At 42.8% G+C, this 288358-nt stretch overlaps 3 protein-coding genes across 6 annotated transcripts; all 3 read right to left on the bottom strand.

Annotated features, from left to right (window-relative positions):
* Positions 1 to 58295: 58295 nt before the first annotated feature.
* Positions 58296 to 198689, bottom strand: SLC26A7 (solute carrier family 26 member 7). Of its 2 annotated transcripts, none has more exons than XM_008168321.4 (19): positions 198561 to 198689; positions 185110 to 185406; positions 167785 to 167895; positions 164263 to 164435; positions 142966 to 143130; positions 128176 to 128328; positions 123469 to 123551; positions 121568 to 121715; positions 119005 to 119118; positions 112913 to 112990; positions 111306 to 111401; positions 94709 to 94815; positions 90361 to 90427; positions 78107 to 78244; positions 76304 to 76352; positions 70552 to 70655; positions 69436 to 69490; positions 69246 to 69349; positions 58296 to 67036 (listed from the first exon to the last, which is right to left on the bottom strand). In XM_008168321.4, the coding sequence occupies exons 2-19, from the start codon at positions 185300 to 185302 to the stop codon at positions 67001 to 67003; spliced, it is 1974 nt and encodes a 657-aa protein (XP_008166543.1). In that variant the 5' UTR covers positions 185303 to 185406; positions 198561 to 198689; the 3' UTR covers positions 58296 to 67000. The 2 variants fall into 2 exon arrangements, with proteins under 2 accessions (XP_008166543.1, XP_065441961.1); XM_065585889.1 differs by lacking the exon at positions 198561 to 198689 and adding an exon at positions 185925 to 186849.
* Positions 198690 to 202823: 4134 nt separating this feature from the next.
* On the bottom strand, positions 202824 to 250319 carry LRRC69 (leucine rich repeat containing 69). 2 transcript variants are annotated; one of them, XM_005291568.4, is made up of 8 exons: positions 250103 to 250319; positions 245415 to 245541; positions 241325 to 241397; positions 234794 to 234989; positions 232304 to 232375; positions 226059 to 226160; positions 213138 to 213317; positions 202824 to 207286 (listed from the first exon to the last, which is right to left on the bottom strand). In XM_005291568.4, the coding sequence occupies exons 1-8, from the start codon at positions 250283 to 250285 to the stop codon at positions 207176 to 207178; spliced, it is 1044 nt and encodes a 347-aa protein (XP_005291625.1). In that variant the 5' UTR covers positions 250286 to 250319; the 3' UTR covers positions 202824 to 207175. The 2 variants fall into 2 exon arrangements, with proteins under 2 accessions (XP_005291625.1, XP_023960995.1); XM_024105227.3 differs by lacking the exon at positions 213138 to 213317.
* A 9276-nt stretch (positions 250320 to 259595) lies between these two features.
* Positions 259596 to 286376, bottom strand: OTUD6B (OTU deubiquitinase 6B). 2 transcript variants are annotated; one of them, XM_008168320.3, is made up of 7 exons: positions 286186 to 286376; positions 278331 to 278485; positions 269337 to 269432; positions 266774 to 267086; positions 264023 to 264084; positions 263060 to 263166; positions 259596 to 261987 (listed from the first exon to the last, which is right to left on the bottom strand). In XM_008168320.3, the coding sequence occupies exons 1-7, from the start codon at positions 286271 to 286273 to the stop codon at positions 261903 to 261905; spliced, it is 906 nt and encodes a 301-aa protein (XP_008166542.1). In that variant the 5' UTR covers positions 286274 to 286376; the 3' UTR covers positions 259596 to 261902. The 2 variants fall into 2 exon arrangements, with proteins under 2 accessions (XP_008166542.1, XP_023960996.1); XM_024105228.3 differs by having other exon boundaries at positions 286216 to 286371.
* Between the last annotated feature and the right edge of the window lie 1982 nt (positions 286377 to 288358).

Raw genomic sequence — 288358 nt, 5'->3', positions numbered from 1 at the left:
AGCCAGTGGAGTTATATTAGTAAAGAGTTTGGCCTTTTCCAGGCAGTGGGGCAAATTGTTCAACCAGTGTAAATTAGAGCAGCATTTGGTCTAGCTTATTGCTGCATTAAATTTCTGCTCTTTAGACTCCCTATTTGGAGGTCCAAAGAGCTTAATAGTGTCCCTTTTACAGTTGTTGTGACAGAATGCACCCCTGTATTCACACCTTACACACAATTGTAATTATCTTTGTATAAAATATGCCTTGTGAGGTATCATTTGAAAACAATAACTCACTGGTCAATAACATCACGGTGAAATATGTGTAGCCACATTATATATGAAGTTACGAATTCCCCCTGTCTGACGTTTTACCACATGTTCAAACCCATGTTTCTAAAAGACAAAAGATAAGCTGCAGCATCTAGCCAGGTGTCAACAAAGCAATTGGCAATTACCTGTCAAGTGGCCATTCTTTGGCAATGAACAGACCAATCTGCATTTTAGCAGACAACAACAGGGAAACTCTTTCACCACAAGACTCCATATCTCCATCCTCACAGTAGAAAGGAACTTCATCTAGGGGTAAACCTCAGGACAATGCATTTCAAAGGGTGATTGGACTATAAAAGTGAGGGGGAAAACACCCCAGGTTCTCTTTCCCTCGCTCTCTTTCACCTAAGAAAACAAAGGAACCAGACTTTTGACTTTGGGAGGGATCCTGACCTGAGAATTTCCTCAGCAATGTTGCTGGAACCTGTGGTAAGGTTTTACCTTGGATCAAGTCTAGTTTGTTAAGTTTTGGTTACTAGCTAGCATTGTATTTTTAGTTCTCTTTAACCACTTCTGACTTTAATACCTTTATGCTTGTACTCACTTAAATACTCTCTCGTTGTAGTTAAATAAACTTGTTTTATGATTTTAATCAAAATGAATCCAGTGTTGTGGTTAAACTGAGCTGTTTGGTAATTCCAGTTCAGGTAACAAACTGTTGGATATTGACCCCTTACAGGGAAAACGGACTTCTATTATCTAAAATACTCCCATGAGGGGGCTGGACAGTGCAGAACACACGTTTTGGGGGAAAATTGGAACTGGGAGTGTGTTGGAATCACCCTGCAGGTAGTAACCAAGGCTGCTGAAAGCCAGAGTGTGGCTTGTGTGTTGCTGACTGGCTGCTGGGTCAGTGTTGCTGGACCAAGGCTATAGCTATACACAGAGATTCAGGGTGAGGATTTACATAGCTGGCACTACTCGTGTCAAAATCAAAAGGACTTTCACAAAACTGTTTGCAAAGTGCTTGCTCGCAACATTGATTTCAATTGTCCTATTCACCCAGTTTCAATTAAAGTAGCCTACTGAAGGCCAAGAGACCCTGTTCATGTGTAAAAGTCCAAACATCTGGATGCTTTTGGGTATCACGAGGTGCTAGTTTATCAGTAGTTTTAATAGGAAGAAAATATTGTCTTACATGAATTTTGTCATGAATGTGCCCTCAACTCAACTCTGCCTGATTTCTGGTGAAATGTGAGCCAGAGTATACTAAAAATTCTTGTAGACGACTTAATCTTATATTGTTGTGTGGCATAGACAAGGCACTACCCAGTTGACTCACACATACAAAAGGAAATGCTTTACTTAATTTCTGTGCTTTTAGGTCATCTTAGGGAATCTGATCTATTTTCAATGTCAACCCTGTTTCTTGTGAAAGAGAAACAGTGACATCTTGTGGGAAAACTTTATTCTGTATTTTTCCCCCCCTCACACACATTGACATTTCTTAAATGAGATCTTTATTTTACCTATCAATCTAGCAAAAACATTCCAGAATTTGTCCATGAAAAAGTTCAACCATTAATTAGTTAATATCTATGCAGCATTTTAGAAATGCAAAATGCTATGTATACACTAAGGATAAGGTATATCTTTATCGTAAACAAAACAGCTTATTTTGAGAGTCATGATAATCAAACTATAGTACAAAAATTGTTAACTGTGTACTCTAATTATAATTGTTTTTAAAATTTGTGTGGTGTTTTTTCTGTATCTATAGGCAGTGGTTTGTTCTGATTTCATAAGCTAAGCCACATCAGACCTAATGGCCAGTCCTTGCTTACATAAGTAACTTTGTGTTGTCTGCGAAGTCAATTGAACCACTTGCATGAATTAAGTTACTCACATTCATTTGTGTTTACAGGATTTAGACATGTATTCAGTACTGCGTGGAAAAATCTCCAAGGGTGCTGCAAGAAGGAGTAATAGTCATTTTTAAGGAGTGCTTTCCCCTCTGAGTCAGTATTGATCCAATAATGACCTGGAAAGATCATTGTTGTAAAGAAAAAAAATAAATAAAAGGACTGTGGTATTTCAGTGTGAAAGGTCACTTTTTCACATACAACCGTTGTCTAAGCCTATTACTTTGTCATTGCAACAGAAATCTCCTGATGGTCCTATGTTGATATGAATGGTATCTCCTGAAAAGGCTGCGGCAAAGAAAGATCATGTATAGAAGAGTCATCCTAATGAAAGCAATGAAGATTTTGTTATAGTACCAAAATGATGTTAACACAGAGGCAGAGAGCCTGCAGCTGTGGAATTCCCTCCCCCTGGCACATGCTAGCACTGTGTATTCGTGGCATTCTTCAGGACTAGATTAAAAAATTTGTTTCCTTTTCAGATTGTATGTTTCATCAGTGTTGATTCCCCCATACTTTGTTCCCACTGTGGAATTTATTCACCCAGCTAATGTATTCTCATCCTATTTGCTTGTAGCCCAATTGTAAATTTGTTTCTAATTTACATTTAGTTTACTTTTGTAAAAAGGCCTTACAGCATAGGAACTTTTACATACCAGTAGGTCTCTGATCCTCATTGGGATCTAGGGACACTGCTGCCATACAAGTAGTAAATGTTGTTGCACTTCACATCTCTGAAACCCAAATGTGTGATACAATATGTGACAAAGATCCAAAAGGAAGGGGCTGGGGAACACAAACATTTTTAAACAGAAAGGCTGAAAATTACAGTCATTGTTTGAGTATACCGCAAGAAGGACAGGAGACTTGTTATGGGTTTTAATCACGCCGCAACTTTATTTTATAGATGTCTGGGACTACCCAGCAGATAAAGTGTAGCAGGCAAATCCATGCTGTTGCAAATCAATTCTCAGGGGCTTTCACCAGCCCCTCTTTGTTTCCATTCAGGTCCCCCAGCCAACCCATGGCTTGGACCTTACCATCCACCAGCCTCATAAGAGGGTTAAGGAGGGCTATGAGAATGGGAGGAGGAGGGTTGGCTCTCTGCTGTACCAATCATAGAAGTTCCCAAACCCCTTCCTCCGTTCTGTTTCTTTATCCAGTACCTCCTTTTAAGTCCTTTACCAGGCCATTTATCTGGTCACTGGCTGCCCTCCCTATGGAGTACCTCACTGAACATCCACCCAGTATTACAAAACAAGTTGTGACATATGGCCTACCACCTTTTCTATTCACCAGAAAAGGTCCATCCTCACACCCGCTGTGAGGAAGGCGAAAAAAACACCGAAGCCAATTCTGGTGGTGTGGGGAAAATTCCTTCCCAGCCTCCTTTAAAAAGGGTGACTAGTGTAATGCCCACAGCAGGTGCTAACCCAGCCTGCCATTCGCCTCCACTAGGGGAGGGAGGGTGGGTGGCTGCTGGCTTCCTCGCTGCTTTCACATAGAGACTTGCCCCACCCAGGTTTCATACCTTTATGCACATTCCGGGAGGGTGGGAGTGGGGGAGGGAGTCGTTGCTGAAAAACTGACCACTGAGCACCTTTTGCAGCAGTTTCTGACCTTCTTTCTCTCTCCCGCCCCCCCCCCCCCCTCCAACCACAAAGCAGAGCTGCCCTTCTTTGGGTAAGCCCACACAAATTCTGCCTCCCCATAGTTGTGGTGCAGTCATTCCTTGACTGTGACTCAAGAACTTCAGCGTACTTACCAGTTCTTTCCTGATGCAAATAACGTTCAGCAGGAAAAGTGAGTGTGGCCTCAGTTTGGGTGGAATGTAGGTAGCTTTGGGAATAAAAGGAGAGACATCCCTTGATGAAAGACAGGAATGTTAAATAAAAAGAAAAAATTGGTAATGGATTATTTATAAACTACCATTAAAATGTAAACATTTGAGTGCACCTTTTTTATACATCCAAATAAATTCCAGAGCCTGGATCTGAGACAAATACCCTTAAGACTTCAAATTTCTAAGACAAAAGAATAAGTCATCTGACATTTGCATTTATTTCATTATGTTTGACTGGCATTTGGTGATCCATAAGCTTGCTGTTATATATTGGTGGTAGATTTTAATTAAATCGGTGGTCTTAAAAAAAAAAGGCACCTTGTCTCTTGAGTAAGTTATAATCTATTAAGTTTTGAAAATGCCTTGGTCTCAGATACCATCACTTCAGTGGTGCTAAGATTGTTACAGATTCTGAAAGTTACTACTGAATAATTTTTAATATAGTCTTGGAAAAGTGTAGCAATGGGCCAAGCAAAACTCTACCACCAGGGATTTGCCCACAGAACGATGAAACTGAAGAACAGAACAAGCTATAGTTCAATCTGTCAATTAAATTTGACTCAAAGGAGTTTGAAAATTAAGTTTTTAATTTCCACATACCCCTTCCACTAATTAGGTTTGTGAACTTGTCAGACTGTTAGCTGAGAAGCCAAAAGAGGAAAAACTAGACTCTCTCTTGAATCAGTCAGGGCTTGAAAAACTCCCCCAGGTCACGGTGCTCATTATAAAGGGAATGAAGTCCTGGTTTCTTGGGCAGCAGAGCAAACATCTGCATTCTGCAACAAGCCAGGTGCTCTAAATCTGGGCAAAACTCAGTCAGCCCAAGCAGCAGAATCTGAGCATATCCCCTCTCTCTCTCCAGCCTGCATGTGTCCATGTTGTGATTGTGTCTGCAGCTGCAGTGACCTCCCAACTGAATAAGCACACCTGGAAATATGGATGAGCAGCAGCTGTCTGGCACCCACAGCTGAATTCCCAGCGGGTGTCAGGTGTTTGTATAACTTTTCCTAGAGGAGCAGGGTGCGTGTTCATTGTGCAATCTTTTAAAATGTCATTGCATTATGTCAGTGCACAATATTTGGGCCTTGAACTGATATAGCCCATGGAAAGTAAGGTTCTAGAGGAGGGGTGCCCATTAATGTCATGGATGCATGCTACTTTTTCTCATGAATGTCCTTTGAATAAGCTTTTCAAAGAGCTAATTACACCCTTTTGTCTATAGACCACTTAAGAAAAAAGATGTGTTTTTTACAAATTTATTCAAATAATTTTGCACGGTGACCAGTTACATAAACATATTTGTATCTATTTCCTGCTTGCTATCTGACCATTGCTCCAAGTATCTTCTATTTATCCTGTGTGACTGATCACCAAAGCCTCATGGTTACTGCTCCCTAACTTCATGACTCCCAAATGTACAAGAGCTTTCAAGAGGGCTATCCAAACGCTCAAGAAGTGAAAATATATTTGCATGCATATTTGAACACACACAGAGATATTTGCATCCAACTGTTGTATTAGCGGGAGTAGTCACAATTCCTGCAGCCATGCTTGCAAACAAAATGTTACATACTTAAATGTTTGCAAAAAGCAGAGATAGCAAATAGCATCTAATGTAGGGTTACCATTCGTCCGGATTTACCCGGACATGTCCTCCTTTTGTGTGCTAAAAATAGCGTCCGGGGGGAATTTGTAAAGCACTCACAATGTCCGGGATTAGCAGAGCGAGCGGCTGGGAGGGCTGCAGGGAAGTCCCGGGCTGGACTCAGGAGCAGCTGTAGAGGAGCCGGATCTGCCCTGCATTCTGAGCCGGCAGCTCCCTTGCAGCCCAGTCCAGCAGCACTGTGCAGGGCCAGACCGGGTTTTGTTGTGCAGGGCCAGGGACCGGGTTTTGTTGTGCTGGGGAGCTCAGCCACGTGTCCGGCTCGGCTGCACAGAGCCCAACACTCTGTTCTGAGCAGCAGGGTAAGGAGGTCAGGGGGCAGGAAGGTTCTGGAGGTGGCAGTCAAGAAACGGGGGGGGGCTTTTTGGGGGGAGTGGAGAAAGTTTTGGGCAGTCAGGGTACAGGTAGGGGGTAGGGTCCTGGGGGGCAGTTGGGGGGGGTCTTAGGAGGGGGCAGTTAGGGGACAAGGAACAGGGAGTCTTAGGTAGGGGGTGGGGTTCTGGAGGGCAGTTAGGAGCAGGGGTCCCAGGAGGGGGCAGTCAGGGGACAAGGAGCAGGGGGGGAGTGTTTGGGAGTTCTGGGGGGGGCTGTCAGGTGGCAGGGGTGGGGAGATGGATCGGAGCAGTCAGGGGACAGGGAGCAGAGGGGTTTAGATGGGTTGGGAGTTCTGGGGGGGGCTGTCAGGGGGTGGGGAGTGGTTGGATGGGGCGTGGGAGTCCCAGGGGTCTGTCTGGGGGTGGGGGTGTGGATAAGGGTTGGGGCAGTCAGGGGACAAGAGGCAGGGAGGCTTAGATAGGGAGTGGAGTCCTGGGGGGCAGTTAGGGGCAGGGGTCCCAGGAGGGGGCAGTCAGGGGACAAGGAACGGGGGGAGGGTTGGGGGTTCTGGGGGGGGCGGGAAGTGGGAGGGGCAGGGGCGGGGCTAGGGCGGGGCTCCTCCCGTCCTCTTTTTTTCTTGCTGAAATATGGTAACCCTATCTAATGCTGCCTGTATGCATGTGGGTCACAGAGTGCTATTTCACTGTGAATCTTTGTGCAGCTGGGAGCTACGTTGAACTGCTTCTCCTGTCTGTGTACATTTGCCTTCAGCTTGGCTCCATTCTCAGCTTGGCTCAAGACATTTGTGTTAAAAACCTTTATTTTTACACTAGCTTGAATGAAACATATTTGTTGTGCTCTGACTCACTATTTTCAGAATCCGTAAAAGGTAAAGCAGGGACATTTGTTAGGGTCCAGCTTAAGAGCCAGATTCATTTCTAGTGTCAAATGGATTTAACTAAGGAATGGATTTGGTAACAAGTGCCGATCACTGTGACATTTCCTTTACCTATCTGACCTGCACCATGTCGGTGGCATACACACACCGTATGCACCGTAGCCACTCAGTCACGTAGTAGAGAGCTAGCATGTTTAAACTTCCTTTTTCTGAAGCTACTGACGTTCTTTCCTTTTGGTCTTGTTTTTAATCCTAATCGTGACTGAGATTTACTTGCTATTCTTGGTGCATATTTTTAATTCTCTACTAACAATAACTATAGGAGCAGTGTCAAAGGCAAGCGAGGTTAGACAGCCCACCTAACACATTTACCTAGACAGGCTCAATGGAGGCCTGCATAATGCAGTGGCTGTTCGGATATGGGAAACAGGGCACGCCTTAGGGAAAATGGCCCCATGGGCACAGCAACCCCCCCCATTGCCTCTGGCCCCCGTGAGTACCCCCCATTGCTGCTAGACCCTGTGGGCTCCCCACCTCCCCTTTGCCACTAACACCTGCACCTCCCTTCTGCACCCCTAATCCCTACACTGTGCCCCCTTTGCCCCTAATCCCTCCTCCCCAACACCTGCACTGTGCCCCCTTCGCACCAATCCCTGTACCCATTCCTGCATCCAACCCCTGCCCCCTCCTGCATCCCTAACACCGGCACTGTGCCCCCTTCGCATCAATCCCTGTACCCAACCCCTGCCCCCTCCTTTACCCCAACACCTGCACTGTGCCCCCTTCGCACCAATCCCTGTACCCCCTCCTGTACCCAACCCCTGCCCCCTCCTTCACTCCTAACACCTGCACTGTGCCTCCTGCGCCCCGCTCCTGCATCCACGTGGGGAAACTGAACTGGATGCACAGAGCAGCTGTCATTGCTGCTCGCTTCCCCCTCAAATGCTGCCCCTCCACGCATCCCTAGGGGGCTGTAAGGACGGGAGCAAGGAGCAACGTCGGGGCTCCTTGCATCCAGGTCATTGTCCCTACCTCGGCTGCATAAGGGGAGGGCAGGAGAGCAGGAGCACCTGATTCTCACCTCACTGCACAGTCCAGGTGGGGAAAGTGACTTGGATGCATGGAGCGCTTGGAGTTGCTCCTCGTTCCCCCAATCACAGCCCCTTAGGGGGGCCCAAAGGAACATTGGGGGGGGAAGCAATATCTGAGAGTCACCGCTCCCTTCCCCACCATGTTCATCCACTGGGAGGAAGCAGAGAGAAATCTGGCCACCCCCACATGTCACTCCCTTGCCAGCCAGGAGCAGTTTCTGACTCTACGCTGGCAGCACGCACCTTTGTGCTGCCACACGGCACCCCCTTGACCATGGCGCCCCTGGGCAGTCGCCTGGGTGGCCAACGCCTAAGGCTGGCCCTGATGGGAAAATAGGGATAAGGTTATTGGGGATCAGTTGTGCACAAAATGTCTGCCAAAACTAGGCTGTTTGTACACTTCAGTCCGTTTGTTTTCAAACCTTTTGCCACCAGAATGCTGAATAATTAGTTTGTCTTTGACAATTTCAGTGGACTATTTGACATAAACATTGAGTATCTGTAGCTTACCATCACACAGTGCACTCCCATTATTCATCCCCAATTTAGTGGCAACAGTAACCTGATGCCTTGTCAGTCTTGTCTGCTTCTACAGTTTTATGCTCACTGATGAGAAGAGCCTGCTTGTTATAGATGGAAAAGTTTGTCTCATGAGTTTCTGCTTGTTGGCAAAGTGTAATTTACAAAGCAGAGTTGCATTTATTGGGTGACCTTCCCTGTGCGTTTGTAACACCAACAGACCTCAGTTGTCAGGACTGAACTGGGGACTTCTGGAGCTTAGTGCATGAGCCTCTACTGCGAGAGCTAGAAGCCAACTGACTGCTAGCTAAGCCTGTAGAGCCGACTTATTCTTCTCTCTCTCTCTTTAAGTGGTCTCAGTGCCACTAGATGGGACACAACACCACACCCAGAAGGTGTGTGGGTTACAGAGTTCCATACTTTCCAGTGCTTAAGTTTAACCTTTGATTCTGAATTTGTCTTTTGGATAACTACTGTCTTTTCTGGTAAGGTTTTTAACATTTCAGATGGTGATATTTGCTTTCAACTCTAACTTGGCCAAGTGAAGTTGTTTGCCTCAGTTGTAACTATCCATCAGCCTGTCTAGGAAATAATATCTTGTAAAGAATATGGTGTTGGACCTTGATATGTGACAATTAGTTTACAAGACTTTTTATTTTAAAAGAACAGATGTCTGTCTATTCCAAGGCATACACATTCAGTTATGATTTTGTATCTTAACTGATGTTAAGGTAGCAGATATCAATTAAGCTAAAACATTATTAGAATGTTATTAAAAAAAACCTCACAAATATTTGAAACTAAATGTTTTCAAAAGTTGAGGTTCCCAAAAAAACTTAACTCTCAGTCCTATTTCCTTCCATCATCTACCTGTATTACACTGCAGTACCTGATTAGCATCAGGAAGTTACAACTATGCAGAATATTCCATTTACTATATATTGTGAAGATGGCAACTGGTGTTCTTTGGCTCATAGTACAATGGTAGGGTGTTTACAGGATAAGGATGAGGTCTTAGTGTTTCTTCTTGGCTATGGGTATTTGATCTTGATAGTTCCAGGTCTTTATATCTTTACTGTCATTAAAATATATTACTTGATGGTTTGCATACGCTATTGAAAAGGTGGCTGAGCTGTGAAATGATGTCAGATACCATGATGAGTATGTGAAAGAATATTGCTGATGGATAGGAAGTAAATGAGTGTTTAATATGAGGTCAGAGTGAAGTATTCTAAATTGTTTAATAAAGTAACTTCTATCTCTCAAATAAAGATGGTTGTCCAGGAATTTCCCTACTTTTGTAACCAAGTATGATGTGTGGAATTTGCTATACACTGTTATAAAAGAGAAACTAAAATGTACAGAACTTCTTTGTGCTAGATTAGATTGCCTTCTATGTATAAATATTACCTAAAAAAAAGACAATACATGTTAATCAAATAAACAATAGTCAATGTAGCATTGCAATCAACAACTCTGCCAGCAAAGTCCTTGAATTCAGGTGTTTGGCACTAACAGAGTGTATACTGTTAGCAACTGCTAGCAGAGCACCTCACCCTCCCTGATTGAACTAACCTCGTTATCTCCACACTGATATATACCTGCCTCTGGAGATTTCCATTACTTGCATCTGAAGAAGTGAGGTTCTTACCCACGAAAGCTTATGCTCCCAGTACTTCTGTTAGTCTCAAAGGTGCCACAGGACCCTCTGTTGCTTTTTACAGAGTTTATACTAACTTCCATGAATTCTACCAGTTCAGCTGATATTGATTACAAATCTGCCTGCTATACCACGGCAGTTACATTTGTAATTGGCACTTCTTTGGACACAAATGGTCCTTCTAAATGGAGCTACTGTACTCCACAATATGTGCCAGAAGAGTGTCTAAAACAAGCCCTTAGAGCAGTGGAGTTTACAGTTTGCTGTGCTTCCTAAAACAGAGCAGTTTCAATGTCAGAACTTCTTCTGAGTGTTTTAAGGAGGGGACAAAATCAATGTCAAACCCAGGTCCTGCCTCGACTTGGCAGCCTGCTGACAACTGCTGACCCAGGACTCATGAAGCCCAACCCTAGTTTGAGGCTCCACCCAGTGCTTAATCTGTGCCGGGGCTGAACCCTGGCACCTCTAGGTTTGGCAGTTTATACCCCGGCACCTCTAGGCTCCTGGCCAACAGACACTGCTCTCTGGCTGTCCAGCTCTGAAGGCTGCGGTGCCTCCAGCCAGCAGCAGCGCAGAAGTAAGGGAATACACCATACCATGCCATCCTTACTTCTGCGCTGCTGCTGTCTGCGGTGCTGCCTTCAGAGCTGGGCACCCAGCCATCAGCCACTGCCCTCCAGACACCCAGCTCAAGCCCCAGCACCTCTTTCATTACAAATTAAGCATGGGCTCCACCCCTGAACCTCCACTGTCCCAGAGCAGCCAATTGGCCTGCTGTCCCTACTTACATCAGGAATAGGAAGTTGTCTGGGATCCACCCTGCTCTGGACTGTGTACCTTGTGCCTCCTGTTCCCGCAGCTTGACTTCCCGGCTTCCTGACCTGGCTTGGCTCCGGACCTCTGACTTGTGGTTCTGTTCTCTGGTTTGTCTCCTGCCTCTGACCTCCTGGTATCCTGACCCAGCCTGATTCCTGACTGTGGACTCTGTCTCTGACCACTAGGTCTGGCTGACCACTAGGTCTGGCTGACCATTATAAGACAATCAGGCTTATAATGAAAAAGCTAATTCTCACCTTAAATATAGATTTGCTAAGTTACTTCCCTGTCACATCAATGGTATCAAGAACTTTGCCATCTCTTAATATTTCATTCTTTCTTATTCACTCTTTAGCCATTACATCTGGCTGTTCATTGTAGTTTAACTTTCAGGAAGGGAGAAGTCACCTTAAGGATAATGGCTTTTTTTGTGTACTCACTGAAGTCTCACTCCTTTCATTCCTGCAGTAGGTGCTCTACAAGTGAACGCTAGCAAAGAAGTTAATGGGTAATTGTAATTGTGCCCGTGTATCAAAGTTCGGGTCTCTCCCTAGGATTGCTGGTGCTCAGAACCTAGCAGTTATTCAGGCACACACTAGAATCAATTCAATGTTTTCTTTATTGTTGCTTCTAGCCTACATTGTACTCTTCTGCTCAGAGAGAGAAAACCGCAGGGCTTACACTGAATGGGCAGGATTAAAGTAACCTTAGGGAATGGAATCCAAATATCAAAAACATGCTGTTTTAGTTAGACACTTATTCATAAAAATGACAAACTTAAAATAATATGTATGCTGCATTTATATTCCCCTGGATTCAACACACATTTCATCAGTTTTGCTGTCTCTGGGGCTTATTAATATTTGGCACTCTCCTCTTGTCAATTAAGAGCTGCTTCTCTAGCTCTGAAATAGAGCTGGTCAGGACATTTCTGTGTAAGCATTTTGTTGGAAAATGCAGGTTCTGCAAAATTTGAAGTTTTCTGCAGGAAAATTACTATTTTCCCAATGTTTTTTTTTTTTTTTTTTTTTTTTTAAATTGGGAAAAATCAAACCAAAATATTTTGTTTTGGGTCAGGTCAACCCCAGTTGAAACATGTCAGTTTGTCAAACTGATTCAAAACATTTTGCTGGTGGACAGTTTCATGTTAATCTGTGTTCATCTGAGCTGCTGCGGTGTCTCAGGGGAACTATAGTTCTGATGCCCCATTTCTTCTCTATGGGCCGGTCTCCCTGGCTGGACTACATCATCAAGGATGCACTGTGGGCTCATCTCTGGTGGAACCATTCAATTATGGGATATATAGTCCAGATGGGGAGCCCAGCCCATAGAGCAAATGGGAGCATGAGGCATTGTTGTATTGATTTAGATGGAATATATGGGCCAAAGGTGTTACCGTAATCCAATCATTGTCTGACATTAAACAGTTTTAAAGGTTTGGGGTTTGCTATACAGAGACCTCAGCCTGCTCAGTACCACAGCAAACACACCATTCAAAATCCTGTTAACCTATTAATAAATACACAGAAAAGAAGGAAAAACTATAGCTTTTGAAATGTAAAGTATTAAATAAGGCTTTCATTTTCACAGCATTCCTGTTTCCTTTCCTGTTAGCAGGAGAGAGTTTTTAGAAGGAACCCCCCTGGTTTGATACTCTTTTAGATGGTAATAATGGTCCTTTTGGGGGAAAATGAAAAAGTAGTTGAGATGGGCTAGAGCCGGCATTGTTGCTGTTGTTGTTAAAGTCCAATCTCATTTTCTAGAAGACAAAATAAGACATACACAAAAGAGAGGAGAAAAGAACAGCAAAGATAGAAAATGCAGCTTCTGTCTCTCATGTTAACTCTCACTTGCAACCTCACTGCTAGAGAAACACAGGCCATTACATGGTCTAGCCCAGGGGTGGGCAAACTACGGCCCGCGGGCCGGATTCGGCCCTTCAGGGCTTTGGATCCGGCCTGCGGGATTGCCCCCTGTGGCGCTGCAGGCCCGGCGCCACTCTCAGAAGCGGCCCCCCGGCAGGGGGGCAGAGGGCTCCATGCGTTGCCCTTGCCTCTAGGCACCACCCCCCGCAGCTCCCGTTGGCTGGGAACAGGGAACTGCGGCCAATGGGAGCTTCGGGGGAGGTACCTGGAGGCATGGCAAGGGCAGCACACACGGAGCCCTCTGCCCCCACTTCCCCAGAGCCACAGCGCTTCCTGGAGCAGTGCAGAGCCGGGGACAGGGCAGGCAGGCAGGGAACCTGCCCTGGCCCCAGTGCGCGCCGCTGCCACGATGGAGCCGCTTTAGGTAAGCAGCGCCGGGCCGGAGCTCGAACCCCTCCTGCACCCCATCCCCCAACTCCCTGCCCTAAGCCCCCTGCCTGCACCTCACACCCCTCCTGCACCCCAGCCCCCTGCCCTGAGCTCCCTGCTGCACCCCTGTGCATCCCAACCCCCTACCCTGAGCCCACTGCCGCACCTCACACCCCTCAAGCACCCCAACCCCCTGCCCTGAGCTCTCTGCTGCACCCCTGTGCATCCCAACCCCCTACCCTGAGCCCACTGCCGCACCTCACACCCCTCCTTCACCCCAACCTCTGTCCTGAGCCCCCTCCTGCACTCCGCACCCCTCCGGTACCCCAAGCCCCTTCCCTGAGCCCCCTCATACACTCTGCACCCCTCCTCTGCCCCAATCCCTTGCCCTGAGCCCCTTCCTGCACATCGCACCTCCTCCCACACCCCACACTCCCTCCCGCACCCCAACCCCCTGCCCTGCATACAATTTCCCCACCCAGATGTGGCCCTTGGCCCAAAAAGTTTGCCCACCCCTGGTCTAGCCATTCTGAGACCTGGAAAACTTGAATGAGCATCGACTGTTAAGGACATTGCTTTTAGCTGCCTTTTTGGTCAGAGACTTAGAGCGGTGTTGCAAAATATGCAGTCTTGGCCAGCTGAACCAGACTTTTATTAGACAAAAGGAAAAAGGAGAGGGATAGGAAAGAGAAGAAATAAGCTAGGGAAGGAAAAGGATACATGGGGAGAGAGAGAAGGCAACAAACTCTCACATCCCAGGTGCTGTTTGGGATACAGCCAGAGCTAGGTAGAGGGAACAGTGTCAGCTGGGTCCCTCTCTCTGGGCCGGTCTGGGCAGCTCATCTCTCAGGATGACAAAGGGTCAGGTAACCAGAAGACAGTGAGGGTAGAAGCTATGATGCTGAAGCTCATTCCCATAGCAATTTTCCCCCCAAAGTCTCTTTCTTTAAGGACCACAGAAGGGAGTGATGAGTAGAATATTTTGTCCATCTAGTTTCTGATACACCAATTTTGGTTCATTTATTTTCAGTCTCACATTATCTTATCTACCAGGAATGATCTTAACACTATCCTAGATTTATATCAGTAGTCCTTCTTGTTTGGACTAATTCAGACTGTCTCCCCTTTTGTACCTTTTCCCATCAACATTTGTTATTATAGGTGACTGACATTTTATAAACTTTCACTCACTTTTTACAGTTGAACTGGCAAAATTAGGGTAAATTTGTAGGCCCAATTATTACAACAGCACCACAGCAGCTAAGCAGGACCCAAAATAATATCAAACTGATGTGAAACAATATGTTTAGATTCAGTTCAACAAATTAAAAGGAAATATTTTGATTTGGGAATGTCAAAATATTTCATTTCAATCAGAAATATAAGAAGGGAATGTTTCAACTTATCCAGATTTTTGGCAATTTTCATTCCATTAAAAAAAAGCTCTCTCCTTTTCATCCCAATTCAGGATGAAGACAAATTTTGAAACACCAGAATTTCTGCAGAATAGACGATTCAATTTTTTACTTAAAACAGGTGGTGCCTGGTGTCATACAGTACATCGAAAGCAGGACTTTAGCCATAAAAATGGTCAGTCTTTACACAGAGTCATAGCATTTGAGGCCCAAAGGGTATTTGGATCATCTAGTCTGACCTCCTCTATCATAGGCCATTAAATTTCACCCAGTTACCCCTGCATTTATATCAATAACTTGCATTCAGCTAAATCGTATCTTCAAGAAAGGCATCCAGTCTGATCTGAAGAGATGGAGAAGCCACTACTTCCCTTGGTAGTTTGTTCAATAGTTAATCACTCTCACTATTACAAAATTGTGCCTTATTTCATTTGGATTTGTCTGACTTCAGCTTCCAGCCATTGGTTCTTGTTATGCCTTCCTCTGCTAGATTACAGACCCTTTAGTATCCAGTATTTTCTCCCCAGGAAAGTATCTAGACACTAATCAAGCCACCTCTCAGTTTTATTTTTAATAAGCTAGACAGATGGAGCTCTTTAAATCTCACTGCAAGGCATTGTCTGCAGCCCTCAAATCATTTTTGTGGCTCTTTTCTGCACCATCTCTGATTTTTTAACATTCTTTTAAAAACTTGGACACCAGAACTGTACACAGTATTCTAGTACTGAACTCACCAATACCATATACAGAAGTTAAATCACCCCACTATCCCTACTCAGTAGCCCACTGTTCATACATTCAAATATTGCATTAGCCCTTTTTGCCAGGGCATCACACCATGAGCTCATGTTGAGTTACACGTCCACTATTACCCCCAAGTCCTTTCCAGAATAACTGCTTTCCAGGATACAGTCCCCCATTCTGTAAATGTGGCCTGCATCCTTGTTCCTAGATGTATGAAATTTTGCATTTGGATGTGTTAAAACACATTTTGTTTGAATGGGCCAATCTTACGAGCAACCCAGATCACTCTGCTTGACTGCCATGTCTTCATCATTAATTACCACTGTGCCAATCTTTGGACTATTTCAGATTTTACCAGCAGTGATTTTATATTTACTTCCAGATCATTGATGAAAACATTGAATAGCAACTGGCCTAGTAGCAATCCCTTTGGAAACTCACTAGAAACAGCCCCATTTGATGATAATTCCCCACTGATGACTACTTTTTGAGCTCTATCTGTTAGTCAATCCTTAATCCATTTAACATGTGCTTGATTGATATTGCATAGTGCTAATTTTTTAATCCGATTATCATGCTGTTCTAAATCAGATGCCTTACAAAAGTCAAAGTATATTACATGTAGACAGTTATCTTTACTGACCAAGCATGTAATCTCCCCAGAGAATGAAATCAGGTATGTCTGACAGGAACTATTCTCCATTAAACCATGTTGGCTAGCATTAATTATGCTCCTGTCTTATAATTCTTTATTAATTTTATCCAGTATCATCTTTTCCATTATTTTACTAGGGATTTATGTCTGGCTAACTGGCCTGTAGTTACCCAAGCAATCCCACTTGGGTTTTTTTGCATATTGGCACAACACTAGCACTCTTCCAGTCTTCTGGAATTTCCCCAGCATTCCAAGATTATAAATCTACCACATTGCTGTAAAGTTCTAATGATGAGAACTCATTAATATTCGTGAAAGCTCACATGTAGTCTTCACACCTTCCTTAACGGCCACTCTCATTATATTTGCCTTCTTTACACTTTGGAAACTTTCCTTGGCTAAAAGCAACAGGGAGTCCTGTGGCACCTTGGAGCATAAGCTTTCGTGGGTGAAAACTTATGCTCCAATACATCTGTTAGTCTTAAAGGTGCCGCAGGACTCTCTGTTGCTTTTTACAGATCCAGACTAACACGGCTACCCCTCTGATTCTTTCCTTGGCTAGTTGAACTCTCATCATGTACTACAATTTCCCCTCAAATAAGTGTACTTTACTCTCCAGCAATAACCCTAATGTAGCGTATGATCTAGGGGGATTCTGAATTCAGACATGTTTTCCTGTACCATACATAATTCTTTCCATAGCAGGATTTCCATGAAGAATCATTAGCGTGAGAATTTTTTGTGCCTACCCCCACTGGTACTGCTGCCAGCCACATTGTAGCTCTTATTTTGGCAGTACAGTACAAACACATGACACACTTTAATGTCAGATGTTATATATAAAATATGTTCCACCCCAACACTACAAACTAAGGTGGCTTAGCCAGATGATCAGCTATGGGAAAAGTATGTTTTAAGGAGGGATCTGAATTTTAAAAGGGTGAGGGTTTTGCACATAAAAGCAGGGAGAGATTGCCAAACAGAGGTGACAGAATACAAGAAGGTGAAAAGATGACGGTGGTAATAGAGTACAAAATAAGAAGAAGTGGGAGAATCACAGGCAGCAGGACTACAAGGAAATAGGGCAAAGATATTTCTAAAGGGAGTATAATCAGACCCTAGAATTCTGGACTGAAACTGATTTGATACATCCTCCCAACAACATGCTTATTACTAATGTTCCAGGCAAATGTAAAACAAAACAGTGGAACACATTTGATCTCTTATGAGGATTTCAAGGGCTGCGGTGGGTACAGAACAGGCACTTTGAAATTCCTCCTAAAAGGAGACAAACATCTTGGTATTTCTAAGGTGTCCGAGGCTAGCAAGATTATGTGAATCAACTCTACATCAAATGCTCAAAAGTAAAAGCAAACAGATAAGCAGAAAGAGTGGTTCTCCTCTGAAAATGGAGTGTAAAGGGAAATTGTGGGATTCCATGTTTGTGTCTCAATGCCTTCAAGAGTAAATAGGCTCAGTTAAAAAGCAAAAAAAAAAAAAAAAAAAAAAAAAAAAATCAATCTTTCCTGCCTCTACCCCTCCACCAATGCTATGAACACAGCCCTACTGTATACAATGGCAAAATTCCCATTCACTTCAATGGGCCAATACTTCACTCATTGTGTGTTTTTCTGGCCCATGCAGCATCACCAGCAATAAAGACCCTCCGTAGCTCTCCTCTGGGTAACCTCAACAGTTCTGCATCTTCCCTAGGAATGTGAAGGTACAAATGAGGGTGGAATTTGGCCCTGTGAGCGGAACTGAATTAACAGTTCTACCGATGCATGCACACAAACAGAATTCAGCTCACTCCCATAGGTCTGCTGGTCCTGCAGTGCTTACAGGAATAAAAATCAGCAGAAGCTTCTGACTAGTGGGAAAGAAAGCAAATATGATTCAATACACACAGGGATGGTGAAATTTTTACACTTTCAGAGCAACTGCACCTCTATTCCACCTCCACAGTCCACCAAGCGCACCCACTCTGGGCTCCCAGCCATCACCTCTCTTGAGTGGAGACATGTATCTCTCTTGCTCCACCTGACCAGGGTGTTTTTAGTCTGCACAGTTCCCTGTCTACACTGTGATATTCCCAGCAAACCAGTGTCTGCACTCTACTTTTTCTCTAAAGGCTATGAACAGTGTAACTAAGCAGTTACAAGTTACCACACAGCTCTTTCTAAGCAAGCACATTTATTCTTAAGGTGCGAGTATTACAAAGAAAACATATTAAAAACAATAAAAGAACCTACACACATACTAAAAAGCTTACTGGAGGTCATCCCCAAGTCCCACCTCAGGCTCTGGTAGATGTCAGTCCTCCAAAACCTACAACTGGGTTTTCCCCATGTTTTCCTGTTCAAAACTGTCTCAGATTCAGAACCAGAAACCAGCTTGGGCAGGTCAGCCATTTCTTATTATAGCTCAGGCCTTTGATCTCTAGTCTCTGGGGTCAGCAGACAATGACCCTCTCCTCAGATCTTCGCTTCAGAAGGCTGGGTTTTTGCATAACGAGAGGTGGGGAATTTGCATTCCTAGGTATTCCCCAGGAAATTCACTTCACACTTATTGTCCCAAAAGCCTATTCTTGTCTGACACATTTTCAATATAGTCCTTTGAACTCCCAGGCATCACATCTCCCCTCAGAGAGGTTACATACAATCTGGACCCTCGATAATACATAACTTTGCATTTCATACAATGGACTCCCAAGATACTTCAACTTTATTCAATATGTTTTTTTTCCCCAAGGATACTGCATGAAGTTGCCATCTCTGTCACAGTTACATTTCAGAATGAAAACAGATTTTAAAAATGAACCAGAGAAATGTACCGGGTCAAGATAGGTAGGAGGAGAGTTATTGAGCTCTGGATACTCAGATGATTCATAGGAGAGATGAGCAAGTTCTGTGTGATTTTAGGTCATGCATCACACAATGCAATGCAAATATAATGAGCCAGACACTCCGTTGGTGTAAATGGGAGCAGCGCCACTGAATTCAATAAAGCTGCTGCCATTTCCACCAGGTAAGGATATGACCCATCACATTTGTGTTTTCTTAAGCTCAACAAAGAGCCTGTACAAATAACATTTTCGATTTTACCTTGATGCACAAACAAGCTAATTGTGATGCCCTAATATCCTTGAGATGAGGAGAGCCATGCTGCACAATAGGCAACAGGAGGCAAATCCATGCCTCTGACTTCAGTGGGGCTACAGCAGGCCCTAATGGCATAGCCCTGGAACACACTCAGCACGAGCTCTCCTGGCTGTGCCCTATCAACAGACATTGTAGTAGGTGAATAAAGAGCCTTAGACAGGGTGTAAAAAAGCGAAAAGGTCAGAAAGGTAAACAGAATCAGAACCGTCATGAGCTTTATAGGTCAGTAAGAGGATTTTAAAGCCATATGCTGTTTAACAGGCAACCGGGGTAGAGGGAACACGAAACGGCAGAAATATGATCTGCAGATCAAGTCCTAGTAACAGTTCTGGCAGCAGCACCATTCAAAACCATCTGCAGCCAGTTTAGCAAACAATCTGGAACGCCACCAGGAGCAAATTAAAATAGTCAGTCCTGGAAGTAATGAGAGCCTAGACAAACGAGAGCATGGGTGATTTCACTGTGTTTGCTGGGAATGGAGAGCCCCTGCTCCTGCAATAGTCTCAAAAATACTCAAACAATTTCTCACTACAGCTTTCTTATGAAGACGGGAAGCTAAATAAAGGGCCATAAAGGGAAGGCTGAAAGAAAACACATTGCACTGCTGCATCTCAGGCTCTCACAGAACTCATCAGCAGTAATGTTAATGCAGTTCAGAAATATTCCTCACGTACACTGCAGTGACTTGGACCCCTACACACTGCACCACATGTTGAGCATGGAGTGCTGGGAAGTGTGTTGACAAATCCTGCTGAGAGTGTGTGTGCTTGAGAAGGCTGGCTAATGTATATGGTGCTAGCACTTGAAATCCCAGTACACAGATTCATCACCTGGTGCCAACATCAGGTTCTCAGCCATTTAATTCAGATACAAAGACCCACAGGCAGGAGCTTTGCATATTTTTATAAAGAGGTTTGACCCCCGTGTACAACAAACCATGGAGTGAAACACGTGATTAAGTGCTCATTCGGATACCACAATGCTGAGAACAGTTCATTGCCTAGGTATACAAAGGCAACAGGAACAATTTTGATTTTGTCAGTATACGTAAAGGGAGAATGGTATCATGATACCTTTTTCTAAAAAAAAACCACCCCTCACTTTCTTTTTTAGCTTCAAGGAGAATGGTACAACAAAATGATTGAAACAGATTTGAGCCAAATTTCGCTGTTCTGCGCTGCCAAATTTTCATTGATTCATTTTAGATATTACTGGTTCCAAGAAATTACTTCAAAATACAAGCTTTAAGGATCAAACCTTTGTCCTAGCCCTGAGAAAGGCATGGTATGTAGTTTCACTGTCCCAGGAGTAGACCCAAGAAGAAATTGTGATTCAAGTATAGGCTATGAATGCACTTGCAAGCATCCATGGGTAGTTGTCAGTATATGTCAAGTATCAGAGGGGTAGCCATGTTAGTCTGGATCTGTAAAAGCAGCAAAGAGTCCTGTGGCACCTTATAGACTATAGATGCATCCGACAAAGTAGGTATTCACACACGAAAGCTCATGCTCCAATAAGTCAGTTAGTCTATAAGGTGCCACAGGACTCTTTGATGCTTTGTCAGTATATGGTAAGCAAGTGTACCCCATACTTGTACTGAGTGTCCACATATGCTGCACTGGGCCTGGTGATACGCTGCGTATATGCGTTCATGCTGCCCCTTGTTGGTACGCAATGTTAGTGCTACCATTTATGGGGTGGTATCCCAGAGTTCTGTGTGTCATAGGAGACACTCTAGGAACCAACTTCCTGCATGTTGCTGGAACACATTTGGTGATGGCAGCTCCCGCTCACCTCACCCTTCTGCCAGAAGACAGGGATCAAATCCTGGATGATGTGGTTCTGTTCCTGCTACTTGTCACAAGAAAAATGCCCATGAGGTAAACAACCTGCTAGATACGTGAAGGAATTAGGCCAAACTTTTTTACAAGCCAAAGTTGGCAGACCGAGAGGGTGAGTGACTATCCACAGTGATCCCATGGAACAGATGTCATCACTGCCAGTATCACCACAGTACGCCGCTGGGTGGACCGCCACATTTGGTCCAGGAAAACCAGCACAGTGTGGTAGGATCACATCATTCTGGAAACCTGCGATGACAACCAGGGTTCAGAACTTCTGAATGAGGAAGCAGACCTTTGGGGAGCTTGGAGAGAAGTCTGCACCAACCCTTCAGTGCTAGATCACTTGTTCTCAGAGACCCAGATTGCTGTGGAAGCGAGTGTCTAATCCCCTTTGGAGACTGGCAGCACCTGACAGCTACCAGTCAGCTGCAAACCAACTGGTTGGGTGGGAGGGTGAGGTGGGAAGTCCACTGTCAGGATGGTGGTTGCATAGGTTTGCCAGGATATCAATACTGCCATCTACCCCCGGGTGGTTGCCATAACTCAAGTACCAGAAATTACAGCTGGATTTCAGTGCAGAGGCCATCAATGACACCCATGTCCCCAAACTTTGTATACCTAAAGCTGTGCGTGAATATGTGAACCAAAAAGGTTACTATTCACTCATTCTCCACGGCTCAGTGGACCACAGGGGTTGATTCATGAACATGGATGATGGACACAAAGGTAAAGTTCCTGATGCCAGAGTGCTCAGGAGATTGGGATTGTACTTTAGAGGGGAAGAAGGGCTTTTATTCCCCAGAAACAATGTGACCCTGCCGGGTGTGTCAGTGCCAACAGTTATTTTGAGGGACCCCGCATACCTGCTGCTAACTTGACTCGTGAAACCGTCCACCCAGTATTGCTGACCCAGCCAAAAGAGAATTCAGCTACAGACTGGGTAGCTATAGACTGGTTGTTGAGTGCACCTTCGAGCAGCTGAAAGCTCATTGGTGATGGCTGCCAAGCCATCTAGATTCCAATGTGGCCAACAGTTCACATTATAGTGGCATGCTGTGCCCTTCATAACGTATGTGAAGGAAAGGGGGAATACTTCCGTATGGCGTGGGCACAGGACAGAACGGGCTTGCAAAGGTTGTACAGGTAGACAGATCCCAGCCACATGCACACTGTTCCTGGCAGTCAAGGGAAATCTAGGATGCTCACACATCCTGGAACAGCCAGAAGCCAGAGGGTAACTGCTGTGACTGTGCTGATGAACAGTCACTCCAGGCTGCTGTGGGAAAAGCACTGGCCAACATTGGCACTTAAGGCTTGTCAACACTTAAAATGATGCAGTGGCACAGCTGCATCACTGTAGCATTTCAGTGAAGTTGCTCCCTACACCAATGGGAGTGGTTCTCCCTTCATCACTGGTACTCTACCTCTCCAAGATCAGGTATCTAGGTCCACAGGAGAATTCTTCCATCAAACTAGCACTGTCTACACCTGGGGTTAGGCCAGTTTAACCGCATTGCTCAGGGGTGTGCATTTTTAACACCCCTGAGTGACGTAGTTATACCGACTTAATTTCCTAGTTTAGACCAGGCCTAAGTTGCATGCCCTTACCTCTGGGTTTTGATCCCCTGCAACCGATGTCTACACCTATGGACCACAGACAATAGTATGAGGGCACCTCCTCAAGGTTAACACCTTTGATGGTGGGTTTGTTCTATGGAAGGTTTTGAGGCAGCTCAGTTGCCATCATAGTGCAACATTTTTGTTTTATAGTAATACCTGTGGTAAAGAGTGACATTGGGATTGGGAGGGGTTGTCTTTATACTGTTCCCTGACAGCTGTGACTATAGCATTGATCAGCTATTTAGCATGACTACACGCAAGGTTCACAGTGGTCAGGGTTTGGTGGGGGTGGAGGCAGGCCCTCTGACAGGGAGCAAAGGGGGCAATTACCCAGAGGCTCAGGTGATTTAAAAGGGCCCGGGGGCCCCCAGCCGCTGTCAGTGCAGTGGGGCTAAGGCAGGCTTCCTGCCCGCCCTCGCCACTCCTGGAAGCAGCCGGCACGTCCCTGCGGCCCCTGGGGAGGGCGTCTCTGCGTGCTGCCCCCGCCCCAAGTGCCAACTCCACAGCTCCCATTAGCCTGGAACTGTGGCCAATGGGAGCTGCAGGGACGGTGCCTGCAGGCAGCGATGCACAGAAACCACCTGGAACCTCCGCCCAAGAGCCACTGCCAGAGGGATGTGCTGATCACTTTCAGGAGTAGCCCGAGGTAATCACTGACTCCCTGACCCCCTCCTGCACCCTAACCCCCTGCCCCAGCCTAGAGCCTGCACCCAAACTCCCTCCCAGAGCCTGTACCCCGCACCCCCTCCTGTGCCCAAACCCCCTCTCAAACCCTACACCCAGCACCCTCTTCTTCATCCAAACTCCCTCCCAGAACCTGCACCTCGAACCCCAAACCCCTGCCTCAGCCTGGTGAAAGTGAGTGACGGTGGGGGAGAGCGACCGACCTAGGGAGGGGGGATGGCGTGAGCAGGGGGCGGGGCCTCAGAGAAGGGGTGGGACAGGGGTGTGGTCTCAGGGAAAGGGCAGGGCAGGGAAAGGGTCTTTGGGTTTGCTCAATTAGACAGTTGGCAACCCTACCGGGCGGACATGTACAAGCCCTGGTCGTGCGGGAAGAGCGCGCCCAGCAGTGCAGCCAGCAACTCACTGGGCACCAGCAGCGCAGGTGCAGCACCGCCCAGATGTCAGGTGGACTGTGTCCACACGGGTGCAGCTTGTGTGTGCGTGGGGGCCCATTGACAGTTCTGCCCTGGGGCCTGGAATTGCTGTCGGTGGGTCTGGGTGGAGGAGGAGGGGCCATTTAAACACTGTTCATTGTTTGATGTCTTCACTGTACATTTAGTTGTGTGTCCTTACGCTGTACAGTCAGTTAATAGATTACCAAAGCCATAGAGACGTTTATCAAAACTTTTCTTGTGGTTTTCATTCTGCTGCTGGTGAGAGGAGCAGTTAGTTCTGAGCACCACTGTCCGTACCCCTCTGCTGCTTTCTTTGACTTTAGGATATTTTGGGCCTGGTGGCATAGGGGTGGAAACGGGTATGTCAGAGAAGTATTTGCAGCATTATGGCACCACAGAGTTGCAGAAATAAAATTCATATGCTGTGACTCTTGGGGATCTATCCCAAACCTGAAAAAAACCCATCCCATTCATCATAGTCAGGAAGGAGGGTCTACACACAAGAAAATTGAACACTAATGTCTTTGAGAGTGATACATGGAATAGAAAAACACAGCAGGTCAGACTTCTTGAGCAACGTACATGTTATTGTCTGTGAACCCATCTCCTTGCCCTTGCTCTCCTCCTCCCCCTGACGAGGGGTGAACAGGTGTGGGAAAATTGGGCCAGCTCATCACGGCACAGGCATGTGCGTGGGTCCCTCCCAGATCCTCGCTGGGCACTGTCCTTCAGACTCATGCTTCGGGGGTTCGGATGTGGATATAGGGGGGTTATGGCACAACAACACCCATGTAGGTGTAACGCTAACAGCGCCCAGTCGTCAGGGGCGGGATAGAACCAGGGACCTCTGGAGCTTAGGGCATGAACCTCTATTGCATGAGCTAAAAGCCAACTGGCTGTTAGCTAAGGCTGTAGAGCAGACTTATTAATTGTTCTCTCTCTCACTAAGGCTTGGTCTACACTACCCCCCCTAATTCGAACTAAGGTACGCAACTTCAGCTACGTGAATAACGTAGCTGAAGTTCGAAGTACCTTATTTCGAATTAGTTCAAACTTACCTTGGTCCACACTCGGCAGGCAGGCTCCCCCGTCGACTCCGCGGTACTCCTCTCGGCGAGCTGGAGTACCGCAGTCGACGGCGAGCACTTCCGGGTTCGACTTATCGCGTCCAGACTAGACGCGATAAGTCGAACCCAGAAGTTCGATTTCCAGCCGTCGAACTTGCCGGTAAGTGTAGCCAAGGCCTCAGTGGTCTCGGTACCACTAGATAGGACAGAACATCATACCCAGGAGGTGTGTGGGTTACATAGGCATGTACAGTCGCTAGTGTAGATTTAGATTCCCTGTCCCTAGGGAGAAGTAATTTACTGGGGCCCCTGGTAGAGTGCATCTCACCTTTTTACTTCTTCCCATGTGTTAGCTCAGCTCTGCTCGTGGAGGGGCGGGTATCAAAGCTCTAATGCCTCACCCCTCTTGACCTTCTCCTCACCCACTCTGATCACAGGATGGTGGGTTAGTATCCCCACAGAGCATGCTCCTCCCCTTCCACCCACAACCTTGATACGAAGAGCCTTAATGCCTTATTCTCCTTTACTCCCGTGTGGCTGGGGTAGGGCCACTCACAATCTAACCCTAAATCTGTAGCCCCTCCCAAAAAGGCTGTTTATGCCCAAGCAGGGTTTTCTGAAATTTCGGCGGAAAAGAACATACCCGTAAAACAGTCATTCAATTTTTGCCTGGAACCTTTTGGCAGAGAGACTGCGAGACCAATAACAACTGATATTTTGAACCGATGAAGTTGACATTAGAAAAAAGGAGACTATTCTCTGGCTTTTTAATTGTCCTTTCTAACTCAGCCAGGGTACAGATTAGAACTGAGTGGTTTAATAGCTGACTCAGCTGTATGCCTTTGATGATGGTTTTATTCACATGAAGAACAAGCTGCACCTGCTGGGCATTTGCTGAGAGGTTTGGAGGAATAGATGGCAGCATCCAGAGCGGGAACAAGAATCAAGATGGGAATGACAAGACACTGCAGAATGTTTGTGGAAACATATCCAAATCCTACAGCTTTGTGCCAGTGTGTGCCCCCCCCCCGCCCCACTCCCTCGGACCTGGCAGCACCGCTTACCTCCAGTGCTGTGGAATGAGGGACTGGAACAGGCCCTACCCCACAGCGTGTCATAGCTGCCAGGCGAGAACCTCCAGGAGAAGCTGACTATCTCCCAGCAGAGCAGGAAGCAGTTGGGAGCAATGAAGGACCCTAACTGAAGAGGAGGGGGAGAGCTGCCTGAGGTCTCCTGGGGAGGGGTTTGCCTTTTCCCCGGGGGGAAAAGGGAACTGGCACTAGTCAGGGCTTCTCACAACAAAATTTTTGGTGGCCTCAGAGTGCGGCTACCAACTCATGCCGGTGGCTGTTCTGACAAATTTTCCTAAAATACTTAATTAATTTTAGGGAAAACAACTAAATATGCAAATATACATGTCCAAATCATTGTAATTTATTTATGTAGGGTTTTTTTTCAGACAATAATAAAAATAATATACAGATGTATTTTGATGCCCTTGGCCCCTGCTGCCTCCCCTGACCCCCCACCCTTTGCCTCTGGCCCCTGCTGCCTCTACCGGGCTCCCCATCTCCCCCGCTGTTTCGTCCCTGCATTGCCCCAAGCTCCCTTCTGTGGCCTCACACCCCAGGTTCATCCTGCTCCTTGTCTCTTGACCAAGGTGCCTGGTAAGGTTGTCCCCCTGGAATGAAGCCCAGAGCCGGAGCCCCATGGCTGGATCTGGGGTGGGGGACTAAAACCCAGAGCCCCACCACTCTGGGGGACTGAAGCCCAGAGCCTGGAGCCCACAGCTGAAGCTGGGAGTGGGGCCTGAAGCCCAGAGCCCCACCGCCGGAGCCTCCAGCTGAAGTGGGGGAGGTGGGCTCTGAAGCCCTCCCCTGGAGTCCCCCGGCTGAAGTCAGATAGAGAGGGCTGAAGCCCACCCCCAAAACCCCTGGGCGCTGCAGAAAAAAACCCTTGTGGCTTCATGCAGCCATGGTGGCTGCATTTGATTTTGGGGCCATGCCACTGGCCAAATACACAACCCAGGCCAACAATATACTTACTAAGGCAGAAAGAGAAGCAGTGCTTATGAGATGGGCAAAGGGAGTACCTCAATACATAGTTCCCTTATATTTGGAGCTGTCAAGTCCATATTCACTTACATAAGAGAAATGAATGTAGCTAAAAACATGACTTCTGCACTCATCCCAGCATTATCCTCCACTTCCAATTACACACACACACCCTCCTCCAGCATACCTGTAATCATGTAACCACGACACTGAACACACTGATCACTAACACAGTAGGGTCAGATAGATATGGAGATCAAGAAGTGTGCAAAGAACCAGCTCCAGGAATCTAAAATGGCATGGCCATGGGCTACATGCCATGGTACAGATTTAGACATAAGGAGAGCTAGAACAATGTTATCCAAAAATCAGCTGTCCGCTTTGGTCTAACAGTACCCTTGATGAATTAGAATTTTCATGAGTCCCTTCCCCTACCCTTAGTTGCCTCTAAAAAGCAAATGGAGACAAATATTCATCTATGCACCCTGTGCATTCCCTGTGCCTCAGGTTTTGATATCCCAAAGCCCAGCCTTAATGAGAAAGATCACATATAACTATATTGCACCTTGGCTTGGAATGTGGAAGATTTAGAGCCAACCAGGTAAAATGCTGTGAACTCTTGGGGGCAACGTATTCTCATCCTGTCCATAAGGCACCTGTCCAACCACTGGCTTCATACACACCATAATAATCTAAAGGACTGCAGGAAACAAACAAACATTGATAAAACCAGCAACAAATATATTAGCAAAATGTAGATAATGCTAAAGTGATTTAAATTACCTTACTCCAAACTCCCCTATTATATTGTTCAGTTCAGAAAGGTCAGAACTCTCTGAAACTTTTGTTACAAAACCAGAAATCTGGGGCAGGTCCGCCAAAGATTTTGTGAGTATGTGCCATCTCCTTAGGAACAGGAACGGAAAATCAGGTGAGAACGTAACAGGAGCTAACAGTACTTACCAGCTAGAAGGAAAGGAGACACAGCCTACAGCTTTCAGATCAAAATGGCCACTTCAGGCCTGCTGCTGCTTTTATCTCCCACATTTAAAAAGACAGCTACCAGAAAAGCATGCTGGGAAAAGATGATCTGACATTGAAATTTTGGGCTGTGTGTGTGTGTAGTGATCACAGAAATAGGGAAGGGTTTGGTTTGCCTCCTTTCTGAGTTGAGGTGTCTGAGGGTATCTGAGTGGAAGACATCCTTTCAAAACTGGACCCTTAAGTGTTTAGAATAGTTACACCCATTTGTTTTCCTTTAGCATTAGGAGGATTCTATTAGAGCTAATTTTTCAGTTTGCTGACCGTTCCAAAAAATTGCAAAAAAATTTGGTTCATGTTGAACAGAATCCAAAAATTGCAAAAAATGTCGAGGAATCAAAAAATCCATTTTGGGTTGAATGAAACATGTTTGACCTGAAATATTATGTTTCATGCATTTTAAAGGTCTAGATTCTCAAAACAGCCAGAGAAGATACTTTCCTTATAAGAGAGAGCATCCTCCTTATAACTTTTAGCCCAAGGTGTTAAGGCACTCACCTGTGATGTGAGAGACTCAACTTTAATGCCTCCATCTGCCTGATGGGGAGTAGGGATTTGAACTTGTGTCTTCTATATTGCAGGAAAGTGCCCCAGACACAGACATATTTCTGAGGCATGACTCTTTCACTCTCCCCTATCGAAGCTGTCCCACTCTATATAAATCATTAAAGAGTGATTGGAGCAGGGACTTGTGTCACAGTTCTGAACAACTGCACCTGTATTTTCCCCAATGTGGTCCAACAATGGCACCCACCTTTAGGCTTCCAGCTCCCAGTCATCACCTGTCTTGGGTGGAGACCTGCATGTCTCTCTCTCCTGACCAGGAGTTTTCCAGGCTGCATAGTTCCCGTCCTACATTGTGCTATTGCCAGCAAACCAGACTGCCTGAACAGACCAGAGTCTGCACTTTGATTTCTCTTCAAAGGCTATGAATAGCTATACACATGCTAAAAGCTTACCTGTTAGCACTATGGGGCTTTACTAGGCCAAAGTCCTTTCATCTCAATGGGGTCCCCCTTGGACAGAAGGTCCTGGATCAGAAAGAAGGCCCTGATCCTCAGTGAGTCTACTGAGCCAAACGGGCTATTGATCCAAAAGTCCCTGCTAAATTGGTCTCTGAGAATCCGGTTTGAACCTGTATTTGAGAGCTTCTCCAGATGATGATACCTCTCTGGAGATGTCACACAATGAGTGAATTTTCCTAATCACTCCCCACTGTTCTTAGTTCCTAGAGGAGTGTGGTCACTCTCCCCCATGGTATTACATAGAGTCCCTGGCCCACAATCACACATAAATATAATACAGCAAGATCTCCCAAAGATATTGTAGGAAATTACCCTCTCTGTCACAACATGAACTTGATTCAAAAAGTATCCTGATCTTACTGTATTTCTGAGGGGTAAACTGTTCTCTGAATGAAGCATACAATATTTTCTAAACTGTTCATAAATTCATAGATTTTAATGCCAGAATGGACCATTATGATTATCTAGTCTGACCTCAACCATTCAGAATACTGCTCTTCAATAACAGCATGTGAAGCAATGTATCTCTTGTGTATTGACATCCATCAGACAAAATGACTACATTGCCATCAGTCATCTGGTAAAAGAAAAATAGTGTTATTGTAATAGCTCAAGGTCAATATCTCCTGCTTTGAAAATAAATCTCATTTCAATAAATGCATTGCCTATAAGAAAACAGGAGACTATTACCCTCTGAAAATGTTCTATTCCAGTCCTATTCTCTCTTCATTAAAGTTTATGGGTATTCTATTAAGAGAACAGTCAGGACAATAATCTCTTCCAAAGAGCTACAGCTAACTAGCCTTATGGTTGGAATTGGAGGACTATGGAAAATTTAGCTTCTTTTCTCTGGTTCCTGTGGATGGTGGAAAGGCTAGTTTCAGAGCCAACAGAATCTCTGAGTTTCAGCAAACTTCCATTTCGAATAATAATTCTTTATACTTAAATATCACACTATCTAAAAGCACTTCCTGAACTTTTAGATAAGTCTTTCCTCTAGAGCTGTCCTGGAAATAGATTTGCCATCCCATCAGGATTTTGATTTTTTTTTCATCCCAAATTGGGACAAAAAGCCAAAACTTTTAAATGTTCCATGAAATGGATTTTTAAATTGTTTCAGATCAGTTGAAATGTTTCATTTAAATAAATCTGAAACTTTTCATTTCAACTCAGATCCTTTTAAAAATATATATATAAAAATTCATATAAAATAAATTTCTCAATGAAAACTTCTTTCAAAGCAAAAAAAAATCAACATCTTTCATTCAAATAATATTTGAAATATCCTGAATTATTTAGAATTAATAGAATTATGCTGGATAGATAGATGAGCTAGATTAGATAGATATGCTGGATAAAATTTTACAAAAGAAAATATTCTCCCACAATTCTTTTTTCCATGGCAGGAAAGCCGGCAAGAAGCATCATGAAATGTAAATAGCCTAAGTTAACAGGGATGTGTTGAAATGTTGTATCCTTGGGAGTTTACAGTAACTGAGAAGCTTTGAATCAAGAATCCAAAATCTGCTCTCAGATAGTCATGTGATTCTTCCCTCCACTACACCAGTTTTACACAGTGCTTATCTCCATTGCTTTCAGTGATGTTAAGCTGGTATCGCTGAGTAGAGAAACAAGTTCATGGAGTTCCAAATGATTTCAAAACAGCTTTAATTGATTTCAGTGGGAATTGCATTCATGTATCTGAGGGAAGAATTTAGCTTTACAGCTTTAAAATGCAGCATCTTAACATGCCTACATATTTTAAAACACTGGTGAAAAGAATAGTCAATTATATGGTGCTTTTGTCAGGAGATGCTACAGATTGATTATTCATTTTGAATGGATAATAGTAAAATATTTAACTAATTGGGATTCTTTATAAATTTGCAAAGTATTTGAATAAATTGGGAAATTTTATATTTTGTAGATGGTTCATTTCAGGAGACCGTCGTTAATTTCACATAAGAATGCCCCATTAGAGATAATTGTGGTTCACAGTAGCTAACCTCCCAGAAGATTCTATACATAGTACTGGGAGAGTCAGTGGTTAAGGGTGACCATACAAATACTATCACTGGCTAGAACAGTATAGTAGACTTTCTTGTTCTGGCCTGCATATAAGTGAATTTCACTTAAAAACCATTTTGGTTGAAATTGTGGAGCTGGTGGCCAGATGTTCTCTGTGGAAAGTCTACTGGCTCTGGAATTCACTTCCTCTTATAGTCCATGAGAGCCCTGCTTTGGCAGCCTTCATAGTGTATGGGACATATTTATTCAACCAGGTATTTCCTTTACTGTTAGCAAGGCAGCTCTGGGGGATGTGCTTGTCAGTGGGTGTGGATTGCTAATGGTAGGAATTGTTTTGTTACCTATGGCGAGTAACATTTATATATATATATGTGTGTGTGTGTGTGTGTGTGTGTTTTATTTGATTGTTAACAGATGCCAACTCAATGGGTAACAAAAGCAGCAAGTGGTAGTATTTATTTCCTGTTTACACCTTCTTTTCAGGATAACCTGTATTCAGTGGAGCAGCACTCACTTTATGTCAGCAATACGTTTGGCCCAAACAGAGCAACTGCTTATTACTTCTCTTTTGTGTTTCCATATGTTTTACATCCATTGTGCATTAACTGAAACACAGGACTCCATCTCTGTTTCTTCTCAAAACTTGTCTCAAGGAATTTTTATATCAGATAGGTTCTTCCTGCAGAAAGTGCAAAAATTATCTCTTTGAGCATGAAATGTTGTCAGTGTCGTCGTGCTCTCACTCACTTGACTGTCATTAACTCACAAAACTCCTTTGGGCAGTGGTAGCATAATTAAGAATTCAAAGATTTATGACTACACTTGTTTAGCTAGATGGCACTAATGCATCATGTCAGGACCAGCTGTTGGAAGAGTCAGCTCAGACACCGTTCCTTTATGAAAAACTGGAGTTTGAGTTAAGGAAGGGAAAAAAGAAGTCTCTGGTGAGCATTATTTGTTGGAAATTCTCCAAATTTTTTTTGCAGTTTCTCTATAGAATATGGCCAGAGTTCATTGATCCACAGATTATCATCCTGAGTAACAGATTAAAAACAGATGGTCATGGATCAGCTCTTGGCTAAAACCTCAGAAGAAACTGGAGGGAGTATAGTGGTGGTGGAGCACAATTGAAAATAGGGGATGAATTGATTTTTTCCCTCTTTTGGTTTCCCCATAGTTTTATACAGAGTCCATTATACTTAAAATTGAAATAATGTTATCACACATAAAGTACATGAAGTACACTGAAAATAGACAAAAATTATACAAAGTACACTAAAAATACACAATAGACTTTTTATATGGGATCTGTTAGGTTATTCTGCTGGAATGTTTTATTTTTCAGTAAGATATTGTCAGGGAAAGATACTTTGCATAAACTGTTTGAAACTGATGGTGGGATCTTTGCTTCAGTGAGTCTGGCCATGTAAAGAGAGGGCATAATTCATATGTCCTCATAAAGAGGGTAAATACACACTAACTGATAAGGAGATACTCTACCACAGAGTAAGTCTGTATAGAGTATTAAGACATGTTGTATATTAAATTATAATGCACAAATATAACAGTAAAGCTAGTATGTTAATATAATAAAGTGTAAACAAGATGAGTCAAAATAATAGTCAAATCAATATTATACCTTATCAAAATGGAATATTTCAACATTATCAGAACAAGAAGATCAAACCAATTAACTCTGACTTTTTCCCATCAAAAATTTTGTTGAAATCAACATGTTTCTGCAAAACACTTCCATTTTGGTGAAACCACATTTTTCAACAAACAAGTATTCTGTTGAAAAATTTTCAGCCAGCTCTACAATTTTGGATATAGATAGAGCTGAGTTAATATTTCACAATTAATAATGAATCCAGTTAATGTAATCTCTTTCTGCTCATCAAATATCTGTGAGCAGATCACAGCTTTCTCAATTTATGATAAAGAATATTCCAATTTCCTGTGCATTTTTTAAATTATAGATTAATTGCAAACAGTTCTCAGTAAGTGTTTGGTGTATTCATTATTTGCTATTGAAACTGATTGGTTAGTGTGATTGGTCAGAGACATCACATGGCATCGTTCCTGTTCCTAGATTGGTTTAGTGCACATGAATATTAGTCTATGGAAATTTAAAATTCAGATTCCAAGAACACTTATGCATGCAATTTTGAAACCCATTGTCCACATACACTACTTATTCCTAGGAGATTTCTGCACCACTGCATAATGCAAAATTTTGCAGAAATTAACATTGTGCATGTAGAATTTCCTTTCCCCCACAGAAATGGGCTGCAATGCTGCTATCTGCTACTAGGCGCCACTGGACTGGGCAGAGCCCAGTTTGCACATAGAAGACACTGCTGGGGGAGGGAGAGGGAGCTAGAGGGTTCCTGGCAGCTGCAATTCCCAGCATGCCCTGAGGGAAGGAGAGGGCGGCGTGCAGGAAACTCTGTGAAAATCTGGGACCGAACATCAGGCCGTTTCTCCCTCTGGATCCCTCTGCGGGGAAAGGGGACAGGTGTCTGGGCTGGGGGAGGCCACTGTGCTCTGGAAGAGAGAAGGAGGTGTGGGTATCTGGGCGGGAAGGGCCCTGTGGTTGGGCTTTGGGAAGGAAGGGGTTTGGGTATATTAGCTGGGCTGGGGAGCCCCCCACAGGTGGGCTCGGGGGGGGAAGGGTTGTGGGTGTGTGACCCCCCAGCTGGGCTCGGGTGGGGAAGGGGGCAGAGAAACAGGAACTGGGTTGTCGTAGAGGTTTCTTTAACTCTCTATTCCTGGGGGGATTTTTGTGTGTGTCTGTATTGTTACAGACATACTTGCTGACAGGTATTTTGAAATAAATTACCAAAATAATTGAAACTGGTGTGATTATGTAGTGTTATTTTGACAAATAGAATTTTGCAAAATTTTAAAATATTGAGTGCAGAATTTCTAATATTTTTGCTGCAGCATGCCCCCAGGAGTAACTAGTGTCTGCAAAACTCAACCACAAAAATATTGGTGGAAAGTGATTACAAAAGAGCACAAGCACAATGAAACTCATTTAAAACTGTGGGTGAATACTGAAAGTTCTTGAAGCAGATATATAAAAAGTTTTATGACAACATTTTGCTGTTGATCATTGATGATCAAGATTTGAGTCAGATTCCACTTATTTAACTGAGACAAGCATTTTATATTGGATGGTGACAGCACCTCAGAATCTGTGTTAACCTTTGTCGTTTGGGATGATTAAATGAGCAGGAATGAAGATGCAATCAACTGCTAGCCAGACATGATAAAAACTGTGCTCAAAACTTCTCTAAAAGCTCTGAGTTCAAGTCCTAATTCTGTAGTCATCCAAAAAATCAGCTGTTATCCAGATGAGTTGAACCTGAGACGGGTTCCTTGCAGAGTCTTCCCTTCAACAATGCCTGTGACTTTTCCTCTCTATAAAATACCTCTACTCTTCCCCAACACTTTATCCTCCCATTTATATCAATTTTACCTCTGTGTAATTCCATTGATTTGGAGGATTTCATCCTCACCTATACTAAACTTGGTTGACATTCTACTGTCAAAACCTTTTTTCCCTGATGGAAAATGCCTTTCTGCCCAAGATACAAATTTTCTCCATTTTTTTTAACTTGGTTGCCTTTTTACATACGTGTGTGTGTGTGTGTGTGTGTGTGTGTGTGTGTGTAAAATTTCAAAATAAAAAACGTTGACAATTTTCAGAAAGTATTTCATTTTGGTGCAGGAAAATGCACATCCTTTTCGTACATTTTTATTTTCAACCCCCTTTTTAAAGTGGAAAAAAATACAGTGTTTTTCCCCCAATGAAGAAACTTTTTGTAAAAGTAACCCCCCTACAAAAAAAGCAAATGTTATGAAAATGTATGTCTTTTGAATTTTTTAATGATATATACTTACCTTTTTCCAACCAACTCTAATTTATTACATTGTCTGTAAGATCAGAATTATGACATTGTCTTCTTGGCCGGGAACGGGGAGGTCAAAGGCACTCTATCTAACTCCTCCCTCTTCATGGCGCAACCTGGAGAATTCACTTCTTCTTTTGATGGCCTATGTTGGTCCCACTCCTTTCTCTTAACAAACCATTCTGAGGTAGGCCAGCATGCCGGCCTCTTCCCTTACTAGTAGATTTGTTCCCAAGAAACCCCAGCCTGGCGATGGCTGGAAATAGTCCATCTCATGACACTGTGGCAGTTCCAGGTTTAGCTCTATGCAGACATTTCAAAACACTCAAATACTTCAAAACCACAGTTATTGTTAGCGAAGATAATGAATGCTCTTCTCCAATTTCCATCTTTTACAACCTCCATTTTCGGTTAAATTATGGGTCAACTTTCTAAAGACTTGCCATGATGGGGGGGTTAATCAATGGATTAATTTTCAATATATAATCCGTCATATAATCCAATTTTTCTGGTCCTGAAATGATCATTGAGACCTTGTCTGCTCAATAGAGTGTGTAGCCTGATTCTTTATTGGTTGCCAACTGCTACTAATTTAATGAACTGGGTGAAATAGGATTCTAGTCTCAGAATCAGACACAACAGAATTAAAACTAACAAGCTCAATATCTTGAGGGAACCCTGGGGTGTATGGCAACAGCACTCACACTGCGGGCAAAGCAAACCTTAGCCACTTTTATTAACACAATCAGTAAAAACAAGAAAGCGTCAAACCACATAAACAAAGAGCAATAATATAGTATTGGAGATATCTTTGGTATTCTTTGCACACGCTCATATACCCATATCCTTCCATGGGGATCTGGTGGTAAGAAACAAAGAACCAACCCTGTCTCTGGTATGCCAAATGAGTCCAATGATCGAGACCCCATGCCAAAAGGTCAGTGGTAGATTATGACAATGAGGAGCTGAAGGGTCAGTGATGGAAAGCTCACCACCTAGCTATATGGTGGCTTGGCCGATTATAGGGCCTGGGCACTATCATGAATATTCATTTAACTGCCCAGCCTCCCATGTCCATATCTAAGTTCCTCACCCTCATAATATTGGGATACTTGTATCCTATGGCTACCGTATTAGTGCTTTTTTGCTCACTACCATATACATGAACTCTTGCTAAAGCTAGTTTGTGGTTAAACATCTGCCAATAATTTTATCCTAAAATATCCAACCCTAGTATCAGTTGAATATTCCTGAAGTCACCTGGTATCGTTATGTACCTTCCCAGTCCCCCAAAATCAGGGTAACTGTCAGGCCATTTTATCTATACTAAGAGTCACAGGCCTGCTTTACTAATGCTAACTTACTTAAGCCAGTGTCTTACAGGATACAGACCTGTAGATCCCTTGTGTTACTGCTAAGTAAAATAAAAGACTAAGCTATCTCTATTGGCTACATGTGGCGGCCTTCCTCCTGGGTGAGTAAAGGTGAGTATTAACGGGCATTAAGGAAAGCTTTCAAAAAGTGTAGGCTCTTCTGAAATGCGGAGGGAGTGAGTATCTATGTATTTAGGAAATGCTAGGCAATTAGTCGTAAATTAAATATATACAGAGAGTTAGCTTGATTATTCTGGTTCAGTGGGTTTGTGCAAAGGAAGTTTATTCTGCTTAATTCATCATAAAACAAAATGAATTCTCTTTTCATCTTGATTAATCAAGTTAGGTCTACAATTCTATGAATGTAAATAACAAGAAATTAGCTATCTCAGCTGGACAGGGCCCAAAACATGGGAATTCAATAGGTCATAATCCTTTGGTTTCTCTGGTGACAAAAGGGGTCCAAGCCTTCAATATTAAATATTAGATATTTTGGAATTTATATACACAGTATATACTTTTGAACTTTGTTAAGGAGCTGGACAACAATGAAGGTCTTTCATTAAAGTGACTGTCAGCCAAGTTCACAATACTTCTTTGATTAGCAAAACTGGTTTTGCATGTTATGCCTTGGGATGTTTCCTCAAGTTCCCATTTCCCACATTTTCTATAGTTTGGCTTCATTAACTCTTCGTGTGCTGATATGTTTTAAGTGAGCACTACACCTCTATAGTTTTGTAAGCACAAAATATAAACATTACTTAGATCCTCGTAGCTAAAGCAAATGTTTTGACAATATTTCTCATTTTATATACTTTTTATTTTTTCCATTCTCCCTCTTTTAATACAGTATCTTTCTCCAAAGGAGAGATTGATCCTGTATTATACTTAGGTGGTGGTGAGCGTTTGTCTTTTTGTTCTGTAGGCCTAAATATGGGGGTAAGTGTAATAGTCCGATACAGATCTGAGTCTGGATTTTGAACACCTTCCCAAAGTTTGGGATTCTTCTAATCAACATAGTTTGGTTCAGATCTATTTTTGATTGTAACATTAGCATGGTTCCGACTCACTTTGAATAGAAAAAACGGTTACTCGCCTTCTCGTAACTGTTGTTCTTCGAGATGTGTTGTTCATGTCCTTTCCAAGCAGGTGTGTGTGCGCCGCATGCACGCCAGCCAGAAGATTTTCCCTTAGCAGCGTCTGTAGGGTGGGCCTGGGAGCCCCCTGGAATGGCGTCACCATGGTGCCTTATATAGGGGTCCGCCGACCCTCCACCACCTCAGTTCTTTCTTGCCGGCACTCCGACAGCGGGGCAGGAGGGTGAGTAATGGAATGGACATGAACACTGTGAGCACTGCATTTCCACCGGGTTCAGCCATGTAGCAGCCAGGCTGTGAGGTGGAGCGACTCCAGGTTTGGGTGCCGGAGGTGGCCTTGATCCTGTGTGATCAGGTCTGGGAGCAGGGGCAACGCGAAGGGCACCGTATGGATATCTGCAGTAGCGACGTGAACCAGTGCTGGCACGGCCATGCTGGCGCTATCAGTATGACTCGAGCACGATCTCTGCGAATCTTGAGGAGTATTCTGTGGACCATTGGAATCGGAGAGAAGGCGTAGAGGAGGCCCCCTTCCCACGAGAGGAGGAAGGCATCCGTGAGCGATCCTGGGCTGCGCCCCATGAGGGAGAAGAACAGTTGGCACTTCCTGTTGTCCTGCAAGGCGAACAGGTCGATTTGGGGATAGCCTCAGAGACAGAAGATTGAACATACCACATCCTGGCGAAGGGACCACTCGTGACCGTTGAACGAGCGGCTGAGGGTGTCCGCCGGACTGTTTTGCACCCCCGGGAGGTAGGAAGCCGTCAGGTGGATTGAATTCTGTAAGCAAAAGTCCCATAATGCGAGGGCTTCCCGGCACAGGGGAGAGGAGCGTGTACCCCCGTTTGTTGATCTAGAACATCGCTGAGGTATTGTCCATGAAGACCACTATACACCTGCTTGTCAAGTGTCATTTGAAAGTCTGGCAGGCAAGGCGCACCGCCTGTAGCTCCCTGACGTTGATGTGCAAGGAGAGGTCCTCCGGGGACCAGAGGCCCTGGGTCCTGAGATTCCCCAGATGCGCCCCCCATCCCAGATCCAATGCATCGGTTACCAGGGATAGGGATGGTTGAGGGCTGGCGAAGGGTACTTGTGCACAGACCTGTCGCGGGTCGAGCCAGCACTGGAGGGAGTCCAGCACCGCTTGGGGAAGCGTCACCGCAGAGTCCAATGCATCCCTGGCTGGTTGGTACACGGTCGCTAGCCAGGACTGAAGAGGGAGCAGCCTGAGCCTGGCGTGATTCACCACGTAGGTGCATGCGGCCATATGCCCCAGTAACTTGAGGCAATTCCTTCCCATAGTGGTCGGGAAGCGCCGGAGACCAAGGATGATGTCGGACATAGACTGAAACCTGGACTCTGGGAGGTACGCTCTGGCTTGCATCGAGTCCAGGACTGCCCCTATGAACTCCATCCTCTGGACGGGAGACAGGGTAGATTTGGCCTCGTTTATCAGGAGGCCGAGCTTGAGGAAGGTCTGTCTGGTAAAGGCCACCTGAGCCTCCACCTGATCTTTGGAATGGCCCTTGATGAGCCATTCGTCCAGGTATGGGAACACCTGGATTTGGTGCTTGCATAGGAAAGCCGCTACCACCCGCCATGCACTTTGTGAAAACTCTCGGGGCCGTTGTCAGTCTGAACACCAGGACTGTGAATTGGAGATGGGTGCCGCCCACCACGAACCTGAGGTAACGTCTGTGTTGAGGTATTATCACCATATGGAAATACGTGTCCTTCAAGTCGAGGGCGGCATACCAGTCTCCTGGATCCATGGAGAGATGATAGAGGACAGAGAGAATATGCGGAACTTGAGTTTCTTCACAAACCTGTTCAGATGCCGCAAGTCTAGAATGGGTCTGAGGCGCACTTTCACCTTCGGTATTAGGAAATACCGGGAGTAGAACCCCCTGCCACTGAGTTCCTCGGGAACTTCCGCCACGGCCCCTACTGCGAGGAGGGACTGCACTTCCTGGATTAGAAGTTGCTTGTGAGAGGGGTCCCTGAAGAGGGATGGGGAGCGGGGCTGGTGGGGTGGGAGGGAGGAAAACTGGATAGAATATCCCCTCTCTACCGTACGGAGCACCCAACTATCCGATGTGATTCGGGACCAGGCACGGTAGAAGGGGGACAGATGGGACAAAAAGGTAAGGTTGGTAGGATCCAAGGTCCTGACTGGTAGGTTGTCCTCGACCGCACCATCAAATTTGGGGTCTAGGTCCCGACGGAGGCCATGGTTGCAGGGCCGCCCAGAGGATTCAAGGGGCCTGGGGCAAAGCGGAGGAGCAGACATACTCACCTGGCGGTGCTCCGAGTCGGCGGCAGTGGCGGGTCCTTCACTCACTTTGCATCTTCGGCAGCACTAAAGGACCCGCCACCGAAATGCCACCGAAGACCCGGAGCGACTGAAAGGCCCCCCGCCGCCAAAATGCCGCCGAAGACCAGACCGTTGCCAGGTAAGTAAAAATTAAAAAGGTGCCTCTAGCAGGGATTCTCGGCCAGGGCTCGCGGGGCCCCTGTGGGGCCCGGGGCAAATTGCCCCACTTGCCTCCTCCCCCCCCAGGTGACCTTGCACGGTTGGCCGGAGGACTGTCTGGAGGATGGGTGTTGCCTCCTCCTGCTACTTCTACTCCGCCTGCATGGGGCCTCCGGGCGGTTTTGGGGCTGGTACGGCCGCTGAGCTGGCTGCGGCCTGAATTGCCTGCGCTGGGTGGCCGGAGTGTGCAGGCCAAGCAAGTGCAACGTGGCCCTTGAATCCTTTAGGCTATGGAGCCTTTTGTCCGTTTTCTCAGAAAACAGTGTGGGCCCTTCAAAGGGAAGGTCTTGTATGGTCTGATAGACGGACCTCATGCGGAAGGCCAGAGACCTGAAGCCAGGACCCCACCGCATCACCAGTCCGCTGGACAGCATGCGGGAGGCTGCATCCGCTGCGTCCAGGGCCGCTTGGAGGGATGCACACGAAATCAGCTTCCCCTCCTCCACCAGAGCGGAGAATTCTGATTGCGATTCCTGAGGAAGGAGTTCAGCGAACTTGGACAAAGCTGAGCACATGTTATGGCCATACCAGCTAACTATAGACTGCTGATTGGCTATGTGCAGCTGCAGTCCCCCCGTTGAGTAGAACTTCCTACCAAAGAGGTCTAGCTTCTTGGCCTCCCTGTTCTTTGGCGTAGACCCTTGAAACCCCTGATGTTCCCTTTGGTTGACCGCATCCATAGCCAGAGAGTCCGGGGGAGGGTGAGCATACAGGTGCTCATGGCCCTTGGAAGGCATGAAGTAGCGCCTCTCCGTCTTTTTGCCCGTAGGGGCCAGAGAGGCTGGGGTCTGCCATAAGGTGCGGGACATGTCGGCTACTGTTTTAATCAGTGGTAGGGTGACCCTAGACGGGCCCGAGGGAGCCAGGATGTCCACTACAGGGTCCACATCCACCTCTACCTCCTCAGCCTGAATAGCCAGGCTCTGGGCGGCTCGTTTGAGCAGTTGTTGGAGCACCCGGTTATCCTCCAGAGCCGGTGGCACAGAAGTCCCTGCGACTGCTTCGTCCAGCGAGGAAGAGGAGGAAATCACTTGCAGGGGACGTTCCTCACTACCCTCAGCTCCTGCCGGGTCCTGCGGCACACGGTGCTTGGGTTGCGTAGCCGGTGCGGATGTAGGAGGCAGCACCGCGACCAGTACCGGGGTCGATGCCGAACAACAAGGCATGCTGAGCGGTGCCTGCGGCGTCAAGGACATGGCCCCCATCGGTGCTGGTGTCTGATGGGGTGGTGCCGGATCCTGTTGAGAAGAAGGCACGCTCCTCTCAGCCGGCAGTGCCGCTGGTGGAGGCATTTGTGCCAGAGCCACCGACATCGAGGATACCGACGCGGACCTGGAGCGTGGGCAATGCACCTGACCCTGGGCCTGATGGTAAACCCAGAGGGTCCAGAACGACCACTGGGAGGATGGTTGCCATTGCTGTTGCCAAGGCACAGGGTAAGTTCGCTGACTTCTTTGTGAAGCCGACCTCCTGCTCCTTGATCTATTGGACCAGTAGGATTCCTCCTCGGATTCCGAGGTTTCCGAGTACAAAGACCAAGAAGGGGCAGTACCCACTGTCGCCGACGAGTGGTACCACGAGTCCCTGGGAATGGGGCGGTCATTCTCTCTGTGCCGGTGCCGCCGGAGCGGCGCAGGGCGGGGACGGAGGCGTCATTATAGCTGGCTTGCCCCTCGATTGGATCGGGGGTTCCGCAGTCCCTGGTGGCTCTTCCCTCCGGCGCAGGGAGGCCGGTACGGGGAGGCTTAACAGGTCTGAGGCCGCCTCGAATGCCTCCGGCATCGATGGGAGGTGCACATCCTCGTGGAGGTCTGGGGACCTAGACCGGTCCGGACTCGACTGTACCCCCACAGGGGCAGGAGTCAACAGAACTTTGGGAGGTGGCACCTGAGGTGCGGCTTGTCCCACCATACTTGTGGACGCCGCCGGCCTTTTAGGGTCCTGGTGGGCTGATCAGCCCCTCACCAGCCTCTTCTTTTTCACGGGCACCGGAGACGGTGATCGGTGCCGCATGGAGGCCGATTTCCTATGTCCCGATTCTCTCCGGTGCCTGGACTTAGAGTTCTTAGATTGGGCCTCCTCTCTAGCTAACGGTGCCAGAGTGCTGCGCACCGAGGATGAGGACTGGGCGCCAGGTCGGCAGGCTCGGGGTCCGAGTGTGGCCATAAGGCCACCTCCATCAAGAGCACTCTAGGTCTTTGTTCTCTGTCCTTGAGAGTCCTGGAACGGAACCCCTTGCAGATGCGGCACCAGTCTCTTTGGTGGCTCTCTACGAGGCGCCTCAAGCAGGAAGAGTGCGGGTCACTCTTTGGCATAAACTTCCCGCAGTCTGCACAGAGTTTAAACCCTGGGGATCTGGGCACGCCCCAGGAAGGGGCAAGGGTTAGGTTGGGGGGGATCCCCCAACTACTACTCACTTACAACTAATGCTAACTCTAAAACTATGAGGAAAAAAGATAACTATATACATGAACAGAAACACTGCTAGGTTTGCTGCAAGAGTGAGCAAAGTTCCAGCTAGCCATCACTGGCGGTAAGAAGGAACTGAGGGGGTGGAGGGTCGGCTGGCCCCTATATAGGGCGCCATGGTGGTGCCACTCCAGGGGGTGCCCGGGCCGACCTTACAGATGCTGCTAAGGGAAAATCATCTGGCTGGCATGCACGCGGTGCGCACACACCTGCTTGAAATGGACATGAACAAAATGCTTTCCAGAGAAGTCTGGACAGTGGCCAAACCAGTTCCTTAGAGTCAAAGGGTGAGCCGGTGTAAACAAGCCTGATGGACCATTACCTGCTAAGTGGCCATTCTTTGGCAGGAAAGGGAGCAGGGCAAAAATATACATTTTAGCAAAGAAACAGCATGGTGTTTTCTTCCACACAGACTGCCTGTCACCTTGCTCCCACCTGGAAATGCTTCTCAAAGCAGGACCAGGACTATAAGAAAGAAGGGGCAGACACCCCAAGACACTCCTCTCTCTCCCACTGTCCATTGCATTCACTGCATCTGTAGAGACAAAGGAAGCAGCTGTTGGACTCTGGGGGAGGGGTCTGACTGTAGAAGAAAGAGAGCGCCTGAGACATGAGGCCTGGTATAAGAGGACTGGTGTAAGGCCTAAGGCCTGAACTAAAATCAGGCCCTGCTGAGATAAAGCAAAGTTAGCAAGAGTCAAGCTATGAGCAAAAGTCAGGCCCTGTTACAAAACATGCCTACTTGCAAGTTCACAGAATCTGGCAAAAACAGGGCTGTTATTGCAAAAACACTAACACTTCTAAGAAATGCTTTGCACTGTCCCTTCATAAACACATTCCAGAAAGCTGGTGCCAGAACACCCTGATGCCAAGATATGATGTAAACACAGTGCCCAGTGATGGTACAAAGACACATTGACCTCTCTTAAAGATAAGGTCAGGATGACGGGGTGATGGATAGAGATATTTTGATTGAACCAACATATATAAGGTAAAAGGTGGTAACTAACCACATCAGAGGGGCAGTATGTAACTTTTGGGTATCAGTGTATAAAAGAGGGGGCCACAGCAGCACTGTCTTTGTCAGCCGAGGGTGGAACAGAGAGTCCTGCTGTTCACTGAGCTGAGTCAATTGTCACAGGCATACATGTGCTAGTATAACTGTAGACATTGATCTGGGGAGCTAGGACCGTGCTGGGGAACTAGCAATAAACCTGACCGAGTGCTTTCGTCACTGAACAGAGTCTGTGGTCTTCTACGGCAGTTTGATAAAGGTCCGCTGTGTGATCGAGGTCAGTTATCTGCGCAGAGCCGGCACAACACACATCGAGAACAGACATGCAGCCAACAACTGACAACTGTGGGTTTTTTCTGTTTTGTGGGGATTTTTTGTTTTTTCTCCTGTTCAGTTTGTAGAGGCTGGTAGAGGGCAATGTGCTGTGAGAGAAGCAGAGCCCTGATTAGGGGATGGGGCTTCCCTGATTAGGGGTCCTATAAAGGCAGCCAAACAGTCAGCCAGCAGCACAAGAGCCAGCAAACAGAGCTATAAACAGGGGCGTTTGAATGGGAATTCTATTGGAAGAGTTGGGGGGTGGGGTATTCTGGTTTTGCTTTGATGTTTGTTTGGGGTTTTCGTTTTGTTTTGTTTCCTTGACAGGACTTTCGGTGGGAAGGCTATGACAGACACAGAGGCAGTGACCCAAGTAATGGAAGAGACAATGAAGATGTCCAGGTGTGGAAACTGTAGGATGGACATGATCCTGAAGCAGGTACCTGAAAAGAGCTTCATTTGTATGAAGTGCCGCCTGATAGAGCTGATTGAAGAGAAGATCTGAGCTTTGGAGATGCAGGTGGAAACTATGGTTGAGTTTCAAAGGGGATTCGAGCAGATGATAGAGGGAAGGCAAGAGGAGGCTGAAGGGAAAAGTCAAGACTTGCAGATGCAAGCTGGACTGAAGAACTCGGATGGGAGACTGCTGGGTGAGGAAAGTGGCCAGTGAAAACATGTGACTACAGGAACCAGGCAGAGGAAAAGACTGGGTAGTGAAGGAGAAATAAAGCTCAGGAACAGGTTTGCTGAGTTGGTGAATGAAGAAAGGTCACAGCAGGCAGTAAAATTGAAGGTGGGAGGAGGAAGAAGAGAGGCTATCCCTATCAGAAGAGGGGAAGAGTCAAGGGAGATACCAAGAATTCAGAGCCCCAGGAGGATATAGGATGTCTTGCAGAAGATTGCAAGGGAGATTAAAGGACAAGATGACTTGCAGCCAAAAAGAACAGGAGGAAGGCTGGAGAATCACACCATCACCAGGAAAAGGCAGGTCTACATGATTGATTGTCTTAGCAGGGAGTCCCCAGACCCAGGCCTGTCACCAGAGTTGATCCTGAGAACAGAAGGGTGTGCTGTCTGCTGGGAGCTAAGATATGGGATGTGCACCTGAGGCTGAAGAGGATCCTAATGGGAGCAGAAAATAATTCACTGATTGTCCTTCATGTTGAAACAAATGATATAGCTAGATTCTTGCTGGAACGTATCAAGGGAGACTATGTCAATCTGGGAAAGATGCTTAAGGAAATGGAGGCTCAGATGTTCTTCAGTGGGATTCTACCTGCCCCTAGTGGAGGAGAACGAAGGTGAGATAAGATTATGATGATCAACAGATGGCTCAGGCAGAAGTGCTCTAAGGAGGGCTTTGGGATATTTGATCACCGGGAAGCATTCATGAACAGAGGACTGTTCTCATGGGATGGACTATACCTAAGTAGGGAGGGAAATTGAATTCTAGGATGGAGGTTGGCACAACTGATTGAAAGAGCTTTAAAGTAGAAACTCAGGGGAGATGGTTGGGAGATGTAATCTCTATGCCTGATTCTAACACTGAAAGGGAGGAAAATCAAATAAGAAAGGATACAGCAATGGAGAAATGAACAGCAGTGGGTAGGAGAATGGACATTAAGAGGAAAGATAGTGCCGATACCAAGGAAGCTAACAGTCAGGAAGGCGATACTGGCAGTAGAATGACTGTACTGAATTGGGTGAGGAATGTGGAGGAAACCAAGCAGCACCAATTAAGATGTTTATACATCAATGCAAGGAACCTGGGTAACAAAATGGAGGAACTAGAACTACTGGCGCAGAAAGTGAAATCAGATATTATAGAGATAACAGAAACATGGTGGAATAGTAGTTATAACTGGAGTACAGGGACTGAAGTGTATGTGTTCAGGAAATACAGAAATAACAGCAAAGGTGGTGGAGTAGCATTGTATATTAATTATGAGGTAGACTGTAAAGAAATTAGAAGTGATGGAATGGATATGACAGAGTCTGTTTGGGCCAAAATCAGTTTGGGGAAGAAAGCTAGTAGAGGTTCCCCTGGGCTAGTGCTTGGGTATGCTACAAACCCCCCAGGATCCAATTTGGCTATGGAGAGAAACCTCTTTAATGTTTTTAATTAAATATATACTACTGGGAATTTTGCGATTATGGGAGATTTTAACTTCCCAGATATAGACTGGACAACTCAAGTGCTACTAATAATAGTAGGGCTCAAATTTTCCTGGATGTGATAGCTGACAGAGTTCTTCACCAGATAGTCACTGAACCAACAAGAGGTGATGCCATTTTAGATTTGGTATTGGTGAGTAGTGAGGACCTCATCGAAGAACTGGTTGTAGGGGACAACCTTGGTTTGAGTGATCATAAGCTAATTTGATTTAAACTAAATGGAAGGATAAACAAAAATAGGTCTGCAACTAGGATCCTTGATTTCAAAAGGGCTAACATTAAAAATTAAGGGAATTAGGGAAATGGACTGAAGAACTCAAGGATCTGAATGTGGAGGAGGGTTGGAATTACTTTAAGTCAAAGTTGCAGAAGCTAGCTGAAGCCTGCATCCCAAGCAAGAGGGGGGAAATCGTAGGGAAGGGTTGCAGATTACGCTGGATGAGCAAGCATCTCAAACCAGTTATTAAGAGAAAGCAGGAAGCCTACAAGAAATGGAAGATGGGATGGATCAGCAAGGAAAGCTACTTCTTAGAGATCAGAAAGTGTAGGAATAAATTGAGAACTGCCAAAAGCCAAGCAGAGTTGGACCTTTCAAAGGGAATTAAAACCAACAGAAAAAGCTTCTATAGACATATAAATAAAAAGAAAACAAGGGAAAAAAAGTGGTACTGCTAGCCACTGAAGATGAGATGGAGATTAAAGATTATCTAAGCATGGCCCACCACCTAAACAAATATTTTGCCTTAGTTTTGAACGAGGCTAATGAAGAGCTTAGCGGTAGTGGCAGGGCGGCTAATGGGAATGAGGATATGGAGATAGAAATTACCACATCCAAGGTGGAAGTCAAACTCAAACAGCCACTGGGAACCAGCACATGAAATTGCAAACCCAATAGCAAGGATTTTTAAATATGTAATCTGTAATGAATCTGTAAACAAGGGGGTTGGTACCATATGACTGCAGAATTGCAAATACAGTTCCTATTTTGAAGAAGGGGGTGGGGGAAGTGATCCAGGAAACTACAGACCTGTTAGTTTGATCTCAATTGTATGCAAGATCTTGGAACAAATTTTGAAAGGGAAAGTAGTTAAGGACATAGAGGTGAATGGAAATTGGGATAAAAATACAACATGGTTTTACAAAAGGTAGATAGTGCTAGACCAACCTGATCTCCTTCTTTGAGAAGACAACTGATTTTTTAGACAAAGGAAATGCAGTAGATTTAATCTACCTGGATATCAGTAATGCATTTGGTATAGTTCCACATGGGAAATTATTAGTTAAATTGGAGAAGATGGGGATTAATATTAGACTTGAAAGGTGGATAAGGAACTGGTTAAAGAGGTGACTACAACGGGTCATTCTGAAAGGTGAAATGTCAAGCTAGAGGGAGGTTACTAGTAGAGCACCTCAGGGATTGGTCTTGGGACCAATCTTATTTACCATTTTTATAACTGACCTTGGCACAAAAAGTGAGAGTGTGCTAATAAAATTTGTGGATGGCACAAAATTTGGAGGTATTGCCAATACGGAGGAGGACTAGAGTATCATACAAGATGATCTGGAGAACCTTGTAAACTAGAGTAATAAAAATGGGACTAACAACAAGAATTTTTGCTATAAGCACAGTACCTATCAGTTGGAAGTGACAGAGGAGGAGAAAGACCTTGGTGTATTAGTTGATCACAGGATGACTATGTCACCAATGTGATGCAGCTATGAAAAAGGTTAATGCAGTTCTAGGATACATCAGGAGAGGTATTTCCAGTAGAAATAGGGAAGTGTAATACCATCAGACAAGGCACCGGTGAGACCTCATCTGGAATACTGTGTGCAATTCTGGTGTTCTATGTTTAAGAAAGATGAATTCAAACTGGAACAGAGGCAGAGAAGGGCTACTAGGATGATCCAAGGAATGGAAAACCTACCTTGTGAGAGGAGACTCAAAGAGCTTGGCTTGTTTAGCCTAACCAAAAAAAGGCTGAGGGGAGATATGATTGCTCTCTATAAATACATCAGAGGGATACCATGGAGGGAGAGGAGTTAAGCGCCAATGTGGACAGAAGAACAAATGGCTATAAACCGGCCATCTACATGTTTAGGCTTGAAATAAGATGAAGGTTTCTAACCATCAGAGGAGTGAAGTTCTGGAGCAGCCTTTCAAGGGGAGCAGTGGGGGGCAAAAAACCTAACTGGCTTCAAGTCTGAGCTTGATAAGTTTATGGAGGGGATGATATGATGGGACTGCCTATGAAGGCATGTAGCTGATCTGCGTCTGCTATTAGCAAATATCTCCAATGGCTGGTGATGGGTCACTAGATGGAGAGGGCTCTGGGTTACTGCAGATAATTCTTTCCCAGGTGTCTGGCTGGTGGGTCTTGCCCACACGCTCAGGGTCTAACTGAGCACCATATTTGGGGTCAAGAAGGAATTTTCCCCTGGGTCAGATTGGGAGAGACCCTGGGAGTTTTTTCCCTTCCTCTGCAGCATGAGGCATGGGTCACTTTCAGGTTTAATCTAGTGTAAATGGTGGATTCTCTGTAACTTGAAGTCTTTAAACCATGATTTGAGGACTTCAGTAATTCAGCCAGAGGTTAGGGGTCTCTTACAGGAGTGGGTGGGGAAGGTTCTGTGGACTGCAATGTGCAGGAGGTCAGACCAGATGATCATGCTGGTCCCTTCTGACCTTAAAGTCTATGAGGCACATAGACTCAAACCCCCCCCCCCCCCCCCCCCCCCCCCCCCCCCCACACACACACACACACACTTACAACATCTCACTCCGATGAGGAGGACAAAGAAAAAGACTAAAAAGGATAAGTTCTGCAAGATCCTGCAAACCAGTGCTACACTGGACTCAGTGGGAAACAATGTAAGTTGGGAAGGCAGCAGCCTGCATGCAACATCTCACCAGCTTGAAACAGCCAAAATAACAGATCCTGAAAAAAGGGTCAGATATTGTATTAAAATGTTGTACTCTAACACTTTTCCTAGTAATAACACCAAACACAGGGGTTAATCCTGCCATCGCCACAGGCCCAAAAATGCCACTGACATCAATGGGAGTATTGTGTGAAGAGGGTTTGCAGAATCAGGCTCAGAGGCAGTAGCTGTTCTTCCAAACAGTAATGTCTGAGCCAAGTAATAACTATTTTAAAACATCAAAACTGGACCAGTCCCCACACAGAAATCTTTTAACACCTTGACCTCTCCCACTAAATAGTCACTGTAATGTAAGTACTGAATGTAAAAACTTCTACAGTAATAGTGAAAACAGGGTCTTCAATTCAATATATATCAAATGGACAAAATTCTTCTAATTTCAACACAGGGCAGAAGGTATATTTGAATCTGCAGCAACGCCAAATGGTAATTTTGGCCTCAAATCTTTGAGACGAGGTGGATCTATTAGGGGTAATAGCAGCATATGCTACTTTCTGAGTCAGTTTGTGTTATGTCATGGGAAGCATCACCAATTAGTAATTGAGAGCATTTACACATCAGCTAAATTACTAAGATGGGTCCATAAAATATAAAGTAGTTTGACTCATAAGGTAGATGCAGTACTTTAAATAGATGTGAAATTCAACACAAATAAACAAAACAATGAAAATAAAACCTTAAGAAACAAATCAGTGTGGTAAATGGTTTTTCCCCCCTTTAAATATGTCAAAGCACCATGTATCCTGATAGCCTCCCTTTAACTGGCTTAGCCTGGGAGAATTAAAGGAGACATTTGGCCTTCATGGGTCTGTGTCAGAACTTGCATGTCCTGAGGAGAAAAGTAGCTGTTTGAAAAGCTGTAAAGCAGCGATGAACAGGCAAAGATTTGGAATGTCTGAGTTAAATTTTATGGAACAGATGTTGTATCCCAGAGTTCCATAGCTGCCGCAGGCTTTGTCTGGTGTCAGCCCTTTGGTAAATGGGTTTTCATAATGGATTTAGTTGTTAATTCACACATAAAAAAATCTATGTTAAAATAATGATAAGGGACTGTCTTAAATATACAAGAGCCAAGGAATTCAGGCTAAAGGACCGAACTTGACTTTGCCCTAAATTTACCTGATACTTCCTAAGTGTTGCAGAATATCTAGTACTGGGTGGTGTTACATATTGTGGGATAAATAATGACTGTTTTGTGTTGGAACATAGTCACACAAATTTAAGGTTATTAGTGCTAATGGTACTGCAGTTGTGTATCTAAATCTCCAGGCAGCACATGGAAAGCATACCCTAATGTCAGCTATAGAACCTTGGCAAAGAGCAGCATAACGCAACACATCCATGAGCAACATCACTTTTTGAAAAGGGTAAATAGGCAATCATTTCCAAAAATGAGTGACAGGTGCCATTTCAGCCTTAGTTCTGAATTTCCTGAACACTGGTGGTTTAAGATAAATTGTCCAGAATCATAGCAGTTAGAGATGGAAAAGACCTATTAAATCTCTATCCTTTTACAATATTCCAACATTGTTCTCCTGGGTGTGTATATCTTCCTCCCTCCCTTTACTAGGGGACAGGGCAGAGACCGTATCTGAATGTTAATGGCCACCATAGGATATATTGCTCACAGCTGCTGCCAGGCTGTTATTATTTATTTACTATATATGTCTCCCAAAAGCGTGGTAGGCATCGAAGAGCCCATATGCGATGACATTGTTTCTATCCTGAAATGTATCCAAGCAAATGTGAGATACCATGCACTGAGCAATGGTAACAAACGACGGGGGAATAGGGTGAGAAGGAAGGATAAGGGTTAGAGTAATACGCTCAAGTGGTAACTCAGTAATGACGTGCACAGCTTGATGGGCCCAGTCAAAAACCATTTTTATGATCAATGGTCTCATTTCGTGTAAGTGACCCAGCATACATGCTAAACAAATACTGTAATCGTACGCTTTGGAGCCCCCATTGCTTAAAACAAAATATGGCTAGAGAAACAGCCTGCACTGAATGCTTGTTTTTATTCTAAATGTGGCTAATTGGCATTAATAGCATTGCTGTCACTGGAAGTATGAAGCCTGCTGTGTCTCCTAGGGATTCCAGCTAACAGAGGGAGTTTGGCATTGATATAGATCTCAATGCTAAGCCAAAGCCTCTAATGGTAGATCTGGGCACTACTGCTCACAGAGCCGGATAGCAACAACGAATGGTATTACTACCACCAATGCTGTAGAGTCTTTTCTGGACTAGTTGGTACTAAATAGTGTCTGTTCATTTTCACCTGCGGTGCTTTACCTAATTAATTAATTTTGATATCTACAAAACATATCCAGCTTACAGCTAATGGGGAGGTCACCAGCCTGGGTGTCAGGACTAACATTCACATAGATAAGGGATTGCCACATTGGGTTTCTATGTAACACTTCTTTCTGATGTCAGTGGGGATTGAGGGCCTTTAAGGGACTGGGCCCATAAATCACCCAGTTAAGGAACACCAACAGAGCTATGTAACTGATAAATAACAACACTCCCCAAATTAATGACTTTGACAGGTAAATCCCTAGTGATCTCTCACATGATTCTAGCTCTGATTAACTGATGACCATCTGTTTTTCTGGATTGGCTTTATATCTCCCACAAGCCCTACTCTCACCTACTTTTTCTCTGACATTTTCTGCACCTTGTACACTGCCCTCCACTGCCTGGGTGCATGCCATGAATGGTTCAGTCGTTATTCCCTGCTGTTGTCCAAGATGGCATTTGAAAGGTAATATTGAAAGAGAAATGGCTCTGGTCTAGGGGCTGAATGATAGACATATCCTACTTCTTCTTTAGATGATGCTTGTAATGGGTGTCAATAAGAAGTGTGTGGCAGCTTGGAAGATGCACTATTTCTGCTGCCTCTGAAGGTACAGTAAAGAAGGTACTGTGTGACTGAAATGAGGAGGCTGTGAGTTCAGTTAAACACCTGTTTAATGCTTCTGTTGATGAAAGATCTTATGAACATGTCATTTGTCTAAAAAAAGTAACCAGGTCCGGAAAAAACTATCTCCTTTTTTATTGCAATGAAGCACTTTATAAGCTGTTTAAGAGCATATTATTAGGATCAATGGATGTGTCAGGGAATTTTGCTCATATCAGTCAGACTATATATATAAAATATAAAATAGCCCACATGCCTTGCAAGGGATTAGCAATGGCAACCTATTTTGGCAGGCACAGGTCACATATTATATATACGTCTTTATTTATTATATACCATGTCATGCAAAGTAGAAGCCTCTTTAGAAGCCAATGCTGGGTGCCATTTAAATGTACTCCTTTAATAGGAGTACATTCACTTGCATGGGGCTGGATGGTATGCCCATGAAAATGGTATGTAGAGAGATCTATTAGCTTTTATAGCTGTGCTGCATTTCTCGTTGGTATTCAGGTTTTCTCATTCTGCTCAACTTTCTTCTTCTCAAAAATCTTTTTGTTTAAAAGACAGATTAGATCAGGAATAGGCAACCTATGGCACGCGATCTGATTTTCAGTGGCGCTAACAATGCCCGGGTCCTGGCCACCGGTCCAGGGGGCTCTGCATTTTAATTTAATTTTAAATGAAGTTTCTTAAACATTTTAAAAACCTTATTTACTTTACATACAACAATAGTTTAGTTATATATTATAGACTTATAGAAAGAGACCTTCTAAAAACATTAAAATGTATTTCCGGCACGCGAAACCTTAAATTAGAGTGAATAAATGAAGACTCGGCACACCACTTCTGAAAGGTTGCCAACCCCTGAATTAGATTGATAAAATTATGGGTAAGATGTGATGCATAGTGTTCCCCTCTACCCCCACCCCTTGCTCCCATTGTCACATAGCTACTGGATTCGTGCACGCATGCACAGCAGCAAAATATTTTACAATCCAGCTGATACGAGGATGCATTCAAAATCTGGCCATATAGTTTATTTTCTCATTTGGATTTCGCTAATATGATTATCATACAATGAGCATGAACAGTTATCATCAGATCTAAGCGTGGATTCCACTACAGAAAATAACATGAAAATGATCTTGAATTTGGGATAACAAATATAATATCCCAAGAACCTTTTCAGAGCAAGAAATTTTTTTTTCTTGTCAGCATTGTTCTCAGTTGATTTATTTCCCAAATGACCCTCCTTTTAGAGGTAGACTAACGGGGGAGGCAGTAGACGTGGTATATCTTGACTTTAGTAAGGCTTTTGATACTGTCTTGCATGACCTTCTCATAAACAAACTAGGGAAATACAACCTAGATGGAGCTATTACAAGATGGGTGCATACCTAGTTGGAAAACCAGTCCCAGAGAGTAGTTATCAGTGGTTCACAGTAATGCTGGAAGGGCATAATGAGTGGGGTATCACAGGAGTCAGTTCTGGGTCCAGTTCTGTTCAATATCTTCATCAATGATTTAGATAATGGCATAGAGAGTAGACTTATAAAGTTTGCAGACGACACCAAGCTGGGAGGGGTTGCAAGTGCTTTGGAAGACAGGATTAAAATTCAAAATGATCTGGAAAAGCTGGAGAAATGGTCTGAAGTAAGTAGGATGAAATTCAATAAGGACAAATACAAAGTACCCCACTTAGGAAGGAACAATCAGTTGCACACATACAAAATGGAAAATGACTGCCTAGGAAGGAGTACTGCAGAAACAGATCTGGGAGTCATAGTGGATCACAAGCTAAATATGAGTCAACAGTGGAAGGATGTTGCCAAAAAAGCAAACATCATTCTGGGATATATTAGCAGGAGTATTGTGAGCAAGACACAAGAAGTAATTCTTCCACTCTACTCCGCACTGATTAGGCCTCAATTGGAGAACTGTGTCCAGTTCTGGGCGCCACTTTTCGGAAAGATGTGGACAAACTGGGGAAAGTCCAGAGGAGAGCAACAAAAATTATTGAAGGTCTAGAAAACATGATCTATGAGGGAAGATTGAAAAAATTGGTTTGTTTAGTCTGGAGAAGAGAAGACTGAAAGGGGACTTGATAACAGTTTTCAAGTATATAAAAGGTTGTTACAAGGAGGAGGGAGAAAAATTGTTCTTCTTAACCTCTGAGGATAGGACAAGAAGCAATGGGCTTAAATTGCAGCAAGGGTGGTTTAGGTTGGACATTAGAAAAAACTTCCTAACTGCCAGAGTGGTTAAGCATTGGAATAAATTGCCTAGGGAGGTGGTGGAATCTCCATCATTGGGGATTTTTAAGAGCAGGTTGAACAAACACCTGTCAGGGATAGTCTAGATAATACTTAGTCCCTCCTTGAGTGCAGGGGACTGGACTAGATGACCTCTCGAGGTCCCTTCTAATTCTATGATTCTATGACCTATTTAATCAAGGATATTGCATATAGAGAACAAGCAAAAATAGGGAGATAAAAGGAAGTATCAGGAATTTAAGCAAAGTGACTGATCACAGGGGAAATTAACTTTAGAACAAAAAAGCTGAGACTGTCTGTTACAGTTAGTTTATATTAGAGAAGATGTCAATAAAGTGACCATTAAACTGTTGGATAGGGAATTTCACAATGTTATTTTTAGTTTCTTTCTGAGAAACACCACACATTCCTCTTCATTGGTGAAATGTAATGGCCTGTGTTATACAGGAGGTATACTAGATGATCTAATGGTCCCTTCTGGCCTTAGACTCTATGACTCATTGAAGGCAGGCAAGTCACAAAAAGCAATGACTAGTGAACACAGGGTAAGTGCCTCCCAGCTCCTGGGGGAGAAAAAAAGGAAGGTTCTGATCCAATCCATAACCCAGAAGAAGAGTCTCCAGAGTGATTGGATGCTGGCTGGTGTGTGTATATATGTGAGGAGGAAAGATAGAGAGTGACAGAGAGGAAAGTGATGGCCGATGGGTAGGTGGAATTGTAAGGTCTTTTTGTTTTCTATGTGCTGCATCTTTACATTTCTAAAAACTCTTCCCATTTGTAGATTTCAACAGCCATTTTGTTCTCAAAGCTGATGGAGCCTACAGAGGGGCAGTATTCCCAACCCCCTGTAGTCACAATTCACAAGTCAAGCCTCAAACAATCATGAATTAAAAATCATAAGGGTTATTTTAAACTAAACATTAGATTCTTTTTATTTACCTATTGATCTTTTTGGGTACCTCTACACTACCCACCGGATCGGCGGGTAGCGATCGATCTATCAGGGATCGATTTATCACGTGTAGTGTAGATGCGATAAATCGATCCCCAATCGCTCTCCCGTCCACTGCTGAACTCCAGCTCGGCGAGAGGCGGAAGCAAAGTCGACGGGGGAGCTGCAGCAATCAACCCCGCACCATGAGGACGCGAGGTAAGTCGAACTAAGATATGTCGACTTCAGCTACACTATTCTCGTAGCTGAAGTTGCGTATCTTAGGTCGATTCCCCTCCTCCCCCCAGTGTAGACCAGGCCTTAGACTTTATGGTCCACTTAGGTCAACTTTTTTAGTTTTTCTCTGCAGTTGTGAAGGACTGAAACATTTTTTTTTTCTAAAGGAAAGCTAAGATTCTCACCTAATCACAGGATGCCAGGAGCTGAGGCTTTAAGAAAAACATCAGATATTGTGAGACTCATAGTAAAATTGCAAGATTTGCCAAAACTGTCGAGCACACACACTGTGCTCTCTCATGGTGGTTTTACTTTTACTTTTTCTTGCTTGTTTTTTTTTTCATTAATCTAAAATAAACTAAATAAAGGCATATGTTTTTCCTTGTGTGTTTGTGAGCATCACATATTAAAGAAAGTAAGTAGGGACCTGCTGGCTGGCTGATGGTGTTTGTCTGAGTAAGAGTTGGCTGGCTGGAGTATTGGACTGTGAATATAGTGCAGGTGCACTCCTTTGGTTGCTGGTTCAAGTTCAGCAAAGGTTGGAAGTGACACAGTTATTACTATCTGACAGATGTTCAGGAGCCATCTCAAAAGACCATCTACAACTGACACTAACCAGTAATCTCAACAAAGGCCTAGTACTAAACTGGCCTGGAGACTGCACTCCTTCCATCATCCAAGGTAGTAGTCCTATTCTGATCTCACTAACTCAGATATCAGTCAAAACTCAAAATAGCACAAACCACTGAGAGAGCAAAATCAGGCCTCAAGCCTTCATAAATCTGTTTTCTGAACCTTTAATGAATAACATATTCACCCTCCCCCAAAATTTATCAATCATACAAGAACTTTTACCAGGTCATAACAGATAACTGTGGAAAGAAGATTGACTGGCAGCACTCTATTTGGCAGGTGATGGGATTTGAGTCTAGGGGTACGTCTATACCCAGCCGCTAGTTCGGCGGCTGGCAATCGAACTTCTGGGTTCGACTTATCGCGTCTTGTCTGGACGCGATAAGTCGAACCCGGAAGTGCTCGCCGTCGACTGCGGTACTCCAGCTAGACAAGGGCTAGGTCTACACTACCCACCTGAATCGGCTGGTAGAAATCGACCTCTCGGGGATCGATTTATCCCCGAATCGACAATTGATCCCCAAATCGACGCTCTTACTCCACCAGCGGAGGTGGGAGTAAGCGCCGTCGACAGGAAGCCGCAGAGGTCGATTTTGCCGCCGTCCTCACAGCGGGGTAAGTCGGCTGCGATACGTCGAATTCAGCTACGCTATTCACGTAGCTGAATTTGCGTATCTTAAATCGACTCCCCCCTGTAGTGTAGATGTAGCCAAGAGGAGTACCGCGGAGTCGACGGGGGAGCCTGCCTGCCGCGTGTGGACCGAGGTAAGATCGAACTAAGGTACTTCGAACTTCAGCTACGTTATTCACGTAGCTGAAGTTGCGTACCTTAGTTAGATTTGGGGGGTTAGTGTAGACCAAGTCTAGGATTCAGCTTGAGTCAGTATGGGGGAGTCTTTAAGAGTCCCAGCTTGCTAAAGACTTGGTTTTGTTTCAAATTGTAATACAGCACTGCACCCTGAGTGCAGCAGGAGCTTCAAGTATAAACAGGTCGCCAAGCAGATCAAGGAGCTGCAGAAGTGGTCCCTGATGGACAACACTTATGACAGCATTAATACAGCAGCCACTTCAGCAGTTTTTGAGTTGGAACTAGACACACAACACTCAACTGTCTGAGTAGATCCAGCACGATACTTCAGTTTTTAAAAAGGAAATTAGAGAAAAACAGACATTTCATAGCATCTGCACATCATGCTGGCCAAATCTGCCATAGAGACCAAGATTCAGTATCAGGGAGGGAATTCCAGGGCTGTGATCTTGACAACTTTTTATTCACTGGATGCTGCAATGCCTTTTGAATTGGGGCTAGGCTGTGGTATCATTCTAACACTTGTCTTTTATTTCGAGAGTAGTCTCTAAGTACAGTCTAAGTTAAGATGATGGATTCTGGGACCACAACAGAATGTATGATTTGGTTCTTGAATCAGGATTAGGCTCCATACCTCCCCTATATTTTGCTGAACAGAATCTATTAGTGTAGCATAGCTCAGAAAAATAGCCTTTAGTAACAGGAAGAAAAATAGAGGCCAAAATATTTCCCATTTCATTCAATACTGATTTATACCTTTGAAGTCATCTACCCTTGATGTGTAAAAGTGAGTGTAAAATACTACCAGCTCAGCATGGCAGAGTGTTGCACTCACATTGCCTCGAAGTAAATGCCTTCACAAATTGAAAGTCTGTTAGCGTGAAGGGATTTTCAAAGGGATCTCAACCTTGCCTCCTTTTATACCATGCACAATGTTTGGTGTATTTTTCCTTACGTGTGCAAATGAGAGAATATATATATGCAAACTCCCTTAGCATATACAAACTGCATATAGGTTTCAGAGTGGTAGCCGTGTTAGTCTGTATCAGCAAAAGCAAGAGGAGTCCTTGTGGCACCTTAGAGACTAACACATTTATTTGGGCATAAGCTTTCGTGGACTAGAACCCACTTCATCAGATGCATGGAGTGAAAAATACAGTAAGCAATATATATATTACAACACATGAAAAGATGGGAGTTGCCTTACCAAGTGGAGGGTCAGTGCTAAGGAGGCCAATTCAATCAAGATGAAGTGGCCTATTCCCTATTGCATATACAGTCTCTAGCATCTGCAGACAGAAGCAATAGTGCAAAGAAAATGGCACATCCAAATGACTATGTGTAAACTGTGTGCATCAATAAACAGAGGCCACATTTTGAAAGCCTGGCCCAAGATTTCTATGTTTGGTTATTTGGAGGTAGAAAGAAATATTTATCAAGAGAGTTTTCTTGCAACCCATGAGGAAGCAGATCCTCTGGATATAGTGCAACTTTTCTATATCCTTAGTAAGATTTAATACATTATGAGGCTAGAGAAGGCACCATACATCATTACAGAGTGTTTAGTACAAAGTGTAAAACCTGTTAAGTATTGAAATAATGAGGACATTTTTCACTTTCCACTTGTAAATTCCCATGTTTCAATTTATTTCCATATAAATGTATTGTTGCATAGGCTAATACAAAAAATTACAAACAAAAAAAATCCCCGTTAAACGTATTGTACAACATATGGGAATGTGCAGATTATGTGATCTTTACTAAAAATCCATCTTAATGATGAAAGCACCATTTAACATCCAGACTGGAACTGCACTCATTCATTTATTTATGAGAGAGCACTTTCTGTAGAGAGGGAAGTATGCTTCCCTGCATAGGAGTGCATTATTTTCAAGGCATACGGTATGTTCACCAATTCATTAATTTATTTTGGTAACCAGTAAATGTCAAACAATATCCGTACACACTATTGACACATTAAGGTTTTCATTAAACAATGAAGATACCTTTCCTCATTACATTATATATTTATAGCATATAGAGCTGTCAAATAAATTACGGCAAAGCAGCTAAAGCCAGACCTTGTGACACTTGAATCATAGAATCAGGGCAAATAACCTTTAAAATGAAAGATATATGATGAAAATTAAGGCCATTTAATTTGCATAAATATAATGTTAACAATCTTCCCCTTATTACATATTTTATGCCTAATTTATAATTGTCACCATGTTTGTTTCTTAACACTGGTTTTGAATTCTATTTTTTTTAATCTTCACTTGCTTTGTTTTGGAATGAATGAAATGCTAACACTTTAAGAAGTAGAAGCTGATACCTGTATTTTAAGTAGGTGTTGAAGGACACATTCTAAGAGGGGAAAATCATAATTCAAATTATGGGGATTTGGAATTAATGCCTAAAAAAGGAGACAGCAAAATGTCAAATAAATATAAGAGCTCTGAAAATACTGACCTCCTCTTGAAAACAAATACAAGTCAATGCCCTCCTATAAAGTGCCACATACCCAAACTCTAAATACTGTACTACTGATTTTCATAAGCTACATGAAGTCTAAGTTTACTGCTTTGAGACTTGGGAGTGCAAAGTTGAGCATCTAAATTAATATTTAGACAACTAAATAAGTGACCTTATTTTAAAGGTGCTTAGCACCCAGAGCCCCCACTTGCTTAATTTTTATATGCCTCCTTTACTTGTTTAATAGTAAAGATGAAGCAGCAGAATACGGACCCTGGACTTCAGAAAAGCAGACTTTGACTCCCTCAGGGAACAGATGGGCAGGATCCCCTGGGAGAATAACATGAAGGGCAAAGGGGTCCAGGAGAGCTGGCTGTATTTTAAAGAATCCTTATTGAGGTTGCAGGAACAAACCATCCCGATGTGTAGAAAGAATAGTAAATATGGCAGGCGACCAGCTTGGCTAAACAGTGAAATCCTTGCTGATCTTAAACACAAAAAAGAAGCTTACAAGAAGTGGAAGATTGGACAAATGACCAGGGAGGAGTATAAAAATATTGCTCAGGCGTGCAGGAGTGAAATCAGGAAGGCCAAATCACACTTGGAGTTGCAGTTAGCAAGAGATGTTAAGAGTAACAAGAAGGGTTTCTTCAGGTATGTTAGTAACAAGAAGAAAATCAAGGAAAGTGTGGGCCCCTTACTGAATGAGGGAGGCAACCTAGTGACCGAGGATGTGGAAAAAGCTAATGTACTCAATGATTTTTTTGCCTCTGTCTTCACGCACAAGGTCAGCTCCCAGATTGCTGCACTGGGCAGTACAGCATGGGGAGAAGGTGACCAACCCTCTGTGGAGAAAGAAGTGGTTCGGGACTATTTAGAAAAACTGGACGTGCACAAGTCCATGGGGCCGGATGCGCTGCATCCGAGGGTGCTAAAGGAGTTGGCGGGTGAGATTGCAGAGCCATTAGCCATTATTTTTGAAAACTCATGGCGATCGGGGGAGGTCCCAGATGACTGGAAAAAGGCTAATGTAGTGCCCATCTTTAAAAAAGGGAAGAAGGAGGATCCGGGGAACTACAGGCCAGTCAGCCTCACCTCGGTCCCTGGAAAAATCATGGAGCAGGTCCTCAAGGAATCAATTATGAAACATTTAGAGGAGAGGAAAGTGATCAGGAACAGTCAGCATGGATTCACGAAGGGGAAGTCGTGCCTGACTAACCTAATTGCCTTCTATGATGAGATAACTGGCTCTGTGGATGAGGGGAAAGCAGTGGATGTGTTATTCCTTGACTTTAGCAAAGCTTTTGATACGGTCTCCCACAGTATTCTTGCCGCCAAGTTAAAGAAGTATGGGCTGGATGAATGGACTGTAAGGTGGATAGAAAGCTGGCTAGATCGTCGGGCTCAACGGGTAGTGATCAATGGCTCCATGTCTAGTTGGCAGCCGGTTTCAAGCGGAGTGCCCCAAGGGTCGGTCCTGGGGCCGGTTTTGTTTAATATCTTTATTAATGATCTCGAGGATGGTGTGGACTGCACTCTCAGCAAGTTTGCAGATGACACTAAACTAGGAGGCGTGGTAGATACACTAGAGGGTAGGGATCGGATACAGAGGGACCTAGACAAATTAGAGGATTGGGCCGAAAAAAACCTGATGAGGTTCAACAAGGACAAGTGCAGAGTCCTGCACTTAGGACGGAAGAATCCCATGCACTGCTACAGACTAGGGACCGAATGGCTAGGTAGCAGTTCTGCAGAAAAGGACCTAGGGGTCACAGTGGACGAGAAGCTGGATATGAGTCAACAGTGTGCTCTTGTTGCCAAGAAGGCTAACGGCATTTTGGGCTGTATAAGTAGGGGCATTGCCAGCAGATCGAGGAACGTGATCGTTCCCCTTTATTCGACATTGGTGAGGCCTCATCTGGAATACTGTGTCCAGTTTTGGGCCCCACACTACAAGAAGGATGTGGACAAATTGGAAAGAGTCCAGCGGAGGGCAACAAAAATGATTAGGGGTCTGGAGCACATGACTTATGAGGAGAGGCTAAGGGAACTGGGATTGTTTAGTCTCCAGAAGAGAAGAATGAGGGGGGATTTGATAGCAGCCTTCAACTACCTGAAGGGGGGTTCCAAAGAGGATGGAGCTCGGCTGTTCTCAGTGGTGGCAGATGACAACAAGGAGCAATGGTCTCAAGTTGCAGTGGGGGAGGTCCAGGTTGGATATCAGGAAAAACTATTTCACTAGGAGGGTGGTGAAACACTGGAATGCGTTACCTAGGGAGGTGGTGGAGTCTCCTTCCTTGGAGGTTTTTAAGGCCCGGCTTGACAAAGCCCTGGCTGGGATGATTTAGCTGGGAATTGGTCCTGCTTTGAGCAGGGGGTTGGACTAGATGACCTCTTGAGGTCCCTTCCAACTCTGATATTCTATGATTCTATGATTCTCCTAGCCTGTTGACCCCAGCCCCCTTTGAAATGCCTTTGAATGGGAATTGAGGGAATTCAGCACCTCGCAGGATAATGTCTTCACTGAGACTGCAGGACAAACTCATTTATCCAAACCTCACTTATCTAAAAACCCTATTACTTAATACAGTGGCAGGTCCCCAGGTGTTTCAGGGGTGTTCAGATAAGGCTAGAATATGGAAAAGTGACTGTCTGGCTCAATAGGCACAATAACTAAGTCCCTTCATTCTACTGGATGAAATTCACCCATGTGCAGTGGGCCAGCACAAGGCCAATAGACCACTAAAAGTTAGTAAATAGTGTATAGACTTTGTATTGACCCTCTGAATAGGGGTGAATTTCAGCTGAATAACTTTGGGGAAGCTAGTTTGCAGTCTTGTACTGAAGTTTATGAGCACTTATGTCTCAGTTCTGCTGCATCCTGCCAGCTGGCCTTAGGGAAGACAGAGATAATCTATAATAAAGGAAAGTGTTGTGCAGGTTTCCTTTGAGGATGAGGACTGATATGTCAGACACAGAGTTATCACTTTGTGAAAAGTGTTCACCTACATGTGATATGGTGTTTTTGTCTTTTATCATTTTCCTGTGTGAGTTCATTCAAGAGAGTAGTGATTGTCTGGTTTCACCTACACAGTTGTTATTAGGGTTTTTAGGGCACTGGTTGAGGTACACCATGTTGTGATATGCACGTGTAGAACCCCTGAATCCTAAAAGGTGTGTTGATCATTGTAGCAGTGGAGATATGCCTGCAGGTTTTGCAACTGTTGTTCTGGCAAGGTTTGGCACCACTTTGAGTTGATGTGTCCTGGTCTGTGGGCAGCTTACTTCTGATGATGAGCTTGGAGAGGTTAGGGGGGTTGTTTGCAGGCCAGAAGAGGGGGGTTCAAGAAAGATTTCCTTCAGGATGAGGTCCCCATTGAATGTGGGTCATAGTTGTTAAAAGACAAATGATAAAAGACGAAAACACCCCATCACCTGTGGGTGAACATTTTTCACAAAGTGATCACTCAATACATGACCTATCAGTCCTCATCCTCAAAGGAAACCTGCACAACACTTTCAAAAGATGAGCTGGGAGCCTAAATTCATAACTTTGCTAGACATTAAAAATCATGGTCTTAATAAAGGCACTGGATTTATGGCTTATTACAACAATGTGTAACCCACTAATCCCCTTTATATCCTATGACTACAGGGGTGCTAATGGGCCACTTCACCTTGAATGGTCCCTTAAAATATGTGCAAATCACTTATGTTAAGCTATCTGTTCAATCTTGTATTTAGCTCTGACACTCTGGGCATGTCTACACAGCAATTAAAACCCTGAGGCTGGCCCATGCCAGCTGACTCAGGGTTGTGAGCTTGGGTTAAGGATCCCAGAGCCTGGGTTGCAGCCCAAGCCCAAACGTCTACACTGCAATTAACAGCCCCTTAGCCCAAGCCCCACGAGCCCAAGTCATCTGGTATGGGCCAGCTGCAGGTGTCTAACTACAGTGACATACCCTCTGGGTATCTTTCCCAGACTTGAAGAAGAGCTCTGTGTAGCTCAAAAGCTTTTCTTTCACCAACAGAAGTTGGTCCAATAAAGGAATTACCTCACTCACATTGTCTCTCTAATATCCTGGGACCAACACAGCTACAACAAGACTGCATACACTAAGGCATTACCTTAGTCTCACTGAAAATAATGAAATGGAAACTATTTTGAAAGAGGGTAGTTCTGTGCTGAATTCTCTGTAGTAGAATGTTATTCATTAGCACCTGTTGTAAGAGGATCTTTTAGTTATGAAGAATAACAAGGAGAAATGACCATTAATCCTACCAAATGTTTTCAAATGAAGCTTATGCAGAAAATTTCAGTGAGTTTTAACAATAAGGGAAGTTTGAGGCACATTTTTTGTTCCATTATTAAGGTACTTCAACACAAAAAATGTTCTGATGCCGAGTGCTGAATTTCTTAAATAACCCTCTTTTTTAATTATCTTCTAAGTTAAACTCATTAATTGATTTATTTTAAAGTTATCAGAAAATGCACTCTGTAGTAGAATAAATGCTGTAGTTTTGGGGAGGAAATGCTGCATCTTTCATAGATAAAGAAGGGGATCAACCTCTTGCTTATGTGCAAAACTTAACTATAGAACTTCAAGTGGTGCTTCCACAATTAAGGGTACATTTAATAATAGTTTACAAAGGGTTAATAAATTATTAATAGCTGTTTTAGCAAATGATTAATCAATTGTTACAGACTGTTATAGAGTTCAACAAGGCAACATGTTGCTTGCAACCATCTAGAACACTGATCTTACAACTACCTGTAGAACATACTATCCATGCCTGTAACATGCTTTTAACATTTATTAATCAACCCTTTACAAATCATTTATAAATGCAACCATAACAAAGTCTGACTAAGAAACTTCTGAGCATCTGCAAGGCAGTGAGGGAAACAACTCTAGGATTCTCCTACATCCTGTGAAATACAGAATTATACACCTCCATTCCCCAAAATCTTTATTAATCAGGTGAAGGGACAGAACAAACATGAGGGAAAAGCCATCCATGGCATAGACATGCAGAGGGTCAGGAACCAGTGATACTCCCTAGCCTCCTGCAATACACACATCTGCTGGAGATAACTGGTTGGGATTGGTGTAGCAGGGAAAGTCTAGCCAGACTCTGCTGCCAGGAACTGGCTGCCTGGACTTTGATCTTGCCTGTTTCCTTCCATCTGAACAGGGCAGCCTGACACTACCATTCTCTCTGCTTTGCCAAAATGACTCTTAGAAGTCATGTGTCCTGCTCACTTTCCTTTCACCCTCCCTATCCCTTTAAGTCGGTGGGGGAAGGAATCCACAGCTCAGAGTGAGGCTGGGAGAGTGTTGTGGGGAATATATGCTCTCCCATTTCCTCTTGCTTTCTGTTTTTTAAGTAGGCTCATGCTGGGCTATATAACTTACTGGACCCTCACATTTTACTGCAGTTGTTTCACAGATCAACAAATACCACACGATACCTATAACCGTAAACAGCATTATCCAACATATTTCAAGATACATATTTGAACTGTGGTTTCTTGGACCCTTTTACATAAGCACATTTGTCTTTCATTCTGTGTGTATCACAGATACATAAATACATAGCAGCACTGTATGTTGTAAATGTTTTTGGAATAATCTTATTCTGTATTGCACATTGTTTTCAGTTGTAATGTGACTTGTGTGTTATGGTCTTGACTGTCACAGCTGCTTACAACAATCTATAACATATTGCAAATTTTAATGAAACTCAAGTCAGACCTCAAACTAGTAGAGCAACTTTGGGCTGATTGAAACAAGAAACCATTCTGGCAAAAATGTTGTCGTTTTCCCCGTTTTTTAAGTAAATTTTAAAAATTTGATGAAAAATTATGTTAAAATCTCAAACCTTTTGTGATGAAACTCAGAGCCAGCACAAATCTCAAACCTAGTTCTCTGACAGGTTCATAAACCTTTTCGTGTGCCTCTTCTGAGGTTTGAGTGACTAGTCCCCCAATGGGGCTACCTTTCCCTCGACATGAGATGTCTACCCCTTGAGGTCCTGTGACCATCCATACCTGTTGCCCTCTTCTTCCCTTCTCCTTCCCCGCTTCCCCTGGTTGTCACTATGCTGCGTATCATAGCCATTTGGAACATGGAGAGAGAACTCAGATGATTCTGGTCCAGAAGGACAGATCCTAACAAGCAGTAGCACTTGAACTAAAAGAGAATTTCCTTTAACGGTTAACAGGTTAGCACCAATAACAAACAGTGGAGCAGCTGTGATTCCATCCAGTAAAGGAGCAATCGTATACATACACACTATCCAGCACATTACAATATAAATGAACTACCTGAAAATTAAATAGTGGGCGCTGTCTCTGTGATATGGAACCAATAATCTCTTGGGAGAGACTTCAGTACTTCTGACTAAACAGCAAATCAGTAAAGTGTAAATAAAGCATTGAAGGTACCTCAGACTAGCTACAAAGAGTCATCTTGCCTTATTTTGCAATGCTTTGGGGACTTAATTTAATGACACTAACATTTACCTTTAGAAAGAAGGAACTAGATAACACATAGCTATCAGTGCACTCTAGTAATCACTTCATTTTTTAATCAGAAGGTTAATAATAAATTAGGCCAATTTCTCAATTTTACAGAGGGACAGATTACGCTGTACACTGCCCCACTCCAGCACACACTGATTTACTCTGGTAAATCTGACCCAGAATTTACAAGGCCAAACTTTCAAATTGCTGTCCCAAAAATGTTCATGCATCTGCTTCTATGTACAAGACCCACCTTTACATGTGCAACTGGGCAGCTGAACACATCATTATCCCACCTGCATAGTGGATAATTGCTCATTTGCCCACTAAAATATATGTCCTGCATGTGCAATTTTAGGCCTATTTTTGAAAATCTGTTCCATGCTATGATGTTTTGGCTAGATCCTCAAGTGGTGTAAATTTGTGCAGTTCCATTAAAGTCAATGGAGCTATGTGGATTTATACAAATTGAGAGTGTGGCCCATAATATTCTTGGGCCTGAGATTGTGTTTTGAGCCAGAGTCACATACGTATGCAGACTCCACACGCATCAGTGAGGATCAAACCTGGGACCTTTAGAACCAAAAGTAAAAGCCTCTTCTTCCACTTGAACTAACAAACTCCTCTGGTTTAACAAAACAGCAAGCTGTAATAGTCACTGGCACCGGTCTCTGGAGGGAGACATGATAACATGTACTAAGCCAGTATATTCTTTGCACACCCAAAACTCCCATTGGGCATTAAATAGTATACAAGGATTAAGTGTGCAAGAAATGCAGGACTGGGTTAAGTGCACAGGGTTATACAATATGATGTTGCTATTGCATGTGTTTGATTTTAAGAAGAAAAGGATTAAAGCAGATATTCGAAACAAATTTGGGTTTTGTATATGGTATGCTGCATATACCGCACCAGTCACTACAGATCATTTGCAAAAGTTCATAATGTCTTACTCTTCCATGCACAAAACTATAGTTGTGTGTTACAAATTAAGTTACTATAGAATGAGCTAAAACAATATAAATCACTGTAATAAAATGTTGATATCCCATGTCTGCTTTCTAATATTTTGTATCTAAACGTGTACAAAAATACTATATATATATCCACAATAGAACAATCCATTGTATGAACACTCTCTCAGCAGCGGTAGCTGAAGAGAAATCTTTGGCAGCACTGATGTCTATTAAACATATTTGGCATACAAAATACTACCTACGTGAGCTCATGAAAAAAGATGTAAGGAAAAGCAATGCCGTAGTTCATTCTGTATGTTAGCAGATCAAAATAGCCAGCCTGCGTCATGTAGACTTCACACTTCACTGTGATCACTGAGTTTGCTGAAATTCTAAAATTGAAGAAACAGAAAGGTTCACCTTATTATCATGTATTACCAAATTATCATCCACATTGTGAGTGCATAGCACATGAAACAGTAGGAAAGCAAGTACCTAATTTAAAAATCTACATCGAGCACTGCAAAGAGAGATAAATCCAAAGGCTATCCAGCTCATCCTCGTTATAAACAAAACAACGGATAAGCCACAAGCCTCTTGGCATCATTAATGAAATTCAGACAGTATGACGTTACCGCTGGAAACCAGATATATGTGGAAGAGCCTTGATATTTCAGAATGATAGAGTTTGATGTGGGAGGTAACCATTATGCCAGTCTGTCCACCTCCCTAGCAGGGCAAGACTATTCTCTCCTGCAGAGGCTCAAGCGTAAAATAGAACACCACAGATACTTTCCATCAGTAGGAGCTCCTTCTACTCCATTACCAGTGGTGTCTTCCTCATCTCCCCTCCCCCCATACTACTTCTCTGCCAGAGAACTGTCCCAAGATTCCCAAGATCTCTTTCCTGAGTGGTAACAGCTAATTTAGATCCCATCATTTTGTATGTATTGTTGGGATTATGTTTTCCAATGTACATTACTTTGCATTTTTCAACAGTGAATTTCATCTGCCATTTTGTTGCCGAATCATGCAGTTTTGTAAGATTCCTTTGTAACTCTTCTTAGTTAGCTTTGGACTTAAACATCTTCAGTAATTTTATATCATCTGCAAACTCTGCCACCTCATTGTTTATCCCTTTTTCCAGATCATTTATTAATATGTTGAACAGATCTGGTCCCAGTGCAGATCCTTGGTGGACCCAAATGTGAAAACTGACCTTTTATTCATACCCTTTTCCCTCTATCTTTTAACCAGTCCTGATCCATGAGAGGACCTTCCCTCTTATCCCGTGACAGCTTACTCTGCTTAAGAACCTTTGCTAAGGGACCCTGTCAAAGGCTCTGACTGCCGGAAGCTGGGACTGGACAACAGGGAATGGATCACTCGATAACTGCCCTGTTCTGCTCATTACCTCTGAAGCATGTGGCACTGACCATTGCCAGAAGACAGGATACTGAGATAGATGGACCATTGTTCTGACCCAGTATAGCTATTCTTATGTTCTTATAACACTCCTATTAAATGCAAAACCTGACAAAATAACAAGTAATTGTCCCAGTCAGCAACATTGAGGTCCATCATTTTTTGCCCCCCAGTTCCCTACTTCACTAAGACTTGTAGTCCTAAATATAAAATGGTGTGAAAACAATGAACTGGGCATAATTCTCTCATTCTGTAATCCACAACACTAATATCACCAATGCACCTTAATGGGGTGGATCAATGAAGAGGGATTTTGTTGGTGGAGGAGAGAGAGGAGGCATTTATAACCTAAGTAGCAGAATGTGCCTGTTTATAGCAACAGAGAAATACTCAGACCCTTGACTAGTTTAATCTTTCTTGGAGAGAGCTCTAAATAGACTTCTTGCCATCTCTGTATTGCTGAGTCAAGCTATGGGAAAGCACATTGTTTACAGTGTACACAGTTAAAAAGGCATTACAACGAAAAAGGTTTCTACTGTTTACATTATGAGCATAGAGCAGGTTTTATACTTCTTTTAACAAGGAATACAAAAACTGTTTTTTACCAAATAAAAACTGGTTCAAGCTTCAACCTTTGTTTCCTGAACCAAGCCTCCCTCACGCACCCACATAGCTCTCTCTGCTGCCTTTCAAGAATCATCTGTTCTCTCATCTGCAGACTCTCACCAAAATGCCTTCCTTCCCTAGGGTTCCCCCTTTCATCTTTTCCCCCCATCCTTTTAAATTCAAGCTGAGGAACTCAGTAGCACCTGTGTAACTCTATTTTGGTGTAACCTAGACTGTATTATGCACCAGAGCATAGAGGCATCAGAACCTAAGCCAAAAAGCTACCAAGATCCATAAATCATCACTAAAGGAAGGGGAGGGACTGGTGTGAAGACAGAATCAGATAACTGAAGTCTAGAGGTTGGAACACCAGCCAGTGCTCATTTGTAAAAATTAAATATTAATAATGGGAGTGAGTTGTTTGGTGGGGGAGAGTGGGTAGAAAGGTAGGTTTGTGTCCAAAGGACTCACTGGATGTATGGGACTTCCACACTGCAGCAAATTTTTATAAGCACCCAAACCAAGCCTTTGAACCTTTTGGATGTCACCTACCACCGCTTTAAAACTCACCCTGTTTAAATGAATGGCACCAATTGCAGAGGAAACAGATTCAAAGAAGATAGGATTTTCAGATCCTAGATTTCCACTGTACTGCATTGCTTTTACCAAGGACGCTGTGATAAGACACATACACGAACATTAAAAAGATAATGTGAACATTTAAAGTACTATTAAAATTTGTCTGTGGCCTGATACTTGCCTTTACAATGTGCTAGTAACACATCGATACTTCTGTTTTTAAAATCCATGTAAATCTAAAGGAGTGACAACAATAAAGATTTTACAAAACTGTTTGAGGCATTGACTGTGAATAAAATGCTCAAAATAATTTAGATATTCAAAACAAAACAAGGAACATGCTGTAATGGATTCAAGTTTTACCAAAAACTGACACCAGAGGGAGCCATTCTATAATATAAACAATACAAAGTTATTGGTACAGTAATTTCCCCAGTATGGCATGACACTGTTAAATACAACAGAAGAACAGTCCTTCATTTCCTTTTAGGATTAATCCAGCTATTCATTTATATGTTCAGTAGCTTTATTCTCGTTTGGAAATTTCCATGAAATTGGATCTGTTCTACAGCCACCCGTATCCATTCTACATTACAATTGGGCAGCTTGGAAGCTACAACCAGAACTTGATGGATCAAGGATTGGCAGGTCAGACTAAAGAGCAAAAGTTATTCAGAGCCAGCTTGTGCCATCCTAATTTAGTCGTTACCCAGTAAATATCTTCCACTAAATTCAATCCCAACAGCACCAACAGGAATTAGCTTTTGGAAAGTAATTTCTGAACTACTGTATATAGCTGAATGATCACTATTATCATTAGATTTATTATTTTTACTGTAGTAGCACAAAGGGGCCCCATTCCTGGGCCAGAACTCCACCGTTCTCAGTGCTGTTCTAACACAGATGTGAACAAAATGTAGTGATCACTAAAACCTAACTCCAATGGATTAGCTAGAAAGTATATTTTCACATAAATAAAAGCCAAAAGTCTAAGGGCCAAGTTTAGGCTTCTTGTGAGTATATGCCACTCCACTGAAGTCAATGCAACTGACTAACTTCAGTCTGATATTGGCCCTAAATCTGCTTTAGATGAAAAAAGAAGGGGCTTGGGGGAGCGATTGCAGAAGATCTGGCCCCAAACCATTAAACATTAATTTTCAATGTAAGCACTAGTCAGTTTAAATATCAAATCTACGACCACCTTTCTCACACAAGGAATCCTATTGGATCTACTTGCGTGAGTGAGGAGAACATGGCTTTGGCTCCAGTTCTGTATATATAAAATGTATATAAATACCTGAAGAAGCACAGAGACTCCGGTATAGTCAAAGAAAGTCAGTCCACTGCAGTCTAATATTAAAGCACATCTCTCGTTGGGGCATGGCTGTAATGACAGCTCACCTATACATGTGACAGAAATACTGTTAAGTGTGAAATGCCTATTGGAATCTCCATAGGAATAAGGAATATTGACATTTCTCTGAAAATAAATGGAAAATACCATGTTGCAAAACTTTCTGTTGTATAGTGAAAAAATATCAAGCAAGGGAATAGCTTAGTTCAGGTACACAGTAGAAAAATTGGTGTGAAGCAGTATCAGTGGGATAATGGGATGAAATTAAGAAAGGGGGAGATTAGGCTGGATATCAGGGAATGTCTTGTCAGTGAGAAATATTAGGCAGTCGAATAGTCTCCCTAGGGAAATGGGGGAAGCCTCTTTGGTCATAAATTGCAAAACTAGCCTGGTGAATGTTCTAACAGATGTAGGGAATGAGCCTATGGTGGCAAGGAGATGGACTGGATCATTAATAGTTCTTGTCCACTGAAATAAGAATGATTAGCATTTACATAGCATTGTACATATTCAAAGCAACAAATAAACATTAATCAGTCTGTGCTTAAGGCCCCAGGCCAGCCAAGCCTTTTAGCAAATGCCTGAATTTAACCCTATTCAGTACAGCTACACGGATAAAAAAGCCCCGGCTGGCCCAGCTGACTTGGGCTCATGGAGCTAAGGCTTCAGGGCTAAAAATTGTTGTGCTTGGACATTTGAGCTTGGACTACAGCCTGAGCTCTGGGATCTTCCACCTTGGCAGGGCCTCAGAGCCCGAGCACCATGAGCCCGAGTCAGCTGACCTGGGCCAGTCATGTCTCTGCTGCAGGGCTTTTAGCCCTGTGTAGACATACCCTGAGGGTCCCATTGGAATCAAATGGATGACACACATATTTAGAACTAAGGACATATTTAACTGCTTCGTTGGATTGGGGATAAGACCAAGTATTTTAGGGATTTCGTAATGGGGAAAAGTAGGAGACAAAATGTATTTATTGATGCCATACTGTGAAAAAATGTTAACTTTAAAGTTAATTACCACAAGATACAAAGCACTCCAGAAAAGATGGGAGCTTGAATATAAAGATGTGTAAAGTTAAAAGGTTGTGACAGAATAGATAAAGAGATTTAAAATTCTTCAGGGGACTTAAGAGTTCCAGCATGGTGTGGATTTATATTGGCACTAATTCCATCCTGTGAGTAATCTAAAACCCAGAGGTAATCAAAGCCAAGAATGCCTTATTGCTATGGCAGCATCCTCTACAGCTACTTACGCCAGAACTGAACTTAGCTCAGGGTGTGTGATGTGGAACAAAGTTAAGGTTTATTTTTTATTTATTAAACCAATCCCATGCCAGACATTATAAACATGTTTATATAGCGCTAGACTGGGTCTTAGGCTCCGGGCCTACACAAGGGAGTGAAGGCGGAAGAATAAGTAAGAATTCCTCAGCTTTCCACCCTTGTATGGGCCATCCAGATTTTGGGTCTGGGCATACAGCACATACTTACTCCCTTTCAGAGTAAGTGGGGAGGCGATGGGTGTGGAAGGCAAGGCTGGATCCTTGGTTTCATTTTCTTCCCCTGTTCACTAGCTAGCACAACTAAGTAGGCACAGTGATGTCACAGTTTGCTGCTGGTATAGGCCAATGGTAATTTACTACTCCCCTAGAGCAAAAAGGGATCAGTGGAAGAACTGAGACAGTGATAATGTGTCTTCCTTCCAGTGCTACTCTTGGAGTGATGCTCAGAGTCTAAAATCAAAATGTAGTCCATAGGTTACTGGTATAACCACAAACATCCACAACTATATTCAAGACCAGGGGTAGGCAACCTATGGCACGTGTGCCAAAGGTGGCACATGAGCTGATTTTCAGTGGCACTCACACTGCCTGGGTCCTGGCCACCGGTCGGGGGGGAGGGAGAGAAGCTCTGCATTTTAATTTAATTTTAAATGAAGCTTCTTAAACATTTTAAAAACCTTATTTACTTTACATACCACAATAGTTTAGTATCAGAGAGGTAGCCGTGTTAGTCTGGACATGCGTCTGATGAAGTGGGTATTCACCCACGAAAGCTCATGCTCCCATACGTTTGTTAGTCTATAAGGTGCCACAGGGCTCTTTGTCGCTTTTCACAATAGTTCAGTTATATATTATAGACTTATAGAAAGAGACCTTCTAAAAATGTTAAAATGTATTACTGGCACGCGAAATCTTAAATTAGAGTGAATAAATAAAGACTCGGCACACCACTTCTGAAAGGTTGCCGACCCCTGTTCCAGACATATCTCTTTTGAAGAACCTCGGGACTATTTGTTGGTGCTTATTCTCGTGCTGCTAGAAAATCTGCTACTATGTTGGTTTCTAGAAGTGGAAGTCCACCTTTTCTTCTCTTTCTCATTCAAATGAACCCAAATGAAATTCACTGCTGTGCAGAGATTGAGCACTAGGTCTATGCACCACTTAAATCCTCACACCAGGGCTTAAGTGTGATCTAAGAAGTACATAGGTCTTATGCTAGCTGTCAGCATGGATACAAATTTTACACACGGTGAAGAATCAGTTCAGCCAAATGAAATCTGCACTTCACACTGGTTGACGTTTCTGAGCTTTTAGGGAAATGCTGATACAATACTTTATAGTCTTTACTAGAAGTTCTTACGTTGCTGTTCTTTACAGCTATAGCCATGCACTCAGTTGCCCCAAATAAAAGAATCTAATGCAATATAAACATCATAAACATAGATAATAAAGGTTAATAGTTAATAACAGTCAGATAATAGCCCAAATTCAAGTTTTCCTCTATAGCCTGAATGGTAACAAGCTTTTTACAAGAGATGTAATAGCTGAACTCCTTCCATGCTTGAGGTCACCCATATAAAGAAGAGCCTGCAATTTTGCTTAGCCTGTATGAATGTATGCACTATGTTCTGACATTTTATGAGGTGTGGCATGAGAGGGGTTTATGCATTTAAGTCTTAAATAAAAACAAACCTTTAGTTTGTTCCATATGCTGAAGTAAGGTACCACTGTTAATTTCAATCTCCATTTTCTTTGCTTTTATTGTAAATGGCTTTAATGGTTTTAACATGGTTTTAATCCTTTTGTACTTTTCAGTCTTGTACTAACTAAGGCTCCAATCCTGCAGTGAACTCTGAGTAGGCACAAGGGGCCCACCTGATGCAGATCTTGTTGCATGATCAGGGTATGCAGCTGGGTTTATTTCCTCATTTTATCAGCAAACACTGTACATTTGATTTTTGAGTTTCAGTTGAGAGAATAGGCGCCAACTTTCTGATTTCCTGAGGGGTGCTTCCCACTCTCTGTCCCACGGCTTGCCCCCACCCCACCCCTTTCCCCGAGCACGCCCAGAACTGGTGCCTCCCTATGTTGGGGTGGCACGATCTAAAGGGGAGGTCACATGTTTCCACCCCCCACTCCGTGCCCCCACGGCATGTTCTGCCGCTCTCCCTGGCAGGAGGGAGCCCAGGCGGGGAGCAGGAGGGAGCTGCTTCTAATGTCGGCCCCTCCCAGTTGCTGCTCTGCAGCCTGGCAGCTGCCTGAGAGAGCCTGGTTGGGAAAGAGGTGGTTTCCACTCTCTGCCTGGGCTCGGCTGCTGGGGACCATGGCTGAGTGAGCAAGAAATGTGCTGGGGGGAGGAGGACTCCATCTCGTTCGCCCCCGGTCCCCAAGCATGGGCAGGGAGTGGAAGCTGCCTCCTCCCCAGCCAGGCTTTCTCAGGAGCCGTCAGCCTGCCATGCTGCAGAGCAGCGTCCCAGTGGCCAGAAGTGGCTGGTCCTGCCCCTTCCACTCCCTGGCATGTGGGGAAGTCCCCCTGCCGTTGTCCAGCCCTGCCTCTCCCCACCTCTTCCAGCTCCCACCCCCGCTTCTCCCCCTTCCTCCCAGCACATCGGGCACACCGCTGAACAGCTGATCCTCGCGGGGCAGGAGGTGCTTGGAGGAGGGGGAAGAGCTGATCGGTGGGGCCTCCCGCCGGAAAGGGGGAGGAGCGGCCCACCAGTGAGGGCTGAGCACCTACCATTTTTTTCCATGGGTGCTCCAGCCCAGGAGCACCCCTGGAGTCGGCGCCTATGGTTGAGAGGCTGAAGTAATTCAAGTCTCTAGATCAAATCTGGACCAGAGCAGTAATAATTTAAATCACCCTGTGACTGGATTCGTGGAACCCTGTGATGGGTTCATGGAATTCTTCTGAAATGAACTGGCAGTTACTGAGTATAGCTACACTGGATCAGAAGTGTGACTGCAGCACACAGACATACCCCAGCTTGCTTTCATCTAGCCAGCTTGAATCACAATAGCAGTGAACCCGCAGCAGTACAGGCGGCAGCACAGGCTAGCCTCTCGAGCACATAGTCAGGTCTCCAGGCCGGCTCTTACAGGCCATGCTGTCACAGCCTCACTGCTCTTGTTATTCCAGCTAGCTAGATCAAAGTTAGCTCAGGTATGACTACACGTGCTGCAGTCACACCTCAGAGTCCTGTCTAGAGAAGAGATATCTCTGCTGGATCCCTTACTGGCAATCTCAGAAAGGAGCTCAAGAACTAAGTGGGTGTAGAACTAAATGGGTGTTCTCATCTCTACAAGGGGGCCCTCCAGATCAAAATTAAGGAAGATTGACAGGGTATTGTGGGGAAAATGGCACTGTTAGTGCTCATGCAATGTTAGTTCATTAATGACTTGGATTATGGAGTAGAGAGGATGCTTATAAAATCTGCAGGTGACACCAAGCTGGAAGGGGTTGGAAGCTCTTTGAAGCAAGTCAAAATGGCTTGACAAATTGGAGAATTGGTCTGAATTTGACAGGATGAAATTCAATAAAGACAAGTACAAAGTACTTCCCTTATGAAGGAAAATCAAATGCACAACTACAAAATGGGGAATAACTGGCTCGGTGGTAGTACTGCTGAAAAAGATCTGGGGGTTATAGTGGATCACAAACGGAATATGAGTCATCAATGTGTGCAGCTGCAAAAAAGGTTAATAGATTCCGGGGTGTATTAACAGGAGTGTTGTATGTAAGACACCGGAGGTATATGTCCCATTCTGCTTGGCTCTGGTGAGGCCCCAGCTTGAGCACTGTGTCCAGTTCTGAGCACCACAATTTAGGCAAGATGTGGACAAACTGGAAAGAGTCCAGAGGAGAGCAACAATAATGATAAAAAGGTTTAGAAAAACCTGTCCTATGAGGAAAGGTTAAAAAAGCCCAATCATGTTTATTCTTGAGAAAAGAAGACTGAGGGGGACCTGATAAGTCTTCCAATATGTTAAGGGCTGTTATTAAGAGGATGGTGATCAATTGTCCTCCATACCCACTGAAGGGAGGACAAGAAGCAATGGGCTTAATCTGCAGCAAGGGAGATTTAGGTTAGATATTAAGAAAAAATCTTTCTAACTATAAGGGTAGTTAAGCTCTGAAATAGTCTTCCAAAGGTGGTTGTGGAGTCCCCATCATTGGAAGCTCTTAAAAACCAAGTTGGACAAACACTTGCCAGGGCTCGTCTAGATTGACTTGATCCTGCCACAGTGCAGGGGGCTGGATTTGATGATCTCTTAAGGTCCCTTACTGCCATGATTCTGTGCTTCACTTGGTGTGTGTCCATGGCATGAAAATTCATTTACAAATAAATGGGAAAATTTGGAACCATCTGACACACTTGAAACCCCCTCTTACTTTCAACTTGTATCTTACTCACCATGACAATTTCCATTGGATACTGGATTGAGCAACGTGTTCTGTTCACACTGAAACAAAAGCAATGAACAATATAAGTACTCGAGGGGAAAGGTCTCATGCCTCCTTTGTCAATTTCCTTATTGAGAAACAGAATTAAGAGTCCAGAAAAAATATCAAAATTGTCTTTCTGTGACTCAATGTTGTGGATCCATTGTATTTGTGGACTAAAGGAAGCATTTCCCAGTTATCTCAACCTGTTTAGTATTGCAGCTGGCTTTCACCTTCTGAGCCAACCACCAACCTGAATCTGGGTTCAGCAGATGTATTTTTTTAATGACTCTTCAAAGGATGCTAAACAGGGCTGGTGAAAAGACAGGAAAATAATTTTTTGAAAAATTTCAGTATTTCAAAGTTGTTTCCATTTCACAGGGTTCAAAATGGACTATCTTCTGTAAAATTATCTGCAATATTTTCAATTCAATTCTTACTGAAACCATTTTCTAAATTCTTCATTTACCAAAAATACGCTTTATTTACTAAAAAGAGTTTTAGATCAACAAAAATGGTTGATAATACTTTTGATAGATATATATAACATTTATGATAAATATTTCAGCAAAAATATCAGAAACTTTCACAAACATGGAAAAAATCAATGTTGCTAATTGTTTGCAAAAAGTTTTCTCTTTTGAAAAAAAGGCCAATTTTCTACAAAAAACTGCAAAAAATGTCAGCTAGTTCCAGTGTTAAGCTCTTTCTAGTACAGAGAAAAGACTAAATCCCTGCACCAAAGAACCTCTAAACTAATTTCAGATACAAATCAAATGCATTTCTTTCAACCTAGGTACTTATATGGCTCCTCTCACTATAGTTTTGTAGTACCTTCCCAGTAATGAAAGAAAAAGCGTCAGCAACAGTAACACTCTCTCGCTCCCCTAAAACTGGAATAGATATAAGTGGGTAAATTGGAATAGCAGGGTGCCTTTCGTGACACTCCCTAGAACCATAGTTATATGCATTTATTTTTTTAAATACTCTATTTATTTTCCCCAAAAATATTAGCAGTGCAGAAAATTAAACAGAGTTATTACTTTAGGACCTGATTCTCAACAGTTTTACCAACCTAACTCCCTATTGATTCCAAATGAGTTGTTCCTGATTTACAGTAGCACGGGAGGAGAATTGGAAACTGAGAGTTCAATTTCCAGAGATGTTGAGCACCTGCAGCAGCCACTGACTACAGCTGAAGATTTCTTTGGAAAATCAGGCCTTTAAATCCTGATCCAAAGTTCACTAAAATTAATGGAAGGCATCCTGTGGACTTTGGATCGGCGCATTAGCATCTTTCACTGAATCACATAAACAAATATATTAGAGATATTCTTTCAAAATAATAGGAAAAACTAAATATATTTAGCAACAGAGGGTCCTGTGGCACCTTTGAGACTAACAGAAGTACTGGGAGCATAAGCTTTCGTGGGTAAGAACCTCACTTCTTCAGATGCAGAAGGCTTGCATCTGAAGAAGTGAGGTTCTTACCCACGAAAGCTTATGCTCCCAGTACTTCTGTTAGTCTCAAAGGTGCCACAGGACCCTCTGTTGCTTTTTACAGATTCAGACTAACACGGCTACCCCTCTGATAAATATATTTAATCTCCTGAAGTTTAGATTCGAACTTTATTCCACGGTAAACAACTAATTTATAGTATAGTCTGATTTTTCTACTGCATTATCTAATTAAATGCTGTGAAATCTTCTGATGGAATGCACAAGAGAAATGCAAGTAAGTCTCATCATTACTAATGCATGCAGTATAACCTACCTTGTTTAGATCATCATGTGGCTGGGTGCTTGCACTATCCTTCTGGATTATCCTTATTAGGTCATGATGGAACTTCTTGGCATTCAGAAATACTAGTGGGTTGTTCACTGAAACTATCTTTACCTGTTGTAAAGATTCCTTTGGGATGAAATAAACAAAAGACTTAGTACCTTAAGATTTAAAAAAGGGAAATTTCTTTAAAAACCCTACATAATACCAAACAACAATCCTGTGAGAAAATTCTGAGTTACCATGGTGCTTTAACAGATTACTAATTTGATCAGTCTTCACACATGATTCTATCTTAAATTGAGGAGGAAATATAAGTAAAATTAAAGGAGTATTTAAAGGTATTCAATGAGTGTCACCTGAAGAATTTCTACCCAGTAGATAAAATTACTGAGCTTTTCGTGCATCTAAAGCTCTAACACATGAAGAAGCCTGAGCTACTCTGAAGCAAGGCTGAATCATCTGTGAACTGCATAAGCCATTTCTGATCTTCCCAATATCATCCTCGACTACAGGCATAAAGCTAGAACCACCCTCAGCTAGCCAGAATAACACAAGTTAGAGCCAACTCCAAGTGTCCCAAAGTAATATGAGCTTAATTGTGCCTTCTAGACACATCCCTAATGGTATGATAAACAGCTTCCTATTGGGGTGCTATTGTATGATTGTGTCTAGGACCTGAGAGAATTTTACTTTCAGGAAGCGATTGATGAGAGAACACTGTAGATGTGGAGAAAGGAGTATAGCCTGCATGTTGCACTGTCTCGGTTCTCTCTCTCTTTATGCTCGCACATAGAATATTGTGTCAGAAGTGAGTCATCGCCTACAGATAGGTGAAATCAGAATCTAAGACTATTACAAAACAAACCAAGAGAAAACAGTAATCATGGCAATGTACCAGATTCCTGTCCCTGAGCATATGGACATGAAATAGAACATGTTTAGCAACTGTATATTTTTTAGATCACAGGGGGAAAGCTATGAAAAAAATGTCAATAGAGCTGGATAAAAAGGAAAACAAAGTAAGAGCAACCACACTATTAGCTGTAATTAGGAAAGACTGCCTCATGCTCCAACAGCCTCTGGACATGTCAACAGCACAGCAGGAGGACCCTGAAAACAACCTAGAAGTGCTTCAAAAACATTTTCAACCCACAAAAAATGTCACATACGAAAGACATCTTCTCAACAAGGATAATCAAGAATCTGGAGAAACAATAGATCAATATATTGCCAGACTGTACAAAATGGCTGACTCATGAAATTACTAAATCTTGAAAGATCTAATTTGTGCTAGGTTAGTAATTGGGACAATAGATGCAGGAACTGGAATGAGAATGCTCAGAGAGCCCAATCCACAGGCGTGCAAAGCTAGTGAACAAACTTCCGATAAATTGCAGAGGATAAGTGGAGCAAACACAAAGATAATTCACCAAGTAGCACAGGGAAAGCATGAAAATACAATGAAAATACACAGCACATTCCCAATAGACCCTGGAACAAAATAGCAATGGACTTTTTCACTGCAAACCACACAAACTACCTAGTTACTGTAGACTACTTCTCAGACCTCTGGGAACTAGTCAAATTGTCAGATAGTACTGCAGTGACCATCATCATAGACAAAGCCATGAAGCGTTTCACATTTCAGCAGGCACAGTATCCCAAATTGTGTAGTTTCAGACAACTAGTCCAGTTTACTTGCACAGCATTTGTGCAATTTACCCAGGAATGGGAATTCAGTTATATCATTTCACTTCATCACCATACCACAGCCAACTGAACAGGAAACCTGAAATGGCAGTTAAAAATACTAATCCGGCATTAAAAGAAAGCTGCAGAAAGCAAAAAAATATAGGGCAAGGCATTCTTGAATGGAGAAACACTCCCACAGGAGGCTTTAACAGCAGCCCAATACAATGCTTGATGTTCAGACGAACATGTACCCTGGTGCCTATTATCCCAGCATTACTATAACTGGCAGCAGTGGAAGAAGTAACATACAAAGAGGAAAAGAGAGACCTGCAAAGGCCAAAACCTACTATGACTGAGAAGCTAATGTCATGTACTACTTGTATACAGTAGGTTGCAGTGCTGCTACTAGCAGATCAGGCTTCTGTATCAGATATGCCAACTACAGAGCTTCTTTCTGAGAGAGAGACACACCAGAGATATGTCTTACATAAGATCCTTTAATGCTCTCCCAGGGATGGCTGAGGTTAGCTTAAATAAGGAGATGTTACTTACCTTACAGTAACTTGAGTTCTTCAAGATGTTTTGACCCTATGGATGCTCCACCATAGAAGGGTGCACATGCCCATGCACTCTTGACCAGAGACTACAACCAGGGCACATAAGGAGGCCTGGGCATGCTGCCAGTCAGTTCCTTCTGAACTGCGAAGCCTAACAGTTCAGAAGGGAAGGCGGGCAGGAGGTGAAGCACCCATAGGGATAAAACATCTTGAAGAACTAAAGTTTCTGTAACATAAGTAACTTCTCCTTCTTCTCTGAGTATATGTCCCTATGGAGGCTCCACCATAGGAGACTCCCAAGCAGTAACTCAATGAGGAAGAGGGTGCTGAGGAAGTAAGTCCAGGTCAGTTTGAAGGACTGCATCACCAAAGGCAGTATCATCTCTGGAAGCAGGTAAGATGGCATGGTGTTTGGCCAAGGTATGGATAGAACGAAGACTAACAAATCTCTGCTACGGGAATGTCTTTCAGTAGAGCTATAGATGGAGACTGATCTCTAGTAGAATTTACTGTCACTCCATGAGAGGGCTGTACCCCTCCATTCTCATAACAGGTCCTGATGCAACCTGAAACCCCCTTATATAGTCTTTGTGTGGAAATGGGTTGGCTGTTCATCCTATCCACAATCAACAAAAACAGTCTAAGAGAGGCATGGAATAGTTTAGTCCTGTCCAGAAACAAGGCAAGGGCCTTCCTGACATCCAAAGAATGAAGGCTTGATTCTTCTCTGGAGGCATGAGGTTTTGGGCAGAAAACTGGTAGGTGAATTTCCTGGTTAATGTTATGTTCTGAGGAGACCTTTGGGAGAAAATGAGGATGGAGAGGTAATATAACCTTGTTTTTGTATAAGGTGGTGTAAGGTAGGTCTGCCATAAGCACCCCAGTTCCCTCATTCACTTCGCTGAGGTGTTGGCAATTAGAAAAGAAATTCTGAAGGAGAGATGGAGGATGGTTCCCCATAGGTTTCAAGGTGGGAAGGACCACCAGCACTTCCACTTTTGTAGGTAAGTCTTGGGAGTACTGGGCTTTCTACTGGATGGGGGGAAAAGGTCAATTCCATGCTTGAGAGCTACTGACGAGCCATGCTCTCAGATTCAGGGAGGAGGAGTTGGGATGAACAAGGGACCCTGAACTCTGTATCAACAAATCCTTTGTGATAGGAATTCTGAGGGGTGTTACCTCTGAGTAGTGGATGAAGTTTGAGTACCACAGTTGCCTCAGCCAAGCAGGTGCTATGATAATAACTCTCACTCCTTCTCGATGCAGCTTGAGAAGGCTCTTGAGGATTAATGGTATAGGTGGGTAGGCATAAAGAAGGGTAGTGGGCCATGGTGTTACCAGGGCATCCCCCTAGAGAACCATGACTGTGACCTCCCTTAGAGCAGAACAGGTGACATTTTGCATTGTTCAGTGTATCAAAGAGGTCTACCCCAGTATACTCTAGGTCTGGCAGATGCTGTAGAAGACAGAGTCCTTGAGATCCCATTTGTGATCCTGCCAAAAGTGTCTGCTCAGGGAGTCTGCAGTTGTACTCTGGAAGCCTGGTAGATAAATTGCTGACATTTCTATCTAATGAGCGATGCACCAGTTCCACAGCTTTAGCAGCTCTGCACATAAGGCCTGGGGACTTGCTCTGCCTTGTCAGTTGATATAATACATTGCTGTCTTGTTGTCTAGCATTACTTTGACTAAGAGACCTTGTATGGCACAAAGAAAGTGTTGGCAAGTATATCATACTGCACAGTGATGTTTGGATAGGCTGTTTGTTTGGAGTATATGCTGTTTTTACTCATGTTTGGAGGCATCTGAGGGGCATCTTCACATGGAGAGTCACACGAAATGTGGCCCAAAATAATAGGCAAGTCCTCACTGTTGTTTGCAGTCTGCACTGTAATGTTGAGATTAGGGTGAAGAATCTCTCCTAGGGTAGGCAGGTTCTTGCTGTTGTGGAGTCTAGAGCAGTTCCTATAAAGCCTATTCTCTGAACTGGAGATGGTATGGGGTTTCTTTGAGGTTGATAAGGAGGCCCAGAAACTGGAATAACATTAATGCTGAGGATGTTGCCTCCTGGGCCTCTTGGGGTGAGGCTGTGACAAAGTGGAAATTTTATGTAATATTTTTATGACACTTGTGAGTGCCTCAATTTCCCCTATATGTTGCATTGTTACCCAATGGGTAGAAAAGGACTGTTTGTTCTCAGGGCAGGCTAAGAGAGATAGGTATGGATGTCAGTTAGCTGTCTGAGCTGGGATGGGCCATTAAAAAGTACTAGCTGAAGTTGACCCCATATCAATGGAGAATCCAAGAAGAAAACAGAACACCCAAACATGAGGACACTGACACCTAGCAAACAACAAATCACAGGGAGAGAGGTTCCCTACCCCACAGCAGGAAAACTGAGCTGTATTTCCCAGCTTGGAAACAAAGGACTTGGAAGGTCTTGGATGGGAGATAAGAGTTGGCTGCTGGAAGGAGTCGGTCACTCTCACCTGGGATCTGACCAAGAAGGTCAGATTGAGAGACAGACAGAGCTTGAACAATGGGGTTCACTACAGTTTGGCTGGGCTCTGGGCTAACCAAAATGGTCTATGCTTTAGTATTAATTTGCTAACCTAAAGATTTCCTATGATATGTTCCAGCTGACTATTAAACCCTACCATTTTGACAATGCTGTTTGTGTCACTGCAAATGCTTGGTGAGCTGCATTAATCCCTGAAGAGTGTACACATCTCTACCAGGAATCTATCTCTGTTGGACTCACTGAACAGAGTTCACAATATTAAGCAGGAGTGCTGAAGCCCCAGAAGTTCAGTCTCAGGAAGTAGTGAGGCCATGTGGCTTACCCGGGAGAAAGAATGAGATCACTTGAGGTCTGGCGCACTGAAGGGGTTCCTCCAAGAGACTGCTCCAAAGCTGGGGGTGTAGCACTAATCTTGTGGATCCATGACACAGGCTCCTGAGAAGCCGGTCACCAGATATGGGAAAATCTATATTCCCTACTGACGTAGACAGGCTGCTGAAAGAATCTTTGTGAACACCCTTGGGGACATGGAGAGTCCAAAAGGAAGAACTTGATATAGATAGTGATCTGCCCCTGCCACGAATCTTAGGAAATGCTTGTGTGACAGGTGGATGGCTACATGGAAGAAGTGTCCTGCAGATCGAGGGCAGTGAACCAGTCTCCTGAATCTAAGAATGGAATTATGATGGCTAGTGTCACCATTCTGAAGTGTTGTGCTAGGACACAGTTGTTCAGGTTCCTGAGATCCAAGATTGGTCTCCACCCTTCTCCTTTCTGGGGAACCAGGAAGTAATTGGAATAGAATCCTCTTCTGATGAACTCTGTGGGGACCAGTTCTATAGCTCCCACAAGGAGAGAGTGGATGTCTTGTTTTAAGAGTTCCCTGTGAGAGGAGTCCCTGAAGAGGGACAGAGTAGGGTGAGGGTGGAAAGGGGGACTAGTGTGGAAGTATTCCCAGGCAGTTAGGTAGTAATATAGCTGGTTTCCAGAGGGAGCGGGGTAGTTGCAAACTGTGATCTAGTAGAGTGTAATACTTGATGCTCTTGACCAAGGGAGGGGATAATTGGGTAGAAGTAGAGGTGGGAAGGCTCCATTTCTGAGGTCTGGCCCATCTCCTGAAGGGGTTCTGAGTCTTAGGAAAAGTGTACTGATGGTAGCAGAATGGTCTCGATATTTGAGCGGTTTTGGATCTACTAAACTGTCTTCTCATTGCAGGCACCTAAATTCCCAGTAATCGCAGCATTGCCCTAGAATCCTTGACTGTGTGGACAGAGGAGTCTATATGCTTGCTAAAAACCTTAGGTCATTCAAATAGGAGGTGTTCCACCACGTTATGACCTTCTCTTGGAAGTCCTGAGGACTGGAACCAGAATGCTCTCTTGGCAGGTCTTGAAATCTTTTGCATAGGAGGGCAGTGGTGGTATTACCACCTCATCTGGAAATGAAGAGGACCTTCCAGAAGGTGAGATCTCCTCTGTCAGAGACTCCGGTTCCTCTTTTATATCTTCCGGTACTGGAGAAGTGTTGGGTACTAAGCTGCACAGTGCTGACGTGTGCTGTACTATAGGATGATTTGTAGAAGCCGGAGGCTGGTACAGTACTCGTGGGTACTGGTGCTTTCTCTTAGATATCTGATGAAGCTGGTTGTCATAGTGGCCCCACGGGTCCAGTAACTGACGGGGATAACGGAAAGGACCCCAATGATAATCATAATCTCTGGGCCTATGATATCTGGTAGGTTCCCCAGGCTTATCTTCATGCAAAGGGCTCAAGGGGGTAGGGTACTATGGTCCTGGAATCCATGTACAGAAATCTGAGTCTGAGCAGTCTTTCCCTGAACTAAAGGGGGAGGGGGGAGGCGGAGCTCCAATGTTCTTATTGGTACTGAAGGCTGGAAGTTTAAACCAGTCCCAACATGCTGCTTTTGTAGTGGTACCATGAAGATGGTGCTGGCAGATCCCCCCATAATTGGTGATTCGGGTTCATCAGCAATGAGATCCTCTGAAAAAGGAAACCTGGAAAGATGTTGAGAGCTCTGATGTCTTCACCCAAAGTTAGAGTCAGTATCAGGTGGTGAGATAGAGGCTGCTGCAGTACAAGATTATTATAATGTCCTGTCCCTTTCAGAGGTACTGTAAAATATCAGTACTGGCATGAATGGTAGCCCTGCGTGTCTCACTATGCTGCAAGGGAGCAGATGGTGCCGCTGCACTAGTTGCTCTTGTGGTAGGCACATCCAAGTGGAGCGTCTTCCTCAGTACCAACACCTCAGTACCGAACTCAGTCAGAGTCTCTACTGTACTCTTAGAGGGACAAGAGCTCTTCCGAGAGTGGGTCGTTTGCGATGATCTGCCCCTGTTCTTTATTTCCCAGTTGGGAGAGGTATATTTCCTTTTTTCTGACGTCTTATTGTCGAGAGCTGCAGATGAAGCAGTACAGTGACCTGGGCTGTCTTTGACATAGATGTCAATGTACGAGGGGAAGAGGGCCTCCAGGAGCTAAGGCACGCTCCATTAGTATAAGCTTAGTCTATCCTCTCTGTCCTTCTTGGATCTGCCCTTCAAACCCCTGGATCTGCTCCAACAACCCAGACCTTGCATTTGGCAGGGGTTGTGGGAGCCCCCCAAACACTTACAGGGAAAAGACCTGTGGCAAGTCTTATGGGTCTTAAGCCCTGAGATCTTGGGCACAACAATTATGCTCCAACACAAAAAATTGGAGAAGAGGAAAGAGCCTCCCCTTGACCAACACAATATAAAGTGAAATAAAGGTATAATGAAATTAATTAAAAGAACAAAACTACTAAAACAAATAAGTAAAACAACAATTCACAAGTTAAGGTGACAAGCTGAATACAGCAGACAGTAGAACTCTCCATCTCATGCTGCAGGCAGTTGAGAACAGAGTGGTGGTGGGCTCGTGCCTTCCTATATTCCCTTGTTCAGAGCACAAGGCACTGCTTTGTGCAGGAGCAGGCCTGCGAATACTACTTTGCAGTCTCTGTCTAAGAGCATATGAGTGTATGGATATCATATGTTGGGGGCACCCATAGGGTTCTATACTTGAAGAAGAAGGTATGTTATACACAGCTCCACCTGGAGGCTGAACAGTATGGTACAGTTTAGTATTTCACTATGTCTGTCCCTTTAAGTTCTACATTCCTACCATTTATAAAATTTACACTATCATGCTATCTTTGAAGTTCAGTATGGATCAGCCTGTAAGTCTCTAAATCATACTGGTTATCTAGTTACACGACCCAAACACATCACAGCTTGATCATCCGGCTGTCCATTAGTTGCATGGACTGGCTGCTGTTGGTATGGAATCTTTGAGTTGTCTTCTTCTTGTTCCGCATCCACCATCTATAGAGTTTGCTCTGTTGATAGTTGTTTTTGAGGGACACACATAGATGCTGAAGGTTTCTATTGAACTCTCCAAGTCTGTTGGTCTCAATAGCATATGATATTGGTGATGAATTCTTTCTCTTTACTACAGTTGGAGTTGTCTATCCTTTTTCTCCATCCAATTTGACATAAACAGTCACCAGATTCTGGACCCAGCAGTTCTCAAACTGAGTGAGACCTGTTGTAAAAGTATTCATAAGTTCTTTGACCTTTTTATCCTATCTGGCTTCTCTCTTCATGTCTGGCCACTTTGGAGACAGGCTCTTTTCCAAAATTAGAACAGTAATTCTGAGTTATCTTCCTATCAGGAGTTGTGCTGGACCATACCCAGTAGCTGCTACTGGTGTTGATCTGTAACTCAAAAGAGCAAGGAATGGATCTTCCTGCCATAGGATTTTCTTGGATGTCTGTACACTCTCTAAGCCTCTCCATTCACTTGTGGGTAATGTGGGTTGCTAGTAATATATTCAAAATCATATTTCATTTGGAACGACTTAAATCCTGCTGCAGTGAATTGTGGACTGTTTTCCATCACTAGCTGTTCAGTAATAACAAAATGAGCAAAAGTGCACTTCAGTTTTTCAATATGTTCTTCAACATGCCATGTCTTTCAAGTACATTACTTCTATATACCTGGAAAGATAATCGACTATGACCAAGTAAGGATGTCTTCTGAATTCACATAAATCTGCAGCTAATCTCTCCCAAGGTCTGTCTGGTAGAGGTGTTGTATTTAAAGGTTCTTTTTGTTGTGTTGGTCTGTTAGTTCTGCAGTGTTCACATGCAAATGCCTTATTCTTTATGTCCTTGCTGATGTCCAGCCATCACACTAACTGGTTGGTCCAGCATGGCATTTAGTTAATCCTTGATGTCCTTCATGGATGAGGGTTAGGATTTCTCCTCTCATTTCATTTGGAATTACAATTCAGTCACTTTTAATCACGAGACCATTTAATTGTCCACATACTACAAAGTAGTCTCTTGACACTTCCTTAATATCCCTGACCTGACCTGAAGAAGAGCTCTGTGTAAGCTCAAAAGCTTGTCTCTCTTACCAACAGAAATTGGTCCAATGAAAAGATATTATCTCACCCACTTCATCTCCTTAGTGTCCCTTAAACACTTGGACCAGCCAGCTCTGATGTAATTTAGAACTTCTTGAAGTTGTGTGTCAGTCAAGCAGGTGTACTTTTCTGACACAGGTCTGTATGAGTCCACAGCATCCACATCCTTTACATCATTTTTGAGCTCATGAGTAATTGAGTACAATACTGGGCTGCATGAAAGAGTGTCTGCTACTACCAGATTTCTCCCAGAAACATATTTAGCTATTGTGTTAAACTGAATTGACCTTATCAATATATGGTGGTATCTCAACAGCACCTAATCCAGTTCTTTTCTGCTTCCAGCGCTTACGCCATGAAACAGCTGTTTCACGCAGCAAGCGGTGGGAGGGAGGGGGAGGAGGAGGAATGTGATGAGCTCGTGGAAGAGGCAGGGCCAGGACGAGGATTTGGGGAGAGGTCCAATAGGGGCGGGGAGGGGGCGGAGTCGGGGGCGAGCACTCACCGGCGCCAAGGAAAGTTGGCGCCTGTACTAAACACCAGAGACGTAATAGGAACATGATGAAGAATGGCTGAGGTTAGCTTAAATAAGGTATGTTACACACAGCACCACCCAGTAGCTAAACAGTATAATACATTTTAGCATTTCATTACAGCCCTAAACCCTCCCAGTCCAAGAATACCAACCAGGAGACCCTATCAAAATCAAACTTTCCTCAGGATATGGTTGAGGGGAACTGTGACAAATTCAGATCTGGTTTAGTTCTAGCTACATTCTGGATGCATTTCAAAATCTGATCTCTATCATTCTGAGAAAAACTGAGCTCCTTTACAATGTATCCTTCCCAAGGAGGAAAGAAAACTGTTTGAAGCAGCCTATTCACTAGTTTCCTAAGGACATCCACAGCTGCTGCAGGCATTACTCAGCACCACATACATTTTGGCAAGAGTTTGATCTTAATAGGGTCTGTGATGTGACATGTTTCACATATGTTTTTTAGGAAGCATTCTCTCAATATTTTCCATATTGAAGTTTCTGTTCGCTTATTGATGGAATAACCCCTATAAATCCTCAGCACCTTGATAGTATGACAGATGATTAAATTTGCATATTTTCATGTTTAGGTATCCTGTTCATCTCTAAGTTGTCATTTTCAAGGGGAGCCTCAACAACTCCAGCATTCACACATTTAAAAACTCACTGTAAACAACTGCAACCCAGCAGTTCTAAATTAAGTTAAAAGGCATGAGCCAAGGCAGTTTTCTTAATCTTGAAAATGTTTTTCCTCTTTGTTTTCTGTAATAAACTCTTAAGAAACCTGCTTCCTTACTAAAACTTTATTCCCTCCACAGTGCGTAGGCTAGTTTGTTATTGTATGTTCTCAGGCATTGATCTTTCTTGGTGATTTAGGGAAAAAGAGAGCTAAAACAGAAACTTGGAGAAAAGAGATGAAAAATATTTTTAAAAATTCCTTTTAAGAGAAAGAAATATAGATCAAATTTTGGGTCATGTAACTCTAACAAAGTTCCTTTAACTTTTTTTTCTTAATGCTGAAATTTGATCTAATAATCAACAACTGGGACAGGTGTCACAACATTGTTTTTAACTAGCATTTTAGAATCCTCCCCTCTCTTGCTTACCACCGTTTTCAGCCTTGTCACTCAAAATGTTTCAGCGTGCCAAACAGTAAATCCTCTTGGGCAAACTCAACTTTTGAGTCCAAGATAACCCAGATTCAAGATGTAATTCAGATATCAAAAAAATGAATAATTTGGATTGGAGAGTTTCACTAATGAGGTAATAACTGGCAGGCATGTTGCTAACAACTATTAAGAAGACTGGATGGATGGATATTTGAAAAGTCATGTGGACACAGCAGAAAATGCCACACTGAGAGGGCAGAATGGTTTACTAGGATAGGGCATTGGACTAGAAATCAGGAGAGCTGGGTTCTGTTTCTAGCACAGCCACTGATGTGCTGTTTGATTTTGGGCAAGTCACTGCACCCATAGGTGCTCAAACTGGAGAAGCGGGGGCAGCTGCTACTGCATCCTCTGGCTTGAAGTAGTTTCCATTATATACAGGGTTTACAGTTTGGTTCAATGGCTCTAAGCACTGACACTATAAAAATTGTTACAGCACCCTTGACTGCACCTTTGTTTCCCCTCTAACTTTTGGTCTGTCTATTTGAGCAGGGTGTTTTTGATTATCTATGTGTAGAGTGCTTGACACAATGGAGCCTTGATCTCACCTGGAGCCCACAGGCACTATTGTAATACAAAGTAATCATAACTATAATGGAAAATAAGCAAAAAAATTGTAATCTGTGATCGGGAGGATAAAAGACAGGTGAGACTGTAAGTTCAGAAAACAGTTTCTTGAGGTAGGATCATTCCATCTACTTCTCAAGTGGATCCTGACCAAGGTGATCTTGGCTGAGAGGTGTTTAAAGGGGTCTGTGCCAGCTCCAGGCAACCCTCCTCCCTTTCCCCACCACATGTGGGTGCACTGTGAAAAATCAGGTTCTGGATGAGCAGATAGGACTGAATCATGGCTGGGAAGGGGCTCATGCACATACAGAATGTCAAAGGGTTGCAGAGGTATAAGGAAATCAAACAGAAGGAAAGAGACAAGTAGTAACTGTTTGGAAACCACTGGTTACTAATAGATCCCCCAAAACCTGTGGGACTCAGGCAACTTTTCCCATGAGAGGCAAACTCCAATAGAAGATGAACTTCCATAAATTGAAATTCACAGATAACCATTGACTAGAACCCTTAATTTTTTACATAAACTTAATATTCTGCATACATAATTGAAACCCATAAAGAGACCCAAAACACAAGATTTCCATGGCATATATTTCCACTAGTTCTAGAAATGACCATGTAATTGTAATTTTTTGAGTGCACTTACTCTTATAACCTTTGTAACAAACTATGGGAGATAAAAAGCTATAGATTAATAAGGGATAGAAGAATAGAGGAAGAGTACACTTACATGATCAGCTTCTGTTTTGAATTTACATTCCACTTCTTTCATATTTTTCAAACTCAGTGTCTTTGCTCTGTAATCAATACATGGAGAAAAGTTGTGAAGCAGATCATCCATACAGTAAACTTGAATATGGATAGGTAGAGATACAGGTCTAAAATATAACAGAGGGATGCAGTGTTCTAACAACAGAATTGCTATATATATATTTTTGCATGTTTAAAGTACATTTCATATTGTAATCATTCTATAAAAATCAGGACAGGCAGTTACTGGGAAAAATATCCTTCAAGTGTACAAATGCTAGACAGCTAGGTAGGTTTAGGTTGGTTCTGTAGCCTCTTTAAATTCTGAAAAGTTGTTATAACCCAATATAACTTCAAAATTTCTGTAGCTTTATTTTTCAATTTAAAGTATGAAAAATGGGACTTTTTTGTAAAGTAATATTAATCTTCACTTATGTAAATGTTACTCCTGTTATGCCTCTGAAACTATATTAATAAGCACTGACTTCATGGGTGGTCTGGGGCGGGAGCAACCAAAGAAAAACACTGTGGGTGCTTAGCATCCACTGGTGGGGCCCTCCTCCCTCCCCCCCAGCACCTCCTGCCAGCAGCGGGCCCCCCCCAATCAGCACGTCCCCTCCCCCACAGTGCCTCCCACCTCTTGCAGATCAGCTGTTCAGACACTGCTGTGCAGCGTGGCAGGCTTGCAGCTGCCTGAGAGGGCCTGGCTGAGGAGGTGGCTTCCACACACTGCCCGGCTTCAGGTGCCTGGGGGTGAGCGAGCCACAGACTCCCTCCCCGCAGCACGTTTCTGGCTCACTCAGCCGTGGTCCCCGGCAGCTGAGGCTGGGCAGGGAGCAGCTATCTCCCCCACCAGGCTCTCTCAGGTAGCTGCCGGGCCGCAGAGCAGCGACCAGCAGAGGCCAGCATTAGAAGCGGCTCCCTCCTGCTCCCCGCCTGGGCAGTCAGGTGCGGTGGGAGGACAGAGTGTTCCCCCTGCAGGTAATGTGGGGTGGGAGAGCGTGGTGGCCCCAGGGCGGGGTTGCCAGGTCGGGGGGACATGTGACCTGACCTCCCCTTTAGATTGTGCCCCCGCCAGTATGGGAGGCACCAGTCGTCCCTCAGGGCAGGGGGAAGAGGCGGGCTGGGAGTGTGGCTTTGAAGGCTGGGATGGAGTGGGGACAGGGCCTGGGACGGAGTGGGGGTGGAGCATGCCCTGCCAAATCACAAAGTTCGTGCCCGTGACTGTATTTATTATTTGTATCATTGTTCCACCCAAAGACCTCAATCAGAACTTGGGCTTTGTTGTGCTAGGTGCTATACAAACACAGAGTAAGAGACACCCCCTGACCTAAACGTGTAAGCTATGCCTACCCTATGAGCTAAGGGTTTGCTTCCCAGGCTCCTGTACACACACTCACACTAGTTCTCATTGAGTTACAGACAAATTTGTACTTGGTACGGCTCAGCTGTGCCTCTGCTGCTGCTCCCCACGCAACTGTAGGTATACTGTTATTTATAGTCATGCTAGGGATGTAAATATTGTTTTAAAAGTAAACCGTTAAAACAATTAAAATTATATCGTTTAACTGGTTAACCAATAAAAGGGAGAGGGGCTGAGGCTGCTCCAGCCAGTGGGCACAGGGCTGGGGCTGCTGCTGGGGTGGCCGGCTGGCACGGCCCGGGGCTGCTGCTGGGGTCGGCTGGCTGGCACGGCCCGGGGCTGCTCCTGGGGTCGGCCGGTGCAGCCCGAGGCTGCTGCTCCGGCTGGCCAGCTGGCGTAGCTGGGGCTGCTCCAGCCAGCCCAGGCTGAGCTGGGGGTTAACGGTTAGGCTGGGTTAACCAGTAAGACTAATGGTCACTGGTTAACTGCAGGGCCGGCTTTAGGAAGTGCACGGCCCAATTCGAACATTTTCGGCAGGGCCCCGGCAGGGATGACTAACAAAAAAAAAAAAAAAACACCCCTGTAAAAAAAACCCTTTCATTTATTCCTTGTATTATTTACTTTCCATAACTATATAAATAATAAAATTATATATTATGTACATTGTGTCATATATGCTGTTGATCGGTTATTAATGAGCTCCGTTTCACATGTGTGGGTCCCCGCCACTCCCTGCCCCCCTCATTGAAGCAGATGTGCAGGGTTACTGCCCTGGGAACTGCAGGGCACCAGTGGACATGGGGCTGGCTGGAGGCAGGGCAGGGCAGGGGCTGACTGGAGGTAGGGTCTGGCTGCAGGCAGGGCAAGGGGTGTGGGGCGGGCTGGCTGGCTTCAGGCACGGCCGCAGGGGGGTGCGGCAGGGGTTGGCAGGGCTGGAGACAGAGGAGTGCGGGACTTCAGGCAGGGGGGTGCGGCAGGGGTTGGCTGGAGACAGGGCAGGGGGTGCAGGGCTGGCTGCAGGCAGAGCAGGGGAGCAGGGCTGGTGCAGACAAGGCAGGGGGTGCAGGGCTGGTGCTGGTAGGGGGTGCAGGGCTGGCTGGAGACAGGGGCTGGCTGCGGGCAGGGCAGGGGGTGCGCGGCTGGAGGCAGGGCAGAGGGGGCAGCAGGGGCTGGCTGTGGGCAGGGGGTGCAGGGCTGGCTGGAGACAGGGGCTGGCTGCGGGCAGGGCAGAGGGTGCGCGGCTGGAGGCAGGGCAGAGGGGGCAGCAGGGGCTGGCTGTGGGCAGGGGGTGCAGGGCTGGCTGGAGATAGGGGCTGGCTGCGGGCAGGGCAGGGGGTGCAGGGCTGGTGCGGGCAGGGGATGCAGCAGAGGCAGCTGGAGCCACAGCCTTTAAATAGCCTCTGAGCCCCCCGCTATCCCAGGGCTCTCGGGGCTATTTAAAGGGCCCGGGGCTCCCCTGCTTCTACCGCCCTGGCCCTTTAAATAGGCGCAGGAGCCCTGGGGAAGCGGCGGGACTCCGGCAGCTATTTAAAGGGCCGGGGCGGTAGAGGCAGCGGGAGCCCCGGACTTTTTAAATAGCCCCCAGAGCCCCGCAGCCCTACCCCAGGGCTCCAGCAGTGGGGCTCTGGTGGCAATTTAGAGGGCCTGGGAATTGCCCCCTGGGGAAGCCGAGCCACCCCGGTACGGCGCACCGGCTCTTGCTGGTACGCTGTACCAGGGCTTGGGCACGGGGACCTCTTAGGCGCGGGGCCCAATTCAGGGGAACTGGTTGAATTGGCCTAAAGCCGGCCCTGGTTAACTGTTTTATATCCCTAACTCATGCTAGCTCACTAAGAGCTAGCGCAAGGATGTGTACACATATAGAGGAGTCACATCCCTAACTCACATTGTAGGCATAGCCCTCAACGGGTTGTGTAATGTATGTCCACATTCTTGAAAAGAAAAAGTGATGGTTTACTACTCATCACTGGATTTAGTTAGCCTACATTTACCTGCAAAATATGAACACGAGGAAGAGAAAAAAATATTGGCCTGGAAAATTAAAGTTACTACAGAGATGTGGGTTATAAATGGCATTCACTTGCTATCTGCAAAACTGAGACATCTTTGTGTGACAAAATACAAATATTTCAATAGTTGTCTCAACATATGGAAACCATGAGCAACCAGTCGCATGGGGTAGGTAACTTACAAGATCATTGGTTTACCAGCACTGGAAGGATCACTAACCTCAAAGAATATTTTCCTTTATTCAAAACCTAAGCATAGTTATTTAGTTGTACTGTGAAAATAATGCATATTAAGAAATGCTATTTGTAGTTTTTTTCTTTGTTTGTTTTTTGGAACTTGTACACAGATTTTACAGTGTGTGGTTTTTTTTCTTTAAACACCGGAACGGTTTTCCTATTGGTTTTTATTACAACATTTTAAAATGTGTAGAATGTCAGCTGGCGGCTCCTTCAGTACAGTTTATAATGACACTCAGTAACTAAGGCTTGCCAGATATCCTGCACTTTTCAATGAGCAAAAAAAGGCTCTAATGGAAGGAAATTTGTATTGACCTTATTATTGATCTTACCCTAGCTTTGATTTATGTGTCCTAGAGATTTGTAATTATTTAAAAAAATCATAAAATAATTTCACTTTATGAAACTGTTTTAGAATTCTTTAATGTCCAGTAAATGCACCAGTCTGACCGGTTTTATTTTTATTTGTAAGTGTAAATTCCTTTTTATAAGAGCATTAAGACACGCTACGCAGTGCATTTCAAAGCCATTATTGCACTTAGTAGTTAGGGCATTATACAAATAATCACTGATTTTTAGTTTCCTTATATCTACAATTAGTTACAAAAAATGAGATTTCATTATTTAACCCAGTGTATTGTACAATTATACTGAGAGTGGAGCAATATATGTCACAATGATTTATTTCTAGAACATTTCAAGAACAAATGATGTCTCACCTTTGGAAGCGGAAAATCACTATAACTATAGTGCAGACAACTCCATACAATAGTCCCACGTTAGCAGCAAAGCATACTGTAAATACATAGGTACTAACCCATATGCTCTTCAAGGAAGGAAACAAAAGACACAGTTAGTTTAAGCTCTCTGTAAAGCTGTATAATTATTTTTAATTGGGAATAAATATGTTTAAAGTTCCCAGCAAGAGGCTTAAATTAGAATGTCACTTAAGAAGTGAGGTTTTTACCCACAAAAGCTTATGCCCAAATAAATCTGTTAGTCTTTAAGGTGCCACCAGACTCCTTGTTGTTTTTGTAGATACAGACTAACACGGCTACCCCCTGATACTTAAATTAGAATGATAACTAGAGATTGCAACCAGACATCTCTGAACTGGCAAATGAGGAAGACTGAATTATTCATGAAAATATTACCTCTCCCTCAGAGAACACAAGTGATCTGACATTCTAACAAGTTTAAGGGTCATGGAAGTCCATTTCTGAAGCTCTTGTAATGACATATGTTGCTACAGTAGCAATGTTATTCAGGCTGAACTCAACTTGGTTTGCCACGGCTCTATACATTTCATTTTCCAAGTTGGCAAGTTAGTGACAACTTGTTCACTGCACACATTTAAAAAACCTGCCTCCTTTTACACAATGCCACCTGCAGTATGAACTAGAAATTGTATTTCACAGTGAAGTAGGAAAGGAATTATAAATTAACACTTATCTTACTCTACAACTGGTTTAACAATCAGCAGAATGCGTGAACATGATTGCTACTAATAATTAAAGGTCATTTGTAAAACTTTTGACAAAACTTACTCATCTATTGCAATATATGTTGGAAACTTCTAACAGCCATGCTAAGAGAGAGAGTCAGCACATTACATATTAAAGGCCAAATTTTTCAGCCAGGCCTCTTAGTAACCTCCAAGTGAGCAGGTGCAACCATAGATTCACAGGCAATGGTAAGCTGGAGCCGGTTCACACCGGTTCGCAGGAACCGGTTGTTAAATTTAGAAGCTCTTTTAGAACCGGTTGTTCCGTGTGGGACAACTGGTTCTAAAAGGGCTTTTAAATTTAACAACTGGCCCCAGCTCACCTCTGCTTCCTCGGCTCCTCCCCTGAACGCTCTGCCCCCCTTCTCCTCCCCCTCCCCTGCTTCCCACGAATCAGATGTTCGCGCGGGAAGCCTGGGAGGGTTCAGAAACAAGCGGTGGCTTCGCAAGATAAGCTGGGGTGGGGGGTGCGAGGAGGGCTCCAGAGAGGCATGGCGCAGCCCAGCCCAGTCCTGCTCCAGCCGAGCGGCTCCGGCCCAGTGCCCCGGCCAAGAGTCTTTGGCCCAGCCCCAGCTGAGCGGCTCCGGCCGAGCGCCCCGGCCCCAGCCGAACGGCTTCAGCCCGGCCCCAGCCGAGCACCCTGACTCCGGCCGAGCGGCTTCGGCCCGGACCCAGCCCAGCGCCCCCAGTTCGGCCTCCAGCACGGTAAGGGGGCAGGGAGCAGGGAGGGGGTGTTGGAAGAGGGCAGGAGAGTTCAGGGGGGTGGATAGGATCAGGGGGGTCAGAGGGCAGGGAACGGGGATTGAATGGGGGCAAGGGTCCCGGGGGGGCAGTCAGGAAGGAGCAGGGGTTGGATGGGGCGGTGGGGGGCAGTCAGGAGCAGGGGTTCCAGGGGCAGTCGGGACAGAGAGAAGGGGTAGTTGGATGGGGCAGGGGTCCCGGGGGGCCATCAGGAATCAGAGGAGGGGTTGGATGGGGCGGCGGGGGGCAGTCAGGGGCAGGGGTTCCAGGGGCAGTCAGGGGACAGAGAGAAGGGGTACTTGGATGGGGCAGAAATCCTGGGGGGCCATCAGGAATGAGAGGAGGGGTTAGATGGGGTGGCAGGGGCAGTCAGGGGACAGGGAGGGAGGTGGATGGGGCAGGGATCCCGGGAGGGGGGGGCGTCAAGGAACGTGGGGGCTTGAATGGGGCAGGAGTCCTGGGGGGCGGGGGGATGGCCACGACCCCCTCCTGGGGTGAGGAGGAGGGAACCGGTTGTTAATTTTTTGGCAGCTCATCACTGTTCACAGGTATAAACACACTTTAAAAATTCCTACACTGGTACTCTTAAAAGGAGCCAGACTATCCTGTCAATTACACATGCACACTAGGTAGGACCCAAGTGCTAGAATTTGCATCAGCATTTACTCATTCATTTGTGTGCATGCAAGTGTAAACAGTGTTCAAGAGTGCACATACATATTTACACAGGCACAGTAATGTCAACAAGGAATTTTACACCCCTAGAAGTAGAGGCCTAGGCTGAAGCTTTTCACCTCGGAACTGACTTTGTTTTCATTCTCAAAGTAGGTCCAACAGCTCTGCTCTGTTATGAAGCCCCAGAAAGTATTATGCTGCTCATGTCACAATTACTATAGAAGTTTGCTGGAGCATGGATCGAGCCAGGAGTGGTCAGAGACTGTTAACATCTTTTTTAAAAGTATATTTCACTGGTATCCAAAGCTTGTAATACATTGTTGCCACATTTAATTGGTTCCTTCAATAAAGGGAGCAGAGTCCAAGGGCACTTGGACTGGTTACCTGCTGTGTAGGAATGCATAGTTCTCGAATCGCCAGCCCACGGGCGCGGCAAACTGCCCCTATGGCAACGAGGCAGGAGTGACCTTCAATCTAGCGTTTGTGTTTGGGAAACTTATTTGGCTGATTTGATTGTTTCTTTGCAGCTGGCATTCACGCGCTCAAGAGATGGGTTCGTTATCTTATGTGCATGTATACTGCCTGGCTTTTCTATGCGCAAAAATGTAACAACTAAGAAGTGTTGTAAACAAAGTAAAAAGAGAAATAAAAACCCCAGGAAAGTTTTCCTGGGAGGCTTTTTGCTTGAGGCTTTTAAAGCTCTCTAGCTACCACAAACCTGGTGTTCTATTTCCTTTCCTGTGTCGTCACCACACTGCTGCACAACTGGGCTCAAGGAAAGGCAGCGGGAACTTATAAAGGGGAAGACAGCTGTAAGTGGGCTAGGCCGATACCTGCAGACACTGCAGGGAATAAGAAGGTTCCTTCAGGGCCAAGAGTTAACAAGCATCAGAAAGGAAGCCTGTGGAGAAGGCCAAATTCCAGGGAAGAAGTGCCAAGAGAGCAGGAAGACAGACTCTCAGCGAGGAAGAGCTGTGCCCAGTTTGGGATTGGGATGAAATAAACAAATTTTTAAAGAAAGGATAGACCCTCAGGGAGAAGGGTTGGGGAGAATGCTAGGCAATAACAGATGAGCCAGCTTTCTGGTCACTGAGCTTCAATTAAACACTGCAGAACAGACCTTGTTAAGAAGAGCGGTACCTCCCTAATTGGGGGGTGGAGGAGAGCTGGAAGGCTAATTAAGCCATTAGGGAAAAAAAAAAAGAAGTAGAGAGAGGGAGAGAGAGATTGATCTTCCCTGCTTGCCTCTGGGGCTGAAGGCTCCCACAGTCTGTGGGACTAAGGTGGAATGTTGTACAAGGGTGGTGGGAATCAACATTGTAAATAAACTGCTCCAGGTTTTTTATCAGCATGAAGGTCTCTCAGAGGTTTGTGGACTTGAGCAGAGGCAGGAGCGAGTGAGCCTGCCACATGTGGGGGCTTGTTTGGGATCTTAGCCAGCACAAGGGTTTGGTGGCCGGGACGATGGAGGAGACCCTGCAATGGCTGGTAAAACAGTAAGAAGAAATGCAGAAGACCCTGCAAAGATTTGAACAATCCCACCAACATAGAGAGGCAGGCTTTGTTTAACTGGCAGGCAGAGCAATAGAAAAGCTTGCAAGATTTCATAAGGGAACAAACCAATGTGCAGCAGTAGCTCCTACAGAAGGTGGTGAATCCCATGGTGGGGGATGGCGCCTGGACACAGGGCATAGGACTACATAAGATTGGCCCTGCAGATGACCCTGATGCATTCCTGGGCACTTTGGAGAGGATAGCTATGGTAGGGTTACCATATTTCAACAATCAAAAAAGAGGACAGGAGGAGCCCCGCCCTAGCCCCGCCCCCGTCCTGTCCTAGCCCCGCCCCTGCCACTCCCTCCCACTTCCTGCCCCCTCAGAACCTCCAACCCTCCCCCCTACTCCTTGTCCCCTGACTGCCCCCTCCTGGGACCCCTGCCTCTAACTGCCCCCCAGGACTCCACCCCCTCCCTAAGCCTCCCTGCCTCTTGTCCCCTGACTGCCCCCTCCTGAGACCTTCCCCACATCCTAACTGGCCCCCTAGGACCCTACCCCCTACCTGTCCCCTGACTGCCCCAACCCTTATCCACACCCACACCCCCTGACAACCCCCCCCCAGAACTCCTGACCCATCTAAACCCCTCTGCTCCCTGTCCCCTAACTGCCCCCTCCTGAGACCCCCCCACCTGTACCCTGACTGCCCAAAACCTTACACCCCCAACCCCCAGACAGCCCCCCCCAAACTCCTGACCCATCCAACCCTCCCCCTGCTCCCTGTCTCTTGACTACCCCCCCCCCCAGAACCTCCCTGCCGTTTCTCTGACCCCCGACCCCCTTACCGTGCTGCAGAGCAGCGCGCTCGGAAGCGGGGGAGGGGAGCAGGGTCGGAGCTCCAGACTGCCGGAGGCTGAGGCGAACGGCCGGCCGGTGATCTGCGAATGCAGGGAGGGAGGGGGAGTTCTGATCCACAAGGTGGACTGGGGGTTTACAGGCCCAGGCATTCACCCAAGGCTTGATGGACTGGCCACCCGCTGGTTAAAACCAGACACCCAAACAGTGGGGGAAATAATGGATACCGTAGTGCTAGAACAGTTCCTTCAAGGCCTCCCTAAGAACCTCTAAGCATGGGTTAGACAGCATCCACCAGGTACAGCGGATGCAGCTGTGAAATTGACTGAGGAATACACAGAGGCAGACTCTTCTGGGAAAGAAGAACAACCAGTTAAGGGTCTAGAGCTTAGGAGGAAGACTGGAGAAACCACAGCAGGAAGGGGTGTGGAGAGCAAGAAGGAAGAACCCCAAGGAGTTCCGGCTGGGGCTCATCCCATTACATGTTATTGCTGGGCGAGGACAAGGAGGAAACTCCAGAGGGGCTTTGTGGATACAGCCTCAGCTTGCTCCCTTGTCAAGAGGGAGCTGGCGAAGGCTCACTGGATGATTTCGGGAGCAACTATCCACATGGACACATTCTATGTTCATAAGAGAAAAAACTGAACCCATAGGAGAAACTGTATAAGCCCCTAGTCAACAGCACCCAAGTCAAGAGGAAAGGAGACTTCCCCAGGCAATTGAAGGTGGGGGGGATGGGAATTAAGGAAGCCCAAGCTCCTCAGTAGAGGTTGATGGAACCCCTGCAACACAACCCAAGGAGAAGAAACCCAGGCACAGTTTGGAGGGTTGGGAGAACCTGAGCCCCTAACTGGTCAGGAGGATAAAGGGAGTAACCTCAATCCTTTGCCAGATATAAATGGGGAGAATAAGGGGAGTATCCCTATGGTGCCCATGGTGTGAAGACTTGCAGGCTGAGATGGAGCTGGGGGGGGTCTCCTCCCCTCACAAAGTGATTTTTGTGGATGGAGAATGAGCAGACCCCACAAGGATGACCAGATGATCAGCCTAGGGACAGGGAGAGACTCCTGCAGGGTGGCACCTCCACTAAGCGAGATGGAGCATGGGGAAAGAAAAATCTTACTGCTAGGTAAGGGGGGAGAGGTGTGTGACAGAGTGCTGGGCAATAACAGCTGAGCCAGCACTGTGGTTACTGCAGCTCCAATTAAACACTGCAGAACAAACATTGTTAAGAAGAACTGTGCCTAATTGGGGGAGGGGGGAGGAAAGCTTAAAGACTAATTAAGTCATTAGGCAGAGGATACAAAAAGGCACAAAAAAGAAGGAGGAGGGGAGGAGCAGACAGAGAGAGAGAGAGAGAGAGAGAGAGATTAATTAATTAATTAATTAATTAATTAATCTTCCCTGCTTGCCTCAGGAGGAGAAGGTTACTTACCCTGTGCAGTAAGTGAGGTTCTTCAAGACGTGTGTCCCTATGGGTGCTCAACTTGTAGGTGTGGCAGTGCCCCCTGCACCTGGGATCGGACCGCACATGCGCACCTCCCTCCATCGTGCTGTGTGCTGGACATATATATAGTGTTGTGCGGTCCAACCATCCCCAGTTCCCTCTCTGCCGCAACACATATGTTTTTGGCTCCAAAACAGAGGGGAGGAGGATGGGTAGTGGAGCACCCATAGGGAGACACATCTTGAAGAACTGAAGGCTCTCTAAGTCTGTAGGAGTAAGTCTGTATGGTTACAAGAATGGTGGGAATCAACATTGTAAGTAAACTGCACTAGGTGTTTTATCAGCACAAAGGTCTCTGAGTGGTTTGTGGACTTGAGCAGAGGCAGAAGCAGGGATAACCCATACCTGCTGATAGTGGGGGGGGGGGCACAATTTAAAAGTTCGGCCACCCCTGGAACTGCTTGAGTCATGCCCACCCCCTTACCCTCAGTCTCCCCTTCCAGAAAGCAGCAACCTCTCCCTGCAGCACCCAGCTGTTGCTCCTGCCTCTCCCCATGGGATGCAGCTTGCCGGCACGTGCCCGGCAGCTACCATGCAGCGAGGGGACCCGGCCGCACCATGTGACTCAACGGGGCCAGCAAACCCTGGCAGAAATCTGGGAGGGGCACATGACCCCACATGCCCCTCCATGCATTGCCAGAGCAAGTGGGCCATGCCACAGAGGGGCTTGGCCCCGCTGAAAATTGAGATGAAGTTTCAATTTGATTGATCTTTCAATTTTCTTTTGAAACACTTTGTGCAGAATAAAGTGGACCCCAGAAAGGAGAACGGCTTGAATATCTGGACTGTGTGGACTTTTTAAGGGTACCTTAAGGGTAAGAGAAATGGAGGCAGAACTCCGCAGAATCATACCGGGCACTGCAGGGAAGGCATGCTCTTTGACAGTTGACTATTATAACATTTAAAACGTTTTTTTTTCAAAATTGCAGAGTGTACTAAGACAATGGCATTTAAATGTGACAGGCCCCATGCCATGTTCCAGTGGACTTCTGTGGTTGACAGAACATCTTAAATATAGCTCATGCTGGGAATTCACATGGGAGTGGAAGCAAGCATCAGAACAGAAATACAAACCACAGACTTAAAATGAAAACAGAGTAAGTATTAAATGAATAAATGTGCCGAATGCCTGTCTCCTGGGGGCACTCAGTAAATATTGGTATAGTTTAGGGAACTTTGAGCAAAGAGTGGCATCTAGTCTTATATAAAGTCTCATAGAAGGATGGAAATGAGTTTACAATCTCAGGGATATACCTTTTTCTCCACAGCTGCATGTATCTTTGATTAATTGCAATACTAGCTGTTAAAGTTTGTGGAGAGAATAGACCATATTACAATCACACGACCAGTGTTACCAATGTCTTTTCTCTTCAAAAAATGGCTGATGCCACAGCAGTTAGTTCAGAAATGCCAGATGCAATTCAGTACTTTGGATCTAATAATGGAAGTTTTTGCCTGAGTAAAGACTTCAGGATTTAGCCCTTTATTGTCAAATATAAATCATATTTTATACAGTTATGCTTTACACAATGTGGGATGTTATAACACTTTGCTGAGCAAAGTATTTTCCTTCCAACTCTTTAAAGTGCCAAACTACAAAAAAAGATCTGCTGTCTTTCTTAGGTGACACCTCTTTTGAGCAAATAGCAAAGAGCTAGCTTATTCCTTGAAACCAAATACTCATAAATTCTAGACATATCTTAAAATTAAAATTTACACAAATTACTGTACATGAATTTATACAGAATATCACCAGGGAAAACAAAAAGTCAAAACCTATTTACCAGGCTGTTTTTATTACACATGAAAAGGCTAATCCAGCAACTTTGAACTTTAAATACAAACTGAATCAAACGGAGCCCATTCAGCCATGGCTTAATCTTTACTGCTCTTCAGACCAAACCACTTGCACTTCAATTTGTAAATTTCGCTAAGCCTCAATGCTACCATGTTGCTAACATCTCACCTCACTTTACCACACTTATGACAGCTACAAAAGTCTCTGAGTTATTACAACGCGTACACTTACCAATTTGTAAGCCCTGATCTTAGTTTGTTCATTCAAAGCTTTTAAACCTTAAGTTTTGTCAGCTCTGGACATCACTGAGACCCTCATTAATCTAAAAATTTGCTGGACAAATGGAAGCAAAACAAGCTTTCAGCTACTTATAAAAAGTATTAGCAGGGATATAAGGGAAATGGAATTGAGAGTACAATCTCATTCTGAGATAAATGGTTCCTTTATAACATGACTAAGATCCACTGGTGGTACTGCCTGTTCTGCACATGCTCAATGGAGAGAATGCTTTAGATTCAAGGGTAGAGACAGAAGAAAGAAAAAGAGAAGGAGAAAAATCAGGCAATCCATACAAAGCCTATGCTTGGGCATACAAAACCAAACACTGTTGAGAACTGTGGGCACAATTGATTTTTATTACCCAGATGATGCAGGTCTCTTTTAAATGCTGGATCCGAATGCTACATTAGTATGTGTACCCCGCTCAACAACTGTCAGGCTCGTAGAATCATAGAATATTAGGGTTGGAAGAGACCTCAGGAGATCATCTAGTCCAACCCTCTGCTCAAAGCAGGACCAACACCAACTAAATCATCCCAGCCAAGGCTTTGTCAAGCCGGGCCTTAAAAACCTCTAAGGATGGAGATTCCACCACCTTCCTAGGTAACCCATTCCAGTGCTTCACCACCCTCCTAGTGAAATAATGTTTCCTAATATCCAACCTAGAGCCAATATCTACTTCTCTGTTAGTACAGAATCAAGTGCAGTGGGGTCCAATCCTGACTGGGGCTTCCGGGCACTAAGGTAATACTAGGCAATAAATAATTAAGATACTTTAAATGTCTTTCTCCACTAGTGATGTCAGTGGATTCTCTGAATCTTTTTGCCAGACTCTCTATTTGATAGGAAGTCAATATATAAACTGACACCAAAGCCTCCTGCTACTGAGGATGTTAGAGCTAGAGTAATCTAAAAGACAGTGGAAGGAACGAAAGCAGTATTTGATTTTAGGAAAGCTGGTGAGCGCGCTTAGAACCCTCCTTTGACAGAATGACATTCTTCATCTTACTTGTAACAAGAGACACACAAAGCTGGAGTGGATGAGCCAAAGCAATCATGCTCTCACATGTCAATCACCCTTTCCAAGGTTTATGTTGGCCATGAGTCAGTACTTTGTTAGTCTGGGTAGCACCCAGACTCTTAGAAAAGCAATTTTGTTGATTCTCTGATGGACATTCTAATTTATGGATTGTTGCAAGGTTCAACAAAGAAGACATAGAAACTTCAAAGATTTCTTTGGCAAGCCACTTCGAGAGAGATATCAGAGGCTTATAATTTAACCACAGTATTCTTCAAACCTTAACAATAACACATTCCATGTATGCAGTGTCATTGTAGCCGTGTTGCTCCCAGGATTAAGAGGCAAAGTGGGTGAGGTAATATCTTTTATTGGACCAACTTCTGCTGATGAGAGACAAGCTTTCGAGTCCGCATCAAATATGTATTGTAGTTGTTTGATGACACTCTGTATGGGTTCCAGTGTGGGACGGTAGGTGACATCCAGGAGTGGGTGGTCAGAAAGGCTTTTATTTCTGTATAAAAGGGGGTGAGACATGTGACCCCCTCACATGTTGTCTCTGGGAGGAACTTCAAGCCCCACCTCCCTGGACCAGGGCAGCCAATCCACTGGCTCCTGCAGGGCTGGAGCCATAGGAGCGGGAAGCACATGCCTCTGGGCCCAGCTAGGGCCAGCCCCAGCCTGGGGAGACTCATAGCTCTCCACGGAGCTCGCTCAGTAGGAGAGGTACAGGGTAGGGTTACCCTATTTCCACAATCAAAAAAGAGGACACTGGAGGGGGGGAAGCCCCGCCCCATCCACTCCCTCCCACTTCCCACCCCCTGACTGCCCCCCTCAGAACTCCAACCCCCCCTGCTTCTTGTCCGCTGACTGCCCCCTGCTGAGAACCCCCCACCCTAACTGCCCCCCTAGGACCCTACCTGTCCCCTGACTGCCCCGACCCTTATCCACTCGCATGGGTGGCAGGGTTGTAGAAATTTTGGTGGTGCCCAGAACCCCTCCCCACCTGCCTAAGGCTCTGGGAGGGGGGTTGGGTGGGGGGAGGAGGTCTGGGGTGCAGGTCCTGGGCTGGGGATTAGGGTGCAGGAGGGGTTCTGGGTGCAGGCTCTGGGATAGAGTTTGGGTTCTGGGTGCAGGCTCCGGGATAGAGTTTGGGTTCTGGGTGCAGGCTCCGGGCTGGGGCAGGGGATGGGTGTGCAGGAGGAGGTGAGGGGTGCAGGCTCTGGGATGGAGTTTGGGGGTGGGAGGCGGTGCAAAGGGAGGGGGTGCAGGCTTTGGGAGGGAGTTTGAGGGCAGGAGGGGGTGTGTGGGAAGGGGGTGGGGGTTTGGGAGGGAGTTCGGGGATAGGAGGGGATGCAGGGGTGAGGGCTGTGGGTCTGAGGATGAGGGGTTCATGATGCAGGAGGGGGCTCAGGGCTGGGGCAGAGGATTAGGGTGCTGGGGGATGAGGACTGGGGCTGAGGGGTTTGGGGCATTGGAGTGGCTCAGGGCTAGGGTGGAAGGGCAGGGTAAAGGCAGCCTGTCTTCCCATTAGTGGATGGGGGATGCTAGGACCTGGGGGCAGCAGACAGCAGTTGCTGCTGGTTCTGGCAGTACAGCAGGCAAGGGAGAGGCAGGCAGGGAGTGGGGGGATGCGCGGGGGGGGGCGTGGCAGGTGGAGGCCGGGGACCCATCCAACACTCCCCTGCTCCCTGACTTCCCCCTCCCCCTGGACTCCTCTTACCATTCTGGCTCCACGTGTAGGCAAAACACACTGCCCGGTGGGTTGGTTTGTGTGTGTTACACAGGGCTGCAGACAGAGGGGGGGGGTAGCAGGGGAGGACTCTGGCTGCTGGAGGCCAATGGGAGTGGCTCAATCGGCCCAGCCGCCCAATCAGCAGCCGCACTCTGCATGGAAGGGAGGGAGGGAGGCGAGGGAGAAAAAAACCCGACATTTTAACCTTGTTACCGATTCCTCCCAGATGGCTATTTAGAGACGCAAAAGCCGGAAGTGTCCGGGGAAATACGGACGGATGATAACCCTAGTACAGGGTGCAGAAAATGCCCTTACCTCTGGCTGAGCAGAAGCTAGGGAACCTGCTCAGTGCCTTCCCCAGCAACCCCTGGCCCTGCGCCCAGCCCAGGATCTCCGTGCTCTCCCCACCCCACCAGAGGTACCTGTGGGGGGCTCTGACCTTCTCCCACTGTGCCTTCCCTTCCCCCCCAGCTTGCCTGACTGCTCTCTGTGGCAGCTGGGCCCTGGTGGGGAGCAGGACTGAGCCACTTTTCATGCTGGCTGAAGGTGGCCACTCCGGGTTGCTGACTCTGCACAGCGTAGCAGCTGCCTGAGAGACAGCCCAGCAGCGGAGACGGTAGCGGCCCGCCCCCTCTACTCTCTGCTTAGGCCTGGCTGCCAGGGACAGGGGCCAAGCAAGCCAGAAACATGCCAGGATGCGGCTTTGGCTTGCTCGGCCCGTCCCCGGCAGCTGGGGCCAGGCAGGGAACAGACGGTGTGGGCTCCTGCCGCCTCACCAGCCAGGTTCTCACAGGCAGTCGCCGCATTGCACACAGCAGCGGCCACCCTCAGCTGGCATGAGAAGCAGCTGGTCCCATCCCTTCTGCTCCTGCCCAGGCTCAGCTGCCAGGGAAAGGGCCAAATGTGCTGGGGGGCAGGCGTGGCAGAAGAAGGACAGAGCCCTCTCCCTTCCCAGCAGGTTGAGCAGAAATTGGGGGATGATGGGGAGGGCACTGGACCCCGCATGCCCCCCATGCGTCGCCTATAGTGAGGTAATATCTTTTATTGGACCAACTTCTGCTCGTGAGAGAGACAAGCTTTTGAGCTTACACAGAACTCTTCTGCAGGTCTGGGAAACTAATTCAGTGTTACTGCTAAATACAAGGTGGAACAGATTTTTTACCTTAAGTAGTTAACACATATTTCAAGGGACCATTCAAGGTGAAGTGGCCCATTAACACCCCTCCAGTCATAAGGAGAAAAGGAAGGACAGAGGGGAAGTAGCTGGTGGGGAGGGGGCATTATTAGTGGGTTGCAGCAGATTGCTGTAATAAGCCATAAATACAGTGTTTCTGTTCAATCCTTGATTTTTAGTATCTAGCTAAGTTATGAATTTAAGCTCCCAGGCTCATCTTTTGAAAATATTGTGCAGGCTTCTTTTGAAGATTGGGACTGATAGGCCAGATGTACAATGAGACAAATGTACACCTTGAGGTGATGTGGGTGTTTTTGTCTTTTATCATTTTCCTGTGTGAGTTTATTCGAGCGCATAGTGATTATCTGGTTTCGCCCACATAGTTGCTATTGGGGCATTTAGTGCTCTGGTTTGAGGTACACCACGTGTTGTGATAGACATGTGCAGGACGCATGGATCTTGAAAGGTGTGTGTGAGCAGTGCTGATCATTGTAGCAGTGGAAATATGTCATCAGGTTTTGCATCTGTGGTTCTGGAAGGATCTGATACCACTTGAGTTGGTCGGTCCTGGTCTATGGGGAGGGAGCTTGCTTCTGATGATGAGCTTGGAGAGGTTGGGGGGGGGAATGTTTGAAAGCCAGAGGAGGGGATCCCCCTTTCCTTTCCTCCCTATGACTGGTGGGCTGCTACAGATTATAAACCCATTACTTCTTCTCCTACCTTCAGTGGTCAGGGAGAACAATTGATCCTCAACAGCCCTTAATATATTTGAAGAACCCCCCTCGGTCGCCTTTTCTCAAATCTAAGCATGCCTAGTTTTATTCACCTTTCCTCATGGGTCAGGTTTTCTAAACCTTTTATCATCTTTATTGCTCTCCTCTGGACTCTCTCCACTTTGTCCCCATCTTTCCTGAAGTGTAGAGCCCAGAACTGGACACAGTATTCCAACTGAGGCCTCACCAGTGCTGAGTAGAGGGGGACAATTACCTCTCGTGTTTTACACATGACACTCTTATTAATATACCCCAGAATGATATTAGCCTTTTTCACAACTGCATGACATTGTTGACTCATATTCAATTTGTGATCCACTTCCCCAAATCCTTTTCAAAGGTTCTACACCTAGCCAGTTATTCCCCATTTTGCAGTTGTGCATTTGTTTTTCCTTCATAAGTGAAGTACTTTGCACTTGTCTTTATTGAATTTCATCTTCTTGATTTCAGACTAATTGTCCAATTTGTCAAGGTTGTTTTGAATTATAATTGTGTCCTCTGAAGTGCCTGCAACCCCTCCCAGCTTGGTGTCATTTGCAAATGTTATAAGCATATGCTTCATCCCATTGTCCAAGTCATTAATGAAAATATTGAATAGTACTGGACCCAGGACTGACCTCTGTGGGTTCCCACTTAGATACATCCTCCTAGTTTGACAGTGAACCATTGATAGCTACTCTTTGAGAACAGTCTTTCAACCAGGTGTGCACCTATGTTATAGTAACTTCATCTAGACTACATTTCCCTAGTTTACTTATGAGAATGTCATGTGGGACTGTATCAAAAGCCTTACTAAAATCAAGATAGATCATGTCTACTGCTTTCCCCTTATCCACTATCCCAGTAACACTGTCAAAGAAGAAAATTAGGTTGGTTTGGCATGATTTGTTTTCAACAAATCCATGCTGGCTCTGTCTTATAACCCTATTATCTTCTAGGTGCTTGCAAACTGATTGTTTAGTCATTTGTTCTAGTATCTTTCCGGGTAACAAAGTTAGTCTGACCTGTCTATAATTCCCCGGGGTCCTCTTAGTTCCCCTTTTTATGAAAGAAAAAGATAATAATTTGACATAGTATCTAATATTCTATTTCTAGACACTGCATTTGCCAAACCAATGAGAATAACAATCTTGATTTCTACGTTACATGAGACACACCCTTTTAAATGCTCTTTATTCACATCTGTTCCAAAAGGACAGTTGCTAATTATTTCTAAATGTTTTTAGTATAGTTCCTATCTTCAAAACACTTAAAAACCTAGGCAATAGACTGTTTTCATTTCCAATATACTGTAAGTTGCTGCTGGGATCCAATACATTCCAAAATCAGCACTAACTGTAGTCACTCATATTACTTGGTCTTGATGGATCTCCTCAAACAATTCTGTTATATAAGATCAACACTTCTATTTACAAAAGAAGACAATCTTTCAATTTGAATTATACTATTTAGAGCAGGGGTAGGCAACCTATGGCACGTGTGCCGAAGGCAGCACACGAGCTCATTTTCAGCGGCACTCACACTGCCCGGGTCCTGGCAACCGGTCTGGGGGGACTCTGCATTTTAATTTAATTTTAAATGAAGCTTCTTAAACATTTTTAAAACCTTATTTACTTTACATACAACAATAGTTTAGTTATATATTATAGACATATAGAAAGAGACCTTCTAAAAACATTAAAATGTATTACTGGCACGCAAAACCTTAAATTAGAGTGAATAAATGAAGACTCGGCACACCACTTCTGAAAGGTTGCCGACCCCTGATCTAGAGCAATATTCTTTACCATTTCATTATAAAGACTGAACAGAGGGGATGATACAGCTAGCCAAAGATGAATTATTGTTCTAATATATTCAACAAACAAGAATACAGAGATGGAATCAGCATGGGAATTCTACTGTCCAATACACAAGCCTTCTTGGTTCTTTTAGGAACTAAGAGAACTACTGACAAGCCTGGCACTGGAATAACCTAAATTATTCTCTAGGAGACTTCAACACCTATGTTGACAACATCCACATCCCAATGGCTCAGGACCTCATGTCCACAAGGGTAAGCATGAGATTCTCCAAGGTACATTCCAGGCATATTCACACAGCTGAATACACTTTTGATTTTATCTTAACGTTAGTTGATAACCTGGGTGTGATAACCATGCTCATAGCCTTGTCTGATCTTCACTTCCTCTAAACAGATATCAAAGCTTTCTAACCTTCCCACAAGGGAAAAAGAATCAACCAGGCTAATCTGCCTCTGAAAGATTGAGTCAGGTGAGCGTCCAGAATATCCTGGTAGAAAACACCATCTAGTCATTAGAATAACGTGCTGATGGAATAGTTATAGTCTCCTACCAACTGACATCAATTTACTTGTCCAGAAATACAACCTCTCTCCACATCATCCACACAGATCACTTGGGAACTCTGGCAACCAGTGTCAAGTGTGTGAAGGACAGACTAGAATGTGGGTTGTACCACACAGGCTCAGAACTTTACCACTTGCAGCACACAGAATTCATAAAAGACTTTGGCACACCTGTGGATGAGACCCAGTGATCCTCCTCCTCTGTTACAGTCTGAAAATTATCACCCAGCTGAACTGTCCCTAAAAGTTATCAGTCCAGATTTTTAATGCAACTCCTGTGAAGAGCTTCTGCTATGGCACCTGAGATCCTATTTCCCTGAAGAGACCAGAAGAATCTAAGATGCCTCCCATAAACATAACAAAAGATGCAACCATTAACACTCCTTAACAGAAGTACATACAGTGACCACAAACAGGCTTTAAAATGTTTCAAGATATGTCCAAACCAATAGCTATAACATAGAGCCTTGTAAGGAACATTCAATGGCTCCCTCAGTGAGGGAAATCTACTGGCCCTCCTGAAACATGACCAACACTCAACAAATCACCACCACCACCAGTTGACTGAATGTCAGCCATATTTGCTTTGAATATTTGATAGGGGTTCTTTGCTGTGAATACTAGTGTCCTGTTCTGATTTCTATCAGAGTATGACTCTGCATTACTTTTTGTTTCACCAATCTGCTCCAGTTAGGGTGACCCAATAGCAGTAAAAAATCAGCACAGGGGTGGGGAGTAATAGGTACCTATATAAGAAAAATCCCCAAATATCAGGACTGTCCCTATAAAATAGGGACATAGGGTCATCCTAGCTCCATTTCACATTCCTTGCTATGGAGTCTTTTGTTTTAACCAAACTAAATCTGTTTTACTCTGCAAACGGGAAAGCTTCCACCATATCCAATACTATTTTCATCTGGATTAAGATCTACGCAACATCATTAGAAGCACACAATATCTGTTTCCACATCTTTTGTACTTTCATTTCTATATGTCCTGTATAGTTTTCATTCCACGTACCAGGGTAGAATACCAGAATTTTTACACTTCCACAGCAAAACTGTGCTGACTAGCTAACCAAGGGATTTGTATACATACAAAATTGGACATTCTAAATCCATTCTGATTAACCAGGTCTGACTGCATACACTTTTTTTGTCTTAAATTATGCTTTATCCTTAATAATTTGCCAAAATTCCATTCCTGTTTCTTATAAAGGCAATTAAAATGTCAAATGCTGCTATTTTGTGATTGAGAAAATAAGCTGGCAGTATATAAAAAACTGGCTTGCACTGGCATATGTGTTCTCAGCCTAAAGCAGTATTAAGGTTTTGTTTAGCAAGCATGTGTTTAAGCCTCTGTCTGGAAAACATCCTTAGGTTACATTTCACTTACCCAATCTATTTTATCCACATTCCAATATTTTTTTAAATCACGGAACTGCATTAGCATTCCCTTTAGACCCACAACAATGATACTTGCTAGAACACACTGAAAAAGAAGCAAAGGGAAAAGACTATTAGGGAATTGCTAGGTAGCAAAATTGGCATTTTTCCCAAATTAGTACTTGATATAACGTAATCCTAGAAATACCAAGGAAAATGCTTCAAAAATGTTCTGAGTACAGATATCAAGGGCACAGGCAAGGCACCAGACCCACTCTCCTCACCCTAACAGACTATGTAGGAGAGGCCCTGGACTGAAGAAGACGGGAACTTCTGGAGAGAAATAGCAGGCCTATCTGCTTTAGTAGCAGCAGGCCCACATTCTATTGCTACCTGGTGAGGTTCTCTGGAGCAAAGGAGCTAGTAACTTCCAGGCACTGATATGATTCCTGCCCTATTAAACAGCAATTCCACTCCTCACCACCTTCTGCAGAAGGGTCCTGGAGTGGAGAATCCAGAGATTTGGCAGGCAGAGTAAAGGTACCAGGCCAACCCTGCATTAGTCTTTTTAATATATGGTCTCAGAGCAGGAAGGAGGAGGACAGAATCAAAACACAAATTGACTCAAAATATGGAGGTAGGAAAGGGGGAATTAAAAAGATTCAAAATAAGGGTAATAGGATAGGGTTAAATAAAAAAGGAAAATAGCAAAAGGCCAAAAAAAACCCCCCCACAAACAGGAAAACAGGCAAAGGTTAAAATACCAGCCAGCCAGCCCCACCCACCCAGACACCCCCCCCACACACACACACACAAAAACAGGAAAGGATAAAAACAAAGCCACATGGTGCATCCCTTATCCAGTGGCTCAGACTGCAGATTATGTAATTAGACTGTAATCTATTACAGGCCTGGACCCCATACATGGAAAGCACCTTGCACACCTATGGCAATATATCAACAATAAAGCATAGTAAAAGTGAGACATGGCTGACCCCAAATCCCTAATATGAACATCCTCAAACTTTGGAGAAGTTTGGATCTGAATTTTAGTGGTTTTGGCCTCTCTTTAGTATGATTTGGCGTTAACTTACAATGTTTATGGCTAGATATTTTACATGGCAACACTCTATTTGGTCTATCCACATCTCAGTGCAGATTTATCCATAATTCCTTGTGCAGCAAAACAAGAACAGTTCATAACTTTCTATAATAAAGGTTAGATCACTGGCTACTAGCTTCAATGTGGGACAAATTTATTTGTAAAGTAAAATCACGGAAACCATTCTCTGTGCAGGAAACTTGTGCAACTATTTTGACTTCAGTGGAGCTATGACAATTTACATGAGCTAGAATCTGGCCCCATATATTTAGACCGATTACAGATCAAAATTAAGTTAAAAGAAAATATTTCCCAACACAAAGGAATTGGGGGGGTAATCTAAGTATTTTAAGACTTGCAGAGGTGTATTCTCCTCTTTCTATTATGCCATTAACACTGGTGTTTATGGGAGCTATGTATTCATTTCAAAAGGAGAACCATCTTCTATGAAATACATGTATATCTTGTTTGGAAATGTGCAATGAAACTTTAAAGAATAAAAACAAGTACTGTACCATGGGCAGCCAGTATAGCATCGGTCCTATTGCATAGATCACCACAAGTATCAAAATACAAGATATAAGGCAAGCCACCTAAAAACAAACAAACAGGGAAAGCACAATAATGTTATTCATATTTATAGCCAATTGAAAGTCAGTTGAATATAGTGGGTTTGTCAGAAATGGTCAGAATAACAGAACATTATAAACACAAAAGATAAAGGAGACAGACTACAGATTTTGGCTATCAAATCTGTGGATTGGAACCGTGTGCGGATCATTTAAATTTTCACCTCTGGTGGATTTCCTCTAGCCACTAAATGCACGAATATCTGGATCAGATATCAACAATGGGCTTGACTTGATGTCAGATACATAGGCACAAATCACTTGTAAAATCGGCTACTCTAAGGGCACGTGTGTGCAGTAATTTCACGAGATCTGCAGCGATGTATGCCCATTCTGTACTTGTATTTATGGTAACATGCCCTTCATATTGTGTCGTTTCACAACAGTTTATCCCTACACTGAACAATGCAATAGTGATATTTGAAGAACTCTAGATCTGTTGGTTGTTTTTGAATAGGAGGAGCTCTTTTCTTCCTTTATTATGAGAAAACATTTCCCTTGTACGATCAGGTATCAACAAAGATTCCTGCATTAGCATTGAAGCATTTTACCTTTGGTTGGTGCATCAGTAAATCATAATCCCCAATATCAGAAAATTAATGGTTTATGCAGGAAACATGAATCGAGGCAAATGCATGTATTATCACATAGTGTTAATCTGGTGGAAAATTACAAAACAAAATAATCCTGTTTAACAGTAGGAATAAAACCTCAAAATGTACTCTAGATCTCAATCAAATCCTCTCCAGGGTTTGGTGATAAATATATGCCCGCTTGCTTTATTATGATACTGATTGTGTGTGTCTCTAATAAAGTTATCAGGGCACACATTAAGGGATGATTTAACCAAAAATAAAATGTCAGGGAAAAGAGAGGTAAAAGACAGATGCTGATATCACCTGAGGGAATATTTATCAAGCCGGATCCAGGTCTCATTTCTTGCGGTTGCTAGATTAAGGTATCATGAAGAGGAAAATGCTCAGGATCCTACTAAGTCCAAGTAGAGGTTCTTGGAAAACATGAAGTCCACTATAGATTCAAATAGGGGTGGTACTAGTCCTTGTGGGGCCCCTTATATCTCTCTCATGACATACGACTTAATCCACTGACTTCTATGCATTCAGAACACCCACTGCCTTTGCTCTGCTTGTTGTTGTCATCACCATTTGTTTGTGACATTCTTCAGCCTCTGCTTGCCACCCCACCTATATGGACCAAGAAACTGGGAAGTCAAACTGAAGTGCACCTTTCCAAGAGGCAGAAGAAGAAAAGAGGTAAAGAAATTTAGTCTGTCATAGCGTTGGGGTTAGAGAAGGCCACATACAGGAAATTGGCACTCTAGTTGGCAGGTCAGCTACTACAGTGATGAGCATGATAGAAGAACCTGAATTGAATAGAAAAGGATAGAAGGGCACATATAGCATAAGATCCATGCAATAACAGAGCCTACACAGCCACATAGTTGGTGCACAGCTGGTGGTGGAATAGAGCAGTGGTCTCCAAACTGTGGGACATGCCCCCCCTAGGGGTGGTGCGTAGGAATGTTCAGCGGGGAGTGGCGGGGCCAGGGCCAGCGACCAGGGGTGGTGAGGAGAAAGCGCCACCCAGCCGCGCTCTGCTCCCAGCTCTGATACGGCCCCGCTCCCAGACGGGACCCCAGCTCCTGGCCTCCCACCATGGCCTGGCCACAACTAAGCTCCCGCCCCCAGCCCCGGCCCCTAGCCATGACCCCAGATCCACCCCCAGTCTCAGTCCCTTACCCCTGTCTGCGCCCCCCTCCCCTTGGGAGCGCAGCCCTACTCCCAGCCCCAGCTCCTGGGAGTGTCTCTCCTGAGAGCTGGCCATATGCCTTTGCATGTGATCCAGAACTAAATCACAGACATACAGGGGCACATTCCCTCCTATGTTAGAGTTCTGATTGACAAAGGATAAGGAAGGTATCAGGGAGCCACGTCGAGCTGACTAATTCTGAGGGCCAACCGTGAGCCTGATGCATTTTAGAGCTGCTCCACGCATAGGTGCCGACTCCGTGGGTGCTAAAGAGGAGGAGCACCCACTGGGAAAAAATGGTGGGTGCAGACCACCCACCGTCAGCCCCCCTATTATCTCACTGCCCGCCCACCCCCAGTGCCTCCCACCCGCCGGTGGGCCCCAGGGATCAGCGTCTTCGCCTCTCTCCCCATGCCTCCCACCTGCAGCGAACAGGTGTTTCGCGGCATGCAGGAGGCTAGGAGAGAAGTGGGAGGAGTGAGGATGCGGCATGCTCAGGGGAGGAGGAAGAACAGGGCGGGGCCTGGGGGGAAGGTGTGGAGTGGTTTCGGGTTCTGGGTCAGAGCCAGGGGTGCAGCACCCCAGCACTTTGAAAAGTCGGTGCCTGTGGCTCCTGGGTACTTTTAAATTATGCCACTGGCAGAGTGAAGTAAAGCTCCAGTTCACTGTTCCTACCCGTGGGGGAGGAGTAGGGCTTGCCAGGGCAGAGGTGTGCAAGCAGGGAGTTCCCCTATGCCAGGGAACTCTCTGCAGGTGACTTACAGATGGATTTTTGGCATCGTTATGCCACCAGACAAGCACAAAGGAGTTGTAACCAATCAAGCCCATGGGAAACATCATGATTTCATTCTATTTATACTTCCCTTCAACCATACAGGCCTTCATGGTCCTCTACAGCTTCCTAGAAGATAGCTGGATAAGAGGGAAGGTCCTCATATGTATCAGTAACAGATTAAAAAATAGGAAACAGAGGATTGGAATAAATGGTCAGTTTTCAAAATGGAGAGAGGTAAAGAGTGGTGTCCCACAGGGGTCTGTACTGGGACCAGTACTAGTCAACATATTCATAAATGATCTGTGAAAAGGGGTAAACAATGAAGTGGCAAAATTTGCAGATGATACAAAACTACTCAACACAGTTAAGTCCAAAACAGACTGCAGAGTGTTACAAAGGAATCTCATAAAACTGGGTGACTCAGCAACAAAATGGCAGATGAAATTCAATGCTGATAAGTGCACATTGGAAAACATAATCCCAACTATACATATAAAATGATGGGGTCTAAATGAGCTGTTACCACTCAAGAAAGAGATCTTGGAGTCATTGTGGATAGTTCTCTGAAAACATCCACTCAATGTGCAGCAGCAGTCTAAAAAGCTAACAGAATGTTGGGAATTATTAAGAAAGGGATAGATAATAAGACAGAAAATATCATATTGTCTTCTATATAAATGCATGGTATGCCCACATCTTGAATACTGCGTACAGATGTAGTTGCCTAATCCCAAAAAAGATATATTGGAATTGGAAAAGGTTCAGAAAAGGGCAACAAAAAGGATTAGGAGTATGGAACGGCTTCTGTATAAGGAGAGATTAATAAGACTGGGACTTTTCAGCTTGGAAAAGAGACGGCTAAGGGGGGATATGAGCGAAGTCTATAAAATCATAACTGGTGTGGAGAAAGTAAATAAGGAAGTGTTATATACTTCTCATAATACAAGAACTAGGGATCACCAAATGAAATTAATAGGCAGCAGGTTTAAAACACACAAAAGGAAGCATTTTTTCACACAACACACAGTCAGTCAGTCTGTGGAACTCCTTGCCTGAGGACATTGTGAAGGTCAAGATATAACAGCGTTAAAAAAAAAACTAGATTGATCCATCAGTGGCTATTAGCCAGGATGTGCAGGGATCGTGTCCCTAGCCCAGGGGTGGGCAAACTACGGCCCGTGGGCCACATCTAGCCCACGTGACCGTCCTGCCCAGCCCCCAAGCTCCTGGCCTGGGAGGCTAGCCCCCGGCCCTCCCCTGCTGTCCCACCTCCCACGCAGCCTCAGCTTGCTCACTCTGCCACCAGCGCAATGCTCTGGGCGGTGAGGCTGTGAGCTCCTGGGGCAGCGCAGCTGCAGAGCCCGGCCTGACCTGGTCTCTGTGCTGTGTGGTGGCGGCGGCGGCAGCGTGGCCCAGCTCCAGCTATAGCGCCGCCAGCCACCAGTGCTCCAGGCAGCGAGGTAAGGGGGCAGGGAGGGTTGAATAGAGGGCAGGGGAGTTCGGGGTGGTGGTCAGGGGGCAGGGGTGTGGATGGTGGTCAGGGGAGAAACAGGGGGTTGAATGGGGGCAGGAGTCCTGGGGGGCAGTCAGGAAGGAGGGGGGGTTGGATGGGGCAGGGGTCCCGGGCGGGGGGCCATCAGGAATGAGAGGAGGGGTTGGATGGGGCGGCGGTGGCCCAGGGGCAGTCAGGGGACAGGGAGCGGTGGTGTGTGGATGGGGCAGGGGTTACAGAGGGGCCGTCAGGGAATTGGGGGTTGGATGGGGCGGGAGTCCAGGGGCGAGGCAGATAGGAGGTGGGGGCCAGGCCACGATCCCCTCCCCTAACCGGCCCTCCATACAATTTACGAAACCTGATGCAGCCCTCAGGCCAAAAAGTTTGCCCGCCCCTACCCTAGCCTCTGTTTGCCAGAAGCTGGGAATAGGCGACAGGGGATGGATTACGTGATGATTGCCTGTTCTGTTCATTCCCTCTAAAGCACCTGGCATTGGCCACTGTGGGAAGACAGGATACTGGGCTAGATGCACTGACCCAGTATGGCCGTTCTTATATGCAGGAACGAAAATGAATTCTACAGTGAACTATAGGTCTGAAGCATGGATACAGTGGATCTGGGTGGATAATGGAAAATGATGCTGCACGAGGATGGTGAAGCACTATATGTTGTCAGACTCCATTACTTGAAACATTCAATAAACAGCGTTAGAACTTTCTTTGAATATTAATGCTTTCTAAAGATGTTTATTGTTTAAATTATTCAGTATAATTTACCTAGCTCACAGGGTACTGTGTGGGTTATCAACAAATATCTGAACAGTGTTTTGGAAATATAAAGACCTAAATAACTTCTAGGTATTATGACAACTTGTACAAAACAAACATAATAGGATCTGAAGGGTTCAGCATAATCTACAAGTCTACAACACGAGTAATAATCTACCCTCATTTAGGTTATGAACTGCCATTAAGGACAAGCATAGTTTTGCCCCAAAATGGTGTTCATATGGTTGAGTTAACATGATGAGCACAATTAGAAAAGTTATACTTTTGGAACTGTGGTTCTGAGCAATCTCAGATTTAGTTCTTGTTATCTGAACTGCTTTGTCAAAAACTCTAACAGCTAATATCTGCCCTGGAGAAGCTGAACATGTCATCTCCACAGGCTTGAAATGTACTGTACAATCTGAGCACATTGTGACACAATACAAGCACACAGTGACACAGACCTTCAGTGGGCAGATTACAACTTTTTAGGAGCGGCTTTCAAGGTTGATTTTCAAAATAAAGTGAAAATAAACAACTGGAAAAGTTGGATTTAATTAATTTTAGTCACAATCGGATTTATTTATTTAAATCGAATCAAACTAAAGCTAAAGATCAGCTCAACATATAAAGTGAAATCCCTCACACACCACTAGAGGGCCCTTTAGTCATGATGATGATAAATACAAATAAAAATGCAAGCTCTTAAGTGTAGTTTCTGCAGTGTATCCACGCAGGGGAGAAACACGAGGATGGAGTTCTGTTTCCCAGACTTGAAAGCGCATAATGAATTAAAATATAAGTAGATTAATTAATAAATCAACCCCTTTGCTTTTTTAGCATGGCTGTAGCACATAATTGTGATGCCATGCAGATTATTAAAGCTAAAGAGTAGAGTCATGCCTCTCCCCACCTGAGTTATTAAACTAAAATTGTGTATTGGGGATACATGCTTGGTTGCTGGGAGAAATGAGGGGCATCCTCCTCTCACTGGCTGATTTTATATGAAGCTTGAAGGAATGATATTGATAACCACTTCAGAAGTTGGTTCCTGAGACCGCCACATTACAGGTAAACATAGAACAAGAAAATATAGTGGATACAATCAGTATCATACATGATAAGCAGCACAATAATCTCAGCTTTCTTACCAATTTAAGCCTAAGGAGTTACCTGTGTTTTTGCTCCGGTGCTATATAAAAGTGCAGTACGTCCCATCGCTGCAGCGCTTGGTATGCAAAAGAAAAATGAAGGAATCACATTGCTGAGGCCATGAGCCAAAAGCTCCTGCAAAGTTTTTAAAAAGAATACATTGTTTTATTCTGTTGTTCTGTCATTTCAACATTTCTTGCCAACATGGGAATTCTCTATGTAAATATTAGCAATTATAAAGAACAAACTTTTAGGGAAAAACAGTAACATACAGTGTAAAAGATCTTCCAGCACTGTATGCTTTCTCAAGACTCTGTTCTAACCTGAATGATCCAGATGCTTAGCTAGATCAAAAGTAGATCAGGGAATTATATTGTCTTTGGAGAATAAATGGCATTGCTAGTTATTAGAGATAGGCTCCAACCAGAGATAGGCTCCAATCACAACATTTACATCCAGATCCATTTTGAACAGCCCAAAGTTTGGGGGTATTTAGCTCTGAAGTATGTTCAGGCCAATCTCCACTTTCAATAAGAAATTTTGAAAAAGAATGGTTAATTATCTTTGACAGCAAGTTTTAATGGAGTGGTAGAAATGGTAACTTGCATGCATATGGTATATGGTATCTTTCATGACTAATGTGCTTTATACCTCACCCAGGACAGAAATGCAGCTACCTCTGAGCAAAGACTTAGACATGAAAAGCCTAGTCAGGGTGAGGAAGCCTTCCAAGATCTTGCAAGCTGCATACTGAGGTGAACAGTGTGTTCTAATACAGTGTCTGATTATGGTTCTTTAGCATCAGTGCACTGAGTCAGGGAGAGAGTCTAGGGAGACCCTTTTTCCTCTTCCCCACACACTGGGACCATTAATGGTGCTGGCAATACTCACTGCCCCATAGGTGGCACATCCAGCCACCTGCCTGACCACGTATCCTCCCACCTGAAAACCAACAAGTTGCTGGAGGGCTCAGCTGTGCATGTGCATGCTACACATTTACTAACGGTGCAGCAAGGGCTGCAGACTAAGTACCCCTGGAGGCATTATCTTATTAATGCCATTTGCAGCTATAATGCCTGCCTTCCACCATCACTCAGGCCATCTATCTTCTTTCCCCCTTCCCCACAAAACATGGCTTTGTGATATAAGTCAAAACTAATGGAAGCTTGTGCGCAGAAATATTTTTTAAAACATGAGCGAATAATACGTTCACACATCCATGTCTCAATGATGTACTGATATAAGAGTTTGCAAAGACATGGGCTGGTCCAACCAAAACTGGGGTGTCCTGCAAAGACATTCAAATGAGTCTCCAGCTACCAGGCTAATCATTCACTGTTCAGTCGTGGCTCATCCACTTCATACTGCTCCGCAATGGGACGGGAAGGCAGGGTGGCATTTCAGTCCCACAGGCAGACAGAACTGGGAGGGGAACAGTTTTCCCATCTTGTGAATATTTTAGAGAGTTCAAACATTTTTACAGTCCTGACTCATGATGAACAGCCAAAATCTCAAAATAGTTAGAAAGCGGAACAATTTTTTTCCACTTTAGGTCAATCAAAACATTTTCTTTTGATAAGTTCAAAATGTTTTGTTTTGATTCTGACCTTTTTTCTTTTGTTTAACCTTTTTCAGTCTATTTAGCTTACATTTCAAAACAAAAAGTCAGTTTGAACTGGAAAACTGAACTATTTGTTTTGAAAAGGTCAAAATGAAATATTTAGACAATTTTGAAACGTTTTTTCAACATTTTTTGGAGATTCTGCTTAACTGACCTTGTTTCACGAACAATTTTGGTTTTGACTAACGGACTTTTCTGATGAAAAATGATTAGCTGAAAAATTCCCCATCAGCTCTATCTAAGGGACCATATCCAATAGAGAACTTGTCCCTAAGTACATGTATTTCCCACCAACTGCTTAAGTTATTATCTTCCCCGAGCACTCAGCCAACCTGACGTAGCTCCTACGTCACATTCAACAGCAGAGTGGCATAAGCAGTAAACAGCCCACTGACACTTCAGCCTGTCCCTTGAGGAGTGGAACCCTCAGGACTGACAGCCTCTGCAGCTGAAGGTTTGGCACGGTTGTATGAATCAGCACTGCTCCTACTTCTTATAAAGAATTATCCTTTTCTTGAAATGGAACTCATGCTTTGCACAAGCCCCATTTTGTAAGATCAGGTGAGTCTATGGGGCTATAAGTTCCTAGCTCACTCAAGTTACTGCTCTATTTCTTCACTCTGTGGCCCATGTAAAATTCTTCTCTCACTAAGTTGCCTTGGAAGAAGCTGCCTCATGTTACGACACTGAAGAACACACCGAAACCCAAGCTGGCCACTGTTGGTGCCTAATGCAGCATTTCATGGCTTCGGCTGAGGCTTGTGTCCCCTTAGAATCAATAGCAGCCTCCACAGACTAGGTAGCTTTGCAGAATTCATTTGGACTGCAATGGGTGTTTACTATTATCATCTGAAGTCCTCATGATAACATATGAAATGCCTCAGTCACCTGCTAAGCCTCAGTCACCTGCAAAACATCACAGTCATTTTATGATCTGCTGGCAGTGAAAAGAAAATGCTTTACCTGGTTATCATCCACAGAGTATTTGAACTGTTTAGCAGAGCCTTGAGCCAGGGCTAGTGATGCTACATAACCAACTAACGCTACTCCAAAAGCTTCAGTAACTACTTCAGAGAGGATGTTCAGGGATGGGGCTTTCGGTGCTGGTATCCTGTAAAGATAAATACAATCCTTTTTATTGGACTTGATACATGTGTGATAAATCCTGAACCAAAGTTATATTTAATTGGAATGCATAAAAGCTTTTTGCCCTAAATGGCACATCATTGCTACTACTTTTTCAGTTGCATCAAACAGTGGTAACAACAGCAGGAGCACTAGTGTAAAAAGGACGCTAGCAGCCACTAGCATTTTCAGAACCATGTAGACCTCCTTTAAAGCACACAGTGCTTAAAATGCCAATTGTAGCCTGTCACCTTGACAATATTAGTGCTCCTTCCGTTGCCAGTGGACAGAACTGGTGGTAGCCACAGTGCCCCCTATCTGAAAGATATATCAATGTTAAATCAGAAATGTATGCCCCAAAACATGTATTTTGCTGACTTAATATGTGGGGGATAGGAGAATGGGATGACTAATAATAATAATAATTAATAATAAAGTAACACTTCACAACAATTTAGGAGAGGAAGAATACCATATCCATTTAAAACTGCAGGGGGAAATTTAGACAGCCTGAATGAAACTATCTCAAATGGAATCTGCCATATGTAAAACAATGAACTAGTGAACTGCTAAGGGGTCCACATAAATCAGCTCAGCCACTGAAATCTTGTTTCCTCATTTTGTAACATACAACAATTTAATTTAAGCCTCTCAAAGCATTTACTGGTTTATGGAGGTTACGGGCTGCATTTGCATTCTTCAACACTTTCTGCAGCAATTCTTTGTGTGTTATGTAGCACACAATAAGCTTCTTTTAATTAAAGCTGCACAAATAAATCTTAACTCTTCATAATACATATTAAAGAGACGCGTTTAGCCTTGTCCAAACCCTGAGTTTAGATACGCGATGCCTAATTTACCCCCAACAGCTCTTATAATTGGCGCTCTCAACAGATCCCAGTATCTTCTTCCTATTGCTGCAAGTTCCCAATACACACACTGTCTCCTGGGCTTCCCAGAATGCACTGGGCCTATGTCAGATGGGGAAACCCTAGAAGTGGTTGGAAATCTAATGGATTAACTGCTGAGCCCCATTTTTAAATCTTATAAAAGGATAATGATCATGAGAAGCAAGCAGTATTCTGGGATCATGGACCCCAATGAAGTAGATTCTCGCTATCTATAAGGTGTTCATCACCATAGTAACTATGGTGCTTCTATATTTGTTAAAACACTATTCAAAAATACCTCATTTGGTAACATATTCCTGCAAAAAAAATTATTTCTTAGGAAATTTCCTATTAGACACCAATCGATTACTTGGGAGAGTGGGGGGAGAATGACTTAATATCCCAGTTTAGAAGTAAAAAGAAAAACAACTGACAAGGTGTGGAAACACTGCTGCAGAAGAAGGGTGCTATCTACCCACCCTCTGCCCCTGGCAAGCTCCTCCACAATACCTGGTCTGTGGCAGCACAGAGAGAATTATTTTGTAAGATGTACTGGAGGAGGAGGCCTGGCAGGTTGTGTTGTAGTAGGGGAGAATGTTTTACCACCCAACCTTTCTTATATCCACTGGACATCATTTGTCCTATAAAATAATGAAACAGTCTCCATAGGCACCTGAACTTCTGCATTGTTCAGGATGGTATCAACAAACTTCTCCAGTGAGGGCTATATTTGAGGGCTGAAATGAGTATTGCAGGTACTCTCCATTTTTATTTTATTTGATCTTTTCATGGACTGTTCTCTAAACATACATACATTTAAAACCCATAAGCAAATAAAGAACACATTACCCTTCTGGAATATGTCCCACAACTTCTAGGCCATACGTGTATTCCATATCAGCACAGTAGCAGCCAATGGATGTAGCAATGATCTATTTAATTCAGTACAGAAATGATGTTAATGTTCTATTTATTAGGTACTCATATTGCTGCAATATCTGAGTGCTTCACAATCTTTAATGTATTTATGTTCACGATACCCCTGTGAGGTAGAGACATGCTATTATCCCCATTATACAGAAAGAGAACTGAGACACAGAGCGGCCTAGTGACTTGCCCACGATCACACAGGAAGTCTGTGGCAGAGCAGAGAATTGAAACCAGAGCTCTGAAGTCCCAGGCTAACGTCCAACCACTGGACCATTCTTCTTTCCTCAAGTTGCCTACTAGAGTCCTGAAAGATGCCTCTCTAAATATTCCTTCCTAAAGATGCCACTCTAATGTCTTGAAATGTGCATACTTGTTAATAAAAATAGCTTTATTTAAGCATTAAGTGCAATATTCTGTTTAGAAAGGGTGAAGGCCATATCCATGGAAAACTATGCAAAAAATATTTTTCTTGTAAGTTTCACTACAGGATGCCATAGTATATAGAGCCAAAACATGTTGCTGCAACCCACTGAGGGCATAGCTAGGAAAATCAATGCATAGAACCAGAATCTGTAGGGATTATGTAGAGAAAATCTCATACTTCACTAAAATCCAACAAATGTTAAAAAGTTGTACAGAACTGATCCAAAAGAGTACATCTGCAATGTGTTGAGCAAGTACTGTAGAATATTGCAGTATTTTTGTACGGGAACATGAACATTTATGGTATTGGAGATTAAAGGAGATTATGGATATTTAAGTACGCATCTGCCAAACATGAACTGCTGCCCCCATACCCACACCAGTTATAGATGTTCAATTTGTGTCCACGGACCCACTAACAAAATGCAGCACAAAACTGTATCCTTCCAAGTGCATGTTAGTATGCAGCCTGTCAATCCCAAAGTCTTTTTTTAACAAATTCTAGTGTTTTGAAGTAACAACATGCTCATAGACTTTCAGGTCACAAGGGACCATCATGCTCATCTAGTCTGACTTCCTGCACATTGCTGTTTAGGTTGCTTTCCTCTTGGGTACACCTCATGTTTTAAGTTTCAGAGAACTGGAAAACACATGTGCGAACTATTATTTGTATTAAGTATACCCTCTGCTCTATAAGTTTTCTTATTCAAATGTGACTGTCCCTCTTCAAATCTGCACACCAAGGGGACAATCCATGCATGGATCTACTTGTGGCTACTAGTAGGGGAGCAGCACCATAATTCCCACCCTCTCAGGACCAGCACATGGTGTTCTGTGGGCATGATCTACACAAGTTGGTGGATCTCTGCACAGTGATGCTAGGAGAAACTCAGTAAGGGGATCTTCACAGAGTTTTCACTCCCCCGCAAACATTTTTCTGTGGGTTTTTCAGCCCATTCATGTCCTTTTACTTTTCAGTTTTTTTTTTAAATCAGTTGCAAAGTGGCTGAAGAATTTCACTGTTACCTGACATGTTGCTGTGTATCTTAGCTTGAACAATAGCATCTCCCTTACGCTGTGGTGGTTTAGGTCTAGTGGTTTATTGCCTGTGCATTCCCACAACTTCCTCCTGACTTCCCCTCTGTCTAACTCCCTTCCTCAAAGTATTTTCACAAGTATCTGATTAGGTCTCTTATGGTTCCTGGGACATGCTATACAAACACTTTTCTGACTGGATAATAGCTCATCCTTTCCTGCTCAGACATGAAATTGCTTCTAGCTTAAGCCTTGTCTATTGTGTACTTCCTGCCATTTGGAGGGCATATGCCAGAACATAGTAGTCCCTCAACAAATAAATAGTTAGGGCTTGCAGTGTACATGGGGCCAAGCTACGTTGTAACAATATTTGTAAATCATGCTAGAGTCTCAGGTGTTCTAACACAAAAAGTCTCTGGTCTTACAAGCTGCTGTGTTTCTAGTTCAAACTTCTAAACTAAGTTTGCACCTCTCAGAGGGTTTATATATGTGGCTAAGAGACATAAATATTAAATTCTATCCAATTTGCATTCTTAAGGACACAGCTAAGAGATACAGTCATGGGCGGTGGGTATAATAGGCCAGGGAAGACTAAGACTTCCCTGGCACAGCTGCCGCTGACCCACTGCCAGACAGCTGGGCAGTGGTGGCCCCGCCTCTTCCCCTCCCTGCGCCCCTTCCCCAAGGTCCCCACCAGCTGCCTGACTGGTAAGTCTTCCTCCTCTCCTTCACTCCACCACCCCTCTCTGGAGGTCCCAGCCACTCTCAGCGTCCCTCCTCACTTCCCTTCCCTGTGGGAGCAAGGCATTGAGGAGGGATGTGGCAAGCCAGCGGCAGGCAGGAGAGTGAGGAGGCCAGCGGTGGGTGGATGGGCAGGGGAGTGATAAGGCAAGCAGCAGGGGGTCTTGCTGTGGGCAAGGGGGTGAGGAGGCGAGCAGCAGGCATGCGGGGGTCTTACAGTGGGCAGGGGGGCTCTGGTGAGGGAGTGAGGAGGTGAGCAGCAGGCAGACGGGGTGTGTGTGTGTGAGTGTGTGTGTGTGAGAAGGCAAGCAGCAGATGGGGGAGTGAGGAGGGCCCCAGCAAAACAGTGGGTTGGCAGGCAAGTGGGTCTTGCAGTGCGTGGGCGGTGAGGAAGGATGCAGCGGGTGTGTGGGGGGGTGTCTCCCATGGGCAGGGGGGTGAAGAGGGTCTTGGCAGCAGGGGGGCTGAGTGGGGAGGGAGCCAAGCGAAGGCAAGGCGGGGGTGGAGTCTGGGCAGGGCCAAGGGTAGAAGAGGCGGGACAGGGAGCTAGCCTCCCCCAGGGGAAGCTTCACCCACCACCCATGGATACAGTATTCTAATTATCTCTCCAGTCCACTATAGCAGAAAATTCAAAGGGACAGAGTCCATTTTCATATTAATTTTGAAAAGCACTTACAAACTTCAGTAGGATCTTACAAGAAACCACTTAGCCATATGGAGAAAAAAATTGTCACTTCTTTCTAGAAACAATATTTTAAAATTATGAAAGCAAAGTGAACGTACAGTCTACATTTGTCTCACGGACTATGGGTTAAATAGTTACTCTACACAAACGGATATCTGGGCACAGCTGTGAGAATAACTGACTTTTCTGTCTGCTGGCCTTTCTGAAATATTAAAACAAAAATTCATTTCAGATCAACCCAAAATGAAAATGTTTCAAATGTTTTGGCAAACCAAAGAGTCAGAAAAAAATCAGTTGGGTCTGAACATAAATTTTATTTCAGCTTGAATGAAACAGTTTTGTTTTCAAACTTTCTAAAAACATTTTTAAGTTTTTAAATAAATAATAAATTGAATAATAATAATATTTTTTAAATAAATGAAACATTGAAATGTTTTATTTTGAAATTGCTAAAATGAAATTATTTTATTTTTTTCAGAATTGTTTTTTTTCGGGGGGGGGGGGAGGGGTTTCCAACTGACATTTTGGCAAAATTGACACAAATTCACAAAATGTTTTGGTTCACCCAAACGTGCATGGTTTGGCAAAAAAAAAGTTTCATCCAGCTCTAAGTATGGCAATTCCATTTGCTTGATGAACATAACACCTAGCAAAGGACATAAATGCCAATAAGAAGAGGTTCTAGAAATACATTAAGAGGCAGAGAAAGCCAAAGGAAAATGTGGTGGGGAAGGAAAGCTAATAACAGACTTCAAGAATGCTGAGGTGTTTAATGACTATTTTGCGTCAGTCTTCACTAAAAAATTTATTGTGACCAGATGCTAAACACAGTTAATATTAACAACAAGGGGGGAGCAACACAAGCCAGAATAGGGTGAGAACAAATTAAAGAACATTTAGATAAGTTAGACGTATTCAAGTCAGCAGGGCCTGATGAAATTCACCCTAAGGTACTTGAGGAACTTGCTGAAGCAATCTCAGAACCGGAGTATTTGTGGCACCTTACAGACTAACAAATTTATTTAAGCATAAGCTTCCGTGGGCTACAGTCCACTTCATCAGATACATAAAATGTATGAGAGAGTCCAAAGAAAGCACAAGTATAAGGTTGAGACACTGTGAAGAGCACATGGACTTCAGAATTTTTCTCTCAAAATCTGTTTGTTTTCTGTAAGAGGTTCTGGGGAAAACAGAATCCCAGCTCTGGGTGCGGGGAAATGTCTGAATTATCACTTGACGTTTGAATGTAGAGCACTTACAGCACTGTAGCTAATTTCTATTTAACCTACACCATGTGAAAAGAAAACTGGAAATTATAGAAAATGATAGTTTAGGTACTGGTTTTGTCATAAATAAATGTAAAAAACTATGTTTGACTACAGCTAACCAGCATTCATCTCTTACAGCTTCAGATCAAAAACATACCAATTACATTTTTATTTTTATACTTAAAATTGTTCATATTAACATCTTAGGCCTCGTTCTTGTATTTACATAAGAAACAGTAAACATTTGAAAAATGTTTTATAAATTGAAAACATATGTCACTTCTTTTTTTAATTATTTATCCAAACTGTTTCCTGTTCATATATTAACATACAGCCATGCAAATTAGCTCTACATTTAATAAGTGGCAGGTGTGGCCCTGGGTAGCAATCGACGACATAGTAAGCTTTTGCAGTTTAGTTAAACAACTGCAAGCTTTGAAAGGCAAGAACTCTGATACTTGATTTCATACTTACCAGAATTAAATCGATGGGAAGAACGACTTTAATTTTTCTTTTAAATTTTTCATTCAGTTCTTTAACAAGAACGAGCACCACCAGGCTTACCAAGGACAGAAGCAAAGCTTCTAATTGAACTGAGTTGATATTTTCAAATATGTAGGCATAAATCTACAGTGATAAAAAACAAACAAAACAAAACAGAGATGACAACAGAATTGTATACATGACAAAATGCCACATACTAGAATGCAACCTAATATCTTCAGATGTACAGAACTATTCTCAAAAGCTGAATCAATGCTATAGGAGTTAAGCAATCTGACATACTGGTATTCACTCAACATTTTGGATGGAAAAAATTCATGGATCTACCATTACAAAAGGACTTCTGCTTGAAACAGTTCTGAAAGATGTGAATACCTTTACAATAACTTTTTAATACAAACAATACTATACATTTCCACTAACAGAAACACACTTAATAAAGCAAAATTATCCTGGAAGTACAATAGAGCAAATCTTGATGTCCTTACTGAGATTTTATTCAATCCTTATTCATTCAAAACTCCTATGAATTAAATATTTCAATCCTGTCAGTACAGATATGTATGTAATATACTTCATGAGAATGAAAATTTTCCTTAATTCAGGCACAACCAGTAAATTTGATTAATCCATTTTAATGATATTTAAAGGAAAAATACAATTACCATATCAAATAATTACACGTTGCCTATCCTGTATCCTGAATGGCTCACTGGCACCATGAAAGCATCCATCCATTCACAGAAGTGAATGTGTGATTATCTGCCATAAATACTGTATTTAAGCTACTGTGAAATGGATAGAATCAGATCTCTGATTCACTAACTCTGAAATCATTGATTACCTCTGGTTTAGAATATCTCTAATTGCACCCTGAGATTAACAGGATAAACTGAAGAGGTATGCAGCCCTAACCTGTTCCAAATTTGAGGATCCAGAAGACACACACCTCTACGATTAAAGTTGATGAAGAAATTTCCAAATCCATTGAAGAGGTTAGAAGATCTGAGGAAAGATAGAGATAACTTCTACAGGATCCTGTCCAGAAAAACAGAGAAAGAAAGAAAATCTACAGTCAAGTTCTTCATGCGTCTGATGTGTAACAACCTATTTGCTAGAGGAACAAAAGTGATAGGAGCATATGTAGTACACAGCCTTTCTGAAGCTTTAAGAAGAATAAGTTGGGAAAAATCAGAATTCGAGTGAAGGCCTAACAGCCATGTAGGCTGAACTATAAACTGAATATAGAGAGGTAATTGAGAGGAGGGATGTTTCACTGTTCTGAAGGGAGTCAAGAGTCCTGGATGGTTTGTATGGAAAAGACCATTTGTCTAAGGCTAATGAATCTGAATGTATATCTAACAAGAAGCCCTCATTATTCTTTGACACATACATCCTGTGGGAGGGAGAAAGAAATGAAAGGAGAGAATATGGAAGAAATGTAGGTTGGACACCCAACCCAAGTTGTCTTAAAAATTTCCATTTCATGTCACCCTTATCCCATATATATCTGTATTACAAGGTGAACAACAAACATGTCTGGAAGAAAGCCATTCAAAAATCCAGAAAATTCATTGGTCCATTATGAGAAAATAGGAAAAAGATAACAATAGGTAACAGAGATTTAGATGACTGACAAAGCTAAAATATTTTCTGTTTCTTTGAAAGAAAAGTCTCCAAAAGGAATCCAGAAAGCCTGTACAGAAGAAGGAATCGAGGAAATTCTACAGATCTAGGCTGCAATATAAATAATCTCTTATTTATATGCTATAAAATGCAACACAATAAAATAAAGAGAATTGAAGCTCAAATATTAAAAGTCAGGGTGTCTGTTCTAAGGGCAACTAAAAATATCCCTAAAATAAATGAAGAGAGAAACCTCCACTTTGTTAGAATGGTGATTAATGAATGCATTTTCAAATGTACTTATGATGGTAAGAGGACTTCTTGACAGTTCGGGGATTAAACAAAGACATTTAAAACTGGACTGGACAAAGCACTACAAAACTTATCTCAAGGAACAATTCTATCATGGCAGGGGAGTTGACTACACCACCATAGAGGACTTTTCTATTCTAATTTCTATGATTCTTGGATAGGACTATGATAATTTTTTTTAAATGAGCAAGTTTAAAAGCTCCAATTTTTGTTAGATTTTAGGAATATTTCAGTTTTCCATTATGGAAAACAATCACAAGAAAAACATAACAATGGGAAAGAAAAGAAACCTGTTGATAGTTCACAAGGAGAAAAAATACTGGAACCCAGGCCAGAATAACAACAAACATATTTCAGTGGGAATGTTTCTCAGAGTCTGGAAAAAACTCTCAAATTTTAAAGTCATCTTATTCAATCACTGTCTAACCTTTGTAAATCACATTATTTTATAAGAGTAATAAGTAATAGGTGAACGATGAGTAAAAAAACCACCATCTCTAACCACACGGTGTCCTTGTGTAATGCATCAAGGAGGATGTTATACTGAATGGCTTGAGAATTGGCTATTAATACATCATCACTGCCCAAAAATGTACATTACAGACAGCATGGTACTTTGCCTCTGTTCCCCACAAGAAGCTGGGATCAATTAGGACAAAAGAAAAATTGGAAAGCCGTGTCAAAGTGTCTACAAAGTCACCCTTGGCTCAGAAACTATGAAAATACATATCCATATTGAAAACAAAGTTGGTAAGAGGAAAGAGAAGAGTTAGATTGATTCCCATTCTCAGAAATCAAAGAGCTGCAAGCTTATTTCAAATGACCAGTTTCTGCTGAAGTGTCAGCATTTGATGATCCATGTGTAGCAACAATGAATTTAAGTCTTTACTAGATGAACTGAGTCATCCTGGATATATTTAATTTAAACAAATAAAGATGTCTATCTACACTGTCCAAAGATAATTTTTATGTCTTTTCTCTGTACTAGACATTTTTAAAAGCAGGTAAAAATTTCATTTCCACGAACTTGAGGGAATCACTGTAGTGTTTAATCATGGATTTCCATCAAATAGAAGGTTTATAAGTATGCAGGAGAGTCACAATCTAATGTACAAATCAGAACATGAATATTCTTACACTTGGACATCCTCTTTAATGTTCCTTCTATGAAGAATATAGATGCTACTGTGTCTGCCATTTAATCTTTAAAATACTTCAATTGAAGTTATAGCCAAGGCTCCCAGAAGTCCATGGCAGTTATAGATCAGTTTCTGTAACAAACATTTCTGCAGGAAATTTTTACTAAATTATATGGCAAGAATAATCTGTGTCCATAGTATTTCCAAGAACCATAAAACTGTAATCTCTTTGCATATTCATCTACATGCATAAATACATACATACACATACATTACTCAGTGTTGTATACACATGCACGCGCACACACACGTTCCCCACATGCATGGTGGAGACTCTGTCTAGACTAGGATTTAAAGACAATGTTAGATAGAGTTAGCTAGCTTGATTTAATTAATATCTTATAACGCTCTAATCAAGACAAAGCAACTGTACCTTTGTTAGGTACCATTATTGTCTCTTGGCTGGAGGTTCTAGAGTCGACTAGAAGGTGTTATTAGATTGAGCTAGCTAACTGAATCTCATATCACACCTTTACACCTTAGTCTGGACAAGGTCTATGGGATCAACTGCAGAGCTATGTAATGAACTGCATTTATTATGTACCTTCAACCACATCACTTTATCGATCTCTAGCTAGATCTACCATTCCAGCCCCTTGAGCAGCTTCAAACAAATGCCATTTTAAAAAAATCCCTAACTTCCCAAACTAATGTTTCCCCTTTCCCCTGTAAATCTGGAATTCCAACGCCTCCCCCTTGCAATTACACCAAACAGGGGAAGGCTCACGGGCCAAAAAATGGAGCTTAATATCATTGTAAATGAAGAATTCCCAATATTCCATGGGATAAAAGCTTTGCTTCTGGCTCCGGTAGGTCCAACATCTCAAGACATTCAAATAGTGACATTATGTATAGAAAAGTTATTGTAGGTAATTTTTAAATTTTAAATTTGTAGGTAATTCTGAGGCATGTACAGTGGGAATCATTGAGAGAGAGATCCTGGCTTTTGAGATGGAAGGAATTACATTAATAATATTTTTTAAACTAATTTTTCTGTAAAAAATGTGACATATACAGAAAATTATTGTTATGAATTATTATTTTACATCACCCAAAAATGTACCAGGCAATTTACAGTACATATAAAAAATAATATGCAAGTTCTGCATTTGAGATTATTTACTTTGACTTTACCATTAATTAGTAATGTGATCAAACCAAACAGACTGATGACACCTTTATGCCATATCACCCCACACCATCACGTACACAATGGGATCTACCCTTAATCTCAAATTCAACCAACTAAAAATGGTCCTGCTTCATGGTTGTGATGGCCACAGAATGTTGTGCTTCCTAACTGATTTAATTCCCATGAAATATGAGTTCAACCTGCCTTTTTTTAAAAATTACCCTACTAACTGCAACTTTTCAAATAACTCACCTGTGCTGCTCTTTACTTTTTAGCTTAAGATCTTAACTTGGATATTTGAAAACTTCCAGTTAAGCTTTATAAATAACTAAATGTTAAAAGATAAGTGTTAATGAAATCCACAACCATGCTTAGAGAGGAAACATTGCCCTTCTAAGAACTTAAAATGCAAGCTAGTGTAGGTTTATCCAGAGATTTATTTACTTACCAAGGTCAAGGTAGCATAGTACATTAGTTTTTTCACCTCTAGACTTATTGATTGCAACTGTACTTTTCACACGCTAAAAGTTAAGCAGGTGAATAAGTGTTTGCAGGATACGGGCCTTAGATCAGATAATAAGTGAAAATATACTTCATTACCCACATTACAAAGCTACTGCTCAGTTTAGTATTATTGACAGTCACTGTTCAAAAAGGTCCAAACCTTTTTGTAGGTTTAATCTGCAGTACACTGAAACAAAGGTGGCAGAGATGGGTCATATTAAAGTGCTTCCATCAATAAGTGCACACCTATGAAGCCATGCCTTGGAAAGCCTGGGTCTATTCATTTCATTGGAATGACATCAGAATAGCAGAATCAACAGCTTATTTTTTATGAAACTATGTGCATGCCCTTTGCAAAATATATAATTACCTCTTAGTATTAAAGCATTTAACCACATATTACACTACACATTCAATCAGTAAGCTCAAAATGTTTTATAGAGTTAACACTGAACATTTTTATATTACAGGTCTGTGATAACACTGATGTCTAACCCACAAAACATATGTATAAACATTTTCAACAGACACATCATGAATTACATATTTAAATATATACATATACTGGTGATGTATATGCTGCGAGAGCTCATAAATATGTACTCAGTGTACCAGAGTTAAGGATGTTATTACAATATTATCATTAACAGAATGTATGAACTATAAGTGTAATCAGATATTTATGTAAATTATCATAACTAGTTGTTTCCTATCTTCTTTTTTGCCTGTCAGATTTTTTTTTTACTAGAAAGAGGCATAGTAATATTGTGGATTATATTAATTATTTCAGCAGTCTTACCTCCTTCCAAATTTAAAAAAAAAGTATTTTGGAATTTACGAGTTTGTCCCCCCTCCCAAAAATAAATCTCAGGATCCCTGAAAGTTAAAATTAGGTTGATGTAACTTTCTGCATAGTTTTACTATATACACAGTGTATATTTAGTCAAGATTGTACCCAAAATCTTAATGTCCTATAAGGAGCCATGCATATTTTTGCAGGAATTTAGTGAAATTCAATGTAATTCCCCTTGAAGTCCAGTAATTTCCCAGCAGAGCAGTAAGTAAAACTTCAGGCAACCTTCACACATAAGTAAACATACAGAGTGAAAATCACCTAAAGTGTTACTACTCTCTTGGAAAATTACTGGCCTGCAGGGAGAAGTACCTTGAGCGCCACTGAATTTCTTTAAAAATTATGCACTGGCCTTACAGAGTAATAACACATTTAGGTGACCTTAACTATCTGCACACTGTACATAAGGCAACTGTGAATAGGATTGCCAGGTGTCCAGTTTTCAACCGGATTGCTTGGTCGAAAAGGGATCCTGGTGGCTCCGGTCAGCACTGCTGACTGGGCCATTAAAAGTCTGTTCAGCATCACAGAAGGGCTAAGGCAGACTCCCCGCCTGCCATGGTTCAGCGTGGCTCCCGGAAGCAGCAGCATGTCTCCCCTCTGGCTCCTAGGTGTAGGACCAGTCCCAGTGCTCTGCACGCTGCCCAGGCCCTAAGCACCAGTTCCACAGCACCCATTGGCTGGGAACCATGGCCAATGGGGGCTGCAGTGGTGGCGCCTGTGGATGGGGCAGTGAGCAGAACCTCCTGGCTGTGCCTCCGCATAGGAGCCAGAGGGGGGACATGCCGCTGCTTCCTCTAGCTAACTGAGGTAAGCGCCTCCCGGAGCCTTCTCCCCTGACAGTCTCCCGAGCCCCAACCCCCTCCATGCAACCTTGATCTCCTCCCACCCTCCGCAACCCTCAATCCCAGCCTGAAGCACTCTCCTGCACCCCAAATCGCTCAGCCCCACGCCAGAGCCTGCACCCCCAGCTGGAGCCCTCACACCCCCACCATGTCCCAGCCCTGATCCCCCTCCTGCACTCCAAATCCCTCAGCCCTAGCCCGGAGCCCCCTCCCACATCCTGAATCCCTCATTTCTGGCCCCACCCTGGAACCCACACCCCCAGCCCAGAGCCCATACTGCCTCCCAACCCCCTGCCTCAGCCTGGAGGCCCCTCCCATACTCCAAACCCCTTGGCTCTACCCCCCCAGCCCAGAGCCCCGTCCTGTACCCCAAGTCCCTCATCCCCAGCCCCACCCCAGAGTCCACACCCCCAGACAGTGTCCTCACCCCCTCCCACATCCCAACCAACTGAGCCAGCCCACTGAAAATGGGTAAGTGAGGGTGGGGAGAGCAAGCGACAGAGGGAGGGGGGATGGCGTGAGCGGGGGTGGGGCCTCAGAGAAGAGCAGGGCATCAGAGAAGGGGTGGGGCAAGGGTGTTTGGTTTGTGCGAGTAGAAAGTCAGCAACCCTAACTGTGTATAGTATAGAAAGACTGTGTACACTGAAACATTAGTGAGTTCTTCTGCCCTTTTTAAAGAGGTTAAATTAAAACCATGAAGATTAGCTCCAAAAACGGGTGCAGATGTTAAAAAAAATAAAATAAGAGATTAAAAACAACAAATTAGTCAAAAGAGTCTGTTCTCCAATCAATACAATTTAACTGGCAAAAAGACCCCATTAAATTTTTTAAAGTGTTTCTTTCCATTGTTTGGTCAGCAAATGCAACCCATATTGAGAATAAATCTACTGGCAGCTGCTGTAGATGTTTTAAGCCTAAAATCTGAATAATTTAGTTAGGGAACATGTTAAAAGTTAGAAGACCAAAGTGAGAGTGTATACAGTAACTCCTCACTTAATGTTGTAGTTATGTTCCTGAAAAATGTGACTTTAAGCGAAATGATGTTCAGCGAATCCAATTGCCCCATAAGAATTAATGTAAGTGAGGGGGTTAGGTTCCAGGGAATTTTTTTTCACCAGACAAAACACTATATATATATATACATACATATATATATATTGGTACACAGTGATGATGATTGTGAAGCTTGGTTGAGGTGGAGGAGTCAGAGGGTGGGATATTTTCCAGAGAATGCCTTACTGCTAAATGATGAACTAGCAATTGGCTGAGCCCTCAAGGGTTAACTCTCACACTCTACAAGGCAGCAGGAATGGAGGGAGGGGAGACAGCATCGCAGACAGAGAGAGACACACACCGTGTGTGTGAAAGAGAGAGAGAGATGCGCATTTCCCCTTTAAGTACACTGCCCTGTTAATTAGATCAGTTTGCTGAGACCGCAGCTGCTGCCATCAAGCTCCCTCCATCCTGAGCCCTGTCCTGTGTCCCCCCTGCTCTATGGAAGATCAGCCCCCCTTTCCTCCCCTCCCCCCTCTACCCCCGCAGAGCAAGCAGGAGTCTTGGGGAGCAGCTCCAAGGCAGAGGGCAGGAACAGCACATGGCAGTGGGGGGAAGGGACAGCTGCAATTGCTAGCCTGCTGGGCAGCTGCTGCACAGGGAACTTAGAGGAGCGGGGAGCTGATGGGGGGCTGCTGGTCCACCCTGGTTCTAAGCCCCCACTAGCTCGCTGCAATGGGCTGCTCTTCCTACAAGCAGTGGACAAAGCAGGCGGCTGCCAAACAACGTTAGAAGGGAGCATTGAACAACTTTAAACGAGCATGTTCCCTAATTGATCAGCAACGTAACAACAAAACAACGTTAACTGGGACGACTTTAAGTGAGGAGCTACTGTACAAGAAAATGAGATAATAAATCACAAAAGTGTGTTCTTTACTCAGAAATCCCACAGGCCCCTGGTCTTCAAAGTAGATTTGTTCTCCACATATAAATCTCATTTGTACATATTTAATTGTGAGCTCATTCTCATTAAAAGAAAATGTTTCATTGCCTTGTTTTCCTTTTGACTTTCCTATCCCACTTCATTAACATTCTTGGTTCCTGCTTTGCAGCCCTGAGGGGTATCTGAGTCAGAAAACATGCTAAAGTAGGGGGGGAGGGAGGTTTGAGTGGAATGAATTAAAAAAAAGGCTATGCAGCAGTATTCAGATTATATGAGTTTTAGAGAAAATAAAAGAAAATGTTCAAAAAGACTAGCTGCCAAACTCACCTTTTACTCTCTGGTCACGTGCACAATTGTACATAATTATTTAGTACAGTTCTCATATAAAACTAATATCATGGCAACTAATGTTGGCAATTTTATTGCATGGTGCTTCTGACTGAGATACTGGTGCCTTCTCAAACCAATCCATATGTATTAATATGCCCAAGGAATTTTTCTAGTTTTTATAGTGCCTTTAAAGCAAAACCATGCCTTCTAATAAACAGACATTTCTTTGTTTCACAATGGTGCAACAGGGGAGGCCTCCTGATTCATACTGAGGCTAGCTCTACACTATGGGGGGGGGGTTTGACCTAAGATACGCAACTTCAGCTACGTGAATAGTTGAGTATTTTAGGTCGACTTACCTGGCTGTGAGGATGGCGGCGAGTTGACCGCTGCTGCGCCACCATCAACTCCGCTTCCGCCTCTTGCCGCGGTGGATTTCCGGAGTCGACGGCAGTGCCATCGGGGATCGATTTTATCGTGTCTTCACTAGACGCGATAAGTCGATCCCCAATAGATCAATTGCTACCCGCCGATCCGGCAGGTAGTGAAGACGTGCCCTGAGAAAGTAGGGCAATTGGCTAGATATCTTAGATGCCTGTACACAAACGAAAGAAGCCTGGGAAACAAGCAGGAAGAATTGGAAGTCCTGGCACACTCAAGGAACTATGATCTGATTGGAACAACAGATACTTGGTGGGCTAACTCACATGACTGGAGCACTGTTATGGATGGGTATAAACTGTTCAGGAAGGACAGGCAGGGGAGAAAAGGCGGAGGAGTTGCACTGTATGTAAGAGAGCAGTATGATTGCTCAGAGCTCCAGTATGAAACTGGAGAAAAGCCTGTTGAGAGTTTTTGGGTTAAGTTTAGAGGCAAGAGCAACAAAGGTGATGTCGTGGTGGGCGTCTGCTATAGACCACCAGACCAGGAGGATGAGGTAGACAAGGCTTTCTTCGGACAACTAGCAGAAGTTTCCAGATCACAGGCCCTGGTTCTCATGGGGATTTCAATCACCCGGACATCTGCTGGGAGAGCAATACAGCAGTGCACAGACAATCCAGAAAGTTTTTGGAGAGTGCTGGGGACAACTGCCTGGTGCAAGTGCTGGAGGAACCAACTAGGGGCCGTGCTCCTCTTGACCTGCTGCTCACAAACAGGGAAGAATTGATAGGGGAAGTAGAAGTGGGTGGCCATGAGATGGTCGAGTTCAGGATCCTGACAAAAGGAAGAAAGGAGAGCAGCAGAATATGCACCCTGAACTTCAGAAAAGCAGACTTTGACTCCCTCAGGGAAGTGATGGGCAGGATCACCTGGGAGACTAATATGAGTGAGAAAGGAGTCCAGGAGAGCTGGCTGTATTTTAAAGAAGCCTTATTGAGGGTGCAAGAGCAAACCCTCCCAATGTGCAGAAAGAATAGCAAATATGGCAGGCAACGAGCTTGTTTTAGCAGAGAAATCTTCGGTGAGTTTAAACACAAAAAGGAAACTTACAAGAAGTGGAAACTTGGACAGATGACTAGGGAGGAGTATAAAAATATTGCTCGAGCATGCAGGGGTGTAACCAGGAAGGCCAAATCACAATTGGAGTTGTAGCTAGCAAGGGATGTGAAGGGTAACAAGAAGGGTTTCTACAGGTATGTTAGCAACAAGAAGGTGGTCAGGGAAAGTGTGGGACCCTTACTGAATGAGGGAGGCAACCTAGTGACAGATGATGTGGGAAAAGCTGAAGTACTCAATGCTTTTTTTGCCTTGATTTTCACAGACAAGATCAGCTCCCAGACTGCTGCACTGGGCCGCACAATATGGGGAGGAGGTGAGCGGCCCTCAATGGTGAAAGAACAGGTTAAGGACTATTTAGAAAAGTTGGACATGCACAAGTTCCCGGGGCCGGGTGCAATGCATTCAAGGGTCCTGAGGGAGTTGGCTGATGTGATTGCAGAGCCATTGGCCATTATCTTTGAAAACTTGTGGCGATCAGGAGAGGTCCCAGATGATTGGAAAAAAGGCAAATATAGTGCCCATCTTTAAAAAAGGGAAGGAGGAGAATCCAGGGAACTACAGACCAGTCAGCCTCACCTCAGTTCCTGGAAAAATCATGAAGCAGGATCTTAAGGAATCCATTTTGAAGCACTTGGAAGAGAGGAAGGTGATCAGGAACAGTCAACATGGATTCACCAAGGGCAAGTCATGCCTGACCAACTTGATTGCCTTCTATGATGAGATAACTGGCTCTGTGGATATGGGGAAAGCGGTGTACGTGATATACCTTGACTTTAGCAAAGCTTTTGTTACGGTCTCCCACAGTATTCTTGCCAGCAAGTTAAAGAAGTATGGATTGGATGAATGGACTATATGATGGATAGAAAGCTGGCTAGATCGTCGGGCACAATGGGTAATGATCAACAGCTTGATGTCTAGTTGGCAGCCGGTATCAAACAGAGTGCCCCAGGGGTTGATCCTGGGGCTGGTTTTGTTCAACATCCTCATTAAAGATGAAGTGGGGAAGGGATAGCTCAGTGGTTTGTGCATTGGCCTGCTAAACACAGGGTTCTGAGTTCAATCCTTGAGGGGGCCATTTAGGGAACTGGGGTAAAAATCTGTCTGGGGATTGGTCCTGCTTTAAGCAGGGGATTGGACTAGATGACCTCCTGAGGTCCCTTCCAACCCTAATATTCTATGATTAATGATTTGGATGATGGGATTGGATTGCACCCTCAGCAACTTTGTGGCTGACACTAAGCTGGGGGAGAGGTATATACGCTGGAGGGTAGGGATAGGGTCCAGAGTGACCTAGACAAATTGGAGGATTGGGCCAAAAGAAATCTGCTGAGGTTCAGCAAGGATAGGATGGAAGAATCCCATGCAGTGCTACAGGCTGGGGACTGATTGGCTAAGCAGCAGTTCTGCAGAAATGGATCTGGGGATTACAGTGGATGAGAAGCTGGATATGAGTCAACAGTGTGCCCTTGTTGCCAAGAAGGCTAACAGCATATTGGGTTGCATTAGTAGGAGCATTGCCAGCAGATTGAGGGAAGTGATTATTCCCTTCTATTCGGCACTGGTAAGGCCACATCTGGAATACTGCATCCAGTTTTGGGGCCCCCACTACAGAAAGTGTGTACAAACTGGAGAGAGTCCAGCAGAGGGCAACGAAAATGATTAGGGGGCTGGGGCACATGACTTATGATGAGAGGCTGAGGGAACTGGGCTTATGTAATCTGCAGAAGAGAAGAGTGAGGGGGGATTTGATAGCAGCCTTCAACTACCTGAAGCGGGGTTCCAAAGAGGATGGAGCTCAACTGTTCTCAGTGGTGGCAGATGACAGAACAAGGAGCAATGGTCTCAAGTTGAAGTGGGGGAGGTCTAGATTGGATATCAGGAAAAACTATTTCACTAGGAGGGTGGTGAGGCACTGAAATGGGTTACCTAGGGAGGTGGTGGAATCTCCATCATTAGATTTTTAAGTGCGGCTTGACAATGCCCTGACTGGGATGATTTAGCTGGTGTTGGTCCTGCTTTGAGCAGGGGGTTGGACGAAATGACCTCCTGAGGTCTCTTCGAACCCTAATCTTCTATGATTCTATGATGATTTAAAATAAACTTTTTACAAAAACTTCTATACAAGAAAACATCTTTTTTTTTTTGCAAACTGAACAAAGGAGGGTAGGGTTTGATATCAGCAGAAGTAAAGAAGTGTGGCAAAGACAGCTAGGATACATCAGAGACAAACAAGCATACAAGGGATAAGGAAGAAAATTTCCTCAAAGGTTCTTAATGACCTCATTTATGATATCACCAGCATCCTAAGATAGAATTATTTCCTTGTATTACTGCTGTTCTCTAAGAACATAACATAAGAATGGCCATACTGGGTCAAACCAAACGTCCATCTAGCCCAGTATCCTGTCTTCCGACAGTGGCCAATATCAGGTGCTTCATATGGAAGCATCAAGTGATCCATCTCCTTTCAGCCATTTCCGCCTTCTGGCAAACAGAGACTAGGGACACCATCCCTGCCCATCCTCGCTAATAGCCATTGGTAGACCTATCCTCCATTAATTTATATAATTCTTTTTTAAATCCTGTTAGTGTCTTGGCCTTCACGTCATCTATTATTTCTTATATTGTATGATCTGATTGTCTCTTGGCTGCTGTACTTGTTAGTCATCTCCACCCGATGACAATATTCCTTTATGTAGATACGCTCTCCATGTAACTGGCATAGCAGTGCTAGAAGAGTCATACTTTATATCAAAGGTACATTTATAAAGGGTTAATAAATGGTAAATCATTTGTTATCGTCCAATAGGTTGCTTATGACACCTTGCACTTATGTGCCTATAACCATCTGGAACTCGTATTATTCATGTTTGTTCCATGCGTAATAACAAACATTAATAATTTATTAGCCCTTTATCAACTACTTATAAATGTACCTTTAAGATAAAAGTATGACCAAAAGAACCTTTCTAAAAAGCAAAATTCCCCAGTCAGGGAGATCATTAGACCAATCTCCCCATTGCCTGGAGATTTTCAGAGAACTCATTTTAAATCCTCCCCTTGCCTAACTCAAATATGGGAACTGAATTAAATAGTGATTGAGGAGCAACAGTGACACAAAGAAATATGGTCAATGTTAATCAAATAACTAGTTCTACTTTAGGGGCTAGACAAACTGCACGTATTCTAAGTAGAACCAAATTTTTCTTTTCAGCAAGAAATGCAGATTCAGAGACACCGAAACATTTCTTGAATTAATGTCAATTACCTCAAATTGTTTCAATTACCTCCCTCAAAATTCAGACCGTGTAGAAATGCTTGATTTCAACATTTTCTAAATGAAACATTTTGATTTTTCAATTCAAAATAACTTTTAGTATAGAAATTTTCTTTTATTTTTTAAAAAATTTAAATGTTAAAAACTACTCAAAATTGAATAAAATGTTTTATTTCAGGTTGAATAAAACATTTCATTTGATTCAAAATGAATTTTTTTCCTCATCTTTTCTATTCGCTAAAAATGTAAAAAATATTGTTTTTAAGTCCATCTGAAACAAACATTTTTTCAAATTTTGTTTCAATTTTGTGGCGTTGCCAAAAAATAAAAAATTCTGCTATTTGCCCAGTTCCAGTTCTAAGGACAAGGGCCCTTGCTTCAGATAGTAAAGAGACACTTATTCTTTAGTTGCCCATCAGCTGAGTGTATGCAAACTATCACCCTAACAAGGAGCAACACTATTATTTATACTGTGCTGGAAGAACAAGGTCAAATGCCTACAGGGAAAGCTTTTTTCTACCGTGGATTATCCTAGAGAATGTGTTCTCAGAATTGTGTTTCTCATGTAAGGCCATGTAACTTTGCCATGGAAGGCTCCGTGCAACCGTGTTTACCTTCAGAGTTTAAATTCCCAAAGGGCTGCAGCTTTATCATGCTGCACACATGATATGGCGATTAAAATAAAGTGATAAACTCGACGTGTGTTTGTGAGAAGAATGTGCCATATCATAAAATAGCAGTAGCATATACAAGGTAACTGTTGCACAGGACATCCACAAATCATGTATCATATTTCTTTCACCTCACTAATATTCAAGAAAATGTGACATGAAACATGTCTGGAATGAAAGCTGAAATGCTGTGGTATTCTCTCAGACCGGATATTCAACAAAGGTTAACACTCCGTGAATCACCTATAAACTGGGTATTGTTTAGCCTCATTTGAATGAAAAATTATGAAATATTGCTAATTTTTAAATCTAATAATTAGAACTATTGACAAAGCTGCAAAACTTGACCACTTATTTTTAAACCAGAAAACACAAAGGATCAATCTGGGGCCTAATCCTGCTAGTTCTTACTCACTCAAATAATCCCTATTAACAAATCCTACTGATTTGAATGGGACAGCTAACATGAGGGTTCACACAATCATGTCCTTACCTCCATGTCTCCCTTTCCAAAAACTATAAATGTTAAACAGAATGTTAGCAAACCAATGTGATATCTCCGCTCGTGAACTCACATAAAAGAATCCCAGGGGCCCAGATATATATGGCATTTTCATTCCCAGCAGATACTTGACTTGTGAAGTCACAACATGCGTAGCTGCTCCTGTTGTCATTGCGCTTATCACCGGTTCCGTCAACAAGAACGTGGCGCTGCCCAAGTGCAGCACAAACATTGCTACCTAAGAAACCAAAGATAGATATCAGTGATTACATTAAAATGCAGGTTTCCCAGTGTTAATGCAATGAGAGATACCCTTTTAATAAACCAGGAGATAAATGGCTATGTTAGCAAATCAAAAGGAGCAGTTTCAGATGCATGCTGTGAAATATGAATATAGCTTAAAGTGAAACACATGAAATCTTTTTGTAAGTTTATTTTATACTGTCTCACTAACACAACTAGTTTACCAGGCTCTAAAATGAGATTAGTTATAACAGCTGGGTCAGTCAAAGTATGGTCACACAATGACTTCTCTAAATATTGACTTTACTTGTTATTCTCCCCTGTTCAAATATATGAACACAGTGAACAATGTAAAAATCATCTACTCATCAGGCAGCATCAAGTCAGAGAATTCACATTCAATACAGTATTTGATTAAAGTATCTGAAATCACAAATGACTAAGAGCCAGATCTCTGGGCCCAGAGAAAGTTGGCTCTAAGTCACCGTTCGACTCTACTGATATTCGGCTTGAATAGGCTGAGGGCTACAATAAGTTATGACAGCTAACCTATCCCCAGCTACACCATCTTAATACCACTTGGGGACTTCTCTTATGTCAGGAGACTCTCCAGCTGCTCATGGCTCCATCCCCTTTGCACTGAGTGGCACAAAGGAAATGTAGCTGGGAACTGGTTCTAAGACACTGGAGCATCCATAGATGTTTTCTCCTTACAGAGAGACTTGGATGTCTATACACCTATTTGCTCCCCTTTGATATCCACAGGGAGTACCAAAATACATGTGCTGTAACTATCTGGAGAAAATCAACAAGCTACTGGTTGAAAGTTGCAATAAAATTTGAATGTGATAAAGATATTTAAAATCTACTTTTCTATGTTTAAACAGTGTATTTGGAAAATAGTTACATCAGCTTAAAGAGGAATGAGACAGGACATTTTAAATTGAGAAAGTAAATGACAGTGGGACAAATGCTACTTCCAGTTACACTAGTGTAATCCTCTGCTAACAAACGTATATTGGATTCCACCAGTAAAATTAGGAGCAGAATTTGGCCCAGCTGTTTTTGATTATGAAGATGATTTCACGTTTTTTAGAAACTTGTATAGAAACACAGGAATTGACATATTGAGACAGAACAATGACCTAGCTAATCCAGTATTCTGTTCACATCAGTTGCTGTCACACCAGATGCTTCAGAGGAATAAACCACCATCACCTCCAACTGTACAGAATCCTATAATACTATAACATGATCAGTTTGATAGCCCTAGTAATTTTCTTCTAGCAGTGAGTGTAACTATGGATGCTATTATTAATCATGTAATATCTAACCCTTTTCTGAATCATACTGAACTCTCTGCCTTAATTATATCCTCCTACAAACAGAAGGTTCCACACATTGTACGTTGGGTAAAAAAAGCATCCCCTTTTATCTGTTTTATTTTTTTTCCTTTACATTGTGTATGTCCACGTGTTTTTGAATTAGTGCACAGGTTAAAAAAAGAGATGACCAGCTGACCACCTCTTTACAATTTGTTATGATGCCTTTATCACTTCTCCTTTTTCATCTAATTAACGTTCATCTTTTAAAATGATCATAGTATAGAAACCCCACCATGCCTCTAATAACTTTCACTGCCTTTCTTTGGACAGTTTCTACTACAGTATGGAATTTGTCTATGGGACTGCCCAAAGCTGAGTCCAGTATTCAAAGTAAGTTATACCAGTGTAATACACTGACACTTTAATATTTTCCTTAGTACACTCTGTCCTTCTGTAAATACACCCTAACCGCTTATTAGCATGTCTCCCCATTCCTGCAGATACAGCAGACGTCCTAACTGAAGGGTATACAATGACACCTTGATCCTCTCCGTGAAAACTCTCAAGTCTGTTATGTATGAGTAGGTTAAATTGATAATTTCTGTGAGGATTAATTTGTGCTTATCTATGTTGAATTTCATCCTTCTGGAGTTCCTTACAGGCTTCTTAGTAGTGACGAATCTAAAGCAAATACTTGCATATATTATTGCTCTTTGCACACAAGTATCATTTAATTTTTCACTATACATTTCACCTGCATACACAATTAGTAGTCATTGTACCAGTGCATCTGTATTGAAACTCCCAGAGTGGCTGGCTTTTAGTTTACCTGACAAATCTCTAGTGTATGCAGTGTTGTTGTAGCCGTGCTGGTCCCAGGATATTAGAGAAATAAGGTTGATGAGGTAATATCTTTTATTAGACCAACTTTTGTTGGTGAGAGACAAGCTTTTGAGGTTAGACAGAGCTCTTCTTCAGGTCTGAGAAGAAGAGCTCTGTGTAAGCTCAAAAGCTTTTCTCTCTCACCAACAGAAGTTGGTCCAACGAAAGATATTACCTCACCCACCTTATCTCTCTAAAGTTCTAGTGAGCACTCGTCCTACTTCATCTGAAATTATTTCTCTATACTGCCCTTAAATAGCTGGCAAATTGCTCAGTGCCATAGGAATTGAGAGCACTGCCACCCAATACTGAATCCTACTAAGGACAATTGCTGATAAACTTATGGTGAGTATTATTATTATTAATTTGTATTACTATAGTGCCTAGAAGCCCTAGTCAGAGACTAAGATCTGCTTGTGCTACGAGCTGCACAGACACAGCATACAAAGATGGTTCCTGACCCAAAGAGCTTATTAAAGAGCCTTCAGGATGGGGTCATTGGGTATATCAAAGGTCATCACTCCACATCCACTAGGAGGAGGGCTGCACTCTCTAAACAGGAACCAGAAGTGTACAAAATGAATAAAATAAATCCCTATGAAATTGCCCTTAAACTGATAAACTTTTGCTGTGAAAACTCCCCCAGTAAAGAATAAATACCTAAAAACCCAGCACCATCTCAGTGAAATTCAAAGGTCAAGCAGTCCCTTGGGAACCTACCCTTACTGAACACTATTGGGGAGGCTGAGGGATATGGCACTGGCAACCAAACATAGTGTAATTCTGCTGGAGAATATAGTCAGTTATTAATGATTATTTATTATTTATATTACAGTAGCAACCAAAGACCCCAAACAGAGATTAGGGCCCCATTTATATTAAGCACTGTACAACAGAACCCTGTGCCAAAGATACCATGAGTTGGAAACATGTCATCATATATAGTTTTACAGAAATGAAATAATTACTGGCAAATATATATCTTGCAAAGAACACAGGAAATAGAAGAGTGCTATTGTCTATGCATGCATAAGAAATAAAACAGCACTTGGAAAACCAATACTTTAAAACAAAAAAAGCCACATTCCCTTCTTTCACAAAAATTAAGACAGCAATAGGAAAGGACAAGTTTGGCCTCTCAAGCCCAAAATTAGTAATTACCATTTCATAACATTTTGGTTGGCTGTTAACATTGATGCTTATCAGAATTCTCAAAACAATGTTCACAGTACCAAGGTTCAATAAGAAAGATAATCTCTGTCCAATAGTGAAGTTTTCTTTTGTTTGTTTTTTAAATCATCTTATGTTCTAAGTGCAACAAATCTTTTTAAAAATGCAGTGTAGTTTAGCCTCCATTGAATCAGGATGGACATTTATACAACAGTATATTCTTGGCAACAAGGTCACATGGACAACTATGGAGGAAGAAGTACATAAACATTACAAAAAATTTGCTATTTGGTACGTGAGAGGTAAATTATGGGAAATTTTGTCATGTTTGTAGAAGATTGACACATGCTCTACATACTTTGCGTTTGACAAGGTTAAACCACTATTCATCTTCTTAGATCCAACTAGTTTGCTGATGCTGGGAATTGTAGTACCACAGCCATCTGAAGTTCTCTGAGATTTTCACTTAAAACCTACAGAATTTTTCAGACTGTTATTATTAATTTATTATTATTATTTGTATTATTTGTATTATAATGGTACTTAGAAGCCCTAGTCATGCTTCAGGACCCCATTGTGTTAGATGCTGTACAGACACAGAACAAAAGGACAGTCCCTGACCAAAAGAGCTTACTACCTATATAGACAAGACCAAAGACTTTCTATCACAAGCACTATGAAATAGGTCACTTTGAAAACATATTGTTTGGGGTACATTTAAATGAGGCTAGATGTGAAACACTGCAAAACTATTAATATGGCCAGTTTAACATTTATGCAGCCGTTCAAATAATTCAGTAGTACCCAGAAGACTTATAAACAAATCTGGATTTGGTCTCCCATTGCAAAATTAACCTCTGACTTTCCTTAAGTAAGATGCAAGACCTTATCACTATACATATATTTGTACTGCAGTTAAAGAAGAACCATGTGCCCACACATCCTCCATGAAACTACTACAAAACAGGAAAGATTGGGAAACAAAAAGGAACATTCCAAGAATAAATGGGTAGGGGAAATCTCTGATGTCCTTCCAGCATGTGAAACAGAAACTACTTACATGGACAATGAACAAAGATCCATCTAAGGAAAGAAGAAATAAGGAGAATGTTTTGAAAAAGTTCCTGGATTTTAGTTGGGTGTTCATGTTTCTGAGAAATCTGCCTAATAATATCAATATTTATATAGTTCCAGATAGACTCTCAAGTTAACACCTCATTGTGGTGAATGGACATATTGTCCACATCTTGGTGGCTCCTGCTGCTGGTTGGTTGGAGGCAGCTTGGGGAAAGGCTGAGCTACCAGAACAAAATTCCATCAGTTTATATTACCAAAACTATTTTTCTAAAGCAATAAACAAAAATAAAAAAAGTAAAAGAACACTGTTAACCTGAAATGTAGTCAATTCCCTAAAGTAAGTTTTAAAATAGTTTCAGATACTACACCCGGCCTGGCATTCCTTTGCTGATTTTTGAGTATTTGCAGTCACAGTTTCCTGCATTTCTTAATTCTGTTTCTTCCCTGTCAATATAAGAAAGACCAACGCAAACAGGAGGATTAATTACCCGAATGAACAGTTAAAACAGTGCAACTAATAATACATAAAATGATGTCAAATGCACAAAATAACCTCAATCTAGAGAAAAGTATTTTTCTCTTTTTTTTAAACTTATAGTAATATTAGGTTTTACTTGCAATTGTAACAAGAACAACATTTTCACAGATTTTGATGTTAATGGTGTCTCTAGTTTTCCTTTAAACCAAAATGTAAATTCTGGAGAAAAAAGTGACCACTTAAAAAATGACACAAAAGCAGCAGATTTATTCAACAGGTGGACTACAGCTCAGGATAGCTAACCAGCAGGCCCTCCTGAGCTGTTACAACTATAACACCTGGAACTCGATCCAGAAGTTCAAGGAGTTGGTTCCTCAGGAGTCCAGGGAGGAGTTTGGGGCCTTGCTAGAAGAGGGTAAGAAAGTGGCGAGGACATCCCTGCAGGCATCCTTAGATGCGGTGGACTCAGCGGCTAGGACTCTAGCCTCGGGTATGGCTATGCGCCACATTTCATGGCTGCAAGTGTCCGGTCTTCCACCGGAACTGCAGCAAACTATACAAGACCTGCCCTGTGATGGCCAAGGTCTATTTTCAGACAAAACTGATCCCAGACTGCAGAGTCTGAAGGATAACCGGGCCATCATGCGCTCACTGGGCATGCATACCCCAGTGATGCAACATAGGCCCTTCTGGCCCCAACCACAGCGCACCTACCCTAACCCTAACCCTCAACCGCGGCAAGACTTCTCTAGAAGGCGTGGTCGTGGTAATAGGAGATGTCAATCTGGTCCTCAATCAGGCCAAAATCAGGGCCCCCCAAAACCATCGGCGAGGCCCAGGCAAAACTTTTGAAGGTGCGCTCAAGGACGGAACACCAGTCTCCTTGCAGGATCCTTTTCTGCCTTTCTCCAACTGGCTCTCCTATTTCCTCCCTGCGTGGTCCTGCATAACATCAGATCGCTGGGTCCTATGCATGGTGGAAACTGGATACCATCTTCAGTTTGTTTCGCCCCATCCCCGCTTCACACCCTCCCTCCCTGTCCCTCTTCAGGGACCCTTCTCAAGAACAACTCCTCTTGCAGGAGGTACAAGTGCTCCTGTCTATTGGAGCAGTGGAAGAGATACCAAAGGATTTGAGGGGCAGGGGTTTTTATTCCCGTTAATCCCCAAGGCAAAGGGGGGGCTTCGGCCCATCCTGGACCTGCGCGGACTCAACAAATTCATGGTAAAGTCGAGGTTCCGCATGGTTTCCCTGGGGACCATTATCCCTTCCCTGGATCCTGGAGACTGGTATGCCGCCCTCGACATGAAGGACGCGTACTTCCACATAGCAATTTACCCTCCGCACAGGCGGTTCCTTCGCTTTGTGGTCAACCAGCAGCATTTCCAATTTACCGTCCTTCCCTTCGGCCTGTCCACAGCACCAAGGGTCTTCACAAAATGTATGGCTGTCATAGCGGCCTTGCTCCGCAGACATCGGATCCAAGTGTTTTCGTACCTCGACGACTGGCTCATTCGGGGTCGTTCTGAGCTATAGGTGCGGTCTCATGTTCGGTTCGTCATGAGCCTGTTCAGGCAACTGGGCCTGCTGCTCAACACCGAAAAGTCCACTTTGGAACCAACCCAAAGAATAGACTTCATTGGGGCGGTCCTGGACTCGAATCTCGCCAAGGCATGCCTGCCACAGTCCCGCTTCCAGTCCATGATGACCATTATTCATGGCCTACAAAGCTTCCCGACCTCGACAGCACGCACGTGCCTCGGTCTTCTGGGCCACATGGCCTCGTGCACCTTCGTGATCAGACATGCCTGACTACGCCTCCGCCTGCTTCAGACCTGGCTCTCGTCAGTGTACCGTCCAGGCCAGGACAGTTTGGACACAGTATTCACGCTGCCGACAGAGGTCTTATCCTCTCTGGGTTGGTGGCTAAACCCCAGCCTTATTTGCGGGGGGATGCCATTCCATGCCCCACAGCCATCTCTAGTCCTCACCACGGACGTGTCATCTCTGGGCTGGAGCGCCCAACTGGCGGACCTTCACACACAAGGCCTTTGGTCCGCACAAGAAATAACCCTGCACATCAACGTCAGGGAACTGAGGGCAGTACGCCTAGTGTGTCAGGTATTCTGCGAACACCTGCAGGATCGTTGTGTCACGATCTGCACAGACAACACAATGGCCATGTTTTACATCAACAAGCAAGGCGGAGCGTGGTTGTCCCTCCTCTGTCAGGAAGCCATACATCTCTGGGAATTTTGCATAGCCTACTCAATCGACCTGGTGGCATCATTTCTCCCAGGAGTCCAGAACACCTTGGCAGACCGCCTCAGCAGGTCCTTCTTGGCTCATGAGTGGTCGATACGTCTGGACGTTATCCATTCTGTTTTTCGGAAGTGGGGATTTCCCCACATAAACCTTTTTGCCTCTCGTCAGAATCGGAAGTGCCAAGTGTTCTGCTCCCTCCAGGGACGCTCCCCGGGCTCCCTCTTGGATGCCTTCCTGATACCATGGAAAGACCACCTGCTCTATGCCTTCCCTCCATTTCCGTTGGTCCACAAGGTCCTTCTGAAGTTACGCAGAGACAAGGCCCGCTTAATCTTGATCGCTCCAGCGTGGCCCAGACAACACTGGTACACCACACTCCTCGATCTGTCGGTGACCAAACCAATTCCTCTACCATTGTGGCCGGACCTGATCACTCAGGAACACGGCGGGTTATGTCATCCGGACTGCAGTCCTTCCACCTGACAGCTCGGATGCTGCATGGCTGACTCAATCTGAGCTGCGTTGCTCCAGTTCGGTGCAGCAAGTACTCTTGGGTAGCAGAAAGCCCTCCATTAGGTCCACATACCTGGCCAAATGGAAGCGCTTCTCCTGCTGGTGTGCCCTGAGCAATACTGTCCCTCTGGAGGCGACAGTACCTACCACCCTAGAGTATCTCTGGTCCCTGAAACAGCAAGGCCTAGCTGTCTCATCTGTCAGAGTACACCTAGCAGCCATCTCAGCCTTCCACCTGGGTGAAAATGGGCGCTCGGTTTTCTCCAATCCCATGCTCAGCAGGTTCCTCAAGGGTTTGGAATGTCTGTACCCGCAAATTCGTCATCCGGCCCCTATGTGGGACCTCAATCTGGTCCTATCTAGACTCATGGGTGCCCCCTTCAAGTCGATGGCCACCTGCTCGCTTCTGTACCTTTCCTGGAAAACAGCTTTCCTCATCGCTATCACATCGGCGAGACAAATGTCGGAACTTCGGGCCCTCACATTGGACCCACCGTATACGGTGTTCCATAAGGACAAGGTACAACTGCGACCACACCCCGCCTTCCTCCCTAAGGTGGTGTCTGCCTTCCATGTCAACCAAGACATCTTCCTCCCGGTCTTCTTTACGAAGCCACACGCTTCGCGATGGGAGCAACAGCTACATTCCCTAGACGTTCGCAGGGCTCTCGCCTTTTACATCGAACAAACAAAGCCATTTAGAAAGACATCCCAGCTGTTCGAAAGGCCTCCCAGTCTCCTCGCAACGAATCTTGTCTTGGATTACATCATGCATCCGTGCGTGCTATGACTTGGCTGGTGTCCCAACTACCCGCCTCACTGCCCATTCTACTCGGGCTCAAGCGTCGTCTTCCGCCTTTCTACCTCATGTGCCCATACAGGAGATCTGTAGGGCAGTGACTTGGTCATCCATGCATACTTTCGCTTCCCACTATGCCATAGTGCAGCAGTCCAGGAGTGATGCCGCATTTGGTTCAGCGGTCCTTCACTCCGCGACATCTAACTCTGACCCCATCGCCTAGGTAAGGCTTGGGAGTCACCTAATTGGAATTGATATGAGCAAGCACTCGAAGAAGAAAAGGCGGTTACTCACCTTTGTAACTGTTGATCTTCGAGATGTGTTGCTCATATCCATTCCAAACCCGCCCTCCTTCCCCTCTGTTGGAGTAGCCGGCAAGAAGGAACTGAGGGGGCGCTGGGTCAGCAGGGGCATATATCCGGTGCCATAAGAGTGCCACTCCAGGGGGCGCCTCAGCCAACCCACCGAGTGTTGCTAGGGTAAAAATCTTCCGACTATCGTGCACACGGCGCACGCACACCTAATTGGAATGGATATGAGCAACACATCTCGAAGAACAACAGTTACAAAGGTGAGTAACTGTCTTTTCTGGGGCTATTGTAACTCTGTTGCATAGTGACGGATAGGAGTATGGGAGAATGAACTTTAAAAGTCCTTGGACAGCACTCTTCTAGTCTCATAGGAGGGTGCTGCTATGTTAGAACCTCAAGGGACCAACAAAGTAAGTTCGGTGACTCTCCCTAGAGATCATCTGACACATATGACAATCAAGCTAGATCAAAATCACAGAGAACACTTCTGGAAAGGAACCAGCATATACTGTGAATGTCTAATTTCGCATTCTGCAACTGTTAACACAGAATAGGAGGCTGCAGAAATCATGGGAGTTCTGAGGGCCAACAGCCAGAGACACACATTTTTGTTTGACTGAGCCTGTAACCTAGAAGCCTCTTGTTGTTCTCATGGAACTGTTTAAAATACAGCATCTGAAGCTATTAGAAAAGCACAGGTGTATTAAACATACTGTCACTGAATTTATGCTATGTCTTATAAACAACTCAGTTTATAATCTGTAGTGTAACATTTATATATATATATATGTTTATATACCATATTTATATAATGTAGACTAATGCCCTATATTTTTCCCAAAATCATGCAAACAAGTGCATAAAGATATTAACCTGATAAAGTACACAACACATTTCAAACACATGCCCTACTTATCCTTTAGATAAATAGTGATGATTACATAACAGACTGTGTAGTTTTGTTCCCATGATAAATAGAGCCATTATTTTCTCTCTGATAATGCCTGCTGATAACTAATTATATTCAAGTTTTTAAAATACATACCTGAAACATTTACTAGAGCCAGTGTAGAAGCATGGAATAGGGGAGGCGGGTCAAGTCTCATCTACCCCAGAGTAACTCAATTGAAGTAGTTTACACTAGAATAATTAAGATCACATGGACCGTAGGTTCTTCTAGTCTCAAAGAGATTTGTTCCCTACTCTGATTGGCAAGTAGCTTTCTCTAATTATCCACAAACCACTCAAAATTAAATTATGAATTTCAGTTGGTCTATTTTTGGTTTTGTTTATTAATATTCATAGTAATGTAATTTTATATGCATGACTGGTCATGAAAAAACAGATTTCTGAACAATCCAAAATTAGTTTCATAATTAAGCTAATTAGCTTTTCAAGTAAGCAAAGTCTGGGATCGAGGTCCACCATATGACCAATCACAAGTTCACAATAATGAACAACAAGTAAGCTAAATGAAACCATTCCCAAATCAACCAGTAGTCTTAAATCTTTTGTATCAGCTTTCCTGTGAGAAATGATCAAAACCAAAAAATATCGTACAAGTATGTCAACATTTACAATCAGAACGCAAAGAAAAAAAGGCTAAATTTCATCAGACAATCTTTGCTGCTACAAACACACTTCTACTAATTACCAAAAAGGTTCTTGTAGTAATCTATTTCAAACAGGATGTTAGGAATCATTAAAAAGGGGAAGAGAATAAGACTGAGAATATATTATTGCTCTTATATAAATTGATGGTACGCCCTCTGTGACAATGCGGTTCTGGCGGAACCCAACTGAGAGCACCAACTCAGGACAAATTGCTAAAACAGGGCAGTTACAGCCCAAGGCTGGGGTTTTTCCACCTCTAAGGCAAACCAAACCAGCCAGACTAAGACTTCGGTCTCATCCCACTGGCTAACCGCAAGTCTCACAAGCAATCTCCTTAGACACTCCAGTTTCCCAGTATTACCACCAGTGCCACTCGTTATGGGGACAAATGGTTATGAAAACCAATACCCCAGTAAAAGAAAAAGGTTCTCCTGATCCCAAAGGACCAAGCCCCAGACCCAGGTCAATATACAAATCAGATCTTACCCACAAATCACGCTGCTGCCAATTCTTTAGAATCTAAAATCTAAAGGTTTATTCATAAAAGGAAAAAGATAGAGATGAGAGTTAGGATTGGTTAAATGGAATCAATTACATACAGTAATGGCAAAGTTCTTGGTTCAGGCTTGCAGCAGCGATGGAATAAACTGCAGGTTCAAATCAAGTCTCTGGAATACATCCCCAGCTGGGATGGGTCCTCAGTCCTTTGTTCAGAGCTTCAGTTTGTAGCAAAGTTCCTCCAGAGGTAAGAAGCAGGATTGAAGACAAGATGGAGATGAGGCATCAGCCTTATATAGTCTTTTCCAGGTGTAAGAACACCTCTTTGTTCTTACTGTGGAAAATTACAGCAAAATGGAGTCTGGAGTCACATGGGCCAGTCCCTGCATACTTTGCTGAGTTACAAGGCGTATCTGCCTTCTCTCAATGGGTCCATTGTATAGCTGATGGTCCTTAATGGGCCATCAAGCAGGCTAGGCAGAGCTAATCTCAGCTTGTCTGGGATGTTACCCAGAAGCATAGCATAAGTTTGCCATACAGACAGTATAGAGCCAATATTCATAACTTCGACTACAAAACTGATACACACATATAGACAGCATAATCATAACCAGTAAACCATAACCTTGTCCTAGACACCCCATTTGACCCCCTTTATACAAGATTTGGGTGCCACTACAGGACCTTGGTTGCAACAATGATCTATACGGTCCCAGTTTATGTCAATAACATCACACCCTCATCTCGAATACTGCGTACAGATGTGGTCTCCTCATCTCAAAAAAGATATACTGGCACTAGAAAAGGTTCAGAAAAGGGCAACTAAAATGATTAAGGGTTTGGAACGGGTCCCATATGAGGAGAGATTAAAGAGGCTAGAACTCTTCAGCTTGGAAAAGAGGAGACTAAGGGGGGATATGATAGAGGTATATAAAATCATGAGTGATGTGGAGAAAGTGGATAAGGAAAAGTTATTTACTTATTCCCATAATACAAGAACTAGGGGTCATCAAATGAAATTAATAGGCAGCAGGTTTAAAACAAATAAAAGGAAGTTCTTCACGCAGCGCACAGTCAACTTGTGGAACTCCTTACCTGAGGAGGTAGTGAAGGCTAGGACTATAACAGAGTTTAAAAGAGAACTGGATAAATTCATGGTGGTTAAGTCCATTAATGGCTATTAGCCAGGACGGTAAGGAATGGTGTCCCTAGCCTCTGTCTGTCAGAAGGTGGAGATGGATGGCAGGAGAGAGATCACTTGATCATTGCCTGTTAGGTTCACTCCCTCTGGGGCACCTGGCATTGGCCACTGTCGGTAGACAGGATACTGGGCTAGATGGACCTTTGGTCTGACCCGGTACGGCCTTTCTTATGTTCTTATGTCCTTATTCTGTTTTTGCTTCCATAACTTATAAGGAGACAACTTCACCTCTTTTTCCTTGATCCTTTGCACTGAACCTGTCCTCTAATCTTTTAGCCTTGAACTACTGAGTTCACACTTCATTTCTAATCTTATTACCTCAGCAACACAGTGCTCCCCCACTGGCTTTTCTGTTCTGACCACACTAATAGCCATTATTGTGTCCCTATAACTATGATAATTTCATCCTTTGTCCATTTCACTTTCATAAACCTTGTTCATTAAGGTCTATGGATTTTGGATTAAAAGTAAATTCCATTTTCTTTCCATTGTATTCAATGGATTTTGATCAGGTCTTAATCTCATGAATTTTTTTCCTCAAACTATAAAGTTCCTATTTTCTCTCTCTCACATCGTTAGAACAGACTTGCATAAAAATTCTCTCCTGACCATTTTTTTTTTTTGGCTTGACTCATGGCCTGGAGGTTGCAGCCAATGTGATGAGTTTCTTTCCTTTGACATGACTATTAAATTCAACAAACACCTAAAAGTATCTCTTTTACTAATTGATGTTGCCTTAATGATGAGTGAATGACCTTGAAAGAGCATTTAGAGATGTTTCTCCTACTGTTTTTAATTACTGTATATTATATACTATTTCTCTTCAAATTAAAAGCAATGGAAAAACCTCAGGAACACTTCAGAGCTCACCAGGTAGCTTGGTCTACATTTTGTTTCTGCAGGAAAAGGAGGTGGAGAGGTAACAACAGCTGAACGTTAGAGCTCTCTTCTGTCAATTTCAGCTGGTGCCTGGCTGCTAAGCACTTCACATTTCATTCTCAAAATTTTCTACAGGCTTTAGGAACCATCCCCAGATGGGTTTACAAAAGTAACAAGACAGATCTTTGTAGAAGGCTCTTTAGCCCTTCTCTCCATGACATTAGGAGTTTCTACTACCAACCAGCCCTCTGCTTTGAGTAGGGTGGTTACATGGATACTTCTGGAATATTTAGACTCATTTTTCAGTGGTAGCCATGTTAGTCTGTATCAGCAAAAACAACGAGGAGTCCTTGTGGCACCTTAAAGACTGACAAATTTATTAGGGCATAAGCTTTCGTGGGCTAGAACCCACTTCATCAGATGCATGAAGTGAAAAATACAGGAGCAGGTATAAATACATGAAAGGATGGGGGTTGCTTTACCAAGTATGAGGTCAGTCTAATGAGATAAATCAATTAACAGCAGGATACCAAGGGAGGAAAAATAACTTTTGAAGTGGAGTCTCTTACCACTTCAAAATTTATTTGAGGCTTCTTGTAGCTAAGTGGGCGGTAAGGGCTGGATTTTAGGGCTTGATCCAAAGCCCACTCAAGTCAATGAGAGTACAATAGAACCTCAGAGTTACAAACAGCAGAGTTACAAACTGACCAGTCAATTACACCCCTCATTTGGAACTGGAAGTATGCAATCAGGCAGCAGCAGCAGAGACCAAAAATAAAAAAAAGCAAATACAGTACAGTACTGGGTTAAAAGTAAACTACTAAAAATATAAAGGGAAAGCAGCATTTTTCTTCTGCATAGTAAAGATTCAAAGCTGTATTAAGCCAATGTTCAGTTGTAAACTTTTGAAAGAACAACCATATAATGTATTGTTCAGAGTTACAAACATTTCAGAGTTATGAACAACCTCCGTTCCCGAGGTGTTCATAACTCTGAGGTTCCACTGTACTTTTATTGACTTCAATAGGCTGTGGATCAGGCCCTTAATGGATTTTCTTTGTTTTCAACTCTTTCTAAGTTTTCTGTTGGAAACTGCATGTTCAGTTTTACCTACTCATTTTACAGCATATTCTTCTAGGTACGCAGATGCTACAGAGATGGGGGCAATATAAATAGGTAGCTAAATAACCTACTTCATACTAAAACACATGAAAGCCCCCATTATTATTATTGTTTGTACTACCATAGCTCCTAGGGGCCCTAATCATGGACCAGGACCCCGTTGTGTTACAGGCTGAACAAAGAGACAGTCCCACCCAAAGAGCTTACAATCTAAATAGACCAGAAAGATAGGGAGGCGGAAGGAATATAACACACAACCAGAGTGAACAGTATGATTGTGGCAAACATCGTATTAGTGATATGATTTTTTTTCAAGGGGCAGGAGAGGGTTTAGTTAGGAGGAAATCATCGAAATGGAAAGAAAATGGCAAGGGAAGAGGGGTAGGTGCCAAGTGAAGCTGAGGTGAAGAGATTGTGAGGGAGGGGGAAGGTTGGAGCAAACAGCCATCAGCACAGGAATAAAACGGTTACCTATCTTTCATAACTGTTGTTCTTTGAGATGTGTTGCTCATGTCCATTCCATTCTAGGTGTGCGCGCACCCACATGCACATTTGTCAGAAATTTTTGCCTTAACAGTATCTGTATGGTCAGCTGTGGTGCCCTCTTGAGTGCCATGCTCATACTACGGTACATCAGGTGCTGCTGGCTCTACGCCCTCTCAGTTCCTTCTTGCTGGCAACTCCGACAGAGGGGCCGAAGGGCAAGTAATGGAATGGACATGAGCAACATATCTCGAAGATCAACAGTTATGAAATGTAGGGAACCATTTTTTCTTCTTCGAGTGCTTGCTCATGTTGATTCCATTCTAGGTGACTCACAAGCAGTATCCATGGAGATGGGCTCGGAGTTCACAGTCGTGCAGCTTGCAACACTGCTCTGCCAAAGCCAGCATCGTCTCAGGCCTGCCAGGTAAGCGCGTAATGAGACGTAAACACGTGAAAAGACAACAGGTGGTGGCCCCGCAGATATCCTGGATCGGTACTTGAGCTAGAAAAGTTGCCAAAAAGGCCTGCGCCCTAGTTGAATGGGCGGTCACAATCGCCAGAGGAGGCACCTTTCCCTGATCGTAGCAGCAACAGATACAGGCAGTGATCCAAGACGAAATTCTCTAAGCAGACAGTGGACAACATTTCATCCTGTTGGCCACTGCAACGAACACCTGCGTTCACTTACGAAACGGCTTGGTCTGCTCAATGTAGAAGGCTAGTGCCCTTCTGACATCCAGAGAGTGCAACCTGCACTCCTCCTCCATCTTATGAGCCTTTGGAAAGAAGAGAGGTAAGAATATGTCCTGGCTCGTATGAATCTGTGAAACAACCTTGCATAGGAAAGCTGGTTGTGGCCGCAGCTGGACCTTATCCTTGTAAAACACCGTATAGGGGCAGCTCTGAGGTAAGTGCCCTAATCTGAGACTCTGCAGCAGATGTTACTGCGACCAAGAAAGCGATCTTCCAGGAGACGAGGAGGAGGGAGCAGGAAGCCAAAGCCTCGATGGGGGAACCCGTGAGCCACGACAGCGCAAGATTCAGGTCCCACAGAGGGACAAAGTTCTGGATATGCAGGTAGAAGCGCTCCAGGCCCTTGAGGAACCTGACAGTCATGTTCTGGGCAACAACTGGCCTGCCCTCGAGTGGCGGATAGAAGGCCGAAATAGAGGCCAAGTGGACCTTAACAGATGAAAGGGACAAGCCTTGGAGCTTGAGATGCAGAAGGTAGTTAAGGATTAACTACAGTGAGGCCCGCTTGGGTCGAATACCTTTAACCAAGGTCCAACACGTAAACCATTTCCATTTGGACAGGTAGAGGTCGAGGGCTTCCCTGCCCACCAGGACCTGCTGGATATCAGCCGAGCACTGTTGCTCCTCCGCATTTAACTATGCAGCAGCCAGCCCATCAGGTGGTGTTGCCAGGTTCAGATGCAGAAGACTGCCATGGTTCTGGGACAGCAGGTCTGGCCAGAGCGGTAGCTGTAACAGTGCGGCCACCGAGAAGTCCAGCAGTGTACCAAACCAATGCTGACATGGCCAAGCCAGCTCTATGAGGATCATCTTTGCCCTGTCCCGCTTGATCTTCATGAGGACCCTGTGAATTAATGGCACTGGAGGGAAGGCATACATGAGGGTCCCCAACCACGGGAGCAGAAAAGCGTCCAATGGGGAGCCTCTGTCGATCCCCTGAATTGAGCAGAAAATGTGGCACTTTCTGTTCTGCCTGGATGCAAACAGGTCCACCTGGGAAGTCCCCCACCTCGGGAAGATGATGCTGACCACCTCTGGATGGAGTGACCACTCATGGTGAGATAAGAAGGTCCTGATGATGCGATGGCATGCTGACCATGGAAATTCCAGAGCCTGAGAGCTTCTTGGCAAAGGGCTGATGAGATCGGGCTCTGCTTTGCCTACTGATATAGAACATTGTGGTGGTATTATCCATCAGGACCTGAACCACTCTGCTTTTATATGAGGCAGGAAGGCTTGGCAGGCCAACCATACCACTCTGAGCTCTCTGACATTTATGCGTAGGGAGCAATTGTGACCTTGTGACCTCGACCAATGACTTTGCATGCTGAGATCGCCCAGGTGGGCTCCTCACCCCAGATCCGAGACATCGGAGACTAGGATAACCTATTGGGATGGGGCTGCAAAGGAAACTCCCTCCTCCACCGATATGGGATTTCTCCACCACGTGAGTGATGATAGTACCCTGACTACACGGTTAACATTGTGTCTGTTGGAGCCATAGACCGATGCCAGCTATGCCTATAGGGGCCTGAGATGGAGCTGCGTGCCAATTTTTTCTTGTTTATCAACAGCCCCAGATCGTGACAGGTGGAGCAAACCAGATCAAGGTGCCTCCGCACCTGATCCCAGGACCGGCCCTTGATTAGCAAGTTGTTGAGGTACGGGTAAATTTGAACAGCCCGACGCCTCGGGTAAGCAGCCACTGATGCCATGCACTTTGTAAACACTCTTGGGACTGACGAGAGACCGAAGGATAGCACCATGAATTGTGGAGTCCGACTGGGAGGGTTCTGACGCCAGATGAAGCGCGGCCTCCATGAGGAGGGCCCTCAAGCAGATATCCCGCTCCTTCTGAGTTCTGGAGGGAAAGCTCTTGCAAATCCTCCAATTATCCTTTATGTGGGACTCACCCAAGCAGTTTAAACAGCTGCAGAGGGGGTCCACTAACAGGCATCGGCCAGTTGCATGACGAACACGTTTTGAAGCCCAGGGAATGGGGCATGCCCCACTCCTGGGCGAAGTCCCAGCCAGGACTCTACTAAACTAACACTTAATCTAATGGCTAAATAAGTACCTAAGAACTATATACAAAGAAGATAAACAAAGGGCTATTAAGAACTACAAGACTGCAAGACAAGGCACTCCGACCAACCATCAGGGGTGATAAGAAGGAACTGAGAAGGCTGGCAGTGCCTAATATTCCGACGCATGAGAGCGGCACTCAAGAGAGCACCACAGCCAACCCTACATATACCGCTAAGGCAAAAAACTCCAACAACCCGTGCACGTGGGCAGCCACACACCTAGAACAGAATCGACATGAGCAAGCACTCGAAGAAGAAGAAAACTCCAGTCAAAACTACAGAAAGGTTTCTAAGAACCAACAGCCCTTGCTTTGCCTGCTTCTGCCCTTACCAGATGGAAACTCTAGCGGGCTCCTCTCTGAAGCTTACTACCAAGCACACATGGTTGGGAGAGAGAGGGAGGGAAGGGTGTGAGAAAGACGTAGGGAGGCATGGTCTGATTCCTAGAGCCCCCAGCATGGGGGAGGAGGGTGTCTCTCCTGCACAGTTCTGAGTCCAGCAAAATGCTGGGGAGAGGGTTGACCCTGGCTGGGTCCCTTTTTGCCCCTCCAACCTCCCCGGCCCCCCAAGTGAAGCAGTCTCTGCTTTGGCTGCTTCTGCCCCTACCAGCTGGAAACTCCCAGCTAACTCCCATCTAAGATCCAACAAAAGGTTGCTTCTACCTACAACATTTGACTAGCAAATAACTTTTTGTACACTCAATGCAAAGCAGGGAAGGAACTTTGTTAAAACATTTACCAAGACGGATAAAAGATGTGACAGAAAACTTAAATTAGGGCTCTGTACAGTCCTGTACTACTAATTTGAGTATTCTGACACCACTGTCTACTACACACTCACATACGTTATTGTTAAAGTTCCTTCCCTGTTTTGCACTGAGCGAACGAACAGTTATTTACTAGTTAAATTTTGTAGGAAGAAGCAACATTTTGTTGGATGTGTGGTAGTCCAGTGATCACTCTTACTAGATTCAAATTTTGAAACACCATATTCCATTCTGGTAGCACTATTATGAGGATTCATTATCAATCAATAGCATTGAAATATGAACAGAAATTTGTGAGACCACATTAATAAATGAGTAGTACAGCTTATAAAGAGCCGTTATTAAATACACAGCTTGTATACCAAGATTTATGAATAGGTTACATCTGTTACAATGTTAATCCAGAGAGCTATGAAATATTAGGAAAGAAGTTAGTGCCCATTAACAGGAACTGATTTTCAAACAATGCCACAACCATTTTAGATTTTAAAGATTAAAATGCTTCCATTGTAAAAATGCAGATTTTTTCATTCAAGAAAAACAAAACACAATCCAAACCTTGAAGCAATTTATCTGTATCTGATCCACTAACAAATGCTTTTTCAGATAACAGATTACTTATTCTTACACAGAGAATGCCAAATTAAATTTGTATCTTAGAGTGCAAGCATATGATAGAGGCTACCAAATATATCCATATATACCAACACAGGAAAAAATCACATGAGAAGTATAGAGGGAGTAGAACTGGTAGAAAAAGTAGTAAAAAATTACATAGGAACATTTCAAAATGTTTAATTGGTTTTTCAAATTTTTGACAAAATGTTTCAACAGTCGAAAAATTTCAACCAGCTCTATTATTAGTCAAACCCGTCAGAATTTTTTACAAATAATCTGTGTTGAAAATTTTCAGGGCCCTTCTCTGTCAAAAATCAAATTTTCAATAAAACATTTAATCAGCTAAATCATTTTTCAACTAAAAATTGAATTGAAAACTCAATTTGGAAACATCGTACTTCTACAAGGAGAGAGTTGTTGCTTAGGAGTCTCAACACTCAGGTGGGAACCAGAGTCCTGCATTCTAATCTAGGCTTTCACCCCCTCTATGGTTTCAGGTAAAGTCTGCACTAGAGCTGGGTGGGAAATAGGATTCCTATTCAGTGAATATTTTCAAGAGTTTGAATCAGGATGAAAAGTCTAAATTTTGAAAATATTGACAAACCAAATGAACAGATTTTTTGGGATCAAGTCAATCGAAACATTTTGTCAAAATAATTCTGTAACATTTCATTTCGATTGTGAGCTCTGTCTCTTAAAAAAACAAAACAATAAAAAAAACTTTTAGCCTCTTAGCTTAAGTTTCTAAACAACAGGTCATTTCAAACTAGAAAACTGAAAAATTGTGTTTCAACAACTTCAAATCTTTTTTCTTTACTCTTTTTTGAGTTAGCAAATTCATCAAAATCAACCCCTTTCATGAAGAATTTCAGTTTTGACCAACTGGCATTTTTTGACAACAAAAAGATGGTTTGTCAAAAAATTCCCAGTCAGCTCTAGTCATAACTTTTCTAGCTCCAGTTTTCCATCTTTGAAATGGGGGCAGAAATATCCCTACCTCACACAAAGGAGGGTGCTGCAAAGATTAATAAGTTAATATTTGAAGATGAAAGGTGCTATTATAAATGTGAATGTATTTAGAAAAAGTATTTTTATTCAGTATTTCATCATATATCCTGAAAAGAATGAAAGAGAAGGCATGTTTATCTTGCTAATGGGGAACATAGGCAAAGATGTTTTTTATTTAATCTCTTGCAGAAACAAGTATGGAACTAAAGTGGATTTGGGATAAAGATCAACTGATCATATGAGAAGGTAAATAACATTTTGATCTCAAAATCATTAAAAATTATAATAATAATAACAAACTTAATCTGCTATTAGTTTTCTTTTGGGTTGAATGGTTTGTCTGAACAAAAGGTAAATGAGATTATCATACAGTTTGTTAAATGCTTGGATGATGAAAAGCACTATACACATGAAACCCATTGAAAACCTGTGTATAACAGGTCTCCCACTGTGCCAATACACAGAGGATATGAGTAAAAGCTGTAGCAACTCATGCTTTTAACTCTGGTGGTCCCCAGTACAAACCTTCATGTATCTGCCAAAATGGCAGCTTTCACACAAGCACTTACACCTTCCACTGAAGCATCTGGTACGGGCCACTGTCAGAGGCAGGATAGATATGGCAATTCCCTATGTCAGTAAGTGCTAAGTATTGCTATAAGTAATAATAATAAAAGTTGTTGTGGGCTATCTGCATAAGGCAAATAAAAGTAAAAATAGAAGGGGATGTACCCATTAGGTCCTGTTCTTGGCTCTAGTGAAGTCTAAGCAAAACTCCCATTTACTTTATTGGGAGAAGGATTTGTCCCTTCATGGCCACCATAGCACAAGCATAATTAAGAACTGACTATTTTTCTTGACATAAAATGGGATAGGACATTGCTTTAGCACCCCAAAAAAATGCAGGAATCATTTAATTCTGGCAAAAATAAATGTAAAATGTCACAGGATCAACTTTATTTTAAGCAAGAAACCCCCTTTATTTTGCAAGTAAATTATTTGAAACTCTTTCAAAAGTCAAATCATATTTGCAGACTCCTAAGCACTGGACGAATATAGAGCCATATTTGTAAAAAAAAAAAAAAAAAAAAAACATGGTAGAACCCTGCTCAAGAGCCTACTGGCCAAGGTTCAAAGAGCTGGACTTCTTATGAAATGAAACTAAGTCATGTGTTTCATCACCAAAGTCATAGCTGTGACAGACAAAGGCTTAGCTATAGCGTACTTCTCACATATGTTAAAATAAATATTCATTGACTATTTAGACTACCTACTTGAATAATTCCTCCTAAAAATGAAACCGCTGCAGCAACTCCAATCCTCTGCATTTCAAACTCCGATAAACCTAAGACTCCCGAATTATTGCTTGTAGTGAAATTGTTGATTGCTGGAGAAACAAGACGTTCAACTGCATTGGCAGATATCAAGGAAGTTAAAGCAAAAGTTCCTGTAAAAGAAAAGTCACATATCAGTTACCAATAAGTAGCTCAATATTTGTTAGAGTCACTAACATTAATTTTTCAAAGTACGGCCTCTATCCATGAATGTGAAACTTTGCACACTCACTCACTTCAGGTATGTTTTTTAAAGCACTTTCACTTGTTGGGTGCAAATTTCTAAGTGTAAGATGCCATACGAGCAGATAAACTGAGTGCAAATGTTTTTTTGTGTGCAAGTTCTCTTCTGTGTGCCCAAAAATAATGGTGCTCAAAAAATGCACAAGCAAATAATATGCACACAGACAAACAGAGTTGAAACACTTTTGAAATTTTTAATCACATTCAGCTAAAGAAGGATAATTCAATATGTTAAAGGCATTAAAGCATCATGGAAAGCTTTGAACAACATCCTTTTTGGAAAAAGTTTTGCATACATTAGCTCCACCTGAAATCATAATTTCTATTTGTGATAACGTCACTAATTGCTGTACAGCTAATTATGGTATCCCAAATAAATTAGGTTCCTGAGTTCAAATGGAGAAAAAGCAGCCAGAATAAAGTTCAATTCTAACAATTTATTGCTCAGATGAGTAATCTTTTCCACAAGACTAGACTGAGTGACTATTTATGGGTAAGAATTAGTCAAGTAGGCAAAAGTTTACAGGACCAGGCCACAGATGAACTCCACTTTTCATGCAAAAAGGTCCCAATCCTGCATCCTTTACTTAAAGAGAGTTTCACTGACTTCACAGAAGTTATTAGAGGGGACGGAGATTGTCACCTCTGAGTAAAGGATATATGAGGCATTGGCACCTGAGGAGCTGTAGTACACAGTTTAGCCGTGATTCAGGAAAGCATCCTTATTTGGGATGGGAATTAAGCATGTTTAACTTTAAACAATGAATCTTCAGCACATGCTTACGTGCTTTCCTGAATCAGGGCCTTTGGGATTATGGGATATGTGCAATAGCGGCATTCTTCTGTTGAAATGATTAAATGTGAACACAATGTATTTTCATGTTATAATATTTTCTTCACAACCACGAGGGACAGAAACATTTCTGAATGAAAGCTTAGATTGTGAAGCACAATTCTGTGGCAAGGGCTGGAGTCCAAAAGGTGGATTCTACAGCAAATTCAAAACCACAGAATTGTAGGATACAGGGCCTTGACTATACTCCACAAATCCTGGGCTGAATGACATTTGCTCCATTTCACCCCATGGATACCGTGTCAGTCCTGAAGTCCTGCCCTTTGTCCATTTCACCACCTTCATTCTACAAAACGAGAGTTTATTACCACAAGATATTTTTCTGCATATTAAGGGTGCAATGTAAGATGATGAGTGAGGCACCTTTTTCCTTTAGTGAGCTTTAGTTTAAAAATCAACTGTTCATGGAGAAATTTGTAAACATTGTCTATTTTGAAACAGTTTTCCTCATATTTTCACCTTTTTTAATGAAAAAGGGAAATACTAATGAGAGAAGACAAATAAAGGAACTATAAGGCTATATAGCAACCTACTTTACCCTAGCTCCTGCCACAGAATTATTCTCCAAAATCTAAGCTTTCATTTAAAAGAAAGTTTCTCACTCTCCTGTCAAGTGACTATACTGATCATTTTAGCAGAACCATCCATCTAATGTACATGTCCCACAATCCCAAACTGCCTCCTCAGGTATCAAAGGCCCCAGAGACTTCCTCCCTGACAATTTCTGTGTGCATAACACAAGAGATACTGTAACAATGGTGTTATTCATGTGAATAGTTCATTGATTAAAACAACTTTTTTTTTCAAAAATAAGCTTCTGCAGAATTTCTAGTTTGCTACATCAGAGCAACAAAACCCAAGGACCTTGACACAGAATTCATGTCCTGTTTGCTGTAAATTATCTGGAGGTTTGACAATATAACATACATATGTTGGGATACAAATTTTATGTACTTCGGAATGTACATTGGTTTCCCAGTAGACCACACAGCTCTTATGGAGCTGTTAACAGTATTACTAAACACAGATTTTGGCACACATATCAATTTCAAAACCATGTAGTTATTCAAAAGACAGTGTTTGCTTCTTAGAAAACATATTAGCCAGAGGAGAGATGTATGCAGTTGAGCTATGTGAGCCCTGCTGGGTGTGCTTTGTGTGTGGTTGCTAGGGCGACCAGATGTCCCGATATTATAGGGACAGTCCCGATTTTAGGGTCTTTTTCTTATATAGGCTCTTATTACCTCCCACCCCCTGTCCCAATTTTTCACATTTGCTGTGTGGTCACCCTAGTGATTGCCAATGGTTCCAAATTTCCAAGAACCATCTCCCCTCCTCTCAAAAGGCTCCCACAGCCACTCCCCTTCCCCTAAGGTTACCCCTTTCAGATACCCCTTTCACATTTTAGCTTTGGTTGACTGGGGAGAGGGGCTACTGCCCTGCATTCAAGCTCATTGTATTCGCCTACTGGAACCAAGTGCCTGTCTCTATACTTCCCCTGGTCTTCAAGGGTCACTGGGAGGCCACTATTCCCACAGAGCAGTTTCTTGATGGTCCAACCTGATGAATACAATTCCCTTCCCCAGTTCATAACAGGCTTTCTTAGGGAACAAAGCAGTCAATAATCTAGCAGGAGCTCGGAAACACTTCTTGCCCCTGTGGATAGCTCTGCTCAAAGCAGTGGTGAGGAAGCCACATAATCACTAGCATGGCAGGTAGGGAACTCCTAGTGGCTCCTTAGCTTCTACAGTGGAAGCGATGGGGCATCTGCACCCTTCAGCTCAACAGATGCAGCTGATCAGGAGTAATCCCAATTCTACTGAAGTATTTGGAGTAGGGAGGGGGTATTTTTTGGTGAGAAGTACTGGGGTTGTGTTTAGCAATGTGAGAAAATAATGAGGTTTTTCTATAGTTTAGGAACAGTCAACTTTTAGTTGTTCCCGTTTATATTTAAAAAGGCTTTCTTTAGCTGAGCTCTTGTCTGTTAAAGTTTTAGCTTCAAGCAAATTTATATAATAAATTGCATAAGCCCCTGATAAGCTGTATTTATAAAGGAAATATGGATGTAGTATTCAATTATAGTGGTAGGAATGGCTCCAGTATAATCTTAACAAGGCTTTTTTTCCCCCTTGAAAACACTTTTCTTAAGCAGAAAAAGATGTAGCTGTAAAGAAAAGGCACAAAGAAATGTAAACAGGTTAATCTGTTTTAAGACACTTCCCTCTTGCTCTCCCCCACAACTGATCCTGTGATGCTTAGTACCTTTAACTTGCACTGAGATCACCAGTTACCGAGGAAACTCCTCATTTCACAGAACACACTCAGCAACTTGGAGGATGGGAGCCTAAACATTTCCAGACACTTACCCGTTGCAACATGGCGTCCCATTCCAAACACAGCATAAATGACGACAGGAAAGAGAGAGCCATATAAACCAAACACTGGATGGACTGAAGACAGAACAGCAAAGGCCAGCCCTATAGGGAAGGATAATGGGAATTAGTAAACAATACATTAAGAATATAAGAACGGCCATACTGGGTCAGACCAAAGGTCCATCAAGCCCAGTATCCTGTCCTCTGACAGTGGCCAATGGCAGGTGCCCCAAAGGGAATGAACAGACAGGTTATCATCAAGTGATCCATGCCCTGTCACCCAATCTCAGCTTTTGGCAAACAGAGGCTAGAGACACCATTCCTGCCCATCCTGGCTAATAGCCATTGATGGACCTATCTTCCATGAATCTATCTAGCTCTCTTTTGAACCCTGTTATAGTATTGGCCTTCACAACACCCTCTGGCAAGGAGTTCCAGAGGCTGACAGGGCATTGCGTGAAAAAATACTTTCTTGTGTTTGTTTTAAACCTGCTACCTATTAATTTCATTTGGTGGCCCCTTGTTCTTGTATTATGAGAAGGAGTAAATAACACTTCCTTATTTACTTTCTCTATACCACGAATGATTTTATAGACCTCTATCATATCCTCCTTTAGTCACCTCTTTTCCAAGCTGAAAAGTCCCAGTCTTATTAATCTCTCCTCATATGGAAGCCGTTCTATACCCCTAATCATTTTTGTTGCCCTTTTCTGAACCTTTTCCAATTCCAATATATTTTTTTGAGATGGGGAGACCACATCTGCACTCAGTATTCAAGGTGTGGGCATACCATGGATTTATATAGAGGCAATATGATATTTTCCATCTTATTATCTATCCCTTTCTTGATGATTCCCAACATTCTGTTTGCTTTTTTGACTGCCGCTGCACATTGAGTGGATGATTTCAGAGAACTATCCACAATGACTCCAAAATCTCTTTCTTGAGTGGTAACAGCTAATTTAGACCCCATCATTTTATATGTATAGTTAGGATTATGTTTTCCAATGTGCATTACTTTGCATTTATCAACATTAAATTTCATCTGACATTTTGTTACCCAGTCACCCAATTTTGTGAGATCCTTCTGTAGCTCTTCGCAGTCTGCCTGGGACTTAACAATCTTGAGTAATTTTGTATCATCTGTAAATTTTGCCACCTCACTGTTTATCCCTTTTTACAGATCGTTTATGAATATGTAAAATTGGACTTGACCCAGTACAGATCCCTGGGGGACACCACTATTTACCTCTCTCCATTCTGAAAACTGACCATTTATTCCTACCCTTTGTTTCCTATCTTTTAACAATTACCAATCCATGAGAGAACCAATCCACCTTCCCTCTTATTCCATGGCTGCTTGTCTTGCTTAAGAGCCTTTGGTGAGGGGCCTTGTCAAAGGCTTTCTGAAAATCTAAATACACTATATCCACTGCATCTCCTTTGTCCACATGCTTGTTGACCCCCTCAAAGAATTCTAGTAGATTGGTGAGGCATGATTTCCCTCTACAAAAACCAGGTTGACTATTTCCCAACAAATTATGTTCATCTATGTGTCTGACAATTTTGTTCTTTACGATAGTTTCAACCAATTTGCCGTTACTGAAGTGAGGCTTACTGGCCTGTAGTTGCCAGGGTCACCTCTGGAGCCCCTTTTAAAAATTGGCGTCACATTAGCTATCCGCCAGTCATTTGGTACAGAAGCTGATTTAAATGATAGGTTACAGATGACAGTTAGTAGTCCTGCAATTTCACATTTGAATTCCTTCAGAACTCTTGGGTGAATACCATCAGGTCCTGGAGACTTATTACTGTTTAGTTTATCAATTTGTTCCAAAACCTCCTCTAATGACACCTCAATTTGGGACAGTTCCTCTGATCTGTCACCCAAAAAGGATGGCTCAGGTTTGGGAATCTCCCTCACATCCTCAACAGTGAAGACCAATGCAAAGAATTAATTTAGTTTCTCCATAATGGCCTTATCGTCTTTGAGTGCTCCTTTAGCATCTCGATCATCCAGTGGTCCTACTGGTTGGTTAGCAGGCTTTCTGCTTCTGATGTATTTTTAAAAAAATTGCTATTACTTTTGGAGTCTTTGGCTAGCAGTTCTTCAAATTCTTTTTTGGTCTTTCTAATTATATTTTTACACTTCATTTGCCAGAGTTTATGATCTTTTCTATTTTCCTCATTAGGATTTATTTTCCACTTTTTAAAGGATGCTTTTTTGCCTCTCACTGCTTCTTTTACTTTGTTGTTTAACCACGGTGGCTCTTTTTTGGTTCTCTTACTATGTTTTTTTAATTGGGGTATACATTTAAGTTGAGCCTCTATTATGGTGTCTTTAAAAAGTTTCCAAGCAGCTTACAAGGATTTTACTTTTGGTACTGTACCTTTTAAGTTCTGTTTCACTAACCTCCTCATTTTTGTGTAGTTCCCCTTTCTGAAATTAAATGCTATAGTGTTGGGCCGCTGTGGAGTTTTCCCCGCCACAGGGATGTTAAATTTAATTATATTATGGTCACTATTACCAAGCGATCCAGCTATATTCACCTCTTGGGCCTGATCTTGTGCTCCACTTAGGACTAAATCAAGAATTGCCTCTCCTCTCGTGGGTTCCAGGAATAGCTGCTCCAAGAAGCAGTCATTTAAGGTATCAAGAAATTTTATCTCAGCATCCCTTCCTGAGGTGACATGTATCCAGTCAATATGGGTTATAGTTGAAATCCCCCATTATTTTTATTGAGTGTTTTTATTTTAATAGCCTCTCTAGCCTCCCTGAGAATTTCAGAGTCACTAACACCATCCTGGTCAGGTGGTCTGTAATATAGCCTTACTGCTATATTCTTATTTTTCAAGCATGGAATTGCTATCCACAGAGATTCTATAGTATAAATTTAGTTCATTTAAGATTTTTACTTCATTTGATTCTATGCTTTCTTTTGCATATAGTGCCACGCCCCCACCAGCATGAACTGTTCTGTCCTTCCAATATATTTTGTACCCTGGTATTACTGTGTCCCATTGATTATCCTCATTCCACCAGGTTTGTGTGATGCCTATTATATCAATATCGTCATTTAATACTAGGCACTCTAGTTCTCCCATCTTATTATTTAGGCTTCTAGCATTGGTATATAAGCATTTTAATCCTTTGCACCAAGATATCAAATTACTTTACATTTGGTTTTGTTGGGGGTAAAGTCCACAGTTTTAACAACAGGATTAAAACTACCTGCAATGATAATTACATCTATAAAAAGCTAAGCCATAAACCAACCACTAAGGCTACATCTACACTACGGGGGGGGGTCAATTTAAGATACGCAAATTCAGCTACGCGAGTAGCGTAGCTGAATTCGACGTATCGCAGCCGACTTACCCCACTGTAGGGACGGCGGCAAAATCAACCTCTGCGGCTTCCTGTCGACGGCGCTTACTCCCACCTCCGCTGGTGGAGTAAGAGCGTCGATTTGGGGATCGACTGTCGCGTCCCAACGGGACGCAATAAATCGATCCCCGAGAGGTCGATTTCTACCTGCCAATTCAGGCGGGTAGTGTAGACCCAGCCTAAGCAATGGGGTTTGGAGGAATCTTCTGTTGTGGGTGGATTTTTCCATAATTATCTATTAATAATACCTAGTTCTTATATAGCAGTTTTCATCCATAGATCTCAAAGCACTTTACAAAGGAGTTCAGTATTATTATCCCCATTTTACAGATAGGGAAATGGAGGCACAGAGAAGGGACATAACTTGTCCAAGGTCACTAAGTAGGCCAGCAGCAGAGCTGGGAATGCAATCCATGTCTCCTGAGTCCTCATCCAGCACCTTCCTCTAAGGCATCTGGGATTAGTCACTGGCAGAGACAGGATACTGGACTATATAGACCATTGATCTCATATGGCAATTCCTATGTCTATGTTGGGGACAGCGGGACAGGATACTCAGCCCAAAGTCTACAGAAAAGAGAAGGCAAAAGGTGAAAAGAAACACACCAGAAACTCCAGAAGAGGCAGAAGGAGAGGAACGCTTGCCCTGCCTAAAGGGGCAGGCAGGAAGAAGAGGGGAGCATGGGAAAGGAGGAGAGGACTACGTAAGTCTGATCTATGCAGCACAATTATTTCAATGGGGGGGGGGTGATTTTTTATATCAAGATAGTTATACCAGTACAACTCCTACTGCGAATGCAGTTCTGCTGGTATAAAGGTGCTTTATGCAGGTATTGCTTATCCCCTTTCCTGTTTGGGAATTAGCTATACCAGTATAACTTCATCCACTCTAGGGGAGTTGTACTGGTTAAACTAGACCACTACAGTCAAAGTGGTACAACTTTTATGTGTAGATAAACTCTGAGGAAATAGACATATGACCCCTTACTGAATGGCTAGAGCCAGGGGTCCATTTTCTAAGCAGTGTGTGTGAAATGGGTCCATAAATCCTAGCTAAGGTGAACTGCAAAACTTCGTACATTTCAGATCCAATATCATTAAACAGTATGCACGTGCAAACTAGACAATTACAAATACAGAACATTTACATTTAAAAACAAAATAGTAACACTTCAGTGAATGGAGTGCACACTGTGAACTGCTTTGATAACCTCAACACTGCTCTACAGAATTTAGTTCTCGTGTATTGTTTTCGGTGTCTGTGATAAGTTCCTTCCTGCAGGGGAAGTACAGAACGTGGCCTGTTATTTAAATCATAATAATTTTCAAATATACATTTTAATGTATATAGTCAGGTGGGGGTAGTCTTTGTATTGTTTTTTAGTCTGCACTTACAGATTTGGGATGTTAACCAGTTTTAAGATTAAATAAAGTGTGTGCAGTTTACCTTTAATAGGTGTTCACATGCTTAAATTAATAGATTTTAATTACTCAGTTCAAGAGGAATTAACTGAGGAATTGTAATGGCTAGTGGAGAGTATTGTAATGACTCTCAAGCTAAGTTAAGAAATTTCCTGCTGTAGGACGTTTACATATTTGCTACTCACAGCTACTAATCAATATGGGATTAAATACAGTATTACTTTGTTTCCTCTTAGCTCTAATGGGGGAAATGAGGCTTAAACTACTGGGAAGTAAGCTGTCACTATCTAGTTATAAATGTCAGACTTACCAGATTCTCACCCCTCTGCAAGCATTTACTTTGTTCTTAAGTTTCCAAAAATGGTTTGAATCTGAGACTTGTGACTACTGTGGCCAGACTGTGTTTGGTCCAGCACACATGAACAAGGTGTGTGCAGGGCACAAGGAGTCCTAGGTGCTTAGCATTCAGGGAAAACAAGAGCCATAACCCATCCCCTCCTCACTGCCCAACAGAGCTGGCCCACACAAACAAACAGAGTCTACACTGAACCCTGGAAATGGTGTAGCAGGGGCCACTTTGATCCACACATCCCCAGTGTCCCTGGAGGAATTCCACCAATCAGGGAGCTGCTGCTGGGCAGTGCGTTTTCACACCCTATATATAGGGGCACAGTCTAGGTGTTTTGTTTTTAAACTCTGTCCTGTTATGTCCGTTTAATTCCAGAAGTAGTTTCTCATTCCTTCTATGTTACCTAGAAAACAATGAGACAGTGCTGTCTAGTGATTAGGACAGGTCACCAGGACTCAGAAATCCTAGATTCTATTCCTGTCTCTACCACTGATTTTGTATGGTTTCAGACAAACTGCACGTTTCAGTTTACCCATCTATGCAATGGGTATCATCAGAAGGGTGTCATAAAGCTTAATAAAATCCCTCTTAAGCATGAAATCCTCAGGTGCAAGGTATTATAAAAGTTCAAACCATTTTATTAACAAACAGAGCAGAGGGTCGTTTGATTTCGCTCATTGATTTTAGTTTTTCAGGTTCAACTTTGTTACAATACATTCGTTGGGTTCAAAAAGTAGTCAAAAGGCAGGAAACAGATGGTAATAATACTACTGTATTCCACTTCTTCACACTGAAAAGTCATTAAGAATGGAGACGCCAGCTCCTCCTCATTTTTAAGGAAGGAGAACCCCACTGGCGGCGAAAGTAAGGCTTTCAAGAAAGAATGGCTATTCCAATGTAAAGAACTGCAAACAAGAAATGAACAATAGGTTCAGATATTATATATAAATACTGTGGTGGCATGCTTTAGTTAACTCACTATCGGAAGATAACATTATGTGCCATGGTTTCTTTTAAAATGGAGCTCTCTGGCTATCACTGGGCTTTGTGACACATCACATGCTACACTGTGTATGCTACACTGGCCAAGCTGGCGACATGTGGCACCACTGCAGGTAGATGACAAACGCAGATAGCTATAGAATAATGAACCTGAGTGCAAACAAGAAAAGCTGCTAAGTCCTGTATCTTAACCTGCTGACTTGGGAATTACTATTGAATGTGCCAGTTTGAAACTACAACTATGACAGTAATGAAGTGTCACCAAAGAAGCAAATTAGAGTCAGATTAGTCAGAATTACAGTTAAATTCCCATATCTGGATATACACATCTGAACACATGGCTATCCAGATGGAAAGGCTACGCCATATCTTTTTGGCATCATGGTATATAAGATAAAAGTATTATCCCAGAACAAGGAAAACAAGAAGACAGTATCTCAGGTCTACAATTAATCTTGTGACTTTTGCAAATATCTCACAGTCCACTATTCTCAATGCAAAATTAAATAAATCTTGCCTGAAGTCCTGTACACTCAAAGAACTTCCTTGCTGGGAACCTGATGAGCATGAAAATTGTGCTTGTTGATTTCAAACATCTTTCCATTGTTCAAATCTGGATGCCCTAATGAGATGTCCAAATCCCATATCTGGGGCACTCAAATAAGCACTAATAAATTCACCCTTCAATATGATAACATACAACTCCTCCTGAGTTGCACACACATATCCGAAGACAGAATTTGGCCCTTAGACACGTGAAATGCCTAGGTACAGATTTGACCAACAAAATGACATACTTTAAGTGTCCACATTTGAAAATGGGCCCCCACAGTGAAATACTCACCTCCCTAATACAATGCAAAAACATAAACATAGTTTGGAAAAGAGAAGATTCAGGGGGGTCATGACAGTGGTTTTCAAATATTTGACAGGCTGCCATAGAAAAGATCAAGAAAAGTTATTCTCTCTTGCCACAGAAGGCAGGACTAGAGGCAATAGGTTCAAACTACAGCATAGCAGATTTAGATTAAATCCCAGGAAAAACTTCTTATAATTAGGAAGAGCAGGACAAAGGTAGACTGCCTAGGGAGGTTGTGGAAACTCCTTCACTGGAGGTTTTCAAAAGGAGGCTGGGTAGCCATCGGTCTTGGAAGGTTTAGCCACAACAAATCCTGCACCTTGGCAGGGGGTTAGTCAAGATGACCCTTTCTGTCCCTTCTAACCCTATGATTCTATAACATTTCATCATTAGGATGAAATTCACCCCAGTGCAGAGGACAAATACAAAGCCCTCGACGTCTCTTAAACTGTACTTAAGCCCTTAAATCAGAGCTCAAGAGAAGAATAGGGGTTAGTGTGGCTCTTCTGCACTGAGGTGAATTTCACCCTGAATACAAGCCTCTTGATTTTAACTTAAAAAAAAAAAAAACCTTCCTCTTATAGCAAGGCTGGAAACAAAGGATTGTCATTAAATTTTGCCCAGAGCATTCTAACGGAAATTAAGGCTATGAAGCCATAAAATCATTTATTTAGATTTAATATTAAAAATAATACACAGAAAAGCTCTGAGCACACTGTTAATAATTAGAGTTACAATATCCACCCAGCAGCATTATGACTAATATACAAATGAATTAACTCTCCCAGTGAGCAACTTTACATAACAACTTACCACGGATGGCCCAAATAAAAATGTAAAAACTCCAGAAAATCCTCCCAAACCCAAATCATACCTTCATCCTTCCCAAAATGAACCCTACCAAGTCAATGGTTTTTGCAGTATCCTGGGAAGATAATTAGGTTTGGGCAGATCTCGGACAAGTTGGGGAGCAATTTAGAATCTGCACTAGTTCTCTACTTTGTCTTCATTTTTCCATCAACATTTGTCTTGTTCATCAGCAGAGCTGCTCCTTTATATTACTGATACAAGCCTGTGATTTTCAAGCAAAAATGTGGATTTTTGTCTTGATGATGACACAGTTAACTGTTGACTCTGGTTCTATAATATGTAACCATGGATTGTTATGACAACAATGGTAATATTTTCTATTGTGACTAAGTCACGAGGTCCACTTTGTGGCAATCTATTGTTTGTCATACATCTCTAAGGCAGTGAATGTAAGTTGATTAAAATTTATACAATGGAACAGAAACCAAACCAAACTTTAAAGGAACAATATCCATTTAAAAATCAGATTTTTTTAAAAAAGTTTACTTATTAATGCACATCACCTTAGATGCTTAAAACAAAGAATTTAAAATGTAATTTATGATTGATCAGAATCAATTATGACTGATATTTGGCTTTTGCATTTTGCTGTGCTTGTTGTTGACAGTGAAAGTTGGCTGGATTTGTTTAAAGTTTATGTCTAGCCAGTTTCACTTCCTTGCTCTCCTATGCCACCACAATCCTACATTAATTTTTGAGTTCCAAACTGTACAGGAAAATGTTTGAATCCCAACATACAATGATTTTTGTTGAAATAAAAAATAGAAAACATTTCTATTCATACTAGATTTTGTAAGTTTCTGTTCCATCCCACTCCTACATTTTACACCAAAACTATTTGAGTGTCCTTGTAACTGATATTAGAAAAAACAGTATCAAGTGAAACAAGAATTTCAGGGGGTGCCCTTTTCACTAGGAAAAGCAGTAAAAAGAGAAAAAAGAGGCTCCACTGTAGTAGTTGGTGTGTGTTCTCCCATTTGTGTCCTTCTTGCAATAACATAATGAGTCTTTATATCTCATGGTCCAGTTCATCTAAAATTGCCTCCACCTTTGTTTTTGGTATGGAACTGATCAAAAAATGGGGGAAAGGGGGAAGATTGAAAAATGTATTTCAATTTTTTGACAGTTTCATTTTTGATGGAATTTTCCAACCAGCTCTATTATTAACTTTTTCACTGTTGGTGAACATGGTGGTATTCCTTGGATGCACCTCCAGTGTTGCTCCATGAACCAGCCACATCACTTGAACCACCACTCCCTGATGTTCTGTTGGAAGATCAATGAATGCTTCAGAATGGTATGTGAGGCACTCTGGACGTGCACATTTTTAACGTTACCCACAGTCAAAATTAAAGAAGTCAGAGTCATGTATGCAGGAGGTCCTCGGGTGTATAGACCCCACCCAGTCACAGCCATGAAATCATTAAAAGGGAAATTGACTGCCTTCTCAGCTGAGCTGTTTGGTGGCCTCATAACAGCTGTGGAGATAAAAAGGCTGCAGGGCAAAGGCAGGGTATGACTGCCAGAAAGGCTGAAGAGTCTCTGAGACCAGGAGCCTTCAGTCACAGATTGGTGAGAAGCCATCCAGGAAGCTGGACTTCCAGGAGAAGAGGGCCACAGGATGAGACTCTGAAGAACGGCCTGCAAGAGAGGCATGGTAGCAAGCAAGACAGGGAAACAGGAAGGGGTTGGGAGAGATTGGTACCAACCACTTCATACAGGGTCTCTAGACTGGAATCCGAAGGAGTTGGTGGACCTGGGTTCCCCTTCCAAACCCAGAAGGGTTTTTTGTTAAACCTTGAACAAGTGAGCCATACTCAAAGAGGCCAGGGACTGTAAGGCCTTTATCTAGGGCAATTGGTTTCCTGACATACTGGACTCTTTAGCACACTGAGAGGGGAGAAGACTACCAATGACTCAGCTGAAGGGCCGCAGTCGTAACAAAGAGACAAAACAGACTAGACAGCAACAAGTCCATCAAAGAAGGAAGGAAACTGAGGCAAAGTTGCCATGTTACCCCAAGAGGGGGGCCTGAATGCCAACTGCAACCTCTGACATGAAGCCTTTGAATACTTTGTTGGTTCACTAGAACTCGGAACTTTACATCCCTGGGCATCCACTGAGAATCTGTATGAATGTGAATCTCTGTAGTAGATATATATATTAACATGTTACAGTTCATAACTCTGGGCTCAGATCATTACTCTTTGTAAGAAGTGAGAGATTTTCTTCCCTAAGGAACATACTCACATGGGCTGTAAATTACATGGCTGCTACAAAGCTCTTCTCAAGGAGGCTTCTCTAGCTCTGCTTCCAAGGAAGCGCATTCATCTTCATCGGCACATACTGTAGTTGTGCATCTATAGGGCAAGCCTCCCCCTCACCCCATTCTCACATGCTGGAACACAATGATTTCACTTGACTAACTCAAGTGAATCATTCTGCGTACATTTATGTCAACACTTAAGGAAAGAGCCTGAAAAACCTAGGCAAAAGATCACCCTTTGAAACAACACTGCTGGGGGTCCTGCATCAGTGGTCCGAAAAAAACTAATGCTGGCACCATGCCTCCAAAACCTTGAGCATGAGGGCAGGAATGCATGAAACCAGGTATAGCTCCTTTTTTAATGGCAGAGTCTCCAGGCAGTGTGTGGGATTTCATTTGTTCAGCAGTAAATCCAGCTCTAGACTAAATTAACTTTAATTAAAAAAATAAACAAAATGAACCAGGGAGCTGGCAGGGATGGAGAGACTGATTTAAATCAGACTTCAGTTGCCTATTTTTCTCTTCTCAGCAGGCACACATATAAGAGGGAAGATAACTATGTTTCAGGAGCCTTTTTCAGTTTGGTAAGAATGCTTTTAACTAGGCACAAGCAGCTGATCTGCAACCTTCCATACCCAAAGAAGGTCACAGAAGAGTCAACAAGTGTATAATGAATGCTTTTAACTGGGCACAAGCAGCCGATCTGCAACCTTCCGTGGCCACAGAAGGTCACAGAAGGATCAACAAGTGTATAATGCTGCATGTAAATTCCACTGTGAGATTCGGTGCCACGGGGTTTTTTTATGCCAGTGCATAGGCGTACCTTCAGGGTCTAATTTGTTTGGGGGGGGAAGGGGGAGAACTCAGCTGCATGACTACATGTCATCCAAGATTTGACTCTATTGTCTCATTTGCTCCCTCTCCATATCATAATCCAAGATTAGAATGAAAAAGGGAAGAGGTCAGACCTGTTTTAGATCAGACCTTTACCAAAAGCAGGAGCTCATTCAAAATGCTGTTGTAAGCCATTTGCTAAACCTTAAACTTTTGAATTTAGATATACTAGGAGTTATTGGTTATCCTATGTGGTTTTAAGATTATGAATATTGGAGTTATGCTCACAATCACCATGTTTAATGGGGTAATCCAATATCCCCAAGAGAAGTAGAAAATAAAAAACTAGCCACTACCATTAATGAGAGTCCAGTCTCACCCTTCCCAAGTTTATTAATTTTTTTGTGGGTGGCAGAGGTAGCACCAGAAGGCCAACAAAAAACCATGACTTTGATCCTCTCTTCTGAATTTAACAAGAGGATAAGGAATTAGGGTGCTGATGATGACTGATGCATCATGTGCAGGACAAAATTGCTGATAAAGCATATTTCCCACTATCTCTGCAAAATTAACTTATTAAGTGGCATCCCATTTACATGATCTTCAACACTGTGACATCCCCCAGGGTACAATCTGGACTGCTGAGCAGCTGTGTCCCCTCAATTCTCCAACCTGCAGTGCTTTTTACACTGCTTCGCAGTAAGAACCACCACTCCTGGCTTGTTCACAAACAACCTCTAGCATGGAAAATCACTCCCAATTGAATTATATGAGTGCTTCTAGCCAGCCACTTGTGAATTATATTACAGAATGATACCATCAGATTCCCAGTGCCAGACTGATCCCGCGAAATTTGCGTCTTGTACTGCCCAGCTCTTTCTTTCTGGACAAAACAAGCTCATAGAAAGTCCATCATTTCATTAATAGAAAATGATACGCACAAACCCTGTTATCTCAAATGGAGGTTTCCAAGCACTTCAATCCAAACACATAAAGCAAATGTATTAACTACAGAAAGATAGATTTTAAGTGATTACAAGTAACGAAGCATAAAAGTCAGAATTGGTTACAAAAAATAAAAGGCAAAATGCAAACTAATACTTATCAAGCCAAGTGAAGTTAGAGCAAAAAGGTTTTTCTCACCACCTGCTCACTGAAGTCTGGCTAGATTCCTTCAGACAAGACCACTCACTCAGTTCAATGGTAAATCCTTTGTCTTTCAAATTAATAGAGATGAGCGAAGAGAGGTGATTTGGGGCCTCTGTTCCTCATTTTTATATCTTTTCCTCCTCCTTGAGAATCATCTCCAGCTGCAGTTCACGTGACAGACAGTCTGTTTAAACAGGAACTCCTAGCTGTTGTATTGCCAAAATGTAAATTTCTTGCTCACACTCTTCTTCCTTCCAAAGAATGGTCACTTAACCAGCTGATAGTCCATTTGATTTTATTGACACCTGGCTGAGGTGTCAGTTTGCCTTTTGTCTCTGAGGAACTGGTCTGTGCCTGCTTTTCTAAACTTGGAGCATGTCTCAGTAAAGTCATACAGTAGAATTTTATAACTTTACATACAATGTGGGCACACGTTTTACTAGTACAAAAATGGTAAGCAGATGATGAGTTTTTAAATGATACCTCACAAAGTATACTTTGTACACAATTTGTCACAATCTTGTAAAAAGGATGAACATGAGAGTACAGACTGTCAGAAGCAGCGAGCATTCCCTGAGTTAAAGAGGCGGGCTTTATAGGTGAGAGCTGTAACAGGTTTGCAGTAGGAGGGGGGTACAAAAGGGGATAGGTAATACAGGCTGACTAATTGGTTACAATAACATTCACAAAGAATAATCTGTCATCCCTCCTTAGTTTTGTTGACAGTTTTAGCCACCTGGATTGTCAGCAATCAGTGGATATGACATTGGCAGAGAAGTATGATCTATTTTCTAGATTTTGAGTACCAGATTTTTGAGAAACATTGCCAAATTAAGGACCTATTGCCAGATCATGAAGTCTCAAGCTCCTTGGCTTTATGAGAGAATTACAAGTCAATTCAGACTTAGAGCTAAAGTGGTGGGCTTAATCCCACAGCTTGAGATTCAGATCCTCGCCTGACAGTTTATTTTAAAAGCAGTTATATCTCTTTTTTCAACGATAGTGGAGTTAGCAGAATAAGTGGGAGATGATTCCACGCTCTGAAAAAGCTGGAAGTGAAGCCTATGTTATTAAAAATTCTCACTCAACCTCTCTGCAACTGGTGAATTAAGATCTGGCATTCTGGGCCACAGTACTGGGGAAGGTGGTAGTGACCGCCTAGTGTGTCCTGTGGTTAGCACTGATCTACAGGATAAAAATCTCTCTGGCTTTAGGAAATTACATATGCTGAGTTGGCCCTTCTCAGCCACTAATGATCTATATGTATGCCACAGGATACCTCTCCTTGCTGGCAGTATTGGGTCTAATAGTGGCATTTAAAGTTGCTGATCATATGGATTAAGCAAGACCAAGAATACAGGATATATGAGAAGAGAGGCCTTTCTCTAGGCCACCAAACGTTTAATAAGAAGTGTTCTCCAGCCACGTCTTTCACAAACTGATTTCATGCTCCATGTCTTGTGACACTGAAGACAGAATTTTGCAATGTTCTCTACCATGACTTAACAAAAAGGCCACAGCTTTTTGCAACTCTGTCACAGTGAGGGTTGAGCAGGAGGATTTCTAGTGACCTATTGCTGGGTTCACTTCAACAGCTGTTTGTGAGGGCACACAACAAGCTTGATTTTGGGGGGTTAATTGTAAGATACTTTGAGCTCCATCCTCACCTGTGCTGAGATGCAACAGGGAGGCAAAGCTGGCTCTAAGCCACCTCAGGGCTGTATGAACTTACACTAGCTGGAACAGTCTCTTCGGAACTATTCCACTGGGCCAGAACTGCCAGAACATATTATACTCTGGCTCTGCCTTTGATGAACCCCATCCACTAGAGGAAGTCAGAGAGCAGGCAATGTAAAGTCAGTGATATGAGTCCCGATACCTGATTAGTGCCTTTTTCGATGCCACCCCTATGCACAGAAGGACAACCACACCTGCCGTTGCTGGAGCGGCTCTGCAGCCAGCCGCTTGGGTGGCCCTGCAGCCAGCTGCACCAGCTGCTGCTGGAGCGGCCCCAGGCCCAGCTGCACTGCCTCTGCTTGGGTGGCCCTGGGCAGCTGGCCCCGGGACCACCAAGCAGCGGTCCTTGGAGTGGCCAGAGCAGCTGCTGCTGGCGGTCCCTGGGCAGCCGGAGTAGCCGCTACTGGTGGCCCCCAGCAGTGGTTTCCGGGGCAGCCAGAGCTGCCACTGCTCAGCAGTCCCCAGGAGGCTGGAGCAGCCCCTGCTCAGCAGCCTCCGGCAGCTAGTGCCGCTGGCCCCAGGGCGACCCCCCAGCAGCGGCCCCCCAGTTCCCACCCCCAAGCAGTGCCGCACACCGCCCCAGCAGTCCCCCCTGGGTATCACCCCCCAGATTTAGTGAGGGGTATTTATAGTATAAGTCATGGACAGGTCACAGGGCCGTGAATTTTTGTTTACTGCCCACATCCTGTTCATGACTTATACTATAAACACCCATGACTAAATCGTAACCTTTGTGGTTTGAGCTGTAATATATGATGCAGGGACAATGACTTTCTTTCTTCTTATTCTCCTACCCCCAGCAAAGAGATAATGGCCATGTTGCCTGACATTTTGTTCAGACACAGGAACTCAGGAGCAGTCACACTAGATGAGACCAGTCCTCCCTCTAGTCTAGTATTTTGTCTCTGAACATGGCCACATCTGATGATTTAGAGCAGGGGTCAGCAACGTTTGGCACGCGGCTCGCCAGGGTAAGCACCCAGTCGTCTCATTGCATTGCATCTCTCGTCTGGTAGTGGGACTATACTTTAATATTTAATCAGAGATTAGGAATAGACAGAAAAAAAGAACCAATCCAGTTTGCTGTATAGTATGAAGAAGAAGAGAATACAAATCTTAGAGCAAAGATCCCTCGCCCGCGCCACTTCCCGCCACCCCCATTGGCCCGGGACGGCGAACTGTGGCCAGTAGGGGCCGCTATCGGCCGAACCTGCCGCGTCAGCAGGTAAATAAACTGGCCCGGCCTGCCAGGGTGCTTACCCTGGCAAGCCGCGTGCCAAACGTTGCCAACCCCTGATTTAGAGGAAGGTGCAAAATTTCCCCTTGTGGACAATTATGGAAAATACAAATGGTAAGGAAAGTTTTTTCTTAACCACTGTCAAGCTAGTGGTTGATTTATGCCCTGAAACTTGAGGGCATCTAACCCTTAAAAATATTTTATCCCATCTAATATAACTGCAGGATGATCTCAATATCCATATAAATAGCTCATCCTTTTTTGAATCACACTAGGCTTTTAGCCTCAATATCTTGTGGAAGTGAGTTTCATCTATCAATTATCAGTGGTTTATAAATTTAATTGCTTTTAACCATTTTAAATTTGTTGCTTTCATTTTCACCAAATAACTCTTTGTTCTTGCATTATAAGAAAAGAACCCCCCACACAAGGTTTATAAGATTTGTATTCTCTTCTTCTTCATGCTATACAGCAAACTGGATTGGTTCTTTTTTTCTGTCTATTCCTAATCTCTGATTAAATATTAAAGTATAGTCCCAGTACCAGACGAGAGATGCAATGCAATGAGAAGACTGGGTGCAAACAGTCTGAAAATATATTTCTCTCTCTCTCTGTCTCTCTCTCTCTCTCTCACTCACACACACACACACACACACACACTTCAAAATAGTTTCAAGCAAAATGGACAACTTTGATGTCAAAAAAGAAAGACAATTTATTCTCAGATTTTATTTGAGAGTTACTTTGTTTTGTTTGGGGAGGATGGAATTTGAGGTTTTTTGATTGTTGGTTTTAAGCAGCAGAATTAATTTAAAGTTGTATCACATTTTTTCTAGATTACATAACAAACAAGATGGAATAATCTGGAAAAGCAGCATTTTTCCAGCACCACCTGAGCTTTATAAAGTTTTACTTTGTAAGTTAAATAATTTTTGGGAACCAGATTCAATTAAGATTATGCTGGATAAAACTACTAGTAATGTATAATTGTCCCTAAATTGATATTTTGTTGGAGTTTAACATATTGTTATTAGCAGCATTTTAATTACAATTGTTGTATAAGACTATACCAGTAAAATTAGACACTTATAGTTCACTACAGTATTAAGGTTCTTAAAGTTAAATCATGCCAGTACAGATGTTCCTAATTACCCTAAAAGCACAAATACTTACACAAACCGGTTCCAGCTACAGAATAATTCAATTAAAGAAGTGCTTATAATTGAGCAGCATGAATGATAGTTAAGGCTAGCCATTCTGCAACACTGTAAAGAAATAACATCTACACTGCGCATCAGAGAAGTAGCTAGAGAGTCCATTTTGGGCAGGCAAGAAACTAACATGGCATTTGCCAGGAACGGGTATAAAGTGTTGCCTAAGTCGGGCACAATGATGTTAGATAGATAGAAGACTTTATTTCTCTGGAATCATTCATTAGTTTGTACTTTTCACCTGTAATAATCACCAGATAAATCCAGCTTAGCGTTACTTACCTATGGCTGCCAAAATAGACTACTGCTCCACCCCTAGTTTATATTAGTGCTGGAAAGGGAGATGCAATAGGTAATGTGATACAGTACATCTCATTAGACCAGCAAACAAGCTGAAATCACAAGCTCTCCATGCACACAAGATCCCGTCTGCAGATAATAGCTTTGGCAGAGAGCCTTTTTTATGTATAGAATGTTTTGTTACTTGTTTACTGCAGTTCTCAAGGTTCCTACAGGTAACTGTGTAATACTGATGCTTACTTTTAAAACAAAACAACATCTCAAGACGCAAAGTTATTTTGTAGCTCTTTGTTTGTTTGTAATTTGAAAGTAGGAAGTGATGGCCAGTTACACTAGTAATACATTGCATAACACCAGCATTCATCCTTGTGTCATACTCTGCAATATGTCTTGTGTTACTGTCAAAGTGACAGGTACATAGTAACATTAATCCCCTGTTCACAGACCTTGGTTAAAAACAAGAAAAGATGTTTGTTTACAATGTATAAAAAGTGAGGGGTGTAAAAAACTCTCTCCTACACATCCCATTAGATTGGGTCTAATGAAAATGTACAATTCTTTTTTTTTCTAGGTTTTTTTTTAACCCAGGCTTCATCGTAACACTAAGAAGCAAGAAATAAAAACTCTACTGAAAAGTGACAATTGTCTGACTAAAGCTATTTAAAATGTGAAAATCAGATGTATTACTGTACCTTGAGGTACCTGTTGAATTGCCAGCATCATCCCAGAGACTGTATCAGGAATCAAGTTTTCCTTCACATTGTAGCTGGGTGCCCACTTCAAAATAGGCAGCCTTCTTACACACCACAGTTTGATATCTTCACAGCGAAGAGCATGGATCTTCCTCCACACTGCACTTTTCTTTCTCCTTTTTGCCCCTGCCATGCTTTATCTCCCCCAAAGTTTCTCCTTCTTAACAAATTACCACTGCAGAATTACCCTGTTCAGTGCCAGTCTCCAGTTCTTCTTCTGAGTTTTCAGTTTCAAAGCTATAGAAAGAGATGAACAGAAGCACTTACATTCTGCAGCTGTTCTCTTGTATTCAATATACTTGATAAGTATGTTTGCTTTTAACCTTGTAAATAGACATTGGAAAGGGAAAGATTATTCATATTAAATATAACATTTTCTTCTCTTTTCAGAAATTTGGTCTACTCTTAGGTAAGTTTACAATTCTCGTCTCTGTAATTTCTCCCTTATATTCACTGTAGTGCTTTTGCTTTTGGCCTCAGGCCAGTGGTAAAATGAGGTAGTGCTGGGCGTATGTTCAGTGTGGGTTGGGTTATGCTAATACAACCAGGAAGCATCCAGCCAGACAAGTCTCTCCTGACAACCACACAGAAAACAGCTTTAAGCTCTCTTGTGAGGAAAATGCACACAAAACCCTTCTCTCTGCATTCAGAGGCATGTATTTGCCATGCATTAAGCGCTAGCTACCATTTAAGTTACCAAACATGTTACGTAAGTTTTGCAGTATTCATTTCTTATGTTTGCTGCTATATGATACCTTAATCAAAGCAATTGTTCAGAGAGAGAAGGTCAAGCATTAAGCTTCTGGTCACTGCAAACCGGTGCTGAAAAGAAACACACAGTTCTTAAAAATAAACTGAAGGGTCAGATTAAACCAGTGATAGGCAGTATAACAAAATTCATACTGCACTGTGGCAAATTTGCAAACTATCAGTTCCAGCTGCACAGTGACAATAATACTTGTGTCTACAGCTCCTTTTTACAACTATTCATTCTGTTATCTTCTATTGCTGCTCCTGGCAGCTTATTTGACACATGTACTCTCTACGGAGACAGTACATAAAATACCTTCTTATCTTACAATAAATTCATACCCTTTGTTTCAGGTGCACAGATACCACAGTGATGAGCAAGGTAGCAATATAACTGTCCAGACATTTAAATGTCTTTTGCATTACACTGGCTCCACTGGAGCAGGGAAATAATGACATTCCTATTAAAAAAATACAGTCTGCATTTCTAGGTAGTGCAAACTAGAGATACAATATATTAAGCAATAGTTTGATAGCCAAGTATGAGTACCAGGTGTATAACCAGTGAGGCCTGCTCTTTCAATCTTCATTCTGAAGTCTCTGTAGCATTGATCCAAATGATCTCTCACACATATTTTCCACTTCTTTTTAGACAGTGCTTTCAAACTAAGGTGAACAAAACTGCAGTGTTGCCAACTGTTGTGATTTCATTGTGAGTTTTGCACTATCTGGTGTTTTTCTTAAATTGCTAGCTCCTTGAGTCATGTTAGTATGGGAAGATTTCAGCCTTAATTTAAAAAAGCAAAAGTGGGTTTCTAGGCCTCATGGCTATGGAGAAAATCTTTAAAAAGTGATCTCTACACACTTAAACAAACAGAAGGCAAACAAAAAGAACACTGGTTTTATTATCTTGTACAACCTCCTGATTTTTAAGTCAATCTCATGATATCGTGGGGCTTCACTCTTGATTTTTGAACACTTGCTATTCTTGGCAATACTGAACTGTGCACAGAAATCCAAAGCCCCGATCTTACAAGCATGAGCTTGATGTCAAAGTCAATGATATTATTCACGTGCATAAGGTTAAGCATATAGTTAAGTGTTTGCATGACTGGGTCCAAAAGTGGCCTCATTCATCTTCTAAATAAGATTAATATAGTTGTTTCTTTAATCCACGCTGCCACACTCTGTTTCTGTCGTCTGTGTTTAATTTTTTTAAGCACTGTACTAAACTTCCAGATTTTATAACAATTCAGATTTTGTAGTATATGATGTTTTTATTTGAACTGCAGTCGAATTGGATTTTTTTGTTATATGATATTCTTTCAACCACACTGTCGATATGTACCATGACCAAAATATTATAGTAATGCTGTGTCAGCCTAGGAGAACCAAGGGCCAGCTGTAAAATTATACATATATAAAAGCTCAAACAACAGTTGATTCTTTACACAAAACTAAAAAAAAAAAATAGATTGTCAAACTTTGGACTTCATCTGACAACACTCCACATGAGTACTCTGCATTTAAAAGCATATGGGAAAAAGTAATGGGCACAAAAGAAAGCAAGGAATCACAACCCTACACTAATGAGCCTAGGGTTACCATATTTCAGCAAGCAAAAAAGAGGACGGGAGGAGCCCCGCCCTATCCTACTCTAGCCCCGCCCCTGCCCCTCCCACTTCCCCCCCTCAGAACCCTCAACACTCCCCCCGCTCCTCGTCCCCTAACTACCCCCTCCTAAGACCCCCCCAACTGCCCCCCAGGACCCTACTCCCTACCTGTACCCTGACTGCCCAAAACCTTATCCATCCCTCCCAAAAGCCCCCCCCCGAACTCCCGACCCCCCCCCCGTCTCTTGACTGCCCCATCCAAAACCTCCCTGCCCCTTCTCCGACCCCCTGGCCCCCTTGTTGTTGGCCTTCGCCTAAGGTCTCTGTGAGCTTGCTCAGGAACTGCCTGAGCCCCTCGTCCCGGCACGCTGGGCAGCAGTGGGGGAGGAGCTCCAGACTGCCGGAGGCGATCTGCGAATGCAGGGAGGGAGGGAGTGATTTCTGCTGCAGGGGAGAGGAAGAGAGGCTCTCTCTGGCTGTCGGAGCCCCATGCAAGTGGCACCATCCGGCCGGCTGCCCTGTTAGCCACACGTGCTCTGCATGGGGGCGGGGGGAAGTCCGAACATTTACAAATTCCCCCCGGACGCTATTTTTAGCTCAAAGAGCCGGACATGTCCGGGGGAATCCGGACGAATGGTAACCCTAAATGAGCCTCAAATGCTGGACAGCCTCAAAGTTATTGCCAGGAGAAAGGGTGAGATCAGGGAGGAGAGTGTTTAATTCCTCATTCATATGCAAAAATCATTGTTAAAGATAATCCAGACATGCCCATTCTCTGCCTTGCCCCTTTTTTTATTTTGTATACTTTCTGAGGAAGAGAATAATCATGCAATGGAAAATGAGTGTTATTTTTGCTCAGTGCAGTGGACATTTACTGATTAACTGTTCTTGCACCCACACATGGCGTCTACTCACAGCTGCACTGTAGCACAACCACTTTGTGCTTCCAGCTCACACCATACAAAGACTTCCGGGACTGAGACCTTTACTTTCACTAACTCATCTAAAAGGTCAGGTCACAGAGTCACAACCTAGTCCTTTCCTTATTTTCACATGGTAAAAAGCAGGTAGAAATCCTCCTATGCATAGCTAGAGGCACCCAATTGTTCTTTAATCTTGATGTAAGATTCAGCATGTCTAATTGTAACATTTACTAAGCAAAAAACCCCTAGTATTTGTGGGTCTGTGTGTAAGAGAGATATACCTATTCATACACATAGAAATATGAATGCAAATCTAAATGTAGAAATAGTTGCAACTCACCAGTGCCCACGGATATTTTGAAACACTCATATAAGCACTGGTGCGTGGAAGAACCAATTCAAATCAAGATCACACTTCCCACTCATTAACCCTTTGACACCAAAGTGCTGAAACATTTTGAGAAACCCTGTTCTTGAGATTTTCCAGTCTCGTGTTTGCAGAACCATTAGATTTGGCTAGTTTGGATATGTATCGGATCTTCTGGATGATTAACCAAATAACAGACTTTTGTCCATCATCAATAACATGGAATGGGGTTTGTCTCTCTGTGTATGTATAGGTATATAATAACATGGAATGGTGTGTGTGTGACAAACCCCATTCCATGTTATAAATAAATAGACTTTTGTCCATTATCAATATGTGTGTGTGTGTATATATATATATATATATATATATATATATATATATATATATATATATATGTGAGTGTATATATATATATATATATATATACACACACACACACTCACATACATGCGCACATATGCATGTGTTGAATTTAATTCTGGAAAATAAACAGTTGGCTAGAGGATGATTGAATTCCTTGGGTCAAGAAGAGGGAAAATAGATTATTTTCATAAGAATTTTGAGTTCCAGTGCAAATGTGGAATTTTAATAGAAACTGAATTTTACTGCAGGGATTTATATTTCAGGAGTAGAAAATGGATGATATCAGGATTTATCCTAACAATACTGTCCCTGTTAGTCACCTCGAGAACACTAAAGTACTTCTTTCAATAGAAGCAATAATAAGAATGACACTAATGAATGGCAACATACCAGAGCCCTTTCCACAGACTAGAGCTAAATTTCAACTAATTTTTTTTTCCCATTGAAACCAAAATATTTCATGGAAACATATCAGTTTTCATAAAAATTCTGTCAGGAAGGTTTCTCAGGTCCAGGATGAAATTTCATTTCTGAGGGGAGATACAGAGCCTGACCCCCCACCCACAGAATAGTCAGTCCGGTGATTAGACCACTCACCTGAGATGTGGGAGACCCAGGTTCAAATCCCTGATTTGTCTGCTTTGGAGTAGAGACTTAAACCTGGATCTCTCCCATCCCATAGGGTCAATGTTGATCTCCCTTGCATTTGGAAAGGTCTCAGTTTCATTGCAATCCAAAATGAAAATCAACCTCAAAACAGAAGAGTTTTCTGGCCATCTCTAGCATAGGCCAGCAGTCTGGATGTCTAGATGAAATAAATTTATGTTTAAAACTTAGGTATACCCAATGGCAAAAAACACGGCAAAAGTATTTGGCTCACAGATAAATATGAAGCATTTTAAAACATCACTCCAAAACCATAATATGATATATAATAATGTCCTAACTTAAATACATACCAGAAAACAAAAACATCAAAGAAATTCCATGTTAAAAGGCTGCCATTAGTTATTTAGCCTCAAGCCATGCAGTTCCTTCATACTTCAGACTGTACCTCCTAATGTATAAGAACCAGTGTTGTGAGGTTCCTGCCTTCCCAAGAGAGCCCATGGTATATAAGATGCAGTTCTTAGGGTCACTGAAGGACAAAATGGCAGGCTTATATTTGAGTGCCTTTGCTTTTGTACGTTTAAGTTAAGGTGCATGTGCTATTGTAACATTGGGTTATATTCAAAAAGCTTTTATGGTCATTTTATGCACTGTACAGCCCCTCTTTCAAGTGATCAGATCATTCTTTTTCTGTATGATGTACAGTAGCATAGATTCTAATATTGCACAGCATGTATAATCTGGTAGACTGTCAGCATAGGTAACACAGAACACAGATTGCACACAAAGGGGAAAAAATTAATGCATTATAACTAGATCTGAGGAACTCTTCATATTTAGTTCAAAACAAGTTCCTGCAGAGACAGAATACCTCTGTAAGTATGGCCCTTACCTCAAGCAGATCCCCAAGATCTGCATAAATCTCTTGGCTGGGGGATACATGGGTTTAGGGGAAGTGATAATCTGGCTCTGCTACGGAATGGGAGAACCCAATACATCACTCCCAACAAAAGAATCCCAGGAAAACAGTGATTTATAAATCACAGTTTTCACTCCTCTACATGGGAATAACCTGTCTAGGAAGCTCTTGTGTGTCAAAACAGGTTTGCAGGCCCTTGAAACTATTTGGGTTTGAATTAACTTGATTCATTCATGGTGGAATGTGGGTGCAATCTCATAGGCAAGTTCAAGTTCAACAGGTTGGCACATGCTGATGTTCAGTCACATGGGTGTGAATGGAGTTTATAGATTTATTATTACCAGAGGTAGGAAGAGTCATGTGCTAGAAATTAACATGACTTGCCCATTGTAACTTTTCCCAAGAAGAAAATTTGCACTCTACATTCACCAAACAGCGGCCACCAATATTCATGGATGAAGGTAAAGAATTCTAAAAAAAGCTTTGATGGACATTTCGCGGACACAAAATAAGTTTAACCAACCACAGGCAGTTTCAAGAATGGAACCTGAATTCAGCCAAGGCTGATCAAATACTTTTCCAGTTCAAGTCGAACAGTTTGCAACCTCAGCTTTAAGGGTGAAGCATATGATAAAGTACTAGACAACCTATTGGCATGCTTATAACAGGAAGCTGGAAAATGGAACAACAGAAAAGCCATGACAAAATCAGTACTTTAAAAAATATTAAACATTTACTGAATGAACTTGAAGTCCATGCGGGGAAAAATGTTATATATCACATGTACTATATAGAACATGGAACTAAACAACTGAAGTTCCAGCTATTTACACATGCTCATAGCTGCTATCAAAAACTGTATGCAGTCTTTTATTTCTGTATTTATGTCTGTGTACTGAAAGCATACATAATCCACTAGCTCCAAAATATCCAAATTTATTTATTTGGACAACTCTAAGAAAATAAATGAAACCTATTTTAATAACATGTATCTTGAAAAATGCCTCTGGACCAAACATTATACATTGTTAAATTTGACCCTAACAATCTAAAATTAATTAAATACCAAACCCCTGAAAGCAAAGATTACACTGAAAAATACAACAGCCCCTTCACCATACAATACTTCAAGATCTGCCATGTCTGACACTGATAGCTCATTTAATACACATCAGTCAGAATTATACCAAGAGAAAACCTTATGAAACCTAGAAAAAGGCCCACAACAAAAACCCAGATCCAACCAGCCTGACTGTGGAAAAGTTCATGTCCTAATGTGACTTTATGGCTTAGCCTTGTTTAGGGTGAACAGATGTCTCAATTTTATAGGGACCATCCCAATATTCGGGGGTTTTTCTTAAATAGGTGCCTATTACCCCTCACCTCCGTCCCGATTTTTCACACTTACTATCTGGTCACCTTAGCCTTATCTCTAAACAAGATTTTCCACATTGCTAGGTTAAATATGTTGCCTTTTTCAATAACTGTGTGAAGCAACAATGGGTGAGATAATATCTTTTACTGGCCAACTTCTGTTCGTGAGAGAGACAAGCTTTCAAGCGAACACAGAACTCTTCTTCAGGTTGTCTCCTCCATGCCCCAAAGAAGAGCTCTGTGTAAGCTTGAAAGCTGTCTTTCTCTCACCAACAGAAGTTGGTCCAATAACAGATATTACATCACCCCTTTGTCTCTAATATCCTGGGACCAATACAGCTACAACACTGCATGAAGCAACAGTGACATCCAGTGGTTTTGTTAGGTACATTAGTGTTGATTACTCTGTATTAATAGAATCATAGGAACAGTGTCCACAGTGGTTGGCTCTGTAAACAAGGTTCTCTAAACTTGGCAATATTAGCTGTACAATTAAATGGCATCGTTTGTAGAAACTGAAGTATGATACTTGCTAAAAGAGACTTACTTAATATATTGCAAATGCATTCATTGCTGAGCAAGTCAAGAGAAATTAAAGATAGTTACACAGAGCCGACCTGCAGTGAGACTAGCAAGATATCAGTCACATGCACTGCTAAAACAATGAGGAGTCCTTGTGGCACCTTAGAGACTAACACATTTATTTGGGCATAAGCTTTCGTGGGCTAAAACCCATTTCATTAGATGTATGGAGTGAAAAATACAGTAAGCAGAATATATATTATAGCACATGAAAAGATGGGAGTTGCCTTACCAAGTGGGGGGTCAGTGTTAACAAGCCAATTCAATTAAGGTGGAAGTGGCCTATTCTCAACAGTTGACAAGAAGGGATGAATACCAAAGGAGGGAAAATTACTTTTGTTGTGCTAACAAGACCCATGCAATCAAGGTGGCCCATTTCAAACTGTTGACAGGAAGGTATGCCAAAATTAGTACTTTTAAAAATGGATTTTCCCTCTGCTGATACTCACACCTTCTTGTCAACGGATTGAAATGGGCCACCTTGATTGTACCCCAAACCTCTCTTCCCGGCCCCACCCCAGAGCCGACACCCCCTTGCCAGCCCGGTGAAAATGAGCAAGTGAGGGTGAGGAGAGCGAGCGACAGGGGGAGGGATGGAGTGAGTGGGGGCGAGGCCTCAGAGAAGGGGCAGGCCCTCTGAGGAGGGGCGAGACAGTGGGCAGGGCAAGGATGTTTGGTTTTGTGCAAGTAGAAAGTTGGCAACCCTAACAGTGGACCTGTCCTCTGACTAATCAGGCTTTGTTGGTGCAGAGTGCACTCTGGGGATGAACTTTAGAGCTCCCTGTGTCAGGTTTGCTCCATTTGACCCATTATCTTAAAATAGCCGTTATATAATAAACACAGCAGAAGTGTGCCCCTTGGGTCCATCAGATAAAGAATTGCCTTCCAATTCCAGGTGGGTGGCCCCTTCCACCCTGCCATGTGGGCTTGGGAGAAAGCTGCAAAGAGGAGTCAGCCAGAGACTCCAGTGGGCCAGTAAGGGCAGAAGCAGCCAAAGCAGGCACCTCTGGACACAGAGAACTTTCTACAGATTTGACTGGGCTTTCTCTGCCCTGTGCTGATTAGCTATTTGCTCCAACATTCCCCCTTCTTCATAGTCTCTTTCTCTTCACCTCAGCTTCACTTCTCTCACCCTTTTCTCCCCTGCCCTGGCCCCCTCAGCCTCCTTCCATTCAATGTCCCTTCTCCCTTCCCTTTAGCTGATCCCCTCTTACCTGAACCATCAAAAATAATCCTGGAACTAGCATGACGGACATTAGCCGCTATCGTTTCATTCATTTTGCTTGTATGTTATATCTCTTCCCCCACCCTGTCTGGTTTATTCAGCTTGTAAACTCTTCAGTACAGGGACCATTTTTTTGTACCGTGCCTACCACAATGGGGTTCTGGACCATGACTAGGGCTCCTAGGTGCTACAGGACTAATAAAGTGGAAAAACAGCCTAAAATAATTATCCAACCTTTAGTCTAGACTGTCTCAATCGAAAACCACTCTGCTTTGCAAGCCACAGGTCCAGACCTCCAAGTGTTTCCTTGATTCTCCTGAAAAGCTGCTCTATTGACCTTAGTCCACTGGCTCCACAAATGCTATGAGCTGGCTCACATTTGGTAAGAGCCCAGGGTTTCTCCTGATAGAAGAGGAGGGATGTGATCATTGTTAACTTTCTTCGCAACTATACACCAAATCCTTTTAGTCAGCCGCAAAATGGGTGTGAGTAGAGAACGCCATTTGTATGTCTACCCTGGGCAAGCCACAACAAATATCTTAACAGCAACTCTACATTTCCCACCAGCTATATCTGTCCCTAAAACTGATTTTCATTACCTTGAAGTCAAGTTATTAGGACCCAAAAATAATTCTGTTTATCAGAGAGGGCACATCTCCCACAATGGGCTTGATAAGACTTACCACATTTCTCAAATAAGCCCTTTCTGCTCTGTGACCATGATACTTACTGGTGAGGTTATACCTGAAACAAACACTTCTGGGAAAGTCTTCACTTTGACCATGTCTGTTCTGCCCAACAAGAGATCTTGAATTCCTGTCCATTTCCTATTTTAGCTCTGACTTGCCATTTTGATCAATTTATTCTTAAGATTCAAATGCTCTCTATCCAAATTCTGTGCTGTGCATTGTGTGTTGCTACAGAGGAAAAGTTGTAGGAGTAAAGGAATCCTCCCATAATCCCAGCTGCAGAGCCAGTCCATGACTGTTACTGCAGTTGTGAGGCTGCAACTGTACCCAGGAATCTATTATGTTAAGTAACTTGCCAACACACTAATTCACCCACGAAAGCTTATGCTCCAATACATCTGTTAGTCTATAAGGTGCCACAGGACTCTTTGTTGCTTTTTACAGATCCAGACTAACACGGCTACCCCTCTGATACTTGACACAATGACAGAGAGATTGCTATGGTTGTACCATGCCTTAGGGTCATACTGGATCCTTTACTGCTTTTGGACATCAATACTGTCATGGTAGCCAGAAATGCCTTCTATTTTCATTTAACTAGAAAACCGCACCTCTCACCCCTCTTCTCTCAGGAGAAATCTTAGCCAACAGTGATCATTCAATCTTGTAGAATATCCAAATTAGTGTTGCAATACAATTTACCTAGCACTGAAAGTGACCAGCACAAAAAGGCTGCAATTGGTACATTGCTCAGCAGCACATAAAGACCGACTCCGACACATTACATATAGGTTTTGCAAACTCAATTGAATTTCAATTCACTTAACCAAATTTCCAAATCCCAGTCCTAAAATACAAAATCCTTAACAAATTGGGACATGGCTACCTCAGAGACCACTTCCCCCTCCATGACCTAAAACATCTGTAGCACACAGGGCTGTGAAGGAAGGATAGTCCAGTGATTAGGGGCACTAGCCTGGGACTTAGGAGATCTGAATTCAATTCCCTGTTCTGTCACAGACTTCCTGTGTGACCTTGGTCAAATAATTTAGTTTCTCTCTGCCTGAGCTCCCCATCTGTCAAATGTGGATAATAGCATTTCCTTATCCCAACAGTGGTATTGTCGGGCACTCAGATTCTATGGCAATGGGGGCCACATACCCAGAAATAGATAGAGACCCAAATTTGAACTCTAAGCATTCTCGCTGGCAGAATCCTGTTCTTGCTGGCACTTAGATACTATGGTGATTGCAACCATATAAATACCTAGATAAATATCAAACAAAGCCAAAGCCTAACAGTGTTCAATGTGTAAAACACACCTTTCTCAGGAATGAGTCTTACAAAAAAAATTAAAAACAAAACAAAGAAACAAGCTAAAGGAATGCTCTCAAGAGAAAAACATAATTGTTCTCATTTTCCAGCATAAATCCACTCTCTGCTTGGATACCCTGGTGCTCTAACAGTTACAGTAGACAGAATGTTAACGATAAAGCAACTCTTACATTGGTTCCTGGGGCAGTGCTGATGAGCTCCAGAAGGAGAGCTACCCCGCATAACCAGTGGTCATAACATCGATGGGGGCAGGTTATCGTTTCTCCCCTAAGGTATGCACTAACTGAAAAGAGTATATGCTATTCAGAAAATGGTTTTCAGATCCTCTGTCACTGGGTTTCAGAGTTTCAATTGTGTTGGCAGATTCATAGATTTCAAGGCCAAAAGGACCATTGTGGTCACCTAGTCTAACCTCCTGTATAACACAGGCCATAGAACTTCCCCAAAATAATTCCTAGAGTATACTTTTTAGAAAAAATATTCAATCTTGATTTTAAAATTGACACAATAAAAAAAAATTTATCACACCCCCTTGATAAACTGTTCCAATGGTTTAATTATTCTCACTGTCAAAAATGTACGCCTTATTTCCAGTCTGAATTTGTCTAGCTTCAACTTCCAGCCATTAAATCGTACTATGCCTTTCTCTGCTAGACTGAAGAGCCCATTATTAAATATTTGTTCCCCATGTAGGTACTTATAGAGTGTAATCAAGTCACCCCTTAACCTTCTCTTTGTTAAGCTAAACAGATTGAGCTCCTTGAGTCTATCACTAGAAGACATGTTTTCTAATCCTTTCATCATTCTTCTCTGAACCCTCTTCAAATTATCAATGTCCTTTTTGAATTGTGGGCACCAGAACTGGTCCACAGTATTCCAGCAGTAGTTGCACCAGTGCCAAATACAGAGGTAAAATAAACTCTCTACTCCTACCCTGCTTGTGTATCCCAGGATGGCATTAGCTCTTTTGGCCAAAGAGTCAAATAAAGAGCTCATGTTCAGCAGATTATCCAACACCACCCACAAATCTTTTGCAAAGTCATTGCTCCCCAGGATTCTGTAAGTATGGGGGGTGAAGATATGGAGTGACTGATCTACTGGGCAATTCCAGCTCAGCTTTCTATGATTATATCTGATGGGTATTGCTGCTGGGGTGTTTTACAGAATATTGTGTCAAATGTAAGTGTCAAATATAGTGGCAAGTAAAGCAAGTATAGTGTTGCCTACGCACATCTGCAGTTTTAGAGCATCGATGCCACTAAACTCCCATTGCCATTCACCTACACATTTTGGCTCTCCAACACAACAGTGGGCAGTACTGTGATAAACCAATTCATTTTTATGTACTACTGCAGTTCCTCTAAAGAAAGAGTTGAAAGGACATCCTATAGTTTGGACACATTGAAAAGCAGTGTGGTCTAGTGGATAAGGCACTGAACTAGGATTCAGGAGAATGTGGTTCTATTTCCCAGCCCGACCACTGATCTGTTGTGTGATATGGGGCAAAGAACTTCACCTCTCTGTGCCTCTGTTTTCCCCTACTACCCACTATCTGTCTTGTCTATTTAGACAGTTGACTCTATACAACAGGAGCTGTCTTTCCTACGTCTTTGGACAGTGGCTACCATAATGGGGCCCTAATCTGAACTGGAGCCTCTGGATGCTATTGTAATATAAACAATAATGATAATTATTTTTATAATTATGACAGTAAACATAACCACTCAAAAGAAAAATTGGTAAGGAGCCACAGGTCTAAGTTAGTAATAACATGCCAGTACCCTTGATTCCTGATTACCTTCCAGAACCAGTGGAGTTCCAGTCTGTCAGCCAAATGCATTCAAAGAAGAATGCCTAGATATAGTCTAGAGACCTGTAAACTATTAGAAGTATCACTAAAAATGTCTAAACTGAATGTGTTATTTAAACAATGCACATTACCATTTATTTTAGTTTTCTGTTTCCATTGTAAACTACAAATATCTGAAACTTTATTTCTGAGACTGCTACTGTGTAGAGCAAAGTGAACGCTTCAAAAATGTACCAGTCTTTCAAAATGAAGAATTCACAGAATGCTCTAAATAAAGCATCCGAGGCTAACTTTGTAACATGAGCTCAGCAAGTCTTACACGCTATTTTCCTTCCTGAAGATATTTTTGCTGAATTGGTAATTAGTAGCATATAAAAATGTGAATCAAAAATACTGTACACAAGGCTATGCTATTGCTGACATTAAGAAATCAGTAATACTAAAACATAAAAAGTCTTGTTTGAATAATATACTATTAATAGTATCTTGAACTATAACAGCATTTATCGGTTCTCAAAAATAAATCTAGGACAGAAATAGATTTGAGTGAGTGATTTTCTAAATAACTGTACTACTGAAAAGGAAAATCATCTTAGGAAATGCATATATCTAACACAATTGGACTGCGCCTCCTTTGTTTACCTCATAAACCTCAAATTAGGACTTACGCAAAAGGGCTGAAGCCTCTATTTATCAAATAGACTCATATAAAATGATTATGTCAGGCTTAAAACATTTTAGACTAGGTCGTATCAGTCAGCTGCTTGTAAATTATTTCCTCCAAGTCTACTATCGCTCTAGAAAGAAACCAAACCAAATCGAAACTTACGGTATACTTGCCTAGTGCTTTGCAATCAGGAATCTTGCTTTTACTGCACCAGTTGTTTCTCTCTCAGCAACAGGAATTAGAAACAATCCAATGTGTACTGCAACTCTGAACAGTCAGTGTGCTAGATTCTTAGTCTGTCATAAAAATAAAAAAATAGATGGATCATTAAAGGACCAAATCTGTACAAGACTGCATTTCTGATCAAAACACCCATTAAAAAAAAATCTTCTGCCTTTTGCACATGCCTAAGTTTTGCCAATAGCCCTTATTTCACATTCCTTTTGTTTACCACCAGACTGATGGATTATATAGGAGCATCCCTCTTGATCTTAAGTATTTTCAAAGGAAAAATAATTCAAGTATCTACCTATACATTTGACTGAAATTTTCCTCTGTAACTGATCAAGAAAGAGCTACACATTTCTAGATTGTTGTAGGTATAATAATTCAAAACTAAAGTATTATCTTTTTATTAAACATTAAGGGGCTGATTACACACAAAATAGATGCACAGTTGCACAGCCAAAATACATACCTAATTTGTACAAAAAATATTGCACAACAGGCTAACAGCATGCACAAATTATCTAAATTAGCGTTTTGTGCATTTAATCATTGGAACTGCATGTGCAAATATAGGCACAGAATTGTGTGTGCATTTTGCACAAGAAATTGTGCATCTAACAAAGTGAAACTTCTCCATGGAAGAATGCTTTTGGCTGAACACTTGTGCTGTGTTGTTACTGCTCCATATTGATTGCAAATAAATCTGATTTCTGTCATTTGTTTCCCAGTGCTTTCTGACCTGGTACATATATTTAAAGACGCCCTTCAGTTCTTTCACCCCTCACATGCTAACACTTTCTTTTGGGAAGAACAGTTTTTGCAAATATCCATTGTTCTTTGCAAAATTAAATCAATTTCTTGCTTGCTACAAACAATTTAGTATCTAAATTAGTCCATCAATTAGCTTTACATTTACACATTTTCATTTTATTAGGTAAGTAACAGCTTAGGACCTGCCTGCCTGAAAGACCCTCCCTCTCTCTTTGTGCCTTGCTGCCAGAAATGAGATCAGCAGAAACATTTGAGCTGAAGTTCCATTGCTCTAACTGCAAAGATGCTGCCAGCCAGATATTCTGTGAGGACCCCATGGCTTTGGAATTTACACATTCCCTTGTTCCAAAATACCTCGTCTGATGATCTTCATGACATACTGAAAAGCACATCTTTTTCCCCACACATTTGAAAATGGAGAATTGTAAGGGTGGGAAATTGTTGGTGTAGGAGGGCGGTTTTAACTTTTGATGCTCCTGATTTTCTGATTAGGGGTATATTAAATGGCATAGCTGTATGTAATCGCGCCTCTCACCTCCAGAGTGCTTCCTAGCATCCAGGTACACAATTGCAGGGGTTCTCTCAGTCTAGCACCCTCTTTAGTTGTTCTTGTGCTGTAATGGTCTGTTGATATACTTGGCTTAGCCCTCCCGTCAGGTCAGTGCTCAGTCCATTTCCCTTCCAGGGATAAACTAAAAGCTCCCAAATAGGAAATTCAAAATCTAATGGCCTTCAAGCTCATCTCCCAGCATCTATCTGCAACTTGTCATTATTGGCCTTTTATTCTTAACACCCATCCACCCCTTCCTGGTCTGGGGGAGAGGCAGGGGAACCAGACCCACCTTCTACTTTGTGTTCCAGCCCAAGGACCCTGTTTTAGGCAGATAAGGACTGTGTGTTTTTTTTTTATCCTTCTGCTTCTTCCCTGAACTGTCCCTACAGTCACCCTGCTTGACGATGTCTTCACCATGTCTCTGCTATCCCCACCTGGAGCAGATTCCTCACAACTTCTCCTTAGCGAGCCATGAAAGTACCTTCTCTAAAACCATTCCCAGCCCTCCTCTGAAGCAGCTGGGCTGTGTGTGAGCAGTCCCCCGTCTCTCACCATTAGAGCAGTCGATATTTCCCTGCTCCAGGCAGGAGTTCCCGCTCAGCCCTCTTCTTTGAGCTGGGGTTTGTGTCTCAGGCCTCGTGCTTGGAATAGGCAGCTGCAAGGCTTTATCCAGCTCCCTTCAACTGAACACCCTCTCCAATTAGTCTGTCAGTCTGTAGGGGTCAGTTGGCCAGCCTTCTCTGGACAGTATGGCCCTGCTGTGAGAGAGGCGGCAGCCTTTATACTGGTCCCCTTTCCCCCTGACTCCTCCCCAACTGATGGGGTGAGAGGATCCTTGCCCTGCCCTCTCTGCAAGGCTTTGAGCCCTTAAAGATACAATGTCAGGATTTCTTCCTCAAGCATCATCCATTCCTGGGACTCTAAGGTTTCCCTATATATCTATTGGACCCTTCCAAGCCCTTAAAAGGCTATGCCAGGTTGCTGGTTGGGCTGACCACTAGAAGCCACTGCCCTCCATGGCACACTACCCCATCACATGTACTATGTTGAAATATACAGTTTGAAATTCTGTTAAGATGACTTATGGGCTAGGGGCCAAGCTTTTCAGTCTTGGCCCACTGCAAATGAAATGGTTAATTCATCATTACCTCACATACATGTTATGTGGTTTAATTATTTGTAAAATGCTTTAATATTCTTGTTTTAAAAGTGCTTATGTATGTCAGAGTTTCAGGTTTAACTGACCCCCTCCTGTTCTTCCTTGAGGGTACCCACTCAAGGTTTAGGCTTCTCAGCTATCACCTCTCATGGGGCAGAGACCCACATCTCTCTCCCTTCAGACCAGAGGTTTGGGTTTGCTGTCCCTCTGCACTTCACTGCTATTTCCCAGCAGGTCTGACCGGGGTCTATTCATGCTAAATAGACCCCGTGCTGTGGTCACCTATTAATCTTATGGGGCCCTAGAAAGCCAATATCTTTCCAACCCCACTGCAAGGGTTAGAACCCCCACCCCGAGACAGAATGTCCTGTCAATTTGCTGAACCAGACAGACGGCCCCAAGTCAATTTAAACCCAGCTTTTTTTTTTTTTTTATAATAAAATCCCTTTTCTTTGTCTGTTAGTTTCTGGAAAACCCAGTTTGAACCAGTATATGCAAACCTCCTTGGAAGGGTTCCTTTCTGGAGGTGTTTACAACCTAACTGATTCACCTTAATCAACCCCCACTGTTTTTTGTTCCTGGAGCTGTGGGAACCGTCCTCACTGCAATCCCTGGCTCACAGTAATACATGAACTTAATACCATATGGTTCCCAAAGATAGGCTGCAATATGTCACAATCTATTCAAGTGCAGCATATTTCTATTACCTTAGAATTGGTACATACCTTCAAATGCATTAAAGGCATTCTCAAGTGACCAATTGTTACATCAGACATTATCAATTATTTTTAAAGTATGATCAGTGTTCTAGCATGGTCTAAGCACGGACAGTACAGCATTCTGTGCCTGTCTTGAAATCTCCCTTGCATAGGGTCCCTTTTCAACCTATCCCAGATGCAGTAAACAGCTTGAATTAGGGAACCTACAAGCATAACAGATTCAATGGATTGATTTTAAATTGAAGCAGATTTATATTTTGGGGGCTCTTTTACTACCACTGGCTCCCATTATTCCTGGTGACCAATCTCCCTTCCACCCAGCTATTACCAGCTTGGCATTCTTCCTCATTGACTTGGATATTTACTGCTTCTTCACTCAGATCAGACCGTGTACCTTCCCACCCAACTACAATTATCTGCTTCGGATGGATCCTTCCTTGTTCCCCAGAGACCCAGAGTTTTCACGTCCCCCTGCACAACCTTCCTTGTCAGGCTGTCTTCATCTTTCCCAAGTGTTCAAACATCTGCCTATATCACAGCTGTAACCTCACTTCACTGGAGCTTCCAGGGACTGTATTGAATGTGAAGAGTTTTGCAGAGGCAGAGTAGCCTTGTTAAGGGGTGTTCAAGCTGCAACTCAGGCTAGTATTGTGAAAATCCATTTATCAAATATTTTATTTATGCATAAACATTTTGTTCACAATTACAGAATAATGTAAATTTAACTGAAAATCTTTTCAGTCTCTTTCCTTGGTTATTATGTGAAACTATATTTCTTACTAAGAGTCCTATGAAGGCCTTTGACCTATGTCCAGGGGCCCTATGATGACATCACAGTGGTGACACTTCAATGTGCTTAGGCATTTACAACTCTTTCTTTTCTTTGCCTGTTGTAACACTGAGGTTACACAAGTAGCATCACACAGGCACTGATATACAAGCATCATTAGTTAGCCATATAAACTGCACAATGAAAGGAACAATAATAATCCATATTGGTTCATTCCTTTTTATTAATTCCTGCTAGCAGGAGCAGCAAGATTATTGAAAATCCTTCTGTGCTACATGAGGCCTGCATGGCAGAAAGATATCTGGGAAAAACATCAAAGAAAGTAAAATACCCTTTGGAACTTAAATAGCAGGTGAACCTTCATTTTTCACACTCTCCATCAGTTTACATCAGACCTGCTGGATTTCACTTACCGATAGTAGTTTGAGATTCTGAGTTAAGGTGGAGGCAAATACTACTTCCACAGGGCTCACGACTTGGGGTATGAAGAACCTGCTCCCACTGAATACAAGGGAGTTTTGACTGGATTTAAATGGGAGTTTAACAGATAGTTCACTACTGTGCAGGTTGTTTGTGATGCCCACAGATATTCCAGGGGAAAAACATTGCTGGGAGACAGACGTAATAACAAATGCTATTTGAGAGTCAAGGACTAGCTGAGAGTTGTAGATGGCCCCAAATCCTATTAATCCCCATGGAATATTCTGTGTCATGGTCACTATTATTATCTTCAGATGAATCTTTACAAAAATACACAGAAGTATTCTTCTCCTGTTTCATCTGGTGGCATGGAGCATGATGTCCGCACATCACAGACATCAGCATAAGCACAGCATGTATTAGTCACGCTGATTTAAGCAGAATAGGGTGTTCTTCTGAAGCAGTCACTGATTCTGCCCTACAGCATGATTATATAATGCACCAATGGAGTCCATAATGCACCAATGGACACCACCAATGGAGTCCTTCTCTCTCTAAAGGGAAAGTGTGTTCCCAAGGACTATGCCATCCTATTCACGCCCAAACAAGATCATCATGAAGGTCACTGGTGTCTCACTCCCCTCCCTGGAGAAAAAGGGAGGCCATAAATGCAACTTGCACACATGCATTTTTAGTTTCTTGAAGCTGCAGTTTCATTGGGTACTTGGAGGGCATTTCTAAGTTGAGGAAGTGTTCTATTCGTCTTATCATGTATTTCACAGAGTTGCACAAAGAAATTAACACACAAGGCACTAAGTGACAGTGAGGTTTTTCAAAGTTAAGGCTAATACTGCTTAACTCATCTTCTTATGCCTTCGCAATACAATTATTGTAATTAAAGACAGAACAAATCTATTAGCTCATTGAATCCATCCTGTTGGAATCTTTATGTAGTGTTCCCCAAAAGAGGATGTTTACAGATATTAAACCAATATTAGTCTGGACCTTAGCCAAAAAGGCCAAGGAAAAAATGCAGCACACATTGTATTAGAAGCCAAGTATAAATAACTCCACTGCAATAAGAGGAGGCGGCTCAGGCAGCTTTGAATTTAACTTTTCTTGCTTCAGACAATTTGTGTCAAACTGAATTATTTTAAAAACAAATTATTTTAAAACCAAACTAACCAAATGTCTCTCTAAAGTGCCTATTAACTGAGAAAATACAACAGAAAGATTGATCAGGCAGTTATTCATTCACGGCATTAGTTATTTAATAGGATAGTTGAGACCTATGATGTAAATGTGTATTTAGAACATATTTAGTATGTATACCAAGTGTGTGCAATGCAAAGCAGATGCTCCCGTCCATGTGAAAGAGCAGAATTTCAGCATTCAATGTTCCATCTACGTCTGTTTCCTCATTTTTGATAATGTAATAAAAGTGGAATTCTCTTACAGTTTGAATGATCACATTCCGTAAGACTGTCCTACCTGGAAACTGTGGAGGATGGAGTCCTTACGCAGTTTCTACTCCATGCCCCCTGTGACGGTGTACCCCATAAGGCTTTATGGGGGGGGGTGTGCTTACAAATGTATGTATGACATAACTGGAATATGTTTTGTGCTGCCTGTGCCATGTAACATATCTCCATAAAGGTTATTGTCTACTTTATCTATTCATCCTATTTGTACACATATATCATTTTCTACTTGAGGTTAAGAATATAGGCTGTATACTTGCTTGGTTTCTAAGTAAGCTTTGTGAGGCATTTGGTCAGTTTCTTTAGGAAGGAATTGGCAAGGTTAAGGACCTGATCAGGAAGAACTTGGGGAACAATGCATCTTGGAATGCTCCAATCCACATAAGAAGTCTTCCTGGAGACATACAAGATACCATGTGGACGATGGTTTCGGCCTGTAAAGACTGAGTCATGCAGGGACATGTGACTAGCCCAGGTGACTCCAGAACTCCATCTTGGAGCTGGACTTTGCATGCATATGAGTGAGAAGTCTATTTAAACCCGTGGGAGACACACACCCCCCATTTTGTCTTCAGCTGGCTAACGAAGGAGCCTCTCCACCCCACAGAATACTGGAAGGAAACTGGAACAAAGGACAGTAACTACGGGGTGGGGGGAGGTGAGTGATTGCTGGACCCAGGCTAAAAGGAGATTAGCCTGTAAAAGGGAGCATTCTGGGACTGGTGAAGATCTTATCTGTATTTAGTTTGATTAGACATAGATTTGCGCATTTTATTTTACTTTGCTTGGTAACTTACTTTGTTCTGTCTGTTACTACTTGGAACCACTTAAATCCTACTTTCTGTATTTAATAAAATCACTTTCTACTTAGTAATTAACTCAGAGTATGTATTAATACCTGGGGGAGCAAACAACTGTGCATATCTCTCTATCAGTGTTATAGAGAGCGAACAATTTATGAGTTTACCCTGTGTAAGCTTTATACAGGGTAAAACAGATTTATTTGGGTTTAGACCCCATTGGGAGTTGGGCATCTGAGTGCTAAAGACAAGCACACTTCTGTGAGCTGTTTTCAGGTAAACCTGCAGCCTTGGGGCAAGTAATTCAGACCCTGGGTCTGTGTTGGAGCAGATGGGAGTGTCTGGCTCAGCAAGACAGGGTGCTGGAGTCCTGACCTGGCAGGGAAAACAGGAATAGAAGTAGTCTTGGTACATTAGGTGGCAGCTCCCAAGGGGGTTTCTGTGATCCAACCCATCACACTATATGGGGTTCCTAGTCACTGAATCTGCATATGCACAGATCTGGTAGTTTGTTCCCTAGCCTATCCTCAATGCCCTCCTTCTTGTTTGTACTTTCGGAGAGGTATGGTGAATCCTCCCTTCACTCAGCCTATGCCCACTACTATCTGCACAGCATTACCGTACAGCTTCCATGATAAATCCTCTGTCTGCAATGAATTTCACTTGAAGTGAGTACACCATATTATGAGATAAAGTTCTTGAGAAATGTTTTTTGGTGCTCCACCAATGCCTCATGGAAATGTAAAAATCACAAAAATATTCCATTTAGAGAAAATTCTGCTTGTTTTTTTGGTATTTGTTAACTTGTTCTTTACTCCTAGGCAACAAATTGTTTAAAAACAGTCTTTGCTCTTTAAATATGTGACTGTTCCTGCTTATTATTTTCACATGAAATAATTCTGGACCCAATGCAGAAACGTACCTAACCACATCCTTAACTTTCAACACATGAACGGTCCCACTGAAATCAATAGGACTGCTTGCGCTTACATTTAGGCACATACTTAAGCACTTTCCAGAACAAGGGACCCTGTTTGTAACATTATAATTAGTTGCAAAGGACAGGTTTATGACATTAACAGAGGATTATAAATTTAGGGGAGGAAGATTTAAAAATGCCTGTTTCAATCTAAAAACATCCAAAGGGATCATAAAGCAGGGAAGAAAAGAAACTACAAAAATAAAACATCTAAGAATTGTTTCAATATAGAATGTTTTCCCAAAGTTTTCCATGAGGCATAAGTGCCTCTTTAAAAATTAAAATTGTTTTATGCAAAAAAAAAAAAAAAAAACTTAAAACTGGTAATCTTTTTCATTTTTAAAGCATTCATACATATTTGCTCCTGTACTAAGACACTTGTGTGCCAAGTTACAAACTTCTAAAAAACTGGATTTATAATGGCAATGAAAGAATATATAAAGAATCACTTTGACACGTCTCCATATATTTCTTTGAAGCTTTAAAATTTGATCCTAAATTCTCAGAAAAAACAAATTTTCATAATAATTTCACATTAGAACATAAGACATCTGTCAAAGAAGCCACAATACAATGTCTGTTTACAATTTACACTATAAAACTCTGCATCATATTTAAACAATGTCATTGGTTTAATTCATCCACTTTTAGAAGCTGTGTTAAGTCTGCCAAAAAACATCAGCATCACACAGTTGTGCGGAATAATTATGTATATGGAGATCATTTCTTTGTAACTCATTATCTCTCCATAATATACCGTATATTTTACATTGAGAACAGACTCTATATTGAATTCTAAGAACTAGCTCTCGGGTAAGGCTAAACAATGCCAAAGAGGGCAATCTGATTGATGTACTGAGTGAATTCCTTGCTTGCTCTATGGTACAGCAATTCCAAAGAATCCATGGCCAGGATGGTTAAAGCATTTGTAAGAGCACAGCAACGTCCTTACAGGCAAGAGGTGCACGTTTCTGCTTATCTTCATTTTCTTAAAAAAAAAAAAAAAAATCAATGTAAAAATTGCAAAAATAGAAAATATTTCGACACTACACATACAATTAAGGCAAAGCTGTAACACTGGTGTTTCATATTACTCTCAATAAAGTTGTCTCATAAGAAACTAACAACTCCCAATTTTCTGAACACCCTGTAAATTAAGTTATTCTTCTAAGGCCTGATACTGCAGGCCTTGTACAGGCAAAATCACATTAAAGTTTTAGCTTGAAGAATAATATTAAAATTGATATCCTAGGGGCCATCTTTTGTGCGTGCTGCAGCACTGAGCACATTAATAAAAACAAATGAATGGGAGTTTTGCCATGTAAAGACAGCAAGACTGGATGCTAATGCAGTCTAATATGTATAATCTAACATGAAATTGCGTCCATAGGAGGAGTCTGTGGAAAATTTACTGATTTTTTGTTTTTGCTTTTTAAATATACTTGAAAATCAAGACATTACAGCAAGAAAATGAGGTGATAAAAGAGATTGAGAGCTTTGCCTCTTCCACCCTGTCTAAATTAAGCAAGCATTTAAGAAATGGAGCTATATTGGTTATCCACAGACCTCTGGAAGTTCAACGACTTGAGAAATACAGGGATCTACTACTACTACGTTTCTTGAAGTGTGACATTACAGTATCGCATAGAGGCCTTAACTGAGATTGGACCTCACTGTGCCAGGCACTGTCTGTACACATAGTGGAACAGCATACAAATCTAAACAGACAAGACAGACAAAGGATAGGAGGGGAAACTGAGACACCGTGATTTATCAAGTCACACAGCAGGTCAGTGGCAGAACCTCCTGAGTCCCAGTCCATAGCCTCATCCACTGGAAGACCATCCAGGGTACAAGATTTTCTCTTTTAAAAATTCAAAATAATTTTACGATATTTCATTTGCAATATTCAGTTTAATTTTAAACCTTTTTTCCCCTGTCCTTGACCATAGTTAACACATTCATAGACTTCAATAGCTTGTTGGGTCCTAAAATGTGTAGTTGTTTGTACAATGGCCGTAACAGCTCTGAATTGACAGTTTAATAAAATTCTAATAATTCTATTGTAGTTTTTCAAGTCATTTTCATTCCTACAGAAATTAGTTAAATAAATGATGATATGAAAGAGTGTACCTTAAATTGGTTAAACAACCCTGTCCTGGGCAGTTGTACAAGAAGCCAACCATCCTGATGTCTCCTTTAATAATGCCCATAATGACCACTCCAGCTAAATGAGTTTTATTTCTCTATTCCAGAATCTTATGGTTTTTGTGGGGAGTTGGGTTTTTTTAAGAGCTATACATTTGTGCTGTCTGAATTTATCTGTAGGGCCAAATTATCAAGTCAGACACCAAATTGTGTAGAAGTAAATCAACATAAGAACATAAGAATGGCCATACTGGGCCAAGGTCCATCTAGCCCAGTATCCTGTCTTCCGACAGTGGCCAATGCCAGGTCACCCAGAGGGAACAAACAGAATGAATGAACCAGCTTGTCAATACAAATGCAAGTGTCTGCAGGTTCAAGTACTGCATCAAGTATGAATTGAAAAATCTGGTCCTTGTAGTTTTACCTTCATACAGTTTGATTGGAAGCTTAATGGATTCAAAAACCCAAATGAATAGAGCTCAGCGGTTTAGTTACATTTACATAATAATAATCCATATGTATTCATGTAATCCCAGGTCTGAACTCCACCAAGGAGTTCAGAGACAGCATGCTCTAGTGGCTTTGAGCAAGGGACTGGGTATCTGATGACCTGATTATATCCCTCACTCTCTGCCAGTGATGTGCTATGTAACCTTAGACAACGGTTCATTAGCAATATATGATGCAACAAGGAGGCAGAGCTGTCAGAAAAGCAGTACATTTAATAAAGCTGATTCCAAGAAAACATGCTCAGGATTTTGCTGTTTCTATCTATACCACATGCAGGAGCAACCCATAGACTTACACTCAGACCCCAGCTTCTAGTTCTTCCTGAAACCCAATTCTCTTTCTCCAGTACAACTCATCAGATTACAGACTAGTCATTTAACCTTTCCAGCCTTATCTGCTCTAGCAAAATTAGTACCCATATTCCTAAATTGCTAGTGTGGACAAGCCTCAAGGACTTTTTACAGCATGCTGTGACAATCAGGCTTGAACATGAGCATACACGTTATTCCTCACTCAGAAATAAAGAATAAAAAGATGACGACATATGATACTTAGCAGGCTTGCTTCTAAATAGAGGGTCAAATTAACAAAATAGGGGCTTTATACTTACATAAACAATGATGTCTCCACTATCAGTTCTAGGTTCAAATGCTAGTACACTCATAAATGATTGCATTCATGTAATTAAGAGACAGACTGAGTTCAATTTGAAAATTTGCATTAGGATACTATTCATGCCAACCAACATCCATTTAAATGGTCAATTGGATTTTTTTTTCTAAGTTTAGATCTGAGTTGCTATTCCCATCTTATATGCAGCTGCTCATTCACAAGGGTCTGCTTTAGGGAGTTTAATCTATCAACAAGCATGCATATATTTTCTGCACTGGGCAGTGCACAAATTACATTCTGCAGGGTAACTCATAACTCAATAGAACAACACATTGGGTCCTTCCTGTTTGCTGACAGAATAAAATGACTTCATTAAAAGACATGCCAACATCCCCTTAAGTAATAAATATCCTGTAAGCAGACAATTTAGAATAATACTTGTTGTGATAAAGATGTACAGTATGACAGAAGTTGATTTTCATACTACAGACAGAATCCCATCTCTTACAGGCCCATGAATACTACCATCTGACCAGGAAAACTAGAAAAATAAAATGGTAATGAGTTAAAAAGAGCAACAGATATAAAGCAGGAGAGCAGAGTATTTGAGAAGTTACCAAAGACGTTCAAGGCCTAGTTATCAATGTTTTCAAACAAAAGAGAGCAAGTTCTAATGCAACTATGAAGATGAAATAAAATACCGTGTATTTACTATTAGTGAACTTTAGTCATACTTCTCAGTACGCATAGGTTCTTGACAAGAATAATCATGGTTAATTAGGAATTCTATATAATTTCTCCTCCTTTTGTGCTTAATTATATATAGCACTAAACAAATACAAAGCTGTACCATACACAAATACATTACAACAGTTTTGTGACTTGGTCTATTGTAGTTGTCAACTTCAACTGCGGACTGTATTATGTCTAACTCAAACAGGTAATTTTAGCTCTTAAGCAAGTCTTTTATGCTGTAAATCATGAGTAGAATTAACAATATAAATTAAGGTGATGTATGCTTTCCTGCTGCTCAGCTAACTGTGTTACTGAAAGAAATTGTGGTTACAAAATTGCATTTATTTTTCCATAATATTGATCATCCAAGTCACACTCATTTGGAGGAAGGCGTATTTATTTTGATATGTTTTGAGAGCAGTTTTAAATTATATAACATCATTTAATGCAGGGTTGAAAGTTCATTATCCAACACAAAAGTAGTTTATTCCCTAAACTCCATGACTTTAAGAGGATATAGGGAAAAGTTAATATAAACAACAAAAAGAAATGAAATGTTTTATATATGAACACATACATATCCTGAGGGCTAGCTGGCTCAGGGAATTGTTAATGGAATTCAGAGCCTTTTACTTCTCAGTCACTGGCTTCATTATGGCCAAAGTCAGTAATAACTGAAAGCTGTTACTAAAACCAAGGTGTTAGCCTAAGTGAAATTAGTTTGTTGGTCCAAGTCCTGTTCCTAATTGAAAAGGTCTGTTTTTTTTTTTAAATCATACAGTTGGAACTCTTGCAGGCAGTCTAAGCAGAGAGGCTGAGGACTGAATGAACAGAGAATGCATTACCTCCTCTTCTTTCAAAGTTCTTTTCAGAGAAGGTTTGAGGTGCACTAACACAGGGGTTTATGTGTAATAGAGTTGGTGGCTGTAGTTTAGCTACAAGTGGGTGGTAAAGCATTTCAGTAAAGTATTTGATACTGTATTACAAAATGTGTCATGAGAACATAATCCAAATTTGTTGGGATGGTAGTTATGTCATGCAGACTGAAAAGTGGTTGAGATAAAGAGTTAAAAAAAGACAGTGTATTGGCTAAGTAAGGTGCCTAGCAGTATGTGGCAAAGGTCAGTGTTACTAGGTCCAGTCTTATTTAATCTCCTCCCCACTAGTCTAGAAGAAGAAGAAAATAACATGTTAATGAAATTAATTGCTACTAGAGGTTCAATGCTGTTGAAGAGAGAGAAATAATACAGAGAGACAGAAAATAAAAACAAAAATAAAATGAAATTCAAGTGAAAAAGCCAAGTTGGGAGTGGGGGAGGAAGAGCTTGTCATCTGCCCAGTTGTGGTAAAAATTAGCTCCTTAGGAAGGAAGTGATTACCACTTCTATGTAATATTGCTGTCAAAGGAGAACATCTGGGAAGGTATGACAGAAGAAAGGGTCGGGGCCAACCAGATGGGTTCTTACGCAACTTCAGCAGCCCCTGGGTCCAGTGCAGACACGAGACAACCAACTGCTGTAGACTAGTGGAGATGTTTTGCAGTAGAATGATTTATGTGCAAAGATTCAGAGCTAAATATTATAGCTTGGCTAAGAAATGAATTAGAGAGGGTAAGCATGGAACACACAAGCCTTTTCAAATATTCAAACGGAATCAACACAAAGGTGATTAAGTATTACTGAATATAGCACAAAAGGGAATATCCCTGGGGCTGCTCTAATCTATACTGGGGCGCTGTGGAACTCAAAGGCCAGCCAGAGACTGAAGGACAACAAAATAACCCTGGACATACTCCTGCATTTCACCAGGACTTGCAAGAGAAGGGAGGATAACAGCCAGCTCCAGTAATTTTACTTCAGTTGGGGGAATCCTCCAATAGATCTGGTGGCTTTGCGATCACTTTGAACTGCCAGATCAGAACAAATGAGAGAATCTGGAATTCTGGATTATCTTTAATTAAAAAGAAGACATTACCTCAAATCCCTTGGAATGCTATCGTTGTGTCATAAAGCATCTACAGGTTTTTTTCATTTATCCACGGTCTTCCCTTAAGTGTGTCTCTTCCTGGTGCCTATTTTGTATTCTATTCTATATAAGTTCCTATACCATGCTCATCACTGTAGGATCCAAGTGCCTTCCCGTAACGCATTACACATCTGTCACATGTTGTTTGTTATGTTGTCCTCTCCCCAGAGGGAGATGCATATGCAGTGGACTCTCTTAGTTCGGTAGCTTGGGTTTTATTTTTTGGTTAGGGTTTTTGTTTTTAAATATAAATATACCAATTGCTCTGTGTTTATATTAGAGAAGGCGCATGGTCGAAGAAATGCTGCTTGCATTTGGAGTGGAAAGTAGCAAGGTTTCTGATGATCCATAGTTGTTGGGGGAGTTCATTACGGCATCAGGAAATGCAGAAAAGTTTACAGTGAAAGGGATTTCACAGAGGGCTGACACTGCAAGCTTCTGAGTTCCTTCTTCTTTTTCTGGCAGCACTTGGCACACCGAAGGATGATACTCATAATGTACAAGTTGAAAGGGTATCCACAAAGACTCTTATCTTCAAATGACCAAATCACTTTGGCGCAATGTAATCCTGCAACCATGCGATAGAGAGACTATGGATTCAGTGCTGCCTACCAATATGCAGCTCTACACTATCTTTGTAAAGGAATAATTTCCTGTGCTTGTGAACCCATTCTTACATGATTTTTCAGCTCAGAGATCTTCAAGTGAAGAGGAAACAACTGCACATGAGTTTATTTTATGCTACTATGTATCTTCAGGCAGGAGCAAGACCTATAATTTTAGGAGAAATTCATAAAAGGGTGATTTACCTGTCTGACATTCACAAAACGTACACATTCCAGCCATATATTCAGGAATCCTTGCCCACACTGAGCACACTCTTGTTTTTTGGAAAGTATATTGCATGCCTCCAAATTCTGTTTTACTGCAGTATGTAGAATGGAGTCCTCTTTGGTTAACTGACTGAAAATAAGTCTTGCCGCTATTTCCTGGATAATTTAACAGATACAGAATACAACTCTTGAAATATTTTCACAATATGTGGTATTAGGTCAAAATAAATACTATTTTGCCACCTAAAACTGAGTGATGACTAATCCCAACACTGGAAATCATGTTAAGCACCTAAATACCAATTAGCAGTTAGAACAATGGTGAACTACGTGTACTGCCACTGCCATTAATTTCACTGTCCATAATGTCATTGCCGTTATTTGCACTGCACCTTTGCCATTGCTATTCGGTTCATTAACTCTATGCTGCTAAGTCAATTTGCTGCCACCTGAACTTGTCTTCACATTTCTCACTTTCTCCCTCTCCCCTTTTCATCTTGGTCTTCTTTCCCACACCGCAAATCTGTCTCCCATCCTGCTGTGTTCTCATATGCACGACCCTTCCACCTCCATTAGCACAGTCAGCTCAGTTTTGCACAAAAAGGAATTAAGGACTTTTTTTTAAATTACTATGATTATAAACAAATTGTTTATAAACTGCAAAGAAAATCTACACACACAAAAAACCACCACAGCCATCAAGCAATTGCTTTATCTTATTTACATTACTCCTGTCCTCTCTCTTCCTAGCTTCCTGCCTTCCCCCAAATCCCTTTGTCATCATAATTATTTTAAAATTTAGATTGCACATTTTTCTGGGCAAGGACTGTCTTATTGTTCCACACATGGTCATGCACATCTATGGCACTGGATAAATCACCACTTAACTTACTATATTTTTCATTGTCTTCAGTCATCACTGAATATTCAACTTAAATGTAATGGGCATGTTATACACTTAAAATACTTCCCAAATTTTGTTCAAGTATTGCATGTTTAGACCAATGCAGCAATCCTGACATAGGCAGAACTCTCACTGAATTTCAGTGGGGATTCTGGTGGAGCAAAGTATACTAGAGCAACCTGTGAATCATTACTTTGTTCATATAATGCTCTGTCTAAAAGTACTTTCCAGATACTCATATACAAGCATATCAAAGAAGAAATCTGACCAAAACTACAGCATATTTGTCCTGTGAAGATATTAACATGGACTTGAAAGTCTAACTGGCCAGTCCTCAGCCATAAGATCATTCTCTTTATAGCTGTGCCTTTAAGACAAAGTACACTTGTTTCTTTTCCAAGAACCCGACTTATACAACTTGAATTTAATATAAGAATTTTATAGAACTGTTAATTTCCCAACTATTCATGCATTATTAATGTTCTTAGTGCCGCTGAATGGACATCATACATGACTTTTCAGCACCATCTCATAAAAGCTTGAGTTTTAGGGACACAAGCATTTCAATCCATCATTATGCAAAGGAAGTACAATTCAATGTATTAGAATCCTGATAATTGACAAGCAAAATGAGCATTATCAAGAGATAATGTATTCTGAGACTACATGGCCTCCCTCCCTGTGTTTCAGATTTAGTGTTTGAGAAAGCTGGATTTTGGAAAATTACAGTTATTTTATGAATGGAATTGATGGACTAAAACTATCTTGAGACTTCTCTAGACCACAGGTCCCCTAGTGGGGCACAGAGGAACCTTCGGGGGGTGCGCAGTGGGGGCCGGGCTAGCCTCCACAGGTGATGGGAGGAAGTGCCACCCAGCCCCTCCCCTCTCTGCTCCAGTTCCGCCCTCAGCCACGTCCCCGGCTCCTGGCCCGTCCCCAGTCTCGGCGTGGGTTCGCTCCCGCCCCCACGCTTGGGTCTGTCCCCCCAGCCCCAGACCCATCCCCAGTTGCGGCCCCAGCCTCAGCCCCTTTGCCCCCGCGAGCCACGGCTCTGTTCCCAGTCCTGGCTGGCACCAACAGGAGTAAGGAGGGGCACGACTCTCAAAAGTTGGGGACAACTGCAGTATAACAAAGGCTGGTGAGAGCCAGAGTGTAATTTAAATGTGGTTGGTGAGCTGCAGTTACAAACACACACTCAGGGTGTGACTTGAATGCTGGAAGGCTGTTTGTGAGCACCCCACATGGGAATTCCTTCATCAAAGCATTGTAAGGCAGACAAGGTTGCAAGGCAAGGGTGCTCAATAGTCTAGATTGTTCAAGGCCGTAAAACTTTTACTGAAGTTAATCATTGCATTAATTACTTTGATTTATAGGCCTTTGTTAATGTTCTGTTAGTCTCTGAAATCCCTGATGACAAGGATTATTTTGCTACTACATTGAAAGGGTAAGCTAATATATTTGTAGTGTAACTCTTCTGCCAGGTGGAGTTGGCAGTCCCAAAGTCTGGGTTCAATATCTAGCTGTTCCTGTTAACAATACAAAACAGAACTGGCTCTAGACCCCCAACCCTCTAATCTGGGAAAATTTACCAGATGCCTCTAAGAGGCAATACTTCCCCTTTCGCAAACACCGAGCCTGGGTATAACAAAAGAAAACTTTTAATAAAAAGGGAAAAGGAACCTGGCATTAATTTAGGAAAACACCACAACCACAATTCGAAAGCATGTGACCATGAACAAACACCCACCCCAAAGTATATTGGGTAGTGTCCCAGTTTCTCACTTTGTGGTGTAAAACTCCAACAAATGTTCCTTTAATCTGCCATTGCGCTCTTCCTCCACTGCACCCCACTCACAGTTGCTGTCCTTGGTCAGCAAAGGCCCAGCGTTCAGAAGCGCGTTCATGTGAGTTCACCTCCCTCCCTGGGGGCCAGTGTCAAGCAATGCCTGAGCTGCTGCTGCCGCCTCTGCAACTGACTCACAGTTGCCGCCATTCACTCTGTCACCGCTGCTGCTACTGTTTACTCTGATGCCACATTCTGTGGTTCCACAAGCTAACCCAGCTCTCAGTGATTTTAGCAGGCAGTGGTGAAACTCACTGCAGGATGGGTTGTCTCTTTCACCGCAACACTGTCCCTCACCAGCTCTAAGGTTCAGCAGCTACACCTGATTATCAGTGATTTCAGCTCTACTAATCGCTTAACAATACAAAAACTCTCAATTGAGTCTAATCAATTCTACCTTTTGTTGGGATTCCCTCTGAGACCTTTTCCACTTGGCTTATCCAGAACACATTGTCCAGTTCTGGGAGAACACTTCATCCAGTTCTTTGGGATCCAAAATTCTCCGTTCAACTCCAGATTTCGTCACTCAGGTTCCTTTATTTGGCATACAGCAAAGCTACACTGAGTTGATCAGACTCAAGCGTAAGGGGTGGGTATAGGCCATACCACACATCCAAAGTTACACAGAAAAACTCTTCCTTTATATACATTTACACGATATTGCATTTGCTATACATTACATCACATTGTTTTGGATTGGATTGGTTACTTTCATAGAATCATAGATTATAGGACTGGAAGGGACCTCGAGAGGTCATCGAGTCCAGTCCCCTGCCCGCATGGCAGGACCAAATACTGTCTAGACCATCCCTGATAGACATTTATCTAACCTACTCTTAAATATCTCCAGAGACGGAGATTCCACAACCTCCCTAGGCAATTTGTTCCAGTGTTTAACCACCCTGACAGTTAGGAACTTTTTCCTAATGTCCAACCTAGACCTCCCTTGCTGCAGTTTAAACCCATTGTTTCTGGTTCTATCCTTAGAGGCTAAGGTGAACAAGTTCTCTCCCTCCTCCTTATGACACCCTTTTAGATACCTGAAAACTGCTATCATGTCCCCTCTCAGTTTTCTCTTCTCCAAACTAAACAAACCCAGTTCTTTCAGTCTTCCTTCATAGGTCATGTTCTCAAGACCTTTAATCATTCTTGTTGCTCTTCTTTGGACCCTTTCCAATTTCTCCACATCTTTTTTAAAATGCGGCGCCCAGAACTGGACACAATACTCCAGCTGAGGCCTAACCAGAGCAGAGTAGAGCGGAAGAATGACTTCTCGTGTCTTGCTCACAACACACCTGTTAATACATCCCAGAATCGTGTTTGCTTTTTTTGCAACAGCATCACACTGTTGACTCATATTTAGCTTGTGGTCCACTATAACCCCTAGATCCCTTTCTGCCGTACTCCTTCCTAGACAGTCTTTTCCCATTCTGTATGTGTGAAATTGATTTTTCCTTCCTAAGTGGAGCACTTTGCATTTGTCTTTGTTAAACTTCATCCTGTTTAACTCAGACCATTTCTCCAATTTGTCCAGATCATTTTGAATTATGACCCTGTCCTCCAAAGTAGTTGCAATCCCTCCCAGTTTGGTATCATCCGCAAACTTAATAAGCGTACTTTCTATGCCAATATCTAAGTCGTTGATGAAGATATTGAACAGAGCCGGTCCCAAAACAGACCCCTGCGGAACCCCACTCGTTACGCCTTTCCAGCAGGATTGGGAACCATTAATAACTACTCTCTGAGTACGGTTATCCAGCCAGTTATGCACCCACCTTATAGTAGCCCCATCTAATTTGTATTTGCCTAGTTTATCGATAAGAATATCATGCGAGACCGTATCAAATGCCTTACTAAAGTCTAGGTATACCACATCCACCGCTTCACCCTTATCCACAAGGCTCGTTATCCTATCAAAGAAAGCTATCAGATTGGTTTGACATGATTTGTTCTTCACAAATCCATGCTGGCTGTTCCCTATCACCTTACCACCTTCCAAGTGTTTGCAGATGATTTCCTTAATTACTTGCTCCATTATCTTCCCTGGCACAGAAGTTAAACTAACTGGTCTGTAGTTACCTGGGTTGTTTTTATTTCCCTTTTTATAGATGGGCACTATATTTGCCCTTTTACAGTCTTCTGGAATCTCTCCCGTCTCCCATGACTTTCCAAATAAATTCAAAATTCAAAAATAAAACAATGTAAAATGTCAGAGGCTGCAAGTCCACTCAGTCCTACTTCTTGTTCAGCCCATCGCTCAGATGAACAATCCCTGTATAGCATGTTCTCTCCATATGCTGTTCATGTGGAACTTGCTCTTTATATTCCACGTTTATCTTGTCCATTATACCTATCAGGTTGTTACTGCTTATCTTAGCTAGCACAGACATTTTGACTCCAGCATACTGCTTGTTTAGCCCCTATTTACAACTTAACCTTCCATTCACCTTCGCTATCAAGCCTACTAAGAAATAAGGCAAGTTACTTACGACAAGCCAGGCCTACACTTTTAAAAAGTGAAGAGGGGAACAGTAAAATTATGTCTATGACTATTTAGGCAGAGCCCACACCACCAGGTACAAACACATGTCTCTACTTCCTTGCCTTTTGCTGGGATTTGGCATCCCTATCCCCTTCTTAGCAAGTGAGGTTTAGTTGAGAGTGACCCCCCTCAATCAGGGCAGGCTAAGTAAAGTTCTACTGCCCTTTACTCATACAATCAGGATAACAACAGTCCATTACCCCTACACTCAAGACTAAAAGTGATATGTAACCCAACACCAGCCGCAAGTGATCATTTTGACAGAGCAGTTCCATCTGTTGCACACCTAGGCAGAGTAGTTGTGTTTATGCAAATACAGTCTGCTCCTGAAGTCTTTTCCCCCAGCTCATCACTACGTGTCAGGGGAGAGCTCATTCAGACCCTGCCTACAGTAGCAATTCTATAAAAGCTACAAAAAACAGCTGTCTGCTGCACCTCAGAAGCCCAGCTTATTCTTGATATATCCTCCATTAGACTTTTTTTTTTTTAAAGTTAACATTTTCACATAAGTAAACTTAGTAAGTCTGCAAGAGATAAACAATTACTCTTTTTGGCTAGTGCATTGCAATGCTTTCTTTATATAACAATTAATAGTTGTATTAATAAATATATTCCTAAATTTCTTATTAAAACCAAGGGAGACCTCATGTACAAAAAAAAGCATATGCAAATATATCATATTGAGCAAAGGCCATCGTGACAATGGTATTATAGTCTTCCTGTTGGTATATGACTGCAGGGAGTGGGGGAGGGGAGTATAAAAGGAAGGAGAAACTGGGTCAAAAGGGAACTTGGAAGGTTGTGTCCTCTCCCCTCCTGGCTGGTTAAAGCAGAAAAAACCTATGGGAATTACTGCACATTGTTTCTCAGTTGATATTGTTTTGTGGACAATAAAACCTGCCCTGAGGAAAGGATCTTAAAAGACCAATGACTGAAGCTTTATTTCTCTTCCCTGCGTGGTGAAACCATTACCACCTCTGGAAGCCTGATTTGCTCTTCTGTTGTTCTATTCCTTGGGAGCTATGATCAGTGGCACCCAGGGACCAGACAGCCTTCTTATAATAAAGTATTGTTTATTTATAACCAAAGCATTTCAGAGAAAAAGATCTTAAAACAATAAACAGTCTAGACACATGGCCTCTCCCTAGGCTTACCATCCCCTTGAAGCTTGGGAAGGCCCCAAGCCTTCAGATATGCCCACAAGGACCTGTCTGTGTCAGTCTGTTCCCAGCAGGAGTCGCTCACAGACAACTCCCTCCCTTTTTCCAAGTTTTTCAAATGTTTAATGTTCCTTTGATCTCTAGGCTCCCAGCGTTGGCAAAACAGCCATGTTACTTTGACAGAAAGTAGCATCTTCAGTCCTAATAACTCAGCCATTGTCTTGTAATAGCCCACAAGTGTTTGTTGAGGTGGCTTCTCTGGAGCTTCCTGCTCATTTTTCCAACAGCCTCTATTAAACTAAACCAATACATTCATATGGGAAAACTCAATAACCCAATATAGCTACACAGTGACTCACTCACTAAGTACCTCACATACAGTTATTGTATGTACATCATACAATTATTACTAGGGATGTCAAACGATTTAAAAAATTAATCGCGATCAATCGTGTGATTAATTGCACTGTTAACCATTAATAGAATACGATTTATTTAAATATTTGGCGGTGTTTTCTATATTTTCAAATATATTTATTTCAATTACAACACAGAACACAAAGTGTACAGTGCTCACTTATATTTATTTTTTATTACAATATTTGCACTGTAAAAAACAATTATTTTTCAGTTCACCTAATACAAGTATTGTAGTGCAATCCATTTATCATGAAATTTGAACTTACAAATATAGAATTATGTATAAAAAAAACCTGCATTCAAAAATAAAACAATGTAAAATGTCAGAGGCTGCAAGTCCACTCAGTCCTACTTCTTGTTCAGCCCATCGCTCAGATGAACAAGTTTGTTTACATTTGCAGGAGATAATGCTGCCCATGTCTTGTTTACAATGTCACCTGAAAATGAGAACAGGCATTCGCATGGCACTGTTGTAGCCGGCATTGCAAGACATTTACCGTATTTTCCGGCGTATAAGACGACCTTGTAACCCAGGAAAATCTTCTCAAAAATCGGGGGTCGTCTTATACGCCGGGTGCTGAAACTTCCAAGCCGGACTGGAGAATCTGCGGTCACCGCATATGGTGGGGGGAGCTCAAAAACGGCCGCGGCCGCATGAAAGCAGCAAGGGCGGAGCAAGCTGCAGGCGTCCGGGACGCCCGGGGTATGGCAAAAAGAGAGAGAGCGGTGCTGTGCCCAGAAAAACACGCCTCTTTCACCCGTCTGGCCCGCCCTTGTATCCTATTACCTCCTTCTCTGCCTCTCAGATCTCGCTCCTGAGGACTGCAGTGAAGCGGCGCAGGCGCGCATGTGCGAGATCTGAGAGGCAGAGAAGGAGGTAATAGGATACAAGGGCGGGCCAGACGGGTGAAAGAGGCGTGTTTGCTCTACCGCTCTGATAGTCTTGGAGACAGGGAGGGCTGGGCAGGCAGGGAGAGCTGACCAATCCAAGCAGGCTTTGTATACAACAACCAGCCAATCGCTGGTAAGGTACATCGCTTGCCGTGATTGGCTGGTTGTTGTATACTGGGTACCACATACAGTACAGCACCAGTATCTGTACCTGTTCATACAGTATAGCACCAGAACATACAGTACAGTATACAAATGTCCAACAGTCAAAACCCCATCATGGCTCCACCAGCAAGAAGAAAGAAATATGAAGCCAGTTTCAAACTTAAAGTTGTAAACTTTGCCATGGAACATAATAACTGTGCTGCTGCAAGACAATATGGAATAACAGAAAAGATGGTTCGGGACTGGAAAGCAAATGAAAAAGCATTAAAGAGTATGCCAAGGGGTAAGTGTGCATTAAGAAGAGGCACCCCACATTGGCCAGAACTCGAAAAACATGTAGCAGACATGGTGAATGAGCATCGCCAAAACGGTTATGTAGTGACACGAAATAAAATACGTTTGTTTGCACTTCAGTGGGCCAAATCTAACCCAGATCACAGCAACAGATTTAAGGCCACTGTATCCTGGTGTACTAGATTCATGGAAAGGCATAATATGGTACTGAGGCAAAAGACGAAAATTGCCCAAAAATTACCTGCAGATCTTGATAGCAAAGTAAATAGTTTCCATCGATACATAATACAACAGCGCACTAAACATGGCTATGCGTTAAGTAGTATTGGAAATATGGATGAAACTCCAATGAATTTTGATATGGTTGGAAATAAAACTGTCCATCAAAAAGGTGAAAAAACAATTTTAATTAAAACAACAGGACATGAGAAGTCCAGTTTTACAGTGGTACTAGGATGCACAGCTGATGGCGCCAAACTGAGACCAATGATTATTTTTAAAAGAAAAACAATGCCGAAACTCAAGTTCCCTGTTGGTTGTTTTGTACATGTGAATGAAAAAGGCTGGATGGATGAAGAAGGGGTAAAGCTATGGCTTGATAATGTATGGAGCAGGCGACCAGGTGGACTTATTCAAAAATGTAGTCTACTGGTGTGGGATATGTTCAGGGCTCATTTAACTCCCAGCACCAAGCAAAGGCTTGCAAGACTAAACACAGATGCGGCAGTTATTCCTGCAGGATTGACATCGTTGGTACAGCCACTGGATGTGTGCCTAAACAAGCCATTTAAAGATCGCATTCGAGAACAGTGGAGTGAATGGATGGTTAGCGGCGAAAAGTCATTCACAAAAGGAGGAAACATGCGTGCTCCACAGTTGGATGTTTTGTGCAAGTTTGTCATAAAAGCCTGGAATGATATTGATGCAGAAACAGTAATCAAGTCTTTCAAGAAGTGTGGCATATCAAATTCATTAGATGGTATGGAGGACGACTACTTGTGGCAAGATGAAGAGGAAGCCCAAGCTGAGACCACACCATCTGATACGGAATTCGATCCATACGATGACTGCCTTACAAATGTATCACAAGATGTCATTGATGTACTTATGATATCAGATGACGAACAGGAGGATTTTGAAGGCTTTTAAAGGGAAACTGTCACACCAGCAAAACCTGTAAAAATACCGTAGCTTGCAGTTATGATGGGCGTTGCTAACTCGCCAGGGACTTGCCCAGCACTTGCTCTCTCTCTATTGTTTGTTATCTTCCTCCTATCATCATCAGTTCCAGTTTGGTTGACAGCTTAGAAAACAAACAGCATGGCAGCTCCCATGGGTTTATTGTCTTATCCTTCCTTTCAGCTTTAGAGTGAATTAGGAAAAGTTTAATCCACTTGCACTGTTTTATGTTTACATGTTTGATGACAAACAGCCTTATGTTTATAAGTGACAGTTTTCCTGCTAAGTACCTGCATGTCATAAGCATTTGAATTAAAATTACCATATTGAAATCAAATCTGATGTTTTTTTAATTTTTATTTGGTGTGCGTTGGAAGAGGGGTAGTCTTATACGGCGAGTATATCCCAAACTCTATATTTTAACTGGAAAAGTTGGGGGTCGTCTTATACGCCCAGTCGTCTTATACGCTGGAAAATACGGTATATGCCAGATGCACTAAAGATTCATATGTCCCTTCATGCTTCAACCACCATTCCAGGGGACATGGATCCATGCTGATGACGGGTTCTGCTTGATAACAATCCAAAGCAGTGCGGACAGACGCATGTTCATTTTCATTATCTGAGTCAGATGCCACCAATAGAAGGTTGTTTTTCTTTTTTGGTGATTTAGGTTCTGTAGTTTCCGCATCAGAGTGTTGCTCTTTTAAGACTTCTGTTTAGCATATCTGGCATGTAAATAACTTGCAATGCCGGCTACAAAAGTGCCAAGCAAGTGCCTGTTCTCACTTTCTGGTGACATTGTAAATAAGAAGAGGGCAGCATTATCTCCTGTAAATGTAAACAAACTTGTTTGTCTCTTAGTGATTGGCTGAAAAAGAAGGACTGAGTGGACTTGTAGGCTCTGAAGTCTTACATTGTTTTGTTTTTGAGTGCAGTTATGTAACAAAAAAAAAATCTACATTTGTAAGTTGCATTTTCACGACAGAGATTGCACTACAATACTTGAATGAGGTGAACTGAAAAATACTATTTCTTTTGTTTATCATTTTTACAGTGTAAATATTTATAATCAAAAATATACACTTTCATTTCAGTTACAACATAGAATACAATATATATGAAAACATAGAAAAACAATAAATTTCAATTGGTATTCTATTGTTTAACAGTGTGACTAGAACTGTGCTTAATCACGATTAATTTTTTTAATCGCGATTAATTTTTTTGAGTTAATCGCGTGAGTTAACTGTGATTAATCAACAGCCCTAATTATTACATAAAAACCTCAGGTCCACCACAGTTTGCATGAGAAAACAGTCAATTATTAACTTTTACATACTGTAATTAGATAGAAATAAAATCAAGAAATTGACAAATATGCAGGATTGACTGCTCAGTGACACAGACAAAGAACTCTACAGTTCTATTACCGGTTCCACCAGAAAGAACCTGCTCTTGCTGAAGGTAAAAACTAATTAATCTTATCTTACCTACGAGAAGGGTATGGATGTAAATCATATATGTGCTTTAGTCTTGAATATATTGTGCTTTCATCCAAAGCAAACTCCTGGCTGTGTAACAGGTGCCATTGGGGCCAAATCCCAAGGTCTTGGCTCTGTTTTCATTCAGTTCTTACTAAAGCAAAATTCTCACTGATATCAATGGGAGTTTGCTGGTGTGCATGCCAAGTAAGAACCTCCCCCATCCTTGAGAACAAAAAAGACTGACAATTCATTAAAATTATTTTAATATGTTCTTGTATTTTAAACAGATTTTGCAAATAGCATTTAAAACAAGAAGATACTTGTCACAGCAAACATCTCTTTGACTTAGATTTAGTACCAACACATTGAAGCTGGTTCAGGGTTATTTACCAGCATTCATAAGCTGCTTAGCACTGCCTTATCTAAGCACCATAAAAGTATTAAAAATACAGTTAAGAGCTGCCTGGAGCAATAAGTACTCCAACTTAATCTAGATGTTATCAAGTCTCCTCCCATGAGCATGATGTCATCTCTCTGTTTTGCTTGATCTTGAACTGCTAGTTTTGAGTACATCACAAACTTTGATATTGTTCTGGTTTTAGAGGGGTTATATTACAAAGAGATGTGCCTTGCAGTGTAACCTGGAGCTGGCATTCTCTGATCTCCCTCAAGTGGGTGTCCTACAGGCTTGGACCTGAGGTTAAGAAGGCTTTGCCTTCTACTTTCTCAAATCTGTATCAACGTTCTGATAACTGGTGAGGGGTAACTACAGTGTAGGGTTCCTGACCAAGAAGCAGTCTGAGTTAACGTAAGACTAGCCTACTGAGGATTTTATACATTAGAACAATGAATTAGACCCAGTAGTGCACAGGGTGCCATGACAGGTTATGGAGCACTGGCATAGGACCTTTGGCTGCATCTACACCAGCATTTTTCATGAAATCTCATTCCTTTGCACTACCTTCCAGTGCACCTCAGAGCAGGTAGAAATGAGTGACAAAAAATGCCTGCAGATTGTTTATACCAGTTACTAGTGGTGAAACTGCAACAGTGGTAGTAAAATGGAGAGTGATTTCCTGAAGAATGCTAGTAACAAAAAACTTCAGAGACGAGCCACCAAATTGTGTACTAGCTGCAACTTTTGTCACTCTCATGTCCAGGTTGAGAAAGAATTACTGTACTTTTGCCTGGATCGGTAAAATGTTCATAAATGACTGAGGAACTTAATTCCCATTTTCAATCAAAATGAATGATGCCTAAGTCACTTTTGCAAACAGGTTAGGTACTTATAAAATTTTTTATCTCAGATGGTTAACACATGAACCACTACAGCCAAGTTTTCTTCCGAGAGAAGTGAACGGAATCTGGGTAATAGCTGGAATTAGCAGCTGCAATATTATCATTTAACCATCCTTGAGCAGCCTTACAATTCCAAAGAAAAAATAAGCTGACAAAAAAAGATGAATGATGCTGTCACGGAGTGAGTTGGACCTGCTATGGATTAAAGCTCAGTATCTGGCCTGCATTTGAGTCAAGTAATCAAGGATCATATAACGGCAAACTGGAAGTAGATCCTTTACAGATTCATAGATTTTTAAGGCCAGAAGGGACTACTACGATCAGCTACTGTTACTGCCTAAACTGCCATTCCCAGGCTGCCGTCATAAAACCCTTAGTCGGGGCAGAATTTTGTTTTATAGCAATACGAAAACGTAAATGGAAGGTTGCTAAGTAAATGCCGATGCCCTCTTCTGTTCTCCCTTCAAACTTTTCACCTCCACCTCTTCTACATTCTTCAGCACAATGGTTATAATCAGATACGATCAAACAATATTATAGGCAAAAGAAAATATGACCAAACCATGTAGTTCATGAAGGAATAATCTGAACAGAGATTCAGAAACTGTTTAGAATTGTTGGATTGACAAGAATACTATTCAATCTTTATTTTTATTTTAAATCTTGAATTTTTAAAATTATGAAGGTATTAGCTGAAGTCTCTCATTGCTCACCTTAAGAGACCAAACTTCTTCCTCTTGAATGGCAGAAACAGGCTGTTTCTGGAGCAACGGATTATCTTCACAGTAAAGTTCCATCAGCATAAGGTCCTCCATCTATTTGAATAAATAAATAGTGTAATTATGTAAGAAAAGATAACAAAAATCTCAAATGCTATTTTTATTTAAACAAGAAAAACAAATGTAACAAATATGAATGTATAGAAAGCAGGAGATATACTCATCTGCAGGAAAAAACATACAAGATTTAAGTGGAGTACATATTCCAATATTCTTGCTAATAAATAGTATAAAAATGTAAATCAAACAAGACTGGTTGTTTTACAAGAGAGGTCTTGTGCCTAGAGTATTATTTAAGTCACATGATAGTTACCGATTATCAAAATCTCTGCATTTAAGAGCTAACACAGTGGACATTATTAAAATAATTATTAAAAAACCTGTCCTCTATTGTTAAACTGGAATGATTTTATCCACATGCATTTAATTCTGACGCTCCTGTATTCAACTCAACAGCCTCAATGGAATACCCTCTCAAGGTAAGGAGGAAAGTGAAAGGCCCTTTGCTTGGAATGTGACTGAGGTCACATATAGTGTAAAGATGCTCATTCTATAATAAAGTAACTCCCGGTTTAATAGAGAGATCTGTATAAAGTTTCTCTAAGGAAAAGTTTGCTATTGTAATGATTATTGTTTGGTCTCTGATATTTATTTATATGGCAAGAATTTATAAAGCTGTTAAAAAATTCTAAATAAATATATAAGTTAAAAAATGAAATGAGACTGGAAAAATCACTCCCATATATACTGTTCAGAAGTGGTCTAGGATTCTAAGAAAGCCTAAGTGAAATAGGCTTAAACAAACACAGAAACTTTAATTCACTGTTCACTTGTTTTACGGTATGCTTAACAAATTCTTGTTTCTGAAGTATACAGTGCTGTGGAAAAATGCATGGAGGTTAACAAAAGCACAATATAATTTAACTCACAGTGTATAAAGAAAATACGTAAAACTAAAGATTCTGTTTCTGGCTCCCTCACCAACAAAAATGGAACGATCTGCTAATCTTATTTATTTTTTGTTTTTAAAACATACTGCTCTTATCTCTCTAATTCATTTTGTCCAGTAAAATAGAACAGCAGGTACACAAATACTTTTCTTGAATCATAGTTAGAACGTATAATAGGCACATTGGAATAATGAACATAACAATCTGTTCCCTCAGTTAATAGCTTCAAGGACAATTTAACAGAGTATCTGAAAGTCTATTAGAAGATCAGTGGTACTCATTCTTGTTTCCTTTTCTAAGAGTAATGACTTTATTTTAAGAAAAATGTAAAGCTTTATTTCAGGGCAAGCCTTATTTTGTCTAAGGCTTGTTACAAATGATCTAGCGAATGAGTAGTCAAAACATACATGATTTGCTGATTTAAAGATATTTACTTTGTATATTTTGACATGTGGTGTTGATAATTTGTGATTTAACAGTTTATAAAGCCTTTAACTTTTTAATCTCAATGTCTATTGTCAGATAAATGTCTGAACCCCCTATTTTCCTGCAACTGTGAAAACTGAAATTGATCAAAATCAGTATTATCCATTCATTTTTTTAAGAAAAAAAAAATCAAATTCTGCCAAGCTTACATATAAAGTACAGGCATTTAAGAACAAGTTGTCTGCAAGGGGTCTTCATTTGGGACAATTTGTGGATATCCCAGGACAAAGGAAGCTTACTAAAAACCCAGCCACTTAAAGTGGTGCTGAAATGGTTTAAGTCAGTGTTTCTCAAACTGGGGTCCGTGGGCTCTGTTGATCAACTCCTCCCTCCCTCAACTCCTTCTCCTCCCTCCCAGTGCCTCCCTGCACGCTGCGGAACACCTCAAAAAAATTAAATCAAAATGGGGGTCCTCGGGTTGCTAAAGTTTGAGAACCACTACTTTAGGTATTTCATGAAAATCAATAATCATTGTCAGAGAAACTTTAGAAGAAATGTCCTACAAACCTGAAAAATTGAGTTCTATTCCAGTGACTATTGAACAAAAATCCAGAGAAGGACAATTATGAAAACATGAACAAAATTATGAAAATACTTAGATGATTTTGGAAAATAAACCCTTTTGGCACTATCTTGCTGTATAAAAGAGAATTAGAAAAGTTAAAGTAGTATGGAAATTTGCAAACGTCCTACATTATAAACACTGTGTACACTGGCATGAGAATTATGGCTCACCAAGTAAACCTAGAGGAAAGCTAAGCAATCTCTCTCTTGGCCAAAACTATTTCTGGGCAAAAACTCTTTTAATGGGCTTTTGTAGACAAATAAACTTATAGAAGAGAAAAGATTCAACATTTCTTCCAATGGGGGGAAAAAGGCACTTTCTAGAGTTTTGTCTTTGTTTTCTTACATAGAAAACAAAAGGCTGTCAGGTTTCTGTCCTGCTACACAGAAAACAGACCTATCTCTTGCACTGCATTTTGCTATAGATATAGAGATAGACTGAACATGGGTAATGAAAAAAGGGGAAGATTTCCCCCAAATCTGCTGAACAAACTAACACGGCTGCCCCCTGATACTTGATCAACATTTCAATCATTAGATACTTACTATTTCACCTTTTTTCCCCACTTGATCCATTAATATTTATAACTAGAGCATTTAAATAAAGCTTTTCTACTATCTTATTTAGCTGCATTAGAATTAAACTACCAGAACACAGATGTCACCAAGTCTGATCTCATATCACGTGACGTAATGGGAATCCCTCTTGAATTACACGGATAGCATTCTGACAAGCTCAGCTGAAACAGCTCTATCTTTCTTCGCGATTTTAGAGCCATTCAAATTTCAATTTGGCATGAGAAAACAAGAACAGATCATCTGTATAGCTGTTAAAATAAACCTGTATACTCTGATCACACGTGGTCCCAAAGAGCCTAGCAAACCATCATGATTCAGGTTATATAGAGCAGTAGTTCTAAGGAGGCCTCAAGCAGGTTTCAGAGGGTCTCCAAACAGAGCCAGCATTAGACTCGCTGGGGCCCAGGGCAGAAAGCCAAAGCCCCACCGCATGGGACAGAAGCCCAGGTCCCTGAGCCCCACCACCCGGGGCTGAAGCTGAAGCCTGAGCAATGTAGCTTTGTAGGGGCCCCTGTGGCATGAGGCCCCAGGCAATTGCCCTGCTTGCTACCCCCTAACACCAGCCCTGGTTTTTATATGCAGAAATCCAGTTACTGTGGCACAGGTGGGCCGTGGAGTTTTTATAGCATGTTGGGGGGACCTCAGAAAGAAAAAGGTTGAGAACCTCTGATATAGAGCATCTCCTCTTTAAGGGTTCCTAGTATGGGCTTATTGTTTCCTCTGACACAGCTCTCTCAATTTCTTTATGAAGTATACCCACAGTAGCTGAAGAACTTTGCTAAAGAGTCCTACGACCTTGTCATAATGTTTTGAAATGAATATTGCCGCACAAAATGAATGTTTATACTCTAAAGATTTCTACCTATATATACTTGCTTTGTTTAAAAGAAAACAAAAAGGCCTTGAAATATTCCAGATTAATTTTGCTGCTAATGTTTACACTACAGCTTTATCAGAATTCCTTGTTCAGTTACATAAATTGTATCCATGTAATGGAGGAAGAGCACTATTTGTTATGGCTAGGAGACCTATGATTGTTGCAGAAATAATTTAGTCTGTGAATACTGTACTGAAAATGCTAACTGAGATGAGCCTCCTGCACCTAGTGCTGCCCTATAAAAAAATCATTGCATCTAGCCACCAAAACTAAAACCATTCAGACTCTTAAAATTAAGTTTAAATAGTCAGTAAATAATGTCCCTTAAAATATTTTTTTCACTGAAGAGGATCACATTTACATTTTGAATGAACAATACAGAACCCCACCCTTAACCTTTTACTCCATTCTCCCCCCCTTTGCTCCATCCCTGTTTTCTCAAAGATCCTTAGCCAAGCTTCAACTTTGATGGATCAACCAAGACTCCAGAAACAGCAAAATGTGCAGCAGCCCTGAAGATTACCTGATAGTTGTGGGAAAATATACTGAAGAAGCTAAATGATTCTTGCAGCAGAGGAATAGCTAGAGAGCAAAAATTAGAACTAAATCCATGATCATAGGCTAGATTGGTAATCTGAGTTTGTGAACATTTAGCAAAGGGTTGCTATTAAAATCAACCCAAAGAGATGCGATAAAGGGCCAGATTGTTCCCAGCTGCTCTGCAGGTTAGCAAAATATGGGGAAGAGTGCAAGCATCCTCCTTGCCCCATTGTGCAGCAGTTAGGCACAACTGCAATCCATGAACTGATTAAAACAAAGGGAATGTTCCGTCATAGTACAAGATACACCAAAGGGTAAAGAGGAACTGGGATTACTGAACCACCGCAACACCACTGGCCAGCGAAACCTAGGCAGATATGTAGAGTGGAGTAGGCTGCATCCCTGAAAGGAGCATAGCAGTAGGCACACTCCCTCCTGATTTAGCCTTCTTGAGGTACAATCTGTCCTGGAACAGCCTCTGGAGTAGGCGCCACCCTAGCCTAAAAAGTGGGCCAGTGCCTATCAGGCACAACTGAACGCTAAATATGCATTAAATGTGTAAGAATAGACTATAGTGATGCAGATTTAAGCTACAGTTATATACAGCCTGAGTAAGCATCCAGAGTGAACATGTACATAGTTACATAAAGCACCACCTGGTTACAGAGTGCACACTACTATTTAAATCTGCTATACTCTTAGAAACAGGAGTATTCTACAACCACAGTAGGGCCCATATTTATTACAGTGCCCCATTCTTTTGCTACCTCATCTTTACATTGTTTTTTTGGAAAATTTTGAAACGATTTTTAGCCTTGGCTGCAAAACAAGTAGTGCTTATTCAATATATGAGTAGGCCTTCCTGCGTTAGTACAGAATAATTCATGTGAGGGTTTGCAGGATCAGGCCCCAAATTTATAAACTCAAACCATCTTGTTTTGTCCTGTATAAAGCACACTGTTTCTTGTTATAAACTTTCCTGCTGTTTAGCAACTGTGCCAGGCTGTAAATGGGTCCTCTGATAATCATCACCTGAGGGCACTACTAAATTACTTTGTTGCCTGAGCAGAATAAAGTAATTTACTAGCGCCGTTAAGTGATTATAGATGTTAATGCATGTGCACATTCAAACCTACACACGTTAATTAAAAAAAACTCTACCCATTTTTTTTTTCTGCAAAATTTCCTTATTTCCAGTAACTTCAGTATAACATGGTAACTTTCAGTAGACAAGGCAGAGAATTTGACTACTAGTGGGAAGGAGATGTTCTCCAATGCCCTCTGGAAAACAGGTCACCACTCACAAATAATGTATGTTATAGACACAGCAATAACAACGTAAAGAAACTTAGAAAAGTTAGAGTAGTTGAAACCAAAAGATTTCATTCCCCCACCATCTCATAAGTGCCAGAAGAATCAGAAGGCAAGCTATTAAAGAAGAGCATGACTCAAAACAGCCACAAAAGAACAAACACACAATACACACAAAAGATTTTTATACCAAAACCAAAGATTGCAATGCAGCAGAAAGAGCTTATGTACTGGTTAGTGGTATATCAAATTATTTAATTCTCAGAGGACAAAGGACACAAAAAAACATACAAATTACGGTCTACAAAGCCCACCACACAAGTGGGATTTTTGTTTGGACTCTCCTACATCTTTGTAGTTACAGATTAATCTTTATTCCCCTTTCCAAGTGATCACTTGGTCCAGGTGTGACACTAAATACACGCAATATTAAAATCAAAACACTGTAGTCATGACCTTCTGTAAAACTTCTCCTAACATAATAATGTGCAGACTGTTACAAATTGTGGTGAAATGTATGATTGTATTTTGACATAAACAAAAATTCTTTAGCAACTGGAAAGTCCCAGGCACATTTTTAAATTTGAAACTTTTGGCTCCTTGATTTAACAATATTAAAAGTATATTAATTCTATTATTATATGGAATGTTTAGGACACAGCTACTGTGGTTTACATAACTTTGCTAAATCCAATTGGATTTTGTTTGGTTTATATGCAACTACTCTACACATTTTTTTCCTTTCACTCAATGAGTTGTGAAACTCATGGTATCAATTGCTACAAGTTACATAGGCTGCCCATTTAATTCATTTAATAGATCTGCAGTAGAAATTTCATATTAGAGGATAGAATATAGAAAATAATACTTACTGCTATTGGGAAAATCTGAATTTTGTTCCCTGCTACATCTAGAATTCTTAGTTTTCTCAATTTGCAAAGGCCCTAGATGGAGGGGGGAAAACAATGTAATAAAAATTGAAAAATATCAACAGTGAATGTGAAGTTAAAATCCCCATGAGATGAGAGAGCAGTCTCAGGCATCAGGAAGCAACAGTACTGACGAAGAGAGACTGAGCTACCAAATAAAAGAGAAAATAGGAGGAAAACTGAAAATTACAAAAGGGAAGAAGGTGTCCATTCTTTTGGTATTACAAAAATAACGCCTGCATTTATCATTCACCATCCCCATGGATCTCTTATCCCCCACATCCTCCCTCACACCTCATTCTGAATTATTTACAATGCCAATATCTTCTTCTCTACATCAAGGCTTTTCCTGTGTACCACATAAGGAGCTTGAACAGCCTGTGAATCCACATTTCTCAGACTCCTATCTCCAATTAAAAAAAACTTTTAAATAGAGCTCCTTCACTTTCAAAATTACTATTGGTTCCCAGCCCTCAACATCTAACTCAATTTTCATTTCTTAAGATAATTGCTTGCATCTGTTGGAATATTAGATGGAAACAAATGCACAGGATTTTAGTTTATGCTGGTATTTTTAAGTGTTTTCAATGTCAACTTAAGCAATAGCTGAAAGCAGCTGCCAAGATACAATGGCATTAACAGCTGTTTTTAACATTTTCTTTTGTGGCAGCCATCTTCAATTCGTTTTATTGATTGGCTTTTATAGATAACAAAGTGAATACAGAAATCAAAGAAACATTGTGCAATGTACATCTAATACTCGTGTTCTTTGTAACAAGACAAAGCAAATTCCATCACATACAAGCTTTAAATGTTCCAAATTTTATTTCCTCCTCCTTGATGCACATACTGTTGATTGTCCACTGGTGCTGAGCATGGGGTAATAGAAAAGGTCATACAATTCCAATCAGAAACAATCTACTAGAAACAGGCAGGATTAGTATATGCAATATTTCTGAGAATTTAAGATGAAGACCATTCACTTACTGATATAAATAAGACAGCAATTTGTAATTAAAATGCTAGACAAAACATATTTATTTTAAACTGACAAATGTCCTTTATCTTTTCTTTTAACTTGATAGGATGACAAATGAAAGCTAAGCACAAGTACAATAAGTGCAAAATGAAATTTCTCAATGGATATGCATTTAGGGCCAAATTTTCAAAAGGCAGTGGGGCTTAGAGCATCTGCAAATCAAGAAAGGTCTTTAAGAGGGGGCTTGAGTTAAGAGGAAAACCAGTATGTGAGGTTACTTTTCTTCTGTGGAAGCTGACTAAAATGAGCCAGAGTTTAGACTTTTAACATTTAATATCTAACCCATTTTAAACTTTATTTAGATTTGACTAAAGCAAGCCTAGCTTTCCAACTCTGACTGAGAGAAATGCTGTTATATGTATCTGACCCATAAAGGGGCAGAACAATCTTTACATTTATGTTTCTATTTTATAATACACACACTATGAAGGTGTTTACACTTCTCCTGTGCATGTAGAATCCTTTCCAGCTGTGACAGAGCTACCACATATTCTCTTAAAGGCGTCATTTTGAGGAATCATGCAGCTGACATTGTCTATTTAAGTCTTTGCCTAGTATATCTCAAAACAATGAATACAATGAATTTGCATTATTAGTTGCTTCTGGCTCTTTATCGCTTCAGACTTTATGTAATGAGATTCCTTGCAGTCAGGGATGTTATTGCACTCTTTTATACAATTACTTTCAAACTTTCTTATCAATTCAGCCAGGACCACTCACTATAGAGAAATGTGCCCTGAGATTTCAAGGGCACTAAACACCTGAATCTCCTCTTGATTCTCAAATGAGATTAGTGGAGCAACCACACACTGCTCCACTGAAAAGCAGGCCACTAGATAGTATGTTTCTAAGTATAGTCCTCTTTGCAGATTTTCTAGAATTAACAGGATAATTTTCAAAAATGGTCTAACTCTGTGTGCTTATGAAACCTAAATTGGTACATGTACATGGCATGTGTGAATAAATAAGGTAGCCAAGCATCTAATTGCCCTGCTCTGGGCATGAACATTTCAATTGTTGAGTTTCCTAGAAGTTGCAAGGCCAAAACGAGGTGCCCAAAGATAGAGAGGCTGAGTCGGGGCCCTTTGAAAATTTCACCCCTACTTTTCTAATTTAACCAATAAGGTTTTAGTCCTATTTTAAGTAATAACAAAACCAACCTATTAATCCTTATAAAATTTGAGATCTCCATATTCCTCAAGAAAACAGCATTTGAACAACCTATCTCTAAGGGTGGGATTATCAAACGTGCCTTAGTCATAAAAGTCCCATTGAAATGACTTAGGCACTTTGGAAAATTCCATCCTTAAAGATGTGTTATTCAAATGCTTTCTTAAGCTATCCATATTCACTGAAAGAGAAAATACTACCTTTGAAAGCACAACATTACTCACGTCAGGGAGCACTCCTATTTGGTTTCTTGACAGGCACAGCATTCTGAGATTCGTCATGTATCCAATCTCTTCAGGTATTGTGATGAGACAATTGTGGGATAGATGGAGTTCAGAGAGCTTTTGCAAGGAACATAGCTCTTTGGGAATACTTTCTAGCTCGTTATTGTTTAAATTCATGTTTTCAAGATTTTCTAACCTGTGAAATTAATAAAGTATTTCAGTGTACAGCCATGGTACGTTTAATTTATAATCTACAATATGTATCAATTTCTTTAAACTTTTTACTGTAGAATTTGCTGTACATGGATTACTTCTATTTTTAATTATATACTTTTATATTGAGTAACATATTTATATAAACTGAACTCTATGCTGGCCAACTATTAAGGGCTAACCCTAGTGAGTAATTGTTAAGGGTTTTCATACAATCACAGAATCACAGGACTGGAAGAGACCATGAGAGGTCATCTAGACCAGTCCCCTGCACTCATGGCAGGACTAAGTATTATCTAGACCATCCCTGACAAGTGTTTGTCTAACCTGCCCTTTAAAATCTCCAAAGACAGAGATTCCACAACCTCCCTAGGGGACTTATTCCAATGCTCATTCCAAACCTTGACAGTTAGGACATTTTTCCTAATGTCCAACCTAAACCACCCTTGCTGTAATTTAAGCCCAATGTTTCTTGGCCTATCCTCAGAAGTTAAGAAGAACAATTTACCTCTCTCCTCCTTGTAACAACCTTTTATGTACTTGAAAACTGTTATGTCTCCACTCAGTCTTCTCTTCTCCAGACTAAACAAACCCAATTTTTTCAATCTTTCCTCACAGGTCATGTTTTAGACCTTTAATCATTTTTGTTGCTCTTCTCCGGACTTTCTCCCATTTGTTCACATCTTTCCCAAAATGTTTTAAGTATGTTTTTAAAAGTATCCATCTGTATATAGTGATTAATCACAAATTGTTTGCTTTTATTAAAGGTTCCAAAAACAAAGGAATTGGCCAGAGATGTTAACAGCAAAGGAGAAAATGCAGTCTGAATTCCAAACATTTATTATTTTTTAAATCCACTCTACTACTAATACATATTAAATAAACTATGAGCTTGTCTACACTTACAGTGCTGCAGCTATACTGCTGTAGCATTTAGTGAAGACACTACCTATGCTGAGGGGAGAGCTTCTCCCATCTGCTTAGGTGCTCCAACTCCCAAAGAGACAGCAGCTATGTCGAAGGACAAAGCCCTCCTGTCAACATAGCGCTGTCTACACCAGGAGTTATGTCAATATCCACACCCTGAGCGACGTAGTTATACCAACATAAATTTGTCGTGTAGACAAGGTGTCAAGGCTGTATCCCCACTTTGAACTTTAGGGTACAAATGTAGGGGCCTGCATGAAAACTTCTGAGCTTAACTACCAGCTTAGCTCTGGTCCACTGCCACCATTTCCCAATGGATTCCCTCCCTGGGAAGCCTTGAGAAACCTTTCACCAATTCCCTGGTGAATACAGATCCAAACCCCTTGGATCTTAAAACAAGGAGAAATTAACCATTCCCCTCCTTCCTCCCACCAACTCCTGGTGAATACAGTTCCAACCCCCCTGGGATCTAAAACAAGGAGAAATTAACCATTCCCCCTCCTTCCTCCCACCAACTCCTGGTGAATCAAGATCCAAACCCCTTGGATCTTAAAACAAGGAAAAATCAATCAGGTTCTTAAAAAGAAGGCTTTTAATTAAAGAAAAAGGTAAAAATCATCTCTGTAAAATCAGTATGGAAATTAACCTTACAGGGTAATCAAACTTAAAGAGCTCAGAGGACTCCCCTCTAGTCTTAGGTTCAAAGTACCGCAAACAAAGATAAACACTCTAGTAAAAGGTACATTTACAAGTTGAGAAAACAAAGGAAAACTAACACGCCTTGCCTGGCTATTTACTTACAAGTTTGAAATAGGAGAGACTTGTTTAGAAAGATGTGGAGAACCTGGATTGATGTCTGGTCCCTCTCAGTCCCGAGAGCGAACGCACTCCCAAACAAAGAACACAAACAAAAGCCTCCCCCCCCACCAAGCTTTGAAAGTATCTTGTCCCCTTATTGGTCCTTTGGTCAGATGCCAGCCAGGTTACCTGAGCTTCTTAACCCTTTACAGGGAAAAGGATTTTGGAGTCTCTGGCCAGGAGGGATTTTATAGTACTGTACACAGGACAGCTGTTACCCTTCCCTTTATAGTTATGACACAAGGGTTTAGTGTGTTCGTGAGACATACATGCTCACCCTGCAGCAGTCAATGAACAAGTTGTGGGAGTGCAGCTGGGACTGCAGTGAGGTAGGGGTGCTGGGGTACTGACAAGAAATTGTCCTTACAACAACTGGTGACCTATGAAAAATGAATTAATGGTCTTGGTGGGCACCACGTGAAATGGCACCTTTATCAGCAGCCACAACAGGAAGGTCAAGTACCTTTCTCAACTTTGATCCTTCTAAAACAGGCTTTTACACACTTTTGCAGCAGAATCAGTAACAGAAAGCTTGTACTGCTGCTGCTTGTGGTGTGTATCTATTCTATAAGTAAAGGATTTCAGTTTTCTGGTACTGTCAATCTGGCATCATTCTCAACATTAACATTTTTTTTAAAAGGAAAAAACATTTTCTCAGATCTACGTTAAATGGGATGCTGAAACACAAAGTCAATTGTCATGTTGACTTCAGCACTTTTTGTAAATGTAGCACAACACATATGCTCAATGGAAAAATACATAAGTGCTACAGAAAATGTCATTTACAAGCAATTGCAAACAATGAAAGAATTAAAAAAAGAAAATTATATTAAGGAGTAATCAATGACCTATTCATGTACAAGTACTCAGAGTAATATATCTAGTTTAGAGATGTAAATATTGTTTTAAAAAGTTAACTGTTTAAACAATTAAAATTATATTATTTAACTGGTTAACTGCTGGGGCTACTCCCGCTGGCCAGCGGCGGCTAGAGCTGGGGTTGCTATGGCCGGTCGGTGGCTAGGGCTGGAGCTACTCCTGCCGGCCTGCCAGCAGCTGGGACTGAGGCTGCTCCCGTCCGCCTGGGGTCACTCTAGGGGCCGGCACAGCTGGGGCTATGCTCTCCAGCTGGCGTAGCTGAGGCTGGGGCTGCTCCGGCTGGCCGGCGCACCTGGGACTGGAGCTGCTCCCACTGGCCAGGTGGGGTTGCTCCAGCCGGCCTGCCAGCATGGCTGGGGTCACTCCGGCTGGCTGGCCAGGTTAACGGTTACGGTGGTTAACCGGTGAGACTAATGCTTAACCATTTAACCATTTAACTGTTTACTATTTTACATCCCTAATCTAGTTATATCAGGAATAAATGGTCAGTTTTCAGAATGGAGAGCGGTAAATAGTGGTGTCCTCCAGGGGTCTGTACTGGGCCCAGTCCTATTCAACATATTAATCAATTATCTGGAAAAAGAGGTAAACAGTGAGGTGGCAAAATTTGCAGATGATACACAACTACTCAAGATAATTAAGTCCCAGGCAGACTGCGAAGAGCTACAGAAGGATCTCTCAATGCTGGGTGACTGGGCAACAAAATGGCAGATGAAATTCAATGTTGATAAATGCGAAGTAATGTAGATTGGAAAACATAATCCCAACTATATATATAAAATGACAGGGTCTAAATTAGCTGTTACCACTCAAGAAAGAGATCTTGGAGTCATTGTGGATAGTTCTTTGAAAACATCCACTCAATGTGCAGCGGCAGTCAAAAAAGCAAACAGAATGTTGGGAATCATTAAGAAAAGGATATGACAAAAAATATCATATTGCCTCTATATAAATCCATGCTACGCCCACATCTTGAATACTGTGTGCAGATGTGGTCATCCCATCTCAAAAAAGATATATTGGACTTGGAAAAGGTGCAGAAAAGGACAACAAAAATTATTGGGGGTATGGAACGGCTGCCATATGAGGAGAGATTAATAAGACTGGGACTTTTCAGCTTGGAAAAAAGATGACTAAGGGGGGATATGATAGAGGCCTATAAAATCATGACTGGTGTGGAGAAAGTAAATAAGGAAAGGTTATTTACTCCTTCTCATAACACAAGAACTAGGGGCCATCAACTGAAATTAATACGCAGCAGGTTTAAAACAAACAAAAGGAAGTATTTTTTCACACAATGTACAGTCGACATGTGGAACTCCTTGCTGGAGGATGTTGTGAAGGCCAAGACACTAACAGGGTTCAAAAAAGAACTAGATAAATTCATGGAGGTTAGGTCCATCAATGGCTATTAGCCAGCATGGTGTCCCTAGCCTCTGTTTGCCAGAGGCTGGGAATGGGCAACAGGGGATGGATCACTTGATGATTACCTGTTCTGTTCATTCCCTCTGGGGCACCTGGCATTGGCTACTGTCAGAAGACAGGGTACTGGGCTAGATGGACCTTTGGTCTGACCCAGTATGGCCATTCTTATTGGTGCACAGAGCTTTATATAATCTGAACTTTTATTTTCTTCCTCTTTCTAATTATTTAAAAAAAAAAGATTCTATCACTAGATTCTTCCCATTTTGAGTACACAACAACATGGAGCATTTTGTATTTGAAGGTACAAAAATCATTAATTACAAATTACATGTATGGGTCAGAAAAAGCAAATCAAGAAACTGGGGACAGGAAAATCAGACAAAAATGTCAGAATGTAATCATGGTTACACCTCTACCCCGATATAACGCTATCCTCGGGAGCCAAAAAATCTTACCGCATTATAGGTGAAACCGCGTTATATCGAACTTGCTTTGATCTGCCGGAGCGCGCAGCCCCGTCCCCCCAGAGCGCTGCTTTACCGCATTATATCCGAATTCATGTTATATCGGGTCGCGTTATATCGGGTAGAGGTGTGTTTTAAAATCATTTGCTGCTTTTCTGCTAAAATGGTTCTTAACATTTTCCAATGTGAAAACATCTTAAGCCAAATACCACATTGAAATCAATGGCGTTACAACCAGGGATGAATATGGACCTGTGCATCTGAAACAGGGTATATTTTTACAGGATAAGATTACTTGGGTAACAGAAATGTTAGTAAAGATTTTGTACTTTTCATTCCAACTTAATGTTATTCTTCTTGAACATACTGAACATTTTCTTCTATACAGTTAAGACAATTTTGATGTGCTTATTTGGTAAAATAACTTCTGTTCAAAATGCACTGAAGAAAATATACACCATCACACTGGGAAAATCACAACATATTCACCCAAATACAGAATAGACAGGAGGAACTTCTTGGTCAGAAAAACTTGACTAACTAGAGGCCAGAGGGGGCATCATCCTCCACAATATTTACGAGATTAAGCTTTTGTCTACAAAAGACCTCTTTCATCCTCTCCAGCTTCTCTGACATCCATAATATCCTTCAAGCCCATAAAAAAATACAGTAGTTATATCATCTTTGCCCCATCTAAGTCATCCCCTGTCCTTGAATCCCTCGACTTCAAAGATTCGTAGATTCTAAGGCCAGACAGGACCACTGTGTTCGTCTAGTCTTGATCTCCTATATACCACAGGCCACATAACTTCCCCAAAATAATTCCTAAAGCATATCTTTGCCTTCCTAAAGCACTGGTTTGTCCTTCCCCATCACATCAGATTCAAGCTTCTAGTCCTTACCACTAAGACCCTGCACAACTCTTCTCCTGGGGCCACTCTTCATCTGGAATTCAGCCCTCCCAAACTCCCACCCTTAGTCTGGGTTTTGGGACTTTTGTTTTTGTTTTATCTGTTAGACTGAAAACTCTCCAGGGAAGAAACCATAACATTCTCCTACTCAGTACCTAGCCTAAGTCGCACAATCGTAACAATAGCATAACCCAGGTTATGCTTCTTAATCTCATAAGCTAAATTTTTGCTATAATGTTCACAACTTTACATGCTGAGGCTTTCTTGAAAAGTTCTTGGTATAAAAGAAGATTGGGATAAAAATTAGAAAGAAATAGTATAGTTGTACCTAGTTTCATTCGCTAAAGCACAAGAAATGAGATATATATGGTAATAAGAAACAGTACACAGCTCCGATTTTGTAGTTCAGCATATTTTAAAAGATAACACACAAAAGCCAAATTGTTCAGAGAGAATATTAAAAAGATTGGCTTCAGTAGAATTACTAGCTGGAAGGCCTGTGTGTGGGAACCAAGTCAGAACCCTAACTCTCAAAAGATTTACAAAAAAGTATTTTGAGACAATTATATTCCATTCCTGAGAATGGGGAGGACTTCATATTGCATCTCTTCCCAGAAAAGTATCAAAAAGGTAACCTGACTATGTAAGAGTGAGTATATATAAGGGAAATGAGCACTTTAAAAACAAAAAACACCTACAGATTTTATTTCTTGGCGCTCAACTGTAAACGAAAATGTAGCAGAAGTTTTCCCAGCAGTTGAAATTAGCATCTAACGTCCACAAAGACTGTACATGAGTATAACATGTACAGTATATAGCCAACACAGGGTAAGCTACATAATAACCAAAATTACCTGTGTATTTCCGGAGGAAGATATTTAAGCTTGTTGTTGTTCAGATTGAGAAATATCAATTTTTCTAATCCATCTGTAAGAAATACATTCTTATCCAAATGAATATAAAAAGTACATTTTTAATTCATCTTTACACTCACTCTCTCTTGATCTTCTCCTTAGACACACACATAATGACCTCCATCTGGCAGATTAACAATCTACTCTCTTTACTTTCCCCTCTGTGCCTTGTAGAGTGTTTAAAAGGCAGGCATTTATAACAGGTGAATATCCTGTCAAATTACTAGATCAGCTGACAGGTAAAGTTTAAATTCCCTAAATTAACATACAGATGCTGCAGACTTTAAGTATGCACAATTTATACTGAAGTCAATGGAAGCTTTGCATGTGGAAGGACTGTAAAATTATTAGGATTTTGTTAAGGTGTGTGAATGAAAAAAAATATTACAAAGACAAGGGTGGGTGAGGTAATATCTTTTATTAGACCAACTTCCATTGGTGAGAGAGACAAACTTACAAGCTACACACAGCTCTTCTTCAGGTCTGCCTGGGAAAGCTATGCACAGTGTCACAGCTAAAGATCCTTTGAGCATATTCTGTGATATCTGAGTGCTTGGCTGTACATAATAGTTTTCTTGATGTGTTTGTGGTAACTGTTGGATCTATAGGTCACACTGAAGGTGGTCAATCATGGGCCACCTTGAAGAAGAATTTCTGGACAAATGCACCATGAAACCAATGATATACCTGAGAAACACTGATAATATTTTCATCCTCTCGACAAAAAATTTAAACTCCCTCATAGATTTCCACCACAACTTCAACAACCACCACCTGTCCATTAAACTCTCTCTGGAACACTTTCACATTACCATCATCTTCCTGGACACTACAATCAGCTTCAACAATAGAACCCTGCAGACAGCTATGTGCAAGAAAGCCACTGATCAGCTCACACATAGATCCAGTAACCACCCCAAACACCCGCAAGAAATCCGTTACCTACAGCCAGGCACTCAGATACCACAGAATATGCTCTAAGAAGAAAGCCTAGAATATACATCTTAACACACACAAAACCACCTTCACCAAATAAGGACACTCCACCAGAGAAGCAGATCACATCATGGAACAGGTCACCCAAATACCCCAAGAGAACTTCCTTCAATACAGAAATGAAACCCCCGCTGATCACACATCCCTAGCTGTCACCTACCACCCCACAATGGAAGCCATCCTGAGTATCATCAAACATCTACAAACCATACTCAATGGGGACCCCATCCTGAAATCTTTTCTGAACCCCCTCGTCTGGCCTTCAAACAACCCCCCAATCTCTCCAAGCTCATCATCAGAAACAAGCTCCCCACAGACCAGGACACATCAACTCAAAGCGGCATCAGACCCTGCCAGAACAACAGATGCAAAACCTGCAAACATATCTCCATTGCTATAATGATCAACACCCCCCATAATACGCCTATCACGGGTCCTGCGTCCTACACATACATATCACAACATGTGGTGTACCTTATCCAGTGCACAAAATTCTCCAATAACAAGTATGTGGGCGAAACCGGAGAGTCAGTATGCTCTCAAATGAACTCATGGAGGAAAATGATTAAAGAAAAAAACACCATATAACCTCTGGGTGAACACTTATTACAAAGCGATAACTTTCCTTGACCTATCAGTCCTCATCCTCAAAGGAAACTTGCTCAACGCTTTCAAAAAATAAGCCTGGGAGCTTAAATTTATAACTTTGCTAGACAATAAAAAACATGATCTTAATAAAGACACTGGATTTATGGATTATTACAACAATTTGTAACTCAGCAATCCCCCTTTTATGACTACAGAGCTGTTAACGGGCCACTTCACCCTCAATGGTCTCTTAGAATATGTACTAACTACTTGTACCATCTTGTAGTTAGCTGTGATACTCGGCATACTTTTCCCAGACCTGGAAAAGAGCTCTGTGTAGCACGAACACTTGTTTCTTTCACCGACAGAAACTGGTCCAATAAAAGATACTACCTTTCCTCCCTTGTCTCTATCATATCCTGGGACAAACATGGCTACAACAATACTGGATAAAAAAAAAATATTGACAATTTTATATATATTCTGCTGAAGAAAGACACTGTAAGGATAATGAATCATTGCTCTTTCATAACTTATGCTGGTAATGATGTAGAATACTGACCTTGGGGTGTAATTATTCCATCACAGAAAGACAGCATACTTATGGCAAGCACCTCTTTTTATGACTTACAGTAGTTTCTTTCTTGCTTTTTTTGCAAATGGTTGTTAATAATAGCTGTCATTCATTCATTCATTCAGCTATAAAGTAGACCTGTGTGAAAACTTTGGCTTTGCACAGATTTTTGAGAACATTTTCTTTACTTTTGAGTCATGAGGTAATTTAATCTTGCCATGATGATAGGTGGTTTCATTCTGACTTGTTGTACAGCTCTGCCTTCATAAGTTATAAGCCAAGAAGGGACCACTGTGATCATCTACTCTAACCTCCTGCATAACACAGACCAGAGGACTTCACCAAATTAATTCATTTTAACTAGAGTATATCTTTTAGAAAGATAGCCAATCTTGATTTAATGATTTCCAGTGATAGAGAAATCCATCACAGTCCTTGGTAAATTGTTCCTTTGGTTAATGTTTCTGTATCAGCCAACACAATTAGGTTGCAATCCCGAGAAGGGCCTCTGAGCATTACTGAAATAAACATGATAATTAATAAATAAATAAATAAATGCTATTTTTTTTGGCAGATCTCTGGTGAAGGAGTCAAATGCTAGTTAGATTTTTAAAATAAAAGAAGCTGGAAAAATTTATTAGTAACCACATTTATATTTTTAGTTATAAATGCCAAAATAATAGTATCTCAAGAAGCAGCAGGAAATAATCCCCCACCTTTTGTACAATACTGTACAACCAGGTCGATGCATTTTAGGAAATTTCTGCTTCCTTGTGAAATATCTACCATAGGCAAGTACTGAAGGCATAACATCACTAGTTCTATCCGAGATGGCAAAGTTTAGGTGTGTAGGTATTTTAATTCAGAGAATGTTGTTAACGAGAATTTAGTCAGATTGTTGCTAATGCTTACTGTTACCTCTTCAGTGGCGCCGGAATAGGGGGGTCCAGAGGGCCATAGCCCTCCCACTAGACGGGGCAAACCCTGCCCCCTTTCCCTCCTCTTCCCCCCAAGGCCCCATGGAGCCCAGCCGAGTTGTGGGAGCCGTGCAGACTCTCCACCTGCCCACGGTGCAAGGGGGCTGAAAGCAACCCCCAGGCCATGTCCCCACTCGCCAGGCTCCCCCCCAGGGCAGATGGAGGTGGAGGGTCAACGACTCTCCACCGGCTCCCCACAGCTGCCTGCATGGCTCTCCCCAAACCGGCTCCAGCCGGGCGGGGGGGGGGGGGGGGGAAGGAGAGTGCTTCAGAGCCGTAGCCCTCCACCTGATCTCCTCAGGCCACCCGCACCGCGGGCAGGTAGAGTCTGTCGTGACTCCCCACAGCTTCCTGCACAGCTCTTATCATGGCCCAGCTGCAGCTCCAAGGCACTCCCCAGCCAGAGTCGGGTCAGGGAGAGCCACATGGGCAGCTGTGGGGAGCCTGGGCCCCTCCACCTGCCCTGGGCATGGGGCCCGGGACACAGGCAGGGGGTTGCTTTTGGCCCCGGCCCCACCCCCACCGCAGCAGGGGGAGGCGGGGGGACTTCCTAGCCCCGCTCCGACTTCCAGCTTGGCTAGGGGCAGGGCCTTGGAGGGTGAGGACCCCCCACACACACACTTTTGGGAAGGCTCCGACACTCTTGCCACTGGTCACAGAACTAATTTAACCAGGCATATAAAGAAAACTGCATTAACAGGTAACTTTTTCTTCCAAACATTACAATTTTCCATACAGAGTAATAAGTTTATAAAACAGGTATGGAAAAAACCACACACTTTACCAAACAATCCTGTTCACTCCAAACATATGAAATAGCTAATGTGTTATTATAGTTTAGGTCTAAAAACACTCTAATTACTTAATTGTCTGTTTTCATTTGACATTGACTTACCAAATATTGTGGGTGATATTGTAGTAATTTTATTTCCAAACAAGTGAAGCTTTTCCAGTGAACTGAGATATTTCAGCTGTTCTGGAACTTCCTCAAAGATATTGTTTCCCAAATTTAGTTCCGTCAACTATAAAGAGATATTTATAAATGTTCTTACACATTGTATCCTCCTTAGCAAAGATAGACTGAAAAACACAAGCTGATCACATTTTAAACACAAGTGCCCAGGAAATTAAGACCTTTATTAAATTTCCCTTCTATTCTCCCTATATTACAGAAAATTAATGCATATATTCAAAGTACATATAATAAAACAATTTCATATAACATAAGATTAGTTTTAGGAAAATCCCATTTTACTCTTCTAATCAGTTAACATAAAACAACTAATTAAGCTGCCAGCAAAATATATAACAAACCAATAATACTAAGAAAAGCGGCTGGATTCTGTTCTCATTTATGTAAATATAAATGCAGAATAACTCTCTCGAAATCAATAGTTACTGGTGTAACTAAGAACAGTTTTACCTTTGAATTTCAATAATTTCTGAAGGGATGAAGGTGAAGGAATGCTCAATCACATCTAGGAATTAGTGTAGTTTATTTAGTACACATACATATTTGCACACTCAAAACTAATCTTCATACCCCAGAAAAGCTGACATACCTTACACAGATTACATAAATAAATGAGGGCTGTCAAGCAATTAAAAAAATTAATCACCATTAATCGCACTGTTAAACAATAATAGAATACCATATATTTAAATATTTTGGATGTTTTCTACATTTTCAAATATATTGATTTCAATTAGAACACAGAATACAAAGTGTACAGTGCTCATTTTATATTTATTTTTTATTACAACCTAATACAGTAACTCCTCACTTAACGTTATAGTTATATTCCTGAAAAATGCGACTTTAAGCGAAACGATGTTAAGCGAATCCCATTTCCCCATAAGAATTAATGTAAATGAGGGGGTTAGGTTGCAGGGAAATTTTTGCACCAGATAAAAGACAATATATACATATATATATATTTATATATACACACACACACAAACACACAGTATAAGTTTTAAACCAACAATTTAATACTGGTACACAGTGATGATGATTGTGAAGCTTAGCTGAGGTGGAGAAGTCAGAGGGTGGGATATTTCCCTTACTGCTAAATGATGAACTAGCAATTGGCTGAGCCCTCAAGGGTTCACTCTCTCACTCTACAAGGCAGCAGGAAGTATGTGTTAGAAAGCAATATGCACGTTTCCTCTTTAAGTACACTGCCTTGTTAATTAGATCAGCTTGCTGAGACCGCAGCTGCTGCAAGCTCCCTCCGTTCTGGAGCCCTGGTGTGTCCCCCGTGCTCTATGGAAGATGAGGTAAGCGGGGTGCAGGAGCCGGGGGGAGGGGGACACCCTGACATTAGCCCCCTCTTTCTTCCCTCCCCCCTGCACAGTAAGCAGCAGTCTCGGGGAGCAGCTCCAAGATAGAGGGCAGGAGCAGTACATGGCAGTGGGGGGAAGGACAACTGAATTGCAGGCAGCTACTGCACAGGGAACTTAGGGGAACAGGGAGCTGATGCGGGGGCTGCCGGTCCACCCTGGTTTCAAGCCCCCACCAGGGGGCTCTTCCTGCAAGCAGTAGACAAAGCAGGCAGCTGCCAAACGACGTTAGAAGGGAGCATTGCACAACTTTAAACGAGCATGTTCCCTAACTGATCAGCAACGTAACAACGAAACAACGTTAGCCAGGATGACTTTAAGTGAGGAGTTACTGTACAAGTACTGTAGTGCAATCTCTTTATAATGAAAGTTGAACTTACAAATGTAGAATTATGTACAAAAAATAACTGCATTCAAAAATAAAACAATGTAAAACTTTAGAACCTACAAGTCCACTTAGTCCTACTTCAGCCAAATCACTCAAACAAGTTTGGTTACAATTTGCAGGAGATAATACTGCCCAGGGCTTGTTTACAAAGTCACCCGAATGTGAGAACAGGTTTTCGCATGGCACTGTTGTAGCCGGCATCACAAGATATTTACATGCCAGATGCGCTAAAGATTCATATGCCCCTTCATGCTTCAACCAACATTCCAGAAGACATGCGTCCATGCTGATGACGGGTTCTGCTCAATAACGATCCAAAGCAGAGTGAACGATGCATATTCATTTTCATCATCTGAGTCAGATGCCACCATCAGAAGGCTGATTTTCTTTTTTGGTGGTTCGGGTTCTGTAGTTTCCACATTGGAGTATTGCTCTTTTAAGACTTCTGAATGCTCCACACCTCGACCCTCTCAGATTTTGGAAGGCACTTTAGACTCTTAAACCTGGGGTTGAGTGCCGTAGCTATCTTTAGAAATCTCACATTGGGACCTTCTTTGCATTTTGTGAAATCTGCAGTGAAAGTGTTCTTAAAATGAACAACATGTGTCATCATCCGAGACTGCTATAACATTAAATATATGGCAGAATGTGGGTAAAACAAAGTAGGGGACATACAATTCTTCCCCAAGGAGTTCAGTCAGAAATTTAATTAACACATTTTTTTTTTTAACAAGCATCATCAGCATGGAAGCATGTCCTCTGGAATGGTCGCCAAAGCATGAAGGGGCATATGAATGTTTAGCATATCTGGCACGTAATATCTTGCCAATGCTGGCTACAAAAGTGCCATGCGAACGCCTGTTCTCACTTTCACGTGACATTGTAAATAAGAAACAGTCAAAAGTATCTTCCGTAAATCTAAACAAACTTGTCTTAGCAATTGGCTGAACAAGAAATAGGACTGAGTGGACTTGTAGGCTCTAAAGTTTTACGTTTTGTTTTTGAGTGCAGTTATGTAACAAAAAAAAAATCTACATTTGTAAGTTACACTTTCACGATAAACAGATTGCACTACAGTACTTGTATGAGGTGAATTTAAAAATAGTATTTCTTTTGTTTATTATTTTTACAGTGCAAATATTTGTAATAAAAATAATATAAAGTGAGCAATGTACACTTTGTATTCTGTGTTGTAATAAAAATCATTATATTTGAAAATGTAGAAAAACATCCAAAAATATTTAATAAATTTCAGTTGGTATTCTATTAACAGTGCGATTAATCGTGATTAATTTTTTTAATCACAGTTCATTTTTTTGAGTTAATCACTTGAGTTAACTGCGATTGACAGCCCTAAAATAAATCTAAAACCCAGAGGCTGACACAGATAAACCCTAGGATGCAACAATGAAGAGAGACTTTTCCAGAATCACACACATTGAATAGCAAAGGCTCTGCCTCAGGACATCTCCAGATTACACTGTGAGATGATCAGCACTTCCCTGTGTCCTCTCAGCATAGAGTAAAAATCCTTTTTAAAATAATGGGAAAATATATGCACTTGTTTTCTTGCCACAGTTACAGGTTTTAGGTATTTTTAAAGTAAAGTAGTTTGAATTTTACCAGAATATTTAAAAAAAAAAGGAATTGGTTTAAAGAAATGTATATTAATCCCACGCTGAACCATGATAAAGCCAAATTTAAGCCTGTAGTCAAACTTCCACTATCAAGTTTATGATCCATTAATAATACAATCTTAGACTGGAAAGCCTGGCACACCCTAACTACATATATGGTAATAAACAGTATGAAACTATTCCCCACCATACATACATACATTATACTCTGCACATTCCACTTGATCCAGTAGCTGGTTAAATTAATCCTTATTTAATCTGATCAAACCTGAAGAACCAAATCATTTGTATTACAAATACAGCTTCCACTTGTCATCTTAATTAATTTTGGATAGTTTAGACAGGTATTATTGGGCAATTCAGTCACTAATTATAGATATTTGCCATTAACCAGGGTGTTCAAAATTCTGAATGAGACCAAGGAGGACCTACAATAAAAGATGACCAACTAAAAACTAGGGTTTTGAGACAATGTGTTTTTCTAACTGTATGCACCTTACTGTTATGTTATATTGTCAGGAGTGACCACTTATTTCAGCTAAAGTTAGGAAAAAAGTTTATTAAAATGTGATGCAAATGGAAGTAAGAGACTGATCCCAGACTCCTGCACTTTCTAGAAGTTTCATAGGGAGGGGGGCCTTGATGTCAGCTAGCAGCTACAGTCAAAGGATCGCTGCACCACCTGAGGTCTGAGATAAACTCTTCTTTCCACATCTGGAGCTGCCACAACTCTCATCCCGGCTTTTGACATGTTTAGTTCTTATCGAGAAAAGGGGCATGGGTTATAAAACCGGACGGGGCCCCACATCCTCACTTAGTATGACCCGCAAAACTAAGCGTTCTAGGAGCAGGGAATCAAACCCAGGTCTCCCGCATGGCAAAAGTTCTCCCAGTGAGCCACCACTGCGGGGAGCAGGCAAGGGACCCCGGCGCCAGCAGTGCGATGGGGAGAAAGGGCAGCGGCACAGGCGCGGCGGGGGCAGGCCAGTAGCGATGGGAGATGCTAAGAGGCCGGGGCTGGTGGGTGGCTGCAGCCCTCGTGAATCGCAGCGGCCAGGCTCTGCGTGGGCGAGGAGCGAGCGACTCCGCATCTGAGACACTGGGCTCGGGCGGCAGGAGGCTAAGCGCGCCCTGGCCCCGCATCCGCCCGGCTACACGCTGGGGCCCAGGGCGCGGCTCCAGGCGGGGAGGTGGCAGCCGCCTGCGGGTCCTCACCCGGCTCAGGCCGCCCAGCTCGACGGGCAGACAGCGCAGCTCGTTGTCGCGCAGGCTCAGGGCCCGCAGCCCCGGGAGGCTCGCCAGGCCCCGGGGTACGCGCTGCAGCCGCCTCCCGCGGAGCGACACCGAGCGGGTCCCACGACCGCCCCGCCGCGCCCGCAGCAGCAGGCGCTCCGCCATGGCCCTAGCGTTACGCGGCGGCGATCGCTGGTTGACCGTTACCTAGCGCGTGCCGCGCATGCTCCGGGACAGCGAGCCGCTGCCCTCAGGCGGGCTAACGCCGCTTGCCGCTTCCCGCTCTCCGGGCTCAAGGCGGAGGGACGCGCAGGGCCCAAACTGCGCGTGCGCGGGGCGATCAAGAGCAGGAGGCAGCGGAAGGAGAGGGGCGAAGTCACGGGCCGGGGTTAAGAACAGGGTTGAGACAGAGCCTGGCAGTGGCAGAGGGGGCCGGTGACCCCAAATGGCGTGAGCCCCAGGCTGCAGAGGTTGCACAAATTGGGTGTGGGGGGCAGAGTCGTGCACCCTCCGCCTTGGCAGGGCAGCAGCTCTCAGCACTCGCGTCCCAGGCCTGTGCGCTTGAGGGCAGCGTGCACGACCCTCCCCGCATCCCCAATGCGGGGCAGCTAGTCCCTGGCTGATGAGAGCTACTCAGTGAGCTGCCACAGGAGACTCGATTCCCTGAAATATTTGGGCTGCCATTTCCCCCTCCAAAAATTATAATTCTCAGACACGTTTTTAGTGTTTAAAAAAAAACGTATCCACTTATTTGTCTGCATGAAGCATCATAGCAATTCGTAAACTTGTTTTGGCTGCTGCTCTGATTGCCCGAATCTGACACTTTTTCTTGTAAACCAAATTTCATGCCTTTAAATTATTTACTTTTTAAAATGTTATTTTTACTAGTCTTAGTCCACCTGCATTAACCTTCTTTACCTGTATGCAGATGGCTGTCATTGTGCTATTTACATTTTAATAACAATCATTGCAAATAATAGTTGCTAGTACCTTCAGCAATCACATTCTCAGTGTTTCTAGTATAACACTTCCTCTTTGTATTGATATTAACAACATTTAGAATTAAAAACTCCTTTCTCGTGTATAAATTTATTCTTTGGAATTACCTGACTTCAAGACTAATTGATTTCCTGGACTGGTCAAAACTTCTTCAGTTTCCTTTGATCTACAAATGGGGATTGCCTTTGTCAACTGTTATTTTGCCTCTCTATCCAGGACGTTGGTGTTTTTTCACATCACCACATGTGGGTTCAATGTGGTTCCCAAATATCAACTAAAGGCCAGATTTTTAAAGGTTGAAAGCACTAGATGCTTTTGAAAATCCCACTAGTGACCTAAAAATGTAAGGTGATTTTGCTTGCTCACTCGCTCGCTCTGCCCTGCACTACTCAGGACCTATTCAGGAGAATGAAGGCCTGACTGTGATGGTAGATGCTGCTGTGCACATAGAGGATGGTGGCCTAGCTGTACAGCAATCCTCTTGATAAGCAATGTATATAAAATGGTGGCACTCTTCTCCCATTATAATTAACCAACTGATCCACATTTTTGGTTCTTTAACTGTGAAGATCCCTCTTTGAATTCAGCCTCTATCTGCTCACTAACCACATGTGATATAAACCTTGTCTTTTACTAACTGCTCCAGGAAGATTTAACTTACAAACACAGCATTGTTTCTTACATCTTTCTTGCATTATCACGGAGTCCATGACTCTGACATCCACAAAGCTGCAAGGACACAGTCTGATAAGCTGCAACACAAATATTTTCAGTTTACTTAAAACATTGTAATGTTGTGTCTCAGCACACATGCAAAGTGCAAGGTTGGTCACCTGGCCCAAAAACATCCAGGAATAGGATGTGGTATTTACTAGACATGCTACATATTTGTTTCTGAAGCTGTACAGGATGTTTTCATTATAACCAAGTGACCTGGCAGGTTGCTCCCTATTTCATCACAGTGATAGCTGAACCAATCAGAGCTCAAGGGGAAAAATGTTATAAATATATCTGCTTAAGACAGCCATATTACATCAGTGGCTGATTAATGCAAGAACATGGCATGTCTCTCCTGTGAGGGATGGTTTTACTGACAACACATAGAAGTGTTTTGAAAAGGAGAACACTGACATTCTTATAAAGATCTAACAAAGCCAGGCACATACACTACATGTTATGGACACATTACAGAGACTCAGGGCTAAATTCACAAAGGTACTTAGGCAACTAAGTCTGGGTTTAGCTGTCTAAGTCCCTGATTTAGTCTCCACTGTGATTTCCAAATCTCCCACCAAACACTTCAGACACCTAAACTCAGCACCTATGTTTTCAGGGTAAAAGCTCCCTAGGCATCTTAAGTTTCTGCCTCTGAGCATGTGCACTTCTGACTTACTTTAACCATCTGAATGCCTGTTTCCCACCTAAGCCCCAGAGTGATTCACAAACCGGGGAAAATATACAGGCAAATGCCTATCTTGAAAGTGGGGCCTGATCTGGTAGGCATGCTCAGAGGCCACCGACTGGATTGGGTTCCATTCATAATCTGGCCAGGGGAGGATATAGTGTTACTATCCATCTTATAAATACCACTTTACAACCCAGTATTAGAGCAGATGCCTGGCATGTGGGAGACCCACATTCAATTCTCCCCTCAAGCAGAGGGAAAGAAGGGATTTGAACAGGGGTCTCCCACCTCTTAGGTGAATGCTTCAATACTGGGCTAAAAGTTATAAAGTGGGCATCTCATCCAGCTGTTTTGTTTGGAGTCAGGCATCTGCCTAGCTCATTCTCACAAGAAACAGCTTACATACCTATGTCACTTGACTCCAGGAGGGGTTCCCATTCATGGATCAATAGGCAGAGCTAGCAGGGCCGGCTTTAGGAAGTGCGGCAGTGATGAGCTGCCAAAATCTTAGGAACCGGTTCCCTACCGGGTCTTCGGCGGCACGTCTCCAGCGGGTGAAGGACCTGCCGCCGAAGAACCGCCCGGTGAGTACACCCCCACCCCCAATCCGACCCCCACCCATGTCCTGCCCCCAACTGCCCCCCTCAGAAACCGCAACCCATAAACCCCCCCGCCCGCTCCTTGTCCCCTGACCACTCCTTCCTGAGACCCCCCACCCTAACTGCCCCCCAGGACCCTCCCCCCTACCCAACCTCCCCTCCCCCTGACCCCATCCACCACCACCCTGACAGACTCCCGGAACTCCCACGCCTACCCAACCGCCCCGCATTCCCCGTCCCCTGACCGCCCCCACAGAACCTCTGCCCGATCCAACCCCCCACCTGCTCCCTGTCCCTGGGACTCCCTGCCCCTGGCCTTATCCAACCCACCCCCAGTCTCTTACCATGCCGCTTACCCCCCACTGGAGCTGCGCCGGGGCCGGAGCTGCGCCGCCTGGCCAGAGTCGGGGCCGGGGCCGGAGCCGGACTGAGCCGCGCCACACCTCCCTGGAGCCCTCCTCACACCTGCCCGCCCCAGCTTACCTGCTGCTGCTTGTTTCCAGGCTTCCCGCGCGAACATCTGATTCGCGGAAAGCAGGGGAGGGGAAGAAGAAGGGGGGCGGAGCGTTCAGGGGAGGAGGGGGAGATGAGCTGGGGCCGGGGGTGCAGCGGACAGCTGCCAGAGCTTGGGAACTGGCTCCAGCTCACCACTGGGCCCGGGGCCCTCTTAGGCGTGGGGCCCAATTCAGGAGAATAGACCTAAAGCCAGGCCTGAGAGCTAGGCACCTAACTGCAGTGGATATTTAGGCACTGAACTCTGAGAAGAGACATGACTTAGAAGACACCTCTCTAATTGGCATCTCCCATTGATTAGTTGAGGCAATTCCCCGCTGAGCATGCAGACTTTTGTGGATCAGATTCTAAAGTACTTTTCTCTCTCTATTCATTGTACATGGAGCCTAGACACCTAATCCAGGCTTTGTGGATCACAGTGATGTTCCTATGACTTTCTAGGCAGCTAAAAGGCATCATGATGCTCAGTATCACAATGCCCAAGTCCCTTTATGAATCTATCCTTTAGGGCTTTTCCTCACAATTTAGAGAGGTGATTTTTTTTTTTTTTAAACCGCGGGGTAACTAAGGTGCAAGAGCTATTCTGAGGTAAAAAATACAGAGAGGTTAAACTCTTGCATTTCAGCACTCAGGAAAAGATCTGAGACAGTGTTTCTGAAATAAAATCAGAGGGCAATAAGCGTGTGTGCGCACGCGCCAAAGTACAGATTTAGTGTTGAAAATAGGGCTGTCGATTAATCGCAGTTAACTCACGCGATTAACACAAACAATCACAATTAATCACAGTTTTAATTGCACTGTCAAAGAATAGAATAGCAATTGCAATGTATTAAATATTTGGGATGTTTTTCTACATTTTCAAATATTTGATTTTAATTTACAACACAATACAAAGTGTACAGTGCTCACTATACTATTTTTTATTACAAATATTTGCACTGTAAAAATGATAAAATAGTATTTTTCAATTCACCTCATACAAGTACTGGAGTGCAATCTCTATCGTGAAAGTGCAATTTACAAATGTAGATTTTTTTGTTACATAACTGTACTCAAAATCAAAACAATGTAAAACTTCAGACCCAACAAATCCACACAGTCTTACTTCTTGTTCAGACAATCACTAAAACAAGTTTGTTTACATTTACAGGAAATAATACTGCCTGCTTATTTACAATGTCACCTGAAAATAACAACAGGTGTTTGCATGGCACTGTTGTAGCTGGCATTGCTAGGTATTTACATGCCAGGTCTGCTAAACATTCGTATGCCCCTTCATGCTTTGGCCACCGTTCCATAGGACATGCTTCCATGCCAATGACTCATTAAAAAAATGCATTAATTAAATTTGTGACTGAACTCCTTGGGGGAGAATTGTATGTCTCCTGCTCTGTTTTCATTGCATTCTGCCATATACTTTGTGTTATGGCAGTTTTGGATGACGACCCAGCACATGTTGTTCAATTTAAGAACACTTTCACTACAGATTTGACAAAATGCAAAGAAAGTACCAATGTGAGATTTCTAAAAATAGCTACGGCAATCAACCCAAGGTTTAGGAATCTTAAGTGCCTTCCAAAATCTGAGAAAGATGAGGTGTGGAGCCTGTTTTTAGAAGTCTTAAAAGAGCACCAGTCCAATGTGGAAATTACAGAATCTGAACCACCAAAAAAGAAAATCAACCTTCTGTTGGTGTCATCTGAATCAGATGATGAAAATGAACATGTGTCAGTCCACACTGCTTTGGATTGTTATCGAACATAACCCATCATCCACATGGAAACGTGTCCTCTAGAATGGTGGGCAAAGCATGAAGGGATATATGAATCTTGACCGCATCTGGCACGTAAATATCTTGTGACGCCAACTACAACAGTGCCATGCAAACGCATGTTCTCACTTTCAGGTGACATTGTAAACAAGAAGCAGGCAGCATTATCTCCTGAAAAGGTAATCAAACTTGATTGTCTGAGCGATTCACTGAACAAGAAGTAGGACTGAGTAGACTTTTAGACTCTAATGTTTTATATTATTTTCACTTGTGTGCATTAAATGTTTATTATAGAAACTGTATGGCCTAATATACAATGGAAAGAGACTAAAAGAAATAACACTTTTATTCAGTGATTTACATACAATAGGTCTGAGGTTTAACTCTGTAGAAAGTTTTTCCAAATTACAAAAATACCGTTATGTGTGTCCAAATTTGAGAGAGATTTCACAACGGTAGCAAATTGTGGTGAGATGGCTCCCCATCTGTCACAATTTGTTACCCCTGGACCAGAGGATTGGGAAAGATGATAGTAAATTGTGACAGACAAATCCCCATCTATCACCACTTACCATCCCTGGACCAGGAGATGGGGAAAGGTGAGAGGTACCATATTGTGAGGGGAAAACCCCAGTCATCACAACTTGCTATCCCTGGACTAGAGAATGGGGAAAGGGAGAGGCTGCAAGTTGTGACAGGCCAGCAAAAGAGAACACCTGGGTGTCAGTAATTGCTACCACTAGCAAACTGTGCCAACAGCGGTTTGTAACTATGCTGGGCAGGGACCCCCTCACCATGCAGACGGTGACAGGACCCAGCCCCGCCCAAGACGTTGGAGACCCCTCACATGGCCATGGAAACAGCCACAGTGCAATGCTATGGCATGTGGCCAGGGAGCTCGGGAGGAGCCCCCACCTCCCAAAGGAAAAGGGTGCATCTAGGAGAGCAGCAGAGCCTGGTAGTCAGTGCCCTCTACCAAACACTGGAATAGCATCTCAGCATGCAGTACTAGCCACGCTGGCCACTACTGAAGATAGTGTGAGGAGTTGCAGTGTTAAGGGGAAGGTGAGGGATACGCAGCTGTGACAGGGTGGTCTGGTGCTGTATGGTGTTACCTTAATGACAAGTTAAGCAGAAGAGACATGCTGAGACAGTAAGTAAAGTGCACATGCCAACCTGGACATTTAAAGCCATTCTGACCAATGTTTTCAAATTACTGTAATTTTCCCCAATATTCCTCCAATATTCCCAAATGCAAACCTCACCCCCTCCAGTCCCATGACATCCTCACTGCCCTCCAATACCTCTACTGCCATCCACAGTTGTCAACTTTCACGTGGTAAATAAGCACCCCGACTTTCACAATAAGCCAAAAATCAAGCTAATCCCATTTCAAAACAAGATCAGAACAAGCCAATCCCTAAGAACCCCAACACTCTATGTGACTAGATCCCCCTGACATGCAGTCTGGGACTGTGGTGGGCCCGCTGTGCACCCCTGACTCTCTCCCCCCTCCCTTGCCCCTGCTTCCCCCCGACCCACCCCGCTTGCCGCAAGCCAATCAAAAAAAGAAGCAACAAGCTACAAGCCAAAAACTAGCCAACAAGCAACTCACAAGCCAATTAAGTCAAAAACAAGGCCAATTTCTCCATTTTTTTCAGCTTTAGCATGTCTTCTGCCATCCCTTCCCCTCACTAATACCTAATTCAGTCTCCTTGCCCCCCACCCCCCACCATTCCTCCATGCCTTGTACTCCACTGAACACTTAGCAAGGAGAGCAGAGGTGAGGTCCCTCCCAGCAGGGCTATGATAAGCTTGCATTTGTGGAAGTAGGGCTGCAACACCACCTGGGAAAGCAGAGACAAGATGTTTGCTCTCAGCAGGTGATTTGTAGAACAGAACCATGCAGGCCCACCATACCCCTTCTGCACCATGTCCCAGGAGAGGAGCAGGCACATTACCCCCTCTGCAATACTCTCCCACTGCATCCATAGGTTGGGAGAGAATGGGTCATGAACCCACTGCCTGATCCCCAAACCCTCGCTGCTGCAGAGTCCTGGGGTGAAAGGGGCTATTCCTTGCTCCCTGCTGCAGCCACAGCCTGTGGAAAATGGGGCATGACCTTGACATACCAACTACCACCCACCCCCTCTGCCTCCATCTCATGCTAGCAAGACACTGTGCCATCTCAGCTCTGCACTTCAAATCTACCCCCATCCTGCCTTTAGCTGCTGAGCCTTTGGCCAACCCTGCCTCTCCCACACTCCCATTGGCAGAAGCAAAGCAGAGAACAACTACATCAGCTAAAATCTTGGGCATCAACAGCCACACATGTGCATCAGTCTGTCTCAGGGTATGTCTACAATGGGGGGAACCACAGCAGCAAGTTTAAGAGTCCAGGTAAACTGAATCAAGCTCATGCTACAAGGCTAAAAATTATAGCATAGACATTCCCCCACTCAGACCCATGTTCCCCCTCTCACCCATTGTGACTCTGCTATACAGACTACAAACTCCTCAGGCAGATCCTGGTTGTGCAGCGTCTAGGACAGTGGCTCTCAAACTTTTTTTTACTGGTGACTCCTCACACAGAAAGCCTCTGAATGCGACGCCCCTTATAAATTAAAAACTTTTAAATATATTTAACCCATTATAAATGCTGGAGGCAAAACGGGGCATGGGGTGGAGATTTACAGTTCGCGACCCCCAATGTAATAACCTCACAACCCCCTGAGGGGTCCCGACCCCCAGTTTGAGAACCCCTGGTCTAGGACAATTGGGCCCTAATCTCAACAGAGCGCTCTCAAACATAACACAAGGCCTACGCCCCGGTTAAGAACTTTACAAACCCAAAGTTCATATTTGATCTGCCCTCTTAAAGTATATGATGCAAAGAGAGAACATAGCTGTAATGACCAGAGCATTTTGCATACCAGTAGTCAAGTCACCCTATTTGCATCAAGTAATAAAGATGAACAGCAACAGGAAACACAGGGCATTGGTAACATGCCAACAACGTAGCAAGAGGCGGTTTGGAGCCAGACATCATTGAAATGCCTTGTTTGATGAACTGAATGAATTTCATTAATATTCTGTTCACTCTGTTTTTCAGTGATAATACCTGTAATAAAGAGATTAATGGTTAGTATCCCATTGACCATCTCTCCCCACTGCAGTTTTATAATCCTGTAGCCAGTTTTCAACACATGTGAATGTTCCTACCCAAGTCAGCCTAAACTAATTCTGGGAAAGTCTGATATAATGTTTCATTGAAATGCTTCACTAAAGTTCACATGTATGGCAACCCCTTTAGCCACTAATTCTGTAACTTTATAAAAAGCAAAAAAGTGTTTGCCTGGAAAAAACAGGAATAATCTAAAAGCACCAATTTATGCGAAAAACAGCTGAATGTTTACAGCTTGTCTAAACATGGCAAAAAGGGGACATGATTAGAGCCCTGCAAATCCACGGATATCCGCAGATCATTTTTGGGAATCATGGATCGGATGTAGATGTAAATTGCGTACCCGCTCAGGGTTCTAGACATAACAACTTTCTAGAGTATTTGAAGGATGAGACACCAATCAGAAAGTGGTGGAATATTTTGTGGCACAAGGGACATAACTATAATAATGGGATAAAATTGAGAAATTAAAAATGTGAATTGAATAGCAAGAAAGACTTCAAAGCAGATCTATAATTTTAGAAGCGTCAATGGAAATCATGTAAGCCATGCTTCAATATGCAGCAAAAAGTTAAAATACAAAATGAAACAGGGAGCGTTTGTAGTATCTAGCTGGCCACATTTCACTTAAGATGGGAAAATTCTATAATACGCTGGAGCGGATGCTACCGAAAAAAGCCATGGCAGGTACAACTGGTGACACTAAGAGATAACATTGATTTAAAAACAGGAGAAAATGAGCTTTTGGATCTCTATTTCTTTAATAGAGAGTTGTCTTCTTGAATGGAACTTGTGGTTGACTAAGACATGATGCTGTTGTAGGATTATGACAAAAGTGAACATCATTAAGTTCACTAGTTTCAGAGGGAACAGGAAGTACTGCAGAGAAATTCTGTGATAGATAATCTATTTCAGGACAAACTGATAAGTGGAAATCTTATGCAATTCAATAAATACAAATAAGTTTCTAACTTCTTAATTCAAGCAGGTTAAAGCAATGGAAGTTTCCATACATTTTTTTTTAATTTTATTTTTTTTTTGGCATGGCCCATACAGCATGAGCAAAGGTCCTTTGCTCACTATCATTAAATATTCTTTTGCTTTGTACAAGTTGAAAACATCTTAAATTGGACAAATTGTTGGATACAGACATATTCCAGAATTCCAATATCATCTTTTTCCCCTTTCAATTAGTGACCCAGGAATAAATTCTGATGAAACCTCAATTAACTGACAATTATTCACCATTCAGCTACATAAATCAGCATGTACACTGCCTAATACATCAATTTTAGGTAACGCTAAAAACAATATATTATTGTATTATGGTGAAAATCTTTATGGCATTAAAGAAGATTTTTATATTAATTCTCTCTCACTAATGAATCCCTTTCTGGTAACAGGCATTGCAAAAAAAAGTCTGACTCCTGCGATCAAGACATCAATTGGGTTCATCCAGTTGTTACAATGAATACCAAATGAATAAAGATTGCCAAACGATGTTATATTTGGTTAACACTTGTTTTGCCTGGCAGGCTCCATGCTGTGAAATTCATAATCAAACATTCTTTATGTGGGAAGACTACCTATAAAACAAGTAAATATGGCATTTGTAAAGTCCTCATTTGCATCTCTTTCAGCAAGACCACAAAGTGCTTTCATTAAATGACCTACAGAAGAAAAATAGTTGGTTTTGTGTCTTACTTTTTTATGATACATAAAGAAGGCATGAAGAAGTACCAGGAATGTCAATTTGTTTTCTGGTTTTACTGTATGACACAGATGTTTTGGATGTGGACTATAAACTCTCTCAGCCCTCAGCTAAGGGACAGCACTATTGCATCTTTAACAACTGCTTTTCTCCCCAAAAAATTTTTTAACTGCCTGAATGAACAAGTGTAAAAAAGTTTTAAACAGTCTATATAAAAAATAATTTCCTGGTATTAGCAGGCTTTCCGTATATATTTCGAGTCTTCTCTGTATGTCATAAAGAAGCAAAGCAGACAACACAAATCCAAATTTCTTTGCAGGTCATCTTTAAAGTTACTTACAAGAATTAAGTGATAATTTTTATAACTGTTTGCAACTGGCTGTATAAGGCAATGCCTACACTACAGGGACTATATTGGCGTAACTACCAGCGCCGAAGTTTTGCCGGTACAACCCCATAACATAGACATAACCTACAACAAGAAGATTTTTTCCATTGCTGTAGGAAAAACCATCTCCCCGAACGATAGTAAGTAGGTTGATGGAAGCATTCTTCCAGCGATCTAGCTACATCTACACCAGGCATCATGTCGGAATGGCTACGGTGCTCAGGAGTGTGGATTGTTCATACTGCTGAGCACCGTAGATACATTGACCTAAATTTTAAGTACAGACCACACCTGAGTATTGTAAACTGCATTCCAAACTGCAGATCTGATGGAATGGAAGCACTATAAACAGTATGTTTGGACTAGTTCACTGAGTCTTCATCTGAAATGACAACTATTGTAAAGAAAAATAAATTACAAAAGAACAAAAAGTTGAATGTCCCCTGTTCTACAGGCGGGACTATGTGGACCAGCAGTGCCATTATCAATTCTCACCCATGTTCTGTCATCTATGGCCATAAGCAGAAGACAAGACAGTTTTCAAAACCTGATTAAAAAATTAAGAGGAGAATCCATAAAAGCAGAAGTTAGGTTTGCGACCTTTTGAGTCAGATAAGGGTATGATATTCAGCATCACTGGCTTTACCTCTGGCTCTTATGTAACTAAAGTATTAGGAGTGTCCTTACTATTGTTTAAATATGTTTTAGCTATGCCCTGTTGAGACTATTAAAGCAATATCTTGACGGTCACTCCAGTCCAGAATATTATTCAACAGTCATTTAAATGCCTTAATAAAATCTCCATGATCACCATAATCTACTTGAAATGACCTAATAAGAGCCTGCAAATCACATCAACTCTTCAGTAGAAATGCACAGAAGCACGAAAAAAAAAAACAGGCTACCTGAAACATATACTATTGATCTTTCACTGTGGCAGAGTATGTTATGTAAACCAAAATACTCAAACTATGCAAGTTACAATGGCTTACACAGCCAGCATTTTAGATAATATTTTCTAAAACATGATCTAAATCAGCAGTCTAGGTACTGTTTTAAACTGCTACTTCTGATATGTAACCAAATCTTTTGTCTTTCTTAAAAGTTCCTTCCAGTTACTTTTGTTTTCCAGTCTTCTTGGGAACCCTCCACAGATGAAGAGCCCAAAGTGTCAAGCGGCACCCATTATCCATGTGGACTTATGACTGTATACTAGCTACCATTTTCTGTAGCAGTGTCTGTGAGCAGCTTTACAGAATTATAATGTTCTCCTAATCCATATGCGTGTCTCATATACCTAAAAACAAAACAAAAAAGCAATTTAAAAAATATTTAACTAAAATTAAAATATATATAATATACATATGTATAAATATACCTATTTTCTACTCTCAGATAGTTTAAAGACATTCAATTAAAGTTCAAGTCAGCATGAAAAATGTATTATCCTGGAAACCATGGAAGTTTGACTGCATGTTTTCATGAGAAAGGAGTGTTTCTTTAGTTTTGCTAATAATGATAAAACCTACATATCATTAATGGAGCTTTTATATAAAATAATATGTTAAATCCATTTATAATTGTGAATAAAATCGCTTTTGTTGAATAACTGAAGGCTGCTAACGAATCAGTCAACTGACAGAAAAGTGACGGATGTCTAAGTTCCCTCTAAACTGCCCAGCCGCCTGTTAAGCCCTGCACAGGGGCTCAGGCGGGGAGAGGAGCCCCTCCCCGCCAGCCCCAGCATGGACCTGCCCTGGACTTGCCGCGGCCAGGGGAGAGGAGCCCCTTCCTTAGCTCAGCCCAGCCCAAGCCCGCCAGAGCTGCCACAGCCAGGGAGAGGCGCCTCTCCCCCGGCCCCGAGCTGCTGCGGCGAAAGAGGACTTTGGGGAGGGGGGGGGAGGGAAGACCTCTCTCCCCACTGCAGCCCCAGGGCAGCCTGTACCCCAAACCTGTCATCCCCAGCCCCACCCCAGAGCCCTCACCCACCACCCGCACCCCAACCCTCTGCCCCAGCCCTGACCCCCCACACACACTCTGAACCCCTCAGCCCCACCCCCCACCACATGAATTTTGTCATGTACACCAATATGAAGGTCATGTGTCACACATCACCTCCATATTGGTACACATAACAAAACTCATTCTGCACATGGATGTACAAAATTAGAGCGAACAATGAGAATGAGCTTCTTTAGTTTCCTAACCTGATTTATTGATGGCTATTTTGCATTTTCAAGCCAATTCGTTCTGTAACATTCTCTAGTCAGATAAGCTAGATAAAGTATTGCAATCACTTACTATCAGTCCTTAAATACTCTCCTGTGGGAAAAACATGATTAAAAATAGGAATAAAAATATCTACTTACACTAGTATTAATGGTTTGCTTGAATATTCTTCACCAACAATAATGGGAGGAGAATCCATTTGCACTACTTCAATTGGTTTTTGCAAAATGTGTGATAGAGCCCTTAGCTTTAAGACAGGAAAACAATATGCTGAGAAGTATAATTAAATACCATGAAAAATACTTATTTCTAACACACATACCATTAGGTCAGTTTAGGCCTGAAATGTAGGGGTTTTTTTAGAAGTGAGATTTTACACAAACTTCCTGAGGTTAGTTTTTAAATTCCTATGAAAAGTTTCTATGAACCATCTCTTGCTTTGTTGATAAAAGCAATGTAGCACAGTGCTAGTTCACAAGAACTCAAGAGAGCAACTAGTCTATTTTCAATGCAGAAACGGAATGAAATGCAAAAACAAAGTGTAAGTGCTAAAAAGTTTTTTATTTCAGTTTTAATTATAAATCTCACTCTCTAATTACACTTTGCTGTATGATATACTTCACAGCACAGCAAGCTGTTGACCTTGTTTAAACAAAGAAAATAAAACCAGCTTTCTGTCTCTATTTTTTATTCTCTCCCTCCATGTTGTCAACCATCACATTAGAAACCCCTGTTCTATAAGTTTTAAAGACTTAAGCTGCTGTAAGCAATACAGACACAGACAAAACCGGTAATGCTCTAAGAAAATATTTGCCCACAATGTAAAGTTTGTCAAGAGGTTAAAAATGGGAATAATGATACCTACTTACTTTCTTTGTAAAGTGCTTTGAGATATACTGATGAAACACGCTATATAAGAGTAGGTATTGTTATTATATTTCTTTACAACTGTGCTTGATTAGGTCTCCAGAAATTTTTCTATTACAGAAAAGCCGCTTCTTTGAAGTGGAGAAGGGGCATTTCTAAGAATTTGTATCTAAAAATCCATTAATTTTCAACCACTTCAGAGTTTCATCAACAAAAATAAACAGTGCCATACTTACTTCCAGCTGACCACCCCAGGCAGCTGTGTTGACTATATCATCACAGTACTTTTCAAACTCCCCTGCAGGAGGAAAAAAAAAAAAAAAGAGAAATCCTCTCAGTAAATCTCTTTCCTGGATGTGGGTGGGAAAGATATTGATGAGATAAATTAAAAATAAATGCTGGCTTGTAAAAGTAGAACATAATGTAGGGGAATAAGAATATTTAAGTGCAGAGAAAGAGAAAACAAATAGGAAACGAACATCTACAACAAAGGAAGAAGTATAGTATGTTCTCTTGTTGAAAAGAAAAAAGAGGAAAAAGGAGAGCAAAGACAGGAAAGATAGTGTAGTAAAAATACAGGAAACAGCAAGTTATATTTTAAGCATTTCTTGAATAAATTTTATGAACAATGTGATCTTATTAAATACCGTACCCAATAAGTGGTACACAATAGCTTTAAACTGCAGAAGTCATAGCTTTGGGAGACAGCGTGCAATGGAAATATCTTTCTATCTAATTACTAGGCTTGGCTCTTGTGCAAGATAGATGTCAGATAATTTTCAGGTCCTGTAACTAGCTGCAGTTCTCCAGACCCCAAAAATGATTAGGGGTCTAGAGCACATGACTTATGAGGAGAGGCTGAGGGAACTGGGATTGTTTAATCTCCAGAAGAGAAGAAAAAGGGGGGATTTGATAGCAGCCTTCAGCTACCTGAAGGGGGGTTCCAAAGAGGATGGAGCTCGGCTGTTCTCAGTGGTGGCAGATGACAGAACAAGGAGCAATGGTCTCAAGTTGCAGTGGGGGAGGTCCAGATTGGATATTAGGAAACACTATTTCACTAGGAGGGTGGTGAAGCACTGGAATGCGTTACCTAGGGAGGTGGTGGAGTCTCCTTCCTTGGAGGTTTTTAAAGCCCGGCTTGACAAAGCCCTGGCTGGGATGATTTAGTTGAGAATTGGTCCTGCTTTGAGCAGGGGATTGGACTAGATGACCTCCTGAGGTCCCTTCCAACCCTAATATTCTATGATTCTATGTTTTTCTCCAAACTGACTGGGTTGTTTATTTCTCAGTAAACTGAAATATGTAGAATCCAGAGAACATTCCCTTCTATGCATGTCTCCAGAAGACAGTTTTAAGGCAATCCCCAATCTTACTTGCAAGTAAGATCTGTGCTCTTATAAATGAAAGGAATTAAAAGTGTAAAATTAGCTGAACTCTTCATAAAAAACACTATTAAATATGTTCTGGGTGAAGAATAAACTGAACAAAATTATACACTGCAAGACAAAAAGCATTTTCTTGGAGAAAAGCAAATTCTTCTCCTCAACAATTAAAGAAAATCAGTTTGGATTTCAAAAAGGCTATCATGGTTAAGATTTATGAGGCAAAGTGAAGGTTTATCTATTTTGATACGCACAAAATAAACCTACCAATAAAATAGAAAGGTAATTTAAATTTAAGGGTACGTCTATACCCAGCCGCTAGTTCGGCAGCTGGCAATCGAACTTCTGGGTTCGACTTATCGCGTCTTGTTTGGATGCGATAAGTCAAACCCGGAAGTGCTCGCCGTCGACTGCGGTACTCCAGCTCGGCGAGAGGAGTACCGCGGAGTCGACGGGGGAGCCTGCCTGCCGCGTGTGGACCGAGGTAAGTTCGAACTAAGGTACTTCGAACTTCAGCTACGTTATTCACGTAGCTGAAGTTGCGTACCTTAGTTCGATTTGGGGGTTTAGTGTAGACCAAGCCTAAGAAAGGAAGTTTAGCCTAAGACAAGATAGAGCCAGCCAGAAGTGCTACCGTGCTGCTAATAACACGGCAGTACCTATAATGTTGTCTCTCTCCGGGAGCTAATATGAGGAGGCAGGGACTATGAGGATGCTAGCATCACAAGAGGCGAACATGCAGACTAGCTAACTTTCACAATACTGTACTAATACTCAGCTCTACGGAACGTGGTAACTATGTGAACAACACTTGACTCCGGACTCTCTAACTGCCATGTTAAAAGGAACAGCAAAACATACCACACTTTTCTATATCATGGTTCCATGGAAGTTTAAGCTTTTATTGAAAATTCTTTTGAAGAGTGATTTTTTGGGCTATTGAAACATGCTTAAAGGCTCCCTTCTGCTAAATGCCTATTCTAGATACAGGATATCAACAGTACTACTGAGCAACTTTAAAGAAAGAGCTATTTTGCTACTGAGGCATAGATGACTTGAAAGCCATTGTCCAACTAAATTTTCATTATTTCATGCCAAAGTCAAGTTTACAATGCATGTCTCCTGGACAGCTTAATCAAAGGCATATTTTTTTCCAAAACAAGATTTAGCAAAGAGAATAGTAACATTGATCCCTGCAGGATTTCAACTGTAAACAAGATTATCCTTATGTTAGAGGTCCTATTTACATTACAATTTTAGCTCACTCATGGAACATGATTACCGCACCATTGTTACCTGGTCAAGATGTAACATGGTTCCATTTTGTATCATAGATGATATTAACTGTTACATAACCAGACTGAAGTTACTTTTCCTGCGTGTAGACAAACATCTTCAAGACATTTGCTTAGTTACAGAGGAGATTACGATCCTATCTACACTGCATGACATACAGTGTCATGGGGGGGGGGGGGGGGGACACACAACCATGCTATAACTGGTCACAAGTCAGCTACAACTGTAATACTAATAAGCTCCAGAACTACTGGTAACATTTGTAAAAAGACACTTTTTAAGAACCATTTATTAAACTATAATTCTTACCTCGGCTATACATGTCTCCTGTGTTGGGATTTGTTAGAAACGGCAGGAAATCATCAACATGACTTTGCATATACTCTGCAGTTTGACTTCTCAGGGTTGCAACAGTCCAGGAGTTTTGCTGATTCTTGAGCTGGTCTTCAATAGCTCTGTACATGCAGTGGCCATCTGATGGAATCTGTTTAATCTCCAACTGCCTTGCTGCCAATATCTGAGCAAGCCTTTGACTTTCAAGATGTCTGGCTCCTGTTAAATTTTCTATCTCAGCTTCAGCTATCCTTTCTTCTCTTTCCTTCTCCAGTGCAGCTTTCTTCTCCTTGAATGGAAAGCACAATAAAGGATGCTATAAGAGGATGTCGATTTCATATGAAAGTTATTGGAAAAATAATGTTCAAGCTCACAAGGGGTCCTAAGTGTCTGTGCAATTCTTGGTTTGCGGCTCAGATCTATGACATTCAGAATTTTGTTGCTCAGATTTAGGTCTGTGCATTACCAGTGTGCCACTGAAGGAAGGTCAGTATCTTTCCAACTAATAAATATACTGAAATTCACCCTTTAGGAAAGAATAACCTTTGTATAGTAGAATTAGCAAGTTAGACTAACACTTAACTTTAGGCACTAGCTTGAAAAGTATCTAAATCCAAAGACAGCTAATCTCTTGTTTATTTAGGTGCCTAATTTTAGGCATACATTTGAAAATTATGGCCTATGTGTCTATCTTGAAGCTATGATATAGTGAAGCATCAGTTCATGAAGCCAAATTGCAGGAACATAAGAACATAAGGAACATAAGAATTTTGTAGAGCAAATACTGAGAGACACGTTGCCTGTTTCACTAGAGGACTTTTTTTTATTTTGTAGTATTTCCAAGATTTTTTATTTTACCATCTGATCTCAAGATAAGTGGGCTCAGAAGTTAGTACTTTGATGGAAGACCTTCAGAAAAAGTGCAGAAAGAAGCATTGGCAATTTAGTAGATAGCACTCTCCTAAGTCATTCATCTTTTGGAGGAGTTATAAAACGGAAGCTCTGAATACCTGTAGTCCTTAAAAATCTCAAAATATTTTGTGTGTGAAAAAGATGGATAAACTCAGCTGCCAATTCCAGCTGAGATAATATACTGGCTACCCAAGTGTTGCCTCTGCATATTCATGCTTGTGGGGTACTTCCTTTAACCAGAACTACTCAGCTTTAAGAACCTTCTGGAAAGCAATACGTACTGTTGCCAAGCAACTTCCCTCTTACAGCACAGCATGTCATGAGATTATAAGAGGCTCATACAGGCCCAAGTGCCTCAAGTTTCTCCTGCTAAACCCCAGAGTCCAATGACAGAAGAATTCCAGGTAGAGTGAATGCACAGAGGTGACATCCTCAAAGAGCCACAGTTATAATGGTAAGTAGTATTTATTTCTTTAATAAGGCTGCTACATTTTCCCACTCATGCCAGTGGGTTCAGGAGTTCGAATTAAACAAGGAGTAGAGAAATGCCAACCCAAAGAGGTCCAGATGTCAACTCACAAGTAGTGCTGTTTAAAAACACTTAAAGCACCAAGGTAGCACCCCTTCAGATTTCTAACATCAAATCATGCAAGTAACCTACCAATTAGAGTGGGCTAAAACTCAGAAATTCTGGTTTGTGGGAAATTTTGATATTTAGTTTCATTCCAAATCAGAACAAAACACAAATTTTCAAAGTTTCCCACAAACCAGAAATTCTGAAAAATTTTATTTCAGAAACATCAAAATGTGGTGTTTCTGAAATAGAGTATGTTCCCTGGGACTCTGGCAGGTTGAAACTGACAAGAATTATGTTAATTTCAGTCAACAGCTGGCAAGGCTCCCAGCCCCAGCATGCAGACTGCTCTAGGGCCAGAGACGCTGGGCTTCTAGACTCCCTTGCCAACTAGCTCCCATGACCCCACTGAGGAGGAGTCAGCTGGATTTCCCAGGACTTCCAGACTCCCTACTGCAGAACCAGAAGCAGAGAAGCCCAGAGTGTCCTGGCTCAAGTAGCTCCAGGGCTTCCTTGTTCCCTGCACCAGACCAGAGTCCAGATTGGCTAGAGCCAGTGCTTCCAGACTTCTAACTCCATGGTAGTAAGACTGGGTGCCCTGATGGTTCTCAGGGTTTCCAGACTCCTGGCTCTAATGTAGGGACCTTGGAAGCTCTGGCATGGCATAGCTGCCCTGGAACCACTGACCCTGGATGCGCTGGGGTCCCTGACAGAGATGCCCTTAAATCACAAACCCTAGAATACTGGGGTCCCCCAGCAGCCTGCCAGGAAACCAACTTGTGGTTCAATTAAAGTTTGTCAAATCCAAGATGGGTTTGTTGAATTAGCATTTTCTGATGAAACTTTTGTCAGAAAATTCCCAATCACCTCTACCACCAAAGATGCGTTAGACTTGGTAGAGCCCATTGGGAAGATGTTTGCATTTCTTTAGGGATTTAAGTAAACTTAATGGAACTAGCAGGTGTTGAGCCTAGCCACGTGTTAGTAAACGCATACGCTGGTGTGAAAGTGCCCGCACTTCTTTGCAGAAAAACATTTAAACTGGTATCATACCCGCCTTTTCTGTGCTTTTGATATTCGAGGTTGCTGCATCTGTTGCTCTCTTTCCTCAAGCTGAAAACTTGCAATACTATCAGCCACAGAATCTACCTAGAAAGAAACAACATTTTTTAACATTTTAGTTAATCTGAGTGAGAATGGAGAATTACAACAGATCCTTGGAAATGTTTCTTAAATATGTTTCAATCAATATCAGGTTACACATTTCAGTTTAAATATTGAACAGTATTATCAACGTTTAAAATATTTTAATAGAAAATTTTTTAGCTTACTTTTATTTGTAGGAAGGCAGCCAATACTCTATCTTATTATCTATTAACTTATATTTACTCCCTGACCTAGACCCCCACCTTTTTTCTCCTTACTATCAGGAATCTTAAGCCAATTCACTTAAGAACACTTTGATTGAGAACAATATAACATAATGTGTACAGTGAAAATTACACTAAAGACAACCTCCAACAGTAGATTCTGTCTTAAGGCATAAATGGAGCCTTTACCTGATCTGCACACCTTAAAATTCAATATCATAAAACTTTAGAATTTGAGACAGTCAACATAATTAAATCTGTCAAATGTCACAAGGAAATAAGGTTACAAGTTATGCATCCAACTTTCCTGAATGTTAACCATGCGATCCAATAGTCTCTTAAGACTCTTAAATAAAATCTCATCATTAGGACATATTAGGCCAAATGGAACTGTAATGTTTTTGCCACACTTTGCAAGGTCCTCTGAACTGAGCTAATTCCCTGCATCTATTAAAAGGTGCAGGCTTTACCTTATCTCTACAGCCCTACCTCATTTACTGCACAATTGCTAAATTTCTCAGTATTGTATTCAGTGTTGTTGTAGCCACGTTGGTCCCAGGATATTAGAGAGATTAGGTGAGTGAGGTATTATGGGACCAGCTTCTGTCGATGAGAGAGACAAACTTTCAAGCTAAACAGAGCTCTTCCTCAGGTCTGGTCACAGCTAAATACAAGATGGAACAGACAGTTTGGCATAAGTAGTTAGCGTATATTCTAAGGGACCATTCATGGTGAAGTGGCCTGTAAACACCCTTGTAGTCATAGAACAAAAAAGGGGGGTTAGTGGGTTATAGATTGTTGTATTAAGCCATAAATTCAGTGTCTTTATTAAGATCATGATTTTTAGTGTCTAGCACAGGGGTCGGCAACCTATGGCACGCGTGCCAAACACGGCACGTGAGCCGATTCTGAGTGGCGCGCTGCCTGCCCTGTGAGAGGAGGAGGAGGAGGGGCCGGAAAGCGCCACGCTGGGGGAAGAAGGGAGAGGAGGGAAGCTTGGCTGCCGCAGGACCAAGCTTCTGCCTCCTGCCCCTGCAGGGGAGAGAGGTGGGGGGGGGGGTTTTTCCGGCCCCCCGCCCCACTCACCACTCTCCCCTGCGGGGGCAGGAGGCAGAAGCTTGGTCCTGTGGCAGCCAAGCTTTCCCCCCCCCCCCCGTTTCTTCCCACAACGTGGTGCATTCCGGCCCCTCCTCTTCCCCCCTCTCCCTGCCGGCGACGGCCCTTGCGAGGGGGAGCGTGCTCGCTGCTCCGTAGAGGAGGCAGAGAGAGGTAGGGACGGGCCATATCTCTCCCAGCCCCCTGCCATGAGCCGCTCAGGGCAGGTGGCTGGGAGCACCCCCACGAGCCGAGCACCCCAGCCTTCTGCCCTGCACCCACACACACACCTCCGCCCGCTGCCCTGCACCCCCACACACCCCCAGCCTCTGCCCTGACCTCCCCCCCAACAACCAGCCTTCTGCCCTGCACCTCCACACACACCCCAGCCCTCTGCCCTGCACCTCCACACACACCCCAGCCCTCTGCCCTGAACGCCCCCCCCACACCCAGCCTTGTGCCCTGCACCTCCACACACCCCCAGCCCTCTGCCCTGACCTCCCCCCCAACACCCAGCCCTCTGCCCTGCACCTCCACACAAACCCCAGCCCCCTGCCCTGCACCTCCCCCCAACACCCCAGCCCTGCACCTCCCCCCAACACCCCAGCCCCCTGCCCTGCACCTCCCCCCAACACCCAGCCCTCTGCCCTGCACCCCCACAACTCCCAGCCCTCTGCCCTGACCTCCCCCCAACACCCAGCCTTCTGCCTTGCACCTCCACACACCCCCAGCCCTCCGCCCTTACCTTGAGTTGCCCCCAACACCCAGCCTTCTGCCCTGCACCTCCACACACACACCAGCCCTCTGCCCTGACCTCGAGTTGCCCCACTCAACCTGCTGCAGGCCTAGGTGAACAGAACCCCAGGCTGGAAGTGGGCTGAGCAGGCTGGCGGCGTAAGATCAGCATTTTAATTTAATTTTAAAGGAAGCTTCTTAAACATTTTGAAAACCTTGTTTACTTTACAAACAACAATAGTTTAGTTATATAATATAGACTTATAGAGAGCGACCTTCTAAAAAATGTTAACATGTATTACCGGCATGCAAAACCTTAAATTAAAGTGAATAAATGAAGACTCGGCACACCACTTCTGAAAGGCTGCCTACTCCTGGTCTAGCAATTTAAACTCCCAGGCTTGTCTTTTGAAAGTGTTGCGCAGGTTTTCTTTGAGGAGGAGAACGGATAGGTCAGATATTGAGTGATCGCTTTGTGAAAAGTGTTCATTCACAGGTGACAGGGTGTTTTTGTCTTATTTTACTGTGTGAGTTCATTTGAGAGCATAGTGACTGTCTGGTTTCATCCACATAGTTGTTACTGAAACATTTAGTGCACTGGTTGAGGTACACCATGTGTTGCGATAGGCATGTGTAGGATGCATAAATCTTGAAAGGTGTGCTGTGGGGTGGGGGGTGCTGATCATTGTAGCAATGGAGATACAGCTATACATTTGCAGGTTTTACATCTGTTGTTCTGGCAGTGTCTGGTGCCACTTTGAGTTGATGTGTCCTGGCCTGTGGGGAGCTTGCTTCTGATGATGAGCTTGGGTTTGAAGGCCAGAAGAGATTTCTTTCAGGATGGAGTGCCCATTGAGTATGGGTTGTAGTTGTTTGATACCCCATATGGGGGCCAGTGTGGGGTGGTAGGTGACACCTAGCAGAGTGTGGTCAGGCGGGATTTTACTTCTGTATTGAATCTGGTTCTTTCGGGGTATTTGGTTGGCTCATTCCATGATGCGATTCACTTCTCTGGTGGAGTGTCCTTGTTTGGTAAAGGCAGTTTTGAGTATATTAAGTTATATATCCCAGACTGCTTCCTCAGAGTATATTCCGTCGTATCGGAGTGCCTGGGCTGTAGGTAACAAATTTCTTGGCGTGTTTAGGGTGGTTACTGGATCTATGAAGGTAGGTGTGGTGATCCGTGGGTTTTTTGTATATAGTTTTTTGTATGATTCTATTGTTGAAGTTGATTGTGGTGTCCAGGAAGTTGATGCTAATGTGGAAGTGTTCCAGAGAGAGTTTAATGGATGGGTGGTGGAAATCTATGGGGGAGTTTAAGTTGTCTCTTCAGAAGATGAAAATATCATCAATGTATCTCAGGTATATAATTGGTTTCATTGTGCATTTGTCAAATGATATACCCGAGACACATCAATATTTTCATCAGGTCATAACTTTGGCAACTCAAAACCAATTTCACTGGAATTCTCAGACAGTCACTTGTCAATAAGGACTATTTCCTTAACAAATGATCACAAGAATTTTTCACTCTTTTCATACTCTCAAACAGCTGAAAATGTTTTTTCTCAAGCTTTTCAAATCTGCAATCAGAAAATACTTAGCCTAGAAAATTTCAGCCAAATATATAAAGTTTCAGAAAGTTATAGGAGACTGAAAAAGGTAGACTGGAATGGAAATGCTAAGGAAAATTTACTACAGTAATATGTATAGTTACCTACTAGTTGCATTCCCCTAATTTAGGGACAGAAAGTCTACAAACAAGCTTACTCATACATATGACCTTTACATTCGAAAGTAGTTCTTTTTCAGTCAGTGGATTTCCAATATTGGATCTGTAACACTGTCTGGAGTGGCCCACAACCGTGAGTGCCAACCTCAGGGTAGACTGTCAGAAAACTGGGCAGGCACCCCAAACTGATGATACGTTCTATAATTAGATTTTACCAACCCTAAAAAAATGTTAACTCCTGGATCACTATAACAGTCTTAATCATGGAGTCACAGGCAGTCCCCTTAGACTCTCCAGCCTATCTTGCCACCAGGCGAGCTGGGATTAGTGATAAATGGCCACTTATACCAAAAAAAAAAAAAAAACCACAAAATATTCAGGTTGCATCCAGTCCCAAGAGACCAGTCACTTACACCAGATCAATTGATACCCTAGATGAGTGGTTTTCAACCTGCAGTCCACAGACTACCTCTAGGATTTCCAAAGGGGTCCGCACCACCATTTGAAATTTTTTAAGGATCCACAAATGAAAAAAGGTTGTAAACCACTGCCCTTAGATCCTACACTAAAGACAACACCTGTAGCCAATCTTGTAATAAGCTCTAAAGATTTATTAGCTAGGGGAAACAATATGAGAGTTATTTACAGGTTAAAGCAAGCAAGCATATATACACAAATTAGTTGTAATCTAAGTCTTAAGAGTGACAGATTGTAGTGATGTGTCAATTCAAAATGTCTTTCGGGGTAGACCCAGGGATAACCCCAAACTGCTTTAGTTTAATGTCTCTGGCCCTGTGAGAGTTCAAACAGCAAGAGATGAAAAATCTTCAGCCTTGTCTACACTATGAAGTTTTCTCAGCAAAAGTTATGCCACTTTAAATTAAAATCACTGTTGCACGTCCACACTAGCTGTGTTGGTAGAGTGCATCCACACTAACAGCTCTTGCACCGACACAGAGAGCAGTGCACTGTGGTAGCTTTCCCACCATGCAACTGGCTGCAGGGTGCTTTGGGAAGGGTTTGCAATGCCTCACGGGGCAGGTACAGCATCACACGATGCAGGTTTCTCAATCCCATTGTTCCAGGGGCATCCTAGAGAGTGTCAGCCGTTTTTTCAACTGAAGTGGGGGGGGGGGGGGGAGAGGGAGAGGAGAGTGGTGTGTCTGGGGCGGGGGAGACAGCAGGCTGACTGACCTATCCTTAGGCAGCGGGAGGGGGACCCCCTCCCCCCCCCCCCCCCCCATCAGCCTCCAGCTCAGACATGCCAAACCCACAGAAAAAAACCCACAGATATTGGGCTTGTTTTTGGCTTAATTGGTTTGCAAGTTGCTTATTGGCTAGTTTTTGGCTTGTAGCTTGTTGCTTTTTTTTTTTTTGGATCGGTTCCCGGCAAGCAGGGGGCTAGCGGGGATAAAGAGTCAGGGGTACAAAGGGGGCCCACCACAGTCCCAGACTGCATGCTGGGGGAATCTAGCTACCTAGAGTGTTGCGGTTCTTAGGGATTGGCTTGTTTTGAAATGGGATTAGCTTGATATTTGGCTGTGTGTGAAAGTCGGGGTGCTTATTTACCCCGTGAAGGTTGGCAAGTGTGCATCCAGCTCTGCTCGACAGATTCCCTCCGAGTTCTCCCACAGCCTCCTCAGTTGCCGGGAGCAGCTCTGTATGCTCTCAGTGCTGAGGAATGTCAAAGCAGCACAGCAGTCACCACCCCCCCACACACACTCACTCCCTGCAGCAGCAGTCTGCCTGCCCATGTTCCTAGTGCAGGGCAGAACAGGAGCATTCCACATCAATGAATTGCTCTTTGTTCCCCAAAAGGAGCATACTCATCTATCAAATACTTCCTGGAGCTTTGAAAGGGGGGGAAGGTGTGCATGCCCGCAGGGCAGCAGAGATCAAAACAGTGAGCCGAGCAGTCACGGCACGCATTGTGGGATACTGGTGGAAGCCAGTTATGTTGACAAAACCAACAGCAGCGTCTACACTGATGCTTTTTCGCTTTAATTTTGCCGCAAAAACTTTACGCCTCTCGTTAAGGTGGTTTTGTTTTGTCAGCAAAACAGCAGAGTTTTGCCACCAAAAGTAGTTTTGTAGTGCATACACCTCCCGTTTTGTCAGCAAAAGGCAGCTTTTGACGACAAAACTATATAGTGTAGACAATGCCTTTATGTCCACTACTTTTATTTCCCTCTTCTGGCATTCAAAATATGGGATAAGGCCTTCTACACATTCTTATCCATGAGTGGATGGAGCAATTAACAAGTCTTTTATCTTACACTTAATTTTTGATAGTCCTCCCGGTTGGGGGGGGGGGGGGGGGGGATGATTCCCATGCACGGGTTCACAAATTCAGAGCAAACATTTTCAAAGTCATAAAGCAAAACTTACATATTTCCTTATAGCATGGAATACAGTCATTACAAGTGAGATTAATGCATGCAGCAAATAACAACCATTTCATTGAGTCTAAACACTAAATACATTCTAATAAGACTAATACTTGTTTTGAACAAAACTAACAAACAGGTGAGCTGGTTCGGTTTAGCTAACGACTTACAGCCTTGGCCAGAGCTGGCACTTGAATTACCAGCATCACAGCACCCATAGAGACTGTAAGCTCCTCAATGCAGGGACTTTGTTTTTCTACTTGATTATAAAGTGTCACACACTTTTGTAATTATTTACAGAGTGTTTAAAAAGAGTGTTTAATTTTAGCAAGATTGTCATACAAGTCCACATTTTTCACAAAATATATAATTATTTTTTGAAAGTAAGAAGTATACCAGCAGAAGTATACCACCAGGTTGTAAAGATTATGTGACTGCAAATGTAACTGTTTTAATAGCAGAAAGGAAGTGTTTAAATAGACACAAGTAAAGGTCATAAAATGGAAAAACTGATAGGATTACTCCTGGGGGAATTCTGCACCACTGTGCATGTGCAGAATTCATGTCCCACACAGATTTTTTTTCTCCGCAGAAAATACATTCTGCCAGAGAGGTCGTGCAGTTACACCTTTTGCCCACCAGGGACAGCTGTGTACCAAAACAGAGGGTAGCTGCTCCCAGGTGGGAGAAGCCTGGTACAGGTAGGGCGGAGAAGAAGCTGAGTTCCTCACAGCACCCTGCCCGTGGGGCCAGGTCAGGAGGCTTGGGATATTGGAGGGATGGACAGAGTGGGGCACGTGGGAGGTCACAGACTGAGTTTCAGAAGGGCTAGTAGGTAGGGACAGACTGGGTCCGGGGCTAAATGAGAGTGGGGGTGCAGGGACACATGGGAATGGGGGAGGGGGTGATGGGACAGATGGGGATGCACAGGTACACATGGGGGTGCAAGGGCATATGTGTCTGTCTGTCTGAATGAATGGGGCTGAAGTCAGTGTGGGAGAGGCTCCCTAACAATCCCTCACACACACACACACACACACCAAACTTATCCCACCCATACCCAACAACCCTCCAGGTTCACTCTCAGGCTTCTTCCCAGCAATTACTTCCCTCTCCCTCAGCTCCTCCACTACTCCTGACGACCCCAAGCCTTTGCACTGCTTCTGAGAGGTGTAAGAAACGTGTGTCTGTATTGTAGTTTAAATGAATTATTACTCAAAGTTCAATATTAATATGCCTACTAAGGAATCTATTGGTCAAAAAACATTTCCTGAATTTTTTTTTTTGTCTATATTGTTACAGACATACTTGCTGACAGGTATTTTGAAATAACTTACCAAAATAATTGAAACGGGCATGATTATTGTGTGTTATTTTGACAGATAAAATATGAAGAATTTTGCAGAATTTTAAAACATTGTGTGCAGAATTTCCATGTTTTTGCTACAGAACATATAGGATGGGGTGGGCAAACTTTTTGGCCCCAGGGCCACATCTGGGTATGGAAATTGTATGGCGGGCCATAAATGCTCATGAAATTGGGGGTTGGTGTGTGGGCTCTGGCTGGGGATGCGGGCTGTGGAATGGGGTCAGAAACCAGGAGTTCAGGGTGCGGGACTGGGCTCTGGGCTGGAGGTTGGTGTGTGGGGGCGTGAGGGCTCAAGTCGGGAGTGTGGGCTCTGGGATGGGGCTGGGGATGAGGGGTTAGGGGTGCAGGAGGGTATTCCCAACTGGGACTGAGGGGTTTGGAGGGCGGGAGGGGAATCAGGGCTGGGGCAGGGGGTTGGGGCACAGGAGGGGGTCAGGAGTGCAGGCTCCTGGCGGCACTTGCCTCAAGCAGCTCCCGGAAGCAGTGCCATGTCCCCCATCCAGCTCCTATGCGGCAAGGTGGCTCTACGCGCTGCCCCATCTGCAGGGGTCACCCCTACAGCTCCCATTGGCCGCTGTTCCCAGCCAATGGGAGCTGCGGGCATGACACTTGGGGCGGGGGCAGCGTGGAGCAGTGTAGGAGACGGACGGGGGGACATGTCGCTGCTTCCGGGAGTCGCATGGAGCCACGGCATACATGGAGTGGGGTAAGCCCCCAATCCCACTCCCTGGCTGGAGCATCAGAGCGGGGCAAGCCCCGGACCCTGCTCCCTGGCGGGAGCGCAAAGGCCAGATTAAGATGTCTGAAGGGCTGGATGCAGCCCCCGGGCCGTAGTTTGCCCACCACTGATATAGGAAGTACTCAGAGTTCAGGCACAAATTCTTGACAGGAATCACAATACAAGAATCACACCACTGAACCTCTCATAAAAGCAGCATCAATAACTGAAACACAACTAGATTAGATACTTAGCATGAAAACATACTATGGGAGCTAAAAGTTAAATGTTTGTAAAATGCAAAGACAGACAAGAATGAGCTGCTAACACTCTTAATTGGACATATGATTTTGCTCTTAAAACTCTCTCAAAAAATAATTTGTTGATATGCTTTTTTCTATAGTGCTCATTACCCTCAGTATCTGAACACCACACAAGATTTATTGTCACCATGATCCTGAGAAAGAGACAGAGAGAGAGGACTGGGTTCAGGCCTGAAATCTATTAATCTGTGAATAAACTTTTTAATAATTCTAGCCTCAGTTACACACACACACACAGTTACACAATTTCAATGAAAGCTGATTGAGGTTAATATTTGCCCCCAAGACCTTACAAATAAGGCTAAAAATGACTGGTACCTTATTCTGCTCGGGTAAAGTTTCCTTTAGCTGCTTCAGTTCTTCCTTGTGCTTCTGTTCCATTTCTGCCTCCAGTTTGGCAACATCATCAATCAACTGTTTTCTTCTCTTTTTGTCATTCTTAGGAACAGCATTTTTCATACCTTGAATTTTGGCTGTAGGAACATCCAGTAGAATGATCAATGGTTTACCTCTAATAAATGAAATATGCTAAATTTATTGGTGCAAATGTGATTAAAATTGGGCTATATAAATAAGATAAAGATTTTGATATACCAGTATGTCATAAGTTATGCTAGGCAGTCTCAGAACCTGTTTACTACATCTTAAAACAGCTATACTTTCTGAAAGATACAGTTATCAAACCCCGGGAAGCAAGAAAATATTCCAGCCACAACCTTATTAAAGTATTTGCTACCTGTTAATCTTATAAATACTATAGAACTCAACCATAGCCTTCTCAAAATTATACGGGACTAAAATTTTCCATACTTTGCCTCAGCAAACTGAGCTAGCGAAAAATCTGTTGAAATTTGTCTGCATAACTCAAATGTCTGGAACCAGAAACTCTGAATTTGGCTTGTTTTACAATTTCTATTGAAGAAGATAAATATTCAAGACTTATGAAAGTTAGTTCAGTATTTTTAAGATAATGAACTATGGCTCCGATTCTGAAAATACAGACCATTCAACATTACACATCTGAGAAGCCCCATTGAATGCAATCAGAACTTGAACATATTTTATGTTTGCAGGATTGGGGTCTACACCCTGCATTCCAATACCCCCATACTTCAAGGATGCGCAAAATAAAAATTATGCAAATAGATTCAGAGCACTATAAGGAGTGTGGCTGAGGTTTTGATTTGAACAAATCTTGGAGTTTTGAAATCTAGATGTGAATCCTACTATCTGAGCCACTCTATAATTAATATTTAAATGGAAATCAACTTAGAAAAATCACACATCTGATTTGTTTTAATCTACCTACTATAGCTATAAATGACTATAAATGAACAGTTTGGGTTTGTTTGTGTTTGATTTTAAGTACTGACTCTGGTCCTTTGACAGTACTTTGTGTAAGGTCAGCTAACTAGTTAGTTTCCTCTTTGGTTTGGGTGGTATTTCACACAATATGATATGACTTTAAAAACCACTGGCAGATGTAGTACCCCATAATACTTAACTCTTTTTAAATTAACTAGCTTTGCGGGGATAAGATTTTAAGATTGGCATGTTTGCAAGTGGACATTAGAACTTTTTTTTGCAACTCCCTTTACCCTAGCCTAGAATAACATAGAAGACCAGACATCTTCCGTTTCTCTCTTTTTTTTTTTAAATTAAAAACAGAAATGAAGTGCAAAAAACTAATGTTAGTGCAACATGATAGCTGTGAAGTTATGGGTGCATGAGAAATTAGGACATAAAGACAGTTAAGAGTCTCAGTCCTACAGTTACATCAACAGGCGTGCAACGGTCTGATCGCAAGAGAGAGACTAAGGCTTGGAACACAATGTTAATTTGAACGAGCTCTGGTCAAGTGTAGGTAGTCTCTTGGTCTATCCAAGGCCGTGATCAAGTGTCTTGATGTTTTTGGTCTTTTGGCCTCGAGATGAAAACCTTGTCTTTGCTTCTGGGACCTTGAAGTGAAAAAATTTCCTATCTCTAAGAAGACCCTCAGTGCTTACAGGACATCACAGATGAGCAGCATCTATGGGAAAAGCAGAGCCACCTTGAAGAAAACCCGTGGAGATGCTGCTACAGGGAGGTCTTGCACCTCGAGGATGGCCTTCCAGGACATCACAGCCAGGACAAACAAACATCTCGCCTGCTCCTCAGGAGAAGGATGCTAGAAGGAAAACTTCTCCCACCTCCTCCACTGCCCAGGATCCTGATGCTGGTCGTCATTCTGCTGTGCTGGAAGGTACCCCAACCGGTGAGACCAACCTCTCCTCAGAAACCACCAGCGTGACTAAACATCTCACTAGATGCCTGCCCAGCTGAACCTCTCCATGCCACTCTCACAGAGGAACGAGAACCATGTAGCGAATCTGCTGATACGACTGAAGCCTACCCAACAGAGGGAGAAGAAAAGGAGAATAATTGCATCTATCACCAGTATCCCCTCCCTATGGACACACTCCTCTGCCCCTTCTGCTATCCTCGATTCCAGTACAGTGGCAGTCTCAGCAGACACCTCAAGAGAATCCATGGCAAGCGGATCGCCTTTCAATGTGCTCTCTGTGACCTGCCTTTCGAGACGCAGAAGAAATGCAAGTCTCATCAAGTCACCTGCAAAGGACATCTCGAACTGGAAGAGTCCAGCTCTACAGTCTATGTTGCCGCCACTTCATCTCTGTTCCGAAAGCAGAAACACCACATGCTCCAGCTCCGGCTTCCGACTACTGCATCCCAACCAACTCCCCCAGAGCCACAGCATAAAAAGGTGGTCCAACCATCTACTGAGGGAAGGACTACCCCTGCTTCGGGGACCACTGAACTGGATACTACCATTGAAAGAGTAAGTGCTTTCTCAGAAATCCCTAAGCAGGACCCCGCCAAGAGGAGGATTGGTGCTCCCTCCAGCTTATGCAAGGCAAATCCATCTCCAGATGGCTTAGTGCTTCCTCACAGCATGTCCAACACAACGTAGTCCTCAGAAGGGTCAGTGCCCCCCAACAAGTAATATCACAGGATCCTGTCATTGGAAGAGCTAGCACTACCTCACAGGCCACCCAGTGAGACCCAGCGAGTGGAGAAGCTATCTCCACTGCTCGGACCATGCAACAGGATCCCACCCCTAGGTGGACCAGCACGACCTCCAAGACCACCCAATGGGACCTTGCCCCCAGAAGGTCTCACACTGCATCCAAGACAACCCCCCAGACAGAACTCATCCAAAGAAGGATCAGCATTGCTCCGGAAACTCCCAAGCAAGATTGCATCCCTGAAAGGGCCAGTACCGCTGCCTCTAAAACTGTCCTTCCTAAAAGGACCAATGCTGCCCTCAAATCCATAAGGGAAGACACTGCCCTCGTTCCAGAAGATCCGGCCAAACAGAGTTCTCAACACCGGGAGGGAAAAAGGCAACAGGCTAATCCCACAGCAGTTTTCCAGCCTGAGTCTGCGGAGATTGAGCAGCCGGAAGAACAGAAGCCTACAGTGATGGCCACCACACCATGGCAAGTTGTTTGGATAGAGAAGTTGGCAAGGACAGCCTCCTTCGAGGACTTTGATCTCCTTGTAGACAGACTCACTAAAGATCTGTCCGCAGAAATCGTATCTGGGAGGAAGGGAACTCAGGAGAACACACCAACTGTGCACAGAGCTCCTGCGTCCAGACAGAACCACAACATCATGAGGGAAGCCAGGAGAAGGAACATCAGTCGCCGCTACGACCCAACAGCAGCATCCAGGATCCAGACGCTCTACCAATCAAACTGCTCTAAAGCTATGAGATAGATCCTCGACGGGCCCTCATCCTACTGCGCAATCCCATCCAAGAGACTATTCTCATACTTCAAGGGGGTGTTTGATCATGTAGCTCAGAACAACACACAGCATCCAGCGTGCCTTCATCCTCTACCCCAGGTTGACTATGCAGAGGACCTGGAACAAGACTTTACATCATGGGAAGTAGAGGCCAGACTTACAAAGACTAAAAACACAGCCCCAGGAAAAGATGGCATTCGCTACAACTTCCTGAAAAAATTAGACCCCAGTTGCCTGGTACTAACTGCTATTTTCAACAAATGCAAACAGTTCTGCCACACTCCCAGCTCCTGGAAGAAATCTATGATGGTGCTCGTCTACAAGAAAGGTGAGCAAGGTGACCCCAACAACTGGAGACCCATCTCTCTCTGTTCCACCATGTACAAACTGTATGTCAGCTGCCTCACAGCTAGGATCACAGATTGGACGGTGAATGGAGGAGTCATTAGCTCCATCCAGAAAGGCTTCATGTCATGCGAAGGCTGCTACGAACACAACTTTGTCCTTCAGACTGTCATCCGCATGGCCAGGTGGGCACGGAGGCAATGTGCCATAGCATGACTCGACCTGGCTAATGCTTTTGGATCGATGCCCCACTAGCACATTTTCTAGACATGAGAGAGTTCGGGATGCCTGAAAACTTTCTCCAACTGGTCCGGGAACTGTATGAAGGCTGCACTACCACCATCCGCTCCATGGAAGGAGAGACGCCCAAAATTCCTACCTGTAGCAGCGTGAAGCAGGGCTGACCCCTGAGCCCCACCGTTTTCAACTTAGCCATGGAGGTGCTCATTTGGGCGATCTCCAGTGGTCTAGGAAGTTTTGATCTATACAATAACAGAGCGAATATCCTGGCCTATGCAGATGATCTGGTCCTGATTGCAGACAACCCCGAGAGTCTCCAACAAATGCTTGACATCACCAGCCAGGCTACCAACTTAATGGGACTCCGCTTCAATGCCAGGAAGTGTGCATTCCTGCATATTGATGGCAGTAGAAGGGATTCAGTCCAGGATACATCTTTTCAGATCCAGGGTGAACCCATGATCTTCCTCGAGGACGGGCAGGCGTACCAACATATTGGCACACCGACGGGTTTCCGCATCCAGGAGACACCTGAGGATACCATCGCAGAAATCCTACGAGATGAGGCCAGGATCGACTCCTCCCTACTGGCACCGTGGTAGAAGATCAACGCCTTGAACACCTTCCTGATTCCCCGTATCTCATTCATCCTGAGGGGATCTGCCGTGGCGAAGGTACCTCTGAACAAGGAAGACAACACCAACCAGCAGCTGGTGAAGAAGTGGATGTTTCTTCCCCAGAGGGCCAGCAATGAACTGGTGTACATCTTGCACAGACAGGGCGATGCCAAATCCCTCTAATTGGTGATCTGTGCAACGTTGCCGTGATCACTCACGCCTTCCGGCGTGCCCGGATGCCACGGTGAGGAACATCACGGAGAGGATGCCATCAAGAAGCGAATCGCCAGGACCCCCTCCAACCAAGATCTCGCCACCTACCTGAGCGGCTCACTGGAAAGTGAATTTGGAAGAGACAGGGGAGACTTAGCTTCGCTCTGGACTTGTGCCCGTAATGCTACGCGATGACTGAAGAAGCATATCGGCTACCACAGGAAGTCAGTGTGAGGAACGCCAGGAGCTGGGAGTTCTGGTGCCACAGGTGAAGAATACAGATCACACAATCATCACTCTGAGAGCTAGAATCATGCTGGAGAGGACCCTGAAGGATGCCATCCACTGCCAATATGTGGAAAACCAGAAACGGAAGCCAGACCAGGGCAAGACGTTCGAGGTGATGTGCAAGTGGGATGCCAGAGAAGCTTCATCCGATTTGCCGACTGGAAGTTCATCCACAGAGCCCAGCTCAACTGCATCCCACTGAACAGAGCCGTCCGCCATGGGAATCAGGACAAGCGATGCAGGAAGTACGGCTACGCCAACGAAACGCTACCAAACACCCTGTGTAGCTGCAAGCCCCATTCAAGAGCTTGGCAGCTGCGACACAATGCCATCCAAGATCGCCTGGTCAAAGTCATCCCGCCACCCCTGGGGAAGGTTGCCGTAAACTCCACCATCCCCAGAACCGACAGCCAACTGCGACCGAACAGTGTCATCACCAACGAGGACCAGAAGAATATCATCACGGTGGATGTCACAGTGCCGTTTGAGAACAGGACCCCAGCCTTCCACGATGCTCAAGCTCGAAAGGTAGAGAAATATGCCCCTCTGGCCGAAACCCTGAGAGCTAAGGGTTACCAGGTCCAGACACGCACTGATCGGCGGAGCCCTAGGCGCATGGGACCCCAGTAACGAGCGAGTGCTGAGAGAATGCGGAATCAGCCAAGGCTACGCTCAGCTGATGCGATAACTCATGGTGTTGGACACCATCAGGTGGTCGAGGGACATCTACATAGGACACATCACCGGAGATCGGCAATACCAGGAGCGATGAGCTAGAGTGCTGATAAGAAGCACAGTCAGGAAAGTAACAAATACTTTACTCTTGGATTGTATTTTCTGAATGGATAACCAATCTAATTCTCAATTACTGAGGGATAATCTCCACTTATTGATATATTCTGCTTTCCACAACCAAATCTCTGTACAACTTTTCATGAGTGATGTACCCGAGTATTCAGATTCCAATATCTAAACTGTATTGTTAAATCTATTCACCTAAATTTGGGTTATTGCTGATTATGTACTCTATGTATCACATGACTTAAAAACAAACTTTGTATTTGTGGATAATCTAAGCACTATACCCAGACGTACAGACACTCTTTTCTCAACCTATGTATTATATAATTTTTTAACAGTAGCTTTAACAAAATGTTCTTTCCTATCTCTGAAGTTTTCTTTCTGAAACTGAAATGTAAACTAATAACTGTTCATTTATGGTATTTTGTAGTGAACTACTGCATTATAAACCTCAACTTCTGGAATTCTCACCTTGTGGGCTTCATTGTTCATAACTGCACCATGGTAGTTTTTGTACCTTATATTCAAGTTAAGTGTGGTCCATAATGCAATAAAAAAGCTACACAGAGATATGGACTGGGAGACAAATTCCTGGGCCCTAACCCTGCCTCTCAAAATGATTCACCAAGTGGGGAAATCACTTCACCACTCTGCTTCCCTTTCTTCATCTGTAAGGGTACCTCTATACTTACTTCCTGGTCCGGATGTAAGCGATCGATCTTCTGGGATCGATTTATCGCGTCTTGTCTAGACGCGATAAATCGATCCCGGAAGTGCTCGCTGTCGACGCCGGTACTCCAGCTCAGCGAGAGGCGTACGCGGCATCGATGGGGGAGCCTGCCTGCCGCGTGTGGACCCGCAGTAAGTTCGGACTAAGGTACTTCGAATTCAGTTATGTTATTAACGTAGCTGAATTTGCGTACCTTCGTCCAAAGTGGGGGGTTAGTGTGGACCAGGTGTAAGAAGAGAATTATTTCCTACTTCTCAGCAGGGTCTTAAGGTTTACATAACACCCATGAATTGCTTTGAAGTGTGACTTACATGCCGCACTGCTACCTGCAGCGAAAGCTGGCTCTGGCCAGCAGCACTATATGAAGTGGCACAGACTAGGGCAGTGGCTCTCAAACTTTTTTACTGGTGACCCTTTTCACATAACAAACCTCTGAGTGCGACCCCCCAATACATTAAAAACACTTTTTAATATATTTAACACCATTATAAATGCTGGCGGCAAAGCAGGGTTTGGGATGGAGGTTGACAGCTCGCCACCCCACACTGAATAACCTCACGACCCCCTGAGCGATCCCGACCCCTGGTTTGAGAACCACTAGTCTAGGGTCCCAGCACAGACGTGGTGCCCACCACCCTTCCCAGGCCAGACCATACGCTCTCAACTGCCCGCTCTGACTTCATGTCCAACACACACCCCTCTGCCCCTCCCCCCAGCTCCCACCATCCCCTTCTGCTGCCCCTGACCCAACACCCACCCCTCCACGACCCCCACACTCTGCAGCCACCCTTCCATCCCACCCGACCCCTGGGCCCTCTCTGTCCCACGCTCACATAGGCACCCCTGCCCCACTGCGTTCCCATGCACCGCACAGGCACCCCTGCCACACTGCACTCCCACGCCCCGCACACGCACCCCTGCCTCGCAGCGCTCCCACGCCCCGCACACACACCCCTGCCCCACTGCGCTCCCACGCCCCGCACACGCACCCCTGCCTCGCAGCGCTCCCACGCCCCGCACACGCACCCCTGCCACACTGCGCTCCCACGCCCCGCACACACACCCCTGCTCTTGGACCCTCCCTCGCCTCAAGCCCCGCGCCCGCCCGGACCCCACGGCCGTTTTTCACCCTGCAGCTCCCGTTTCTCCCTGCGCTGACTTCTCACGAGCAGCTCGAAGTCGTCCGCCGCCGACTCCTCCCGCCCGGGCTCCTCCATGACCCCGAGGCTCGAGCCGGGCGGCGGCCCCGCACCCGACGTGAGAGGGAGACGCCGCGCGCACGCAGTCGGGAGAGCGCGCGCCCGTCATGCGTTCGGCCGCTGCCCGTGGGAGGCGCGCCCGGAAGAGCCAGAGGCAGGGATCGTTCCCAGGCGGTCCTAGCGCCGCCCCATGTCGGGGTTCCGTTTAGCGATGGTACATTGGGCCCTGAGGGCTGCTCTATCGGCCTCCCGCCGCGCAGGGCGCCCGGATGTTATTCGCTGGGTCTGCCCGGGCACGGGCTCAGAGCGGGGGAGACCCGACCCGCCACTGTTTGACAGGCCAGTGAGACTAGTTCGGGGTTTGTTGTGTGTCCGCCCCTCCGCTGACATCGGGGGTGCGGGGCAGAAACACATCATCATCAACGCCCCTAGCAAACCCTGGGAAGTGTCAGAGCCACGATTTTTTATTTTTATGGCCCAGATTTCTGTTTGCCAGAAAGGGTCGTTTTTCTCTGGAGGAAAAACCAAATAAAATAAAATAAAAAGAACCCCAAACCCTTCGTTTTGTTTGTAACAGTTCAACCAGTTCTAGAAAAGTGGGTCTCAGCCAGGGCTGTGGGGGGACCGTGAGCAGGCTTCATGGGGTCCGCCAGAATAAACCAGGGAGCAGAGCCAGCATTCGACTCGTTGGGGCCCCAGGCAGAAAGCCCAAGCCTCGTGCCCCAGGCCTGAAGCCACAGCCTGAGCAACAAGGCCCCAGACAATTTCCCTGCTTGCTACCCCAGCCCTGGCTTTTAATCTGCTGGCTATACAGAAGTTGTTGCAGCACAGGTTGGTGGTGACGTTTTTAATAGCATGTTGGGTGGGGCTCAGAAAGAAAAAGGTTGAGAACCCCTGTTCTAGAATAAATCAACAGCATCATTTGTTAACTTCCTTGCCCAGTCCACTTATGTCCATGGGCGTGTCTTCAAGAGGGGGGAAATTGTCTTTAACTTGAGTTAACTGACTGGAGGTAAAAGCCTAGTGAAGATAGGGTAGCTTGTAGTTTTCACACATCTCAGAAGCAAGCAGTGAACCCACCAGGCTAACATATGTGAAAACTACAAACTGCCTTGTCTTTGCTAGGATTTTATTTCAAGTTAGTTAACTCAAGTTTGCTAACTCAATTTAAGAATACACCTTTTTTCCTAGTGAAGGCAAGGCCCAAGTGTCTTAAGTCCTCAAGTGGTGGGATATGGCACTTTATGTCATTCCAGAACAGTTATGTGATTGTGTGATCTAAGTCTTTAGGATGAAGGCCCTGTCATGCTAGTTTCTCAGTCTCTGTCCTGAAGAGAATGGAAACCCATTATTTATAGACATTCATTTGAATATAAGTGCACTGTGCCAACAAATTACTTGGTGCTGTCACCAAAACTCTTCTTTGGAATATCACCATAAATGGGCAGAATACAATCAGTGAATTTTGATAGTTTCAGTTTTTAAAATGTTTTCAAATTTGGCAAAGGTAGAAAAGGTTATTTCATACTTAACGATCATGGCAGTACTATAACCAACAAATCTCCTATGGGGTGAGCAAAAATGTATAATGCAAACAAAATGACAAAAACCCTTAGAAAACCTTAGTCCAGATCAGGGATCGGCAACCTTTCAGAAGTGGTGTGCCGAGTCTTCATTTATTCACTCTGATTTAAGGTTTTGCGTGTCAGTAATACATTTTAACGTTTATAGAAGGTCTCTTTCTATATGGCTAATATATATAACTAAACTATTGTTGTATGTAAAGTAAATAAGGTTTTTAAAATGTTTAAGAAGCTTCATTTAAAATACAGAGCCCCCCAGAGGCCAGAAGTCAGGTAGTGTGAGTGCCACTGAAAATCAGCTTGCGTGCCACCTTTGGCACTTGTGCCATAGGTTGCCTACCCCTGGTCCAGATCTTCTGATCCTCACATGGTAAAATATGCCTATATACCAGAGGCAGATTTCCAATTAGACACAGTAGGCACATAGGGGCGCTGATGTTCTAGGGGCACAAGCTGCCAAGTATGCAATTTTCTAGCCCAATTGGGCTATTTTTAGCTGCCGGGAGTATTAGCAGTTGCG

This window comes from Chrysemys picta, chromosome 2, assembly GCF_011386835.1.
Source record: "Chrysemys picta bellii isolate R12L10 chromosome 2, ASM1138683v2, whole genome shotgun sequence".
In the NCBI taxonomy this organism is placed as follows: domain Eukaryota; kingdom Metazoa; phylum Chordata; order Testudines; family Emydidae; genus Chrysemys; species Chrysemys picta.
This window is presented reverse-complemented; position numbering and strand designations above follow the sequence as displayed.

Excerpts from the sequence above, each read along its gene's own strand:
- SLC26A7 (XM_008168321.4), bottom strand. The coding sequence starts at position 185,302 with ATGGCAGGGGCAAAAAGGAGAAAGAAAAGTGCAGTGTGGAGGAAGATC. Across the intron at positions 112,991-119,004 it reads GCACCGGAGCAAAAACACAG|GTGGCTTGCCTTATATCTTG; the intron begins GTAACTCCTTAG and ends GTTTGTTTTTAG. Across the intron at positions 76,353-78,106 it reads CACATGATGATCTAAACAAG|TGTGAACAGAACACGTTGCT; the intron begins GTAGGTTATACT and ends CTTTTGTTTCAG.
- LRRC69 (XM_005291568.4), bottom strand. The coding sequence starts at position 250,285 with ATGGCGGAGCGCCTGCTGCTGCGGGCGCGGCGGGGCGGTCGTGGGACC. Across the intron at positions 241,398-245,414 it reads AATATCACCCACAATATTTG|ATGGATTAGAAAAATTGATA; the intron begins GTAAGTCAATGT and ends TATTTCTTACAG. Across the intron at positions 234,990-241,324 it reads CTTCCTCCGGAAATACACAG|GTTAGAAAATCTTGAAAACA; the intron begins GTAATTTTGGTT and ends TTAATTTCACAG.
- OTUD6B (XM_008168320.3), bottom strand. The coding sequence starts at position 286,273 with ATGGAGGAGCCCGGGCGGGAGGAGTCGGCGGCGGACGACTTCGAGCTG. Across the intron at positions 267,087-269,336 it reads CAAAAGCACAGAAAAGGCGG|GAGAAGAAAGCTGCACTGGA; the intron begins GTATGATACCAG and ends TTTCCATTCAAG. Across the intron at positions 264,085-266,773 it reads AGGAGACATGTATAGCCGAG|GGGAGTTTGAAAAGTACTGT; the intron begins GTAAGAATTATA and ends TTCCTCCTGCAG.